This window comes from Notamacropus eugenii, chromosome 3, assembly GCF_028372415.1.
Source record: "Notamacropus eugenii isolate mMacEug1 chromosome 3, mMacEug1.pri_v2, whole genome shotgun sequence".
NCBI classification, from domain to species: domain Eukaryota; kingdom Metazoa; phylum Chordata; class Mammalia; order Diprotodontia; family Macropodidae; genus Notamacropus; species Notamacropus eugenii.
This window is the reverse complement of record NC_092874.1, coordinates 276,128,662-276,417,019: the sequence shown is the minus strand read 5'-3', so window position 1 is coordinate 276,417,019 and position 288,358 is coordinate 276,128,662. Positions and strand designations below refer to the sequence as shown.

Genomic DNA, 288,358 nt, shown 5'->3' with positions numbered 1-288,358 from the left:
AGAGAGAAAGCTAACACAGGATCAGAATCGCATGGAAGAATATTCCACTAAGAGGAGATTTTTAAAACTTCTATGGTCACAGAAAACCCTTGCGCTCCAGTCTGATCTAAGGTTTGCTTTCTATCTTCTAGAGCTGAGAATAAATAGGACTCTGGAAGTCTTTAGTGCCTTAGGAGACTTCTCAGAGCAGCCAGTTCAAGCCTTGGTGGAAGGAATCTTATAGTTGGATGGCCACTTGGTGGGCATGAGGAGGGGGAGATTTGGCATTTAATGCCCTTCATAATAAATGTCTCCAAACCATCTTCCCAGATATATTGGACATGACTCCCTTTCATGAATTCTACGGTCCAACCCCTTTTTTGGCATTTATTATACTTGACTTTTCCTCTACTACATTCTCACCATTGAAACTGGAATGTTCTGTACCTTAGGGGCATTCCCTCCTTAACTCTTCCACATAGAATCCTCTGCGTCCTTCTACATTCAGTGTAGGAAGACCTTCCTGATCTTCTCATCTCCAAGTGTCCCCTCCTAGAAATGACTGTCTATATTTTGTATTTAACTTTCTCTGGATACGTAGTCCCTACCACATTGGGGAATAGAATGTAAGCTCCTTGAGGACAAGAGTTATTTCATATTCTTTTTTCAAATCTCCAGCATCTAGCGTGCCACCTGGCACATAGTAGGTACTTTAAAAAATGTTTGTTGTATATCAAGATGAGGTCAAAATGGGTATCTGTTTTAGGCATAAAGAGTGATATCATAAACAAATCAGGAGAGCAAGGATTGTTTTCCTGTCATATACAGAGAGAAGGGAAGAATTTGTGACTAAACAAGAGATAGAAAGCATTGTGAGAAGCAAAATGGATAATTTTAATTATATTAAATTTAACAGCTTTTACACAAATAAAACCAATGCAACCAAGATCAGAAGGGAAGCAGAAAGCTGAGGAGAGGAAGGATTTTACAGTAAGCATCTCTGATAAAGGCCTTATTTCTCCAATGTATAGAGAATTTAGTCAAATTTATAAGAATATAAGTCACTTCCCAACTGATAAATGGTCAGAGGATATGAACAGGCAGTTTTCAGATGAAGAAATCAAAGCTATCTCTAATCATATTTTAAAATGGTCTAAATCACTACTGATCAGAGAAATGCAAATTAAAACAACTCTAAAGTTCCACTTCATACCTATAATACGAGGAAAATGGTAAATGTTGGAGGGGACATGGGAAAATTGGGACATTAAGACATTGTTGGTGGTTCACAGCTGATGCAACCATTCTGGAGAGCAATTTGGAACTATGCCCCAAAGTCTATAAAACGGTGCTTATCCACTGATCCAGCAATACCACTACAAGATCTATACCCCAAAGAGATTGTTAAAAGGGAAAAGGACCTATTTGTACAAAAAAAATATTTATAGCAGCTCTTTTTTTGGTGTCAAAGAATTAGAAATTGATAGGATGCTCATCAATTGGGGAATGACAAGTTATGGTATATCATTGTGATGGAATACTATTGTGCCATAAGAAATGATGAGCAGGTAGATTTCAGAAAAACCTGGGAAGACTTACATGAACTGTTGCAAAGTGAAGCAGGCAAAATCAGGAGGACATTGTACACAGTACAACTACATTGTACAATGAACTGTGAATGGCTTTGCTATTCTCAGCAATGCAATGATTCAAGACAGTTCTGAAGGACTTATGATGATAAAACCTATCTGCCTCCAGAGAAGGAACTGCTGGAGTTAGGATGCAGATCGAAGCATGTTCTTTTTCACTTTATTTTTTTTGTGGGGTTTTTTTGGTCTGTGTTTTCTTTCACAACACAACAAATATGGAAATATTTTGCATAATTACACATGTATAATCTATCAAATTCCTTACCATCTCAAGAAGGGGGCAGGGAAGGCTGAGAGGGAGAGAATTTGGAATTTCAAATTTTAAAAAATGAATGTCAAAATTTATTTTTACATGTAATTGGGAAAAATAAAATATTATTCAAAAACATTCACTTAATTAAAATGTTACAGAGGGGATTCTTTTCTGAGTGGGTTTGGACTAGATAGCTTTCCAATGCTGAGCTTCTATGCTATACAAATATGGTTTATTATGATGGTAATGGTTACTTCTAGTGAAAAGATCATAGGATGTTGTACACAGGACTGGAGGGGACCTCTGAGGTCAAATAATCCAACCCATTCATCTTCTAGATGGGGAAACTGAGGCCCAGAAAATGTAAATAACTTGTAAAGAGGGTCATAGCATCATAATTGTACAACTGGAAGGGACACCAGTGACCATCTAACCCAACACTCTCATTTTTCATATAAGGAAACTGAGGCCCATGGAAAAGAAGTGACTTGCCCTGGGTCACACAAGAGGCAAGAATCAGAGTAGGGATTTGAATTTTGGTTCTCTGGCTCCAGAGCCAGTATTCTTTACATTGTACCAGGGCAATTTTTTGCCCCCCTCGCTTTTTCTTTTCAGCACCTATATAAGGGGAACAATCAATTAAGACTACCTAGGGATCAATTACAAATAGAAATTTGAACTCCCTAAGAAATGTGACCATATCTAACCACTTTATAATTGGACCCAATTAGAAACCACCCTTACATGTGGGAGGTCCATCCACAGGCATTCCAGCCTCAGTAAGAGGCCTAGAAAGGACAAGTCGGTCTTACAAAATTCCCTTTCTGCATCTTTGTGGTGGAGGCTGAGGGCCAGCAGTGTTTATACCAGCTTCTCGTGTTGACTTGTGCTTTTGTAAGATCTCGTGAAAAACAAAATTTCACCAAGAATAGACAACTAAATTTTCATCTAGTATTATTGACCTGCCAAGGTTCCATTCAGAAAATGTCAAAATGTTGTGCACATATCAGCTAATCTCAGCCTGAGAGGCCATGACCCAGTATTTGAAACACCATTACAAAGGGCACAAAACTGTCTTCCATTTGTTCCCAAGAGAAAGCCATAATAAATTTCACACACACATACACACAGTCTAGTTGAATGTTTTGTGGTTGTTCAGTTGGGTCTATTTGGGACCCCTTTCTGGGATTTTCTTGGCAAAGATCCTGGAGATCCTTTTCCTTCTCTGGTCATTTTTACAGATGAAGCAACTGAGGTAAACAGGGTGAAATGACTTCCTCAGAGTCCCACAAGTAGTAAGTGTCTGGGTCTGGATTTGAACTGAGGTCTTCCTGACTTCAGGTCCTGTGCTCTATCCAGTGCTCCACCTAACAGCCCCAGTTGAGTGTTAGTATCCTCTATTTTCTTCAGTATATTATGAATTGAGGAAAAATGACCACAGGATAATAAAATATCTTAAAAGCCTTCTAGTTCAGCTATCTCATTTTATAGATGAGGAAATTGAGGATCCAGAGGTTAAGTGACTTGCCCAAGGTAACAAGGTAGTGCTGAAAACGACCTGTGTGACCTTTGGCAGATCATTTCATTAGCCTGGGCTTTCGTATCCTCACTATAAGATGAGGGGCTATACTAAATAGCTTTGAACATCCCTTCCATCTTTAGATCCTTAACTGGACATAAGCATAGTGGAACCAAGGTAAACTTATGTTAGTAAACCTAGCACATGGTGAACATTTAATGCTCTGATCACTGCTTGATTGATTGTCTCTAAGAAAACTCAGTTTCACTTGCACGAAATCTCTTTTTCCTTCCCTTGGGTGAAATTTCTCTCTCTCTCTTTTTTTTTCGGCCATGAATTTTGGTTCTGTTTTGGCTTCCTTTACTCATATTCAACCATACAAACATTTACAAAGTCCCTACTATGTTCTGGGGAAATATAGAGAAGCAGAGATGGTCCCTTCTCTTGAAAAGCTTATAGTCTAAGGGGGGATGTTATTTGAACATGAATAAATAGGATATAAGGTAGATTAAAACAGAGGCAAAAGAAAAATAACTTAACACAAGGTACTCCAAGAGCAGGAGGAAGAGGAGGAGGAGGAACAGATACTTTCAGCTGAGGAAAATCATGGAAGGCATCATGAAGGAGGTGGTGCCTGATTTGGGGCTTGAAAGAAAAATATTTCAATAGAAAGAGAATTTCAACAGATGGAATTCCAAGCATGGGGGACAGATTACTCATCAGAATTCATGGAGATCACAGGATGAGTCTGGACACAACGTAACTAGAATGTAGAGCAAAAAGGGAAGCTTCCTGGTTGGAGCTATGCCATGATGGGTCTTGAATGGCCATTGGTATTTTATCTGATAAGCAACAGAAAGCCACTGAAGTGTCTGGAACACCAGAATGGGCACGGTCAGAACTTTGGGTTGGGAGGATTATTTGCTGGGGATTTATTTAAGTGACCATTACAATAGTCTAGGTTTGAGGTGTTGAAAGATCAAGTTGGCACTGTGGAGGACAATGGAGTGGGTAGAAGAGATAAAATTGGCAGCACTTGGCACTGATTAAAAGGGTGAGGGACAGGGAAGAAAGAACAAAGATAAGTCATATTGTTTTGCTATTGTTTATATGGTTTCAGACGGTGTTGGATAGTGGAAAGTACATTGGGTTAATTAGGAAACTTTGATCAAGGAATTTATCTTATGGGTGCTTCCAGGTCTCTTCTATTAAAAGGGTGTGAAAATTCCTGTTCTCTTTCCTTCAGAGAATTATTTCCAGGCTCAAATGAGATAATATATCTGAAATAATAATGGTTCGCATTTCAATGTGTGACTTTTCCTCCTCTTCTTTGTGGAGGTGGAGACCTATGGATGTGGAATACTACAGATGCTATCAGACTTGGTTGAGACGTTGGCTGATTTTCTCTTTCTTTTCTGTTCTCTGTTACAAGGAAAGGCTCTCTGGTTGAGGGGCACTCAGAAATAAAGGTTGTAAAAAAGATGTCAATAAAATGAAGATATAATTTAAAAATAACACTTCATCTCTTTTAAGTCTCACTATAACCCTATGAGGGCAGCTAGGGAGCTACATAATGGATACAGCACCAACCCTGGAATCAGGAAGACTCATGTGTTTGAGTTCAAATCTGACCTCAGATACTTCCAAGCTTTGTGACCCTGGACAAGTCACTTCACCCTGTTTGCCTCAGTTTCTTCATCTGTAAAATGAAGTGGAGAAGGAAAGGGCAAACCACTCAGGGATCTTGGCCAAGAAAACCCCAAATGGGGTCATGAAGAGCTGGAGAAAACTGAAAGAAATGAACAGCAAATGAAGTAAGTGTTGCAAGAGAATATCTTCATTTTACAGAGGAGGAAACTGAGGGCGAGAAGTTAATTGACTTGTTTAGGAGTCATGTAGCTAATAAGCATCTGAGGTAGGATTTGAACCCCATGCTGGCCTGCCTCCAAGTTCATCCCTTTATTCATCATGCCATGATGTTGTTCTAAAGTAACATACAAGCAAGGGCTATCAGTGGTATTACCCACATATAATCCCACAATTGTTCTGGTGGAGACCAGGAGATAGCAGTGCCATGACTCCTGATCTTCTAGGAAGATAATATTAGCTGTATCATTAGGTATATGAGTATTTCAACCTATATGTAAGGCGAATTGTAGTGTAAGTAAGGTGGATTTTAGTGTGTGTAAAGAGAAATTTTGTTATTACTTCTCAGTTCAGTTTCCCAGGCTCCACAGCCATAACAATCTCTTGTTCCCAGGTACTTGATATGAGTCCCTACAGTTATGGTGCAAAACATCTCCACCATGCTTGCAAAGCATTATAGAATGATAAGTAATAAATAATGGGACTGCACAGTGAGATGCAGGGATGGGGTGATGTAAACTGGCAATATGCCTCCTCTGTCTGTTGGCCTATAAAGCAGGTAAGCACTGGTCAGTGAATGGAGAACCCTTACAGTTAAATGCACAAATGCTGTTTGCCTCAACTGACCCCCATGGAGGTTGGGGGGAATTTAGAGGATGCACAAGTTGTGGCTGTCTTGATTGACCCCATCTAGATGTAGGGATAGTTGCCCCCTGCTTCTCACCAGCCCCTGGGAGAAGGGTGATTAGGGAATGTTGTAAATTTGTGTTTTCATCATCAGCAACCTCTTCTAAGAAAACTAGATTAGAATAAAGTAAGATTATGAACCCCTTCTTAGTGTCTTTCCTGCCTGACCAAATCAAAAGTGAACCTGTGCTAGCAGCTCTCCTGTGTGCTATGTTTATCTGTCATATACAACCCTAGAACTATCCATTAGGATGTCAGAAGATAGGATCCTCCTTTTTGTAGAAACATGGTAGTGCAGTGTAGTGGTCAGAATACTAGATTGAGAACCTGGTTGCAAATCTACTTACTACCTGTAAGAGGCCTTGGCAGGTCATTTCCATGTCTCAGGGCCTTACTATCCTCATCTGTCAAAAGAGGGGGTCAGATCAGGTGATCCCTTCCAGCTCAAAACCTGTAAGGAATCACCACCTTAAGGGAATCCGTTTTCTTCAGAAGGCATTTCTGTCCGACATACAAATAGGACTGTGGTTTACCATTACCCAGAACCAGCTATTAACCCCTAGGCTATTTACTGACTTCCTCGATTCCTAGAAGTCTATATATTCTGGGATTTGTTTATGGAGCTTCGGAAACAATGACCCTTTCTATGGGAAAGCGAGAGCTTCTCGTCTCTGTTAATTCCTTCCTGCCAGACGGTGTTTTTTTTTTTAGTCCCTGTTTTTCCTTCCTCTTGTGTGTGTGTTCTAAGCCTTTCTTTCTTGCGCCCTGCCTATTTATTTTGGGGCCACGGTGTTGAAATCTCCCCCTGGTGGCTGTTTAGCCAGAAAAATGGGAGCTGTCATCAAACTCTCCTCTGTTTTCTTTGGGCAGACACCCCACAGTTCTGGGCGGAGGAGGGGTCCCTCTTGGGCTGATCCATCCAATGGCAGGAGCTGGAAGCATTGTGGTTTGGGTGTTTTTGTAAATTGGGACAGAGGCCCTGGAGTTGATCCTAGCAATCCTCATCCTGGGGCTTGGCCATTTGGGCATTAGGTAGATCTCTGGAGGCAGAACTAATACTGAGGAAGGTGTCTGGCCCAGGCATGGGGGAGTTTACCCAGAGGACACATTAAGTGCCAAGCCTTGATTTTCCCCTGTGTCATAGCAGAAAGTGCACTGGGTGGGAAGACAGGCTATTTCAGGGTTTAGTCCTAGTTTTGTAACCAATTAGGGGAGTTGCCTTCCTGATCGCTACCTTTCTCTGATTCTCAGAGGACTCTTCCAGAGGATGGCTGCATAGAGGTATAACCTATAGCGAATACTGGACATAGAGTCAAGAAGATTGCATTCAAATCCTACCTCATACTCTTACTTTGGGGCAGGGAGGGGCCCAGCAGATAGAGCCTAGAGTCATGAAGACTCATGTTCCTCAGTTCAAGTCCAGCTTTAGACACTTCCTAGATGTGTGATCCTGGGCAAGTCATTTCACCCTGTTTGTCTCAGTTTTCTCATCTGTAAAAGGAGCGGGAGAAGGAAATGGCAAACCATTCCAGTATCTTTGCCAAGAAAACCCCAGATGGGATGAGGAAGAGTCAGATACAACTGAAACAACTGAACAACACTCACTTAGCTGTGCAACCCTGGGAAAGTCAGACTCCCCTTTAGTTTTCCCATGGGAACTAATAGTACCTACATCATATTTTGGGGACCAAATGAGTTAACATGTGTAAAGTGCTTTGTAAACTTTAACATACTATCTACATGTAACAATTACAATAATAATGACAGTTATTGTCATTCTACCTTTATATCCAAGATCCTGTGATCTGAAGGGATTAGAAGGCATGGTCCTAAAGATCTCTTTCCACATTTCACATTTTTTGATGCCATTTTTAATGTGTTTATTAAACATGTCCTGAATAGCTCATGTCTGACTATCCATGACCTCATCTGGGTCACCTAGCTGCCCCCTCCCACATACAAACAGGCACTCAATAACTACTGTTCATGACAATGGGTAGTGAACAGAGGAAAATGAGGACAATATTTTTTGCATCCAATTGCCCTTCTCCACTCAAATAGTCATCATTCTGGTGCTGGCCTGCATAGCCCCTCACTTGGACTGCAGCCTCTTAATGGATCTCCCTGCCTCCAGTCTCCCAGCTTCTAGCCATTTTCTACAAAACTGTCAAATCTTTCTTCCTTCCTTCCTTTCTTCTCTCCTTCCTTCCTTCTTACCTTCCTTTCTGTCTTCCTTCCTTCCTCTCTTTTTTTGAGGCAGTTGGGGTAAAGCGACTTGCCCATGGTCACACAGCTAGTAACTGTCTGAGGCTGGATTTGAACTCAGATCTTTCTGACTCCAAGGCCAAGACTCTATCCACTGAACCACCTAACTGCCCCAAATCTTTATTTCTAACAGAGAAAAATAGAGCATGCCACTCTCCTCCTCAAAAAGCTTCCTTGGTTCTCGAATGCATCCTAGAATGAAATGCAAACTCCTCTCTGACATTTAAAGGCCAGCACCATCTCATTCTGACCTATCTTTCAAGACTTTCTTCATATTACTCCCTTCATGGACTCTCTGTTCCAGCCAAATGACTTGTTCTTTACGGTATGTGACATTCCACAGCCTGAGCCTTCGAACAGGCTGTGCCCCATGCCCGGAATGCTCTCCTTTCTCTCTTTGTCTTAGAATCCCTGGCTCCATTCAAAGCTCAGCTCAACGCCAACATTAGGCTTCCCTACTCCTCTATAAGAGTTAGAACCTTTCTCCTCTTTTCCCTCTGCTACCCCTCCTCCCATCAATTACCTTCTATTTACTTATCTGTGCACATATTACTATAGCAGCTAGAAGATGCCATAGTGCATAGAGTACTCAGCCTGAAGTCAGGAAGACTCATCTTTGTGAGTTCAAATCCCACCTGTTTGCCTCAATTTCCTCATCTGTAAAATGAATTGGAGAAGGAAATGCTAAACCATTCCAGGATCTTTGTCAAGAAAACCCCAAAGGGGGTCCTGAAGAGTCAGACACGACTGAAACAACCAAAAACACATGTTATTTTCCCCAAGAGAATATAAGCTCCTCCAGGGAAGGGACTACCTTGGTAGGGGGCTGTCTTTGTATTCTAAATCCCTAGCACAGTGCCTGGCACCCAGTAGGTGTTTTTTAATTGGAGAGGGAAGTTTCTCTCTATGAAACAATCCTCAAACATAGGCAAATATTTGTAAAAATTACTATATTAGAGAAAATTCTTGTTCAGGTTCAGTTTGGGCTGGCTGGTCTCTGAGATCCTTTCCAGCTCTGGACTTTTTTAACATACGCAGAACAAATACTCATAGACCATAGGTAGGATGCCATTGCCTGAGATTTCAAAAAGGAAGTTGGTTCAGTAGGCGTGGGAGGCTTGTAAGAAAAAAATCTTGGTGATGTCATCATAAATGATTCTGATTGAGGGTGGCAGGGGAGGAAGAAACACCTCAAAAGACCAGTGTGGATACAGAGGGAGCTCAACAACACAGGGAAATTTTAAAAGGAAATCTAAGGATGGAAGTGAGGTTTGGGAGTTGGTGACAAATACAAAAGACTGGTAAGAATATTTAAATATAGCATAAGGAAGGCTGGTACCCAGTCTGAGCCAAAGCTTATAATAAATGCTAACTACAAGAAGAGGGCTGCTGGGTGGCACCGTAGATAGAGCACTGGGCCTGGAGTCAGAAAGACTTGAGTTTGAATCCAGTCCCAGACACTTCCTAGCTATGCGACCTTGGGCAAGTTATTTCACTCTGTTGGCTCCAGTTTCTTCATTTGTCAAATGAGCTGCAGAAAGAAATAGCAAACCGCTCCAGTATCTCTGCCAAGAAAACTCCAAGTGGAGACACAACGAGTTGGACATGACTAAAACAACTGAATAAGACCACCACAAGAAGACCCTTTTTAGCAAAACTGGGGATGGGGAGAAGATGAAAGAAAGGACTGGACTACTTCCACTTTGTTTAGAGAGGAAGAGATACTGTTAGATGGTTGAGAGAACAGAGAACTACCCAACTCCTATTTTGTTCCATTTTCTCTATTAAGTAGAATCATTGTCAGACTGGGAATGATAGAAAGATGACAACCATGGAAGGGAAACCAAAGATGAAAAGATGCCAGTGATGTCTCCAACTGGCAGAGCATTTGAAAGGTTATTTATTCACAGCATCCCCGTGAGGCAGCCAAGCGAGGAGCTAATAACAGAAGCCCTGGATCCCTTCTGTGAGCTTCTCATGTGGCCCTGCTCTATAACCTGGATTTCAAAGGAGCTCACAGATGCTGTCCTGGAGTCTTCTGCTTAAGTTTGTGTGACTTTGCACAAGTCACATAAACTCTCTGGGGTTTACTTTCCTCATCAGTAGAATGAAAGGGTTAGGCTCATTGGCCCTAGATGTTCCTTCCAACACCAGATCTACGTTCCCATCATTCTATGTTATTGCTGATCCAGTGACAATGGCCTTGGAGAGCACCCCTAAATGGCTCACATTCTGAGAGTGCTTTGAAATTTGCAAAGTACTTTAGTTACTTTGCCTCATCTGTTCCCCACAATAACCCATAGGTAGGCATCAACACCTCTACTTTTCAAATTGGGAAACTCACTCCAAGACCCAAATTGATCTGCCCAGAGTCACACAGCTAATAGATGTCTGTGGGAAGATTGGAACCCCTATCCCTCCCCTGACATTGGTGAGGTGCCAGCGTCCTGGAAAAGAGGAGAACGTGGAATTGATTTTCCAGTAGGCAAATTCTTCTAACTAGATGTTAGTGAACTTGACTTTGATTCCTAGAAAAAAAATTCAATAGATTATTAAAGGGAAGGAAAAAATAGCATGCTTGCTATGTAAGGAACTTCACAGAGTGAAGTCTCAACTCTGCGGTCTTCATCCTGGTCACAGGATTGTAGAATGAGATTAGAAAGCGACCTTAGAAGCCACATAGGCCACTTTACAGATGAAAGAATGGGGGCTTCTAGAGGCGAGGTGGAAGCAAACAATCTGTGCACAGAAAAATAGTAGATAGGGCTGAGCATGGTGTAATCCCTGCTAGCAGGGAGTCTAGCACACACACACACAGAATTATTTTTCTTAATAATATGCCTCAGCCATCAGACTTGGTTCTCAGTTACTCCTGGTTGTTTCCAAGAACTGAAATCCTCCCCAGAGGGGAGGATTTGCCTCGAAGGGGATGTTGAAGGAAAGTGCCAAAGGGTCTGTAGTTAATTGCAGAAAAAGGGGCCCTGAGTTCTCTGAGGACTGGCAGCAGCCTTACTTCATGAGGAGAATGTTTCACAGAATCCCAGGATCTCAGACTTGGAATGGCACACCAAGGCCATCTAGTCTGACCCACTTTCCCTTCACAATAAATATAATAAGTGGCCATTTAGCCTCAACTTAAAGGTTTAATGGAGGGAGGGAGCTTACTTTCCCCCAGCGTAGACCACTGGACTCTTCAACCAGTTGAAAATCTAGGAAGTTATTCCTGACATCATGCCACAATCTACCTCACTGCAACTTTCATTAACTGATCCTTTCTTTTTGCTGGAGCCAAGCAGAACAAGCCCAGTCTCTCTTCCTCGTGAACGACCTTGAAATACTTGAAGCTAACGGAAATACTGTTCAAACAACAACGGAGAATGACTAAGTTATTCTGAGTATTATAAATACCCAAATCAGCTACAAAGGACCCATGAAGGAAGATGCTATCCACCTCCAGAGAGAAAATTGACAAAGAGAAATAAGCACAGTGTGGTGTGTGTGTGTGTGTGTGTGTGTGTGTGTGTTTGTGTGAAATGGTGGCCTTCTTTAGTGTGGGTTGGGGAGGGAGGGAAACAGTTCAGAATTTAAAATGTAACAAAAAATAACTTTAATTTAATTTTTAAAAGAAATACTTAAAGATAATATTCATGTTCCCTCCCACAAACTACCAATTTTGTCCCCTTTGGTTCAACTAGGGTGCCAAAATCCTCACATCTTTGATCTCATTGTGTCAAGGCATTGAAAGGGATCCTAGGACTATAGATCTACAGCTAGAAGTGACTCTGGAGACCAGTTAGTCTAACCCATTCATTTTACAAATGAGGAAACTGAGGCCCAGGGAAGCAAAGTGATTTGTCCATGGTCATGCTGGTGGGTGTTAGAGCTGGGAGTTGAACCTGAGTGCTCAAACTTCAGATCTAATGTTCTTATATTCTGTTTCAATACAAATGTTTTCTAAAGGTATAACTTGAAATTGTCAGCAGTTATTAATGTCTTAGTTTTAAACATGTTGTCCTATAGTGCATCCTGGGTCATCCCCAGGCATCCTGATGAATATCTGGTCACTGGATCCACATGGCTCAGGAGGAGAAGTGAGCTGGTGACCTGCACAGCCCTCCCTCACTCAAAACAAAGTCAAGTGCAAGTCATGTCATCATTTCTCTGATGTCATGGTCCTCTTCGAAAACAAAGGATGAACACAATAACAACATCAACAACCTATAGCTCTTAAAAGAGTGGGGGCCTATGAGGACATAGGTCAGAGGGCAGGGAACTTTTCATAGAAGTGTAGTACCTGACAATTGGAATGGACCTCAGAAGGCATCTAGTCCAACCTAAGGGGGGAACCCATCTACAGTATCTCCTATAAGTAATCAATCTGTGCTTGAAGACCTTTAAGGAAGAAGCATGCAAGAGTAGAGTTGGATTCAGGAGACCTGGATCTGAATCCTGGATCCACCACTTGCTCCTTGGGTGACTCTGGGCAAGTCATGTAGTTCACCTGTGCCTCAGTTTCTACATCTGTTAAATGAGAGAGTTGGACTAGATGACTTTTAAGATCCCTTCCATCTCTAATTCTGTGGTCCTAAGATCCTGTGATCTCAATGAAAGAGAGCTCATACCCTGCTGAAGTAAACTCATTCTATTTTGGAATGACTTTATTGCTGGTTTGACATTAAGTGGGAATCTTGTTCTTTCCAACTTCTACCCATTGTTCCAGGTTCTTCCTTCTGTGACAAAGAAGACTCTAGTCCTTCTGCCACAAGGCAGTTCTCTGAATGGGACCACACTTATTTGGAAGTATATGTTTTCATATCATAAGATCAGAGACTTAGAGCTAGGTGGGACCTGATAGGTCACATAGTCCAATCCCCTCCTTCTGTAGAAGAGGAAGATGAGGAATGGAATGATTAAAACTTGTCCCTACAGCAACTGGTTCATTTTTAAATCAATTACACTCATTTACAGTCACATCTGATAACACGTTTTGGGGGATATACTTTGATTTGGGAGGATGTCCAAATTGTGTCATTTTTTAATCCTGTTATTTACCAGAAACTCAGCCAGTCTTGTTCATCTAGAGCAGGTTCCCTGGTCCTTGACACAATCAAGTGTCTGTTCAGTGGAGGGCACAAAGACAAACACTCAAGGAATTCCTTTGGTTTAAAGGAGAATGTCCATTTGGCCTCTCAAACTTTTCCCTTCAGATTTTAATCCCAGAGGAAGACCCTAGAGCATAGCAGCTGGCTCTAAAGCAAATTCTTGAGTAATTGGCTTTCGTTTTCATAATTGAGAACTTGACATTTTTTATCTGGGCCTAAGGGCCAAATTAAATCACACAAAGCAAGGAGCAAATTACATCCAATTAAACCAGGCAGACAAAAAAGAAAAAGAAAAAGGAGAAATACACCCTCTGGGCCAATTTTATATATCACAATATTAGGTTTAAAATTTTTAATTGACATTCACCACATCCTTGCAACTACATTGTTTGTTCTTCCCTCACCCCATATTGGATGGATCTTTAAAAAGTCATGGAAAAGGAAAACTAAAAGTCCAAAAGAAAAAAGCCGTTTTGGGCTTCTTTTCTTCCTTGGGTTCACACAGCACTGGATTTGTAATCAGAAGGTCAGGGTTCAAATCCCAGCCCTGTCACTTACTACCTTGAACCTTGAACATGCCATTCTACTTTTCTGGGTCTCAGTGTCTTTCCTTCTAAAAGAAAGGGTCTTCATGGGATGATCTCTAATGTCCTTTCTAAATCTACATCTATCATCTTCTTGAGGTACACATCTGGGCCCACTTTTCCAAATCCAACTCATATTGGACAGCTGAGTTGCCAGAGGGCATCTGACTTCTACCACTCTCACAGTACTAGTGCAAACTCTAAGGGAGTAGGTTTCTCTATTATTGCTCAAAGCCCCCACCAGTGTTCCTACCACTGACAATCAGTTTTTAACAAAAGTTTTACTAAGATGGCATAACAAAAATATTCATCAATACTAGTAATAATAATTTTAAAAATCCCCCAAAGTCAGAGCACACACTACCCCATAAATACACACTGTGTCTGTGAGGAAAGTGGGCACCAATTTAGAGCATAATGTTGTTGAGGGACATTTATAGGAGTGCTGTCTGTCCTTCCTTCTTGAAGAGGGCCATGGCAAGGATATACATGTGGCAAAGGATCCAAAGTCATTATAGCTTATAATTACTAGCATTTTCTGTCCAGGAAGTCTTTCTTGAGTCTACAGTCAACATGATGCTTGTGTTCTTGGCGGGTCATTTGCTCCCAGATGGATATATATAGTCCAGTCTCTTTGACAGAGGAAAGTCAGAGACACAGAGATAGACAGAAAAGGATGATAGAGACAGAGAAAAGAGACATAAAGACACAGAGATATAGAAAGAGACAAAGAAAGACGTAGAGACATGGGGAGAGAGGGAGAGAGAGAGAGACAGTGTGAGAGAGAGAGACAGAGAGAGAGAGAGAGAGAGAGAGAGAGAGACAGACAGACAGACAGACAGACATACAGACATACAGACAGACAGACAGACAGACAGACAGACAGAGAAAGAGTGTTCCTACCCATCCTTGAGTCAATAGTTTGGCTGGAATCCTCCTAATTGGAGCTAGTCTACCACTGGATCACTGGACGACTGGGCTTCCCCCTGAACTGAGTATTATTTATTTATACATAGGCCCAAGGTTGTGTCTTATACATTTAGCCAATGACAAGATGCTCCTGTTTGGCATCATCTGCATTCTTGCAATTGTCAAGTCAATACAATCCTGTTGGATTGGTTAAGAACTGATTCAAGTTTACTTTGGACTGCTTGATTCAGTGGAGATATGTGGGATCTTCTGTGATTTCATTAATTGGGGTGGAGATTGAACGCTGTCCCCATGCTATGACTCTAAGCACCGGGTTAGCTTTATTCTAAGAATATTAGAGAGGACAAATCCACAGTCAATGAGGTTCTATGACCTTGGCTAAGAAAGTAATTTCCTCAAGGGCAGCAGGGGTTGTTTGGGGTTTGTCTTTGTATCCTCAGATGCTAGCAGTATGAAGCATGTAGTAGAAATTTAATAAGTGTTGACTGAATTTAAATGAAAATCCTTTCACTTCCCTGGGCCTCAGTTTCCCTATCAGTGACTTCCAAGATCCTATCCCTCTTTGAGCCTTTCCAGCACTTGATTCTTAATCCTATAATCTGATCCTTTGTATCATAAAGCATATTTCTGAGCTTTTAAAAAAATATATTTATTTTCAGTTGTCAACATTCACTTTTATAAGATATTGCATATTTTTGAGGTTTAAAGTTCACTACCTAAGTTTTTATGTGACTCATGGTATTTCTTAATAAGAAGGAAAAAATTTAAAAAGTAAGAATCCAGAGAGGGAAATATTTTTTCTTTCTTTATTTTTAGTTTTCAACCTTCATCTCCACAAGATTTTGAGTTCCAAACTTTCTCCCCATCTCTCCTCTCCCCCTACCCCAAAACACTGTGCATTCTGATTACTCCTTCCCCCAATCTGCCCTCCCTTCTATCACACCCCTCCCTTCCCTTATCCCCATCTTCTCTCTTTTCTTGTAGGGCAAGATAGATTTCTATACCCCATTACCTGTATTTCTTATTCCTCAGTTGCATGCAAAAACAATCCTCAACATTCATTCCTTAAATTTTGAGTTCCAATTTCTGTCCTTCCTCCCTCCCCACCTATCCTCACTGAGAAGGCAAGCAATTCAATATAGGCTATATATGTGTAGCTTTGCAAAAGACTTCCATAATAGTCATGTTGTGAAAGACTAACTATGTTCCTCTCCATCCTGTCCTGCCCCCTATTTATTCTCTTCTCTCTTTAAACCTTGTCCCTCCCCTAAAGTGATTACTTCTTATTACTCCTTCCTCCCATTTGCCCTCCCTTCTACTATTCACTGCACTTATCCCCTTCTCCCCTACTTTCCTGTAGTGTAAGATAGATTCTCACACCAAATTGAGTGTGCATGTTATTCCTTCTTTAAGCCAAATGTGATGAGAGTAAGCTTCACTTTTTCCCTCTCACCTCCTCGCTATTCCCCTCCATTGAAAAAGTTTTTTCTTGCCTCTTTTATGAGAGATAATTTGCCCCATTCTATTTTTCCCTTTCTCCTCCCAATATATTCCTCTCTTCTCTCCAACTATGCAAATACTGAGAAAAGTTTCAAGAGTTACAAATATTATCTTTCCATGTAGGAATATAAGCAGTTCAACTTTAGAAAGTCCTTTATAATTTTTTTTCCTGTTTACTTTTTCATGCTTCTCTTGATTCTTGTGTTTGAAAGTCAAATTTTCTATTCAACTCTGGTCTTTTCATCAAGAATGTTTGAAAGTCCTCTATTTCATTGAATTACCATTTTTTCCCCTGAAGCATATATTCAGTTTTGCTGGGTAGGTGATTCTTGGTTTCAATCCGGTTTCCTTTGACTTCTGGAATATCATGTTCCAAACCCTTCAGTCCCTTAATGTAGAAGGTGCTAGATCTTGTGTTGTCCTGATTGTATTTCCACAATACTAGAATTGTTTCTTTCTAGTTGCTTGCAATATTTTCTCATTGACCTGGGAACTCGAGAATTTGGCTACAATATTCTGAGGAGTTTCTCTTTTTGGATCTCTTTCAGGAGGTGATCAGTGGATTCTTTCAATATTTATTTTGCCCTCTGGTTCTAGAATATCAGGGCAATATTCCTTGATAATTTCATGGAAGATAATATCTAGGCTTTTTTTTTTTTGATCATGGCTTTCAAGTAGTCCCATAATTTTTAAACTGTCTCTCCTGGATCTATTTTCCAGGTCAGTTGTTTTTCTAATGATATATTGCACATTATCTTCTATTTTTTCATTATTTTGGTTTTGTTTTGTAATTTCTTGGTTTTTCATGAAGTTATTAGCTTCCATCTGTTCCATTCTAATTTTTAAGAACTATTTTCTTCAGTGAGCTTTTGAACCTCTTTTTCCATTTGGCTAATTCTGCTTCTTAAAGCATTCTTCTCCTCATTGGCTTTTTGAACCTGTTTTGCCAATTGAGTTAGCCTATTTTTAAAAGTGTTGTTTTTTTCAGCAATTTTTTGTGTCTCCTTTAGCAGGGTGTTGACTTGCTTGTCAAGAATTTCTTGCATCGCTCTCATTTCTCTTCCCTTTATCTCTCTCACTTGATTTTCAAAATTCTTTTTGAGCTCTTTCATGGTCTGAGATCATTGCATATTTATTTTGGAGGTTGTAGATGCAGAAGTCTTGACTTTTGGGTCTTCCTCTGATGGTATGCGTTGTTCTTCCACATCGGAAAGGATGGAAGAAAATACCTGTTCATCAACAAAGTAACCTTTTATAGTCTTATTTTTTCCCCTTTTTTTGACTATTTTCCTAGCCAGTTACTTGACTTTTGAATCCTTTGTTAAGAGGAGCATATACTCTGGGGACTTTGTAAGTTCTCAGTTCTTCCAAGGTGGCACAATCAAAGGAGAGGAGTTTACTCCTCTCGTGGCCTGTGCTCTGGTCTGGGAGCTACCAAAGCAAAGCTTCTTCTGCCCAGGATCTGCAAGTAGAATTCCCTTTTCAGAGCCTCCACCAGCTCCATCACTCTACACTCTTCCTCATCCCAGGACGGACGCTCAGGGCTGGCACCAGATCAGCTGCTTGATTCCCCCAGGGTCTTTAGACAGAGGGCTCCAAAAATGGATGCTGCTGCTGCTGTTGCTGCTGCTGCCACCGCCTGAGGCTGGGGCTATAGGAGGACCCTGCTGCCTTCTTTGAGAAGCTCCAAAAAGCTTTCTCACTGACATTTGAAGCTGTCTGTTGCATTTGTGGGTTGAGGGATCTGGGAACTGCAGCTGCTGCCTGGAACTCCTCCCCAAAGGCCTGCTCCAGTCCTGTTCCTACCAGTGCTGCATGACCAAGGCTGGCTGGTCTCCATGGGCTGTGCTCCACTCCACATCCCATGCAATAGACCTTACTTGTTGGCCTTCCAGGCTACCTTGGGCTGGAAGTCTCTTTCACTCTGTCATTTTCTGGCTTCTGCCGCTCTAGAATTTGTTTAGAGTCATTTTTTACAGGTATTTTATGGGCTGTGGGGGAAGAACTAGAGTAGGTGTGTTGGAAAATATATATATATATATTTTTACAAAGGATTAAAGGCAGGTTGGAGAGAATATATATTACCTAACTAAAAAGGATCCAAACTCATATATATTGAAGTTTATTCTTTAAGTATCAAATGTAATCTCAGAATCATTATCCTAGAGCAAGAACAGATCTTAAAGGTTGTACTGTGCAATCCCCTCATTTTATTGATGAGAAATTAAGACTTACACAGGGGATGTGACTTATCAGACGTCACCCAGGTAGCTAGTTCTAAACCCTAGATTCAAACCCAGGTCCCATGACTAAATCCAGCATCCTTTCCACTGACCTAGATTTCCCATGCCACTGTATCAAGACAGTTTCCCAGGGTGCCATTCCATCAGAAGAAAATGTTTTATCTTTTCAACTGCAAAGAATTATTCTCTGGAGGCAATGTTACATAATTCCGATTGGCAGCAAGACAAGGCTTCTCTACTTGACTCAAGCTTCCAAACTCTCTGCTCCAGCAAGACAAATAGTGCTTTCTCTTCTGCCCTTTCTGTGTGACTGCGTGCATGCGTGCATGCATGTGTGGGAGATGGAACAGTACCCTGATGGTAAGGGAACCAATTCTTTCACCCCTTCTTTCCCTCCCCAGGATTCTGAGGCTGCCTAACAGCAACAAAGAAGAAAAGAATTTTATTCTTAAAGGTCACAAGATGATTTTCTTCTTTCTACATTTTCTAATGTGCATGTAGAATTGGCTCCAAGAAGTGATGAAGAAGTTTCCCCTCCTCTTTTCATTGGTGGGGGCGTTACAGAGGTGGAATGCTGAATAAAACTTCAGAACTTATGCTGGTTTTACCTACTCAGTCTTTTTTAAAATTGCTATAAGGGAAGATTGGGGAATGTATCTGGAAATGACTGTGCTATAAAAACAAATTTTGTCGTTGTTGTTTTAATCATGTCTGACTCTTCGTGACCCTGTTTGGAGTTTTCTTGGCAGTGAAATAAGTGATTTGTCATTTTCTTTTCCAGCTCATTTTACAGATAAGGAAACTTAGGTAAATAGAGTTAAGTGACTTGCCCAGGGTCTCACCACTTATAAATGTCTGAGGCTAGATCTGAACTCAGGATAATGTCTTCCTGACCTCAAACCCAGTGCTCTATTCACTGTGCCATCTAGCTGTCCTTAAAATAAAAGGCATCAATAAAACTTTTTAAAATACCGAAATATCATAATATGTTCATCAGTCCTGGAAATCACTCAGTGGCCATCTAGGTCATTTTCATATTATATGTAGGAAGAAACTGAAGCCCAGATTAGTAAAGCAGTTTGCTCAAGATGAATTAAATAAAGAGTGGCAAAGCCAGAATTCAAACCAAAACCCATTGGAACATAAACTCCTTGAGGGAAAAGGCCATGTTTTTGCCTTTCTTTGTCTTCCCAGAGTTTAGCACAGACCTGGAACACACTAAGTGATTACAAAATGCTTGTTTATTGATTGACTGATCTATTGACTGCCTGACTCTGTAGACAGCATTCTTTCCCCTGCACCAACCAAATGCAGACAGAATAAGAGGCCTCTCTCCAGTGGGCCAGCTGCTGGCGTGACACATCATCTGGACCCAGTCCTTGGCCAGACTGGTGGGAAAGATGTGCACTCATGTGTCTGAAAAACAAGAGCTGATGAAATCGAGGCAACCTGTTCCTTTCTAGACTTCCTCTTCCCCAGACAATGCTCCTGTTTAGGGAAACCAGTGAAGACAGGCCAGATCTGGGTTGCTTGGAGACCACAGCACTGCTGCCCTGGTTTGCACTGCCACCTCCATATGGCATGTCAGAGGCTGACCATGCCAGTATTTGCTTTCAAATGATAATCATCGAAAAGCAAAACACACAAATAAAAGGAAGGGTTTCTTGGAACTAGGAAGGAGGGGATTCTCCATAAGAATGTGAACATTTCATTTTTTTTCCCTTTCCCCTCTGAAGCTTCAAACAAAGGAATTTCTAAAGCAAGACATGGCATGTTTGCCTAAGGGCTGCAAAACAAGTTGGCTGGCAAGATATTTATCCCAGCCCTGTACGGCTCAAGGATTTCTCTATGGTTGAGTTTTCACAAAAGCTACTTTTTCCTGGGGCTAGAGAAAATATAACACTAGAATTTCCCTGTCCTTCTTGGTCTACACGAGCTACCAGAATGCTCAAAGTGAGTTTGCTTCCTTTAAGTGTCCCAGGAGACCTTAGGTGACCTGGAGAGGATTCCCTAGCAGGGGTGGAGACTTGCCAGCATTAAGACTTGATCCCATGCAGGTAGGAAAGCAAACTAAGTTTCCAGGGGAGAGGGAAAGTCCCTCACTTCACGAGTGAGTTTCGTTGGGTCTTTCTCCTTAGGATCTCTCTCAAAAACAAAGAAAACACTACAAGCTCTGCTCCGAGTGTTAGCACCAATCAAAGGGCAATGGTCCTCACCACCAGGGGGCTGTGGGAAGAGAATCTTCTGTGGGGCCCACTCTGCTGTTTCACCTTCCCACCAACTTTTCTCCAGGTCACAGGATCATGAGATCACAGATTTAAGTTGGAAGCAACTTTAGAAGTCAAGTCTAATTTGCTCATTTTACAGATGAGGAAACTGAGTCCCAAAGAGATTAAATACTTTGCCTAATATCACACCGCTAGTAAGTATTGAGGTGGGATTCGAACCCAGGTCTTTACAACTTTACTAGCCTACTCTCTAAATGTCCATGACACCAAAAATTTCTTTTGCCTTATTTACCCAGGAACTTGTCCATCACCATACTACCCAAAGTCTCCCTACCCTGCCCCAATTCATGTGCTCTTCCCTCCCTCCTCTGCTTTCCAGCACCCCTTGACATATTGTCTTTCCACATTAAAATACACGCTCTTTAAGGACAGACATGATCTGATGTGCTTTTATAGGTAAATGCCAGCATTCACAGGGCATCTACAGTAGATAGCCCCTCGGGCTTAGAAGCAGGAAGACTCATCTTCCTGAATTCAAATCTAGCCCGAGATACATACTAGCTGTGTGATCCTGGGCCAGTCACTTCACCTTGTTTGCCTCAGTTTCCTCATCTGCCAAATGAGGTGGAGAAGGAAAGGGCAAACCACTTCAGTATCTCTGCCTAAAAACCCCCAAATGGGGTCATGAAGAGTTGGTCCAGCCCTAACTCTAGAGCCTAGCACACAGTCAGAGGAGCCTCTCTCCCCAGCTTTCCCAGTGAATGGATGAATGAAGCATTTATCAAGTGCTTTCTATTTGCAAAACCCTCTGCTAAGTGCTGGAAGTACAACAGCAGGGCCCCTGTGCCATCTCCTAGCACTGGGTCAGCTTTGCCAGTTCGGAGCAGGCTTGTATTTTCAGTGGGAAAATTCTGTCTCTTCTCAATTGCTTATCTCCCTGAATCCAGCTGTCCCTGATGAATCCGATTTCATCTGGGCTGGAGCTCTGCTTTCCCCAGAAGAGGAATCACAAGTCAGGACTGAATAGGCATCAGCATTTGGCTTCTTGCCTGGGGCTGCAAACGAAATTCTGTTGCTCGTCCAGGCAGAGCCTCAAGCTTTGTTTCTGCGCTGGAGGTAGATTCAGAGGCAAACTTTTTTAAATGTGCTTTTTGTGTAGAAGAAAACAAGACCACCAAAGCATCAGGGAGACATACTCATTCCTTCAATAAATGTATTAAATATATCCATGCGTAAGTCCCTAGGAGTGGCTGGAGGAGAGACAATACAAACAATGCATATTTCTAGCCTCAAGGAGCACAAAGTTTAGATTCCTACACCAGGCCCACAGTGGGCTAAGTATGGTCAGTGAAAAAGATATGGAAAGAGAAGCCCAGGGTCAGTTATGACCCTGAGTAGGTGGCGAGTTCTGGGGAATCTCAGTTTCGTCATTCAGTCCAGGGATCCCTAACCATTTTTGTGATTTGGACCCTTTGGGCAGTCGGATGAAGTCTATGAACCTCTTTTTGAAATAATATGTTTAAGCGTATAAAGTAACATACAAAGGATAACAAAAGAAACCAATTATATGAAACTATAGTCCTCAAAATATATATTTTTTCAAAAGACAAGTTCTCAAAGTAGCAGATCAGGTTAAGAACCGCTGATATGGGGGCAAGAGGGATAAAAAAACCAAAGGCAAGGGAGATTAAATGACTTGCCCGATGTTACATGGGGCATTGGTGGCAGAGTTGGCGTCCAAACTTGGGTCCTGTGACTCGGTATATGAATATTATCACATATGGTCTTCACAATAACCCTAGGAGGTAGGGCATTATTTTCACTGTTCAGTTTCAATCATGTCCGACTCTCCATGACCCCATCTGGGGTTTTCTTGGCAAAGATATTGTAGTGGTTTGCCATTTCCTTCTCCAGCTCACTTAGATAAGGAAACTGAGGCAAATAGGGTTGTGACTTTCTCAGGATCACACAACTAGTAACTGTCTAAGGCCTCATTTGAATTCAGGTCCTCCTGACTCCAGTGCCTGACTTTAATCACTGGACCACCTAGCTGTGTGTCTGAGACTGGATTTGAACTGAGGTCTTCCTGAGTGCTCTATGCATTGACCCACCTACCTGCCTTTTCCAGATTAGGGTATCACTTAATATTGAGTCCTTATAATTTTGTAACTTTGGTGTGCTTTTTAAAATACTCTCAGGTAACTTTGTATATTTGCAGCATTTTACATCAACTACTTGTAATTTTGATATTTTTCATTATAGTTACAAATAGCATTATAAATTTGTAGCATTTCATATTTACTATTTGGAACTCTGATTTTTTTTAAAGTCACATGTAATTTTGTAAATCTGTAGAACTCCCTGTCCTCTATTTGTAAATATGATATTTTGGGTTATAGTTACAAATAACTTTGTAGAATTTTGTCTTTACTATTTTTAACTGATGCTTTATGCTAGATTTACAGGATTTGTATAGTTATAAAAAACTGTGATGACAAGGATGGAAAAGATGAGTGAACAAAGTCCTAAAGAACTCTAGATGTGTAAGGAGAGCAGGGAGTCAGTTGAGCAGGAAGGAGAAATTGCGCATTTAGGGCAAATTCAGTTGTGGGGGAGCACAAGAAAACAGCTACCTCAGGTGCACATGTAGAAAGAAGGGTGGCTTCTTCTCCATGGTATCCCAATGATAATTTCTATGCAAGTGAATTGGATTTAAGTGAGGGAGGCTGTGCAAAGTCACCAGCCTCACTTTCTCCTCCAGAGCCATCTGGGTCCAGTGGCCAGATATAGATCAGAATGACTGGAGATGACCCCAGCTTCAGTATGAGACCTTTTCTGGTCTTCCAAACAATTAGTGCCTCCCCAGACTAAATTTGTTTTTATTTTAATGTAAGGGTGAGATTGAGTAAACCAAATCACCTCCACTCCTCCCAAAACAAATGATAAGATGCTATGCCTTGATACATTTATCAGATGACAATACATAATTGATTCATCGTTAAAGCACCCCCAAGGGAAACACCTTGAGGACCATTGCAAAGGGGCTCCCAGATATTGAGTTACTGCCTTTTCCACCTGTGCTATAAACTGGAGCCCACCTTTTCCTAGACTCTGTATGTGCTTGTGGGAGAGGGTCACAGGTTTTGGGGGGAATTCTCTTTTTGACAACTGTTCTTACTACAGCACTTTAGTAACAACTCCTTTCTAAAAGATAATTGAGTCTCACAAAATAATTGAGGTCAACTAAAACTCATTGTGGAAAGCACACCAGTAAGGGTTTATAAGGTATAGAACTAGGAAACACACCCTCCTAATTTCTCAGGATTACTTCTAGAACCCTAAGGGGAAGTAAAATAGCCATGTTCTTGGTGTCCAACTAGTCAACGTGAGTAGGAATTAGGATAGTTGCCTCAGAACACATACTACAATAAAAACTAAAGAATGAAATATCCAAATAATATACAGTCAGTCAACAAGAATTTATTGAGTGCTTATTACGTGGCAGGCATTGTGTTAACTGCTGGGATACAAAGAAAGGCAAAAGGCAGTTCTTGCTCTCAAGGAGCTCAAATTCAAATGGAGGAGAAAACATGAAAGCAATCATGTACAAACAAAATAGATATAGGATAGACTGGAGGTGATCAATGGGGAGAAGGTACATTAAGGGGGACTGGAAAAGGCTTCCTATAGAAGGTGGAATTTTAGCAGGGATTTGAACAAACATGAAGGAGAGAATTCCAGGAATAGTGAAATGGAACGGGGACATGAAGTCATGGGAGAGAAATAGGACATGTGTCATGTGTGAGGAACAGCAAGGAGATGAGTGCCACTGGACCAAAGAGTAAATGAGGGGTGGGAGTGTGGGGAAGTAAGTTGTAAGAGGACTAGAAAGGTTGTGGGAGGAACAGGTTGCAAAGGGCTTTGGAATGCCAAGGAAAGGATTCCATATTTAATCCCAAAGGTAATAGGGAGTTTATTGAGAGGGAGAAAGTTTTGGTCAAATCTATGCTTTAGAAAAATGAATTTGATAGTGGAATGGAGGATGAAATGGAATAGGGAGAGACTGGAAGCAGGGATTGACTATAAGGCAAAGCAATAAGGATGTAAAAGCTTACTTTGTGCCAGGCATTGTCTTAAGTGCTGGGGTTACAAATGCAAGCAAAAAGAAAGAAAAGCCCTCCCTTCAACAAGCTTACATTTTAGTGGGGAAAAAATAATAATACAGAAAGGAAGCCTCAAATCTGGGGTAAGGGTCACATTGTTGAAGTCAAAAAAGTCAGAAGCACAGCCAAGAGGGAAGGAGCATTGGCCATCCTGGTCTATCTCCAAATGAAAGTCCTAGGAGGAACTCACCAGTAGGCAGTGGTGAACAGATCTTCCAGAATGAGGAGGCCTGGAGTGTTGAGGGACACTCCAAGATGAAACTGAGGCAGAGGCATGGGATGGAAACCTAGAAGGACAAAAGCTCAGCTGGGAAGGGAATAGTCCTGATGTGAGGCACTGAGGGTCTACACCTGCCTCGTGGCAATGACAGGGGGCAGAAGAGGGCATATATGAGAGTTATTATGAAGAAAAAAGCAATAGACCTTGGCAACATGTTGGGGCGGGGTTGATAAAAAGGGAGGAATCAAGGATGACACCTAGTTTGCAAATCTGTGGGAATGAGAGAATGGACGTAGCTTCAATCATAATATGAAAGTTCAGATGCAAAAAATTGAGTTGAGTTTTAGACACATTGAGTATAAGATGTCTACGGGACATCCAGTGGGAGATGCTTAACGGGAATATTGAGATGCAAGACAGGAGGTCAGGAGGGAGGTTTGGGCTGGACAGATTGATCTAAGAATCATATGTATGGAAAGGATAACTGAATCCATGGACGCCAATCAGATCACCAAACAGAATAGCAGAGGGAGAAAAGAAGGTGGCTCGAGAGAAAACCAACATAAATGGAAAGAAGGATCTCTACTAAATCAAGTAAAAATGAACCTTGCGAAAGTCTAAATAATTTGGCCCTAAAGAAGATATCTGAAAGATACCTCTCCCATTTCCCTGCAGAGATGGGTTGGCCATGGGTATGAAACATTACATATAATGCATTTTTACTGATGTAGTGATATATTTTTTTCTTCTTTTCTTTAAAAAAACTATTTTTATAAAAGATGACTCTGTGGAGGGGATGGTGAGGGATACAGGGGGAATCTAGGTGATATAAAGAGAGAGAGAGAGAGAGAGAGAGAGAGAGAGAGAGAGAGAGAGAGAGAGAGAGAGAGAGAGAGAGAGAGAGAGAGAGAGAGAGAGAATGTTATGCGTAATAGATAATATGTATCATAAAAGCAAGTAGAATGTAAGTTCCAAGTTCCTTCAGGGAAGGGATAGCTTCAGTCTTTGTCTTTGTATACAGAGCTATTATCACAATGCCAGCCACATAACATAATGGCTGTTTAAAAATGTTTGTTGTGTATTTAACAAGAATGTTTAGAACCTATATAAAATTGTATGCCGTCTCGGGGAGGGAGGGAAAAATAATAATCTAAGTTATATGGTAGTGATTGTAGAACACTGAAAATAAATAAAATTAATTAATTAAAAAATGTTTGTTGCTTGACTGATAAGTGTCATTATATGTAATTATCTATTATTATTCATTCACCTACCTACCAGCAGAACCTGCTGAGCACACTAGTATCTGTGCCTACTGATTTTTAACAATAAGTAACAGTAAGAAAAAACTTCCTACTCATTAGGGATAATTAAAAGTTGAATGGGGTTGCCTTAGGAGGTAGTGGGCTTCCGTTTAGTGGGTGTCTGGATGACCAGAATCGTAACTAGGAAACCCTACCCCTCAGGGCAAATTCACTTGAAGGGAGATTGACCAGACAGCACAGAAGCTCTTGATGGCATCAGGAAAGGATGAAGAGTGACCCATTTTCCAGACAGTGTGACTTACACTCACATGGTGTAGGAGGGTGTGTGTGTGTGTGTGTGTGTGTGTGTGTGTGTGTGTGTGTGTGTGTGTGTGTGTGTGTGTGTGTGTGTAGCATCAAGTAAGCAGAATGCCAGGAACAAAGCAGGGAGGAAACACACGCACACTCACACACACACCCCTATTTTGGTGTCCTGGCACAAAATCCTGGCTGCCCAAGCCTAGTTCCAGCTCCACAAATGACTGATTATTGGGATGTTGTAGACGCTATTCTTATGTGGTTACAGGTTGGACTAGATGACCCATGGAGGTCCCTTGTAGCCCTAAGCTTTTGGGACTCTGATTTCTTTTACAGGGCTGGTCTAATACCTCTTTCTGCAGCATTATGTATTTCTTTGAATTGCGTGGTGAGCTCTGAGTCCTGGCAGTAGAACCCTAACCCTAAATACTCTCTTTGCAAAGACCTAGAACACTGCACCTCCAACCTGGAACATTTTCTGTAGCATCTAAAAGAACAACCAAGGCTCCAGTTCTCCCTCTGCCCATCTGACCCAATTACATTGTCATAGTACTGTGCACCGTTTGCATGGAGTGGCAGACAAGCTTTTTCCAAAAACAGCCTGCATCGGCAGACTCATGGGAATTGACCCTGAGGGCAGCCAAGTAGGAAGACAGGTAGGTGGAGAAACTGTCATTTTGGTCAGTCTGTGCAGAGTGACAGGACTTTCTGAAGGATGAAATTGATTCTCCTTCCATCTGTCAAACAAGGGGCTGAGGCAGCCAACTGGTTTTGTAGATTCACATGAACTCACAACCTAATCATTCTCTTGTGGAAATGCCAGGCAGGGGCACAATGATGAGGAGTCTAATCCAGTCCTTCACCATGAAGGAGGCAAGAGAGGCCAGTTCAGACTCAGGACATCTCGTGTCAGGTCCATGCTCCAAGCGCCCAGCATGGACCTGGGCCTGCTGGCAAAAGGCTTCTGTTATCACTGCTCTTACCATCTTGCTTTATGTCCCTTGGCATTCATATGAACTTGTCTTATTTCACCTTGACCTATTTTGCTCTATGTGTGTTCATACATTTTCTTTGTCCCTTGAAATGGACAGGAGCATATCATAGACCCTCAATAAATATTGGTTGAATAAATTAACCAGACGAGTGCCTCATAATCTGGAGGCTGGGGACCCCTGGAGGCAGAACTATTGCAAAGGATCATAGACTTGTTCATCTAGTCCAACCCCTGATTTTATAGATGGGGAAACTGAGGTTTAGAGAGGTCTGGAAGTGACCTTAGAGATGGTCTAGTTCAACTCCTTAAGTTATAAATCGTAGATTGAGAGCCACACAGGACCTCAGAAGCCATCCAGGCTAACGCCCTCATTTTGTAGTTGAGGAAACTGATGACCAAGGAGGTAAAGAGACTTGTTCAAGGTCATGAAGGTTGGAAACACAAGACACAGGTTTTGAACCTAGCACCTACTCTCTTATTCCACTTGTTAGAAGTGTGGTAGAAGAGGTGATTCTTGTACAGGTATAGATACAACTAGATGACATCTGAGATCCCTTCCAACTTTGAGATTCATTGGATGTTAAATAGATATTTGACTCACCAATAGCATGCTCTGTTATGTCCCTAATTCAGTCATACCACAGATCTCCTTGGGGAGATCTCCTCTAAGGGAGGGTTTATGCATTTATGAAACACCTGCTGTGTGCCAGGCACTGTATCAAGCAATTTACAAAGATTATCTCATTTGATCCTTACAACAACCCTTAGAAGTAGGTGGTATTATTATCCACATTTTACACATGAGGAAACTGAGATAAACAGATGTTAAGTGACTTGCCCAGGGTCATATAACTAGCCAGTGTTTGAAGCTAGATTTGAACTCAGGTCTTCCTGAATCCATGCCCAGGGCTCACTGGCCCACTGTCCCACCACCCTGATTCTGACCATGTTCTCTGTGACTACAATAGTGGTGAGCAGTGGTAACAAACTCGAATTGACTCATACTTAAGGATCCCTATGAACCCATGTTGACTTGGTTTGAAAATGTAATGTTGTCTACGTTTTATTGCATTTTTATTTATTTTACTAAATATTCCCCAACTACATTTTAACCCATTCCAGGCGGTATTTGGAAGTGCTGGAGCCTCATGCTGCCCATGGGTTCTCCAGTCTAGAATCTACCTCCCTATATTACAGGCAGCCTGGTGACAATGTCCTCCTTGCCCTCTGCACCAGGGGACTTTAGATGAGTTTTGGCAAATACTCCATACATCACAGAAACAGGGCTGGAAAGGATCTCAGAAGTCACCTGGTCCAGTTCCTCTCTGATGCAGACACTGCCTCTCTATGACACGCTGAGGAGGACACTTGGTCTCTGCTTGAAGATCACAGGCTGTCCTAGGAAATGCTTCCAATGGCCTAATTCTTCTGTTGTCTCTGGTGGCTCTGCCCCTTTGCAAAACGGGGCCTGTCACCCCTTTGCTGGGTGGCTCACTCTGTCCATGCATTGAAGCCTGCCACCATCATCTGTGGTTACTTCTCAAGATCCAGCATATATAGCTTATTCTTTCAAGTTCATCTTCAATAAAGTATGGGATAATAGAAAGAACGCAGAGCTCGGCATCAGAAGAGACTGATTGTGACGCTAACTAGCTTGGTGACCAAAGCAAAGCATTTGTTGAAATTACAAATCCTCATTTGTTCAAACGACAAATTCTCATTTGTAAAATGGGAATTAGAACAACACTCACAATGCCTCTCAACAGGTTGTTGGATGAATTAAATGAGCTGATATTGAGAAGTGCTTTGCAAACTTTAAAGGCTCATAGGAATGACAAGTACTATTAATACAAATCAGTTTATTTCACTTGACGGTTGTTGTTTTGCTGGTGTAGGCAGCTAGGTGGCACTATGGTGCACAGAGTGCTGGGTCTGGAGTCAGGAAGACCTGGGTTCAAATCCATCCTTAGACACTTACTAGCTGTGTGACCCTGGGTAAGTCTCTTAACCCTATTAATCTCAGTTTCCTCATACCGTAAAATGAACTGGAGAAGGAAATGGCAAATCATTCCAATATCTTTGCCAAGGAAACCCTAATTGGGGACATGAAGTGTTGGATGTAACTGAAAACCAACTCAAACATTCATCCCCAGAGGGCAGAACAGAGATGAACAGGAAAGGAAATAAATTAAGATTTAATGTCAGGGAAAACTTCCTAACCATTTTTGTGGTTTGGTTGTTTAGTTGTGTCTGACTATGTGACCCCATAGACATTGTCTGTGGGGCTTTCTTGGCAAAAACCATTACAGCTACACGAAAATTAAATGGGCTGCCTCAGGAAGAAGTGGGTTTCCCCTCATCTGAGATTATAGGATCCTAGATCCAGAGGCTACCCTATTCCAACTCCCTCATTTTACAGTTGAGCAAAGTGAGGTCTATAGATGTCTAGTCCAAAGTTATACAGGTAATGAGAATCAAAAGTAGGATTTGAACTCAGATCTTCTGCCACTTGTTGGGTGTAATATAGATCAAATTTTTCAGGATTCTTATGGGACAGATATGGACATTCTTTCTGAGATTCTGTGCCTCTGAGATTGACTCTATCCAAGCTGAGTGTGTATCCTTTATACCCATCAAAGCCCACCCCAGCTAGGTTGTAACTAATACAGCTATAACGTTGGCATACTGGCTGCCTTCCAGGTTTCTGTCAGAGGGTTTTTCATTTGATGCTGAGTAAGGCAACCCTGCTAACTTTGGTCAAGGAGCCATATGTGTCAATGTGCAAGTTCCAGGTATTCCATTATATTCTAGAAGAAGTGATATACAACTAGAATGTCAGCCTAACCTGATGTTTCCTGCAGTGTGTCCCCTTCCCCCATCCCAGCAGCCAGTCACCCAAAGGACATTTGGATCTTTTGGATGCTTGTTCTATGTCCCTTGTCCAGGGGTGGGGAATGAGCAGCCTTGAGGCCACATGTGGCCCTCTAGGTCCCCACCCCGGCTTGTCAATCAGTGTATCTTCTTAACGAGAAAGGTCTGAGGAAGAATCAACAAAAGACCTTTAAAAGCACCTACTGTGCTCAGTGCACTGGGGCAGGATGGTGTAATGGAAAGAGTGTAGCCTCGGAGTTAGGAAGACTTGGGTTCAGATCCCACCTCTGACACATACTGGCAATGTGACCCTGTGCAAACTTCTCAGTCCTTGTTGCAGGTGGGGTACCAACTGCATTGGTACAAGGAACTTCCTTGACCAAGTTTTCTATGCCAGTGAAATCACAGGTCTGATCCTTCCAAAATGAAGGGAATATGAAGATGGGATATGAAGAGTGGATATTCCCCAAATGGGAATATGAAGATGGACAGAGTGTAGACACTGGTCTTCAAAAGCTCACAATCTAAGGGCAGGTGGAGAAGGACCAGCATGGCATCATGGAGGGAGCACTGGGCTTCATGTCAGTAAAACCAAAGATGAAATCCCACCTCCAACACTTACAGATTGTGTGGCAACAGACAAGTCACCTAACCTTGTCGAATCTCAGTTTTCTTTCATTTGTAAAGTCAATAAACAAACATTTATTAAGCCCCATACTATGTGCCAGCCACTGTGATAAGCTCTGGGGATATAAAGACAAAAATCAAACTGTCTCTGTCCTCATGGGACTTACATGAGATCAGAGGAGAAAACAGGCATACCCATGGGTTGTGATTATTTGCCCTTCCTTTTCAAAGAGGACCAGGAACATCATGAAGGTGGTATGTGGGCTTGTGTGTGATCAGAGTTGCACAAAGTTGTCACTCATATACACATACACACGCACGCACACACACCAAATACAAGGTAATTCTGGGAGAAGGTACTAAAAGCTGGGGAACCAGGAATGTCCATGTATGAAATGGAGCATGGATCTCCCAGGGGTGGTCAGAAGCTCCAGTGAGATCACATATGTCTAACTAAATAAATAACTGCCTTTGGACTCAAGGGGTGGTGAGGGGGGGCGGGGATGGCTCTTGTGCTTTCTTCCTCTTCACTAAGGGTACCTTTTAATTTTGGACTCATAGATACAGTCAGACGCACTTTAGTCTTAAGACAGTATTCTTTCTAATGAGAGGGGATAGGATTCTTATATCGTTTGGCTCTATAAGTTCCCATCCTTGAGCCCCCAGAAAAAAATTGCTTTAGGCTTAGGTTCTCGCTCATGTCTAGAGTTTCCCCCAAAGTGGGAGTGGGAGTGGAAAGGAATTCATACAATGTAAATCGGGTATTGGACGGACATTTATTCATACATACAAAAGAAATGGTAAACACAAACTACCCACAAGCATACACTAACATAAATGTGTAAAGGGGCTTTGGCATTTTCCCATATTACCTAGCATGGAGACTCACGTGAGAGATACCAGAGACCTGTTTTTGGGAGAAGATATTCTGATTGGTCTATCATGTGGTTGGAAGTGGTCTCTTTCCATTGGCTTCATAGTTGGCATGAGCTGCAACTTTAAATCTATCTGAATAAGGCATAATATTCTCTTTCTGGTGGTATTCAGGGTTGAAGAATTTATTCACTCATAGTGGGATCACCATTCAAGTAAGTTGAATAGGGAAAAGCCACCATCCCCTCCCTCCTAGACCCTGTGGCCCTGAGAACTGGCTTAGGGCTTGGATCTTGTTTTGTCTTTTTCAATTCTCATGGCAGGTAGTGAAGTCCCTGATCCAGTGGCTTGAACCTCATGGACACTGGGACCCAGGATATGAGGCTGGATGATGCAGCCAGCCCAGCAGGGAACTACTGAGAAGCCAGAGTCCCACAGAACTCCAGGGCAAGAGGTGCTTTGAACTTGAAAATTGGTGGGATTAATGCTATCTAGGAACTGAGTTTAGCAATGAACCTAATCCTTATCGTAAACCAGATCTTACTGAGTGGAGGTTGTTGTTTTCAGTCATTTTGGACTCTTCATGATCCCATTTAGGATTTTCTTGGCAAAGATACTGTAGTGGTTTGCCATTTCCTTCTCCAGCTCATTTGACAGATGAGGAAACTGAGGCAAACAGGGTTAAGAGACTGGTCCAATGTCACAGAGCTAGTAAGTATCTAAGGTCAAATTTGAACTAAGGAAGTCTTTCTGACTTCAGGCCTGGCACTCTATCCACTGCACCACCCCACTGCGCTATTGAGTGAAAGTAAGGAAGATTATTATTCCCCCAAGGAAATGGAAAAAAAAATGTTTGTATGTTTGTTCTTGCTATACCTGTGAAGTGACTATTCCTTTGTTTAAACAAATCTGATCATTAAGTAGGTAAGCAGAGCTGGGGTGCTTGGACTTCTAAAATTGAAGGAACACAATTAATGGGGAGCTTGAGCCAATGACAGAGAAAAGAGATGGTCTAATCTCCTAAAGGTAAAGAATAACATTAGAGAGCTAAATGTAACACACCTGGCCGTCAGGGCCAGAGTAATCCTTGTTACACTAAAAACAGGACTCAGTAACTTCAATTATACCTACCATTGTGACCTCCCAGGAGGACTTAAGCCATATCAGAACATAAACCAGTTTGCAAGACTAATGAATAGGCATTGTTACATTTCACCTGAGCTCTTCACTGACCTCTCAAATTTTAGATCTATTTACTGTTCACTAAAGCTGAGTTTGGGATCCTTCTCTTGGTGGCTGTCTTCTCTGTTGAAGAAACCCCCCCTAGAGCTAGTCCTCTCTACCCAGCAGACCTAAGACCAATGGATTTCTAGAACTCACAAAGTCACCTCCAAGTCAAACATATGCATTTTGAGGTTAATATTTTGTTGACCGGAAAAGAAACACAAATCAGCAGAGCTGCTAGAATTCTGAGATCTGGGCTCAGGTTTCCCTAGGTAGGATATGTGTGTTACCTGCCATATGTGGTAGCTGGGGCAGGGGGGAAAGTGAGATGAAGTTTCCTTCCCTTCAAACTCTAGTGGGAAGACTTAAAGGCTACAGTCTTTAGAGTATAATGGGAGTCTAAGCAATATGTGGCCTCAGTCCCTTTTAAAGATCCACTGAGTCATTGGCTCTTCCTTCTCAGTGGTCACTAAGGGGAGTGTTTCTTCATTTCAAAAGTCAGTGCTGACTTATACATGACCAGTTAGGAACAGCCAAAGAGTATGTGTGTCATGCCTATAGCACTCAAACCCTGAGCTAACTCACATGGTCAGTCAGAAGGAGGGTAGATCAGTTCGCTTAATGTTCTGTGCCAACCTTGAATATATATATTAAGTGTTTTTAAAGGACAAGTAGGTAGCCTAGTGGATAGAGTGCTGAGAGTCAGGAAGACTCATTTTCCTGGGTTCAAATCTGGCCTCAGATACTTACTTAGCTGTATGACCTTGGGCAAGTCACCTATTTGCCTCAGTTTCCTCATGAGAAGGAAATAGTAAACCCCACTCTGGTATCTTTGCCAAGGAAACCTCAAATAGGATCACAAAGAGTCAGACATGACTGAAAAGAACGAATGAAAACAAAACTTTTCTGAAGCTCAGGAGAAGCAATATGGTATAATGGATAGAGAGCTGGTAGGAGAGTTGGGAAGACCTGAGTTCAAGTCTTACATCTGACCCATGGTCCTGGGCAAATCTTTTAACTTCTCAATGCCCCTAGACAACTCCTTAAGGATCTAAATGACCAGGCAAGTGATGACCTGTATTAGCAAGAGGTTCTTCACCAGGAAAGTCACTACACTGATAAAATCCCAATTCCAGCAAAAATCTAGAAAAATTTAAAAAGTAAATCAATTATTATCCTTGCTAATTACCCAGATACGACACTACAAGGAAGAGTGAGATGTGTCAAGTACCAATGGAAGAAATTTGAGGAGGATGAGCTAATTTTCACTTGGAAAATGAAGAAAAGTAGAGCCATGGAAGACTTTCTGGAGGAGGAGTTTTAGAGGGAGGAGTGAGTCTTAACAGGTAGAGTTGGGGGCACAAGGAACACAGGCCATTTTCAGTATGGGAAATGGTAGGAACCAAAGAGAATGGTGTCTGGGCTGCCCAGAATATAGACTATAAGGGGAATGGAGCAAGATTGTCTAGTTTTGTTGGAACTTTCAATAACAGGATCAAGCATTTAATTAACAGATAGAAAGAGGAGAGCACCTGCCTGAGTGGGGCAATGTTGACCTGGTCTGTGAATTTAGTCTTCTGCAGTCCAATTATCAATTCACAATGTTTGGCTGACTGACCAGGACTGCAGAACAAACTGTAGGTCATACTACCCCTTTTCCAGACAGTTAATTCAGGGTCTTTGGATGCTTCTATCTGCCTATTATTCTGCAACTGTCTCCCAGAAGCCTGTAAGTACAATATAATGTGCACTTCCAGGATTCTTGTTTTGTCTTTACATAAAATGTCATATATTACTGTATGGCCTAAATGTGTAACAGGCTGCCCTAGGGGGAAAAAGTGAGATGCCTAAAATGAGATATCTTTTGCTAGTTTCACATATATATTTCTTCTTTTATTTTCTGTATATTCAAATGTCTATATTTATCATTAAATTAATAATAAAAATGTGACGTAAAAAATGAGTTTAAGTAGATCAGAGATTCTTTTTTAAAAAACAATTTTTAATACTCATTTTTAAAGCTTTGAGTTTCACTTTCTCTCCTTTCCCCCCTCCCCATCTACCCTCATTGAGAAGGTAAGCAATTCAATAAAGATTATACATATGCAGTCATGCAAAACACTTCCATAAGAGTCATGTTGTGAAAGACTAACTATATTTCCCTCTATCCTGTCCCGCTCTCCATTTATTCTGTTCTCTCCTTTGACCTGTCTCTCTACCAAAGTATTTGCTTCTGATTATCCCTTCTCCCAATCCGCCATCCCTTCTATTATCTCCCGCTCTCTTATCCCCTTCCTCCATGCTTTCCTGTAGGGTAAGATAAACTTCCATACCCAACTGAGTGTGTGTTACTCCTGCTGAAGCCAAATCCAATGAAAGGCTCACTTATTCCCTCTCTTCTTCCCCTTCTTCCCCTCCATTGTAAAAGCTCTTTCTTGCCTCTTTTATGTGAGATGATTTACTACATTCTACTTCTCCCTTTCTCTTTCTCCTAGTACATACCCTCTTAACATTTAATTTTCCTTTTCTGCTATCATTCCTTCATATTCAGCTCACCCTGTCCTCTCTCTTTCTCTCCATATGTATACACACACACACACATACATACATGCATACATATACATACATACACACATATTCCTTCCAACTATCCTAATACTGAGAAAGGCCTCATGAGTTACAAATATCATTTTTCCATGTAGGAATGTAAACAGTTCAACTTTAAGAAGTCCCTTACGGTTTCTCTTCCCTGTTTTACCTTCTCATACTTCTCTTGATTCTTGTATTTGAAAGTCAGATTTTCAATTCAGCTGGGGTCTTTTCAAGAAGAATCCTTGGAAGTCCTCTATTTCATTGAAGTTCCATTTTTTTCCCCTGAAGTATTATACTCAGTTTTGCCAGGTAGGTGATTCTTGGTTTTAATCCTATCTCCTTTGACCTCTGGAATATTATATTCCAAGCTCTCCAATCACTTAGTGTAGAGGTTGCTAAATCTTATGTTATCATGATTGTGTTTCCAAAATACTTGCATTGTTTCTGTCTGCTTGCAATATTTTCTCCTTGATCTAGGAACTCTGGAATTGGGCCACAATATTCCTAGGAGTTTTCCTTTTGGGATCTCTTTCAAGAGATGATTGGTGGATTCTTTCCATTTCTATTTTACCCTCTAGTTCTAGAATATCAGGGCAGTTTTCCTTGATAATTTCTTGAAAGATGATGTCTAGGCTCTTTTTTGACCATGGCTTTCAGGTAGTACAATAATTTTAAATTTATCTCTCCTGGATCCATTTTCCAGGTCAATTGTTTTTGCAATGATATACTTCACATTGTCTTCTATTTCTTCATTCTTTTGGTTTTGTTTTATAATTTCTCAATTTCTCATAAAATCATTAGCTTTCATTTGATCCATTCTTATTTTTTAAGGAATTATTTTCTTCAGTGAGCTTTTGGGCCTCTTTTTTCCATTTGGTCCATTCTGCTTTTTAAGGCATTCTTCTCTTCTTTGACTTTTTGGACCTCTTTTGCCATTTGGGTTAGTCTAATTTTGAAGCAGTTATTTTCTTCAGCATTTTTGGGGGTTTCCTTTGGCAAACTGTTGACTTGTTTTTCATGATTTTCTTGCTTCACTCTCATTTCTTTTCCAAACTTTTCCTCTGCTTCTTTTACTTGATTTTCAAAATCCTTTTTGAGCTCTTCCATGGCCTGAGACCAATTTATATTTTTCTTGGAGGCTTTGGATGCAGGAGCTTTGGCTTTATTGTCTTCTTCTGGCTGTATGTTTTGAGATTCCTCATCACCAGTGATGTAAGAAAATACCTCTTTACCAAGAAAGTAATAATCTATAGTCTGCTTCTTTTTCCTGTTTGCTCATTTTCCCAGTTAATTACTTGACTTTTAAGCTCTTTGTTAAATGGAATGCTCCAGAAGCAGCCTCTGCTTCAGGAGTGACTGCCATTGCCCTGGGACTGGGGCAGGGGCTGGCGCTGGGATTGGGGTTAGTACAAGGCAGACCCAAGAGAGAGGTGAGAAAAAAAATCCCAACTAGTTATCCAAAATGGTTCCCCTAAGAAAATGTTTTAACTGCTAACTCAAGTAGCAGGCACAAGTTTTGGAAAGGCATATCATTGACTACTACATTAGACTTTTAGCAAGTGCAAGTTAAAAGTGACTGTTTATCAAGTTTGCTACTTTTGGAATTAAAACTATAAATATAACACTGATGTTTCATATTATACATGTGAATTCTAAATTGCATCAATGGTCTATTTGTTAAAAGCTTATTCTAATTTGAAACCTTATATAATATAATATGGAAGTCTTAAAGATCATGCCATCTGCCTCATGTTAGTCCAAAGTTATGTGCTTCATAAAAACTAATTTAAACATTACAGAGGATTGCAAAGGTAAAACATCACAGCTTCTGATTACATTGGCTAAAAAGTACCAAGGAACACAAAAGATGATTTGCATTAATACTGAGGAATTAAAGAATGCAAGATAATAGACATTCACAATAAGCTACATCAGTTGCTCACAACTTCTGGATAAAACCATGTCTCTAAAACCAAAAGTCAAGAAGCTGGCAATCTCATTTGGATCTGCATATCAGCTACAAAGTCTTACAATATACATTTATTATTGTAGCTGGTCCAGCAAAATCAGTAATAAGAGGAATTTCAAGTTGAAATCTTATCATATCATAATCTACAGGATGCATCCAGTTCCACCATGATACTGGAAAAGTACCATTCAGGTTTTAATCCGAATATTTAGGCCCTTGCCTTATATAAACTGTGGGTGGTTTGCCTGTCCTATTAGCATAAGGAAAATGCCTGAGCACCACTTTCTGTGACTGTCCTATTTTGGTTAGCAGAGGGAATAAGGAAATCGGAAACAACAGAAAGCAGAGGGGGGTAGGAGGGAAAATCACATTTTTCTCTTGTGACCACAAAACAAAATAATTTTGTACTGAACAAAAGCCCAAACTATTTTCTTTTGAGAACATCACTAAACATTTAACTTACACAATTGAGAGAACCGATAAAATTTAGCAAAGAAGTTGTTTCTCAACATTACAAAAGAAAATGGTTCACTTAGCCATCCAATTGTCATTCCTTCTCCACCCTACCTCCTATTTCTCCCTGACAAAATGGAGAAAATAGCTTAATTAATCTGACATGTAATTATAAGCTTTCCCAACTACTTTTTATTTGGTCCAGCCATACTCTGGAGTTTATGGCCTGCTTGCATCTTGAAGGAGAGCTTGACTCCTCTGATGCATTACAAAGACCATGAGAAACTCAGGAAGACCTGAATTTGCATCCCATGGGACACTAGACAAGTCATTTACCCTCTCACAGCCTCAGTTTTCTGATCTGTAAAATGGGCATAATAACAGCTCCTACCCATCTGGTAAAAGGAGACTCAAACAGCAAGAAGCAGTGAGGAAACCATGGGGAGCAACACTACAGAGCCTACCCAAGACAGGGGTCCAAAGATCTACAACACTTGCTGGGAACCAAGAGCAGTGATGGCGTTGATGACTCTTACCTTGAATGAATTGACGGGGTAGCAATGAGGTGTGGTGGCAACAGAAAGAGACCTGCCAACAAAAAAGGCAATATAGTGAGGAGCACCAATGTGGAGGAATTTCCTCTCTGGGGTGTGAGTCCCCATCTGCAAGTTCCTGGGGGAGGGGATGCCAATTCTTTATGGATACAGAGGCAAGTCCTTTCCGTGATTTTTATTGTATGACTAAAACTCTTCAACATTGGGGTGGGGTGGTGGTGGTGAATAATAAGTTCCACCTTATAAGGTTTTTAGGAGAAGCAAATGAAATTACATACATACATGTATATATGCATATATACATACACATACATACGAAGCACTTGCAGATCTTAAAAGTTATATACGTATCAGCTATTATCATTGATCACTAAGGCTTCATTAAGCAGTTATTAATATATCAGGAATTGTGATGGGCATTAGGATTAGAAAGAAAAAAACTCCAATCATTCCTGACATGTAGGAGTTTACCTTTTATCGGGGAAATAACACTGCACATGGGCCCAAGCTCAAGTATGATACAAACCAGATCTGAGAGTGGGAGGAGAAAGGTGGAGAAGGTGGAGCCTATAGTCAAATCAACAAGGTATAGTATGTTATGGGGCCAGACTTAGGCCAAATGGGAACCAGGGAATGTCTCCTTTCCTTTTGGAGTCTTTCTTCTTCTTAGCATTCTCTTCTTCAAGTATCTAACTTTCCTTCAGATGCTAATTGCTTATCCCACTCATAGACTCCATTCCATGAGCAGATCACCTATTCCTTCTCAAATAACTGCCATATTGGAAAGCCTTCTGATCAATTAGCCATTATCATGATGGGAAAGAGCAAGATGTAGGGGATAGAGAGCAGAATTTGAAGTCGGGAAGACCTGGGTTCAAATCTCACCTCTAACACTTCACTGTGAGACAGTGAATAAAACAATTAATCCCTCTGCCAACTCTCCTGATCTATTAAAATGGGAGTTATAATGCCTGAAATACTGCTTTATGTAAGACTTAGATGAGATAATACATGTAAAGCATTGCACATATGATTATATCTTGTGTATATCACATGTTGTATTATAATCTATAATATTAGTGTGATTATGTAATGTGTTGTCATAATCACATTTTATTTTATTATAGTTATCATCGAGAGTAATTTAACATGGTACCACCACAAGGGATGCTCACAATTAAAAAAATCAGATTCCTAGAAATGAAAAGCCCATGTCAAACCAAATCAAGAAACATAAAGCCCCTACTATGTGCCATCACTATCTTAGATGCTGGAGATACAATTAGGAAAAGTGACATGATCCCTCCCCTCAAGGTATAATCAGCTGGCAGAGATATGATGTGGGAACAGGTAGAGCTTCCACTGTAAACAGGATGGGATCACCAATAGTTGAATTTCAGGCATTGCTGCAGCTCAGCTGGGGAGATATTCTGAGGGCATTTTGGGAATCCTTCAAATCAGACCACATAGTAGATAACTGCTTCACTTTTGTGTACGACTGTGCCACAGCTGTGGTGCATAGAGGTGACCAGGTTATAAGCCAGCTCACACGTCCTTTTCCCCAAGGAGCCTTCCATGAAGGATCTCTACCTAGCAGTGAATTCTCTCTCATCTGATCTTATACCACTATACACTCTTCAGGCATGTTCTTTTTGGAGTAGATCTTTGATTCCTTGGTATAGACCAAGGTCTCTTAAACTTTTCCCGCTCAGGACCCTTTAACACCAGAGAAATTTTTGCCCAGCTATATAGGTATATAATATAGGTATATAAATCAAACATTTACTGAAAATAAATCATGAAGAAATTTATTTTAAAACAGTTCTTTGGTATACATATAATTTTACCATTTATTTAAGATGAAAGCAAATTTGTATATTAATGAGATGGATGTGCTTGTTTATTTTTACATAAAGAATTAAATCTTGGTGGAATATTTGATACTGAAGGATGTAGAGCCTATTCAATGTCTTTCTGAGTTGGTCAATATTTTGATTTTATAATCATCAGTGCTAAGTTCAGAACCAAGGCTGCAGTGAAGATATAGATACAACACAGGCAAATGCTGCCAGAGACATCTCAGATTCATTACACATTTGATTTTTAATTAATTTTTGGTCATTGAGCATTCATAAAGCTTTTACTGTTGCCAAATTTTTCACAACCCCTATATTCGGTTATGTAACCCCATATAGGGATGTGACCCACAGTTTAAGAAGTGCTAGACAACTTCTAACAGGAAAATCCCCTCCATCAATACAAAATCAGCACCTGCTCTGTAATTTATAGTCCGAGAGCACTGTCTGAAGCATCAAGAGATTAAGTGAATTGCAGAGGAGTACACAGCTCCTTGAGAATGAGAAAATGAAATTGACATTGTCTCCATTTTTGCCACTGATTCTGTACTGTTTCACTGCTGACATTTCATATGCTGTCTAAGTCACATTTCTTTGTCTCTCAGTTAAGTTCAGAAGTTCAGCTTTCCTGATAATCACTGTTCTGTTCTTATTGTCATGGAAATCTGTTATTCTTGAATTCAGGTGGATGCCAGGCAGTCTGGTCTTTTATCACTGCAATACTGACTGAACCAGGAAAGTCTGTTCTGTTCTGTCTGTGTTGCTAACTAGCCATGCAGGTGGACATCACTACCAGGAAGCTTTCCATAGAGACAAGATGGAAGGAGTGGTTGTTGCCAGCTTGCAATTCTAATTTCAAGCTAATTATATCGGTCCCCATGCCTGTGATGCTTCAAACTTTGTAATCAATCGTATTATTTTCTCCATCTATGATGCTGCCTCCTGGATGCTTCTTTTTGTCTGTAAAAATGATCTGCTTGCCTTTAGTAATGTTTTTGGAAGAAGTAGAAGAGTCCTTTTATTGGTAATTGCTATTCACATATATAATCTTGAACAGCAATAAATTGGACATGCTCAGAACTTTGTGCCTCAGTTTATCTTATTTCAATCATGACAAGAACAAGGAGTAGGTCATTACTGTCTTCCAAGTTCAGCACTCAGGACAGTGCCTGGCACACGGTAGGCAACTAATAAATGATTTTTGATTCATGGTTGGTGGGACTTAAACCCATGTCTTCCAGATTCCAAGGCTAGCTCTCTATCCACTCTTTCACTCTTAAGCACTTATCACTCACTATTTGATATACATGTTTGTATACATGTTTTATTTCTCTTACTACGACTATAAACCCCTTGAGGACAGCAGAGATTGTGCTTTCTCTCCACATGCCCTGCAAAGTCTAGCACAGTGTGCTACATATAGAAGGCACTTTAAAAATGTTTGTTGAACGAATGTCTTTTTGCAGTTCTGAGGCATTTTGGAAGCACTGAACGCAATAAGAAAGAATCAAGCCAAGCTCTCCTTTCATGGAAGGTTCTGATACAGGGGGTTAGCTTTTACTACTACCTATGTGACCTTGGACAATTCATTCAACTCCTCTGATCCTCCATCTTCCCCCACCCCTCCCCGCCCCTTGCAAGGGAACATGAGCAAAGACACTGCAGGAGGACTGGTTTGCTGCAGTTGCCTTGTCACACTTCGATGATCTCCCCCCTACCATGTGCAGGGTCTGACTGTTTGTCCCTCTCTCATCCCCTAAAGGACAACAAGATCAACAATAGCAGCCCAGTTTGGTCAGCTTTCAAACACCAAAGGTCTATGAGCTCATAGCACACACATTCTCTGAGAGCAGCAAGCATCTCATTCCTTGTATTTATCTCCAGGGTCTGGCACATAGTGGATTCTTGATAAATGCTTGATTGATCTTAGAGCTCAGAGGGGACTTAGAGGCTATCTGGTTCAAAAAACAAAGGCTCCAAGGCCCAGAGACCTGTCCAAGGTCATACAAGTAGGAGGCAGCAGAACCAAAATTCAAATTGAAGACTGAAGAGTCCAAGTTTCCACTGCACCAAGTGTTTGTCCTGTGCTGGTTAAAGGAGGACAGGAGAGAAACTGATGTCTCCTCAGGGCTGGTGACAGCAGCTGCTGCTACTTCCTTCCCATCACACATACACTTCCATGTGCACATGAGCACACACACATGCATGCATGCACACATATACACAATGTATATATACACATATACACATATTTGCTCATGTATGTTTGTGTACATATGGAAGGGGTGAGAGAGAGACAGAGAGGAGAAAGAGGAACAGAGAGGAGAGAGAGAGATAGGTGAGGCATATACGTAGAGAGAGACAGATAGAGGGATAGGAGAAAGAGAGACAATGAGACTAAGAGAGAAACAGAGAGATAAGAGAAAGAGAGAAACAGAGACACAGACACAGGAGAGGGAGAGAGAGATAGGAGAGACAGACAGAGATAGGAGAAAGAGAGACAGAGATAGAGAGGAGAGACAGAGAGATAAGGGAGATAGAGAGAGGAGAGATGAGAGATAGAGAGAGGGAAGAGAATTCTAAATTCTATGTCACTCAACTATCTTTTCCTTAAAAAATAAGATTATATATGTGAATTACTCTACAAATCTTAAAGAATCATGTAAGTGTTAGCTATTATGATAATGATGATTATCCTATGATCTATGATCTCGTTAATTAACTCAAGGTGAGAACAATTCTTGGGATAACAGAGTATAATTATAAAGTTTCAATTTATTCTACTACAACAGCAAATATATTTGGAACACACTTGGTGTGCTCAAAGGCAGAAGGACTTCAAAGCAAACAGTGGGACATCATAGAGTCTTAGTGAAAGAAAGAACCAAGAAGGTATGTTTTCTTTGGCAAATGGATCCAGCTTGACTCCCCAGTACACCTAGACACAAAGACAACTGTATTGGACAGAACAAAGCCCATGACTGTAGAGGAAACTGAATTTAAAGCTATTGATCCCCAAACAACTTAACAAGAGAAGGGATATTGAAAAAGATCAGCCCAGAGAAAAGGAGACTGACCTATTTCTAGCAGAGAAGTCTGGTCTTTTCTACAAGTTGCATTTCTAAAGGGCTGTTCAGTTTGAAGGCAGCAACACTCTTTCATCTTGGCCATTGAGACAAACACTCTGTTTTAGAATCCATTCCCTAATTCTTGGGAATTATCTTTCCTATCTAACAAGCCCCAGTGTGGCAATAAAGGTAACTGTGCTTTGTTGTGAGATTTTGTACAACTTTTGAGATAACTGCTTGGAGCAAGGAACAATTGGTGATAGATGAGTATGTAGCAAAGGATATTGACTTTTATGTTGTAAATGAGAGGAAGGAGGATTTGTGTGACAGACATGCCAACTCAAAAAAGGTGGTAACTTTCGATTAGGAAAGAGTAATTAAGCACTGTCCATGGGTGCAGCTGGAGAGGCTTTGATGGAGTGGATATCCATCCTCAGGATTGATGAAAACCTCATAACCAGTTTGCTAACAAAGGGATGACTCTTTCTGCCATATTGTTCAGTTGTTTCAGTTGTGTTTTACTCTTTGTGATCTCACTTGGGGTTTTCTTTGCAAAGATACTGGAGTGGTTTGCCATTTCCTTTTCCAGGTCATTTTACAGGTGAGGAAACTGAGGCAGACAAGCCTTAAATGATTTATCCAGGGTCACATAATTAGGATGTGTCTGAGGCCAGATTTGAACTCTTCCTAACTACAGGCCAGGCACTCTATCTGGTGTACCACCTTGCTGCCCATTCCATACCAACTCTTAAAGACTTTGAGTAAGTCATACATCTGTATTGGTGAAAAGAGGGCTTTAACCCAATGAAATTAAAACTCTTTGAAATATTGAAGTGCATGCAAATGAAAGGCACTGTGCTAAGTACATGATCCTTGGTTGGGGCAAACTTAAAATATAGCAGGAGAGATAAGTCATGCCCACAGTAGTCATACTACAAAACAGAACATAATACCCACATAAGAAACAGGCACAAAAGAGTACCGTAGAAATTAAACAAGACTTCCTGTCTTCACTGTCTCCATTCCATACTAGACAATGTGGTACTGGGTTTGAGTCAGAGGACCTGGTTGCCTTTCTCATAATCCATGGGATCTCGGGTATGAAGGTTACCCAGAGGGCTCTGAACTATTTCAATAACCTTCTACCAAACTCAAATCCTAACCTCACAGTCTTTGGCGTGCTTATAAAAGGAGCAGAAATGGAATGAACAACTAACTTTTTGAAAAACAGCTGTATAGGACCAAGGGTATCCAGGTGTTAATTGAGGACGCTGGTGCTAAGGGTATGGAGGGAGTGATAACACAAGGTTTCCGGGGGACAGGAAGTACAAAGGTATGAACAAAGTTCAAACTTCATATGTTCTGAAACAAAGTATCTCAATAACTAGTGATTTAAACACCTAATCTACTATTTATACAAAATCTTGGTGAGAGTCATTTACATACAGATCGACGGCTTTCCTAGTGAGAGTATTCATGGGAAACAAGCAGACTTTCCTGAGCAATGTTCAGCAATATATCCCATCTTTTCCATTTAACAATTGACTGGCAACTGATCTATATTCACAATTACTCCAGACATGTTTTAGTTGTCGGGGATGCAAATGTATCCTTCTTTGTCTGTCCTGATGTTAGTCACTTGGTCACATCATTTCAATGAAGATAAAGTGACTCAAGAATCAAGGATGTGGTGCTTAGAATAGTAGTCAGTATCTGTGAAATGAAAACACTTTGAGGTTTACAAGGCAGTTCAGAAAAACAATCTCATTTTGTCCTCACAAAAACTCTGTGGAGAGAGTTGTTATTATCATCCTCATTTTACAGTTGAGATAACTGAGGCAGACAGGGATGAAAGGACTTGCCCAGGGTCATACAACTATTAAATGTCTGAGACTGGATATAACTTCAGATCTTCCTGACTCCAAGTTCAGTGCTCCTTGTACTTGGGATGAGAAGCAGGTAGAAGGCATAATGGATAGAATCCTGGGCTTGAGTCAGGAAAACCTGAGTTAAAAAACAGCTTCAGAAATGTCCTAGCTGTGTGATCCTGTGAAAGTCACTTAACCTCTGTTTTCCACTTTAGAAGGAAATAGTAAACCAGTCTAATATCACTGCCAAGAAAACCCCATGGACAAAGTTCCATGGGGTCATGAAGAATCAGATACAACTGAAATGCCTGAACAACACTTGATTTTAGACATATGACTAAGATGCTAAGATTCCAACTCCCTCTTCACCCACAGCTCTCCAACCAGGTAAACTGCAAAAGGAAAAAATAAATTCCCTTCAAAATCTGCTTTGAACCCTTGAAGTTTAAAGAAGACAGGCCTTTCTCTTATCGTACAGAGGAGAAGTATTGTTGCAAAGACTAAAGCAAGCACCTGTTGGGAACCCAGACAGCAACCCTAGAGAGTGAACAAAGGGAATCTTTAAAATAAAGAAGAAAGAAAAGATGTCAGCTTTCTGAAAAGGAGGAGATGCTGGAACCTTGTCTCAGAGAATGGAGGACATCTGGCTTCCAGGGGCTGCAACACAGCAGATTTGAGCAGATGGAAGTCAGACTGGGGCAGATGGAAGGGCAGAAATATTTTGCTGGAAATAATTTCCTGGGGTACAAAGTAAAAATGACTTCACAATCATTTCCACACTGCAGGAAGTCTCTATGACTAGCTTATATTCTAAGGAGAGACTGGGTATAAAGGAACTGGAGCCAGGCACATATCTGCATGATCTAACTTCCCCAGGACTGTTCCAGGACAGCAGCTGGGTTGGGCTTGTGCATGAGGCAAGCACTTGCCTTTCTAACGGGAGAGTAGACATGCTTTCTGGATGCCACCAAAACAGAGAAGAAAGGGAAGGTTAAAGGGCATAAAGAGGCAATAAGAGAAGCTTACATCTATCATGATTTGTAACTGACACTTTAATCATGACCACCCTGTGGGATAAGTAGTGTAAATCTTATCTCCATTTTATAGATGGGAAAATTAAGACTCTAAGACTTTTGGTGACTAATTCAGTTGTTGGACTTAAACCCAGGTCCATTAATTCTAAGTCCTGAAACAAACAACAAAACTATACTAGTGGAGGACCTCAACTGTCCCCTCTCAAAACTAGATAAATCCAACCACAAAATAAACAAGAAAGAAATTTAAAAGGTGAATAGAATTTTAGAAACATTAACTGTGAGTCCAGTATTCTTTCTACTAATACCTCCCCCTGGAAAATTTATCCTACAAAGAGGATTGAGTCTTTATTCAGAAAAAAAAAAATTAAGGCAAGATAAAACAAAAAGAGGGACAGCTAGGTAGTGCAGTGGGTAGAGTGTTTTGCTTGAGGTCAGAAAGACTCATCTCTCTGAGTTCAAATCTGGCCCCAGATGTTTACTAGCTGTGTGACCCTGGGTAAGTCACTCAACCCTGTTTCCTTGGTTTCCTTATCTGTTGAGCTGGAGAAGGAAATGGCAAACTACCCCAGTATCTTTGCCAAGAACACCTCAAATAGGGTCATGAAGAGTCAGATGTGACTAAGTCTACTGAGGCCAAGTGTCTAAGAACGTGAATTGCTAGGCAGGTGGTGATCTACATTGCTAGAGGGAATTTTCTCCCAGAGTGGTTCCAGGATCAGTGAAATCAAGGGTGTGTGTAAGAAAGTGGTGGGGGAGGGAGGGGATGGAAGAGAAGGAGACAAGAAAAGAAGAAGGAAGGAAGAAAAGAAGGACAGAAATGAAGGAAGGAAGAAATTAAGGAAGGAAGGAAGGAAGGAGGGGGGAAAGAAGAATGAAAAGAGGAGAGAGGGAGAGAGAGACAGAAAGACAAACAGATAGAAAGAGAAAGAGGAAGGAAGGAAAGACAGAAACAGAGAGGTGGAGACAGAGATGGAGAGAAAGAGGGGGGAGGGAGATTGTGAAGCTTCACAAGGCAAAGGGCAATTTCCCAGCTGCGATGACATCACCAATGAATGCTATTTAGCCTTGGCAGCTACATTTCCAATTTGCAACTCTCCATCTTTCCAGGTCACAGATGTCCATGTTATTAGTATCACTGCCTACATTTATCAGAGAGGCTGAGAAATCCAGCGCTCCTAGCCCTAACTATCTCTTCCTCTCTGTGTGGCTTTGGGAGATGGGTGGTATAGTGGATAGGGTACTGGACTTGGAGTCATGAAGACCTGAGTTCAAATCCCATCTGAGGCATTTTTGTGGCCTCGGACAAGTCACTTAACTTCTATAGAACTCATTTTCCTCATCTGTAAAATAAGGAAGTTAGACTTAATGTTCCCTTCCAGATCTAAAGCTGAGATTCTAGGCCTGGCACACTTTGTCTCTGTCAAGCTTGTATAAAAACTCAGATGAACAAGGTGATCAAAATAAAGGAACGCATTTATTCAGGGTTAAGGAACTGCAATCCGGCACAATGCATTGTTTATTCAGATACTGTCCTCAGTGAGGGGAGTTACAAACAAGGGTTATAGACACCCTAAAGTGTGGCGGGAGGAGGAGTGGCTAAGTAGATAGATGGAGCAGTGGTTCACAAATTATTTATTGAAAGGTGATAGCACTTGCCTACAACAAACCACAGGATTGGTTTAAGCTGTCTCTAGCCAACAGAGGCAGGCTGCTGACTGTGCCTCTACCTGGGGTCACCTCTAGAGTCATCAGAATAGCTGAACTGCAGGAAGGGAGGGGCTGCAGAAGAGTCTGTGGAGTTATCTCTGTCCCAGAAAAGGAACAGTTAGAAACTGCTGACCACAGTAGAGATTCCCTGGCATTTATTTTGGGGGTAGGCACTAAGTAAAAATTGCTAGCCAGGACAGGGTAGGGGTCCCAGAGATTCCCAGGAATTGACAGTTCTTAATACGTGTATATGATTTTGGACAAATTAATAATAATAAAAACAACAACTAATATTTATATAGTGCTCACTATGGGGCAGGTACTGTGCTAAGTACTTTTACAATGAGTATCTCATTTGATTTTCACAATAATCCTGGGAGGTAGGTGCTATTGTTATCCCCATTTTACAGATGAGAAAACTGAAGCAGATAGAGGGTAAGTGACTTGCCCAGGGTCACACAGCTAGTAAGTATCTGAGACTGGATTTGAACTCAGATCTTCCTCACTCCGGGCCTGGTGCTCTATCTACCATGCCACCTAGTTGCCCAATTTCCACATTGGACATGTTAAGTAACTTGCCTAGGATCTCATTATTGTTGTTCAGTCATATGTCTGACTCTGTGATCTCAGTTGGGTTTTTCTTGGCATAGATTCTGGAGTGCTTTGCCATTTCTTTCTCCAGTTCATTTTACAGATGAGGAAACTGAGGCAAACAGGATTAAGTGACTGGTCCAGGGTCACACAACTAGTAAGTAAGTCTCTGAGGCTGGATTTCACCTCAGCTCTTCCTGACTCCAGACCAGATGCTCTATCCACTGGGCCACTTGGATGCCCTCAGGATAAATTCTATAAACTTACAAAAGCCACAATTGGAAAGTTTACTTATTTTACTTTCTGGTACACTTATTTGGTTTTGTGCATTTTAATAATATATTTTACTTTTAACAAGATGGGGTACCTTGTAATTTATGTATTTCATGGACATGACTGTTTCTGGATGATATTCTTAGACCCATTAATAGGTAGAGGAAGTCCTCTTACCTGGCTACTTGGGTCACTTGATCTATCTCCAATAGAAATTTTCTTGGGAGTGGAGGTGGTCACATCAAACTGGTGTGTACATATTATAAACTCATGCTTTGGATCATCTTAGGACTAGCATTATGAATGCAATCCTTCCAGTCAGTTGAGGAAAGGCTGTATATACAAACAAAGTTTGAAAATTGGCTGGAACAATACAGTGGTTGTGTTGAATTTTAATGAAATATTTTAAAATTTTAAAACAAACTTTAAAAAAAAATTTTTTTTGCAAGTTTATAGCATTTATAATGAGGGTAGGTAGGTGGCTAGGTGCATAGAGCACCAGGCCTGAAGTCAGGGAGACTCATCTTCCTGAGTTCAAATCTGACCTTAAACACTTATATAGCTCTATGTGACCCTGGGCAAGTCACTCAGCCCTGTTTGTCTCAGTTTCTTCATCTGAAAAATGGGCTAGGGAAGGAACTGGCAAAACACTCTAGTATCTTTGCCAGGTGTAATGGTGATTTAAATGGGAAGATCTTTCCCATTCATTAATAGGCTCATGTGACCTGCCTAAATCATATGGAAGCCTAAGTCACATGTGGTGGGAGGAGTTTGCTGAAGGGGTGGAGCAGGAAGGATGGAACAAGAAGAGGTGGAGCTAGAGCAGAACTGAGAGGAAATTGATCAGACCAGTCAGAACTGAGAGAGAAAGAACGCAGGCTCTCTCAGACTTGTATGAATGGGAGAGCCTGTCTGTGATTTGTTTAAGGGAATTGGCTTGTGGGAAGCCTGACAGAAGGAAGGCTTGGGACTGGTATTGCCCGCTGTATTATTATTTTGTATAGATTTCTTTGTAATTATGATGGATTTGGATTTCTGGTATCAGAATAAATGTTTTGGTTCCATGTTCCAAGTAGAGATTCTGTTGTATTTCGTGATTCAGAATTGTGTCAGCATATTCATGGCTGCCATAGGCACTGTGAATATTGCATTGGCATTACAAATGGCAACAGGGATGGCATCGTGAAATATCAGACCTCTATTTGGAGGCAGGAAGGCTTTAGAGAGAGAAGTGGGTATCCCAGAATGGGAGGAATTACTTTATTCATCCCTAGCAAGAGAATGAGCTAAAAGCACAGAGCTCTGTGAAAACTGGGAACTGAGGCTACAGAAGGGAGGACCCAGAGATTTAGAAAGATGTTTGCAAGGAATAGCAATAGAACAGGGGAAAGAACTGGCAGGGGTATGTAGGAGAGGCTGGGTCTTGCTAATAAATTATTGCCTCATGTATAAAAGCAAAGATAAACTGCTAGAGGAGAAAGTTCATATGGAAAGAGAGTTGACTGGTGTGCATAAGAAGCTTTTTATCTTGCAGAGTTCAAACTCTCCTTTAGAAGAGCAAGCTAGAAAGTCTCAGGTGGCAGAAGAAAAAGCTGTTGTTAGTTTAGCTCACAAAAAGAAGCAAAAAGGTAACAAGAGGAAGGATGCATAGGAGGTTTCTCAGGCAGAAGCACAACAGGAGAATCAAAGAGGACCACACAGTGTTTGGGGAGGTAATTAAGGATTTTACTCAGCAGGAGATCACAGATATCTTGAGTCAGTTCACCCAAAGAATGGGAGAATCATTGGCATCTTAGATGGTGAGATCAGTGACAAAGATAAAATTCCTTGAGAGATAAGAGTAAATAGTCAGTGGATTCAGTCAGAATAAACTGACAAGAAAAAAATTGTTTACTGCTCTGTTGACAGCAGGGTCAACTTTTGGAAGCATAGACGGTATTCCAACTAATGAACTATATAAAATGTATCAAGAAAAGGGGATTGATATTAGACTGAGCAATGAAATGAGAACTGACTCTACAAATCCTCCTGAAACATTATATCCCAGTTTGTCACACCTGTAGGGAGAATGGGAAATTTGCCAGCCCCCAGCACAGATTAAAGAAAGTATACATCTAGCCATAATGATGACTCCCAAACTGCAAATTATAAAACAGTAAACAACAGTGAATGAGGTTATGATAGTGGGTTCATGGACTCCAGAAGCATGGCTGACCCTATATCTACCCTGCTTCTGGTTATTGTCTTCTTGTGTCTTTTTGGTTCTTTGTCTGTTCACCTTGTCAGATTTGTTTTCTGCAGGTTTAATACCCTCCACCTGAAAATACCTGATCGCTTAAGTTGGGTGTCACCCCTGGTCCACAACTGTGATGTATCACCCCTGGACCTGGCATGCACCAAGCTCCTGATGCCTGCTAAAGAATTGAACTCTTGAAAAGGGACCTCTTGAAGCAGGGACAGCTCTACATCCAATTTCAGCAGGAAGTAGCTATAGAACAGACCTTTGCCCCTTACCCCAAGGGATTTGGGGTACCATTCATTCAAGGGGGAGTGATTGGATGCTTATGCTCAAGCCCCACTCTAAGAAATTGTTTTATGTGCTTATTATGTGTGATACCTGTTATACTGTTGCAAAATTCTGTTAATACCAGTTGCCTAACATATTGTTTTATATGCTTATTTTCAGTTTTCCCTGTTAACGTTCTGCTGATATCAATTGCCCCACTGACCCATGTAAAGAATATAAAAGATCTTGGGGCTGCATGTAATGGTGATTTAAATGGGAAGATCTTTCCCATTCATTAATAGGCTCATGTGACTTGCTTAAATCATACAGAAGCCTAAGTCACATGTTGTGGGAAGAGTTTGCTGAAGGAGTGGAGCAAGAAGGGTGGAACAGGAAGAGATGGAGCTAGAGCAGAACTAAGAGGAAACTGATCAGAACAGTCAGAACTGAGAGAAAGAGAAAGCAGGCAGCTGGCTAGTGTGAATGGGAGAGCCTGTCTGTGATTTGTTTAAGGGGCTGGTTTGTGCAAAGCCTAACAGAGGAAAGGCTTGGGGTTGGTGTTGCCCTCTGCATTATTATTTTGTACAGATTTCTTTGTTACTATGATGGATTTGGCTTTCTAGTATCTGAATAAATGTTTTGGTTCTGTCTTCCATGTGGAGAGTCTGTTGTATTCCATGATTCAGAATTGCACTGGCATATTCATGGCTCCCATAGGTGCTGTGAATATCGCATTGGCACTACACCAGGAAAAGCCTAAATGGGATTACAAAGACTTGGAAATGACTGGAACAACTCAACAACAACAAAAAATAGTGCCTATCTCCCTACTTCTGAAGTTATTCAAGCTTAAAACTGCACTACAACTTTTGGGACACCCTGTACTTGAAGGCAACTGTTGGATACTTTCAAGTTTTTTGCAGGCTAAATATCCCCAGTTTCTTCCACCAATTTCATATGTCATTTTCTCCAGTCTCCTTAGCATTCTGATGATCCTCTTCTGGCCACATGCCAGCTTGGCTATATCCTTCCTAAAATGTGGTACTCAGGATAATACTCCTAAGGGATGAATGAAGAGAATGAGACCTCCCAAAGACCACTCACAATGCCATTTTACAGATTAGAAGAGAGAATTAAGTGAGCTATCCAAAGTCACACTAGTAAGTGGTAACACTGATCCTCCATTCTCTTCACTGCCTTCCATTGGCTTCTTACCTTACTGCTGCAGGAGTATTGATTTTGCCATCCAGGGTGTTAGCTCTTCCAACCAGCTTTATGTCAACTGCGACTTGGATTAGCAGGACATTGATGGCTTCAGTCAAGTCATTGAACAAAGTCCTGAATAGCACAGCATGAAGAACAGGACATTCATCCTCTTCTCTGTCCAGCTCAGTGGTAAACTAAGTGGTCATGGCCATAAACAGGTGGAATAACTGAGTTTCCAGCTATGACTAATGATTGTGTGTTGTGACTGAATCAGATCACGAAATTGGTCTAGAAACTGAAGGTGGTTCCCTGTAGACCTTATCTCCATTCAGTTCACAAAACAAACTGTATTAAGGGCTTACTATATACAAGATGGGGCAGTGAGGAGATGTAGTGGACAGAGAGTTAGGCCTGGAGTCAGGAATACCTGAGTTCAAATCTAGCTCCAGACACTGACTAGTAGTGTGACCCTGGGTAAGTCATTTAACCCTGTGTGCTTCAATGTCCTCATCTATCAAATAAGCTGGAGAAAGAAATGGCAAAAAACACCAGTATCTCTGCCAAGAAAAGCCCAAATGGGGTCACAAAGAGTTAGACATGACTGAAACAATTGAACAACAAGAAGGTTCTGCGCTCACTTTCCTAACCCCATTTATACAGGCAGGGCAGATCCCCAGAATGTGGCAAACTACTCCCTGCAGGGTTCCAAAGGTAACACTCATAGTTTTGGAGGCATTCAAATACTATCACTCATCAACCCTTTTCTGATTTGTTTCCCCCAATAGATTTTATTCTGCTGGCATCTTCACAATATCAGTTTGGCTGGCTTCCCTTTCCTCAACACTGATAAATCAGTTAATATCAATTAGCTCTTACAAAATAACATCTACTGAAAAGTCATACGAAGGACAAACAAACTTGTAATCTAGGCATACATTCTCCTCTACTAGCAATACTCTTAGGGAGAGTGGTGTCAAATCTAAAGTGGTTGCTACAACATTCACCACACCAAATTCATTTCTGGGTGTGGAATAGCCAGTGGACAAGTCACCCTTTCTTGCTTTCAGAAAAAACATGGTACTGCTTTGTCAGGGGCATCTAAAGAGTCCTGAGAACCTGAGTTCAAATCTGGCCTCAAACACTTACCAGCTGTGTGACCTTGGGCAAGTCACTTATCCTCTGTTTGCCTCAATCCACTGGAGAAGGAAATGGCAAGCCACTCCAATACTTTGCCAAGAAAACCCCATGATCAGCAATGGCATGCTATAGTCCATGAGATCACAAAGAGTTGAACATGACCAAATGAGTGAACAACCACACTGCTGTGTTAACTCATTACTTGGTGGGATCAAGTAGGTTGCTCCTCACCAGGACAAGCTGCTACAGCCACCAGCTGACTTTGCTACAGACTCCAATTGTTGGTCTTCTGGTGGCTCTTCTGAGCTTTCAAAGTTCTCAAGGTAATAAACTGATTCCTTCCACCTCCAACACTCATTTATTCAAGTTTGGGAAGTAATAAACACAATAAAGACAGAAATAGTGGGTCATGTGTTCATGGCCCCACGGCCATGGAGTGACGAGAAAGGACAGCTACAATAGGCTGCTAATTGTTGCTGCCATTGTGACTACTTCTCCATCCATATGGAGGTTCGAAGCATTTCTTCTTCCTTACAAGCTTCCTGGACAGAAGGGAAGTATTCCTCTCTAGAATCTTTTGTATGTATACTCCCATCTGATTTAGCAGTCCACTGAAAGACTTTTGCCAACATGCAGTAATTAGTCATTACATACCAGCACACATTGCATCATCAAGGGAAAATGTTCAACTGTGACAAATTTCTGAAAGTGGGTTCACCAAACCTCCACGTGAATTGCCAGCAGGCCCAGCATAATGAAGGTCCTCATTGTCCAGTCCCCTGATTACAAATAAATTGCAGAACAATTCACAATCTGCGTTTAAAAAACCCAGCTGTTTTCTCCCAGGAGACATCTATGACAATGAAATCTTTGGCCTGGATCAAACAAAAAAAGTGTCAGGTGCTACCAAGTTGAAAAACGTCACTATATTCTCCTTTGGTGGCCTTATAATTTCTGAGGAAACTATGGCCAATTCCCAAATAAATATATTTGGCCACCAGGTGGCATTGATAATCAGCTTCTTAGAAGAAAAGTTCATAATCCTCCTGATAGTTCCATGCTCACCATGGCAGTTTAGGTATGTCCCAATGGGATAGATGTATTGACTAATTCCCTTGCTTCCTATGGTTAACTGAGAGTCCCAGACCATCTATCCTTCATCTGTGCCCCTTAGTATAGTGTAGCATCAAATGTCATCTAGGGGTGTATGTATTTGTGAATCTATCCATTAGAATCTGGCTCTCAGCCCTCACCCATTGGCTAACCCCATCTTCTTTGAATTTGCTGTATTTCAATGATTATGATAGAACGAAGTTGTGTCCTGATGGATGCCATTACAGAAACTAGAATGTTACATATACCATCTAAACTCTGAGTACAGACTCAATAAATAAAGCAATAGTACTCATTAGGAAGGAAGATCATGCATTTTAATAACAATAAGCATCAAGTGAGGGCAGTTAGATGGCACCATAGTGTATAGAGGGCTGGACCAGGAGTCAGGAAAATTCATCTTTAAGAGTTCAAATCCAGCCTCAGATACTTTCTAGCTATGTGACCCTGGGCAAGTCATTTAACCTTATTTGCCTCAGTTTCCTAATCTGCAAAATGAGCTGAAGAAGGAATTGCAAACCATTCTAGGATCTTTGTCAAGAAAACTCCAAATAGGGTCATGAAGAGTGGAACACAACTGAAAATGACTGAACAAGGATTAAGTGAATGTCTAGAAGTCTGCTAGATCTCATGACCCTGGAATCTGCCCCCCTCCCAGATATACAATCAGTCTGGATGTAGAAACTTTAGACTATAGCTGGATTCTCTCTTGAGCATGGGAAGATATGTATATTATAGTTGCCATGGGATAGTCATCTCACATTTCCAATAGGACTGGTCATCAGGAACAGATAAAAAACAAACAAACCTCTGGAGTTAGGGCAGGATTCAGTTACTGTTCGTTCAGTCATTTAGTCATATTTGACTCTTCATGACACGATTTGGGTTGGGTTTGTTTTTTTGGCAGAGATACTACAGTGCTTTAATGTTTCCAGTAGTTCGGTTTGGTTGAAAAGTGGAGTATATGATGGGGAAGTGTGAAAATAAGACCAGAAAGGTGGGATTGTAAAAGAGTATAAGGTTTCTATTGTCTCAAGAACCTAGCTCTAACTTCCTTTATCACTTATTTGACTTCTAGCCAAACTGTGATCCTTTCTGTTTCCTTAGCTCAGCGTTCATTCCTTTTGGTGTTGGTTACCCATACTCGACATTGTTTCTCTGTTCACTGTTCCCTCTTAGAATTCCTAACTTTCTAAAAGGCTGAGCTCAGAAACTACCTGGTAGTCACGACTTTTCCTGATCCCCTGTAATCCGGCCCCCACACTTGTAAGTACTCTCCTACTGTTGAAATAACTTTGCTTTAAAAAATATTCGGTGCACATTTGTACATAATAGAAGGGAAGCTCCCTGAAGGCAAGGCTTGTTTCATTTTTGTCTTTGTATCTTGAGTGGCTAGCACAGTGCCTTGAACATAACTGGCATGCAACAAATGCTTATTTGAATTATCCTTTAAGCAATAGGGAGCATGGGAAGGATTCTGAGGGAGAGAGTGGTTTGGTCAGAACCATGCTTTAGGGAGATGATTTTGGCAACTATGGGAAGAATGGGTCTGAACAGATCACAGATAGCTATAAAGGACCTTAGAGGTCACCCACAACTCAGGTACAAATGGGGCCACTAAAGGTACACAAAGATCCATATGGGCTGCATATAAACTTGGAAAACCACATGTTGATATTATCTTTGTTCAATTGTATTTTTACTTATTTTGTTAAATATTATATTATTACTGTATTATATATTAATTTATTGCACATATATAAAATATATAGCAAATATATTATATTATATATATTTATTATATTTTAATCTGGATCCCAGGGCACCCTAGAGTGTTGCTGGCAGCATGTGTTTGATGCCTCAGATCTAGTTCTGTCTATTCATTTCATAGATGAGAGAACTTAGATCCTGAAAAGCAAAGTTATTTACCCAAGGCCACACAGATACCGTGGTTTTCTTCAAGGCTGTACTCTACAGCCAAAGGGGAATATGGAGAGAGCGACCACTTCCTCTAAAAACCAACTCAAAGGATAACGGCAGCTCCTTCTTCCCCCTGACCCATTAAGAGGGGCTCCCTAAACAGCCATAAATGCTTAAATGCCAGTGTTAGAAGGCTGTACATACTCAAAGGTATAAATTCACAAGAACTGTGAAATCTGAAAATCAGCCCTGAGAAAAAGGCCAGTTATTTGGGTTAGTACTTTTGGGGGTATTTTATATCATTTTTTTTTAAGTTTAGAGAGTTTGTGAGAATTCCCATCCTCAATTTCTTGACTACAATGCCAGTGTATCCCCCAGGACAGTTATAGGAATACATCTCACTAGGTAAGAGTCTACCAAGCAGGACTGCAATTGAGGCAAAGATATAATGTGAAACATGGAACTAGAGTGGGGCAACAAGAGCATTCTCCCAAGTACCATAGTTTAGAGATGACACATACTTCTTTCATAGGTTGCAAGAACACAGTTTAGCAACTACTTAGAATCATTAGTTAAAATGGGAAATTACCAAGGTGGACAGCTTCCCCTCTGCTCCCCTTTCCATTTTCATAGTAACTACATGCTCAATTCCTCTGTTGGAGCCACCTTAGCAACAGTCTCAGGGATGGCTTAGCGACTTTGTCTCAATGCTATAGAGACCCTAGTGACCTAGGTCTGCCATCTCTATTTTCATATGTTTCTCCTACCCCTCCCAAACTGAATTTGTCCTGAAAATTGATTTGAATATGCCTTTTCCACTGTTTGCCCAGGCCATCAGACTTGCTTGTTTGGGGTTGTGATAAAATGTCTTCTGGTACCAGCATACCTGGTATCCAATTTCTTACACTGTTTTTTGGAATTGATTTGTGATTTCAAAAGTGTATCAGGCTCTTCAAATATCTTCAAACATGAAGAGCCTCATAGACTTGAAATCACAGATTTCAGCCACCAGGCTGAGAGGCAGCATGGCATAAGGAGGAGAGTCAGCTTCGGAGTCAGGCCTGGGTTTGAAATCCCACATCTGACATTATTTCTTACACACAGGATGTCTGACTCTGGGCAAATTACTTAACCTCTCAGCACTCTGAGGCAGAGATCTTCAAACTTTTGGGTCTCTACACTTTGACAATCACAGAGCCCTCTCCAAAGAGGTTTTGTTTACATGGGTTATATCTATAGATATTTATTGTATTAGAAGATTAAGTGTCTTAATATTACTATGAAATTAGTTTGATCTCAAGAATCCCCTGAAAGTAGCTCTCACTCATTGAGAATATCAGAGACTTTGTGCTGGAGGAAAACTTTGTGAATGTAATTGATATGGCATGACCTACCATATTGGGCAGCTATGTGGTGCCATAGTGGATAGAGCTCCAGGCCTAGAGTCAGGAAGACTGATCTTCATGAGTTCAAATCCAGCTTCAGATATTTAATAGTTGTGTGATCCTGGGCAAGTCACTTAATCTTGTTGGCCTCAGTTTCCTTACCTTAAAAATGAGCTAGAGAAGGAAATGGCAAACTACTCTAGTATCTCTGTCAAGAAAACCACAAATGGGGGCATGACCAAGGTATGACCTTGGGAAATCATTTAACCTTGTTTGCTTCAATTTCCTCATCTGAAAAATGAGCTGGAGAAGGAAATGGCAAACCACTTTAGTATCTTTGCCAAGAAAACCCAAAAAAAGAACCCAAAGAGTGGAACACTATTGAAAAATGACTGAATGATGATGATGCTCTAAGTTGTTCTTTGACTACAAGCTCTGGAAGAGGTGAATTTTAGCCTTCATTGGTAGATTAAGTTTCCTTTTCTTGAAGTTCCCTGTATCAACGAAATCATGAGTCCATCCCCTATTCTTACCAGTTTGAACTCTCAGTTCATATGGTAGACATTAGGTACAAACAGATGGATAGCCTTGGATCTAGACAGACATCCACAAAATAACTTGAAAACCAAAAGTAGGCCTCCAGAGGGTCAGCCAGTTACTTTATGAAGGAATCATCGAAGTACACGGAGAAGAACAACACAAGATGAGAAGCAATGGAAGGGATGAAGACGACTTGAACCCAAGACTTCCTGACTTGGAGACCAGCTCTCTCTATATATGCATCACAACATAGCACCTTCTTATCTGCAAGATACTCAAAGAATCCATAGCTCGCTAGCCTATCTCACACAGCAAATACACTGCCGGGGATCTGAAAGTCCCATTGCTGTACGTCAAGCTTTAAGCTTGTGGCTTCCAGTTTTACTCCCTAATTGGCCAGGCTAATTCCTTCCAGGTACTTGAATGGAAAGCGACCTATTTCCATGAAAGAGAATGCTGGTAAACCCCATCTCAGACATCTACAAAGGGGAAATGTTGGCTGCTATTGCTTCATCCCCTGTTCATTGGCAGATGGAAGGTTATGTGCTTCCAAAATAAAGCCTAGTCATTCATTATTTGATCACATCCATCCTACTTGTTGTTCTTAATAAGCATTTTCCATTAATGCTGTTATTTGACACTAAAAATGGCAGTTAGGAGAGATGGACGAGACTAAAATGGAAGCAAGTGTTACAGAGAGGTCACTGCAGGATCTTGGTTGGCTATTTTCTAAATAAATCAAAGCCTGCTCCTGATGCCCCATCTCTTGGATTGAGAACGGTTTTCAAATCACCTACTAAATATTTTGCCGGAATTTTAACAAACAGCCTTTAATTGGTTCCCTGAACTGGGTCTCTCAAGGACATTTTTCAGAGGGAACAGTAAATGCTGATAAGTATGACAGTCTTCTCAGCTCTCCAGGGAGAGCTCAAAAGCTGCAAATAAGCAGCCTTTAGAATTAAATTTAAAAAGCAATGAGGAACAAACACCGTCATACCTGGATGCGTCTGCAAAAGTGGATCCTCCTTTCACCGGCAGAGATAATGATCCAACTGTGTGGTTTCTTATTCATCCTTTCCTGAAGTCTAGCCTGTGTGAATTTCTGTGACTGTTTCCTGTCAGCATGGAGGCTGTTCATCTACCAGCCCTCACTCACAAAACCTCAGTGTGTGTGTGTGTGTGTGTGTGTGTGTGTGTGTGTGTGTGTATGACACCAGAGACCTGAGTTCTAATCTCTCCTCAGTCATTCACCCTAGGCAAGTTATTTAGCCCCTCTTTGCCTCAGTTTCCAGCTGTACACAAGAGGATTGTTATGAAAATCAAATGAACTGATGTGTTTTGCAAGCTTTAAGGTGTTATATAAATGCTAGCTGTCATTGTTATTATTATTTTCAGGTTGGATCTGTTCTAAAGGATATCTTCTATGCCCCCATTAGTCACTGGTGGTAATGTTTTGCCATCCACTTATGGCCCCACTAATGGCATCTCTCCATTATCCTTTGGTTGCTTATAATTAAAAAAAAGTTATTGACATCTTTCACTTTCTTCCCACCCAGAGAGTTATTCTGTATGACAAAAATAAAATAAAGAAAATGGAGGAAAAAGCAATAGGGAAAAACTAAGCAATAGAACAACCAAGTCTGTCTGACAGGATACGTGTAATTTCATGTCCATGGTCACTCACAGCTGCAAAGGAAGGAGTAAAGTGGGCATTCTCCTATCTCTTCTTCAAGGTCAAGAGTGATCATTACAGTTTTAAGTACTCAGTTTGATTTGTTATTGTTGCAGGCATTGTGTATATTGTTTTCCTTGTTCTTATTTCACTTTGTATCAGTTCGTATAATTCTTCCTGTGCTTCTCTATATTCTTTATTTCATCATTTCATAGTTTATTCCATTACATTTGTGTATTACACAAAGTCACCTTCATGTTATTTCTTTACAGAGCAATCTTCCACTTGGCATTGTTCTGACTCAGTGTGTCCCCTGCCCCCAAATCTGCTTTGGCTCCCTACTGCTTACCAAATAAAAAGTAAACTGACTTCTACAGTCTAGCTGCAGCCTACATTTTCAGGCTTATCTAATACAACTAATCCCTCTTCTGCTCTCTCCATTTCAGCTGAACCAAATGACTCTATTTCTAAATTCCACCCCGTTCTGTTTCTAAGCCTTCACCACACACTGTCTCCCTGTTGAAATTCCTTTCCTTCAAAATTTCATTCATATATCATCTCTTTCATGAAGCTTTCTCCAATTGCCATCAGAATTATAAGCAACCTTAGCTATTATCTAATCTAATCCCCTTGTTTTCACTAATGAAGAAACTGAATCCAGAGAAATAATGTGACTTGCCCAGTCATATGTCCTATGTCATACTGTTGCATGTCAGACATGACACAGCTCCAAATCTTTCTTTCTGTGCCCATTTCTAGCCAAGATTCAAAGATCGGAGAGAATGGTGGTTTACAAAATTTGCTTACAATTCTGAAGTCTAAAATCATAATTCTGTCTTTCTTCTTGGATAAGCTGGAATGTGCTGCCCAGAAACAGGCTGAGTTGGTGAAGAGAGGGTCAGCCTCAGAGTTGGGCCTAAGTACGCCTTCTGTCACATATTGACTGGGTGACCTTGGGTAAGTCTCCTCACTTCTTGGTGACCCAAGCAACACTCCAAGGCTGAACGCTGCCGAAAAGGGGTCCATCTGCATTGGTGGACAACATTCCTCTCCATGAGCTCCTAAATTGATGAAATCACAGATCCAGTTTTTGGGTTTTTTTTTTAAAAAGGCATTTCCAATTCAACCAGTTTGATATCTCTCTTTCCTGACAGATCAATCACTGACACCTCGCTGTAAATGATCTTTTCTATAGAAGCTTTGCATGAAGATTTGCCTATCAAGTAATTAACTCCATAAATGTCCTCAGATCAGGTTTGGTCTACACTAACCAGGGGAGGTAAATACAGTAAAAAGAGAGCCCTGCAATTACTTGATGTCCAGATTGAAATCCTGGCTTCAATACTTCCTGACTATGATGAGTTACCTTATTTCTCCGTTCCTCAGTTTCCTCACCCATGAAATGGGAATAATACTCATACTACCTAACTCAGAGGTGACATAGGATCATAAAGCTAGAGCTGGGATGACTCTCAGAGGTCATCTAGTACATCTCATTCCATTTTACAGAGGGGGAAACTGAGGCCCAGGAAGGTTAGGTGAAAGTGACATAGATGGATTTTGAACTCAGATCTCAAGACTCAAAACTGAGCACTCTTCCCTCCACACTATTCCAATCCCACTGGGAAAATACTATGTAAACTCTAAATTGCCATAGAAATGCAAGTTGCTGTAACCATCTTCCTTTGCACATAGGCACACTGCAAATCTCTATCCAAAACCAGAGAGGATAAACATCAAAGAAACAAAAATGGAGGGTTCAAATCAATGTGAACAATTTATTTGAGACTCAGGAGAAGGAGGACAAGCTTGTTTGATACAGGAGGATACAACCACATTGATAAGATTTGCACACATCCTGGAGTAGAGACCAGCTCTATACAACTGAAAAGAAGAGACAACTGAGAAGGCAAACGAGTACACCTATCATTGTGAACAATCCTTTTTAACTAAAGAATCTCACCCCAGCCCGAGATCTGGTTTTCCTTTCATTAATAAAAAAACAACAACAAAAAACCTTTTTTAAGGGTGTCCTTTCAGTCTTCTGAAGAATGACATTAGACAGTACCCTCTTCTGAAAACAGACATATGCGTGTACACTCACACATACACACTACAGTCTGTCTTCCTTCAGAGAAAGCAGAAAGGATCATCCCTGGCCTCAGGATGTTTACCATCTAAAGGCAAAGAAACAACATTTATCTCCTCAGATGATTTCAATTACTGTTAGGACCAGGACCTATACTTCCCCCAATTTTTAGGAAGGTTGTATGTGATACCTAATTGCTACTGAAACTTCTATGTCTTCCTCTCTTGAGCAGATCAAGCCCAAGCAAATCCTGATGAAGACACATTTTCAACATAGCAAGAAATGAGGCTGAAACCTAGCCCCTTCTATTGCAGCCTTCTTTAGACTTAGCTCAATGTGAGCTCCTTGATGGTGAGTACTCTTCAGGTTTGATCTTTGGGTCACCGGGATAATTTTGGGTCACTAGGGTAATTTTGCATCCTCAGCCTAGTCAGTCTAAGGAGCAGAAAACAAAAATAATGACCCCTGGGGAGGACTTGTTATGTTTTATTGATGAAAGTAACACTTATTAATGGTAATATTATGATTACAAAGGATCACAGTCTGTTCTCAGCCAACGTAAAGAGTATTTAGGGAACATTAGAGCATCTATATTTGTTGCAAGAATATGGCACAAAAAACAAAACCTCAGAGATTTCTCAATGAGTCAAAAATCAATCGTTGCCTCACGTAATTAAAAAAAAAATGAATATTTCAGTAAACAGGTAAGATCCCTTAAGAGGTTTAGCCTTAAAATTAAGCCATCAAGTCGAGGCCCTCATCCCATTTCATCTACAGATAATTAAGAAAAGAGAACACTTTAAGACACCTGTCTTGCAGAAAAGTCTAACAGTTCAGCACATTGGATTCGTGGTGATGTCAGACAGAGGACTTTACTCTAACATGTGCTGGAGCACAGAGGGGTCAACGTCCACGGCCACCAGCCCCTTCTGTAAGCTCTGTATGGTCGCCTGGCTCCCGTTCTTCTGCCTCCACTGGACGAAGGCCTCCACAATCTGCGACTGCACGTTGTAGGGGTGGTTGGCCTTGCAGCGGTAGATGTCCCTCTGGGACAGTCCCAGGGACAGCACGATGGGCTCCCACTCGGGGCCCAGCTTCCTGGCTAGCTGGTTAAGCTGCTTGTCAGAGGGGGAGCTCTTCAGAATGTGGGTAGGAATAGGAGATGCCTGGACACCTGCAATGGAAAAAAGAAAAGGACAAAGGAGTCAGTGTAAAATGATGTCCCACCAGGCATCCAGAGCCCAGGAGCACAATATTGATGCAATTTCCATCCATTTACTGACAGATTATTTATTTATCAGTTTATTGAGAAATCTTTTGGTTTCTGCCTCTACGACAATCCCTTCTTTCAGTCTCCTTCTCTCCATTCACACAACCATTACCTATGTCCAGGCCCTCTCCACCTTTCACCTGGAAAATTGGAACAGACTACTACTGCATCAGGGAAGTTAAGTGGTGCCACAGTGCACAGAGAACTCAGAAAAACCTGAGTTCAAATCCAGCCTCAGACAATTCCTAGCTATGTGACTCGGGGAAAGTCACTCAACCCTGTTTGCCTCAAAGTCCTCATCTGTAAAATGAGCTGGAGAAAGAAAAGGCAAACCACTGCAGTATCTTGCCAAGAAGAGCCCAAATGGAGTCATGAAGGGTTTGACATGACTGAAAATAACTGAATAACGACAAACTAATCAGTCTCCCTAATTCTAGTGTCTCCCCACTCCAATCCATCCTCCACTCAGCTGCCAAAGTTTTATTCCAAAAGTACAAGGCTGACTATGTCATTCTCCTACTAAGTAAACTCCAGTGATTCCCTGTCACCTCCAGGGTCAAATACAAAGTCTTCATTGGGTATTTAAAGCTCTTTCTAGCCCAGGCTCATCCTACCCTTCCAGCCTTACCATATATATTCTCCTATTCCTACACAGTATGGTCCTTTCACACCAGGTTCCTCGTCCATGGTGCTCCATCTCTGGTCTCTGACTTCTCACAAACCTTCCTCACCTCCCATGCTTTTCTCGCCTCCACCTCAAAGAATCCTTATTTTCCTTCAAGATTCAGTTAAATGAGGCCTTTCCTGATCTTTCTGGATTTCCTCTCCACTCTCCAGAGGTTTCCCCTCCAAATCACCTCGTACTTATTTAATATACGAAGCTAAGTCTCCATCAGTACTTGTGAGCAAGTGGCTGCATTATGTGAATGTGTTATGTGAGATTTTAGTTACATGTAAAGCACAGTAATTTGTTCCAGCTCAATGGAAATCTGTAGTGCAAATTTGGATAATGCAACTATTTAATGGGATTCACTATTGGTATTAATCAGGACCTAGCTGTCCAGGGTATCCAAAAAGATTTCATGCAGCACAAAGATTTGGGGGGATGCTCTCTACATCCATGTTAGTTCCTCTGGCTAGATTATATGGTCCATAGGGTCAGGGACTATTTCATCTTCATCTTAAAATAGCAGCACCTAGCAAAGTACTTGGAAAACAGTTGGGGCTTAATACATATTTATTGACTGATGAATAAATTTTCTCACTTCCTAGGTGATCAGGGGTGACAAACAAGCGATCACACTCATGTCTCTTTCAGTATCCCAGGTTGGAATTCATTTGAGTCAGGAGACTGCTTTCTTACCACTTCTTCCTTTACCTTAAGTTTCTGAACCCCTGAATTTAGAATTGGTGCACCTGGGTTCAAATCTAGGTTCTGATACACTTAGGAGGTAATAGGGAAAAACCATTTTCTCTCTCTGAATGTTGGTTTTCCCATCTGTAAAATGGGCATTGTCATACTTGTAGTACCTTGCTTTAGGACTTGACGAGTCCCTTTGCAAACCTAGGAGCCCAGAATAAATATGATCTGCCATTACTCATCTTATCTGACTAGATGGCGTGCCATGTTTGAGCAAGTTAATCAGCTCAGATATCAACCGGCTTCTCCATCGGATAAATTAACCCTTGGTCCTCAAATGCCCAGGAGTTTCACAAACTGGACTGCTGTCAGATTGAATGTCTGGAAGTAAAAGAAAAATACTTTCAACTGGAAAACTAATTAGAACTTACTGTTCTGGAGGATAATCGCAGGGAACAATCTGGCACTGGCAGAAAGGTGGAGAAATTAAACTGAGAGGTCTTGCTAAATCTGATTTCCCCCATGACCACATTGGGAAATCACTATGATAGTGATCAAAATGGCAAATGATGGGATTAGCAGACCTAGGTCAGAGAACAGGGGAAAGCAGTGGAGAGGGAGGGCATGTGATCCTGGACAGTTTTGTTCCAGACAACAGACCATCCTCTTCTTCCTCTGCCCCACAGCCAATCAGTTCCCAAAGTCTGCTCTATTCTACCCCCATAAAATCTCTCACATCCATTCCTTTCTCTATCCTCTGCTGGCTTTTAAAGTCTTTATAGGCTGGACCCTTCCTACCTGTCCAGTCTTCTTATACCTTCCTTCCCTCCATGTACTGTGTGATCCAGTGACAGCGGTTTTCTTGCTGTTTCTCTGTCACTCTGTCTCTCTCCTCTCTCTGTTCTCTCCCTTTCTCTCTCTCTCTCTCTCTCTCTCTCTCTCTCTCTCTCTCTCTCTCTCTCTCTCTCTCTCTCTCTCTCTCTCTCTCTCTCTCTCTCTCTCTCTCACTGTCTCTGTTTCTGTCTCTCTCCCTTGCTACCAATTTCCTTCAAATTTCAGCCAAAATCCTCTGATCTACGAAAATTCTTTCCTGATCCCCCATTAATGCTAGTAGCTCCTTCTCAGATCATTTCCAATCTTCCGTTCCCCAACCTGGCTGCACGTAGTTGTTTGCATGTCATCTCGCTCATTTGGCTGTGAGCTCCTTGAGAGCAGGGAGTATAAGTTTTTATTGTATTTTTCTTTTTATCTTTAGCATTTCATACAGTGTTAGCCATACAGTAGGTGCTTAATAAGTGCTTACTGACTGACTTAATAGGACTTCATCTATTGGAAATATTGGAGTTAGTCTCCTAATTGGTCTTCCCAACTGCCAGCTCTCTCCCTCTCCCATCTACCCTCCATATAGCTACCAGCAGGATATTCCTAAAGGACAGGTTTGACCATGTCATTCTTCTCCCAATGAAGTCTCCATGGCTCCCTATTGCTCCAGGGGAAAAATACCAAGTCTTCCATTTAGCATTTACAGACCACAATTTGACTTCAGCCTTGCTTTCCAGACTGATTTCAAATGACTCTTCGTCATGTACTCTCTGATCCAGCCAAATTGACCTGTGTGATACTTGCTTTTACACAGGTGTGTGCTGAAAACAGCTCATAAATTTTCCATTAAATTTTCAATGTGAGGATTTGCATCTCAGAAAGCAGCAAACTTTGCAAATCAGGACTTGAGAGATTGTTTTTTTGATTGTCTAGACTTAAGACAGTGATGGAGGAAATGTTAATGATGCAGATTAAACTTTAAAATGTGTTGGGGAGATTGTTTTTTGAGAACTAGTAGTTAAATATTTACCAGCACATTATGGCTCTTATACATACATACAAATATATATATATATACATACACATATATGTATACACACACACATACACATACATATGTATACACATATATGCATATATGTATATATGTGTATGCAATCTCCCACCTCCATACCTTTGATACACACATATGTATGTAGAGTATATATTACCTATATTACATGCCTTATGTACATATACACATATGTATATACCTATATATCCATGTTTGTGTGTGTATGCAATCTCCCACCTCCATGCCTTTGCAAGGCTCTCCCCCACATCTGTCATTTTTTCCCACTTCACTTCTTCCTCTTAGAATGAAAAGCCCCTTTCCAGGTTTGACTCAAGTCTCAAATGCCAGAACAGGCTTTTTCTGACAGCCCCTTCCCCTTCCCTAGATGTTGGTACCCTCTCCCAACCAACTCACAAAAAATTTATTTAGCATGTCATATGTTTGTGTATCTTTGCTTATTTGTGTACACATCATTCCTCTCTAGAGGCTTCTTGAGGACAGACACTCTTTCACTTGTATCTCTGCAGCCCTAGCACCTAGTACAGGGCCTGACACATAGTACGTGTTTAACAAATGCTAGTTGAATCACATTGAAATAAATCTTTAGCTACCCAACTTTTCTCCTTTAAGACAATATTCATTATTCACTTCCGCTTTTACAGTTTCTCCTGAGATCTGGGTAAGACCTTAGCTTAAAATGGCCAAGGTCTCTTACTGCATCCAGGGTCATCTCCAGTCATCTTGATCTATATCTGGCCACTGGACCCATATGGCTCTGGAGGAGAGAGTGAGGCTGGTGACTTTGCACAGCTCTTCCTCACTTAAATCCAATTCACTTGTATGTTGAGGCATCACTTCCCTGATGTCAAGGTCCTCTTCGAGAACAAAGGACAGACAACTACAAGTTTCCCCGCAGCTGGCAGCTTGGGGAAGGCTTGGGGCTTGGGGTTCTGGTGATGGCTTGTGTTTTGCTTTGTGGTCCAAAATGGAAACCTACGAAATGGCTTTTGGCCATTTACTCAGAGTCTCTTTTCTTGTAAAGTAATGAGCAGCCACCTGGATTTTTTGTATATCAAATATCTCCAGCAGGAGTGAGAGTCCCTCTAAAGTGGATTTTTACAAGTCACTAGGCTGTGCATTTCCTAGCCATCACCCCCACTTCTAATGTAGCTGCATCAGTCTGTCATCAGACTGAAAGATTTATCCAGATGATTTACTATGCAAGAGAATCCATTCATTTGTGGTCCCTCTGAACCTTCTTCTAGACTTGCTGTTCTCAGAAGGGCAGATGGTCTCACTTTACTTAGCTCTTAAAGGAACTGCAGGATAAGCCTGGGGAGTTAATGGTGAACGATAAAAAGAAGGAAATATCCTGTTGTGGTAAGATATGATAAAGATCAACCAACAAAGTGGCTGTGGTCTGGGCCACCTCCTTCCTTTTCTCAGCTGCAATACAATGAATGGTCCCCCCCTCCTCGACCCCAGTATCAAATTCAACAGATTCATTTTAACAACCATGTGTCTGTCACACATGGTGCTAGTGATTGGCGAAACAGCAATGAAACACACTGTCCCTGCCCTGAAGGTTCTTAAAGTCTAATGGAGGGAAGGGAATCTTTAAGTGTAGTGTGTGTGTGTGTGTGTGTGTGTGTGTGTGTGTGCATGTGGGGGGGGGGTATGTGAAGAGTTACTGTATGTACAGACATATATACATTGTACACAGACCTGATACTTTCTTAAACCACGCAGAAGGAAGTGGCTAAGTCAGGGGTGGGAAACCTGCAGCCCTGGCCCTCTAGGACCTCAAATGTGACCCTTTGACTGAATCCAACCCAAGAGTGGGGAACCCCTCCTGTATCTTTGCCAAGAAGACCCCAAATGGGGTCACAAAGAGCCAGACACAACTGAAATCATATGCATACACATATGTGTATCTATACATAAACATGCCCATTCAAACAGACATGTATTATACATGAGTATGTGCATATCATTTCTTCCCTCCACTACATTTCATTATTTCCTGTCCCTCTATTATATATATGCACATATAACATACATATGTAAATATATATGTTTATATGCATATATATAGGTATATCACTGGTAGAGGGAACTCCTGGATGAGGAAACTGTCTACCAATGTGGTTCAGTACCTACTCTGTAATGCACAGTCTTAGAGAGTTGCATAGAGCACTGTGGTGAAGTGACTTGCCCAGGGTCACACAGCCAGTATATCTCAGAGGTAGGACCTGAACCCAAATCTTCCTGGTTGGTTTTTTCTTCACTACATCATGTATAACTATTAATGAAGATGATGCCTGTTGAACTGTGTCTTTATGGGAGTCAAGGAAAGTAAAAAGCACAGGTGAGGGGAAAGAGCCTTCCAGGGCTGGAGACCAGACAGTGCAAAGATCCAGAACTGAGAGGTGGAGGATCCTATTGCAGGCACTCCATGTGGGCTTGTGGCTGGCACACAGAGTGTGTGCAGAGGAGCACTGAATAGGAAGATCTGAAGGGGAGGAAAGGCTCAGGGGCAAAGGACTCTAAATACCCAGCCAAGGAGTTTCTATGTGATCCTCTAAGCAATAGGGAGCCACGGGAGTTCATTGAGCAGAGAGGAGACACAGGCAGATCCATGCTTTTAAAAGAAGTGCCATGGCAGCTGAAAGGAGGATAGATTGGACTGGAGAAAAACGAGGCTGGAAGACTAGTCAGGCAGCTGAGGATCTGAAGTGTATTAGTATTATTATATTAATATGCACATAAGCTTAGATTCTATGACTTCATCAGCAAGGGAAACTCCACCAAGCATCAAAGGCAGGATTTGAACTCGGGTCTTCCAGGCTCCGGGCCAGCTCTCTCTATACTTTTCTACATTGCCTTTGTAAAAAGAAAGACAACTAGACAAATATCTAGGTAGATGGATGTAGATGGACATAAAGCAGTAGAGACAGACGGATGGCTGGGGTCCTAGGGAGAGAGAGAAGATCTCTAGACAAGAAGTGCTCTGAATCAGGAAAATGTGGGTTTAAACCCTGCCTCAGATGCCTGCTAGCTGTGTGACCCTGAGTAACTCACTGTGCCTCTCTGAGGCTCAGTTTCTTCCTTTGTAAAATGAGAGAGGCAGATTGGATCACCTGAGGTCCATTCTAGCATTAAATCTATGGACCTACAAGGAGCTAAATTGCATTTTGGTAGAGAGATATCCCTTATGCAGAAGTCTCTATTCCAATGAAATCTCACACAGATTGGGGGCGGGGGGGGGGGGGGAAGAGAGAGAGAGATAGACAGAGAGAGACAGTGAGACAGAGAGAGAGAAACAGAGAGAGAGAGATGGAAAGACAGATGGATAGATACAGATAGACGGATGTATGGAAGGGTGGTTAGATGAACAAAGAGATGAACAGATGACTAAATGGCTGTCTAGATGGCTGGCTAGATGGAGACGGACTAGGTTGTCTGAACCTATGCTTTTAATGGTGTAGGGAACATTAAGAAAGCAAATTTTCTCAACCAATATGGGTCATTGCTTGCTCTGCCTCTTGCTACCCGGGGTCACTCAGCCAGAATGTATCAGAGACAGAACTTGAACCTGGTTCTCTCTCTACCATACCATCTACAATTTTCAATCCTGTTGCTCATCATTACAATCCCAGTCCTGTAGATTAATCTGTGTAAAAATCTCACACTGTGGAAGCTCCCTTCACCAGTACAGCATGGCAGCTGACTTCTGAGTTGCCAGGGTGTACTGACAGGTTTGGTGGCTCACCTGCCCTCACAGAGCCAACATGTGTCAGAAGCAGGGCTAGAATCCATGTTAAACTAACTCAAAGGCAGCCCACTGTCCCCTATGCCAGGTTGTTTCTCCTAATATATCATGTCAGCATATTAATGATAAGAAGAAGAAATAGCCCTTCATGATTTGTAGGAAGAGCAGAGCTATTGAACTCTTAGACCACTGGGTAGCAAAGAGAGATAAACATATTGTGCCCTTCTACCTGTGAGGATAAAGGGATTAAGGGAAAGGAGAATATTGTACCCAGGAACCATGGCATGCTGCTTTGTAATTGCAGCTGGCATTCAGAATTTGTGCTTCTGCCTCTTAATGTGACTTGACAGGTTTCAGAAGGCATGACCATTTTTGCCTAAATTGGTTTTTAGAAGAACATTCAACTTTCTATTCTTTCTCATGGGTTTTTGGCTCCTCATAAGCAGAAAGGAAAGCAAATACTGCATCTTTTCTATGTTCATCTTGGCACAAGTGCTGATCTGCATCAGTATTTCAGCACCCAGGTGAACCCGCCCCTCTCCAAAGAGTGGGTGGCCCCCTTCTGAGTCCACTGATGCTGTCTGGGAGGCCAGTAATTCCAGGCAAAAAAAACCAAGCACCAAAAATATGATGAAATAAGGAGGTGCGGGGTGAGAAATGCAAACTTCTCAAATTGCGGAAGACAAAACTTAGGGTAAACAGAGTTTATTTGGCTTAAGCACTATATAATTGAAAGAGGCCATTTGGAAATAAAACCCAAAAAAGTGGGGGGAGGACTGGAGAATGGGAGGATGGAGAGCTAAAATATTCCTGAAGACTTGGAGCTTTACTCTTTGTCCAAAGTAAGCTTCAGTAAAGGACAACCTGACGTTAATGAAATAGGTCCACTAAGAGTTTTAGTGCTTTAAAGCGCACACACACACATACACACACACACACACACACACAACCTATCCACATGTACATATCTCACATTTACCTATACACTCACACCCCTCCATACATATACACACACTTGTACCACACACACACTCACACATTCACATATTGCACAATGCCATAAGAAAGGTCATTTTTCTGGATAAAAAGATTTTTCTGGATTAAAAAAAAACAATAAAAATATGTAGGGTTTTTTTTAAACTTGCCAAAATGAACAAGCTTACTGGGACATTTTCTACAACTGCTACCACTCCCCCTCCCCCAACTGTCTTTGAAATCTTTGCATACTCTTTGGCAGGTGCCTTTAAGATTGAGATTCAAACTAGTAATGCCTAAAACCTATCAGAAGCCTCCAAACCAAGCAAAAGAGATAATTTTCCTGTCTCCATAGAATTCTCCATCACTCGGTGATTCTCTGCTCTGCTGCTGTCGCCTGGGCAGTAAGTAAAGTTATACAATCACATAAAGTTTGAGAAGCTTCAGGTTACAGATCATAAATTAAAAACTAACAAGTCTGACAGGTTTAACTGTGTTCTTGAAGAGTCCTTACTAATCCTTTCCTCAAGCAGAATAAAAATCTCCAATAATGAGGATTTACAGAGGAGCCACTCCCTAGGAAACAGAGGCATATTTATTAGAGATCAGCTGGGTTTGGTCCGTCAGGTGATGAGAAGAATAAACTGGCAAAGGGCAAAAGTCATGTAAGGTAGCCAAAATAAGTGCTTCAGATCATCCTGTCCCCATGCTTTACCAATAAAATAAATAAATACAAATCAACAGCTGGCAAACATCGGAGAAATTGTCCACACATCCTGCAGACGATTTCTTCCTTTTTAACCCTTGTGAACTGACTTCTTTCCCTATCACTTGAACAAAATGTGCTCTCTCAACACTCACTGGTGTCTTCAAGTGTCTTTCCTCCATTTTCATTCTCATTGATTTCTTGCTTCTGACTCCACTTACTCCTTGATACCCCTCTCTTCTTCCTTCCTTTGGCTTCCAGGACACTTTATCCTCCTCTCTCACCGCTTAACTACTGGAATTTCTCAAGGTTCAGTCTTTTGCTCTTCTCTTTTCTATTCTCTAGTCTCTTTTTATGTTTCCATTACAGTGCAAGGTGTCCTCGAGAGAATGGACTATTTAGCTTCTAGCTTTGTGACCCATATATAATAGGGACTTAATAAATGCCTGTGAATTGGACTGGTGAATTCCCTTCCTCAGAGAATTCATCTTTCTCATGGTTTTAAGAATTACTTCTATGAGAATGGTTTCCAAGTTTATCTTTCTAATTCTTATCTACCTTCTGAGCCCCTTAATCTCCAGCAGCTTGACTGGGCATTTCTACAAGAAGGACATACCTTTACTGCACACTCAAGATGTCCAAAATAAAAACTATCTTTTCCTCAGATAAGCCCTTCTTCTCCCAACTTTCTTGATTTTTTCCATAAGAAAATTCTCCAAGGCTTAAAACCTTGAAGGCATCTTTGATTCATTTTTCTCCCTCATTACCTATGTATGATAACTAAGTCCTGCTTATTCTCCATTTAAAATACCTCTAGTAATGGTCTCTGCTTCCCATACCAATTCCCTAGCTGAGTTCTGCTCATCTCACACCTAGATTTTGGGAATAATACACCCCAAGCTGGCCTCCCTTGTGCCTACCACCTATACTTTCAACATCTAAATTCACGCCATTCAAGTAATTCATGTTGTCTCAAGTAATTCAGCAGCTTCCTTATTCTCTTCCTCTCTTCCCCAACTCTTGCCTTTAAACTAGGGGACTTCAACATTCTTTAATAATTCATTATCTCCAGATCACATCCCTTAACTGTGGGTGTCACCCAAGATTCTGTTCTAGAATTTTACTCTTCTCTCTATATATTCTCTATCTTGGTGACTTGATCGATTTCCATGGATTTAATGATCATCTCTATGATGATCTATACTCCCAGATCTATATATTCAGCCTCAGTCCCTGAGTATCAATCCCATTTCACCAATTGTTGATTGTAGATTTTAAATTGGATGTCCCAGAGACATTTCAAACTCAGCAGGTCTAGAATAGAATTCATCATCTTTCCTCCTTAAACTTACCTTTAAAAAAAAACACACACCAACTTCTTTATTTCTGTTGAAGGCAACAAAAAAACTATAGTGCAGTAAAGAGATTGCTGGGTCTAGGGTTAGGAAGACCCAAGTTCAAGTATGGCCTCATGCACTTATGAGTTGTATAAACTTGGGCAAGTCAGTTAACTTCCCATATACCTCAGTTTTCTCAACTGTGAAAATGGAAATTACAATAGTACCTTCCTCATAGAGTACCTGCCTCGCGTTGTGCTAAGCTATGGGGATAAAAATACAAACAAAAAGGAAGACAGTCCCTGACCTCAAGGAGATCAAACTATAAATGGGTGCTATAAGGCACTTGACTCACCACTGAGACCCAGAGAGGGTAAGGGACTTGTCCAAGGTCATAGAGATGGTAAGGGGCAGAGGTGGGTGGCCCTCAGACTCCAAATTTAGCAAGCTTCCCATTGTATCACAGTATACAATGTCACACCTTGCACAGTGAGCACTAACTAAATATTGGGAGCAGTTAGAAATCTCTTCCAAATGTTGCCCTTTTGATCTCCGAATTTCTATTTAGAGATGTAATATGGGTGAAGAAGAGGGAATCAATGGGAATCCCATCAATTGAGCTTCCATGCTGTTTGGCTGACTACAATACCCCCAAGTGGAGGCCAGCTGTGTCCATGTGTAATGAAGGACCCTGTTTTTTATCTAATTACATGCTCAGGTATTCTGTTACTGTTTCCTGTCCAGTTATAACATAGTGAAGAAGGAGCTATTTGGTTGGCCTGCTGAGCCAGAACTGGTCATAAATATAAAAGGCTCAAACAATTGTTCCTCACTTTTTTCCTGGTAGTGATCAAAACAAGAATTGCTGTAAGCCTCCAGCTAGGGGAAAGAAGAAGTTCTAGAGGCTTACTCTTCCCAACCAGGGCCATTGGCCGTGTGATATTTTGGGCTGTTTTTCTGTCTCTGTTATGTGTATTTTCCCCTGATTTTAGGTGAAGGAGATGGAATAAACTAGCTATAACCCTATGAGCTGTGAAAGGTTACAACAGCCACTAGGGAGAGCCTCAGGAACTCCAGTTCACACCAAAGATTACTGGCAGTCAAGCTTAGTGACACGTACAGCCACAAGGAGCAATCTGCTTGAACCAGCCCAGTAGGGAATGGACAAGGAGATGCCATTTTCTGTAGCAAGGGAGTAACTTATCCAGCACCAATGCCACATTCAGAAATGACTATGGTGAGGTGAATGCTTTGTGACAACCACTTGAAGTTTCGGTCTGATTTCCCTAAGGACCAAGGTGGTAGAAGGAAGAGTGTAACCCCCATTTGGGGGGGGCGGGGATGATTCTGTACTTCTAACATTGTTATCTTTTCAGTAAATATCCTTTGTTAAAGCTTATTGATGTTAATGGGCATAAATGACTCAATCGGTCAAGGACAGGGGAGAGAAACTGACTGGCACTAGTAAATGATATTGAAAGGAACACACCAGAATGGGAACTTCAGCTGACAGTATCATAAAAATACCCCCAACCACATATGATGAACCCCTAGAACCCTGACTGGGAAATTCAGCTGCTCTCAGGGACCTGACATGCTCACTTGTGAAAAGGTTGGGACGATGGTAGCAAGAGTTTATCTAGGTTACATAAATATCACAATATTCCATCCAAGTTTTTTAGGTGTTCATATACATTATAAAAGTCCTTTCCAATATCCACATTCCTTATATTTTATCTGTACTTACCCTGAAATACTCACAAGGAAGGCACAGAGTTAATTAATTAATTTAAATTCACTTCAATATCCTGTAGCTAATTAATTAAGAAGGTCACTGAGGTTATAGCGGACAGGGTGCTTTATGTATAAGTGGATCAATCCCGTAAGGAAGAACTCTTGCAACACTGTACAGGACAAGCTCAGGTCTTCTCATTCATGGTAGTTGGATCTTTCTTTCTTTGTCTGTTTCTTCCTTTCTTCCTTCCTTCCTTCCTTCTCTCTTCCTCTCTCTTTTTCTCTCTCTTCCTTCTTTCCTTCTTTCCTTCCTTCCTATATGAGCATCCCATAACCTGAAGATTGGTTTAGAAGGTAGTCTAGGGATTCCAACTGGAACCAAATAGGAACAGCCTGTTCTAGGAGAACCAATAGCCTTCCACTTGATCCAGAAACAAAGTGAACTCAGAGATGAAGGAAAATATTCTAGAAACAGAATGAATGTTACATATCTCAAACATTCAGAATGAGAAGGAAATGCTCAAAGTCAAAGTGAGATAATATATGGTGATGTTGTAATTCTAGTTAAGAAAGTATCTTTCTACTGGTGACCTCTCAGCAAAAGGAAAAAAAAACTGATAGGCACAAAGATATAAAAAAAAAATCTGATTTAGACCTTTGGGGTCAATTATATAAATTACTATGTAGAACACCCATCATACCAGCTTCCTTCACTCAGTCTCTTATATGTAAGCAGCTTGCCCCTACTACCTACCCATTCCATAGTATCCTAAGCAATCCTCAGTCCACCCTCCATAAACTCCCCTATACCCTCCACCATTTATTCTAATACTTCATCCATCTCATTGCTTCAACAGAAACCTGGTTTTCCCCTGTGGACACAATTCCTCTCAAAATTCTTTCAATAGTGGGTCACTCCTCTGTCTCTTTCTGATCCAAAAGAGCAGGAGGAGAGATAGGAATTTCATCTTTAAATAATCTCTCCCTTCTTGCAAAATCTTTACTAATCCATTTATACTACTCTAAGGTATCCAAATCTTTTGGATTTGAACAATTTTATTTGTGGAAAGGAGAAATGTAGACAATTCTAATCAAACCCAGGAGAAAGCAGCCTCTAAGAGAAAAATATATGGGGAGAAACAGAGTTCTGAGAGGACTTGAGAGAAAGCAGACCTCAGAGACACTTCTGCAGGCAAATATGGCAAAAGTGTTTTGTTTCCCTGCAGCTAGATTAATAGAAAACCCTAACAACTTTATTAATAATATCCCTTTATTAACTTTTTAATAATATATAGGATATTATAGAAAATTTTATGTAATACAACATAGACTATACAATTATATGATATGTACATAAATATGATATATTGCAATGATATATAATATAAAATATATAATAAACACTAAAGTTATCTGAATAATATTCCATAACTTTATCAATAATGTAAATTTTGGTGGCTACGGGAAAAGTGTTTATTGCCTATTTGTGGCTTATATGACAAAGACATGAATTTTTATTTTTTCACCCAAGGAGGAAGGTCATTTTATACAATGAGACACTGATTTGAAGCAGGAGAGAGTCAGTGACCAGCAAAGCAGAAGCAAAAACAGAGAAGACTAAACATTCAGAGCAGAGGAGAAAGAACTGAGACTGCCCCCTGCTGCTTAAAGGGAGCCAAGTGCAGCTGAACAGAGGCAGGGAAAAGCAAATTAAGTGAAAACTGAGATAAAAGTTTAGAGCTTGCATTGGCCCTCTCCACCCTTGTCATGTTAACTGGGGGAACTCAAGTTTTACAACTGCTAGGAGATGATTGGAGAATTGGAGGAAAAAGTATTCTTTGCAGCTGAACACAGAGCTAGTTAGTGAAAGGAGAGGCTGGTCTGCCTTGCTTTTCACTACCACCTGGGCTTGAGAGAGGAGAAATTCATTGGAATTTTGTTTATTTTGTCCTTTACTGATAGCTATAACTTGAGAGGGAAAAACCCATCAGAGCTTAGCCATGAGGGAAGACTTGTATAGCTCTGATGATCCTGGGCTTAGGAAGGGGTGGGGGTCGTGGAGAAGGAAACTACTTTTGCTTTAAAAAAAAAAAGTATATTGCCTGAGTGTCCAGTCATGTTATGGTTTGAATAGAGCAGACAAAACAGAAGACTCCTTGCCCAACATGTGACTTTGGTGCAAATTACTTCCTAAGGAGAGCAAAGGCTGCAGTCCAGAGCCAAGAGCTGTCCTAGGCACATGAGTTTTCCTATTCATCTGCCTTCCTAATAGGTTTGTACAAATTTGTTCTCACTCTTTTCCATGAATACTATATATATTGGTGGCAGAGTATGATCCAAGTTTCTAGGTTGATGGTTATGTGAAGACTACTACTGTTTTACATGATTAAGAGTTCATGGTGCCAGTTCTACTAATATTTGTTTAAATGGAAAATATACCAGTGGGGGCTCAAGAGCTATAACTGTGACTAATAGAAGTATAGCTTCCCTATATGACCTTGGAGTCACCCAAGGTCCATGAAAGAGGACTGTAGCAATGTGTTCCCTATCTGAGAACTTTCTCTCTCTCCGCCACCTGCCAAGATGGGGTGAGTAAATCATTCTAGAAATGAAAGGAATGTTAAGTGATTCCATCTAACCTGCCCCAAGTCATTCTATCATGATAATCTACTGATTTTCCAATTATTCTTTGAGTTTCCTCAATGCAATTAATAACTAGACCAAAGTTGTTTCCTTTTTTTTAGTTCCTAACACCTTAGCAATGGTAAACATTTAAAAAATGCTTGATGATTAATTTACTGACTCCTTTCCATCTCATCAACTGCCATCAAGGATTTCTGTGCTCAAAATGTAATGCACAATTCTCCTGCCTTCTCCACTCCAATAACCTTCTCCTGCACCTCATTCCAGCTCCGCAGCAGGATGGCCAAATCTTGGATTGTATCCCCTCAAGGATGCTAAATTAACAATTGCATATTCTGACCACAGCCTCCTGTCCTTCCACTTCTTTTATGTGCACAATTGCACTAAACTTTCTAAAAGGCCTTTATGACACTCCAGTGCCCTGAACTTTCCCTATTCTTCCAATCTATCTCCTTCACTATCTCCCCTTCACTCTCTCCCCAAAGCAGCCTTGATCCAATGATCTATGAGAGTAACAATATACTAGTCATAGCCTTAGAACCTCTCAACATCCAGACCTTCAACCTTGGAAAAATTTCACCATCAAATCTTTTCTCTCCTCCTGGCTGCTGAGTGTTACTGGAAAAGTCATGAAGTTGAACCAGTTCCTTCCATTGGAATTTATGATGCACAACCTCAGCTGGTCCATCATTACTTTAGGACAAACCTGCTTTTGACTTGACAATACCTTATCAATCAATTGCTCTGTGATGCCATTCACCATTTCTTTGTTCTCTCAGACCACAATTTTCTAGAAGAGCAAACCGAAGTCATTCCAGGGCTCTCTGGCAAGTAGACAGAGATCTGGGGCTCCAGGGGGTTTTATCTCCCCCATTATCTGGTTCTGGGTCAACTCCAATCATCCTGATCTATGTCTGGCCATTGGACCCAGGTGACTCCAGAAGAGAAGAAAGTGAGGCTGGTGACTTTGCACAGCCCTGCCTCACTTAAATCCAATTCACTTGCAAGTCATGGCATCACCTTCCTGGCACCAAGTTCTGCTTCCAGAACAAAAGGCAAACACCAACTGACCAAAACACACCTTCCCAGCCCCTACTCCCCATATATTTTGTCTTCTTGTATAAGAATGTAAACCCCTGAAGGGATCGTGCTGCATTGCTTTTCTATTTGGATTCCCAGAATTTCCTAGTGCTTAGCAGAAGACCTAGCACACTTCAGATGCTAATAAATGCTTCTCCCTCCTTTCTTTCTGTCCTTCCCTTCCTTCTTTCCTTCCTTTTTCCTTTCCTCCTCTTCTTCCTCCCTCCCTTTTTCTTTCTCTTTCTTTTTTACTTCCTTCCATCCTTCCTTCATTCCTTTTTTTCCTTTCCTCCTTCTCTCTTCCTTCCTTCCTTCCTTTCTTTCCCTCCCAACCTGATAATAGTTCCTCTGGTAATCTTGGCAGGGCCACTGGCTGTCCTGGCATTTAAACTTAGAGTAAACTATTTAGGGGTGGGAATCAAAGTTGATTTTTTTTTAACGGTGCTTCTTTTTTCCTAGTGACTCATGGGGGTCACCCTGTTTAGAAGTCCTTTAGTCCTTCACCTTCTTAGAAGAGGTCTATATCTAGCATGCCTTCACTTACTTAATCCTTTCCTATCTGGTTTCACTCCTAGGCTTGGCACACTCATAGTGGCTGTTTGACTGAAGGATAACTGTCTCCAGGAGAGAAATTCCAAGAAACGAAGTCATTTGTTGTGGTGAGCTAAGAAACTGCTAGGTAAACCGGCTGGCCAGTGGTCTAATTTTACAGGATCTCAGCCTGCATGGAACTGGAATCAGCGGATCTGGGATCAAGGCCAGACTCTGCTACTTTACCATTTGTGTGACTGTTAGACTCTCACTTCACAGAATTTTGGAGTTGGGAGCCTCTCTCCCAGGAACCAATCAATAAACATTTATGAAGTGCCTACTATGTTCCAGGTCAAACAGTCATCTATATTAAAACAGAATCCCATCCACAACATATCAGACAGATGGTTATCCAAGCAGTTTGCTCAAAGATCTCTAAACTGAGGAAACCTAACACCTCTAATCCCAAGAGAATTTTCCCCCCTGACATTCAGCCTAAAACTGCAGCTTCTACCCATTGCTCTTAGGTTCCATCCTCTGGGGCCAAACAGCACTAGTCTAATCCCCTTTTCCTGGAAGAGGGTTCATACCCAGCCTTTGTGGGCTTTGATTTCCTTGTTTGTAAAATGAAGAAAAAAGAATAATGCCAACTGCCTCTGCCTCATGGGATGAAGTAAAGTGATGAAGGTAAAAAGGGCTTTGTCATCATAAGAATGAAATTATATAACTTGTGTAGAGCACAGTGTAAACCTCAAATCGCTGAACAAATGCTACTATTCTTATTAAAATGTGGGCAATGACAAAGATTACAGTGATTATGGTTATCGTATGACTCTGGTAGCAATGCTGAGAATCCCCCACGGCCAAGCCAAGTCAGGGCAGATGCTCACAAAGTTCGGTGGTCATCGAGGTGAACAGTGATTAACCTGTTTATTTCTGAAAGTTAGAAAACAAGTTAAAAATTTTCCAAGTCTGGGAGGGTTGGAGTTTTGCTTAATTGAAGGGAAAACAACAGTTAGTAGCTACAAAAGAGGGAAAATGGGTATTCACTCCTTCATCTGGCTCCCACCCTTAGAAAGTGGGCATCAGCAGCCTGTTCTAGTAACTCCTTTTCCTAACAGGCAGGGCCTACTCACCATCCTCTTCTCTACTGATACAGATGAGGTCTTTACAAGATTGTGTGGAAGAAAGGTACAGACTAATGTAGTCCCTTCCTCTCTACTGCCCTCCCTCACCCACATGCCCCTATCAGATTTCAGTGTGGATCACCTGGCTTTTCACTTAACGGGGTAGGGGTACGAAGGAATCTTGATGCAGCTTTAACACATCTTTGGGATTTTATTACAAACTATTTTTAAAGCAATATCAATAAGATTCTCATTGACCTCAGGAGCCCAATCTCTGATAAAATCCTGGCAATCTGGTCTGAAGGTTTGAATCTCTATAACTTTATCTATCTCTCATGCTTGGCCAGCTATATCGTGGCTCCCCTACACCACTTTGGAAACTCCCTGTTCACCAGTAATGACACATTTAAACAAGAGGAGATAGGATCAACCCTATGTTTATTTAAGTCAGCCAGAAAACAGGAGGAGGAAATTAAATTAAAACAGGAAGAGAAATGTAAATAAACTTTCACAATAGGAAAACTTTGGAATAAACAAGTCTGGAAAGGTAGTGGTAGGAGTGGAAGGTGAAATTGAGCCACTCTCTGTCCTTTATCAGTTTCCCCAGAGGGAAAAGTTGCCCAAGCATTAGTGTATCCTAGCCACCCCCCTCCTTGGGGGTCCTGGCTGGAGAGGAAGTTGCACCGGAGAGCTGTGCAGAACCCACTCCCTATTTCTTTTTCCAACTTTCTCATCTGTCTCTCTCAACCAATGTCTTGATTTACATCCCAAACTGCAAGCAAAACTCAAAGTTAAACTGCCCATAGAGTTCCAGATTCCTCTTACAGACTACTTTGTCCAATAATTTCATTCCCCCCACTCCACCACCCCTTCTCACAAGGTTTGGCAAGGTCAGAGGACATGATCTTAATTTCCTGGGCATGCAGTTTCTCCAGGTCAGAGAGATATTCAGGGGTGCACTCAGGAGTATGCTGGTAAATGTTTAACAACTGGCTTACTGGGAGAAAAATATATACCCATGACACACTTTTAAGTTTAATCTGTACCATTAACATTTTTTCCCATGACTTTCTTGTTTATATAATTAACCAAATACTAAATCAAGCCCTGGTTACTGGTGTTGGTGGTACCAATTTCCTAGTACCAATGTTACTGATGTTGGTGGTACCAATTGCAAATAAATGCTCATGCTGAAAATTTAACAATAGGCTTTCCAGCCCATTTGAACTGGCTCCTGCATATCCACAGACACTATGTATGTAAAATATCTATTAGGATGTATCCAGAAAAAAAAAAAACATCTTGAATTAGCTGAGAATGCCAACAATTACAAAGACTCAGAATAATAAGTTAAATAATAAGTCCAAAGGTAGACTTCAGGTAATGAAGAATAAAAAAGCCCTAATGTCTCCAGGACAGACATGGGGACAATTGGCAAGTTGAGAACCTCAAGGGGCTTTTGGGCATAGAAATTCTAAGGTGCCAAAGTAACTCTAAAAGCTTAGTTCCTCTAGCAATGCAAAATCTTAAGGATATCACAGAGAAAATAGGCCTTTGCTTCAGATATCATCTTTAAAATGTGAAAATAAGAGTAAGAAAGCACATTGGCTCAGTGTAAAAATGTTCCTCAATTGTTAGAGGGCAATTCACTTTCTTAAAGGACGAAGTAACAAGTGATACCTCAGTTGTGCAGCTGATGGACCAAGCAGACAACCAGAGGGAGCAAGCAGCCTGCTTCACTGTATGTCCCTGACCTAGCTGGGTCAATTCAGGGAATTCATTTTCCTTTCTGTGCCCTAGTCTTCTTACATGTAAAATGAGGGGAGGAGTAATAGACTAGATCAGAGGTGTTCTGAAAGCTGAGCCAGATTTAAATGTAATTGAAAAATGCTTAAGAAAAAGTAAAATACAATAGAACACAGATAATGTCAACACGTGGTTTTCTAAGTCAATACACAGCCTGCAGGGAATCTTATGCATGATTTAGTGGGCTTCCATATTTTTTTTTTGTTTGACACCACTGGGCTAGACAATTGATAAGGTTTCTTTCAGCTTCTTCTTGTCAGGAAGAAGTTAGATATTTCTTTCTTTGTGCCCCTTTTTCTATCTGTCCCCCACCTTCTTTCCCTACTCTTTCTTGACTATCACCTTCACTCTACTAGTCATACGTAGCTGAAGTATTTTCTTAGTCTAACAGAGATATGGGACTTAATGGTATTCCTTGTGGGCAACAGCTATGCCCCTCTCTCTCAGTGCATAACCATACTTATTATGTGCTAGGACCTGTGCTAAGTGCTGGGCATGAAATACAAAGCAGACAATCTGTGCTCTAAAGAAGCAATTGGGGAGACAACATGAATACACACACATACATATGTGAGTATATGTAAATATACATATATCTATGTATACACATGTATACAGCATAAATACAAAATAAATTGAAGGCAATTATGTATGAGGAACTTGGGAAGGGAGGGCAAAAGTTTTAGGGCTTTGCTGAGGTTTTCCTGAATCTTGAGGCATTTTGCCTGGGCCTGGGAGGGGTTGGGGGTTACTAGAGTCAGAAGGGCATGACCATTTGGTAACATGATGTGGGGGGAATATCAATTTAGGTATGAGTCTGACTGAATGACTTTTGACTATCCCAGAGGCATGCTGACCTGGCCTGGCTCATTCAAAAAAACAAACCAAAGCAAAAAAAACTAGAATGCTTTGTGGGAGACAATGATACAGGATGCTAGCTATAGAACAATGAAGCTTGTAAGTCTTGAACAGAGAGAGAGAGACTGGGTGATAACGAGCTGTAAGCAAGCTGGAGACCAAGATTATAATACCACTCAGACCTGGACACAGCAGCCTGATAGAGGTACAAAGAGAGAAGACAGATCAGAACGGGAGACCCAAGAGTAATAAGACTGTGAGACACAGTAAGGGAAAACAGACCAGGACTATCTCTCACTGCTCCTGTACGTCATGGATTTGGCAGGTCCTGAGGTGGAGGCAATGGTGGGAGGAGAAGTTTGGGGAGGATTGACTCTCTAGTGATACCAGGTTTCTTTCCCTACTTGCAGGGGAACTTTCAGCCCCAAGGTGATGTCCTAAGTCTGAAGCAGCTGTCTAGGTCCCTAAGGAAAATAGGACTCAACCTAGGGATGGGTTTATGGACTTCTTAGCAACCCTGAATTCTTTCTTTGCTGGAAGGAGTGGAGTGCATCAACCCCAATGAATGGCTGTAAATAAGCATGTAATGACTATAGACAAAGAGGACTAACCAGCACAGAAAGTATTATTGACTATCTATGGCTTTCAATACGAATCCTTTCTGTGTTTTATGTTCCATACAACACATTCTACATTCTCTGCTTTGTTAGCTCTGTGTTTTCAGGTGAGCTGAATATTCCAAGCCAAGAGCTTAGAGATGAGCCAAATGCAACTGTTTCCGGGGACCCTGGGAAGGGGACTGAGCCAAAGAGATAATTATTGGGAAGCTTATTAAAAAGAAGTCCCCACCTCAGTCTGAACCATGTCTAACTTCTTATTCAGAGTATTCAGAAAGCTACACATTATTCATTGAATAAATTTATGTTGCTTACTCTTAATTTTAAAGGATATACTTCTTTCTCTACAGGAAATAAAATCACTAAATTAAACTGCTTGTATTTGGCCAAGAACTGGCTTCCTTCTGTGGGTCACTGATACATTAATGAATAACGTTCCCTATTCACGTTTTAGCATCACAGTAAACATTTCTATGGCCCTATTTAGGGCCTATTGTGTGCCAGGCACTGTACTAAGTGCTTTACAAATATCTCATCTGATCCTCATAACAACCCTAGGAGGTAGGTGTTAGTACTATCTTCATTTTACAGATGAGGAAACTGAGGCAAACAGAAGAAGTTAAGACACATCTAGGGTCACACAGCTAATAAGTGTCCAAAGCCAAATTTGAACTCAAGTCTTCCTGACTGCTGGCCAAGAGCCCTGTCCACTACACCACCTATCTGCCCAAAGCATCTGTCCGGAGCTTTTTATAACACAGATTCCTTCCCTCAAAGTTAACCACAAAGCAAATAAAATTTAGCCTTGGATTCTCACTATATAAGAGTATGGGTTCTTGGATAGTGGTAACGTTACAGGAATGGGGGAGTACTCAATGAGGAGGCAAGGTGGATGATGAGCGCCATGCCAAGTGGTATACACAGGGTCTCTGTGTAAGCAAATATGGTAGACAGCTGAATCAACACTCTAATCCAGCTGTTGCTGGCCTGGTGGAAACATGACCTGTTTCTCCCACCTAGCATTCTTGTTGCTGGGGAGGGGGATCTCACTGCTTCCCAGATAAGTGGCCTGACTCCACCACATGCTCCATTGAAAGGGAGGGGCTTTCAGAGACACAACTGATGCTCCCTGAAGCAGGCTGTCTCTCATGACTGCCCAGGTCTCTACTGCCTGTCCCAGATGTTTCCATGCTAAAGCATGGGCAGACAAGAGCACCACATGAGCCTTGAGCTCCACAAGAGAGGCTGCAGGCTGCTTCTGGTGCCCGCTGGATCTGACAGTGACCAGTGGTCAGAGGTGAAAGGAGGAGGGAGGGAGAGGGAGGCTCCTCTGCCCTGCCATAGTGTAAGAAGTGAGAGGATCCTGTGACCCCAGTCTGGGTGCTTGTGGGTCACAGTCAATGCCTTTGAGGAAAACCAGTTGCTACTGAGTAAGGGAGAGGGCAAACTTGGTAAGCCCAGCTGAAAGTCTAGAGTTGAATTTCCATTAATGTCATTCTTTTATGAATGTATTCTACATTCAATTCGATAAGTATTTCTTAAGTGCCCAGTATGAACTGGGTAGAGTTCATGGGGATAGGAAGACAATGAAATCAATCCCTGCCCTTAAGAAGCTTAGACTCTGCTGGAAGGGAAACAGTACAGAATATACACAGATAAGGGAATACAAAATTAAGGATAGGAATAGGATACTGCAACTTCTGGGTGAAAAAAACTGCCTCTACTAATGTAGGTTTTCACTTTCTCTATGACTTACCCTTTTAGAGAGCTGCCTGGGGTACTGAGAGGATAAATGATTTGCCCATGGTCACAATGCCAGGGTATATCCAGAGAGACCTTGAAACCATGTCTTCCTGGCTCTATCAATTATTCCACAACTGTCCCAAGAAATACAAAATTAATACAAATTAATTTAGGGCAGAGTTATGTGGAAAGCCTAAAGAGCTGAGAAAATCAGCTCATGTAGGAGGTGGCACCAAGGCTGAGCCTTGAAAGGAACTAAGGATTCCAAGGGGTGGAGGTGAGAAGCGAAGGCATTCCAGGGATGGGATACAGCCAGTGCAAAGTCGTGGAATCAGGAAAGGGAGTGTTGTGTGTAAGGGATAGCAAACAAGCCCGAGTTTGTAGAGGGCAGTAAAGTTTTTAGGAAAGTAGAAAATGGACCAGGTTGTTAGGGACTCTAAATGCCAGGCAAGATTTTGTATTTGTTCCTGGAGATAATGGACAGCCACTGAGTTTATTGAGGAGGGAAGGTTACATCGTCAACTCTATGCAGCTGAGGATGGATTAGGAGAGGGAAAGGCTTGTTGTAGGGAAACCAACTATAAGGCTGTTGCAATAGTTCAGGCATGAGAAGTGGAAATACCTGGGAGTTGTTATGTAGGTAGAAAGAATTAGAACTGAGAATAAATTGAATGTTTGGGGTAACCGTGTTAAGAATGAACAGAGGTTGTGAATCTGCAAAACTAGGAAGATGGTGCTTACCTTAAAAATAATTTCTTAAAAATAAAATTTAATAATTAAAATATAATAGGAAAATTGGGAACAGGAAAGGACTTGGGGAGGGGAAAATAATGAGTTATGTTTTGGACATATTGAATTTGCTTTTTCTACGGGAAATTCAGTTCAAGATGTCCAAAATAGAGTTAGTCATTGAGGACTGGAGCTTGAGGGAGGATAGGGCAAGATGTGATCTGGAGAATGTGCCAGCCAAGAAGCTTGACAAAGAGCAACCAGATAAGAAAGGGCTGAACCTGAAGAAAGCATTTCAGGAAAACCAAGAAAGGAAGGTGATTGACAGGGCCAAAGAAAAACATGGATTAAGAAAATTGTCAACTACTTTACATGTTGTTGGGAAAAAAATATAATACTATTAAGTGCAAAAAAAGAAAAACGTTGTTAGATCTGAAAATTAAAATATCATTGGTAACTTTGGAGACAGCAGATCCAGTTGAATAATGAAGATGGAAATCAAATTGTACTGCAGTTAGAAGAACGTGAGGAGATGATATGGAGCTAACAAATGTGGATGGTGTGAGAAGGGAATGAAAGATACAGAATAATAACTGGTGGGGATGGTTTAATCAAGTGAGAGTTTTGTGGGGGGGGGTTAAGTATGGGGAAAACACAAACATGTTTGTAGATCACAGGGAAGGAGTCATTTGATGGTGAGAAATTGGAGATTAGAGAGTATATGTGAGAACGCAAATAATCTGATGGAGAAGTGAATGTACAGAAAAGTTTGCTCTGGCGAGGAGAAAGTCCATCTCTTTATGTGAGACAGGAATGAAAGAGGAGATAGTGATGGAAAATGCCTGAGTAATGTGATAAGAGAAGGAGGTTTTGGTCAATGACTTTAATTTTTTTAGTGATGTATGAGGTGAAGTCCTCAGCTCATGTGGGGGGTGATGGTGCTGTTAGATGGAAGAATTTTTAAAAATGTTTGTTTTTGCTGCTGAGGTGAATAGAAGAGAAATTTGCTTAGGGAAGTGAAATAGGATTGCCTTGCTGCACTGAGGGCCCAGTTGAGATTATGTAACAAACTTGCAATACACCTAATCAGCCTGGTTTTGTGATTTCCTCCAGTTTGGTTTAGTAGAATATGATTTGGGGTAAAGGAAGGAGATGGTGAGAGCAATTGAGATCTGGTAAAGCATGATAGGACAAAGGAGCAAAGGCTCAACTGAAGAGGAGAGTGTAGAGTTGAACTGTTTCACTAAGGGGGTCCAGATAAGGAAGGAAGGAAGCTGTAGCTAAAGAACTTAGTAAGCATACTTATTATATATCAAGCACTTGATAAAGGATACAAAAAAAAATTAAGTAAAGGTAGTCCTTATCCTCAGGGAATTTATAATCTAATGGGGGAGACCTCATATATAAGAGAGCAGTAGCTAGGGAGGGTATAGTAACAACCACACTAGCACACAGGGTGGGCTGCTAGCACAGGTTCTTTGTTCTGCTTTTCTAAGACAGCTTCAAAGGGGTCAACAATCTTACTTTAATTAAATAAATATAAGTCATTCACTAGTTCAGGGGAAAGGTCAGCACCCTGAATGTGAAGAAAATACAAGCAAAGAAACATAGAGAAATTAGCACAGAGACCCAATAGACAGAGCTCCAACTGTCTAAACAAAATAAAAGATACCTAATCACCAGACCAGGGAGCACCAAGATCTGGGTTCTTAAAGTTGGGGCTGGGAGGCCTGAACAATGGCTACCCAGAGTCTCGTCTGGCCAAATCACAAAGACACATTCTTCCCGTTAGTGAGCCTCAAAGCAAAATGCCAACCTCCCAAAATATATAACAAAGACTTGGCCCCTGATTGGCTCAGAGCCAGAAGGCACAAAACCTATGTGTTCAGCACAGCTGTGAATTATCAGGGTTCAAAGGAGATTAATCCTTCAGATGTTTTACAGTTTAGCTTGAGCCTGGGAAACTGAACTACAAAAAAGAAACAACAACAAAAAAAATCCCACCTTGCTTTTGCTTACAGAAGGATAATTGAGCTTGGAAATTTGTAGGAATGATAATCCACTGTCAAGAGGAAGTAGACCAACAAATCCTTTCTGGATGCAGGGGCAATTTGCTGTTTTGATTATGGTCCTTGAACTGGAATGGAAGGAGAGAGAATACTTATTCTCCAGCAAGGAAGTTGGTCAGAATGTGGCAGAGGAGTAAAGTGTAACATGGCTAGAGAAGCTGATTTAATATAGTGGACCACACACCAGCCAGTTACCAATCATGATCTTAGGGATGGGGCAAGGAGAGGTAGGGGAAGGGGGAGCAGAGCTTGAAGTGTTAAATCCTTTAGAGCACAGTCTCTAAGGTAACTAGTGAGATCTGTGATGTTTTCCTTGTGGCAACATCTTAAGCCAATAATATTCCAACTCTTCTAGCACTTATCAGTCTCTAGAGCAGTGGATACATAGAAGTAGAAGAGATATAGATTTAGGTTCAACTATATATAAGGACAGACCTATGAATTAAAACTATCCCAGAGTAGAATGGATGTCCTTGGGAGCTAGCAGATTTCCCCTTGCTAGAGATCTCTAAGAAAAGCCTGGGTGGCCACTTGCTGAGAATCTATAGACAGATTTTTGCTAAGAGTTGGTCTCAATGGTGTCTGAAGTCCCTTCCAACTTGATTCCAAGGACAATGTCTTCAAAATACTGTTGTTACATAGGAGGGGGACCGTATGTGTGGAACAGTGCATACACTGTCAAATTTGGTTCATGTATTGGTTAGTTTTGCTGAACTGCTTTTTTTCTTCTCTATTTTCTATTTTTTTGTTCCAAGGATCATAGATCTAGACCTGAAATGGACTCCAGAGGCCATCTGGTTCAACCTTCTCATTTAACAAATGAGGAAACTAAGATCCAGAAAAGTTAAATGACTTGTCTAGTCAAATATAAGGATAGTGAGGGGAGAGGGAGGGAATATTATATATGGAAATTAAGGTGATGCAAAAACAAAGATCAATGAGAAAAAAATTTAAATATTATGTGAGATGTTATTTCATACCTTACTGGGAAAATGATGGTTATATATCCAACTTTTACAGTTTAATCATCATTATTGAGGTTTAAACTCTGGGACCCCAAAAACTGTTGGAGTTTCATGATGTGTTGTGGTGGAGCCATCTCAAAGAATTCAGGGTCAGACCACCTCTAATTGAAGTACAGCCATTTATTGAGATTGACATCTCTCATGAAGCGGGGTAAGTTCCAAGAGGAACCAGCAACTTCAGAGAAAGAAAGACGGATTTTTATAGGATAAATTGCAATTGCATAATGGAAATTTACATAGAATATAGGAATATGATTAATATTAAAAAGGCAGGAGGAGTTTGTTAAGGGATTAGGTAATGGAGGAGGAGTCCCATCTATGGTTCGGTGGTTAAACGTTCTCATCATGCTGCCCTCCAATGGGTTAACTATTGTGGTCCTGTCTGGTCAAGATAGACAATTAGGTATTATCATCTTGGGCTAGATGGATGATGTAATTGTGAGCAAATACAAGAACACACCTGTTCAAGTATGTGGGAATGGGTCTAGGGGCAATAGCTAGGTAGAGGCAGTGGTTGGGTTCCCATCACATGGACACATCTGCTGTCTCTGTGGGAACCAAGAGTTCAGGGACACACCTGTTGCTCTAGTGAGCAGTGAGGCATACATGAAAAAGTTAGGATATTAGTGAGGGAGCTACGTAGATACAGTGGGCCTGGATCCGTGGGGCCTGTAAAGAAGTTAGAATATTGGGGCTAGGGGCAGCTCTATCAGGATTCCATCAGTCATTTTAAAGGTTTGTATCCCTTTAAAAATCACAACATACCTGAAATCTCAGTGACTAAACTTCATTTGGGTGAGTTTTGATTCAGCGCCTCCCCCACAATACAGCACTGTATTCCCAAGCCCAGAAATATACCCTCCCCAGAGGTCTCTATAATAGAAGATGCCACTTTGAAAAATGGAAATGAGTTAAGGCATTTCAAGCCCAGGATAAATCAGAGTAAAATGCTGATGACTGCCATCCCTCAGTGGAATGTTTCCAGGGGCTACAGCCCTTTAAAATAATATCACGTGGGTCAGTTCCAGCTTCAGCTGTTTCTCTCCTGTAACAACAAAAGGGACAGAGCCAACTAGTAAAGCCTGGGGTTCCCCCCCCCCCTTTTTGTTATATAATGCAGCTGATCTTGAATACGCTTCCCTGTGGGATTTAGCCCGAGTTTCACAGCGGTCTAGTTTATTTAGCATTGATGGGTTTACTCATTCCTTATTAAAGAGTTCTTTCCATGAAATTGGCTGCCTTCTTGGCCTTGGCTGGAGTGGGAAGGACATCTGAATTTTTAAAATCTGTGAAACAGATGGGCCTCCTTTACAGAGCCTACCTTTGCTTTCTCAAGCTCATTTTGGACACGTGTCAGACAAAAAACTCATAAAATACCTATGAGATTCTTTCAGAGTTTCTGATTTTTTGGAAGGTAAGCTTCATGAGGGCAGGGACTACTTTCTTTTGGTCTTTATAGCCCCAGGTCCCAGCACAGTCCCTGGCACAGTAGCACATGCTTGAATTGAACTTCTACTTACTTCTCTCCTTCACATGTTTTCCATATGTAATATATATATATAATACAATGAGTGCTTACTGAGTGGAAAAGATGGATCCCCCTGTCACCTCTGCTCCTCTAGGAGAAATAAGGAAGCAGTTGCAGGAAAGAGAAGGGGATGTGCAGATGAGCCCTGGCTCCGCTCTGGGAGGGAGTGAAGAGGCAGGTTCCCTCAAGCCCTACGCAGGGCTTCTTAACCTGGGGCCTGTGAGGCTTTTTTTTTTTAATATTGGAATTACAGGATTTCAATATAAGTAGTTTCCTTTGTTATCCTCCAAATTTATGCATGGAAAAACATGATACTGAGAAACGCTCCCTGGGCTTCACTAGGCACTGCCAAAATGGTGAAGAGACTCACCTCTTCACACACAACCCCACCATACCTCCCCACTGCAGCCTAGGCCCCCTTTGATGATTATCAGTCTGTCAGGAGGAAGCAGGGCTTTGCGCTGCAAAGAACCTACTCACTTTAACCAACAGTTATCAGCAGTTATTTGGAAACCTATGTCCAAGCCACTATACTAGGCAGTAGAGAGAGGAGGGCAAAAAGGAAAGTGATGCTTGCCTTCAAGGAGTATACACCGTACAAGAGGAAGGAAAGATGTATTAGATAACTACATGCTCTAGGCATTGTGCTAAGCACTTTTAGAGGTGCACGGCTAGTGTGTGTCTGAGGCTAGATTTGAACTCAGGTCTCCTGACTCCAGACACAGCACTCTATCCACTGAGCCACCTAGCCAAAAAAGTCAATTCAGGATAATATGAGGAGAAAAACATTAACTGGGAGAAGTTGGAAAATCATCTTTGTTTTTCTGGTTTAGCATACTGCCTGGTATAAACTAGGCGCTTCATATATACTAGCGGACTGACTATGTCAATCAATAAGATTTATGAAGCACTTACTATGCGTCAGGCACATAAAATTCAAAGAAAAAAGTTACAGTCCATGAGTCATGGGAAGAACATATAAACCAAACCAAAACAAAACAGGTACAAGGAAAACTTTGGGGAGGGAGGAAGACTCGTGGATCTGGTTGAACAGAAAAGGCCTCACACAGAAAATGATGCTTGAGTCGAGCCGTGAAGCAGTCTGGAAATTCCCAGAGACCTCTAAGTGAGGAGGAGGGTCTCACAGCACAGAAGGCAGCCTGAACAAAGGCAACTTCTCATTGCTTACCACGCTCATTTCTTCCAAAGCTCTTTAACTCTGTATGTCTCTATTTGGTCCCGGTCCTATCAGCTCTTGGTTACTAGTAGAATGAGAAAAGTTAGAAGACCAGATATTTACTTTCTCTTCACCCCACTTTGATGACACCAAGGAAGATGGATCAAATCCATTACCCTGGAAAACTTAACAGGCCAATCTGTCAGTCAACTGGCATTTATTAAGCACTTACGGTGTATCAGACATGAGCAGTTGCAATGGATAGAGTGCCTGGCTCGGAGTCAGGAAGACTCCTCTTGGTGAGTTCTAATCCAGCCTCAGACACCTACTAACTATGTGACCCTTGGCAAGTCAATTAACCCTGTATACCTCAGTTTCCTCATCTGTAAAATAACTTGGAGAAGGAAATGGCAAACCACTCTAGTATTTTTGCCAAGAAAACCTGAAACGGGGTCACAAAGAGTGAGACATAACTGACAGGACTGAACCACAACAAACTCATACCAGGCACTGAGCTAAGCTCTGGGGATTATATTACAAGGCAAAAGACAGTCCCTGCCCTGAAGGTGCTCCCAGTCTAATGGGAGAGGCAACATGGAAACATATATGAACAAACAAGAACTAGGCTAGGTGTCAGTTTGGAAGCAGAGGACCTAGGTTCCAATTCCACCTAAACTCTCCTTCAGTTCTCTGGATCATAGGTACTGTTGGGCTAGGGAATTCCTAAGATGCCTTCTAGCTCTAAATCTATGATCTGTGCTGTAGGTAGTACAAACAGAATGGTCCTCTATCAGACATTGGCTATGTCTGATGGGTTACAGAAAATAGCTTTGTTTTGTTTTATTTTAATTCTATGAGCAAAAGGAAGAAACTTGTGATCATGTTAGAGCTCTTAAAAACAGGCCCCAGACCAGCTGTTTCCCATCATTCCTAAATAAAGGACAACAGTGGGCTGGGCCTCAAAGTAGGACTCTTAAGACAGTGAACAGACCTGATTTGTTTTTTATTTTTGTCTCTGTATATTTCGTATTCTTAGCACTCAGGATAGAGTGGGCAAAAATCAAATTAAAAAAAGTCAAATCAAATTAAAATTTAAAATTAAAATTTGTTCAATCAAATCACATGTCATTCCCTTGCTTAGAAACTTTCACAGTGTCTCTAGGATAAGCTGGAATCTCTTCATACTGGTATTTAAGGCTACCCCAATCTGACTTTAATATATGTTACATCCCTCCCTAGGCACTGCCCTGAATTCAGCATGCTACATGCATTCCTAGAAAGCTGTTCCCCTGAAAGGGAATTACTTCTGGGAGGAGAAGAGAGTGTCTATTTCTCTCTTCACACACAACCCCACCATACCTCCCCACTGCCATTGACCATCACATAAGCAGGGCTGGACCCCAAGCAGACAATGCATCCAGCTGGGATCAGATAGTAGACCAGCAGGAGTCAACATGTCCAAAGTAACACATTGAGGACAGTCAATGAAGAAAGAGATAGTTGCAGTGTGACCCCTCACACCAGAAGAATGCCAACTCTGCACCCTGGAAAAGACTTCCAACCTATGAAGTACAGGAGCTGTGAGTTATCCCTCTGCCACCTTCATGTGAGATTCTTTGTCTCAGTACTCTTAGTGTGAACTCACTGTTATGGATCTGTGTGTATATGTGTAACCTAGGCTTTTCAGGAGAAAGTTTTGTATAACCATTTTCTCTATACCATTCTAGGAATGCCTTTGTCTACTCGACATCCTCATTATTCAACTGAAGCTGCTGTCCCCAAAGTGACTGAGGATCTCCTTGTTGCCAGATGGAATGGCATTTTCTCAATCCTCATCCTTTTTTACCTCTCTGCATCCTTTTCTTTTCTCTAGGTTTTGCTGACAATGCTCTCTCCTGGTATCCCTATCTGACTACTCATTCTCAGTGCCCTTTGCTGGATCTTTATCTAGGCCGTACCCACTCATGATGTGTCTCTATAGGCTGTGTCCTGGATCCTCTTCTCTTTTCCCTCTATCCTATCTTGACTGGAGAGCTCAACAACTTCCATGGATTCAATTATTATATGTTAATGATTTCCAGACCTTATCCAGCCCTAATCTCTTTTTTAACTTCAGTCTCATATCTCCAGTTGCATGTTGGACATCTCAAACTGATTTGACTGTCCTATACATATTTGAAATACAACATGTCCAAAACTAAATTCATTATCTTCCCCTTTTCCTAATTTTCGTATTACTTTGGGGGAGGAGGTGCTTTCTTACTAGTCGCCCAAGCTTGCGTCTTAAATGGCATCCTCAACTCCTCATTCTCTCTCACCCCCTACATCCAATTCATTTCCATGACCTGTCAATTCTACCTCTGTAAACATCTCTCATATATTCTCACTTCTCTCCTCTCACAGTGCCGCCATCTTGGTGCAGCCCTTGATCATCTCACACCGGCTCTGCTGCAGTAGCCTGTGGATGGGCAGGCCTACAGCAAATTTCTCCCTGTGTCAGTCCATCTTCCACTGAGCTGTTGAACTGATCTTCCTGAAGCATGGGTTTGACTGTATCATTCTCCATTTGAAAAATTCCAGCTGCTTTCTATTACCTCCAAGATCAGCTATGAAATATGGTTAGATATTCAAAGCTCTTCATAACCTGGCCCTTCCCTACATTTCCAGTTTCCTCATGCTTTACTTCCAGGTACTCAGAGATTAAGTGACAATGGCTTTCTGCTCCTGCTACTTAAAAGTTTGAGACTTTTTTGGTGGTTCTTCCTTATGCTGGCACTCTCTCCCTCCTCATTTCCACCTCCTGGCTGTCCTGGTTTCCTTCAAGTCCCAGTTAAAAATCACACCTTCTAAAAAAGCATTCTGCTCACTCCCTCTTAATCTTAATTTCTTCCCTCTGTTATTATCTCTAACTTATCCTGAATAGATCTTGTTTGTACAAAGTTGTTTTGTATGTTTTCTTCCTCTCCCTTCCCAGATGATCAGCTCCTTCACAGCAGGGATTTTTTTTGGGGGGTGGGGGGAGGGAGGGCAATTTCTTTGTATTTCTAGCACTTAACAGTGCTTGGCATACTTTATGGTAGTTCAGGTAGCTAGGAGTAGTAGTTCATAGTCCTAGTAGGTGTTTCATAAATGCTCGTTGTCAACAACTGACTTTGCTCTAATTAAGCTGACGTTGTTGTTGAGTCATTTCTGACTCTTCACGACCCCATTTGGGGTTTTCTTGGCAAAGGTACTGGGGTGGTTTGCCATTTCTTTCTTCAGCTTATTTTGCCGATAAAGAACTGAGGCAGATAACTTGCCCAGGGTCACACATGTGGTGAGTTTCTGAGGTAGGATTGGAGTTCACAAAGATGAGTCTTCCTGATTCCATGCTCATTGTTCTATCCACTCTAACCCCTTAGCTGCAATTAAGCTGATTATCTGGGGGCGGAGCCAAGATGGCGGAGTAGAAACACACAAATACACTAGCTCCGAACCCAAAGTCCATGAAATATCTGTAGAAAAGAGCTGCCAATAAATTTGGGAGCAGGAGAAGCCACAGAACAGTGGAGCAGACGAGATTTCTGTTCCAGAGAGCCTGAAAACCTCTCGCAAAAGGTTCTTTGGGCTGCGGACATGGAGCTGAGCCCAGCCCTGCGTTGACCGCCCAGCGCCAAGAGGAGCAGATCCGAGCAGGCTTCAGGGACAGAATCTCCAGCAGCCGCGCGGGTCCTTCTACCCACAGGTGACAAGGGTCAGTGAGAGGCTCTCTTCGGCGGGTCGAGAGGGGAGTGGGGAGCCCCCATGACTCAGGCCCCCTCGGAAGGCACCAATGGAGGTGGGAGCAGACCAGGGCTCCCCAAGCAGGCAGGAGCCCGAATCCATTGTTGAAGGTCTCTGCATAAACCCCCTGAGGGAACTGAGCCTGTGAGGCTGCCTTGCCCCCACCTGGGCAGCTGAACTTGATCTCACACTGAATAGCAGCCCTGCCCCCGCCCAAAGCCCTGAGGCTGGGAAGCAGCATTTGAGTCTCAGACCCCAAGCGCTGGCTGGGAGGATCTGGAGTCGAGGTGGGTGTGAGGAGAATATTCAGAGGTCAAGTCACTGGCTGGGAAAATGCCCAGAAAAGGGAAAAAAATCAAGACTATAGTGGGTTACTTTCTTGGTGAACAGGTTTCTCCTCCCCTCCTTTCTGATGAGGAAAAGCGGTGCTCACCATCAGGGAAAGGCACGGAAGTCAGGCCTTCTGTATCCCAGCCCACTCAATGGGCTCAGACCATGGAAAAGCTCAAAAAGAGCTCAGAAAATTTTGAAAATTATGTTAGAGAGGTGGAGGAAAAACTGGGAAGAGCAATGAAAGACATGCAAGCAAAGTATGAACAGCAGATCAGCACCCTGCTAAAGGAGACCCAAAAAAATGCTGAAGAAAATAACACCTTGAAAAATAGGCTAACTCAATTGGCAAAGGAGGTTCAAGAAGCCAATGAGGAGAAAAATGCTTTCAAAAGCAGAATTAGCCAAATGGAAAAGGAGATTCAAAAGCTCACTGAAGAAAATAGTTCTTTCAAAATTAGAATGGAACAGATGGAGGCTAATGACTTTATGAGAAACCAAGAAATCACAAAACAAAACCAAAAGAATGAAAAAATGGAAGATAAGGTGAAATATTTCATTGGAAAAACAACTGACCTGGAAAATAGATCCAGGAGAGACAATTTAAAAATTATGGGACTACCTGAAAGCCATGATCAAAAAAAGAGCCTAGACATCATCTTTCATGAAATTATCAAGGAAAACTGCCCTAATATTCTAGAACCAGAGGGCAAAATAAATATCGAAAGAATCCACTGATCACCACCTGAAAAAGATCCAAAAGAGAAACTCCTAGGAATATTGTGGCCAAATTCCAGAGTTCCCAGGTCAAGGAGAAAATATTGCAAGCAGCTAGAAAGAAACAATTCAAGTATTGTGGAAATACAATCCGGATAACACAAGATCTAGCAGCTTCTACATTAAGGGATCGAAGGGCATGGAATAGGATATTCCAGAAGTCAGAGGAACTAGGACTAAAACCAAGAATCACCTACCCAGCAAAACTGAGTATAATACTTCAGGGGAAAAATTGGTCTTTCAAAGAAATAGAGGACTTTCAAGCATTCTTGATGAAAAGACCAGAGCTAAAAAGAAAATTTGACTTTCAAACACAAGAATGAAGAGAAGTATGAAAAGGTAAACAGCAAAGAGAAGTCATAAGCGACTTATAAAAGTTGAACTGTTTACATTCCTACATGCAAAGACAATATTAGTAACTCTTGAAACTATTCAGTATCTGGGTACTGGGTGGGATTACACACACACACATGCACACGCACACACACATAGAGACAGAGCCCACAGAGTGAATTGAATAGGATGGGATCATATCTTTAAAAAAAATGAAATCAAGCAGTGAGAGAGAAATATATGGGAGGAGAAAAGGAGAAATGGAACGGGGCAAATTATCTCTCATAAAAGAGGCAAGCAAAAGACTTTTTTAGTTTGGGGAAAAAGAGGGGAGGTGAGAGAAAAACATGAAGTTTACTCTCATCACATTCCATTAAAGGAAATAAAATGCACACTCATTTTGGTATGAGAACCTATCTTACAATACAGGAAAGTGGGGGATAAGGGGATAAACAGGGTGGGGGGGATGATGGAAGGGAGGGCATGGGGAGGAGGGTGCAATTTGAGGTTGACACTCACACTCACGGGGAGGGACAGGATCAAAAGAGAGAATAGAAGTAATTGGGGGCAGGATAGGATGGAGGGAAATATAGTTAGTCTTATACAACACGACTATTATGGAAGTCATTTGCAAAACTACACAGATTTGGCCTATATTGAATTGCTTGCCTTCCAATGGGAGGGGATGAGGAGGGAGGGAGGAAAAGAAGTTGGAACTCAAAGTGTTAGGAACAACTGTCGAGTACTGTTCTTGCCGCTAGGAAATAAGAAATACAGGTAGAGGGGTATAGAAAGTTATTTGGCCCAACAGGACAGAGGAGAGGATGGAGACAAGGGCAGAGAGGAATGATGGAGGAGAGAGCAGATTGGTGATGGGGGCAATTGGAATGCTCGGTGCTTTGGGGTGGGGGAAGGGGACAAGGGGGGAGAAAATTTGGAGCCCAAAATTCTGAAGATGAATGTTAAAAGTTAAATAAATAAATAAATTTTTTAAAAAAAACTGATTATCTGATTATTAATATGAGGCACATTGATTGGGACTCATGGTTACAGGGTTACCCTGAGAACTGTGAGGGTAGTGGTAGCCAGACACCTTCTGGGGTCTCTAACCTATGACTATAAATTGAGGAAGAGCTCACAAGGGGGTGTTTCATGCTCTCCCCTCATCCCTCACCCCCAGTAGAATCTGAAAAATTGGTCTGAGTGATAAGCCCCAAACTTGCTCTTGAGGACAAAGAACAGGAGAATAAAAGCAGGACTTAACTTTTCAGATGTAGGTTCAGTGTGAACAGCAGACTGTGCACTCAGACATGGAAGGAGATTAAGAAGTGAGGAGGGAATGATAATCACCCAACTATTTCCCGCTGGTTTAAGTACTATTCAAAAAAGTATATGTATACACATAGCCACCCCTTAGATTGGTGCCTGATAGCAAAGAGTGTTGACAGTCTAGTTTCCCCTGGGAAAAAGGGGAGGGAGAGAGAATTGGTCAAACATTTTTGTGGGCTGGCAAATTTTTGTAGTTTCTATTTACAAATCTGGTAGAAACCAATCCACTTTCAAAACCCAACACCACAGACTTTGCACATAGTGAGCACTTAATAAATCGTGCTGAATTGAATTAATTTGGTACTTATTATGCTGACTCAAAAGACAATGGGCATATTTGAGGAAAAGCAAGTGAATCTATTTTGTCTGACATGGAACTGCTGAGGCTTTAGGGGACAGCCTATGTGTGGTCAGTCTCCATGATTAAAGGTCTTGAGATCATGCCACACAAGGATCACTTGTAATGTTAGGACACAGGGAGTTTTGTGCTAGCCAAAATATAGCCCCAAAGCCAAGGATTTCATTGCTGATAAATATACATAACAAAGACTGGAATGTTGGCCAGGAGACTGGAGAGCCAAACCTTGCCCTCTTCATTGAACTTTTGTTCTAATTTAGCTTCATTTTTATGTCAATCAAAAATAATCTTGGGAATGAGCTGGGCTTTGTAAACTCAGATTATACATAGCTTCTTTGAGTTCATTGTTTTTTGCAGAGTCCTCAAAATGAGTTTCAGGGGACACATGTTCTTCATATTATATGTGAATTACAAGGAACTTTTTGGTCAAATTGTTATGTGGGACAGTAGATGTTGACTCAGCATGAGACACAAGAAATCAAAAGAATACACTGACTCTTACATTGAGTCACTCTAGATTTTGTCTGACAGACCTTAGCAAGGTGTGACAGTTCATAGCCCTGTAGCGTTCATGCATGAAAAAAACCATCAGAGTATTCTTATTCATGGAGAGGCTTTCTAGTCACTACACCATAGTTGGCTGTTGTCCTTCATTCTCCAAGAGAACTAAAATGACATCACCATGAAAAACTCAAATTTCAATGTGTCAGACTATGGCTGATCAGACTAATACGTGCTAGGAGTGCTCTACTACAGATTGGGCACAGATAGTTCATGTGAACATCTGAGGAGGATACTCCAAATTTGTGCCTGCTACGTTTACTTTGTGCTGTCTTAATTCTACTTTGTTCACAGAGCACAGCAGCCTTTCTGATGTGGGCACATCATGCTGAGCAGTCCTGTGCCAGTGTCTCCCATGTCCCACAATCAAATCCAAAGTTCTTGAGAGAGACCTTGAGAGTGTCCTTGTATCACTTCTTCTGATCACCAGGTGACCACCTACTACCATACTAGGTGGAAGTCAAAGATGATCAGCCGATGATTCTAAATAGAAGTCCAAAAGATGGTACTAGAGAGAAGCAGCGACCATAGTATCAATGGAATGGTGTCCAAGAGAGTATATGTGTTCAACAGAGAGGCATCAGCAGCCCTACAGAGTAAGAAGTATGAATTGCCATGACTACATATTTCCTATGAGTGCCCTTCACTCATGTCCAGTGGCCTAAATACATGTTCCCTGGATACATGATTTCTTTGCATATATACCCTCTCTAACTACTGGATACACATCTCCCACATGTAGGAATCTTTTCTTGTCACCTTTGTTTATTTAACTGAATGTCATGTGTTTTGAACAAATCTGTCCTCAGACTGATATAAACAAATACATCAGTGGGGTTCCAAATACATCAGTATGCGTTTGAATGACTGATGACCTAAGGAGTACCTCAAAACTGGGATAGCTTTTCTGGAGGTTCATGTATGAGAGGGGGGCATCCTAGGTGCTACAGCAGAAATTGGGAATGTATAACCTGGACAAAGAAAGACTTTGGGGGAAAGGAGAATATGACAGCTCTCTTCAAGTTTTTGATGGGCTTCCAGTAGAAAGAGGGTTAGATTTGCTCTCCTTTGCTCCAGAATAATGAGGATCAATGGATAGAATCCACAAAGAAGTAGATTTAGATTTGATGTTAAAAATCAGAAAAGCTGAACAACTATAGCTTAATTTAAAAAACCTACTTAATTATCCCAAAGTGGAATGGGCCAACTTGGAAGTTAGTGGGTTCCCCCGCTCTAAAGATATCAGCAAAGGCTGACACCCACTTGGTCTAGGATGTCATCAAAGGGATTATCATTTAAGAAGGTATCAGACTATGTGGCTTTTGAGTTCTCCTCCAACTATGTAATTCTAATCTTGTCCCCACTACTGGGAAGTCGGAGTCATTATAGCCCCAGACAGTAGGCATGTCCATCATCACAACGAAGATCTGTATCCTTGGTAAATGAATACTGGGACGTCTTTCAGTGAAAGTCTACAGGGTGCCATAGCAGAGAAAGCAGTGGATATGAAAAGGTGCTTTAAAGGATTCTCCAGTGTTAACGTAATGGTGCCACAAACAATGTGACCAGAAAGCCCTTTAAGGCAATTTTGAATTTCTTTTTCCAGTAGCAAGGCATTTCCAAAACAAGAGCAATAATGATGTGTGCGCACACACACACATGCACACATGTGTACACACATACATGCACACACACACATGTGCACACACACGCACTCTCCCCACCTCATATATTATTTTTGGTCTGTTTCATAGGCAGTACCTGGCTTTTTGTTGTTGTTCCAGTATGCATGGAAGCAGCTTTTACGGTCAGAAAATTACAGTGTTATCAAACCTAGGAAATTATCGAGATGAAGAACAAAACAACTTATCTATACTAGTCCCGTTTACTTTTTAGGGAAGGGGTTTTGTTTTGCACAATCAATTACTGGAAGCATTTGAACTGCAAGAGATTTTAGAAACTCTTTGGAAGTATGCTGAAATGCAGAAAAGGAGTCCTGTGTGTGTCCTGAGAGAACTCCAGAGGTGAAGGCAGATTCTCCTGTAGGAGCTGAACCAAGGCGCCTCAACTGAGGGACAGTTTCCAGGAAAACCTAGGCAGGGCGTTAAAAATAAAAACACAACACACACAAAACTGAAAACCAGCATTCTGGAACATGGCGAAAAGTAAATTTCCATTCACTATAAAAGAAGGAGCTATCTATTTCATTATTATTCCATTGGGTCACTCTGTTCTCTCTAACCCAGCACTCTGATTGAAGTAGGCCAGTGGCTCCCAAGCTGCTCCAGCAGCAGAGGACTCTCAGCTACTTGATCGCATTTCACAAAATCCCCACTTTTTGCTGTCACTTTTCCTTATTTCACAGTCTCTCCAAGCCTCTTCGTCAAGCCCTAATTTTTTCTCCTTGGAATACTCCTTTCTAAGTCCTTCTCCCAGTCTCTCTCTAGGTCCTTCAACACCGATAGCATGGGAGGCCAAGCAACTGTCCAAGATGATACTTAATGAAGCCAAACCTAGACTAGAGAAAGGGAAGAGGATACTAACAGATTCATGTTTAGAATAAATCAAATAAGACAAATACTTAAAATTTATCCACCTTGTGGCAACATGACCTTTTAAGATAAAAGACCTGATGAGACATGGCAACAAATAGGATCTCCATGTCTATCTTTACCTCTTCCATAGCCTCCTTCACAATCACATGGTTACCATTCTTCTCTTACCCTCCAGTTCCACTTCTTCAACCATGAACCATGACCAATGGATTATGACATTGTTCCTGGATGGAATGTGTCAATCTAGCCTCTTATGTTTCCACTTACCATTCTGGTAAATTACAGAGCAAAGTGCCCCTATCTGGCTACCTCTCCCCTATGGATGTTGTGTCTCTCATTATAGTGAGCTTAATCTCCTCGAGGTCAGGGACTGCCTTTGCTTTATAGCCCCAGTGTTTATCATAGCACATTTTAAGTCCTTAATAAACACTTTTTCATTCATTCACAGGATCCTAGATTTAGAGCTGGAGGGGACCTAAGATCAATGAGTCCAACATTCTCATTTTACAGATAAGGAAATTGAGGCACTGAGAGGTTAAGTGATTTGCCCAGAGTCACACAGATAGCAACTGTTCAAAGCAGAGTTTTGAACTCCAAGCCTAGTGATCTATTCAGTGCAGATCAACAACTAAAATATAATTTAAGGTCATAATTTACTACCATTTTTTTAAAAGTTAAATGCAATATAGACATCTTTAAAAGGGGAAAAACTTTTTTTTTACTACATGTTACAGAAAGAAATCAATCATCTATAGAGAACATTATTTCAATCAATAAACACTTATTAAGCACCTACTATGTGTTCCAGGCACTGTGTTAAATACTGTAACTATAATCTTAAGTATCTTGATTTCTCCTCTTTCAACTCCAGGTGGTACAGTGGATAGAGCACCAGTGCAGGAGTCAGGAGGATTTGAGTTCAAATCTCACCTTAGACACTTGACATTCACTAGCTGTGTGACCTTGGGCAAATCACTTAACCCCAACTGCCTCACCCTGGGTCATCTCCAGCCATCCTGATGAATATCTGGTCACTGGATTCAGAAGGCTCTAGAGGAGAAGTGAGGCTGGTGACCTGCACAGCCCTCCCTCACTCAAAACAAAGTCAAGTGAAAGTCATGTCATTATTTCTCTGATGGCATGGTCTTCTTCGGCAACAAAGGATGAACACACAGACCTTCCTCATAAGGAAACTCAAACGACGCAATTCACATGTTTGCTAATTAATCTTCCTGCTGGAATATCATAGCCACACTGCAGTCTTTCCTAAACCACAGATTTTGAGTTGGAAGAAACCTTCATTAAAGGTCCTAGGGTCACAGACGATAAGGCCTTAGGTTTAAATCTGAAAGAGATCTCAGAAGCCATCTCCAACCCTCTCCTTTTGTAGAGGAGAGAATTGAGGCTCAAAGGAGGGAAGTCACTTACCCCAGGCTGCCCATTTCATAAGTGGCAGAGCTGAAATGCAAACCTCTAACTCCCAAACCAACATTCTTTCTACCGTACCATTCTCTCCTAAGACTTTAGAACCTGAATTAGAGAGGTAAGTCTGTACTCTTATTTTTAAATACCAGTTCCTTGGGATGAGATTTCAGTCTAAAGAAGAAAATATAAAGAAATACAAATGACCAGAATGGGGGGAAAAAACCCACATCTGAATGGTACTGACCAAGGAAATCTCTTTCCTTCAAGTGGCTAAGCAGGAGAGCTGGTGTCTTTGCCACCTTTTTGAGGCGTAGACAGCAGTGAGTCAGTGGCAGAGCCAGAATCGGAAAACAAGTCTTCTGGCCCCTTGCCGTCTACCACAAGGCCACACCCTGGGAATTGCTCTGGACAGATTGATCCTTTCAAAAAATGGAAATACGCAATTTGCCTTGGGGAGTAATTGTTAGTGACCAAGAGAGAGGAACTGAGATCAACCAAAACTCCAAGCCTTGAGTAAGAAGGAAGGACTCCTGCAAATCTGGAAGGCAGTGTGGAAGGGAAGCTACTGACAGTTAATCTTGACAACTACCAGCCACTTTGGGTTGGGCATCCTCTGTGCACATAATGAATCACTGCCTGGGGCCACTGAGACACGAATTTATGACCTTCTCCTGTCCTATCATCCTCCGGATGGCTTTGAACTGTACTGGAGGGAGAGTGTTTGGGAAGAAAGGGCAGGACAAAAGGCACAGGTAGCCAAGGGCTGGAAGCAGGTTTTTCATGCATTGAGTTTCCTGGGGTTTCCCATTAGATCACCTCCAACCTGAGTTCAGAAATTTCAAAATGCAGGAGGGCCTGTCTTGGCTACAGGACTTCCTGAAGATTTCTGTTATCCAGATTTAGGAACTTTGGAATTTGTTAGGATTAAACCAAAGAAATAACAACAGCAGCTAGCACCTTCTAATGTTTGCAAAGTATTTTACATTTATCTCACTGGAGCCTCAAAACAACCCTATTATTATCCTCCATTTACAGATGAGGAAACTGAGGTTGAGAAGTGGCCATCCAGCTAGTAAATGTATCTAAGCTAAGCTTTGAACTCAGGCCTTCCTGACTCCCAGTCTAAGACTCGATCAGTGTGCCATGTGGTTCCCCAATGTGCTTCCCTCCATAGAATAAATAACTCAGTCCTTCGATCAAACCTTCTACACCATGACTTCTAGGCCCCTTCTGTCTCATTGCCTTCCTCTGGTCATGCTTCAATTTATCAATGTCCTTCCTGAAATGGGAAGCCCAGATATGGATCTGAGTCTCCAAATGTCATCTAAGCAGTTTAGAACTCAAGCCTCCTGGCTGCTTGCTTTTGTGTGTGCGTGTATGTGTGAGAGAGACAGACAGGCAGACAGACAGACAGAGAGAAGTAGAGACAGAGACAGACACACCCACACACACATACACACATACACATACACACACGCACACAGAATTTTGCATCCAGCCAGAGCATGTCACCTCTGATACAATCATCAAACTCTTCTACTCTTTAAAAGTCATCACACTAAGAAAAGATCATTATATTTTTGGGTTTTTTCCATTTTAGTCATCTCCCTAGAACCACAGTCTAATGAAGGTAATGATTTGTGCAAATGAAGGTATTTATTTAAGAATGAATCAGCTCACAGGATTACTTTATAAGATATTTTGTTTTTCTCTGGACCCTCAATTTTTTTCTAAAAATAATACATTAAAAGAGAGAGTAATATATCAATAAACTAAGATCACCCCCTCCCATTTCCCAGGCTTCTACCTTAGAAAGAAAAGATTTCTCAGTTTCATCCCCCAATAGTGCTTTCTACAAATGGCTGGTTTTCATCAGCTAGCTGGATCACAAGACATCCAAATAAGAATTTTCCCCTTTCTTAAGGAAGTCAGCACTTCTCTCAACTTCCTTAAGCATGTATGCAGATTGCTTATAAGTTATAGGTTATAAATTTAGGAGATCATGGATTTAGAGTGAAGTCATCTTGCCCAACTCCCTCATTTTACAAATAAGGATCCTGAGGCCCAGAAAAATGAGGTGACCCACAAGCAACAAATGGCAGAAAAGAGATTAGAACCCAGGTCCCACACCTGCATATCTAGCATTCTTTTTCATGATACTCTCATTAATTGCTCTTTCTCCAGGCTAAATATGCCTATTCCTCATACTGGTCTTCAGACCCTTTAGACCTGTGTGGGTCAGACACCACCGAGTCAAATGAAAATCAGAGACTTTCCAAGGTAGAGGCAAAGCAGCAAGATTTTATTATGATGTTGCAAGAAAGGGCATCTCCTCTCTGCAAAGTAAGCAGGAGAGTGAGGCACTTACAGAAGGTGAGAACAAAGATTATAGAGTCATAAGGCGGAAATCCCCCACCTTCCCTGCTGGCCATTACTCCCATTGGCTGGGAAGCAGGTTCACAATCTACCTTAGAAATAAGGAGCATGGAAGTAGTAGAACAACCAATGTAAAGCTAACCCAACGCTCATAACATTATTTGGCATGCAGTATGCTGAGGTGGCACTCCAAGGGGGGGGGGGGGTTAAGTTTCAAGTTTCTGCAAGGTCACGTAATTTCTAGGAGATAGAAACTTAGGCCTAACTACCTACTAGAAGCCTATTGTCAAGTACTGAGAAGTCTTCACTGACTCTTTTTCACTCAGAGCCCTGGCCACTCATCTCTGATTAGACTAGAATTTGGTGTGTATCCCTCTTGAAATGTCACCCCCAGGACTGAACTTGCTTCATGTATCTTTGTCTTATCTTTTTGGCTGGATTGTAAACTCTTTGAAGACAGGTACCATGTCTTATAAGATACAGAAGTATGCTCTAGGCCAGTGGTGTCAAACCCCCTCATTTTAAAGATGAAGATACTGAGGCCCATGGAGGATAAGTGACTCGCCCAAAGTCACCAGGTAGTGAGCATCATGATTCCTATTGACATCAAGCATAAACATCGTAGTAAAAGTGTTGTGCAGATCAGCACCGAGAAACACTGGATTAGATCATCCCAGAAGTCCCATCCAGCACGAACGTTCCATGGCTTGTTTTGGTAGCCAGTTTTCCTTCACAGAATCTTCCCCATTTCCAAGTAACACAATCTACTGCAGGGGTTGTTAACCTTTTTGGGCGCGCACACACACACGCATGCACATGCACACCCACACGCACACAAGCAACCCTCAAACAAGCAAACAAACAAAACCTTAGCCTATGTTTTAAAAAAACCAAACTTTCCATCCCAGGACTGGCTTCATTCCTCATTCACTCCCACCTTCTTTTCTCCAAACCAGCCACACCTTCCTCATGACCCTACGTCTGTTATATTTATATTAGAGTTAAAAAGCCTCAAGAACTTCTGGTGAAGCAAGCACAGCATCACCGTGTCTGAGTCAGGAGAGAAATCGCTGTTTCTGGACCCAGGGCTTTCTCTTCTTTCTCTCCCACCCTTAGGCAAAGAGAAGAGAGAAAGATGAGGGGACCAGAGAGCATTCCTTCCAGGTGGTTGTGTGAAGGACTCCCACCTCGTGAGTGTGGCCAGAAACTTTTCTGGAGTTAAAGAAATAAGACAAGTCCCTTGAGAGCACTATAATCTGGTTGAAGATGTGATGAGCCAGAACTTAAAAGACTGAGCTTCTAGAAGCAGCAGGGCTGTGGGGCGCTGCTGGGCCTGGATTCAGGAAAACATAAATTCAAATCTAGCCTCAGATACTAGCTGTGTAACTTTGGGCAAGTCACCAAAAACACACAAACAAAAAGAGTCTGCCTCAGTTTCCCCAGCTGTAAAAGGGGTTGTTAACAGACCCCCTGAAGATCAAATAAGAGAGTATTTGTAAACCTCTTAGCACAAGTGCCTGACACATGGGAAGTACTTAAAAACTGCTTTTTTCCCCCTTCCTTTCTAGTCCTGGCATGATCACTGATTGACCAGCCTGAGAAAAGTCGACTTTCCTGTCTATGCCTCAGTTTCTTCCTCTGCAGATGGAGGGAGTCACAACAGATCATCTCTAATGCTCTTCTATTCTAGGATTATCTATGCTTAGATTAGATTGAATGTCTAGATTCCTGAACCAAGTAAAATCCTGTCTGGCTTGGGATTTTATCCCTAAATCAGAGTTTATCTTTTTTTGTGGAATAGATCCCTTTGGAAGTCTGGTGAAGCCTATGGACCCCTCAAAACAAGGTTTTTAAACAAGTAAAATAAAATACAAAGGACTGCAAAAGAAATTATGTTAAAATATAGTTATCATTTTTTTTTCTTTTTAAAGTGCATGAGTATCAGGTTAAGAAGCTCTGACGTAAATTAAGTCTGGTTTGTTTGGGGTTAAGATGGGCTCCATCATGTCAATCCAAACCAGCTTAGAAAAGAGAGCAGATGGGGAGAGTCATTGCAGGCAAAAAAATGACCTTCCAAAGATACCCCTGACCCCTGCTTTGAATGGGGAATGAATTCAGAACCTCCTAGGAATGGCTAAAACAGCTTCCCCTCCTCTCTAGCAGGGCATGTGTTTTTAGTGTGGGAACAATCTGCTCATGCCAAGAAATCAGATCCTGTTGAAACAACAGTAGTTATGGAAAAACACAATGTCTAAGGCCAACACCAAAGTATAGCATGTACTTTCTGGCTGGTACTGCTTTGGTGGCAAACTGAGTGGCCGGATGTTCTGAGCCCTCTGGAGAAGGGTCTTACGTACCACAGAGTCAGCATTTAGCTACCGGTGTACAAGGGCCACCTCTCCCAGTCTCCCTTCAACAGCCTTCAGCCCTCCCTGTGCTTCAGTGTCTGGAGCTTGGGTTGGGGTGGCGGTAGAGGTGGGGTGGGGATCCTAGCCTGAAAATCCTCTCTGGTCCTCCTCTGAGATGTCCTCCCATTTACCCTTGTCCACACCTTGTATGTCCATGGTTGTTTGTGAGTTGTTTCACCCTTCAGAATGGGAGCTCCTTGAAGGCAGGGACATGTTTTTTGCCTTTCTTTGTATCCCTACTACTTAGCACAGGGCCAGGCACCTCGTAAGGGTCTGTGTAATCACTGCTTCCCTTGTTGTTGGCTTCTCTTAGAAAAAAACCCGAGGTGACCCTGGAAGTTCAGGAGCTCTATTTTCCAGAACCACCTCAGTCCAAATCTGCACCCCCACATCCCCTGAATGGTTCTGCTCCAACGCCCTGAACTCAGAACATTGAGCTCTAAGTCTCCAACAAGGGAAGGGATTGAGTACATATTAAGCACCTGCTGTGCATTTTACAAATGTCATCTCATCAGATCATCACAACAGCCCTAAGAGTTAAGTGCTGTTATTATCTCTGTTTTGCAGTTTTGAGGAAACTGAGGCAAGCAGCAGTGAAGAGCTTTGTCCAGGGTCACACAGCTAATAAGCTTCTGAGGCAGGATTTGAACTGCGGTCTTCCAGAGTGCAGGCCCAGTGCGCTCTACACAGCACCTAGCAGCCATGAATGTAAGAAGTCTCAGCTGACCATTTCTCCAACATTCTCTTAACCAACTATGCCATAAATCTCACAAAATATAGATTCCACACCAGTACTAAATATAGAAAGAAAGAAAAAAATACCTAAAAACCCATCTTTTTTCTAACCAGGTACAAGATAGACTCTGAAGCTCATCAGCCCCATCTGTAATTCTTCAAACCTTGTACCCACTGCAAACATTATTATCCCTCTTGAGGTCTCTCCTCAACTTCTTCCTTTACGGAAAAAAGCCATGACTTCACTGTGTGTGTGTGTGTGTGTGTGTGTGTGTGTGTGTGTGTTGGGGGGTGTTGTGTTTTTTTTTCATTAAAGTTCCAGCCCTAGTATCCCTCCTGAGTTCCAATCCCACATCACCAACTGCCTATTAGATATTCTAGACTGGATGTCTCTGAAACCACATTCAACCTGTTTTCAGCAAGGTGTCTAGGATTTGGGGTCAAGAAGACCTGAGTTCTTAAGTGCGGCAGCCACGTACTGGTTGTGTGACCTTGGGCAAGTCATTTTAGCTGCTCCCTGCTTCAGGGTCTTCATCTATAAAATAAGGATCATAATGGCACCTATTTCCTAGGATTGTGAAGATCAAATAAGTTTTTCACAAACCTTAAAGGGTTATATGAATTTTATTTTATTATTATATTATATATAATATCTCTATATTTATATTAGGTTCAATATCATGCCATATTGCATATTGTGTTATATATTATATATTTGTTATTATTACATTCTTGATAAAAATATCTGACTAGCATAGGAACATTTATATGTTTTTCCCATTTGCACACCTTATGTTCTGTACCCTTTTCACACTCCCAGATAACCCTTTCTGCTATCTATAATATGGAATCTCCCCTACCTCATAGACCTTCAGTAACCAGTTGCAGATGAAAGCTGATTGCTTTCTTCTGGAGGATGTGAGGTTTTAGATGAGATGGGGGGATAGATAATGGGTAGATTTTCTAGGCCCTAAGTAGCTCTATTTTTTGTCCTTTTTGTATCACTCTCATTTCCAGTTATGCCTGTTCCTTTCTCTTCCTCAGAAAGTTTTATAACCCTAAATGCTCACAAGTAACATTCCACATACATGGTCTCCCACCCTTGATCAGGAAAGGAGTCTCAGCAAAGCTCTCAATCCCAGTTTTATTCACTGATATATGGCTTGTATATAATAATATGGATCATTTGCAAACCTACAACAAATCTATAAAATGTGAGCTTGAGCTGATAGGAGAAGCATTTCTACAATTTCATGGAATCCAACCATGGTGACCAAATGGGTTACCATTTCCCATCTGTGGAAAGAATGTTCCTGCTCATGGTATAAAAATACCAAAATCTCTTCAAATGAGCAGTGACTAAGTGATAGTGAAAAGGTCTTTTGCTGGAGAATTGTCCAACTCAAATGAGATAACCTAGCTTCCACAGCATCCAAATTACTATCCTTAGCTTTAATTCACACAAAGTTTAGATGGGTATAAATATACCCAATACCAGGTGGGTATAAATATACCCAATACCAGCTGCAGGTCTCCCACTTGCCCATCATTAAAGCCCCCAAATATTTTTGGCACATATCTACTTATGCCTACTTATGCCTCATTCATCCCATATGTGGTCAGTTAATTTTCTTTAAACTCAAATATAGGGAGATATAGGAAATTAGGAAATCATAATCTCATTGGAGTGGCCAATGGTGAGCTCCCTTTTAACATGCCATGCAAGTACTGCTGATACTCCAAGATTAGTACTAATTACCACTGATTATTATCAATATTCCAAGACCCAAGGCTCCCTGGCTCTTAATTATGGCTAGGATCCCTAGAGTCCTCCTGGGAGGTCTTCAAATCTTATTCCCTGCTTGGAGAATGAACACTCATTTAATACAGGGCTAGTGAATTCCCAATTGTTACAACTCAAATACCATCATGGACACCTTTATGTCACTGGATCCCTGAACTATGTCTGTTAGTACAAGGAATTCATTTTGATTCAATTCAGCAAACATTTCATAAAGTATTTTAAAACTCTGCTGGGTTCTAGGGACAGAGACTGCAACAATTCCTGATTTTAAGGAATTTCTATTCTATTAGGGTGGGAAGAAAGGCATAAAAAGTGTACAAAAGTAAATAAATTTAGAAAATATATATAGCAGTTACAAGGAGAAGAAAGAGCTAAAAATGGAGCAGCATCAAGGAAGGCCTCAGTAGATGGAAGCAGATGGAAGCATCTGAGCTAAGCACTGAAGACGTCAAGTTTTCTGTTTAGTAAAGCTGAGCTAGGATGTACTTTCCATACATGGGGGCTCTTGGCCCATTTGGAAAACAGGTAGCAAGCCAGTTTGACTAGAATGGAGAATGCATGATATAAAGGAAGAAAAGAGGAGAAAATAGGATAAAAAAAAAAACTACCCAGCCCCACATAGGTTTGCTCCCTCGCTGCCCTTTACCAATGCAGTTGGCCATGAATGGCAAACAAGACCACAAGATACGGTCTCTACTAGATCTGTGGTCGTAACGAAAAGGTAAACATGAATATGAATGTCATGTTTAGTCTCTGTTGCCTTCTAAAAGCCACAGAACTGTATACTGTATGCTTTCCCAAACTCCTCTGTTTTAGTACTGGATGAAGAATTTGTTGGGCTTGGCTACTCTGGAGTCCTTCACATGACAGAATTTCTCAGAATTCAACACCAGATGGAAGGGGACTCAGACACAAGCAATTTCAGTAACTATGTCAGTTTTCATTCCTCCTAAAGCCTTTTCCTTCTGAGGTTACCTATGTTTTTCTACCTATTGAAGAACCACCTTCTGGTGTGGTTCTTTATCATTTGACATGAAGCCTCAGCAACACTCCCCTCATCTCCTGCTGACTCCTCCTTTGTCAATGTGGACTCATACAATATAAATATTCCGATCAGGAAAAAACTATCTTACGAAGGGAAAGCAGGACAATGAACTGAAGGTAACGTCCTGATCAACATTAACGTCTTACGTGATGCTGTAGCAAGCCGCAAGGACACAATTTAAAATGAATTTTGTTACTGCGGTATTACAGCTGAGTCTGGACCAAAATTTTGTACCAATTGTATTCAACCAAATCATGGTGACTGAGCTACAGTTTAATATAACCCATGCTTGAGTCAGAGTTTGCTTTCCTTGGCTTTGAAAATGAACTTTTATTAATTTCTACATAAAAGAAGTAGTGAAGAAGAAAATCTTAAATTTCGCTGAATCAAATCAGACCTATAAAATTGTTGTGGCTAATTAACTTCTTTGGCAATAAAGTGATTGTGGTAAATTAACTTCAAGTGTTTAGCGTAGTGCTTGGCCCATATTAGGTGCTTAATAAATGCTTGTTGACTGACTTGCGACTTATTACTATCTCTTCTTTCTCCCCTCTGAACCTACTCCCTCCCGGTTGTGCCACCCCCACCCCCATACCTTCAACCTCTCAACCTCTGTCAAGAGCAACAGGATTCATCCCAGTTTTGTGAACGGGTTATAAGTGGCTCCTTCTTTTTCCTCATCCCCCATATCCAATCGGTTGTCAAGTCTTGTCTGTCTTTTCTTTCTGCTCAAATAACTCTCCTCCACTCTATACCTCTCACTTCTCATCTGCATTGTTGTAATGGTCCCCTCATTGGTTTCCCTCCTTCCAGTTTTTTTTCCCCACTCCAACCCACCTTTTATATCGCTGACAAAATATTCTTTCTAAGGCTCAGTCTGATCAGATCACTACCCTGCTCAAAAGCCTTCAAAAGCTCCCTGCTAACTCTAGAAATATGAACTCCTTGGCCTAGAATTTCAAGGCCTCTTTTATCTGGCTCCCACCTATCTTTCCTAACATTTCCTATTCATGCCATTATGTAGTCCAAATGCCTGAAAAAGGGATCTTCTAAATGTCCTCCAATCTGGCATCTTCAAACCTCAGACTAAGAATGCTATCTCTCCTCTTCTTTCCTTCTTAAAATCTTGGATGTCTTGGAGATTTAGCTCAGAAGTCACCTCTTACAGGAGGACATTCTTGACCTTCCTGCTTGTTAATATTCTCTCCCTCCTCAGATTCTGTCCAATTATTTATGTGCATACACATTGTATTTTTCCAATAGAATCCTTGATGGAAGATATATCATTTTTGTTTATTTATCCTAGTAGACATTAAATGTCCACATGAACCCTTAATAAGTGGGCTGAATGAATTTTTTAATCACATTTTTTTCTAGTTCACCTAAAATATTTAACTTGATTCATTTCCCCCAGCTAGAAATACTCCGGTATTCAAATAGCTCTGTGATCTTTCCATTGTGGGTATTCCCTCCCACAATGCAGATAACCATTTATGCCTGCTCATTCTGTGGAGCTCTCATCCATGACTAACCACAAATTAACTATAAGGGAACCACCAAATGTGGTAGAGGAATGCTTCCCCTTCTCATCATGTCATTTAGATACCATTGAGCACGATGGCTGCCCATTGCTTCATCATTCATTCATTTTATGTCACTAACTCACCCTTCTTTCCAACTATACCTTTCTTTAATGACATGTTTGACCCTACCTACATAATATCTCATTTGCCAATGTGGTACCCTTACCATACATACCACAACTCTTCCAGAATATTTGTATATGCATGTGCATGAGTGTTTATGCATATGTGGACAGACTAAACTATATGTTATGTAGTTTATATATATAATATGTAATAATAATATATATAATATATAATGTAATATATATTATATATAAACTATATATTATACACATATGTGTATGTATACACACATACACATATACACACTATATACTATATCTATCTATAGCTATCTATTTCTAACAATATATGATGGACAAACTCTATTGGTTTCCCATATGGCTGCAGATCATAGTCTGAGCAATAGGACACTTCCATAACCACTTATTTTTTCCTGTGCAGATAGTTAAGCCAAACTCTTTTGAGTGGTTATGGATCTCATTTAAGAGGTATCCCAATGTGCCAGAGTGTCATCGATGATCTCCATGATGGTGATGAATATCTTAATCACCATATATTCCCATTTGATGCATTATTTTATAGTAATGACCAGAGTGGTGAAAAAAGTACCTCTGTTATTAAAACTGTCAAGGAATCTCATGAGATTCAGACATATGCACAGAAGACTTTTGTAGGAGGAAAGCCTCAAAGACGGTATTTGCTCTTCTGAATCAAATGCTTTTTTATAGTTGATAAGCAATAAATACATTAGAATCATATATTCCATAATCTTTTAGTCAGTTGTATGATGATAAAAAATGTGCTCTACTATGAAAATACTTAGAAAGTTCCTTCTAATACCTCCATTCAAGGATACCTTTCAATGAGGTACAGATTATTTAAAAAAAACTTTTTTAAATAAGAAAGTGGGCATATGAGTTAGTAGTTACTGATGATCTATATATTTACTGAGGTTGTTCTTGAAAAATCAGACCTAGTCCATTCCCATGACTGCATTTTTTTGGTAATAATAAAGACCAAGTTGGGTTTTTTTTTCCTACACTTTTGGTATCTTCCTTTCCTTCAGATAAACTGATCCTTCAATTTTGTGCTGCCTAAAATATTGTGCTGCCACAAGCATGGACCTCCTTGGTCTAGAGCCCAACTCTTCTCCCCCATCTTTACTATTCTTTACACATCCTCAAAAGGAACAATCATTAGGACTTTGATGTTAAGATTCCAAATATTCATGTATAACAATGTTTAGCCATTCCCTGGTTTCCAATTCTTTATCACAAAAAGTGCTAATACTTTCTTTTCAATGGTCTCCTTTGTACATAAGCATAGTAATAGAATCTCTGGGTCAAAAGGTACATTCATTTTAGTGGCTTTTTCTGCATCATTCCAAATTGCTTTTCAAAATGATTGTACTGATTCACAGCTCCATTAACAATGCATTTGTATGTCTAGCTTTCCACAACTCCTCCAACATTTACTATTTCCATTTTTTGCCATCTTTGCCAACTTGCAGAGTATGAGTTAAAATCTCAGGGTTGTTTTGATGTGTATTTCCCTTATTATTAGTGATCTGAAGCATTATTTCATATAATATCCATGATGTTATGAAGAAACTTTACAGATCTTTACCATTTTTTATCCATTTGCTCTCCTCCATCCAGTTTCATCCTAAAAGGCCCCCAGGTTGATCCCTCTCCAAGTTTCCTTATTTTTCTTTCCACTTATTGTTTTATGAGGTGATACTGCTCACTATCATTCACCACCTTTCTCCATAAGATATCACAAATGTGTTTATATTCTAAACTGATACTGCCCTTGGCTTCTATATCTCTGCATATGGCAAGGAGATCAAGTGTTTGCTGACTAAGACTGTTTTTAGGTTCCTTTGGTTTTCTAATTATGGGTCTTTATTTACATTGGCTAAACTTCTGTATGAAATGATTATAATTGGTGTTGATACATTTTCTTCCATCTATTTTTCATTTTTTCTGGTGTCAAGCATTTGCCTAAATAGGTCAGATTGGAATTGTTTGAATTGCATGTCATATCTATTCTCATTTTATTCTTTTTAGTTATGTATTAATTTTGATCTTTGTTCTAACAGGTTGGTTATATACAGACAGATGAATCAGAAATGACTTCCCTATTACTTAACAAGTAATTTTTCTGTCTACTAAAATAAAATCAATTCCATTTTGTGCTATTATTTGGAGGATATCATGTCCAAATTCTTAGAATATTTTCTCTAAGAATGTTTTTGATAACAACTCTGAGGTACCACATCACACCTATAAGATTGACAAACATGACAGAACAAGAAAATGATAAATGCTGGAGAGGATGTGGGAGAGTTGGAACACTATTTCATTGTTGGTGGAGCTGCGAGCGCATCCAACCATTCTGGAGAGCAATTTGGAACTATGCTCAAAGGGCTACAAAAATGTGCATACCCTTTGACCTAGCAATATCGCTACTAGGACTATATCCCCAAGAGATCATAAAAATGGGAAAGGGTCCCACATGTACAAAAATATTTATAGCAGCACTCTATGTAGTTGCCAAAAACTGGAAGTCAAGGAGATGTCCATCAATTGGGGAATGGCTGAATAAATTATGGTATATGAATGTAATGGAGTACTATTGTGCCATAAGAAATGATGAACAAGAAGACTTCAGAGAGGCCTGGAAGGACTTATATGACCTGATGCTGAGTGAAAGGAGCAGAACCAGGAGAACTTTATGCACTGCAATGACCACAGTGTGTGAGAGTTTTTTCTGGTAGACTTAGATTTTTGTAATAACACAAGAACTTCTTACCAAAAAAAAAAAAAATCCCAATGGTGGTTCTCAAGCCAAAATGCCTTCCACACTCAGAGAGAGAAATATGGAAGTCACTCACATAATGTAACAGATCATGTTTGTGTATGTGTATGTGTTTGTGTATCATGTTCTGATTTGTTATACGATTTCTTTCATTTATCTTAGTCTGACTACATAGCATGACTATAGTGAAAATATACTCAATAGGAAAGTATATGTAGAATCTATACAGAATTGTATGCAGTCGTGGGGAGGGAAGGGGGGAGTGGGGGGTAGGTGGGGAGGATAAAATCACAATTGTATGGCAGTGATTGTTAAACATTAAAAAATAAAAAAATTAAAAAAATAAAAATAAAAAAAAATAAAAAATAAAAAAGAATGTTTTTGATAAAGTATAGGCATGAAGTTTCTATTTGGTCTGCAAGCCTTTGGCCTCCCTCATTCCTTACTCTTGATCCATGTTTCCCAATATAGATGTTGTTGTTCTCATCGATGTCAATCTTCGCGTTGGAGTCTTTGAGTATCAAAGTGTGGTTGATGGGGAAAAGATCTATGATTTCAATGCTAGGAGAATTACCAGGTAAAGAAGTTCCCTCTATCAATGCAGGTCCACCATGTTGGCTGCGTCTATTGCCTTAGACAATCCCCTTGAGCACTGAGATGCGAAGTGCTGTTCCCAGAGTCACAAAACTAGTATGTGTCAGAGGTAGGATGTGAATTCAGGTCTTCCTGACTATGAGACTGATGCTCTCTCCACTATGTCATGCTGCCCCCTCATATCAAAGCATTCACTGATTTAATGTAGATGATATTATTGAGAGCTTTGTAAAACAAAATTATCTGTGTTTTCAGCATCTGCAATTGCTGCTGGTACTTACAACTATTATCATGGAAGTCTTCATGTAAATGCTTCTTAAGGACACTAAAATATTCAAAGAGAAAATGTTCCATGAAATAAGATTTCTTGTTCCCCTTGGGTGCATGATAAAAAGCTCGCTCTTCTATCTCCTTTCTTTGCCCTCCCAAAGAGAATCTGTAAGACAGCTTTCTGTTGTACAATTTGATTTTGTATTTTTTTAATAATGAGAATATCAAGATTAATCTGTTCAATTTCTCCAGTGATATGTTCACTCGCATAGGCCACCAGACAAGGAGATCACATTTAGCATGCACACAGATAAGTTAAAGATGATCTAAAAACTTGATGAACATTAGGACCCTTTGCCCTTTAGTTACCACTCTGTCACAACCAAGGCAGAAACACAAGAGTGACAAAGAAGTCTGAGGCGTCAGTTTGTCTTTTCATTTCTTTTGTAGGTTGCCATGGCCAAGGAATTCATCATCACATGGCCAAACAATTGGTAATGAGACTCTCCGTACTAAACTAGGCTGGTTCTCAAAAGCAGACTTGGTCTGTTCCCAGAACTCAACTTCAATTTTCTCAGCATGCCAGAACTTGCCAGAGTACATGTTCTGTTGGCATCACTGCCTGTGAGAACCCAGGGGTCACCCTCTTGCCACCAAGGAGCATCCATAGGACTTTGTGAAGGAATTCATGCAATAAAGAGACAAAAAAACAACTGCTTTTCCAGTCATATAACTACTGTAAAACTCAGAACTTATCAAGATCTGAGAACACATCCCTATGGCAGGAGAAAAAGTGAAGGTCTTATACGTGAAGGCCTTAGCTGCATCAAGAAGTATAGCCATCTCTTCCTCTTCAGAGAATAAAATAATTTTAGAGAAAATAGCTGAAGATGTAGCTAAAATTTTAGGTGTAGAAGAGAAATGGTGAAGGATCTCAGTCATATTATTCTCAGTAACATGTAGGGAGTCAGGAGGGGGTCACTTCTTTAAGTTATCTAACCTCTTTAAGACTCACTTTCCTCTTCTGTCAAAAAAGGAAACTTTGTAAATTTCACAGAACGCTAAAATTGACAGTTATTATAATAACTATTAAAAAATGTGTAGCCAAAGAAAATCTTATTTGGTATAATAGCTATTGTGGGGGGTACAGTAGGGGGGGGACAGGACATGGTCCAGTGGAATGACCACTGAGTTTGGAATAAGTATACATGAGTGCAATCCTGGCTCCCCTTCTTAGTGGTCATATGCAAGTCACTTAACTTCTCTGAGACTCAGTTTCCTCATCTACAAAATGAGGGACTTGGGCTGGATGACCTCTAGGTCTTATCATCATATTTCTATGTTTGTCATAACCTTCCCTGTAGGGTCCACAGGAACAGGACCATGTCTTTTTTTCAACTTTTCAAATGCACCAGTTACACAGCACTGTGGTATGGCAGATGGAGAATCAACCTTGGGGTCAAGAAGACCTGGGTTCAAGCCTTGCCTCAGACACCTACTGACTATGTAATGTTGGTCAGATCACTTAACCTCTGAGTGTTCCAGGCAATATTTCAAGCTGGTAAGTTGCAGAGCAGGCACCAATATGCATGAAAAGAGAGAATTCCCTCTTTTCAGACTAAAAGAAAACTCTACCAATACCTGTCATAGGGCTCTGCACACAAGTCAAGTAAACACACATTAGTTGAATGTCTCCTATATGCCAGGCACTGTATTAAGCTCTTAGGGACCCAGAGAAAGGCAAAAATGAAAATAAAACAACAAAAAACAAGTCTGCTTTCAACAAACTCACGGTTTAACAGCGGAACCACATGCAAGCAACTCTGTACAAAAAAGCTATGGACTGGATAAACCAGAAATAACCAACAGAGAGAAGGCATTCATGTTAAGGGGGATCAGGAAAGGTTTGAACATAAAAGGTAGGATTTTAGATGAGGCTTGAAGGAAGCCGGGAGGTAGATATGAGGAGGGAGAGCATGGACAACAGCCAATGAAAACTCATGAAGTCAGGAGATGGAGTGTGTTGTTCAAGGAACAACAAGGATGCCAGTGTCACTGGATCACAGAGGATTCAGAGGAAGAGGAAAGGTAGGAAGGGGTCAGGTTTTGACCAGCTTTACAAGCCAAACAGGATGTTGTATTTGAATCTGGAGGTAAGAGGGAGTCACTGCAACTTCCTGAACAGGGGTCAGACCTGCATGTACTCCATTGCTGCTTAATCCATTCTGGTCGTTGTTGTTCATTTGTTGTGGAAAGCACTGGTTCTCAGAGACTTTGCCTCATTTCCTAACTTCTTGAATTTTTGAGAGAAACAACCAATGAATGTACCCCATTGGCCCACAACCCCAAATTCCAATAACCTTTCTCCTGCTCACGTCCTCACAATTGTCCTCGTCTGTTGCAGTTAGATATTGTCCTAAATAACCATCATATCCAATGCTGGCATTACACAGGAAGACTTTTATGAGGGTGGTTCACCTCTATTTATAGGCCTCGTCCTCATGCGTTCATTCAGCTCTGTATTACCCTTCTAGAAAAGCATGGTCCACAATGCAAATAGACTCCAGGAGAAGTACATCAAGTGTGTCTCTGCTTTCTAAATCCGGGGCTGCTTTGAATGAATAAGAACTATGAGCAACTGGTTGTCCTGGGATGGGCAGTTAGGGAGGAGAGTATTGAGAGAAGTATATTATAACTTTATGGGAGAGGAAGAGAAGAAGAGAGGGAGAGAGAGAGAGGGAGAGAGAGAGATGATCAGCATGCGCTCTGACGCCTGCAGCCTAAGCAAAAGGCTTCATCAAGCTAAGTGACTGTTAGGGATTCAACACCAAACAGGAGAGGTTTTCATTGAACTCTCAAATGACCAGATAACTTTCTACTGTATTCTCAAAGCTTGGATCTATAATATTCATCACACCTGGACTTTATAGGGCCCCATATTCAATGGGTGTTTGAGGGGTTAGTGACCAACTGCGGCTTTGGTATTTGGGGCCGGGGGTACAGGGCATGCATGTAGAAGGGGAACAACTGGCTATGCCCAACTGGCTTGGTGATGTCAGGCAGCCTGTGAAGCCTAAGCACATTAGTCACTCTAGCCACATGCTAGCATGGGCACAGTCTGTCCTACTTGAGAAGAAAACATGACTTGATATAACTTGGAAAAGAGACTGCACCAAAAAAGGGGAAGAGAAGCTGGACCTCTTGGAGAACATGGTGAGGTGACCTGTGTTAATTTGGGGAGTATTCTTTATATATGCATCTAGATGGCACCAAAAGGCTTGAGGTCACTTTTTTAAAAAAGTCCAGGCTATTGCTTTCTCTTTGGCCATAAAGGTCAAGTATGACTAATGCAATCCTTCTGTGACATGATAATACACAACAGGTTGCTCCTGGTACTAGAAGGACAGGTGACACTTCTCCAAGGGAAGAGCTGGAGTGGAAAGGGAGAGGAACAGTAGGTGCTAAATACCAACTGCATCCATTTTCCTGCTCAGAAATAGAAAGAAGCTTTATGGAAATCTGCCCACCCTTCCCACTTAGCCAAATACCAAAAGGACAACTGTGAACTGAACTCAAGCCCTTGACTGCCACCATGGTGCTGTATCCACACTACACACACACACACACACACACACACACACACACACACACATGCATGCACACACACGCACGCACACACACACAGGCATACACACACACCTTATTTTATGGTGCATAAATTAGTGACAGGTTTGTGAAGTTATGCCATTGACCTCAGTTTCCTCATCTGTAAAAATGGGGATAATAATACTTCTTGTACTTGCCTTAATAGAGTGAGGGTCAGATGGGACAATGAAAGTAAAGGGGCTTTACAAATCTGAAAGCACTACATGAATGCTAGTTTCTGTTTTGTTTTTTGGCTTGAAGCAGATTTCATTGGTGTGAACTCCCAGGGAGGAAGCAAACACTTTTAAATGATGGACATTAGGCCTAGTTCTGCTATTTATAGTCTTAGAAAGTTGCGTGGGGCACTAAATGGCCAAATCGCTCTGTCCAGGGTCCTACAGCCTGCAGAATATCCAAGGAAGGTCTTGAATCTGGGTTTTCCTAATTCTATCATCAGCTTCCCACCCACTGCCTCATAGCTACTTCTAAAATGTCATCTCTTAGCTAGTGATATTAATAAAGAATAAGATGTCAGTTCCTCTCATTGGGGTGCTCTGATAGGGGAATTTGGATGAAAGACATCAGTGGCCAACAAACCAAAGTGTCAAAAGGTCAGGGGAACATTCTTTTCACCTTGAACTCAGTTGTCCGAGGAGAGTGTTTGGTAAGGACTCTACCTTATCAACTACATAAAAGAGCTTTGTGGGCAACTGAAAGAGGGTTCAGAAGAGAGGTCTAATCTAGATTGGTCTAGAAAGTATAAGCTGTAAGGAAAGCAAAAGGAATTGACATTTTTCATTTTGGAGAGGAGCAGGGTCAGGACCAAGTTCACATAAATTCCCAAGCATGCGCAAAGAGTGATGACATGCAACAATTCCCCATCTCTGTCAAGACTGAAGCTAAAAGAAGAGAAAGGTGAAGGACAGTGGCCTACCAGGGTCAGGTCTTAAACTGGATAACAAAGTGGTAATCGTCAAAACAATCTGATGCTGCCTTAGAAATAGAGTGGTAAATCAGAGGAATGAATTAGGTTCATAATCAACAGTAATAAATGACCATAGTAATCTAGTATTTTATAAACCCAAAGAGTCAAGCTTTGGGGACAAGAACTCACTATTTGACAAAAATTGCTGGGAAAACTAGAAAGCAGTTTGCCTGATGCTAGTTACAGGCCAGCATCTCACACCATATACCAAGATAAGGTCAAAAAGGGTAAATGACTTAAGACATGGAAGGTGATATCATAAGCAAATTAGGGGAGTATAGAAAATTTTACCTGTCAGATCTATGGATAAGGGAAGAATTTCTGACCAGATGAGACAGAGAGCATTGCTGGATCTAAATGGGTGATTTTGATTACATCAGATTTAAAAGGATTTCCACAAACCAAATCCAATTCAGTCAAAATTAGAAGAAAAGTAGAAAACTGAGGGAAAAGATTATAGCAAATATCGTTAGCAAAGGTCATATTTAGATAAAGACATAGATATAAAGGCCTCATTTCTCAAATATATAGAGAATTCAGTCAAATTTATAAATATGAGTCATTCTCTGATACATTTTCTCCTTAAAGGAAGAAGACAATCCACATGCTAACTGTACAACAACCAGTGAAGTGGTTTCTGTTATTTTCAGTCATCTCTGACTTTTGTGACCCCATTTGAGGTTTTCTTGACAGAGATACTGGAGTGGTTTGCTATTTCCTTTTCCATATCATTTTACAGATGAGGAAACTGAGCCAAATAGGGTTAAATGAATTGTCCAGGGTCACCCAGCTAGTCAGTGTCTTCAAGTCAGATTTGAACTCAGGTCTCCTTGATTCCTGCCCAGGCACTCTACCCACTGTGCCACCTCACTGCCCTAAATTAAATTACTGTAATCTTACTTAATCTTAACCTCAGTAAACAGTGAAGTTTAGACGCAATGGCCTCTAAGGTTCCTTCCAGGTCTAAATCTACAATCCCTTGACCCTATGTCAACATCTGGCCAGTCATCAAACCAAATTAACTTGGAGTCATGTCTACCAAGCAGTGTTATCTGACATTTCTGTGTTTCTCCAAAGGGAGCCTTCCAGGCTGCATCTGGCTTTGAGAGACTCAAAGGCTCTTTTATAATCTATAACCACTGCAAGATCACTTTCGTTTTTTTGTCTATGTATCGTCCTTCAAGTTCCATCTAGAGGCAGTGTGGTTTTCAACACGCATCTCCATATGCAAAAGCTCAGGGGGAGAAGGAATGTGAAAACTATAGTTACCTAATCTTAGTCGTCCAGTCAAACCACAGATGTGACGGATGATACATCTATCCAATTCTAAAGATTTTAGCCAAGATGGGGCCATAGAAAGTACGACCTGAAGTGGCCCAGATATGACGGTAATGATGACTAATATCTGCTGTCACAGACAGCTGTCAGGGGAGAGAGCAGTACCAGCAGGAATCTGATGGAAACACAAATATCAGATATACCTGGACCTCATATGTAGAAGGAACACACCTACATTCCATAGATAGCCAGAGCAAATCGATGGATCAGTCCCACAGACTAGAATTCCTGCTGTCTGTATTTGCTGACTATTCTTACTTAATAAAGTTATTTATTTCCTTGTTCATCTCCTTATTGTCTTGAAAGTCAACAATAAAGAGGAGAAATGTCCTGGCCCTGCTCCCGGTACAGCGTCTTAACTCTGACAGGCCTCACTGTGCAGAAGTGAAATTTGGTTCAAACTCAACATATTGACTCAATACAACCAAAATCATGTGTAGGAAAGGCCTTCTCTTATTACAGAGAACCACCATATCATTTCTCCATTCAAAACCTACCATGGCTTCCTATTGCCTATCAAATACAGTATAAACTGTTGGTCTTGGCCTTCAAGGCCTGGCTCAATCTGCTTTCGACCTGCCTGTGGAGCCTTATCTCCCACTCTTTCCATTCATGAGTCTGAACTCCAGGCTGACAAGACTTCTCCCAACACACCCTCTGTCATCCAAGGACCAATGTCTCTGTACCTATGCTGATGGTGCTCTCCATGACTAGAATGAACTCCCTTATGTCTTCTTTGCTTGAAGGAGCAAAGGCTTTTCTCGCTCTTTCTTCAAGCTCAAGGGCTTCTTTCTTGCTGAAGTTTTCCCTGACACCTGACAGCAGATCCTTCCTCAAATTTATCTTGGCATGTTTACACTGATCACATGCTGCCTGCCTCAGTTTCCCCAATTGTAAAATAGAGATATTTATAATCTACTTCACAAAGTTATGGTTTAAACCGAATGAAATAATATTTGTAAAGCACTCAGCACAGCGTTTGTCACACAGGAGGTTTTTTAACAGATACTAGTTCCCTTCTCTCTCACAGAAGAATTACTTGTATACTTACACACACACACACACACAATTACTTTGTTAGATCCCTGTAAACAAGAATTACATGATGGTCTATATATTTTGATATCCCTAGGACTTACTTAATGCAGTGTTTTATACATTATAGGCAATTAATTAATATATGTTCAATAGAATATAAACTCTTTGAAGGCAGGGATTGTTTTATTTTTTTTATCCCTCCAGCACTGACCACAGCGTCCAAACAGAGTAAGTATTTAATAACCCCTTATTGACAAATGTGTTAAGTGGAATTTGAAGTGAAAAGATAAATGGAATTTTTATTCCCCACCCCCACCTCCACTCCCTCATACACTCTTTGAAGGCAGAGACTGCCTCATAAGATACTTATATATCCCTCACAATAGCAATACAATGCCGCCCACAGAGTAGGGTCTCAATAAATAAATACCTGTTGAATTAAAAAAAAAAAACTTTGTGCGTCAGAAGGGCTTAGTAAATACTTGTTAGATTAAACAGAATGGGCTGTTTCCATTTTCGTTTGCTGGTGCCAGGCATCATATGTTTACAGTTTCTCAATGCCCAAAGGTTTTACTCTAAAATAAATAAAGAAAAGCTGTAAAATCAAGTTTAATCAATCGAAAGCAAATATTTCTGAGAAACATCACCACTGTCCTAAAACACTAACGGGGAAAAAAGCTATCATACGGGAACATATTAACTCTGGAATTCTGAAAATATATCTAGTCTGCTGAAGATCTTATTTTAAAAAGAATTAAAGTCAAGCTTAGTGATAAATTTAAATTGCAAAAGCTTTAGTTTAAGCGAAATCCGTTGTAAGGCTCCTCTCATCATACTCCCACATCTCTTAGTCTCCTAAGCCAGGAACTTGTTGGCCACCATACTTGGCACCAAGAGTCAAGAAACAAACTTTCTAAAGGACTCTTAAAGAAGTAGGATTTCACACTGTTCTGACAAAGTGCATTATAAAATAAATGCTTAATAAATTCAATAACCCAATAACAGGAGAAAATGGAAGCTATTTGTTAAAAGTATTTGGAGTTGAGGATCATTTGAACCTGTGCTTGAAAATTGAAAACTGTTCCTTGATGGCAGTAGGGGAAGAAAAGCATGTTCCTGTTGACGATGACTGACCTGAGGAAGGTTCTTAGCTCAGATTCTTCGGTCATCAGAGATTTAGAGCTGGGAGGGAATTTGGACATCATCTAGTCCAACTCCCTCATTTGGTAATCAATCACTAAATATTTCTTAAGCACCTACTATGTGCTAAGTTCTGGGGACACAAAAAGAGACAAAACATGTCACTGAGGAGCTTACAACGTAATGGGAGAGATCACGTGCAAATACTTATATAAATCAAGTTATATGTAGGAAAAATAGAAAATAATCAGCAGAGAGAAGGCACTGGAATTGAGGGGTTGGCAAAGGTTTCCTGTGGAAGGTGGGATCTTAGCTGGGACTTGAAGGAAGTCAGGGAAGTCAGTAGGCAGGGAAACAACAGAGAGTACTTCAGGCAAGGGGAACAGCCTGAGAAAATGCCCAGAGCCAAGAGCTGGAGGGTCTTGTTCATGCAATAGCAGAGGCCAGTGTCTCTGGACTGGAGTGCGTGGAGGGGAGTAAGGTGGAAGAAGACAGAAGGCAGGAGGGAGCTAGGTTGTGAAGGGCTTTGAATGCCAAAGAGAACATTTTCTATCTGATGCCGGAGGGGATAGGGAACCATAGGAGTTTATTGAGTATGTGGAGGGGAGGGGGTGGGTGACATCAATACCTTGCTTTAGGAAATCACTTTAGTGGCTGAATAGAAGGTGGGCTTGAGTAGGAAGAGGCTTGGGGCAGGTAGACCCACCAGCACCATTATGATAGTCCAGGTATGAGGTGACAAGGGCCGACACCAGACTGGGGACAATGTCAGAGAAGAGAAGGGGGCATGGTCAAGACATGGTTGTTGCAAAGGCGAAATCCCACAGGCCTTGGTGTGTTAGCTTGGCTATGGGGAGGGAGAGATAGTGAGGAGTCCAGGATGGTTCCTGGTTTGTGAGCCTGAGGGATGGGGAGATGCTGGTGCCTTCTGTAGTAATAGGGAAAGTAAGAGGAGCAGAGAGTTAGGGGGGAAAGGTAATGAGTTCTGTTTTGGACAAATTGAGTTTCAGATATTTACTAGACATCCAGTTTGACATGTCCGAAAGGCAGCTGGAAATGAGAGATTGGAGGTCAGCAGAGAGTTTCGCGAATGATAGACAGATCTGAGAATCATCAGCATAAGATAGTAATTAAATCCATTGGAAGCTGATGAGCTGACCAAGTGAAGTGGTCTAGAAAGAGAAGAGAAGAGGGCCCTGGACAGAACTGCAAAGGACACTTATGGTTGGAGGGCATGATCTGGAGGAGGATCCAGCAAAGGAGAAAGAGGAGGGGTCAGAAAGATAAGAGGAAAAGCGGGAGACAGCAGTGTCATGAAAACCTAGAGAACATCAAGGACAGAGTGATCGCTAGTGTCAAAGTGAGGTGGTCAATGGATAGAGTGCTAGGTATGCAGCCACAAAGAACCTGAGTTCAAATTCAGCCCCAGGCACTTACTAGTTGGATGGTCCTGGGTAAGTCACAACCTCTGTTTGCTTCAGCTTCCTTAACTCTTAATAATAACAGCACCTACTTCCCAAGTTTGCTGTGAGGATCCAATGAGATAATATTTGCAAAATGCTCAGCACAGTGCCTCAAACACAGTAGGTTCCCAATACACGATTCCAGGTACAACATTCTTTCTCCTGCACCACGATGACGCTAAGTAGTTGTTTATCTAATAGGGCCCATCAGTATGGTTAAGACAGAAATTATTACCCAAAATGTCTCTGGAATGTGACACTGTTTAATCAACTAGTCTGATCAATCACTGGATAGATACCTACACAGATTATTAATTTCAAAATTTTGCTCTTCAATTTATAGAATCATAAATGGCGAATAATCTTACGAGTCTATGTGAAGGAAAGGGACAGCTAGATGGCACAGTGGATAGACCACAGAGCCTGAAGGCTGGAAGACCTGAGTTCAAATTTGGCCTCAAACACTTATTAGCTGTGTGACCCTGGGAAAGTCACTCTACCCTGTTTGCCTCAGTCTCCTCATCTGCAAAATGAGAAGGAAATGGCAAAATACTCCAGTGTCTTTACCAAGAAAACCTCAAATGCGGTCACAAAGAATTGAACACTACTAAACAATATGGGGGAATGGACTGTTTTCTACTCTGATATTCTCTGATGGCAGTAGTAGTAACTGGCATTTCCATAGTACTTTAAGGTCTGCAAAGCACTTGGCATATATTATCTCATTAGAGGCCCTTAGGGGGCAGATTTATAACTATTTTACAGAGGACACAAGTACAGAGAAGGTGAATGATTTACCCCAATCACACAGCTAGTCAACGTCATTGGTATGGCTTGAATCCAGGTTTGCCTGACGCTATGTCAGTGCTCTACCTGTCTCTCAGTTCCCTGCTTGGCCTGTATCGATGCTAGTGGCTGCTTGTTAAATGAACACATGAACAAAATAATTTGATTCACAATGCTTGCCTACAGGCTCATGTTTCCATATGAATGTCCCATGAAAATTTTATGAGCACAGGGCCTTATAAATATCTTATATATGTGATAACTCTAAAGAAAACTGTTAAATAAGTTTTTAAGTTGCCTGTAAACTTGAGGAATTCGTAGGAATTACTCACTTTTGAAGAAATATGTATTCCAAATGTCTTTCATGATATTTGACAAAGTAAAGGAAGTATAGGAATGCCTTGTGACGTGTATATGTGTGATGTGTATTCCTCCATTCAGAAAGCTTCAGCAGTTCCTCATTATGTTTCTGATTAATTCTTAAATTAGTAAAGACAAATCTCTGTTTGGCATACTAAGCTCTTCACAATCTGGCTCCAACTTATATTTCCCAGTCTGATTATACATTAATTCCACCAGCCAAGGACTCTATGCTTAGTCACTATGCTTGATGATCTCTATCTCCAACATTTCATCTCCTACATCCATGCCTTTGAGAAGGCTATCCCTTCCCCATGCCTAAAATGCTCTCTTTCCTCACCCCTTGCCTCTTGAAACCCCTAAGACTCTGCGAAAGGGTCATTGCCAGTCACCTTGATTCATGTCTTGCCACTAAACTCTGATAACCCCGGAGGACAGAGTGAGGACACAGAGGACTGCGTAGCTCTGTCTCATTTCAATCCAATTCAATCCAAGTCAAGATATCAGCCTCATAAAGCCACTGGTCATCTTGAAGAACGAAAGACAAATAATGAGATGACTCAGTTCAAATGCCACCTTTTTCAAGAGACCATTGCTGATTTTCTAATAGTAAACAACACCATCCACCAAATCAGTGTGCTTGTCTGGTATCTGTCTGTATTTACTTATCTGTGAGCATGTGATATCCACCTAGTAGATTAGAAGCTCCTTGATAGCTTTTGTATTTGTTTCCTCTAGCACCTAGGACAGTAGCTAGCATATGGTGCTCAAGAAATGTTTGCCGGTAGATTTGATTTTTTAAAAACTCTTATCTGCCCTAGCAAGTTGCCAGACTAAAAGAAAACTCTCTTCCTTCACAGAGCAGCTGATAATTAAATAGTACTTTAAGATCTACAAGTGCTGTGCTTCCCTTAGCCCTTTGGATTCTTTATAACCATTTCTAAGAGAGAGGAAAACAGGTAGAAGATGTAAGACACAAAATAGCACTAAAAGCATTAGCCTGTGAGATAACATGATTTTTATTTTTATTAAAGGAGGAGAATCAAAAAATCATGAATAAAAGAAAAAGCCATTCAAACCAAAAGCAGAAATAAAGAAGCAGAAATTACTCTATTTAATTTTATGACAATTCAGCTGAAAACAAAGAAAATGGATAGTTACAAAACTTTTAAACACCCAAATTAAAATAGGAAATCGAGTACAGAAGTAATTCAAGCCACTAAAAAGAAACTGAATAAGACAAATTAAATTCTACAGAAAAGTTCCTAGTCTAGATAGATTTATAAATTAATTTAATCAAACTTCAGAGAATCCCTATGCCATATAAACTATTTTTAAATATAAAGATAACAGTTTTCCAAATTTGTTTTATGAGACAAAAATTATCTTGATACCCAAATATGTACTTGGTGGTACAGTAAAGTACCAGTGCAGGAGTCAGGAGGACCTGAGTTCAAATCTCACCTTAGACACTTAACACTCACTAGCTGTGTGACCTTGGGCAAGTCACTTAACCCCAATTGCCTCATCCTGGGTCATCTCCAGTCATCCTGATGAATGGATGGTCACTGGATTCAGATGGCTCTGGAGGAGAAGTGAGGCTGGTGACCTGCACAGCCCTCCCTCACTCAAAACAAAGTCAAGTGCAAGTCATGTCATCATTTCTCTGACAGCATGGTCTTCTTCAGCAACGAAGGACGAACACACACACAACACCCTTGACAAAGAAGAGAAAGTAAGCTAAAGAACTTGGTCATTAATGACTCTAAATGGAAAAATACTAAATAAAATATTACCACTTCAGTTATGGCAACACATGCCAAAACTTATACATGAATACCAAGATGATTCATATCAGGCATAAAAGGATATATCAACATTATTAGAAAAAATATTGGCATAACCAATCAAATTAATCACAGAAACAACAAAAATCGTGATTTGCATCAAAAAATGCTAAAAAAAAAAAGTCTTCTAAAAAGCATAGGACTGAAAAGAGCTTCCCTTAATGAGAGCAAAAGTATTTATCTTAAAGCAAGAGCTATCACAATTAGAGAAACATTTGAGAATATTCCAATAAAATAAGGGATGAAGAGGGATCTTCGCTACCTCCATTATTGTTTGACAAAATAATAAAAACTAGACAAGAAACAAATAATATAATAATAATAAACTATAATTCATACATAATTATATATCTATCACTATATTTACACACACATACATCAAAGAATACAAAGCAAAATTATATATAATTAACGGGAACTACACATGGTTGCATGATCAACTACTTCTCCTGTTTCCCTATAATATATAACTATATATATATATATATATATATATATATATATATATAAAACTATATATATACACACACACACACACACAAATATATATATATAGTAACAATGTTTTCTTCGTTAGCTAGTCAGAGGCTGAAGGTTTCTAGTTCGTTTGTGCCCTCCTGTCCTTTCGGTGTATATACGTGTCTTTGTCACTAGTACAGGCTATCACTATTTCCAAACCTTGGGGCTCATCTCTTCTTTACCCTCAGGGCTCTACAACTGAGGTTTCTAGGCAGAGGTATTGTCAGTGGGTTCAGCCCTCTCCACTTGTCTACACTTGAGTACTAAGCAAAATTACTGGGTTTCTTTCTATGGATAGTGTTGGTTTTAACTCAAAACATACATTTTTCAGGATCTCTGCTCTGAGAAGTGTGCTGAGCTTCGAGATTTATAAATTGCTATTTCAATTGAACATTTTCTCTTTGAACATCTTTTAATAACTGTTTTTATCAAGGTGATGGTGATGCGGTCTCTAGAGCTATAATATGAACATCTTAATTTTTTGGTAAATTTTTACCTTTGCTTGCTCTACTATATTTTCCAATTTCTTTTTCAGCTCAGTTACCTCATGTAACTGTAATTGTAATTTTCTCTCACTTATTGTCAAGTCTGGTTAGTTTTTGTTTCCAATTACCTTCCCTGATCTTTTCTCTGAAAACCAAAGATTTTCCAGTTAAACTCCATCATCTTGCTTTAAGTCTTGATATCACCTCTTTTTTGATCATGGTTCCTTGGACAACAGCTTCTTCCAAATCAAATGCAAATTCTTAAGGACACGACGTAAATTTGTGGTCATTGAATCCACTCTTAACAGAAAACTTGTCTACTTCTCTGACTGTATCCTGATGGTGATGTTCTTAGATAAAACTGTCCTGAAATGAGACATTACTACTTTTGTGCTTGGTATGACCTCTATTCCAGAACCCATTTTTCTTTCCCAGTGCTGATTGCTTGGATTTCAGTCTCTCACCCACTGACATCTTCTTTCAGGCACATTCAGGATTTCTGCGTCTAAGGAAGACAAAATCATAAAAGAAGGGAATTCTCCTTTTCTTAGATAGTGTTGGTGGTGATCTTGCATCGGACTGTTGCAACCCCCCTTTTCCTGGTCTTTCATCATCACAAATAGGGTGATTTTGTCTATGATTCCATCTTTTAATGGGTTCTCTGCAAAATGTTGTCTCCCAAACTGTCACATCAGGGTGAATCCCAAGGGAGTGTTTTTGAACTACTTGAAATTGATTTTCTTGAATTGACCTCCTATGTATACTCTTGGCCATTTGCCTAAATATCTTATTTTTGTTTTAATGTCAGCTCCAACATCAAATGTGTATTCTCTAATCCATTTACTACATGTGCTTCCAGCCCAGAAAATTCTCATAGTTCTCAATTTGGCTATTAGGGTTATATGGACTATATTTCCCCTCTCAAATTGTACCACTCCTTTTCCTAACCATCTTAACAGTAGGAGATCCACAAACAAATTTGAATGATGATTTTTCTTTATGCCGGATGATACGGCTGTGCCTAGCATACCACATATTAGCCCCCAGGGCAAGCCTAGAGTGGCTAGAACCTTTACAAACATTTTTCATGTGAAGCAAGGGGTCTCCAAACTATGCCCTGAGGGTCAAATCCAGCCCCCCAACTTGTTTTTGCATGGCAGGGGAGCCATAGAAATGGTCTGATAGTCACAAAATTACACTTTTGATATATTAAAATGAGATGAAACTTGATTTTAAAATATAAAAACTATTCTTAGCTCCTAAGCTGTACAAAAATAGGTAGCAGTTAGAATATTACTGTGCTGTAAGAAATGATAAGCATATTGATTTTGGGGGAAAAAATGCAAAGACTTACTAGAAATAATGAAGAATGAAATGGGCAGAACCATGAGAATGTTGTACAAGAATAACTGTGAATAACTGTTATTCTGAATATAAGTACACAACTACACATATACATATAAACATACACATATATACATACATGCATATATATACATACATACATACATACAGTGAGAGAAATTAATACTTTGCTATTATATCAATAACCAATTATTAATTTAGGATTAAGGTTTTTCTCCCCTTATTTCCTCATTTAGGGCTCAGCCCCTATAGAAGGGCAGTCTCTGAAGGCTATGACAGATTGATGAAATTTTCCTAGCCCTTAAGGAAAGCTTCAGTCTTGGGTGGGACTCCATCCAGCTAAGAGACTTTACCTCTGTTTAGAGTATAAACAGAATCCAGCCTAGGGAAGCTCTTGCACCCTTCCATCAGAATTTAGGATGTCCTAGTTCATGAAGGAGAAAACCAATCAGAGTGGTCTGGATGGAGCTGGATTCCCCTGTCCAGATTCCTGGAGGCACCTGAGTCTCATGATCAAGCCAGGTGGTCAGCAGGAGGAGCTGAAGAGTCCTTGCCCACCTCCTCATTTAAATGTTCACCCATCAGGGTTGATTTTCACTTGTCAAGAGCATCCCCTTTTAGAAATGTATTTGAAGCATTCAATGTCCCCATCAGGGGTCTTTGGTTTTCTAAGATAAACAACTTGCCATAAGTTTATGGATTATTAGCTAGCTTAATTAATACATTGATTTTTAATTACCCAAAATCTCAGAGTTTTTCAAAGGTCACAAAGGGGAGGTGGAATGTTGGCCTTCTCTAGTGTGGGGTGGGGAGGGCAGGAGACAGTTCATAACTTAAAATGTAACAAAATAATTTAAATTTAATTTTAAAAAATAAGTGGCAGCAATGACCCCTAATGAAGGAATACAAGGTCAAGAATACCATGAAAACAATGACAGAAAAGTTGAGATGAGGGGAGATATCAACTAATATTATAAAACAATACCTGACAAAACCATCTGCTCCAAGACAAATGATCTAGGCATAGATCAGTGGAACAGATTAAATAATAAAGACCTAGAACCAAATGTATATAGCTGTGCAGTGTTCAATAAAAACCCAAGAAAATAAACTTCAAGGATGGAAGGGGTAAGAAAGACAAAGCCTCTTTATTTAACATGAAATGTTAAGAAAACTGGGCAGAAGTTTGGCAGAAAATAGGCCAGTGTCTTCTATAACTTGTTACGGTAAATGACAAATAGATCAGGTCCATAGACCTAAGGCAGGGAGGGACCTCGGGGATTATCTGTTCCACCCCTTCCTCTTCAATTTACAGATGAGGAAATCCAAAGATATTAAATGGCTAGCCCAAGGTTCCATAGATGGTAAGTGTCAAAAATGGGATTTCAACCCAGGTTCTCTGACTACAGAGGCAGAGCTCTTCATCTGTACCAAACTACTCATGGTACAATAGAAGAGAATTGACAAAAAGCTAGAAACACACCCTATACCAAAGGACTGAGAAATTGGTGAACAATGGTTGTCACATATGAGTATAATGAAATGTTAATGTATGAATTCAGAGAGGCATGAGACAACCTTTATAACGTTTAAAAAAAAGAGAAAACAGCAGAAGACAAAGTAAAATATAAAGTCAATAACAAAGTGAAATTGGCCAAAAGCAAAACCACCCACCACCAAAACAACCTTGGTACCTAACATATCCTTCCTTTACGTTGATCATTGGCAAACTCCAGGAGTAGAAAGTCATCCACATTTCCAATAACTACCACCCTACGAAGTGACTTTGCTGAAATGCTTTAGGGGAATAGCTTGTGGAGAGTCTGGTATTTGTTGGGAAGTGTTTGTTGTGTCAAAAGTAAAATCTAGCAACTCAAAAAAGAAGAGGAAGAATTTGATATTCAGGGCATTTTAAGTGTGAATGAGAACCCAGCACTCTCCCCATGACATTATCATACCTTGTGATGAACTAGCCTTTATTGCTGTTTGACTGAACTAAGTGACAAACACGAAGTACCAGTAATGTGTCTTCAGAAGAAACACATTGCCTCTTGTAAACTAAGCTCAATGAGGCACTTATTAACACTCTTATCACCAACATTTCTTGCCTTCAAAATCTAATTCTTGAAGTAAAATCTTTAAGTTGACATTTTCTAAAAGCTAAAACTCTTTCTCCAGGACATCCACTTTTTCCCTCGTCCAGTTCAACCTAGTGCTGCCTATCTTTTCCACTGCCCCTATGATTTCAGTCCTTCCGTTTCAGCCCAGTCACTAGAACTAGATTTAAAAAATAAAAAGTTAGTTAACTAAATTTCACCCTAACTTGGGAAGGAAAGAAAGAGACAGGGGGAGTCTTTATCATTTCTCCCTAAATTATCCAGGGAAAATGATGCCAATTGCCTGTACCAGAATTATCTAGGAGATAATATTTCCTGCCCTCTATCTTTGTAACATATGTCATCATAATCCAATTTTCCACAGCTGTCAAAAATGCTGTTTAACAAGCCGTTCTCAAGAATAAAAATGAATATCTTCATTGCCCATTACATACAATTCTATTTCTCCCTTGGTTCTCTTTAACTTATTCTTGTTTCAACCTGTAGTTAGTGTTTTCCATCAAAATTTTTCTAAAGGACCTCAGCACCCCTAAGAAGCTAAAAATATCCTGATACTAATGAAGGGTCACCTTTTTATCCTAACTATTGACTAATTTCCTGACTTACAGTAAGGCACATCTTTTGGACATATTGTTGTCCAGTCACGTCCAACTCTTCATGACTCCATGGACCATAGCACACCAGTACTGACCATGGGGTTTTCGTGGCAAAGAAACTGGAGTGGTTTGCCATTGCCATCTCCAGTGGATTAAGGCAAACAGAGGTTAAGTGACTTGTCCAGGGTCACACAGCTAGTAACTGTCTGAGGTTGGATGTGAACTTAGATCTTCCAGGGGTCAACCCACTGAGCCACCTAGCTGCCCTTTGGGACAGAGATTAAAGAATATTATTAAGTGTCAGAGCTGATAGACATTTCTGGAATGTCTGAAACTCACTTATTTGATAAACTTGAATACCCAGAACATAGCAGAGGAACAGGGAAATAAACAGAGAGGTCTGTAGGCAACATATTTTATTGATAGGGAGTCCCTCTGGTCTTACTCAGGGCCCATTTACTCTTACTTTATACATAATTATAAGGAGCTTCCTCCCCAAACAACATACCAGATGGTGAGAAAAGGGTTGCTACAGGTACATCTGAGAACCACAGCAAGGAGAGACAGCTAATATAGGACCCTGAAACTCTAGCCACAGAGCTGGGTCAGGACATTTGGGGCAGAAGCAGATTTCTCTGCACAGTTCAACAGCCCTTGAGTTTGTTACTTGGAGAGAAGAGGGACTAAAATAGCTGATATTTACATAACACTTTAAATTTTATAAAACACTTTCTTATCCCAACCAATCCTCATCAAACCAGTACTAGGAATTCCTAGAGTAGAAATTGCTTCTCCTACTACACAGGAACAATTTCTCTGCAACATGGTAATAAAGAATTGCTAGGGCCTTTTTTTAGTCTCATCACGAGAATGTATCAGAGGCAGGAATTATTATCATCTGCATTTTACAGATGAGGAAACCGAGGCTCAGAGGGGTGATGGCCACTCCTTGGGCCCTTAATCAGGGCCCAGATCTTGTCATTTCTCCTCCACAACATTTCTTGCACTTCACTCACACACACAACACAACCTAGTTTAGGCCCTTCTTGCCTCTTGCCGGGATTACTGTACTAGCTTCCTATCTGAACCCCTTGCCTTAGGTCTCTCCTCACTCCAATTCAATGTCCACACAGCTGCCTAGGTGATTTTTCTAAAACATAAATCTAACTATGTCACCCTCTTATAACTTCAGTGGCTCCCTATGATCTCTAAGATTAAATATAAATTCATTTGTCATTTAAAGACTTGCACCATGATTCTTACTTGTCCCCTATGCCTGGAATGTTCTTTTTTCTGATTCTTGGAATCTCTGGTTTTCTTTGAGACTCAAATCGAATGCCATCTAATGAAAGAAAGCTTGTCTACCCATATATCTCCCCATTTTGAACTTGGGCAATGAGTGTTTAGAAATGAAATGTGGGACTAGACATCCAACCGTATTAAATTCCATCTTTTTAGATTATGCTTATATCAATCTAGATTATTCTCTTTGGGGATCCTGATTTTTCTCATCCAATGTATAAACACTGGATTGATTTACAAATGTATTTTTAAAAATTAGCTTTTGTTCATTTGCCAACGTGGTAAGAGTGTCACGTATGCCATGCTTTAAGAGGCTGGTAAAAATGGTAACCAGAATCAAGCTAAGGACAGGAATCTAAGACACATCACTAGAGAGCCTCCTACCATCAAAAAAGTTAACCACCACTCTTATAATCTAGCTCCCATCCCTATCCCTCTGACTTCTCTCTCAAAAGTGATCAGTGAATTTCTAATCAAATCCAAAGTTTTCAGAACTTTTTCAGGCTCCGTATCCTTTGGTCTTCTCTGCAATATGACGCTGTTGACTCCTCTCTCTTTGCCAGCAAACTTGCTCCTGAAACCTTAAATCACTGACCCTACCATTCCTGCCATCCCCTCAGGTTATCACTCCATATCTCTGCTCTCTCTCATCACAAAATCCTCACCAGTCCTGGCCACTGAACTGTCCTGGCTTCCTCAGTGCCCATTCTTTGACTTTCCAGTCCGTTGTGGTTTAACTTCATTATTTCCTCACCGAGTTTTCAGTGAGCAAAACCTTGGTAGGATAGTGTCTTTCATTCTTCCAAGTTTTCCCCCTCCCTGATCTTAATATAATGATGTGTTTACGGTCATTGCTCCGCCTGACTTAAAGAAAGTCATCAGATTTACATATAAAGGCCAAACAAATCAAGTAAATAAGGAAAGGAAACAAACTATAGGTAGGCTATGTAGAAAACGTTACAATTAAGTTAGATATTTCTGGCAAAAATACAAATTTGCTTGACATTCAGGTGGCAATAAGACCACTTATTACTCAGCAGCCTGATACTTTAAAATAACCAACACAATTTAATATAAATATGGTCCATTTTCAGTTATTCCAAATGATGAATTTCACCAGTACTCCATCTAACCTCACACACTGTACTTCAGGGTTTTAACAAGACATTCACATGTGCCACTAACATTTAAAAATCTAATTTGGTTCCCGTAGTGAAAGTAATCATGAGCCAGCCACAATAACAAGTCCACCCCCTGCAGGGGATTTCACACCTGGGAGTAGACAGTCTTTGTGCTTTGCATTCACAAGATTACAAAGGAGAAAGAAGAACAGAAAAGAAAACCAGAGTCGGGGCTCCCAAGGGGCTTACAGGAGCTTGGTTAGTTTCAAAACCACTCAGAGGAACACAGACAGAATACATGTCAGTCCCTCTCTTCTACAGCTATTTTAAAAAAAGAAACCCACCTAGGTTATCCCAGCAGCAATAGGAAAACTGGCATATTCAGGCACCCAAAGAAGTACCTGAGCAAATTTCTCTTGGCAAGTAAAAATGGTATTAAAAACTGATCAACACACACATACACACACACACACACACACACACACACACACACACACACACACACACACACACACACACACACACACACAGCTCCTCTTTTCTTTGTCAGCCCACAGCAAGTATCCCAAGCAACCACAGAGACCTTCTGGGACTTGCCCTACTTTGCCCAACCAAGCTGCTCTGGCTACATTTCAGCAGCCCCATATCTGTACTGTACTGGGAACATCTTGGTCATCCTTTCCTACTGTCAGGAAGGCCATCCCTACCATGACATTAGCTCAACACAGGTCCAAAATGAAGGAAACCAGAGGTTGTCCACTACCTAAGTTTGGGGGTAAACACACAGAGTGGTAGGAGATGGTGGAAGGAGATAAGATCCTCCAGTCCCAAGCTTTGATGACTAATGGAGATTATGATTTATGCTCCTGGACTTTTCTTCAGAAATTTATGGTTTTGATTCCCTATGATCTGTTGACATTTGTTTTGGTGTTTTAAAAGACGCACACATAACACTGTGTTCCTTTTCCCAGAGTGACTCAGCATATGGGGCTAAGGAAGAGGGCAGCTCACCAAATCTGCAGGGTGGGGAGATGAGTAAAAATTATGAAATGTGACCTTTAGTAATGTAATGGGTTAAAAAAAGAAAAACATTCTGGAATTTATATATACAAATGAATGCTTTCCTCTTTCACCCTGGAAAACTTATTTTAATGATTTTCTCATCACTCCCAACACTTTTTTGGAAATACATCTTGTGAAATCATGTTTAAAGAGATAGTCTTTTCGATATCCTAAATAGTGATCAAGCTGCTTCTTCTAACGGTGAGCTTTTGGAAATAGCTAAGAGTCATCTGGAGATAAGTCTGGTAAATAAGACATATTAGCACGTTGGGTAAAAACACTGATAGAAGAAATAAAGGGGTGAAAAGACTCAGATGCAACTATAAGGCAGTGAGACAGATTTTCTCTCGTGGTTCAGAAATTACTCTCAAGGCAATTCCAAAAACATTTTGCCATTTGGCACATGAGAGTGCCATTGTATCTGGGCACTGAAAAAGAGCTAGGTAGGCTAGAATAATGAGCAAAATCCATTAAGATGGAATACAGGGATAAATGTAAAGCTCTGTAGTTGGGGTCAAATAATAAGTCCATAAGGACAATCTGCAAGGCAAGATGGCGCTAGTTCACATAAAAAAAAGATATGCAGGTTTCGATACAATGAAAACTCAAAATAAGTCAACAGTGTCACACCGAAACCAAAAAACTAATTAATAATACACTAATCTTAGGGGCCATTGAAGGAAGTCCAGAATGAGGGAGGGAAGAATCTTCCTGTACTCTGCCCTGGTCAGATTCCATTGCATTCTGTTTTAAAAAACAGATTTTTAGGAAGGAACTTGACAAACTGGGGCATGTCTGGATGACGATAAACAGAATTAGTATAGAGATTTCTCTGATTCACGGTGGGTGGCAGCTCACCTGTTTGGCTAAAGCTCCAATTCAATGCAGATGCCTTGTGGGGATTGTGGAGAAACCCTCCCCTTTCCTGCTTTGGCTGGCTGCAACTGGAGCCCATCGCTTCCTTTACTATAAGAATTTAAACTTTTTTTTTTTTACTGACTTGTTTGACTTCTCCTAAACATCTGTGGTTGCCCCCGACATGTGCATTTCTCTGTACATCTGTTTGCTTCTGAGGGTATGATGGGACGGCTCTGGTAATTCTAGCCACATGGAAGGAAACTGACTAGGGAGCTTCCTTCCTAACTCAGACCTGGAATCCCAGTCTCCAGTTTTTTGTAGAAAAATCTCTCAGACTGGGAGCACATTTTATGAGCCATTTACCCTGTATTTTTGTTATAATGTCAGAACAGTTCCAAGAATATAACTGAATCAGAACCTATGTGGTATATATACACACACACACGCATTTCTTTTTTTTGTCTGCCCATTCTAATCAATTTAAGTCAGTCTTCCAAGTAGGCATCCAGGTGGTATAGTAGGCAGTGTTAGCAAGTTGGGTTAAAAGAGTGGTAGACTTGGAATCATGAAAAGCTGAATTCAGATTCTGCCTTTGACATTTACTGCCTGTGTAACCTTGGACAAATCACTTAACTTTTCTCAGCCTTAGTTTTTTCATCTGTAAAATGGGAGTAGTAATTCTACCTATCTCACAGGCTTATTGTGAGACTAAAATTAGGTAACACATGCAAAACACCTGGGAAACCTTAAAGCCTATACAAATGTTAGATATTATTATTCATTTTGATTGGTTATAATCATGCGTGTGGCAAATTTCCAACCCAGTGGGGATGGGAGAAGCACTATGAGCATGGAAGGGTGGCTCAGATATTTTCCCTTTATCCAAGTCTAGAGAGAGAAAGTGAAAGGGTTGAGTAGGTTGCAAGTAGATGAGGAGGCTTCCCCTGAGCTGACCCTAGTAGGTAGACACAGAAAGTTCTCAGCTCTGCTCCTTTCTCATTGGGAGGCAGAAGGGAGAGAAGTGCAGATTTCTGGTCTTTACACTGATACCTAGTGTTCCACAAGTAAATACAAATAATATATAAAATGAAAGAGAATTGATAGCTGGAGGGATGAGGAGGGTCCTGTGCAGAAGCTAATGCCTGAGCTGTTACTCAGGGAGCTAGAAATTCCAAAAAGAGGGAAGGAGGAGGTCATGCGTTCCTGATGTTGGAGGCTCCTTGTGCAAAGATGTGGAGATGAAAGATGGAATATTATGAATGAGGAACAATTAGTAAGCTAGTTTGTCTGGAAGAGAGAGTACTATTAAATAGAAGAACTTTAAGCACCCACAAGTTTTAAGTCCTACAAAAAGTAATAGAGTAAAATGAAGCCTTCCAACTCCTAGAAGTCTTCCCTAATTCCCTCAGTTATTAGTATATTCCTAACTATGTTCCCTCTCTCCTTCTCCTTGCCTCAGAATATAAGCTCTTTGGGGGCAGGAACTATCGTGTTTTGCACATTATAGATGCCTAATAAATGTTTGTTGTTATTATGGTAGAAACAAAGAATTTCAAAGTTGGAAGGGACCCCTAATCCAAATGGCACATGAAAAGGAATCCCCATTGGAACATATCCCACAAGTAGGCATCTGTCTTTGACCAAAGAAGAAGGAATGGAACCTACTATCTTTCTCCCTGGGAACCCACATTATTTGAAGAGCTGTCGTCTTTATCAAGTTTTTCCTGACATTAAGCCTCAACTTCCCTTTTTGTACTCCACTAATGCTCTGAGTTTTTCCTTCTGCAGTAAACAGCACAATCTAATCCCTCTTCTTTGTGGCACCCTTCAAATTCTGGAAGACATCCTCCCCAATGCTTTCTTCTCGATAAGTATTTGTACTCATTGAGCATGAATATGGATACCAGTTGTTCTCCTCTGAACACTCAGACTTATCAGTGTTCTTCCTAAAGTATAATACCTAGTTGATCAGGGGAGAGAATAGCACTATCACCTCCTACTTCTGGAACTATTTATCCTTTAAATTAGGCTAAGATTGCATACTACCATATTACCTTATTGACCAATACTGAGTTTGTAGTTCACTAAAACTTCTCTATTTTTTCCAAACCAGCTGTTGTCTAGTTAGGTCCTGACATCTTACACTTCTGAAGTTGAAGTTGACTTTTAAAACTTCAATAGCAGAAGATATATGTGTCTTTTTAAATTTAATCTTAGATTTGGACAGTAGTGTGATTGTAAATGTTTAACAATCAGCTCTCCGAAAAAGTACAGATGACACACTTAATTTTAACCTCACCATTAACATTTTCTCAAGTATAAATAGTCAACAAACCAAGTCCTGATCTGTAGCGTTTTCAAATTTCTGAGGTATAAATTTTTACAATGAAAATTTAAAAATCTGCTCTAGAGAGCTGGTTTGAGCTGGCTTCAATTGACCCCTGAATTTGCTTCTAATCTCTCAGGATGTCCCTGAAGCCTGATTCTGTGAATTAGAGTCTTATTTATCTTGCTCAATTTTTGTACCAACTTCACATTTGATGAACATGTCAACTATGTATTTTTCCAAGTGATTGATCAAAATATCCACCCACACAGGACCAAGCACAGATCCCTCAGTCATTTTATAGGAAACTTCCTTCCAAGCTGACATCAAATCATTAATGTTTCCTCTTTGGACTGAATATTCAATTAGTTCAAAATCCAACTAATTGTATTATAATTTAGCCCAAGGACATCAAACAAGTGGCCTAAGGGTTGCATCCCATTTTATAGCTGAGGAAATTGAGAAAACTAGATGTAAATGATTTGCCCAAGATTACATAGCTATTAAGTATATGGATTCAGATTTGAACTCAAGTCTTCCTGACTCTAGTCTAAGGTCTTGACTCCAGGCTCTATTCACTGAGCTACTTAGCTGTCAGGTACACTTTAGTGGCACTCATTTCTATTTGAGTTTGACACCACTGGTCCAGCCCACTTTTTCTCCACCCTTTCCTACAACAGTAGCATGGAGAAACTTTATCAAATTCTTTACTACAATCTAAGTAAATTCTGTCTGCAGCACTCCCCTGATCTACCAATCTAGTCAAGGCAAATTAAGTTAGTCTGGCCTCTTCCTGTTGAAGCCATGTGGACTCTTTTATCATCCCTTCTTTTTATATGTTCACTAATGGACCTTTAAAACTAGAAGCACCAAATGAGATAGAAAGCATTACAAAATATAAAACAGATAGTTTTGATTACATAAAAATAAAAAGTTTTTGCACAAACAAAACCAATGCAAGCAAAATTATAAGGAAAGCAGAAAGCTGGGGGGAAAGTTATATAACAAGTGTCTCTGATAAAAGCCTCATTTCTCAAATATATAGAGAACTCAGTCTAATTTATAAAAATACAAGTCATTCCCCAATTGATAAATGGTCAAAGTATATAAATAGGCAGTTTTCACACAATCAAAGCATCTATAGTCATATGAAAAAAAATGCTCTAAATCATTACTGATTAGAGAAATGCAAATTAAAACAACTCTGAGGTACCACCTCACACCTAGCAATTTGGCTAATATGACAAAAAAGGAAAATTATAAATGTTGGAGGGGATGTGGGAAAACTAGGACACTGATACATTATTGGAGTTGTGAACTGATCCAACTCTTTTGGAGAGCAATTTGGAACTATGCCCAAAGGGTTATAAAACTGTGATCTAGCAATACCACTGCTAGGTCTATATCCCAAAAACATCCCAAAAAAGGAGGTGGGGGGGAAGGGCCTATATGAAGAAAAATATTTATAGCAGCTCTTTTTATGGTAGCTAAGAATTAGAAATCAAAGGGAGGCCCATCAATTAGGGAATAGTTAACTAAGCTGTTGCATATGATTGTAATGGAATATTATTGTGGTATAAGAAACGACAAGCAGGATGATTTCCGAAAAACCTGGAAAGACTTACATGGATTGATGCACAGTGAAGTGAACAGAACCAGGAGAACACTGTACACAGTAACAGCAATACTGGTCGACCAAGAACTGTGAATGACTTAGTTATTCTCAGCAATACAATGATTCAAAGGATGCATGATGGAGCACACTATTTGCTCCACAGGAAGAAGTGATACTGTTAGAATACAGACTGAAGCACGCTACTTTTCACTTTCTTTCATTCTTTTTCTTTTATTCAAGTCTTTTTGTACAAAATGATTAATATGTAAATGTTTCACATGATTGCACGTGTATAACCTGTATCTGATTGCTTACTATGTCAAGGAGGGGGAGGAGGAAAGAAAGGGAGGGAGGGATAGAATTTAGAACTCAAAAATTTTTTAAAAAAACAAATGTTTATAAAAGTTGTTTTAACATGGAATTGGGGAGAAAATCAAACATATGTATATGTATATATATATATTGAAAAAACTAGAATCATCAGAAGTTAAGAGTACCTCAAAGGACTAAGCTGTATCAATGGGAAAAGTGCATTTTTTAAAATCTATAAGACAAAGAAAATAGAGATAGTAGAATAAAAATTTTTTTCAAAGTAAGATTATAATATTTTTTCATCCGTTAATGTGCCCAGTGTTGAATAATAATCCATTCTAAAGTCCTGTGTGAAACTGAAATCTATAGTTTGCAGGTGTCATTTTCTTTCCTTCCAGAAATAGGATGTGTGCCTGTCTCCAAACCTAGAATGCCTTCCTTGTTCTCCACAAGCTCTTAGAGATCATTGAGCCACTTGTTCAGCCAACCCTTTTGCCAGTTCTTTCAGTTACGGATAACTTTAATAGCAGTAATTGTTACATTTGGCTTATGCATCACCCTCACCACCACTAATTGGTCTTCCCATCACTCTAGCACATGCATGTTATTAATCACCTTTTATAGCTCCAGAAAGTTGAAGATCAGTGAGGTTAACCCAAGGTCATAAACCGAATTGGTGGCAGAGCTGGAAGGAGACCTGCACCTCTGGGTTATTCATTCTGCCTTGGGTTTCTAGTTTTCAGCTCACAATAGGATGGTTTAGGTCTAGTTTACTTTGGCTGGTGTGAATTAGAAGGATAACACTGAGAGATAAAACAGCAAAGCCACATTTCAACAGCTGATGAGGAATCATGATTTAGAGAATAAGAGGGTTTCTATTGTGTCCCTTGCTCAAGGCACTGACCATAACCATGAAGTTCTCATCCTGATGATCAGTTCTGTGACACTAACAAACATGTCTGGGGCTCCATTTCAACCTTGTCTTGGGACAAGAACATTTTTTTTTCAACTCTTGAGGTCTAATGCTGAGACTCAAGTCTATGCCAATACATAACCTAACACCATGATGGAAATTGGGGGAAAAATCAGTCAAATTAAGGTATTTGATCCTGTCCAATATTAATAAATATCCTTGAAAAATACACATGTAATTGATTAAATTTTTCAGTTCTTTTGGGGATATTTGGTATCATGTATCACTATATCTTAGGACCTCAGATTTAGAGCTGGTCAACCTGTGCAATTCCAACACTTTATATATGAGAAGACTGAATGAGGACCAGAGAGGGTACATAGTTTGCTCAGGGTTGTAGAGCTAGTAAGTGGCAGAGCTGGGATCTGAACCTAGATCTTCTGACTCCAAGTCCAAGTACACTTATTACCGAGAACTTCACTGTCATCACAACCATCAAGGGCATTTTTTAAACAATTAAATTTAATTAGCATCTTCCTAAGCATTATAAAGATCTCCAAGTGTTTCACATGTGGAGATGATAAAACAGAAAAACTTTTAAAGAGTTTACATTTTGATGTCACTTTGATATTTTGTTACTTATGATGCCAAGCTAGGAAGGACTTTCTAAGAACATGCTGGCAGATAGCATGCTTAGGGTTTAGGTATGTGTTAGCTGCTTAGAAGGGCAGCTAGAGTCAGGAACGCTCGCTCACCTTCCTGAGTTCAAATCCAGCCTCAGACACTCACTATTCACTAGCTGTATGAACCTTCGGCAAGTCACTTAACCCTCTTTGCTTCAGTTTGCTCATCTGTAAAACAAGTTGGAAACTCAAACCACTCTAGTGTCTGCCAAGAAAACACCAAATAGGGTCATGAAGAGCCAGACACGACTGAAACAACTGAACAACAATTATATCACTCCCTTGCTCATCAGTCTTTGGTAATTCCCTCCTGTCTTTAGGATAAAAAACAAGTTCCTCAGCTTGCCACCTAAAAATCCTCCAAAAATGGGTTCCAATCCACCTTTTTATATGCATCATACTCTTCACCCTCATATACACTCCAGCCAAACTTATAATGACCATTCCCTAAACTCTATCAGTACTTAATATGTTTGATGGATTGGATGAAAAGCGAGGTGGGGCTGGACTTAGGTTGAAGAACCAATCAATCCACAATCATTCATTAGCATCCAGTATGCATCAGATACGAGGCAGAGAAAGACAATAATTCTGCCAAGGACTTTCTGTTGGATGCTAAAGGCTATAGTTGAGAAACATGCCCAGTATGGATTGTTCCCCTTTATTTCTGCCAAAGTACAGATCTGACCACACCACACATCCCTCTGTACTCAATAAACTTCAGTGGCTCCCTATTACCTCTAGAATCAAACATAAAATCATTACAGAGGATTTTTTTTTCTTTTTTCATCTGGGCAAAGAGAAGCCAGTGTTTTTAAGTCAGGGTATAAAATTAGAAAGACCACTAACATGTCTGCAGTTAGGCTGAGAAGTGATTCATTAGTTCACATCTTTCACCCAAATGAGACTAGGGATGTGGCTCCACAATGCCATTCATTAGGACACTCTGTATTTCCACTTTTCTCCTCTTTCCTCAAAATATGCAGAGCCAGATGGTCCTGGTTGCTGTCACTGAAACTTCTGCCAGGCTCTAATTTAGTGGTAGAATTTATATTGGGCAGGGAAAAATCTGCACAAATTGTAACTGACTACTCAATTTATCTGAGGCAGACCAAGTATGCATCATGTGTTAAACTTTTTTGTTCCCTAAAAATCGAATTTTGTAATGTGTTTTTGCTAGTTTTGAACCACACAAGGGTGATGGGGACGAGATTTCCTGTCATAAGTTCAGGCTTGGATGAAACTGAGGCAGCTGGTAGTAGAGTGGTTAGAGCACTGGGCCTGGAGTCAGAAAGACTTGAGTTCAAATCCAGCCTCAGTCACTTGCCAACGGTATGACCTTGGCTATGTCACTTAACCTCTATTTGCCTCGGTTGTCTCAATTGTAAAATGGAGGTAATGATAACACCTACTTGCCATGTGCGGATCACGTGTCAATATTTGTAAAGAAGTGCTAAGGATGTTGTTTGTTGTTTCTCCTCTGTTCTCAAGAGCACCATGACATCAGGGAGGTGATGCCATGACTTGCAAGTGAATTGGATTGAAGTGAGCCAGGGCCGTCCAAAGTCATCAGCCTCACTTTCTCCTCCAGAGCCATCTGGGTCCAGTGGCCAGATAGAGATCAGGATGACTAGAGATGGGCCCTTAGGAAAGTGTAGGTACTATACAAATACTTATTTCCTCCTCCCACCCTCCCTATTCCTCTTCTCACTTTTATACAAAACACAACAAAGAAACATTATCGTTTCTACTGCACTGAGCTACTTCCTGTCTTTTCTGGACTTCAGTATGGAGAAGGCAAGTCACATCTCTAGGTCCTGGGTTCCTCAACAGTGAAGCCAATGGGTTGGTCTTGATGATGTCTAGAGTCCGAGGCACCATGCTGCCCAGCTCTGAGGCTATGTCCAAGACACCTTAACCCTTTAAACCCTATACCTTCTGCCCAAATTGGTCAGCATCTCACACGACCTAATATAACAAGAGGGCCCAGTCATGCTTCGCTTTACTCCCCTGCAGTCTTCTTGCCAGCCCCTGTGATGCTGAACTCAGATCATCTTTGTCTCCTCTGTTCTCTTCCCCACCTCCAACATCCTTGCATATACTTGGATTTCTGGAACCATAACCAAATCAATAACACTACCATTGAACCTGAAAAGGGTATGCCAACCTACTCCTTATGGCTCTACCAGTTACCTCCTCTATATTTATGTCTCCCCATTGAGCTCTCTGAAGGCAGACAATGTCACTGCTTTGGTGTTTGGATCTGTAGTGTTTTGCCCAGTGCTTAGCACAGAGAGGTGTTTAACAAAAAGTTGTTCATTCATTCATTCAAACTCCAAAAAATTCTATGCATTCATTGCCTGCTAAGAGAGAAAGGATCTCTCCCAGGCTAAAAAGTTTCTCATCTTGCTTTAGGATATTACTTCCACCAAATATGAAGTCTGAACATTGATTCATACTCCAAATCTGAGAAGCACTATAATTAAAATCATAATATACTGCACTTATAAAAAGCTTTTCGTCTCAGGAAACCCAACATCCTTGCATCTGACTTTACCCAATCAAATTTTCAATGAGTCTGGGGCAGATATTATCATCATCTGATGAGTAGAAAAAAAGGAAATCCAAAGTGGTCCTGGGATTTGCCTAAGCTTCTAGAGTAGTTCAGGGATTCTCGATTATGACCAGAACAGAGGATCCCTGAGAAGTTGAGTCCCTGGAGTTTCTAACCCACAAGTATCCAGTCTGATTGGGAACAGCTTTAGCAACCAGTCAATTAAGCATCTATTAAATACCTGCTTTGTGTTTTGTGCTCAGGTACATACAAGTATAGCCTTCCTCACCTCGAAAAGTTTATATTCAAATAAGGAAATTAAACATATTGGGGAGTTGTGGCCCAGGAGGTAGTCACAGAGATCGTGAGCGGAGCCACTAGGCATAAATTGTCATTTCCTTTCCAAAAGTAATGGTAATGTTGATTCCATTCCTGTTCACAGAGCAAAGGGTTCTAAGGAGAGAGATAAGTGCAAGGGAAACGGCGAGATGCCATGTCGGACAGGTCCTGGGGTTCTGAATAGGAAATGAACCATGGTTTGGGGCCTAGGAGATGATTTTGGGGGCAGTTAGGTAGTGCAGTGGATAGAGCACTGGGTTTGGAGCCAGAGACATCTGAGTTCCAACGTGGTCTCAGACAATTACTAGCTGTGTGGCTCTGGGCAAGTCATTTAACCCCTACAGCTACTCATTTGTAAAAATAGGGGCACGCTGAAGAAGGAAATGGCAAACCACTCCAGTATCTCTGCCAAATATCTTTGTCATACAGAATCGGACATGACTAAACGATCCAACATCAACAACAAAGATGATTTTTCACTCAGCCACCACCTCCTTAAGGAAAAACAGACTCGACCCAACTCCTGGCACATCCTGGACCTAAATCAAAATCACAGTAAACAGGATGCTGCACGCAACCTAACGATGACTTTTGAATTGTGATTGGGGCATAGCTGTTATTTACTATAGAGAAGCTGATGGTGATTGGCCAGTGGAATGTAGATTCAGAGGTTCGATTTCTAAAATATAAAAAAAATGGGCATGGGGAAGAGAGGCAGGGAACAAACTACTAAAGGTGAACAACTCAGAAGGACAAAGCAAGTCTGTCTTGGCAGAATGAAAAGATCCAGCAAAGCAATCTGATTCCATTGTGCTTTGTCTACCCATAGCAGAAGTGCTCGCCATGCAAATTAATGCTGCCCAGTGAGTATAAATAGTGTCAGAGGAAAGAAGAGGATGGATAAGGCTTCATGTAATATTAATTTCTTTCTGAGAAATTGGGAAATTGTAAAAAAGAAAATCCCTTTGGACGGAGCCCAGCAATGAATCTGACTATTGAAGAATACAGTGAACCAAAAGGATACTATTTCTTCAAGCTATTTAGAAATATCAAGCAAACTTTGACATAGAAACAAAGCTATAGCGTACCATTTACATTTAGAGAGAAACAACATGCTTGGCTTTACCCTGGGTGTCCAGGGCTCTCTGGTTCTACATTACAGATGGAGAACTTTTTTTATTAAATCCCAGGACTGTGAAGCTTCCTGGTCAAGGTACGAGTACAGACTGAGAGGCCCAAGGGACTTATAGACATCATTCACTCCAACTGCTTCATGTTACAAATGAGGAAATTAAGACTCAAGGAGTAAAGTCTGGGCACTAGATGGCACCACAGTGCATAGAGTGCCAATCCTGGAGTCAGGAGGACTCAATTTCCTGAGTTCAAATCTGGTCTTAGACAGTTATTGGCTGTGTGACCCTGGCAAGTGACTTAATCCTGTTTGCCTCAGTTTCCTCATCTATAAAATGACCTAGAGAAGGAAATGGCAAACCACACCAGTATCTCTGCCAAGAAAAGCCCAAATGTGGTCACAAAGAGTCAGATGTAACTAAAAACTTCTGAACAACAAAAAGTACAGTCATTCACCCAAGGTCATAGAAGTACGTGGCAGATCAAAAACAAATCTTGTGACTCCATAGTCAACAATTTTGTATTAGACACAAAGGTCAACTTTGATCATGTCTGTAAAGCAAAGTCAAGGTCAGAGGGGGTAGGGGAGGGGGAATTGTTGATGGTTTTCTGCAGCCGAACAGAATAATTGGCAGTGCACTTTAGTCTGTTAAATACTGATGGAGCATGAGTTACGTGGCTGGTAGTGTGATAGGTGGACTTTTGGATTTTTTTGTTTTTGTTTTGCAGAGAACCTCAGATTTAATTGGCATGGGAAACTCCAAGTCTGGAAATTCCCTGTACCAAAGCAGGGTAGAAAGTGCTATTTGATTTCCTAGGGCACTGAGATGTTGAGTGACTTGATAGGAGTCACCCAATCAGTAATATCAGACAGGAGACTTGAACCCCGGCCTTCTGGACTCTAACGTCAGCCCTTTTATCTACTATACTTCACTGCCTCTTTTAAATGTTGTTGTCATTTGTCCTTCATTCTTGAAGGGAATTCTTGAAGATGACCGTGTCATCATCGACGAGGTGATGCCATGACATGCAAGTGATTTGGATTTAAGCAAGGGAGGGCTGTGCAAGGTCAGCAGCCGCATCCTCTCCTCCAGAGCAATCTGAGTCCAGTGGCCAGATATTCATCGGGACAACTGGAGATGAAAGGGGATATAAAAGAAGTGCACACATACACATACACCCACACGCACACCTACAGACACACACAATTCTCAGTTTACAAATGGGCTCTATTCCAACAGTTAGTTCACTTGTAAACTATCTGTAAGGAATTTGTGAAACATTGTTTCACTGAAATATTGTTCTAAATGGAGATTAGGATCCTAGGCTACCCTGCACCGTGGTACTGGTCTCAGTTCTGGATTTGGGGGAGGAGGAAGATGGTTAGAAGACATAGAAGAAAAGAGGAAGAGGAAAGCTTTCTCATTCATTTCATGGCAATGACTCTCAAACCATACACCCTCTACTTACATCCTGCAGGCACACTATTGCAACAGTATTTGTCTCTGACATCCTCCTGCCTTCTTTTTGAGTCCCTCTGTCACCCTCCCGTGCTGATCATCTAGTCTTAAATGCCCCTTTTTTAAAGAAGGAAACAGTCACTGCGTGGATTAGGAGCAGGGCTGACACCAGAACCCAGGCATCTCAATTTCCCAGTCTACAGCTTAATTGTATTACACTTTCCCCATTTATAGAGTTGATCCCTAGTCCATTTATCAATTCCTTAGAATTCAGTTTGTTTACGAAATTATGCATGCTATATTGTGATTCCCTCCAATCCCCAATACTTCATTAGAAATGTGTGTATTTATACCTCCAGAAATAAAGTCATTCTTCGATGCCTTATCATGGCTAGAGAGGGCCTTGGGTTCTCCAACACTATGTTCATGGAGCATAAACTCTAGCTTGTCATTCACCAAGTTGGAAAGGCTGTGAGTATAGTACTGACAATTGTCTGTGTCTGCCTTCAGAGAACTAGTCCTGCTAAGTACAGAGTGACCCATCATCAGTGGACTAGGCACTTAGTAATCAATTATTTGGCCATGGAAATGACCATACAAAATGACTGTTAGCCCTATTCTGTCCACTTCCACTCCTGCAATGAATGGGGGAGAGCAGAAAATGGCGGAGGGAGGGGGAGCCGATAGAGGGAAGCAGGGGAGGGAGGTGGGGGATAGAGAGTCCTAAGAATCACAAGGCTTTTAGAATGCTTATAAATACAGGTTTTTCTGTTGGTTCTCTAAATATCCAACTATGAAAGGTTAAAATGTAGTAGAAACTAACTTATATCAATCTTGTGTTCCTTGCTGTGAGGAAAATCAGGAGGCATCCCAGTGGAAGGGCAGCTCTGAGGTATTCCTTGAAAGAACTGACAGAGATAATTTTATCATGTGGTCAAAGGCAACAAGAAATGTCATTTTCTGGGATATTTGGTCTTCTCATATTGCAGTGTTCGTGATACACATTTGTAAAACAAAACAAAAGAAAATGAAACAAAAACCCATTGTATAATTGTAGCTTATGTGTCAACATCTGTTGCAGAGTATGAAAAGAAACACAAGTTCTTCAAAGCACTTGAAAAGACCCTTCAAACTAAATGGATTTTTATACTCAGTGACTTCCATGTGGTCATGAGTGGGTTGAAAAAAAAATAATAAACTTTCAAAAATGTGGTTCAGGAGTCAGGAATGGGATAGATCAAAGATTAGTATACTATCCAGAAGCCTCAGACTATATTCTATGGTTACTTTCTTTGAAGAGAGTGTTGGGAGCAGCTGGGCGTGGAAAGCACCCACCAAAAAGAAAAAAACATAGAAACTGAAATTGATTAAATTTTAACCATAGGAAATTAGTGGTTAGTGATGTAGGAGTCATGTCCAAACCAGTTGTCTGTGCCAGATCATTGACTTGTTAGAGAAAAGATCTAGCTCAATACTAAATTAGAAGAAAAATAAAATTAATTTCTGGTTTTTAGTTTTATTTTTTCAATCAACAAACATTTATTTTTCTCTCCCTCTCAACCCTCCACTGGAAAAAGAAAAACAAAATTTCAACATACTCAAGCGAAACAAACTCAAACATTGGCCATATCCAAAAATACATTTCTCATCCCTTAAGTCTATCTCCTCTATATTAGGAGGTTGATAACAGAAAGAATGAAATTGAAAATAAGACATATCGTACAATTAAAACAATTGCAACCAAATTAGCTGTTATTGCTGAAGGACAGGAAATGGATAAAAGAACAGACAGCAGAGACTACCATTTGCTAAGGAAGGTTAACCAGTGTAGGAAGGAATATGAAGGGATGATTCCTGACTTTCCCCCTTGCTAGGATACCACCCAGTCAGTCACAGAGACTATATCTGTTTCTGTAGAAGGGTGGCCCATTTTCTGTCTTGTAGTGCACAAACAAAACTTATTCTGAGTCTTATGAACATGGATACTTATAAAAGGAATTAGTGGCTACCTTCCTGGAAGACACTAAACCAGGTTCACCTAGGTAAGGAAAATAAACTAGAGGAGTGAGAGGTCACAAGAGAGCCTCAGACACAAGGATTACATAATGACAACTACAGCACAAATGAAGTGGGGAGGGAATTAATTTTTTAAAAATACATCAAATATTTTGCAATTATAATAATCAAGCTTGACCCCAAAGAAGAGGAGAAATGTACCTCCCTCCTTTTTTTGCAGAAACAGAAGACAATTGATATGAAACACTGCATTTACTGACGGTCTCAATTGATGTATTGATTAGTTTGAGATATAGGTATTTCCAGCCTTGACTAGATTCAGGAGTTCCTGTTCTAATGTTGGCTACCCAGTGGGAGGTGAGTACCTCAACAGCACCATTTCTCAGAGAAGAGGAACACAGCCTAAGTAGCCTATAGTCAAAGGACTACAGCCATCCCCTGACCAATCAAAAAATATAACTTAGTTAGTTGCTCAAACTGTGACCGTCTGAGATGAATGAGAATGTAATCTGTTTAGTCACTCCACAAAGTGGTATTTACCATGGTATAGAGTGCAGAGCGGGAGTGGGGGACATAAAGTAGGGGTAATGGGACAAAGCTTTTATATTTCCTGTTTATGTACTTTAAGTATTATATATTTAAAATATTTTCAGTGATATTGGAAATAGATAGCAAACCTTTATCTAATAACTATATTGTACATTAAGTATATTTTCCAGGGTTTCTATTTGTCCTTCATTCTGGAAGAGGGCCATGACATCAGGGAGGTGATGCCATGGCATGCAAGTGAACTAGATTTAAGTGAGGGAGGGCTGTGCAAAGTCATCAGCCTCACTATCTTCTCTGGAGCCATCTGGATCCAGTGACCAGATATAGATCAGGACAACTGGAGATGGCCCTGGATGCAGTGGAAGACCTTGGTCTTTTTTCCAGAAGGTACCCTGTTACCCACATTTTGGGGAAAGCCTTAGTATAAGTCATACCTAAGTTTTGTTTTAGAGATTTCCCCAGAGTTAGTCTGAGACAGACAAAGACAGAGAGAGACTGATCCTATTCTTTGTGATTAACAGCTCTCCATCACCGGGATGGGCCCAGACCTGTGTGCAGCCTAAACTGCGGGAGACATTAGGATGATGCTTTGAGCTGATGATACCATTGTAGGTTACCTTTACTTGTCCTGGCTGGTTGTAGATATTACTATTATTTAACTAATCTGATTGTTTTGCTTTCCCTACCTTAAGTGGTCAAGACGATTCATAAACATGCAGGATCCAAGTACTGGATTAGGAGTCAGAGGGCCTGGGTTCAAATCCTGGATCTGCTATTTACTATCCTTGGGCAAGTCATTTAACATCTCTAGGTTTTAATTTCTTCAATGATAACATGCAGGATGACGGTGCCATCCAAAGTCATAGGAAAGAAAAGGAAAAAGGAGAATTAGAGACCTGCTCCCACTTATTTCCAAGTGTACAGAGTTGGTGAAGTTTTCTCATTAGACTTCCTTTACCTCCTTAACCAGGAAAAGATATTGGAAACATTCCTTCCTAATCACAGATTAAAATAAAACAAAAAAATCCATATTTGTAATCTATACTATCAAATATGGTATCCTCAGGAAAGAAAACATTTTATGACTATGTGAACCCCAGCGATTCAATAAACAAACATAGAGCTGAATGAAGCAATTTACCAGAAATAGAAGTTGCCAAAGTATTATTCTTGTGAAGAGCACATGATGTTAGTATCGAGTTGTGTCTGAAGATGGCTTTGTATCCAGAAAGCACAGAGCCTCATTGCTGTTACAATAAACTGGTGATGTAATGGAGCATTCTTTTGGTAGGACATGTTTTTTCTTCTTGATTTCAATGATCATTTTATTCTCACACCTGATTTTCTTTGAATTCCTCCTGTGATTTTATTTAGCAATTGTTGTCCTTTATCCTATTGTGATATAGTCTTATATATTTGTGAATTTTCATTCTCATGTCCCTTATAACTGTCTTGTAATGTAGCCAGGCCAAGTGGTTACCCCACTGGACAATGAGTCACTCAAGAACTCTGTGTTTTCAACCCAACTCTGCTGATGAGCTCCTCTGCAGGTTTCATAAATCTCTCAACCCTTCTCAGCCTTGGAACCAAACCTCAGTAAAATCAGGAAACGACTGTTTCACCCACCTCCCTGTGGTGTTTGTGGGATTTAATTAATGTCTTCAAGGTTCTCTTAAAAACATGGATCAAGCAATAATATTGATTGTTCCTGTCACTCCCTCCGCCATCCTTCTTCTCAAAAACGGTTTATGATCTTTGCTTTTCCAATACTCTGTACAGTATGTGCAGGGTATGATCTCCTAGGCCAGTGTCATTCAGCATAAGTTCTTTCATTCTTAGAGGAAACCACAACAATACAGAATCCATTAGTAAAGCCTTCCAAGTATCCAGCCAGCTTTCTCTGGGGCATAAATTGCTCCATAGGATAGGGAATAGTGAGGGAGACATTTCAGACAGTGCCATTAACTCTAGTAGAGCAAAAGAGAAGCATTTAGTATGTTCCAGCAAGGATTCATGATATACTCATCCTTCTCCTTCTTCCACTAAAGGTCTCCTCTGGTTCTCCAACATGGGTGAAGGTGCATGGATTTTCTTTAGACGATGCCCTAGAGTTCAAATTTACACAGATCTTACACCAATTGTCTAGATGGAAGGTGATGAGGGCTTGAGTGTGACTATAGAGAAGATAGAAGATGGAGATGCCAAGGAGGTAGAATTCAAAAGACTTTTTAACTGATTGGATATGAGAGGACAGGGAAAGTGAGGACGTGATCTTTCCTCTGAGGTGGCAAACCTGCATGACCAGAAGGATGGTAGTATCCTTGACAGAGAGAGGAAAATTGGGAAGAGGGTGGGTTTGGAGAAAAAAATGATGAGTCTATCATGCCTCATCTGCTCACACATGGGTGGATTTCATCTTATTTAATGATTATTACTGAAAAGGATGAATAAGTTCAAGTTTTGTAAATAGTCAGGAACACTCATTTTCCTGAGTTCAACTCTGGCTTCAGACACTTACTAGCTGTGTGACCCTGGGCAAGCCACTTAATCCTGTTTACCTCAGTTTTCTCATCTGTAAAATGAGCTGAAGAAGGAAATGGTAAACCACTCCAGTATTTCTATCAAGAAAATCTCAAATGGGGCTGTGGAGAGTCACACAACAGAACAACAACAAATGAAAACATAAGCATCATCAGTTTGACCCCATCCTTTCATAGATAAGAAAAATTGGAAAAAGGGAAGTTAGAAAACTTGCTAGTTGGTTAACTTCTAGTTAGCAGTAGCAGAACCAGGGCTGAAATCCAGGTCTTCTGAAGTGCTCTGCTCCACCTTCCTTTAAATGAAGTAGAGGGAATTCAGAATCTAAAACAGTTCTTCTTAACCTGAGGTCCACAGCAAGACTTCAAGGGGTCTGTGAACATTTTTAATAAATATCTTTTAAAGTGCATTTCAATACAATTGGTTTCCTTTGCAATAGAGAATTAATTTATTTTATTCAAAAAAGGGGCCCACAGATTCTAGCAGTTTGCCAAAGGGGTCCATGACATCAAAAAAGTTATCCAGCTCTGATCAAAAGGGAACCTGTGATGAGCCATTGCCAAGTTCAAAGACTTGGAGAACTAGAATTCCAATTTGTCTGTTTCACAAGTCAGGCTTTTCAATGTTGATACCACCTACATGCATGATCTAACAATGTGAATAAGTACACTTTTCTGATGATATCATGCTAACCAAAACTTTCCATTGACATCTGGCTCTTCTTATTCATTATAGGAGAAAAATATGTACCTGTAGGATCCCCTCCCAAGAAGCACTAAACTATATGCTCACTTTTTTAAAAAAGATTTTTTTGTTTCAAATTTAAATAATTTTTTGACTTTTCTTTTCTCAAATTTTATTTTTAATTTATGAAATAAAACAAGCATTTTCATAACACAATACAATAAAAAAGATGATTGTACATGAAACTGCAAATTTACTATGCACAACTTGCTATTCTTTTTAAATATACAACAAAATTGCCATGTAAATTTCTTTTTTCTTTTTAAAAAGTTTTTTTATGATTTAAGATTTTAAGATTAAGATTTTTTTTAAAGATGTAGGCAGACTGACTTGCATCTTCTCTGCCTGAATTTGCAGCACACTAAAAAAAATGAACACAGCTCTTTTTTTTCCACTTAATAGTATTTTATTTTTTCCAAGTACATGTAAAGATAGTCTTCAACATTCACTGTTATAAGATTTTGAGTTCCAAATTTTTTGTCCCTCCCTTCCCCCTTCCCCAAAACAACAAGTAATCTCATATAGGTTATATATGTACAATCATATTAAACACATTTCCACATTGTTCATGTTGTGAAAAAGAATCAGAACAAAAGGGAAAACCCAAAGAAAGAAAACAAAAACAAAAAGAAAGTAAAATTAGTGTGTTTGGATCTGCATTCCAACTCCACAGCTCTTGAGTATGGATAGCATTTTCCATCATGAGTCTTTTGGAATTGTCTTAGATCATTGTATTGTCAAGAAGAGCTAAGTCAATCACAGTTGATCATCGTGCTATGTTGCTGTTACTATTGTACAACATTCTCCAGGTTCTGTTCACTTCATTCAGTATCAGTTCCTGTAAATCTTTCCAGTTGTTTCTGAAATCTGCCTAATGATCATGTCTTATAGCACAATAGTATTCTATAACAATCAGATACCATAACTTGTGCAACCATTCCCTGACTGATAGGCATCCCCTCAATTTCCAATTCTTTGCCACCTCAAAAAGAGCTGCTACAAATGTTTTTGTACAAATAGGTCCTTTTCCATTTTTTGTGATCTCTCTGGAATGCAGACCTAGTAGTGCTATTGGTAGATCAAAGGGCATGCACAGTTTTAGAGCCCTTTGCACATAGTTCCAAATTGCTCTCCAGAATGGTTGGATCAGTCCACAATTCCACCAGCAATGCATTAGATGAATATTGCTTTTGAGGAATGACCTCTTCCTCCATCCGGGCCATCCTGACAATGATCTGGTACAAAATGAATGGAGGCAACTCCAATTTCTTCTTGGATTAATATTGAATGATGGTGGCAGAAATTTAATGCTTCTAGAATCCCTGCCCAGATTAAGATATCAAAAAAGTAATAACTCAACTTCCATAAAAATCTTCCCAAGGAGATTGTGCCGCTACAAAGGTGCACTGTGTACTTTTGGTCTCATTCTATGATGCCAATAAATGCAGACAGGTTTAGAGAGTGTTTATTTTTTAAATGACAGGCAAACCACTCTCCTTTTTTGTTATTTTTCCAAGGACAAAGAATATGCACTATTCAGCAGCCTATACTTTCCTAAGTCTGTGGAACAGTTTCTGCTTCTTATGAAAGGCATTCTACCAAAACAGAACCTGAAGTGCTAGTGTTAAGGGAAGGGGGAGCTATCACTACCTTGTCTGGGGGAAAGCAGAGAGAAATGGAAGTGTACACACTCAAGCAGCACTCTCAGTACAGGTTTTCAGCAGTCAGCCCTCGATGAAAAATTAGGATAACCTGCTGTAGGATATTTTTTCAACTGTCAGATGTGGATAAAGTATTACAAACCCACCTTCTCTGAATAAATATTTGGTACAGAATGATAGTCTGTCTTTATTAAACAGACTGCTTTAAAAAAAAAAAAACCACACAGGCAGAATCTAGGAGAAAACTACTATGGTATGGACATGGGGCCAGTTGAGGAATTCTGCCCTCCTGGGATCCAGGGGTAGTTATGGGACACCCAAAAATGAGAGCCCATAATGAAGGATTCTGAGATTTTGATATCGAGGAGGATGCCATTCACTCTTTCTATTTCCACCAATCTCACTACACGGCTGAGATTTACAAATGGCAGGAGGTCAGCCTGACAGCATTTTCATTGGTTGTCATACCAGTCTGGCTGGTTTGGTACTGTTTGAAAGTTTAGCCAGCTGCTGACAGGGAATGATGGATCATCGAAGGAATATAAATGAGCAGGGCAATGAATAGGGTCCAAGAGACAGGAAAACCTGAGTTCAAATCCTGCCTCAGATGCTTACCATGTGACCCTGGGCAGCTCTGTTTGTCTCAGTTTCCTCATCCGTGGTTTGGGGATAATAATAGCACCTCCTCCCAGGGCTGCTGTGAGAATAAAATGAGATATTTGTAAAGTACTTAGTATGGTGCATGGCAGTATATAAATACCACCGCCACCACCATCATCATCCCTGCCCTCTCAGAGGACACAGTGGAAAGACCACTGGATATGGAGTCAGAAGACCTGTCTACCAACAAGCGTTTCTGAAGCTCCTACCTACTATGGGACTATGTGTGCTAAGTATAGAGGATACTAAGAAAGACAAAAATCAGTCTCTGCCCTTCAGGGATTCACATGTCAGGAAGGGAGGGGGCCTGTTATTTCCGAAAGGGGAGAAGCCCCCAGCACAGGGGGGTCCAAGCTGGGTCTTGGAGAAGCTGGGCAAGCCAGGAAATTCAGGGAAAGAGAGAGGGTTCTGTGGGCAGGGCAGCCAGGGGTCACATTCAAGTAGGCTAGGTAAAGGACTAGGATTGAGTAGAGTGTTAGAAAACTAGGAAGGGAAGAAGGGACCAGGTGAAAAGCCAAACAAAGGACTTCTACAGGATGCCATGACCAGAGCTCTACTTCAGGAAAATCACCTTGACAGCCGAGTGGGAGATGAATTAGAACAGCAAGAGATTTGAGGCAGGGAGGCCAGCCAGAAGGCTGTTGTAATTACGTAGGCATGAGATCATAAGGGCTTACGCTAGGGCTGGATCTGGATTCAAATCCTGGTTCTGCCATTTATTAACCTGTGTGGTATTGGGCAAATCATGTGACCTCTGAAGGCATCAAATACTGTTGCTGTCCCTCAGTCATTTTTCAGTCATGTCTCTTTGACTCTTTGTGACCCGTTTTGGGGTTTTCTTGGCAGAGATTCTGCAGTAGTTTGCCATTTCCTGCTCCAGCCCACTTTACGGATGAGAAAACTAAGGCAAACAGAGTTAAGTGGCTTGTCCAGGGTCAAACAGCAGTAAATGTCTGAGGTCAGATTTGAACTCAGGATGATGAGTCTTCTTCACTCCAGGGCAGGCACTGTGTACCCACTGTACCACCCAGATGCCTCTAAATTTTTTTACCTCACATTTGGCAAATTGGCAAAGTTGAAAGAGGAAATTAGTCAATGTTGGAAGGGATGCAAGGGGAAAAGCCAACCACAGACATACTATTAATACGCTGTTGATGTAGTTGTAAATTGGTCGAATCATTCTAGAAAAGAATTTGAAATTATGGTGAGATGCATCATATACATGTTATAATATCTGGTATTGATATAGCCCTTTGATGTTTGCACAGCATTTCACATGATCTCATGTGAGCCTCAAAATGTCTCTGGGTGGTAAATACTAAAGGTATCTTACATAGAGAAAACTGAGGCTCAGAGCAAGTAACTGACTTGTTCAAAGTCACACAGCCGGTTTCCTTTATTTATTTATTTATTTTTAATTTGAATAGAACAAGCATTTCTGTAACACAGAATAATAAAAAAAATGATCACCCATGAAACTGCAAATCTACTACGCACAACCTGCTATGCATTGAGCCCAGTCTTTCCTGACTCCAGGTCTAAGCATTCTGTAATAAGAGTGAGTAGAGGGCAGAGAGAGGATCTGACAGGATGATTGCAAGCCATTAAGAGTATTGCTAGAGATAGTTATGGAATCTGCTATGGGATCTGAAGACAGACTTGACAGTTCTCTTCACAGAAGACTTTTTAAGTGCAGCTTTTCTGGTGCCAGGGCAGTCAACTAATGCAAGTGTTGGCAGCCTTCATCAAACATAATGACAACAAGCGATTCATACCAACATGGTCCAATTTCTGTTATTACTAGTGAACTGGAGCCCTCTTTCCTATGGTTGTTAATAGTTTGCAAGTATTCTTTTGAGCTCCTTAGACCACTTGCCATTGGGGAATGACTCTCTGTATTAAACAAATATATAACACAAATATATAAAATCAAGAGCCATTCCCCGATGGATAAGCATAGTCTTCAAAAGAGGAACAGCCAAACTATTAATAGATATATAAAAGAGTGCTCCAGATCATGAATAAGAAGAGAAACACAAATCAAAACAATCCTAAAGTTTTCACCGAATAGCCAGGAAATTGGTAAAGTTTAAAATAGGTATTACTCAATGTTGAAAGGAATGTGTAAAAAAAAACCAGACATATTAGTAATACATCTTCTTGGGGTAGAATTGGGACAACCATTCTAGAAAACAATCTGGAATTATATTAAGAAGTGACTAAAATGTCCACAACTCTTGGCCCAGAGATCCCAATTCTAGAGGTAGGTATCCTTTGACTCCAAGAATTGAAAAGATTGAAAAGTACCATACACACTAAACTATTCATGACCACACTTTTTGTGGAAGCAAAAGCTACAGATAGAGTATAGCGGATGTCCATCAACTAGGAAATTACTAAGCAAATTATGGTAAATAAATGGAATGGAATGTCACTGAGCTATAAGAAGGAATAAATACGAAGAATGTAGAGAAGCATGAGAAGATATAGATGCAATGATATGTGTGAAATAGGAACCAAGAAAAGAATTCACACAAGGCTTATAACAATGTTAATGGGAAGAATCAAAAAGCTCAAACGGAATGTCATGTAATTACAATGACCAAACTTTGCACCAAAGAAGAGGCGAGAAAATGCAATTCTCTCCTCTTTGCAGAGGTGAGGGGCAAAAGCACAAGACGTCAGACTCAGTCTATATGTTGGTTAGTTTGGTTGATTTTTTTTTTTGTGCTTTCTATTTAATTCTATGTTATACTGGAGGATTTGATGGGTAAGGACAAATATTCTTTGCTGTTAACCTCCAACAAAGAAATTGAGCCCAGGAGAGACTAAGTGAATTGTCCTTGGTCACATGGCTCATGATGAAGTAACTTACTCAATCGTAGTTAGTGACCACTTGAGGCAGCATTCAAAGCCAGGACTCCTGACTCCAAGTCTAGTGTGTTCTAATCACTGGGTCACCTGGGGCTTCTCCATCAAAAGATATGAATCAAAAAGTCAGATCTTTCATACAAATTGCTACAATTAGCATAGTTTCCTAGATAGGAATAAAAATGACTTGATTTTTCTTCTGTTGGTCTCATCGCTTTAAGCCTTGATGAACACCAGAGAAAGAAACTATTTTTTTAAAAATTAAACACCCATCTGGAAGAATTTCCCATTTTGACCTGCATTTCACTGGGATGAATGTTGCAGTCCCACCAAGGATGACTTCCATCATTTTACAAGAAAGAGGTTTTTTCCTTTTGTTTTAGATCTTTGATCAAGATTTTAATTCAAAGATGGGATAACTTATGCAAACCAGGTCCTCATTCATAATTTTGCTTTTCTTCTGAAAGAAAAAATGGAAAGTTCATGGCAATGAGCTAGTAAGAAGCTGTGGGAAGTAATACTTTTATTTTCTGAAGCATGGAAGAATCTCTCAGTGTCAGTAAACAGGGAAAGCTCTAAAGCAGTCTGCTGTCTGCATCCCCAAAAAGAGCTTGTCCAAGAAACCCATTGTCAGAGAGAGAATGAATTCAAAGCAGAGTTAATCTTGAGCTTTTTCTTGGATAAAAAGCATGCTGCATCAACAGAAGTTTTTTACTTCTCATTTTCCTTCATTGTTGTTAGCTCTTATTCCTCAACTGACAATATTGAAATTCCTGGGATAAAAGAATCAGAGAGTCAGAAGTGGCCCTAATGCAGTCTCCTATTCCAGGCAGAAATATCCTTTATAATATCCTTGCCAGATGGTTACCCAGCCTCTACTTCAACTCTTCCACTCATTGGAAACTCACCATCCTAAAAGCCAGCATGTCTCATTTTTTGAAATTCTAATTGTATATATTGGGAAATGAAGGTGATGTTAAACAGGCACACATATACTATGTATTTACAAATTGATTTTTTTAAAGTTCTAATTGTTAGGAAATTCAATATCATCTCACTTTCCTCCTTACCCCCCATTCAGTAAACTCCAGTGGCTCCCTATCATCTCCAAAATCAACTATAAAATTCTGTTTGGTTTTTAAAACCCTTCACAACCTGGTCCCATCCCCTCTTTTCAGATTTATTACATCATACTTCCCTCTCCAGTGACACCATCTGCCTTGTTCATTGTTTCATCTCTTGACTGGGTATTTTCACTGGTTGTCCCCTATGTATGGAATTCTCTCTCTCCTCGGCTCTGCCACTCGGCTTCCCTGGCTCGATGTTCTGGAAGAAGCCTCTCCTGCTCTCCCTTAGTGCTAGTAGCTTCTCTCAGATTACATCCAAGTTATCTTGTGGGTTCCTAAAGGAACATACAGTTGAAAATTTTTCCTTTTTTTTTTCCTGTGGGAAAAAAGAGCTGATGTTGACTTTCTTTTCACCCCAAACACTTAGCCTAGTACTCCAGTACCTGACACGTTTGTTGTTCTTGTTGAGTTGGTTTTCAGTTGTGATCCCACTTGGGGTTTTCTTGGCAAAGACACTGGAGTGGTTTGCCATCCTTTTTCCAACCTAGTACACTGTAGGTGTTTAATAAATGCTTGTTGACTAAGAAGAGCAGAAGAGACCTGATCTATGTATTAGGATCATCTGGTAGCTAAATTAAGGATGGCTTGGAATGTAGAGATAGTGGAAATAGAAAGATACAAAGTCTTTTTTTATATTAAAATGAAATATACCTCCCTTTAATTTCCAGTTGATTCTAGCTCTGATATCTATAGCTACAAAAAATAAATCTAATTCCTCTTTAATTAGAAAAGGGAACAAAACTGGCCAAAGGGAAAATGACATCCGAGAAAAGTATAGGGGTATAGAGAAGCTACCTTACTGTATTTAATAAGTGCAGGTTTCTTGGCCTAGACAAATCATACCCTAGGGCATTGAAAGAAATTTGCAAATATTATTTTGGAGCCTTTATGGGTAAAAAAAATCATAGGAAATGAGAGAAGCAGAACTAAAGTCTGGGGATTTTGATCAACTTCCAGGTTACCCAGGTACAAATTGCCCAAGACATGAGGGGCTCCCGGAGAGGAGGGGGATAATCAACACCAGCACAAGTTAACACTGTTTCCTTGCTAAATATACATCTCCTCCTATGACTGAATGAACTTTCTTTTCTTAACTGTTAAATGAAACAACAACAAAAAGGAAAGAAAAAATGAGAGATTGGAGACAGATGAGGAAGGATGGCCCAGTGGATACAGTGCTAGACTAGAAACCAGAAAGACGCCAAGAATCTTGCCTCCTCAGATACTTACTAGATGTGTCACCCTCGGCAGGTCATTTAACTGTCTAAGCCTCAGTTTCCTCATCTGTAAAAATGATTCAATGGTCTCTATGACCACTTATGGCTCTAAATCTAAGATCCAAAAGGCAAAAGGGTGGCAAAAAGTGGTCTGTTGAGCTTAATTTTAGAATAGCAAAATATTTAAAAGATTGTTTATGATAACTTAGGGGAGAGAAAAGAGACAAGATGGTGACTACACTCTAGCACTGTCATACTAAGGATTTTTTTAAATGTCAGACTAAACTCGTTTCTTAAAATCATATTCCCAAACTGCTATATCAGGAGGAGGCCCCCACACATGGTGTTTCTTGATTTCAGAAATATATTTTATAGTCTTTCAAGGCATTCCCTCTGGGGTATCATAGATCTATTAATGGATACTCTTTAAGAGACATTTATTTTTTCAACCAGCATACCCCCCCACCCATATTTCTCCACCTTGTCCACAAGAATATCATAAGAAATTCTGTCAAGTGGCTCCGTGAGCTTTGGATATACTATGTTTAAATTTCTCTGATAAATATTCCAATGAAATAATAGGTCTAGTAAAAAAAAATTGAGACTAATGGCTCCATCTAGTTTAACATAACATTTCATGAACCTTTGCTTCTCTAAAACTCCACTTTTATAGTAATGGTTAAAAACCCATGAATAAATGAATGAATGAAAAAGGTGATTATTAAGTATTCACTTTTTGACAAGCACTTTGCTAAGAGCTGAGGATAAAAATAGAAAAAAGAGTTCTTGCTCTCAAGGAGCTCATACTTTAATTGATGGAGTTAATATGTAAAAGAAAGTTCAGCTGTAGAGAAAATAGAAAAGCCCAACAGTCCTAAGGATACAGTAGCAGGAAAGATGGCAAGGTTCAGGGTATCCTTAGGCTACATCAACAGATCAGATTATCATGTCAGAGGTTCAGAAAGAATAGGAGCAGGCAGATGGGAAGATCTGATGGGCCACCATCTCATTGAAAGGCATAGAGTTGGTAGGTCTCATCTTTCCAAGTCATATGAGCAGCCAAGTTGCCCTTATCGGTTCTAAGTACTCTTACCCCCGAGGGACAGGGCCAAAGTGTATGGCAAAGAATAACACCCATCCATCCTCCTCTGGTGGTTCATGTTCCCATTGCCCTAGATGTCCTGGAGGGATATAATCTGTGAGATGACGCACTGTAGAATTCTACCAGGGCCCACAGCAAGCTCACTGACCAGCAGGTTCTAAAACTCATCTTCCAGCCCCCTCCATTTTAAAAGTCAGGGCCATAATCTGCCCATCTCTGGTATTCCAATGCCTCTTCTATCTTTCTAGACTCTTCAAAGATTACCCACAGGCTTCTTAGATGACCTCTGAAAGTTCTTTCAGGAACCAGGAATAGGATATTTGAAGCAGACTCTCTATTACTGTCTTCTCTCACACTGGGCTTTCTTCAGGTCCCTCCAAAGCACATTTGTTGTTGGTAGTGGGTTTTTTAAAAGTCTGTTCTCCTTATGACAGATGTCAAGTAGGAGTTGGGTTATTCTGTTTTGTCTCTCTCATCTGCTAAGATGACGACACCATCTGTCCCAAGTGAGGAGCCTATCCTACCCACCCATCTTGTTCTTCTTCCTCTGTATATATCTAAAAACATACTTTTTCTTGCTCTTAATTTAGAATGGCACAACTGACAGAACACTGGGCCTAGAGGCAGGAAACCTGAGTCCAAATCCAGCCTCAGAGATTTACTAGCTGTGTGACCCTGGGTAAGTCACTTCACCTTGTTTGCCTCAGTTTCCTCAACTGTACAATAAGGAATTGACTCAAAGGCATCTGAAGTCTCTTCTGGCTCAAGGTCTACAATCCATGAAATCATTCTGGGTTTTTAGCTTCTTGACATTATTCCTGCGGGTCTCTGATTATTCATCCTTTGACATATTCCTCTCTTTCAGTAATTTATCTATATCTTTTAAAAATACTAGCTTACTGGAAATCTCCCTATGTAGACAAATGAGTCTCTTTAAATGTCTCCATATCCCCCATCCCTCCCCCCCTCCCCCCGCTGCTTTTTTCTTCCACTTTGGGATGATTCATGACCATGCTTAAATCCAAAGACCTGTGCTAGCAAGAGGAGATGTGCCTTCAACCAATATGAATCACAAACCGCCTTCATCTGGGCACACTGTCTTTGTGTACTTCTGTGACTGAAAAAAACCCTCACCAGGGACCAGATCAGGTGAGAGCTTCTTCCACGTGACTTATGCTCAGACTCTGGTGATTGGCAGATATTCCATTCCAGGTCCATTGTCAAAGCCTTTCCAATTTGCCAGGAGATGCCGCATTTGGCACAGCCTTCAAAAGCCCAGAGTGGCTGCCATGCCAAGAAGATGCATCAGAGGAGGGCTGTACATGAGAGTACACGTACTGAGAACACTTCATCCCTGAAAGCCTCCCATTCCTCTTGATCTCTCTCCTTCTTTGGCAACTTAAGCCATGACCCCATGTCTGTTATTTCTCTGGACTTTTTGAAGTTTGCTTTGGTAGGAGCACCAGATTCACTTCCATTAGCTATTAAGAACTCTGAGAAGTGGCGCTTTCTCTCTGTCATTTAACCAACCAATTTTTGTAAAAGGCAGATGTAGAGGATTAAGGAAAACTGAGTCCAGATCCTGCCTCTGATATTTAATAGTTCTGCGGCTATGGCCAAGTCACTTAATGCCTATAAGCCTCAATTTTCTCATCTGTAAAATGGGGACAATGTCACCTATAGTACTTACCTCATGGATTTGTTACGAGGCTCAAATGAGATTATGTATGTAAAATACTAATATATATAACATGGTAGAGATGGCCTTGAAGTGATGAGATCTGGGTTCAAGTCCTGCCTACAACACATACTGGCTGTGTGACCCAGGGCAAGACCCATGTCAGTGATGTAAGAAGGAAGTTTCAGAGAAGGTGCCAACCTGCATTTGGAAAGGGAGCTTTCTCACCTGAGAGTTCTCTAAATCAGCAAAATCACAGGCCAGATTCTTACCTCCTCTAGAAATGTCAGTTCATACCATTCCTCACTGGCCAAACACATGGAAGTCGTATTGTCTCACTGCTTCCTCAGTCTTCTGAGGAGAGAAACTTTCATCAAGACAAGAATTTATCAAATATTTAGTCTTGATAAGAATTATAAATATTTACCAGTTAAATTCCTCTGTCCCTGCCATATGGGAGCTCTGTGCCAGTTTTGATATTTCAGCAAATGGGAACATTCTAAGGTTAGACCTAAGCCCTGAGCTATCTCAAATTCTTCAGGCACAATTAAAATATTTTGGCTTGTATCCTTGTGAAAAGAACAAGCTATGCTTCTCATCTGACCCTTGTCAGGGCAGACTCATCTGCTTCTAAGGGAGCTGGCAGAGGATAAAAGTCCAGGCCCCCAAATCAACAACAGCAGTGGAGACACCTTGTTCATGGGTGTATTTTGTTCCCTCTGCGAATTAACTGTGGCTCACACTTCTGGAACAGAGATGTAATCCAGGATTCTGGTTACATAAGGCCTCTGATCCCCTTGTGGGTGTGCTTATGAGAAATTAATAAAAATTGTGGCGGTCTGTAGTGGTAAACATTTGGTCTACAGCCAATGATAAACAGTAAGTGTACATCTCTTGAAACCAAATCTGAGAAACAACTTAGATTTCCTTTTTAAATAGTAAGAGATTCCATGAGATACCAATTATGTTTCAATATTAGATTAAGCATGCTGGAGCTTGGCCAAAAACCTAGAAGCTGACATTTGCAAAAGCAAAAGCTAGAAGGCTAACGGGTCTGAGTGACGCCCTCATTAGCTACAGAACATCAGGGAGAAGAGTCATCAACGTTAAAATACCGAACAGCTGTTATCCAACCAGTGGGGATGTTTTCAGAAGATCTCCTCGCCTCCACTCCTTGCCCCCCACCCCAACACAAAATTGTCTTGGTCATGTACCACATATTGCCTTGGTACATCAAAAAGCTAGTCTTCACCCTGATAAAATCAATCGGAAAGATCACTCCTCATATTAGGAATAGATGAGACATCCCCATTTATCCCAAACAGGACCAGGCAAGACAAAAGATTTCAAAGCCGGCATGAGTTACCAAACAGAGATTTAGGGGAGAAAGGGAGGGACTGGGAGTAATTAGTTAAATATCATGGCACAGAAAAGGACTTCTGCCACTTTGGGACATTGAGACTGATCCGATGTGCTGCCTGAGGCTTCTCAAGTGAATTTCCTCCATCAAAGAGCAGCAGCCACCTAAAACTATCAGCCACGACAACAGAACAAAAGACACTTGGGCTCGATCTAAAGCAAAAAGCCTCAGCCAGAAAAGTAACAGGAAGGGTTTCAGATACTCCAATTCCACCTAATCTGGGCTATTGAGCAATAATTATGGGGGGGAGAGAGAGGAAAAGTGGGCCATGACAGTGAGGTGTGGATTTTCTTTTAAGGTAAGTGGTTTGAGCTCAGTCAGGTCGGTCTTCCTTCTCAACATAACTGATGTTTTATTGATCTGCTGAATTCAAAAGTCACTTTAAAAGGTTAACCATGTTCCAGACCTTCACAGATGTGCTCCGGAAGACAACATTCACAAACAGCCGCCTTCCACCCAAGAGGTCAATCACTGCTTCTGCCTGGGCAAAGCATCGGTATGGAACTTCCCATTGGTGTGGCTCTTTGAGGATTTGCATGCAAATGTAGGTATTGGTATAGCTGCAATCTATAACCCTGCATTTTCCTCTCTTTACCTTGACCTAGATGTTCAATGGCTTCCTTGGTCTGACCTCTGTTTTCTTCATGATGGAAAATAACAGGTTTTTTTTTAGATTCGAAAAGGAAACTCTCATTGCTTCCAAGAATACAATGTCTTCCATGTGGTGTAAGTGACCAAAATGTTCTAACCTCAGTGGTGACCCCAATTTGGTGGAGACATCGAGTGTCTTCTGAGTATTCATTCTGTTAACTAAAAGCAGGGGTAATGCCATCTACCATATTCAAATAAATGTCCCTCTGCAACTGGAAAACTCAGCATGGCAGACAATGGACTTGGTGCCTGTTTCTCTTTGTACTTCCCCATCAGCACTGGTAGTTCTTAAAGCTTCTTTCCTAAGACGATATTTGACCATCGTTGGGGTTTCTCGCTCTGAATCTATGATCCTCAGACTATAGTTCCTTGAGACCAGAAAGCCTATGTCTTCTTCATCCTTGGGTCATCCCCAGAATGCCTGACACATGTTAAAGAAGTACTAACTGTTCAATGTTGCTGTAAAAATATTGTTATAAGTCTGACAAATACCTGAATGGTTCAGTCATCACTTGTCCTTTGCCTGATCAGCTCTAACGACCTTCGTATTCACATATGCATCAGGGAGAATTTGGTTGCCTATAATGTTCCAAAAGGGGCATGATTCAGGATGCAGTTCCATTTCTCATGGAGTACTGACATCAACTCCCTTTCTCTTCAGCAATAGCCTAACAGAACTATGCAGAAATTACTCCAGTTCCATAATTTTACTAACTCAAAAGGACTCACATTGCTTATTTTCCCTCATTTTAAGTACTACCTGGCTATGGATTTCAAGGCATTTCACTACTTTGCTAAACTACCCTAGCTAACCTCACCTGCTTTCTTCTGCTTGTGCCTCCAGAGGACATTCAATCTAAGCCAAAATGTTCCCATTTCCCAGGGAAGATACTAGCTCTTGCTTTTACTCAAGTTGTAGCTACACCTTGGATACTCAACCTTATCTATCAGTCCTTTACAACTAACCTGCAAATGAAAGCTTTTTCTCATCAATCTGTTCCAATGGGCAAAGGAGATTGACTTAGCATAAATGTGTGACATTCAGAGAGGTAGAATGACATCATGGATAGAGAGCCAGACTTGGAGTCGGAAAGACTTTGGTTCAAGTGTCATCTCTGGCACATACTAGCTGTTTGACCCTGGGCAAATCACCTTGCTTTTTGGAAAAAGAAAAAAAACGTAACTTCAAATAGCTACTATTTATATAACATTTTAAGGTGTGCAAAGTGTTTTACATCTCATTTGAGTTGCACCACAAGTAACTTCATTTTATAGAAAACTGTGGTTGAAAGTAGGTGACTTTCCCAGGGTCACACAGGTTTTCCCAACTCCAAGTCTAATACTCTTTCTTCTCTGCCACATAACTACCAGGTGGTTAGCCTAAGTAACAGAGGAATTGCTGATCTGCTTTAATTGAGGGAATTTTATACTGGGAGTCTCCAACACTGGTGAAATCACAAGTTTGGACCAGACCATAGGGTGTTGGTGAATCTTGTGTTGGCCTCCCATGTACTGTCCTACTCAGTCTATCTATTCATGTCATATCTATGGTTCACTGCCTGACCCTGCTCTGTTCCAAGGAAGGCAAGGCCTTCAAGGAGGCAAGGTTGAAGTCTACTGGGCCCTGAAGCTGAGTTCCATCCATCATGTGGTTTCTCAATAAATATTTGCTTTGGATGATTCATCCCATAGCCCAACAGGTAGTGTCCATAATAATTAGTTACAAGCATAAACTTTTATAAGGAGCAAATGAGGGTTAAATTACCATTCATTCAAGAGTCAGTTGAACACAATATGATTAGTGCTATTTATGGTACTAATAGCACTACTTGTAATCATACCAAATTAAGATAATAACCTCAGGTTTTCAATGGCTATGCCAATGGAACATAAGCTACAGTGGGTTCCACTGCACTGAAAAAAAATCTTATTGTATGGCCCTAGTAATAGTTTGTGTTATCCGTGAGCCTGTCTACCCAAATTCAGAGAGGCTCATCACCAGGGCAATGAATGTTTGGCCATAGCAGCTATCAATTGGCCACTACTCCAGAGCATTGCAGCTGGCATCAGTGGAGGGAGTACACTCAGCCACCAAATCACAGACCTTTGAAGTAGTCGTTGGAATCCTGGGATTTGAGGCTTGGAAGGGACCTTAGAAGTCAAGACGAATCTCCTACCTGAAGCATGAGTCCTTTCCAAACTGTCTCCAGTGAGTGGTTATCTAGCCTGTGTTTGAATGCCCTTAGTTCACTTTCTCATTTCATTTTCAGACAGTTCTGATCCCTATCCCCGATGGACTTCAGTTAGGGACAAGGTCAACAAGACTCACGATCTGAGGAGGAGTAGGACCTTTGAGAAGACTTCCAATTCTACAATTGCCATTCTATCGTTATTGAGAAATTCAGTCTTATCTTGAAGTGTAATTGGTTTTTCTAAGACTCCTGTCTGCTAATCTTAGTTTTCCCTTCTGGCACTATGCAAAGTAATCAATACCACAGCAATGATGCAGCACTTGAAGGTTTGCAAAGGTCTTGGCCCATGTTACTTCATTCTGTCCTCACAAGAACCCTGGTAGGTAAATACTATTATTATTTCCACTTTACATATGGAGAAACCAAGGCAAAAAGTTGGGTGACTTGCCCGCCTGGCTAGTAAAGTGTCTGAGGTCACATTTGAACTCAGATCTTCCTGACTGTAAGCCAAATACCACCTAGCAGCCTCTAGAGATACAAAAAAACGAGGATAGCCACAGATATCCAGAGGTGTCTGTCATACCAGTTCTTTAGCCATAAACAAATGTATTAAAGTATCTACTTTAACCCTGAATAAGAATAAGATAAACATATGCAGATACACATTTAGTATGGGTCCTATATTCCTATAAACATCTACATTCCTCTTGGGCAAGCTTTTCTAATCCAATAGATTAAGTCATTACCTTCATTTATCCCCTGCTCTATCAAGAGCAGAGGGGGTCCTGCTGTGGCCCACAACCTTCTGAGGGTAGCCAGACCCATTACAGGAAGACATAACTGGGAAATATTTACCAAAATAAATAAAAATATGACAGAGATAATGTAATATGTGTTTTTCTTAGTCAATACGTGGCCTCCTAGGATCCTTATTGTATTTGAGTTGGACACCTCTGATCTAGATGATTCCTGAAAGTATATCTGTAGCTCTTCTAGTCTCTCCCCTGGGCTCCAGGCTGGCATTTCCACCTTTCCTGCTAAGGAAGCCAAGGGAATTTTCTGCTGACCCCTCAAAACCAACACATCTAAAGAGGAACTCATCTCCATATAACCTTCCTCACCCTCCTCACATCTACACACACACACACACACACACACACACACACACACACACTGCACCTTATATAATAATGATACTCATGATAATAAACTATATTTATGTAGCATCTTAAGGTTTGCAAAACACTTTACAAATATAATCTCACTTCTTCCTCACAACAGCCTTGGGTGGTAGATGCTATTATTAGCATCCCCATTTTACAGAGATAGACAGAGACTAAGTGACTTGCTAAGGGTCACACAGCTAGTAAATCTCTTTGAGCTCAGGGCCTCCTAACTCCAAGTCCAGTGCTCTGTGTACTGTGAAGCCACATGCACTAGATAATATATATGTATGTGGTTAATACATTATGGACATAAATGTTTGTGCATGTAGCTATACATTTCTTGTTATATATATATATATATATATATATACACTGAATGTCATGTATACTGTATAACATATCTATAATAGCATGCTACAGACATAGATATAGATATAGATATAAAAACACTAGAGCCAGCTGTCCTCTATTACTTTAAAATCTCCAATCCTTCTCTCTTCTTGATTAAATGAAACTTTTTCCAGTTCTGCTTTAATTCCCACCTCACCTGAGACCACACACCACTTATTTCCATTCTCTGAGCTTGGCTTAAGAAAGTAAAAGTCCTAGGGTTCTCTAAACACAAGAAGCAGTAAGTAGGACTAGCTGCTCCGGGTAGGGACCCTTGCAGATGGTGAATGTGAGCCATCCCCACACAGGCCTGTTTGTGAGCACTGACACTGAAAAGCAACTTGGCCAGTGTCCATGGGAGTCATGGCAATGCCTCGCAGTGAGAAAATGCACATGGAGCATGAATGATGCTCTGGGCCCCCCAGAGAGCATAGGAAAGCGCCCATCTAGTTGTTACTGCAGATGACTAACAGGCCCAGTAAATTGCCATTGTAAATCACAGCTTATGAAAACCAGCTCGCGGCATCTTCCTTCTCAGACTTTTCTCTGCTTTATGCTGTTTCCCAGACAAATCATCAAAAATAATTTGTATATTCAGTCACCCTTTAATCTGACTGTCCCTCAGTCTCACAATGGGATCCCCAAAGACTATGGACATCACTGCATCCAGGAGGAAGAAAAGAGAACGAAGAAGAGAGGGTCTCAAGGAGGAAACCTGAGGATTTTGAATTCCAGTTCTCCCACTAAGTAGCTGGAGTATCTGAACTGCTTAGCTATATACTGTAACACCTGGGGCAAGTGACCAGTGCTTTGAGCTTTAATATTATGATTCATAGAATAAAAAATTAAGGGATAATCTCCAAGGTCCCTCTCGGTCTTAAAAATGTAATAATTCTAATGCAATCAATCAACAAGTATTTATGAAGCTCTTACTGTGTGTCCAGGGTTGGGGATAGAGAACAGTGAAAACATGCTGGCCCCTCAAAAAGCTTCCATTCTAATGAATGGAGACAAAATAGAGAGGAAATGGAAGGCAACCTCAGCAGCTGGGGGAGCCAGGAAAGGCCTCCCGAAGGTGGCAAGTGCTGGAGCTAAATCTTAAGGAAGTTGGAGAGTGAGAGACAGCAAATTCTAGGCATGAGAACTAATCAGTGAAAGGAGAGGGGAGGTGGATGCCACCTGTGAGGAACAGCCAGGAAGCCAATGTGTTTGAAGGGCCAAGTGAGTGGAGGTGAGTAGGATTTAAGAAGAGTGGAAAGACAGAAACAAGCCAGCTTATGAAGAGCTTTAAATACCCGAGAAAGAGCTTGATATTTTTTCCTGAAGTAAGAGGGAGACACTCAAGCTTACTGTACAGAGGCGTAATATGGCCAGACCTACATTGTAGCAGATAGAGGATGAACTGAGGTTGGGAGAAACTTGAGGCAAGGAGAACAGTTCAAAGGCTATTGCAACCATTCAAGTGAGAGAGGAAGAGTGTCTGAAGTAGGAGGGAAGAATTCCTATACAAAAAGATGCTGCAAGGAAAAAAATTATAAAGATTAGGTGGCTGGGGGAAGAGACAGAGAAGGAGAGAGGCAGAGATAGAAAGAGACAAGAGACAGAGACCTTGGACAATATGGAAATTACAAACAAAAGAAAAATGAAGAAGGCATCACAGTGGAATGGATAGAGAACTGCTGGCCTGGGAGTAAAAAAAAAACAAAAAACCAGGGTTCAAATCCCATCTATGACCCATCCTGATTCTATGACCCTGGAGACATCATATGCTCAAGCTCTCAGTGCTCAGGCACTGAGCTAAAAATAGCAGGGCAAGTACCTAATTTCTTTGTTCTTAACAGCAACTCCCTAAACCAATGAATCACAGGTCCAACCCTACCTCTTTCACCATGACCACCACATCATCACCATCATCATCACCATAAACATCATCAACATTGTCGTCATCATCACCATCACCATCACCACCATCCTAGCAGCTGTAAAGTTTGCAAAGAACCTTATATACATTATCTCATTTGATCTTCTGGAGAGGCAGAGGCTAAAAATATATTCAGTTTACAGATGAGAAAACTGAGGCTTAGAGCTGTTAACTGACTTGCTCAGGATCACAACACTAGTAAGGAATAAGATCACAGATACTGGTGGTTAAACTACCTGGAGTCCCTCATTATCTTTCTTAGAAGAAAAGATACTATAACAGTGAGAGCAGGAACCTAGGAATCAAGAGAAAGGGTGTTTGAGTTTTGCCTATGGTACCAGCTGGGTGACCTCTGAACCTGTTTCCATACTATTCAAATAGGAATAAGGAGAAAGAAAGATAATGACCATTTATTTAGTGCTTACCATGGACTAGGCATTATGTTAAGTACTTTACAAATATAATTTCACTTGAGACTTAAAACTGTGAGGTTCAGGATGTTATTATCCTCATTCTAAAGTTCAGAAAACTGAGGTAAACAGAGGTTAAGTGACTTACACAAGGTCAACCAGCTAGGACATATCTGAAGCAAGACTTGAACTCAGCTCTTCCTGACTCCAGCCCCAGGACTCCATCCACTACCAATATAATAGGTTATTTTGAGGAAAGCACTTTGAAAACCACAAAGTATCAAATAGATGAGCTATTATTACTATGTAAATTTAAGTTACTATTATAACTACTAATCTCTGTGCAGCTTTTTACCTACTGCTACCATCTGTACTACTACAATAACTCCTGCAGTTCCTCCAGATCTCCAGGATATGGGGCTGCTTCTCAAAGGTGGTGGTAATCAACTCAGGTCACAGAAATTTGTCTGGGGAGAAGTGAGTTGGAAGGGTGCCAAGAGTCAGCTATGAAATGGGGCCCCAGACTTGAATGGATTGGTGTAGCATTCCTAGAAAAATGGCTCCCACTTGTTCCAGATAATCCACCAATCCATACTCAGAAATTGATTATCTTCTATTTTATTTTTCTCTAAAGGCTCCCATCTAAGAATCATTAAGAGGGCATTTGAATGCTAATTGAAAAACCGTGGTTCTTTTATAGACAAGTATTTGCATGTTAATTAATTCTGAGGATAAGAGAACCAGCTTTCTGCTGTGAGGTGTCAAAAAGAAATGGAGTTCTTTTGCCAAGAGACATAAAAGGAGGAGGCTGAGACATAATTAAATTACCTCCCTTTAAGATTTTTCAGGGGAACTGTTCTATCCTTTACAATCCAAATCCATAGAATGTCTTTTTAAGATGCATGTTAAGCAAAGGACCAAAACACAGATATCCATCTTCAGTGTCCTTTTAATGGTATGCCCAGATTGAAAGTTGTCTAGTAAAGACAACTAGTAAAGAAGTATGGCTAGGAAACAAACAGGCACAAAAACTTTTAGCTCCAGTCCATGACTGCAGTTGTATCCATGTATACCAGAAAGAGAAGAGGAACTGGAAGCAGAGAACCAGGGATCTGCTACTAATGTGCTATGTGATCTTGGTCATCAGTCTCCTCAGCTAAAACAAAATGGCAGCGTGTACTATAGATAGTATGGATGATCCTTTACATTGAAATTTCTTGTGGTGAAGGTGTGGGTATAATGAAAAGTACATCCCCTCACTAGTCAGAAGATCTATATTCTCATCCAGTGAATAGAAATGAGCTTATATGAACCTGGGCAAGCCCCTTCCCCTCCCTGGGCCTCAGCTGCCTCAACAGTAAAATGAGAAAGTTGGACTAACTGGCCCCTCAGGTTTCTTCTGGCTCTGATTATGGTTGTTGTCCATTCTTGAAGAGGACCAAAATGACAACACTATGATAAAGTCAAGTTTCAATGAGTCTCACTGTGGCTGATCAGACCGAGATGAGCTCGGAATGCTCTACCACAGACTGGGTACAGATAGTCCATGTGAACATCTGGGGTGGATTCTCTAAATTTGTGTATCCCATGTTTCCTTTGAGCTATTTCAATTCTGCTTTGCCCAGAGAACACAGCACCCTTTCTGATGTGGACACACCATGCTGAGTGGTCCTGTGCCAGCGTGTCCTGTGTCTCACAATCAATTCCACCACAGCGTCCTCCTAAGGCATAGAAGGGTTTCAGATCACAAATCTGAACTGAGAGGGAATTCACATGAAGAAAACAAATAGGCAGGTCCCTCAGGATCTGAGGGTCCAAGGTGTGGACAGCACTGGGCTAGATGCTGCCCATGCTCAAGACCTGCCCTCAAGAAGGTGACATTTCAAAGAAGAACAACACAAATATACATGTGAAGTAACTAAAAGAAGACAAACAAACACATGGTAACAAAGGAAAAACAGTGTACTGCAGTGCCAAAGGAGAGCAAAGTTAGTGATCTGAAGGGGAGGGGATTAGTTAGCAAAAAGGTCTTAGAAAACAAACCTTGAAAAAATCTTGAATGGGATGTCCCACAGGACCATCAAACTCAACACATCTAAAACATTAGCGTTCTCCAAGAAAAACAAAGACCTGTGCCCTCTTCCCAACTTTCCTGATTACTATTGAGAGCACCACCATCCTCTCAGTAACCCAGATCCAAAACCTATTCCATCTGTTGCCAAATCTATAGACTATATCTATCTCTGCCTATAGTCTATAACTATATCCAGATCTATCTCTATCTTTATATCTGTATCTCTGTGTCTATGCCTGTATCTATATGCATACCTATGTCTATCTATATCTATCTCTGACTCTATGTCTATAACTATATCTAGATCTCTCTGTGTCTCTATGTCTGTATCTCTAGGACACTCTCAAGTTCTCTTTTAAGAACTTTGGGGGGGGTGGGCAGAGCCAAGATGGTGAAGTAGAAAGATGTACATACTTTAGCTCTTCCTCCACAGCCCATCAAATATCTGTCAAGAAAGATTCTCAACAAATTCTAGAGCAGCAGAAGCCACAGAAACATGGAGTGAAGGACATTTCTAGCCCAGGGTGACCTGGAAGGCGGATGGGAAAGGTCTGTTGCACCCTATGCGGAGCAGAGCCCAGCCCAGCCTCGGTTGCATGACTCTGGGAAGAGCAGGACTGGAGTAAGCTTTGGGGACAAAATTCCCGAAAGCAGCAGCATTTCACAGATACCTCAACCCACAGGTGCCAAAGGTCAGTGAGAGGGCTTTTTCAACCCAAGTGAGAAGGAAGCAGAGTCCAACCCTAGCCCTGGCCCAAGGTAGTGGAGGCTGGGCTGTGGAGGCTTCTGGAGGCCGCCACAGTCAGCAGCCAGCATCCATTGTTCCGTTGTTGGAGCACTGAGCATAAAGCCTCTGGGGGAACTGAGCAGCTGATCTCAATCTCAGCCCTGAGCATGGTCCTGGGGTGAGAAAGAGCAAGAGCAAGAGGACCCTCCTCTTGACAAAGGATTCAGAAGTCAAGCAAGTGGCTTGGAAAATGCCCAAAAAAGGAGAAAAAATAAGATCATTATTCTTGGTGAACAGGTATTTCCTTCTTTCCTTTCAGATGGGGAAGAATAAAGCATACTGTCAGAAGAAGTCAAAGCTTCTGCATCCAGTACCTCCAAAATGAATATACAATGGGCCCAGGCCATGGAAGAGCTTGAAAAGCAAGTCTGCAGCTTGCTAAAGGAGACCCAAAAAATGCTGAGGAAAATAACACCTTTAAAAATAGGCTAACTCAATTGGAAAAAAAGGCCCAAAAAGCCAATGAGGAGAGGAAGGCATTAGAAAGCAGAATTAGCCTAATGGAAAAGGAGGTTCAAATGCTCACTGAAGAGAAAACAGTTCTTTAAAAGTGAGAGTGGAGTTCAGGGAAGCTAATGACTATATGATAAACCAAGAAGTTGTGAAACAAAACCAAAGGAATGAAAAAATAGAAGATAATGTGAAATATCTCATTGGAAAAAAAACTGACCTGGAAAATAGATTCAGGAGAGACAATTTAAAAATTATGGGACTACCTGAAAACCATGATCAAAAAAAGAGCCTACATATCATCTTCCATGAAATTATCAAGGAAAACTGTTTTGATATTCTAGAACCAGAGGGCAAAATAAATATTGAAAGAATCCACCAATCACCTCCTGAAAGAGACCCGAAAGAGAGAAACTCCTAGGAATATTGTGGCCAAATTTCAGAGTTCCCAGGTCAAGGAGAAAATACTGCAAGCACCTAGAAAGAAATAAAATGAGTATTGTGGAAATACCATCAGGATAACACAGGATCTGGCAGCTTCTACATTAAGGGATCAAAAGGCTTGCAATAGGATATTCCAGTATTCAAAGGAACTAGGATTAAAATCAAAAATCACCTACGCAGCAAAACTGAGTATAATACTTCAGGGGGAAAAATGGTCATTCAATGATACAGAGGACTTTCAAGCATTCTTGATGAAAAGACCAGAATTGAAGAGAAAATTTGACTTTCAAACACAAGAATCAAGAGAAGCGTGAAAAGGTAAACAAGAAAGAGAAATCATAAAGGACTTTCTAAAGATGAACTGTTTACATTCCTACAGAGAAAGATAATATTTTAACTCTTAAGACTTTTCTCAGTATTTGAGTAGGTGGAGGGATTATACACACACATACACACACACACACACACACACATACACACACACATATAGACAGAGAGCACAGGTTGAGTTGAACCAGAAGGAATTATATCTATATAAAATAAAATTAAGGAGTGAGAGAAGAATATATTGGGAGGAGAAAGGGAGAAATGGAACGGGGAAAACTATCATTCATAAAAGAGATAAGAAAAATCTTTTTCAACGGAGGAGAAAAGGGAGGAGGTAAGAGGGTAAATGGCTTAAGGAGGGAATAACAAGCTCACTCAATTTGGTATGAAAATCTAGCTTACACTACAAGAAAGTAGGTGAGAAGGGGACAAGTCAGGTGAGGGGTATGATAGAAGGGAGGGCAAATGGGAGAAAGGAGTGATTAGAAGTAAACGCTTTGGGGAAGGGACAAGGTCAAATGAGAGAACAGAATAAATGAGGGATAGGGTAGGATGGAGGAAAATATAGTTAGTCTTACACAACACAGCTATTATGGAAGCCTTGTGCAAAATGACATATATATATATATATATATATATATATATATATATATATATATATAGCCTGTATTGAATTGCTTGCCTTCTCAGTGGGCATGGGTGGGGAGGGAGGAAGGGAGAGAAGTTGCAATTCAAAGTATTAGAAACAAATGTTGAGAATTCTTATTGCAAATAATTGGGAAATAAGAAATACAGGTAATGGAGTATAGAAATCTATCTTGTCCTTCAAGAAAAGAGAGAAGATGGGGATAAAGGAAGGGTGGTGTATGATAGAAGGGAGGCTACATTGAGGGAAGAGGTATTCAGAATGCAAGGTGTTATGGGGTGGAGGGAGGAGAGAGATGGGGAGAAAAATTGGAACTCAAAACTTTGTGGAAATGAATGTCAAAATCTAAAAATAAATAAATAAAACTATGAAAAAAGAACTTTGGAATTAATTGTGTGACATGGGAGACACTGGCACAGGACTGTCCAGCAAGGCATGCCCCCATCAGAGAAGATGCTGTGCTTCATGAGCAAAGTAGAATTGAAAAACCTCAAAAGAAATGCAAGATATATAAATTTAGAGAATCCAGTCCCAATGTTAATTTAGACTACTTGTACCCCATCTGTGGTAGAGCATTCCAAGTTCACATTGGTTTGATCAGCCATAGTCGGACACAGTGTAGCTTGACCCTACCATAGTGATGCCATTTTGGTCCTTTTCAAGAATGAAGGACAACAACCAATTGATGCCTGTATCTATACCTTTATCTTTCTCTGTCTCTGTGTCTCTAACTTTACCTATATCTATCTCTGTCTTCATATCTCTCTATCTGTATCTATCTCTGTCTTATTTATATCTACAACTTTTTCTATTTCTATTTAACTATATCTATATTTATCTTTTTCTCTATGTATATAACTCTCTACATCTATTTCTGTCATTATGTCTATATCTCTGTTTCTGTCTATATCTATATCTATCTCTGTCCTATGTGTATATATCTCTTATGCACACACAGTTATCTTTAAGTTGTCTCCCCCATCACAATTCCTGGAGGGCAGAGACAATCTTCTTATCTTTCTCTGTTTTTCCAGTGCTTAACACAATGCCAAGTAATAGTAAGCATTTAATAAATGCATATTGACTACGTCAGGTATAGAAGGAAGTGAAGGGTTTGTAAGAGTGTTAGTTCCATATAATGTCCTTATTCAAAGAATTTGAAGTTTAAAAGTATTGAACACATATGTTGCCGGGTTGGGAAGAACAAATCAGTGTTACACACGTTTGGGGTCACTGAGCCTCATTCATAGCATTTCAGGTTACTTGCCTTCATCACCTTAGGGTCTATGCTGGTAATCTAGTGGTATGGCTGTGTATTTCTTCATTAATTACTAAATTTCAGCACCTCTATCATTTATCAATTTTCTCAGGGCCACCCCACCCCAGTCCATTAAATGAAGTTTTCTTAATAAACTGGAAAAAGATCTTTCCCATAATCATTTGTTCTTTTTTCTCTAGCAAAACCCTTAATCTCCTAGGATTAACTATATGTTAATGTTAATGGCTGAAAAAATTATAAATTATATAATCAATAATACCAAGACAGAAATAATTATTTTAAAATGTGAGAATGATAGCAGTCAGAGTACTTCTTACCTACTAACTACAAATGACTTTTTCTTGCTTTTGGAATGTCTCATTGTCAGAAGATAAAAAATCCCTCCCCCAAGAAACTTCCCTCCAGCTCCTCTTTGTTACCATCAAGCCATAACTTGTACTTTCCCTCTAGACTCACTCACCATAACATTTTCTTTATAATATTTTTCCATAAAAAATAGTTGAGACAGTTCTCCCAAGAAAGAAGTGTTTCCATGGCCTCTTCCTATTTTTCCCATAGTCTCTCTCAAGCCATCTCTATTAACACATTCTCAGTTACTAAAAAACATCCAGACACAACTGCCAAATTGTAAACATTACATTTGGCTCTTAAAGCTACAGCATCAATGACTATAGTTGTCAAATGAGAGACTTTTGAAATAAAGTGTCTCAGAAAGTAAAAGAGTGTATTTTAAAGTAAATTATGTTCAAAAATTTTCAGACTGTTTAGGTAACTTTACAGTAAACAAATGCTATAACAATTTCCATCCAAATAAAAGGGGGTTTTGTTTGTTTGGGGCTGTATGTAAAAGGAGAGGAGCCTTGACCTGTCATTTCATAGGATTAGGGATTTCTGAATGCCGAAACTCCTTCCCCCAAAATAGATGAGATCACCATCTATCACATAATAATAAAAACTAACAGCATTTATACACTACATTAGGATTTGCAAAGCAGTCTACATAGAATATCTCATTTGATCCTCGTAACCCTTCATTGCCTGGGGCATTGAGAGGCCATCACATATTAGAAGTAAGACTTGAATGCCAAACTTCTTGACTTGAAGATCAACCATCAACCATATCATTCTGAGAAATAATTTAAGTGACCATCTATGATACAGAAACCCTTCAACACTTCATACTCAAGCAATATGTAACACTGAGAATCAGATAAGATTGCTGAATAAACATTAAATTTAGGGAATTAAGTCCTATGTAGGAAAGCATCAGATAAAAGTAAATTTGGTGTTTTTTTTCAGTGTACAATAAATTTATAGAATGGGGAACAAAGCAAAAGTGAGTGATATTGGACAGGGCAAGATGACAAGAGGCTAGGACGTCCGGGAAAATTATCAGATTAACTGTCACCCATGAAAAACAGGAAACACAGATATGGCAGCAGAGAAGTTTTTTTCTCATCATGCTAAAGGACTTACAGTATAATGAGGACAGCCATAATATAATACAGTCTTCAGTTCTCAGAGACTAGATGATGCTATAGTTCCTCCTTGATCTCTCTGGGTAAGGCCACTTCAAGAAGCCTTCCACTCTATATGCAGCAGGCAAATTGTGCTGAAATTACACTTGTCCCGAAATTACACTTGTCCCCAGGCACATCATTCCAACCATTATTAATTTTGAAAACATTTAACTTCCTACTCCATAGCCCCACCTCCTGAATTGACCTGAATTGTACTGCACAGTAAGGATTTACAGCCATGGATTGAAAGGTTTTCAATTGCATTTGACCTATCCAATCTATCAATCCATCCATGTGTCTATCATGTATTAATTAATCTACTATCTGTCAATCTATCATCTATAATCTCTATCATGTGTGGATTAATCTACTATCAACCTATCATCTATTTATCTATCTATCTAGAGATAGAGATTAGATTTGATTATGATTTAATTAGCATAGGGAAACCCCAAGTAAGGAATCTCCTTCCACCAATGTAGGCATCTTTTCCTTAAATTACAGTTTTAGAGAGTCCCCTCTAGATCACTGGCAAATTAAATGACTTGCCGATGGTCCCATTGCCAAGTGTTAGAGGTCAGACTTGAACTCAAGTTCTCCTGTTTGCCAACCTAGCTATCTACAGTGTCATGCTACCTCTCATACAGTGTTCATATATTCAATAACTCTATTCCTCACTAATACCAATTTGTATTTTTTTAAAATCTCAAAATTAAAAGTATGGATTTTATCTAAGTGTTACCTTTCCCCATCCCCATATCCACACAAAATTTTGACACAAAAGCTTATGAAAAACTTATAAGGACAGAGACAAGTAATGGCATATATATACATATATATATATATATATACATATACACATATATATACATATACATGGCAACGATTGTCCCTCCACTACCTCCGAGATGCAAAGACACCATGAACTATTCAATTATACATGGTCTTACATTGAGCTCTGGTTTTGGCAAGAGAGAGAACAATCAGAAGAACACTAACCAAACCTCCTATGTCATTTTTTCCTCTTCCCCTCACTGTCCTGCTCCCCATCCTAGGTGCTGTCTTAATGCATCAGTTTATCAATGTCCTTCCACAAACGTTAATGTCAGAAATGGATGTGATTTTTCCAGGAGTGATCTGACCAAGGCAGAGAACAGTAGGACCATCTACCACCTCCCTTCTTCTGGATCCTTTCTGGTTTTTGCGCATGCAGCTTGAGATCTCATTAACATTTTTGGTTCTTCAAGAACGAAGAAGAAACACAACACAACAACCCTCTCCAGCATTTTTGCTTATCACATTCCACTGTTGATTTTGCAGCCAATTAAAACCTCCGGTGCCTTTAAATGAATGTTGCCTGGACATGCCTCTGTTATCTTCTACCTATCTGTTCAATTTCATTTTATTAGATTTCCCCATCGGATCCTGTCATCCCTGTGAATGATCTCTTCCAACTTTGGGTTATCCGCAAATTTTATGCCAAGCCATTGATACTGTCATACAATTTCATTATAAAAATGAGGCAAATAGACAGCACAGTGAATAGTGCACTGGGTCTAGAGTCCGGAAGACCTAGGCTTAAATCTAGACTCAGACACCTAACTAGCTGAGTGATGCTAGAAAAGCCACTTCATCTCTCTGCCTCAGTTTCCTCAACTGCAAAATGGGGATAATGACACCTTCCTCCCAAGGTTGTTGTGAGGAGAAAAAAGATATTTGTAAAGTGCTTTGCAGTTACTGTTATAATTTAAAATGCTGAGAAGTAAAAAGGAAAAGGACGATGGATTCCTGAAGCTAGGTAGCTCCGTCTTGGTAGATCTCAGTTCACTAATAGGGTTACTTTCTGGGTGGGCTGTGATCACTTAGCCAGTTCTGAACCACCCTACCTATACTGTTATCTAGCCCATATGGTGTACTGTAGTTTATCCAGCTGAAAAGAATTACTGCTTTGAATTAACACCCACTGAAAACAAAATTGTGGATTTACCCTTCTATTTAAAAGGTGTGTGTGTGTGTGTGTGTGTGTGTGTGTGTGTGGCGTGTGGTGTGTGTGTGTGTGTGTGTGTGTGTGTGTGTGTGTGTCTATTTTCTTTCTCCATGCTTCACCAATAACGCTTTGCATTTTAAGGCCAAGGAAAAAGAAACTAGTAACACAGGCAAACAAATAGCTGATGACTGGATGAGCCAGATAGGGAAAAGATTATCTGACAAGTTTAATATCCCTTCTTCTAGCTGCACAGGGTTTTGGATTTCCAAGTCCTCGTTACTTTTATGACTATCTCTGAAATGTAAATTAAGCTGCCCACTGGAACCAAACTGTAAACACTGATGAACAACAATCAGTTTGAACAGCGCAGATCTGAAGAGGAATAATCATGACTTTTTTGTAATCTACGCAATTATCTATATTACCTTGGCAACTGGAATAAAAAAAAAAACCTGAAGGTTTAATTGACGGTAAGAATAACAAATATCAACATTCATAAAACACGTTAAGCTTTAGAAGGTACCCACTCAGCTGTCCAAGTGATTGTCCTCCTGGTTCAGGTCTAATTCATACTCCCATTGCCTCTATAATCAAATGTAAAAATCCCATTTGGTCTTTAAAAGGCTTTCATGACCTGGACCCTTCCCAGCCTCCCTCACACCCTTCCTCACTTCCACTCTCCAATGTAGCCACCCTGACCTTGTTCTTCCAATGCCATACTCTAAGGCCCACTGCATTTTCATTGGCTGGCCCCCCTGCCCAGAATGCTTGCTTTCCTCAATTCCATCTCCTGGTCTCCTGGGCTTCCTTCAGGACCAGATATGATCCCACCTTCTGCAAGAAGCCTTTCCCAGTCCCCCTTGATGTTGGTGCCTTTTCTCTGTGACTATCTCCAATTTATCCTGTATATAACTTGCTTGTCCAAAGTTACTTGCATCTTGTCTCCACTATCAGATTGTGAGCAACTTGAAAGCACAGACAGGGTTTTTAAAAATTATTTTGTAACCCCTGTGCCAGGCACATATATTAGGTGCTTAATAAACGCATATTGGCTTGACATATGTTACTTCATTTAAATGCACCCTCCCTTGTACACAGGAAGTACTTAATAAATTGTTGATTGAATGTATCTATCTTTCAAGTCCCCAACCAAGCCCTTCCTCCTCCAAGAAGCCTCCCAGATTCTCTTAGACATCAGTGATTTTTCCCAACCCCAACTGCCTTCAGAACTTTGAGTCTATATCACAAAATACAGCAATTAAATCTCTATTATCAACTGATCAAATGAAATAATATATTTAAAGTGCTCTGCAAACCTGAAAGCACTATGCAAATGCTAGCTATTATCAGAATTATCATACTGTCTTATCTCGTGTACTTTTACCTTTAACAAAAGTAAAAAAAATCTTATCTCCCAAAGAAACTATGTACAAATCCCAGGACAGAACATGTCTCATAATGCTACAACCCCTGGAGTGTCTTGCATATGGCAGATGTAGAAATACTTGTTAGTTTTATATAGCCCAGAGTTCTCCACTTATAACTATGAGGAAGCTGGGTGACATACTAGGTAGGCTTGGAGTCAGGAAGACCTGAATTCAAATCTGGCCTTGAACATGTACTAGCTGCATGACCTTGGGCAAGTCATTTAACCTCAGTTTCATCATCTATGAAATGGGGATAATAATGGCTCCTACTCTCCAGGGTCATTGTGAGGATCAAATGAGCTAAGAATTATAAAGCACTTAGCATGGTGCTTGGCACATAGTAGGCATTATACAAATGTTAGCTAATGTTGTTATGATCTTTGAAAATTATTCAGAATATACTATCTGTAGCACTTAACACAGAATATTTATTCAGAAAATATCAAGTTGCTATCCTACCATGCTCTGAAACAAGCTCTTGCTTGAACATTCAAATAAAATGCTCAGCTTGGAATCTGGAGACTCTTGAATTTAAATACCATCTCTTCCACTTAGCACCTTCATGTCACCTCTCTGAGCCTTGGTTTTCTCCCTTATCTATAAAATGGCATAATGATCCTTTTTGCACCTACTGCATTGGATGGTACTGAAGATCAAATGACGTGATGTACATAAAAGCACTTTACCAACCCTAAGTGATGAATAAGTGATACTATTACTATATTAAGCATGTAAGTTGGTGATCTCATACACTGAACTTACTCAGTAATGAAGTATAGAACAGGTAGAGGAGGAAAAGGTCTACCCCTTTCACATCAGCTTCGCTAAGTGCCTCTGAGGTTTATCAGACCCACAGAGCCATTTATATGGACCAGGCACACGAGAGAAATTGAGATTAATTCATTCCCCTTATTTCAGTTGAGATTGAGGGCTGGAGGGGGGGGGGGCCTCCTTTTTGAGAGCCAGCTAAGAAAAAAAAAGGTCTTAATAACTGACTGAACCTTTTGTATGTCATCTAGGTGTGGTAAATAGTAATAAAAGAGCTGAGAGTGTATTGAATGAATCCAGGCCAGCCTTGCTGAAAGGCTTTGATATCCCCTTGGTGGAAAAACAAAACTGGAGCAGTAGATGACTGGAGGAAAGTACAGCAGCTTCCAAAGATGGCAGCAGCATCTCAGCAGAGAAACAGTGAGGAGGTTCTTTTTTTCCCTTAATTTTCTCTTAAATTTTATTTTTTTCTCACATGTAAAAACAATTTTTAACTCACTTTTTAAAATTTTGAGTTCCAAAATCACTTCCTCATTCTCTTTTGTCCCCCCTCGTTGAGAAGGCAAACAATTTGATATAGCTTATTATACATGCACAGTCATAAAAAAAATATATTTCCACATTAGTCATGGTTTGAAAGAAAACACAGACCAAAAATTGAGAAAAATAAAGAAAGTTAAAAAAAAGTATGCTTCAATCTGCATTCAGACTCTATCAGTTCTTTCTCTGGAGGTGAATAACATTTTTTTTTTTATTATGAGTCCTTCAAAATTGTCTTAGATCACTGTATTGCTAGGAATAGCTAAGTTATTTACAATTGACCATTGTACAATATTGCTGTTACTGTGTACAATGTCCTCCTGGTTCTGCTTATTTCACTTTGCATCAGTTCATGTAAGTCTTTCCAGGTTTTTCTGAAACCATCCTGATCATCATGTTTTATAGTACAATAGTATTCCATCACAATCACTTGCTCAGTCATTCCTCAATTGATGAACATCTCCTCAATTTCCAATTCTTTGCCACCACAAAAAAAGCTGCTATAAATATTTTTGTACATGTAGGCCCTTTTCCTTTGATCTCTTTGGGGTACAGAACTAGTAGTGGCATTGCTGAGTCAAAATGTTTTATGGTTTTATAGCCCTTTGAGCATAGTTTCAAATTGCTTCCTAGAATGGTTGGATCAATTCACAACTCTACCAACAGAGCATCGGTGTCCTCAGTTTTCCACATACCCTCCAAGGAGAAGCAGCTTTAAAGGTAGAGAGTAATTAGAAAGGGTAGAGTTTCAGTGAACAATAGTTACAGAAAGTGAGTGGATTAGCAGTAGTAAATTCTCTAGAACTACACTGAAAAATTGGGGGCGGGGAGAGTCAAAGAGCAATGGGGTACTGGAAGATGGAGCTGAGAAAGACATTCTAGCTCAGGAGCAGTCATCAGAGGGAACTACTACTAAGAATCTGTGAAATATTGAACCTCTTATTCCAAGAGAGACTAGGAATGATTCTATTGCTTGTTTTTCTTTGTCATTTATTTGACTATTTGGACTCAGTTAAGTACCTTGCTATTTGAGTTTTGATTCATGCTTGATCTCCAGAAAAAAGACACTGAATGGGGACTCAAAAACCATATTCATTTAAGTAATGCAAACAAACCTTAAGTCATACCTATTCAGCATTATCACAAGCATCTAATTATAGGCATCAAATTCATTTGGTGAAGATGTATTAATGAATGAGTGGAAATGAGTGGCTAAAGTCCTCAAAAAGGTCTTCTACAGTGGCCATCTCTGCTTTCCCTCCTCTCACGTTCTTCCTTCCCTCACAATCTGGCTTCCAACCTTATTAATCCTCTGAAACTGCTCTTTTCAAAGTTACTAATGACTTCTTAGTTGCCAAATCTGATGGCCTTTCCTCAGTCCTCATTCTCCCTGACTTCTCTGTAGCCTTTGAAACTGATGATCATTCTCTCCTCGATATTCTCTTCTCTCTAGGTTTTCAGAACACCATTTCCTCCTGGTTCTCCTCCTACACCTATCTAATCTTATAGCCCCAACTCCTTTCAGACATTTTGAGCTGGATGTTCAATAGATGTTTTAAACTTATTAAATCCAAAACAGCTCATCTTTCCCCAAAACCTACCCTCCCCCACCCCACCCCCACCTACATTCCCTATTACTGCAAAGGGCAACACTATCCTCCTTGTCCCTTGTCCCTTGTCATCCTTGAATTTCTCATTATCTCGCACTTCCCTCCCATAACCAATCTACTGCCAATGCCTTTCAATTTCACCTTAGCAGCATCTCTCCAATGCATCCCTTTGTCTCCTCTGACAGTCCCCACCCCAATCACCTCGTGCCTGGATTGCTGCAATAATCTGCTGGGGTGGGGGCGGGTTTCTTCTTGCCACCAGTTACTCCCCACTCCAATCTATCCCCATTCAGCTGATGAGGTGATATTCCTAAAGTACAGGTCTGATCATCTCACCCTCCCCCTACTCAACAAATTCTCCAGTAACAAATACAAACTGCTTGGTGGTGTGTTGTTTTTTTTAAACATTTAAAGCCCTGTATAACCTAGACCCCTCCTGCATTTCCAGTCTTCTTACACTTTACTCCTCAACATGTACTGTTTGATCCAGTGACTCTGGATTCCTTGAAGTTGCAGGAACAAGACACTCCCCAGATCCCAGCATTGCCTCTCTTGCTTGGAATGCTCTCCCTCCTCCATTCTGACTGATGAGCTCCCAGGCTTCCTTTAAATCCCAACTAAAATCCCACCTTCTGCAGGAAGCCATCTCCAACCCCTCTTAATTTCAATGCCCTCCCTATGTTAATTATCTTCTACTTATTCTGTATATAGCTTGCTTTGTATATATCTGTTTGCATGCTGTCTTCTCCATTAGATCATAAACTCCTTGAGGGCAGGGGCTATCTTTTTGCCTCTTTTTGTATCTCAAGCACTTAACACAGTGCTTGGCACATGAAAGGCATTTAATAAGTATCTATTGATTGGCTGATTGAAACTAAAGCATTTTTTAAGCTCTTACTACATGCCAAGCCTGTGCAAAGTGCTAGAGATAGACATAAATGCAAGCACACAAGATAGTTCCTGCCCTCAGGGAGCTTACATTATAATGGGAGAAGACAACACATAAAGTGGAGGCAGAAAGTAAGATAGGGTGAATACAGCAAGGTCTGGAGAAAGCTGAGAGATGGAGGATTAGTTTTGGGCAAGACAAAATGAAAGCTCACCTCCAGAGTACAAGAACCCAGAGTAGAAAGCAGGTGGTTCCAAACAGGGCAGAGTAGAAGAGAAAGGTTTAATGTGCTGTCCCAGGTGCTGGATAACCTAAGGGTATCTGAGACGTGCCCCATCCTCAAAAAATTAACAACTGAGCTTGAATCAGGTTCTCCTCTAATGCATTTTTTCTCTTTTTTACTCACATCAGACAAATGGAATGAAAATTAATCTGGGTAGTAAGATGTTCTGTAACAAGGAACTGGACTAAGAATCACAAAAGTTGAGATATAGTAATAGTTCTTACCACTTATTAGTTGTGTGATGCTGGATGGATCATTTGTCCTCTATGCGCCTCAGTTCCCTCATTTGTAAAAAATTAGGATAATGATCATAGCTATGCCTGTGGGTTTGTTATGAAATCAAACCAGATATAATGTATATTAAATGGTGTTATATACTATAAAGCAGTATTGTAGGGTATTATTACCATTAATTAGTCTAGAACAAATTGCAGAAAGGTGCTATTTTAATGAAAACAGAAGTAGTTACCAAATACAAACTTATTATGTTCCAAAAGTTCATTTATAAAGCACTTGTTAGAATTTGGAACACATTTCTCCATATAAACAGCATTATAAATAATGGTTAGATTTCTTGGTTAACCCACAAAAGCCCATTTTATTCACAATGTAGCTAACCTAATAATAACAATATGGTAGTAATACTGCTGCTAAAACCCCAGGGTACCACCCTCCCCCTCGTTCCTGAGTCACTGTGATTGACTAAGCCCTTCCCTGCTCCAACTAAGCCCAAGAAATAACCTGGGAGACAGAATATCCTTGCAAGCTCCATCACACCAGCATTCTTTTCACAACCCTTAGACTCATTTTCTCTCTGAGGTTCTGCCAGTTTGGTAATCCCCCATGTCTATGGCTGGCAAATCCTAACCCTCTGCTTTCCCTAATCCTTGTCATTGAGAAGAAAAGCCTGTCTGGGCAGAACCCGCTTTCCCCATACTCTCCTCCAGCTCCAGCTAAGCCCCACCCCTCCCGAGTCCCTTTCTTCCTATGCCTGCCCCTTCCAGAATGTTGTCTGGTGCTCTCATTCCACCATTAACAAACTCCTGCCATCCTCAGTATGTCTTCTGAAATCTGGCTTCTTCCAAAAGACACATCTCTCACCACACTCCTCGGGGGTATACCTTATGCTCCAATAATGCCCCCTGACTCAGTGCCAGGAAGAGGAGTAAATATATTCCTATAGACCAAACTTTGCTATATAACTCACAACTTTGTGGTTCTGCCATCACTCAACAACCACTCCTCTAGTGGAATTCACACTATGATGCCATCACCCCATCTTGACTCTTGTTACTGTCATCAACTATGCTCCAGAACACATGCTCAACTTTGTCACTGTCTTGGTCCCCAGCTGGATATCCCTCTCCATCCTACATCTTTCCATCATCCTCAGTGACTTCCATGCTGATGTTAATGACTCTCCCCACCTCTGACCCTCCCTGTTCTCCCAGTCCATCCTTCCTTTCTTAACTACTTCCCTCCCTTCACAACCTTGACTGCAGAGTTAGCTATCTCAAGAAGGCGTGGTTCTCTCTGCCTGAATTCCAAGTCACCTCCTGGGTAGAATTCAGTCTCATGCTTTTCTCACTTTTTCTCTCAATCTTGTTCAGGATTCATTTTTCTTGCTTTACAATAGAGGGCTCTTAACCTGGGGTCTGTTAACTTGTTTTTCATTTTTAATATTTTGACAACTATATTTCAATATAATGAGCTTCCCTAGTTGTTGTTTAGTTGTCATTCAGTCCTGTCTGAGTTTTTGTGGCTCCTTTGGGATGTTCTTGACAAAGACACTGGAGTGGTTTGCCATTTCCTTCTCCAGCTCATTTGACAGATAAAGAAATTGAGGCAAAGTCAAGTGACTTGCCCTGGGTCACACTGTTAGTAAATCTGAGGCTGGATTTGAACTCAGAAAGATGAATCTTCCTGACTCCAGGTCTGGTGCTCTATTCGTTATGCTACCTAGTGCCCTAGCTTCCTTTGTAATCCTATATATATTATTCTATGCATTGAAAACATGGTTGATTCTAAGAAAGGAACCATAGACTTTACCAGACTGACTGCCAATGGGATCTAGGAAATAAAAAGATTAAGAACTCTTTTTTCAAAGCCATGTTCCCATAAGCCAACCATTAAAAAAATATACTGTCTTCTATCCTCCAATTCCTTGCCTTCCCCATCATTCCTCTGCAGATCACCAACACTGAGTCATCTTCATCATCCACTTTCCTCACTCCTCCTCCCCAACTGCCAAGTGCTATTGGAAAAACTCACAAAAACAAACTGTGTAACAACAAAGACAATGGAAACAGTAACAAATTGCTAGCATTTTTATAGCACTTTACAGTTTACAAAGCACTGAACAGGTGCAATTTCATTTGATGTTCACAACAACCCTGTTATTATCCCCAGACATTGTTATTATCCCCATTTCAGAGGTGAGCAAACTGGGGCAGACAGAGGTTAAGGAACTTGTCCAAGATCACACAGTTATTAAGTGTCTGAGGCAGTCTTGTAAGGCACTCCATTACGCTGCCCACCTATCTACAGATCCATGCTAACAGACTTTCAATAGGCAATGCTTCTGTTCATCTTTCCTGTTTTTACTACATTCTTTTCCAGTGCTCTCCTTGAAAGTGTTAAAATAGCACAAGATTATGAGAAATCTGTGAAATTCTGAGTCAGGAGAGAGCAGGATTTAAATGCTATCTTTTATGGTTACTAGTTCTGTCACTGTCACTTAACCACTCAGCCTCAGTTGCCCCATGTGTAAAATAAAGATAATATCTGTAACAAGTCATAAAGCTCTTTTGTGCCTCAAATTAGAAAAAAATAAGTAAAGCATTACAATCATCAGCGATCTCATTTTGCCATTAATATTTAAGGATTTAAGGATTCAAAGTGAATCTTTTTCAATCTCAGCGAAAAATATACTGTGTAACACCATAGCAATATTTTCCCAGGGTAAGCTGTATTTCCACTGCCCATAAATGCTACATCATCGATTTCATAGCAGCTCTCCCAGATTAGGAACAGGCATAAGTGAATAGATAGACAGATGGACACACACACACATATACACAAATACACACACACACACACATATATTATACATATTTCAACAGCAAAACAGAAGGATGGGGAGAAGTGTTCAATTGCTGAATTGAAAAGGTTCTTTTTTTTCCTAAAGTTTTTGCTTGTTGACTTTTCATTTGGGCTTTTAAAAATATTTATATGTCCGAGGGGGCAGATAAGGAGGTGAGAGAATATGAGGGAAAGTCAAGTTCTTCATTAATTTTTTTAGTGGGGTGGGGCAGGGTTAGGTCCAGACATGATTTCACTAGGGCAGGAAACTCCCACTATGGAAATTCCCTCAATCAATACAGACCAGCAGCTCTTCTGTAACTTGCAGTCTTAAAAAGCTGCCAGGATGCTTAAAGGTGGTCACATAACTCCCAACACGAAGCACATTCTTGAAATGAATCTCCTTGAGTCTACACTGGCTCTATCAATACTATGCCATACTGCCTGGCCCTTAAATATACACTTGTTTTGAGAAAACCCAGATTCCTTCATTTCTGCTTTAACATTCAAAAATAGGCATCCTTGCTGATTTTCTTTGAAAGTTTGTCAAAGCTATGCTGTGCATCCAGTCACGATATTGATCAGTGTGCTGCAGGGCAGATACAAGACCTAGGATAAAGCTGGAAGAGTAGGATTTTGGATCTCAGTGCTTCTGGAGCTTTTTTCTAAATGGATTAACTAATGGGGCTTTTCCATCACTGATCTGACATCTTCTATATTCACAGAGAAAATAAGAGTGAAAATCTTGAATCATGTCCCTTAACACTGAAAAAACAAATAAATGAAAGGAAACACAATTCAACCTTTGTCTATTCAAAAAAACTAGTTAATTTTTAAAAATCATTACTTAAATCTTATTAACTTTTTAGAAACTAAGCTCATTTTTAATCCTTCAAAGCACTTGTTCTATTTCATAAATATATACATTGTGTTTATTTCAGCCTAACATTCAAGGTGCATGTGAAACATTTCAGCCCCCTACCAAGACGTTCAGGTGAGTATGCTCCACTTTTAAGTAACCCCAATGCACAAAGGTCCAGATTTATGAACTGTGCGTTGACAATTGGGCATTCCAATGACAAAGGATGCTTCCATTTTTTTTTCAAATTCATCGTAAAGTGTCACACTCATCTAGTAAAATGCAAATAGATTTTATTTGCTGAAACCTGAAATAAGTTTTTAGCAATACAACACAGCTATCATATTAGACAGATTTCTATTTTATCAACTTGCTGCTATCTTTATTAATAAGGTAAGTAAAATCTACAGATAACCCCATTTTATACAGTAATTTCCATCTTCTCCTGATTCAGCTTTGGCCAATACACTAATGATGAACTAAGTGAATTCCACCTCACTTCTCAGAAGTATCATAGAAAGAGTCCCTGGATTAAGGCAAGACCTGAGTTGGATCCTATCTCTGAATTCCATCTTTCAATTCCATCTCATTGATACTTAGTAGGCAGTATAATCCTGGATAAGTCACTTAGTTGTTCTGCCTCAGTTTCCTCATCTGTATGATAAGTATAATAATACACATAGTACTTATCTCAATGGGCTATTGTAAAGATCAAGTGAGAAAACATGCAGAAATCACTTCGGCAACATTAAAGTGTGGTATTATCATTGTTATTATATGGACATCTATGGTGTATTGTTGGGGGCAGCTAGATGGTGTAATGGATAGAGTGCCTACCCTGGAGGCAGGAAGACTTATCTTCCTGAGATAAAATCTGACCTCAGACACCTGCTATCTGTGTAATACTAGGCAAATCCCTGTTTGCCTCAGTTTCCTCATCTATAAAATGAGCTGGAGAAGGAAAAAGCAAACCACTCCAGTACCTTTGCCAAGGAAACCTCAAATGGGTCATGAAGAGTGTGATGTGTTATTATTACTATATCCATGGAAAAGGATATATCAGTGATCACCAAAATGACTGGGATACCATGCCAACAAGCATAAAGCATAAGCTCAATAAAAAAAGAGACAAAAATCAAACTTTAGATTTAAAGATTAACTATTTTCAAAACTGAGTATGAAGAAACAGGGATCTGGTAGAAACAGTTTAACCTAAGTAAATTCTCATTTTTTTCTTTTATTAAAGTTTTGTCATCTTCTAGACTGGGAAATCTCTACTCACAAATGTCATGGAGCTGTAGCTGTAGAGGTGGGGGGCGGGGTGGGGAACCTGAGGAGTCCTCTGGGCCATTCTTTTTATCTTGTAGATAAGAAAACTGAAGCCAAAGAGGTTAAGCAGCCCAAGTTCACACAGGTAGCAAGGAATTACCAGCAAACATCTTTGGAAAGTGGAAGGAAAAGTCAGCTTTGGGGGTTCAGACTAGCTCATGGGGTAAGGAATTCCCGGTTGGGAAAGTTCTTCTTTCTCAAGTCTGCAGTTCATCTCTAATTACCAAGTTGAGACAGCTGCCCGGAGAACAGAGAGGTTAAGTGCCTTGCTGTGGTCACACAGCTAATACTATCAGAGGTAGGACCTGAACGTAGGTCTCCTTGACACCAAGGTCAGCATCCCATTCACCTGACCACAATACAATCTAGAAACACAGATAGTGGGGGAGGGCAAGTGACAGAAATAAAGACCTTAAACTAAAGATGCAGAATATTCCTACTTATGCATATGTGTGTATATATATATATATATATATATATATATATATATACATATACATATATTTCTGTGCCGTATTAGATGTATCACAACCTAGAAATTTAAGTTTGCTACTTCACTGGTGTTTGAGGTGCAGTGGAAGGCACCCAAATTTGGAGTCAGAAGATCCTGGTTCCAGCAGATGGCCTCTTAGGTGGCTTCTAGCCCCACACTGATAAGGCTTCATCTAACATTTCTGTTTACAGAGATTTAATAGGCTAGTCAATGACAAAGTTTTCTGAATGCAAGTTTAATTTTTTTGAATTTCCCAAACATAATACCTTGACCATTTAAAAGCCTTGAGTCTTTGCTAATGTCATTTTTAAAGGGCATCAACCTGATCATAAAGAATAATATTCTGTCTTTGGAGTTTCTCTGAGAATATCATTATAATTGCCGCTGTTAAACAAAGCATGAAATTGAGGTTAGAGGGAGGTTAACTGTTACAAGCAAAGAGAATTAGAGAATCTTGGCTTCCTCATCTATGTGCCCAGCAGGGACAGGTCCCCAGTGGGCACTGACAGCACCAAAGGTAATTCACAAGGGGGCCCAGAACTCTTTTCCCCTCATGCTCTTTGGCAGCTTTTCTTTACCTTCTTTCCCCCTTTTCCTCTGGTCCATGCCCCAGACCAGCTATGGAATCCTTGTTTAGCCTTGCTAATCACATTAAAAACTACAGATGTGTCTTAACCTGTGTACTAAACTACATAACCTGGAGATAGCTAGATTTTGGTCTTGAATCTATACCTTAAAGTTACCTTTTCCCCAGACACACAGCTCTTCCTGACAGTGAGGCAGGCCGTCTATCCCTTGCTCCTCTGCCACAAGCCGCCTGTGTAACCATGGCTAAGTGGTCAAACCTCAGCCAACTTTCTGTTACTGCACATTACATAATAAGAACTGCACATCTGGATAACAAGAAGTTTTCCACCCCAAGACCCCAAAGCCCATATATAGTTTAAACAGGGCCAAAAAAAATCAACAATCAACCTCTAGAGAATAAGCGAAAGTTTCACTGAAAACACTTCTTGGGGGACTGAAAGTAAAGCTCCTGTAGTCTGAGGAGAGCTTGTCCCTTCTTCCCAGAACTTCCTTCTATCCTTTTCCTCTTTTCACTCTCTTTCTCAGTATCAGTTCAACATCTCTATAGGTCAACAGGGGAATTATGCTCCATGCCCTTGGAAGAAAGGAAGGAAAGAAGGAAGGAAGGAAACATGTATTAAGTGCCTACTATGTGTCAGGCACTGGGCACCTATATATGTTAACTTACTTAATCTTTCACAACAACCCTGGGAAGTAGGTGCCGTCATCTAACAAGCTGATGAAACTGAGGCAGACAGAGTGACTTATCTAGATTCACACAGGTGATAAGTGTATGAGGCAGAATTTGAACTCAGGTCTTCCTGAGAATTGAGCCTAGAGTCAGGAAGATCTGAGTCTAAACCCAATCTCAGACACTTACTAGGCATGTGACCTGGGTAAGTTACTTAATATCTGATGGCCTCAGTTTCCTCAATTCTAAAATGGAGGTCATAACAGCATCTACTACTCGGGGTTGTTGTGAGGATCCAATGAGATTGTTTTTGCAAAGTGTTTAGCTAAGTGCCTGGTACATAGCAGGAGCTTAATAAATGCTCATTCTCCTCCATTCCTGACTCCTGACCCACTCAGTATTCTACCTACTGTACCACGTAGGTCCCTCAAAGCATCACCAATACTTCCCCTGTGCTCCTGGCAACCAGAACGACCAACACTCTTAAAAGGCTTGGGAGGAGGCAGGGGGGTTATTTCATTACACTTGGAGCTCTCTGACCTTAAACCAATGATGGTCTCAGACATCAGAGAAAGCAACAAGAAAATCTGATCCAGGTCAAAGCTGATTTTAAAGACAGACTACCAATACTTTCCATTCCTGGAAACCATGGGAAGTGTCTTTGTTATTCTCCAGTTTCTCTTTGGCAGCCCCTTTCCATCTGTGTAGAATTCAGCCATGTATGTGTTTTCCAGTGTTTCCTGTTGCTTGTTTTTCTGTGATTAGACAGAGGTAAGGCATCTGGGAAACCATCTGGACCATAGGGGTTTTCTGAAGCATTTCATAAAAGAACAGGACACAGGGTCCTTCACGGTTTTGGAAATGGAGGATGGCAAAGGATGGAATCATGAGAAAAGAAAGAGACAGAGGGGAAAAACAACTTGCTTGGACCATGCTTAAATAAAAAAGGAAAGGCAAAAACTGATTTGAAAACAACCAAATAGAATTCTCTGAGGACCAAAACATATCTGGGGAGGAGGGAATAACCTTTAAGGAATTACTTTCTCTTCTTCAGAACTTGGAAGGAATTTTAAAAACCCAAAAACCTTATCCAAAAATGGCAGCAAACAAACTGGAAAAGGGTACTATTTTTATTTATTCACGTACTCTACTTCTTTAACCTATAATTAGTAACAGATTTTTTCCCCTTTTGTGGATGGGTCCTTCCCACCTCACCCCCTAGGGCAAGGTTATATCAGCAATTGTTATTTCTATGTGGGTATTTTTTTTCTTCCTCCTCATTCGGGTTATATAATATGCAATTTAGACATGTTTAGAAGCCGGTGTGTTGTGTAACACAATACAGCACTCTATGTCACTAGTCTTCCAACCTTAAGAAACATCGCCCACACCCACAGAATTAAATGCTCTGGGTTTTCCAATTCTAAGTAGAACACTTCTTAGTTCCTCAATTCCTGGAAACCAGCAAGAAGAACTCGGAAGAAACCAGGTATGGCAGAATCACAACAAACGGCAGCTGTTAAGTGATTATAATAACCTCCTTGATTTCATACTGAGTAAGACTTGGCTAGGAGAGAGCCCCGGCTTTAAGTTTCCATATCCCTCCTTTTTTTTTTAAACTTTTCATCAACTATTTTCAAGATTAGACACTAATTTCCAGAAACTGTATTGCACATCCCTACAACCTAAATGCCAATTTATGCTATTAAAAGTCATCAGGCCAGGCACTAACGTTTTTAGCAGCTAAGAAATAGCACTGAGACTTTTGGGACACTGTGCAGTGCCTGGCTAAGTGACTTTTTAGCAGCATAACTGCATATGCAATTCAGTTTCTGGAAATGAGTGTCTAATCTTAAACTTCTAGAGCTTAAAACTGCACTGACACTTTTGGGACACCCTGTACGTTAATCTACTAAGAACAAAACTAATGCTGACAAGCCATCCAAAGCTTCAACATAATATTTATAAGCCAAATAATTCTCCTTATCCACTCATGCAAAAGGCCCAAAATAAATGCTCTCACTTTCATTTTAAACTGGAAATACTGGATAGATTTTCTTTCTTTCAAAATGTATTTTAATAAAGATTAAGTGACTTCTTTTAACTCCATTCTGCTCCAAATGCTTAAAAGGTAAAGGACATTTTTTTTGCCTTCTCTAAAAATGCTCTGTTATTCAGTTCAGAGGATTTTATTTATTTGCATAAAAACTGTTGTTTTGTACCCAATGCCCTTTGGATACCTGACAAAAGAGAATGCCCCAAATGGCAGCTTTCTGAAGGGTTTCTCTCCTTCCCCCTCCAAAAACAAAGTTATCGAGTTTACATTAATACCTTAAGCAGATTCTGTAATAAGACCTGTAAGAGGAGAATCACTCACATGCAGCGTTAAGCATGCACATGCAGGACCAGATGGTAGATTGTAATCTCAAACACATTCTCAACTGTTAGCCTACAGGTTAAGGGCTAATTTTGTTCTTCATTTGCGATGGGACCCTTTGGAGCTTGATCCAGTACTAACTTCTCTCTCTCTCTCTCTCTCCCATGTCTCTCTCTCTCTCTCTCTCTCTCTCTCTCTCTCTCTCTCTCTCTCTATATATATATATATATATATATATATATATATATATATAATATTTATGTATGTCTGTCTGTATATACACACATAAACGTATCCACATGCACTGTTCAATATAGCTGTTGTAACATCCATGCAAACAGGAGAAACTCTAACAAAAATGAGGAATAATGCATCACGAATGACTTTGCATCAAAGCACCTTGGGTTTCAGTTTATAGTGCACACCTCCAACAGTCAGCAATATGTAACCTGATATTACACAAGAAATTACATGGCAGTTCATCTACATGTGCTGCCTATTTAATGTAGCAAATGTATTCATAAAATCCTGGCTGCAAACTGCAAGTTTAGAAATTAAATTGTATTTTTAAAAAATATGGTAGATGAGTTTGCTATTTAAAAGAATCCTACAAAGAATCCTTTTGTAATATAAAGAATCACACTCCAATTTATTCTAGTTGTTATAAATCTGATCTAACTGAAAGGGAACACACTTGTGCACAAGATTATTTTAGTAATAAAATAATAAACAATATTTATAATATAGTATCTTCATCTGAAGAGCCAAAAATTCTGGTCAAGGAGTGAAAAAAACTGTCAAGAAGGTTTGTTACCAGAGATATATTCTAGAAATTAAAACCTTCATTGAGATTCACGACTTGGATTTCCAAATTGTCAAATTAAACTGTAGATCTATACAAGTAATTCATCCAAGGGCTAAAATTCAATATGCCTTGAAAGATTCCGCTTTGTTAAACTAATCAGTTCCATTCGTGAAATCCAAACACAACTGGCTGATCTCCCTATTCAGTCCCTTGTCCCACCTGATTCTTCTTTCTGTGTGTCTCAATCATTGGGTGAGAGGACAGACTTCGAGTCAGAGAGCTGAGTTCAAAGTCTGCCTCAGATACTTACCAGCTATGTTAGCCTAGGAAAGTCACTTAACTGCTATCTACCTCAGTTTCTTCATCTGCAAAATGGAGGTGAAAAGAGCTTCTGCCTCATGGAGTTGTTGTAAGGATCAAATGAGATAAAACAGGCAAAGTACTTTGAAAACCTTAAAATGTTAAATAAATGCTGCTATTACTGTTGTTGTCATATGTTTTTAGAGGCAGAAATCAGCACGGTTGATTTCCTCTCCCCACAGGGATTCTAATGAATCAGCTGGGCTTCGGTTCTCGAGGTGCTCTCCACCTTCACTGTGAGCCATTCCTATGGAGGGAGGGAGATGTAATGCATTCTCATTCATTGGAATTTTTCAGGAGGTAACTGGAATAAAACCACTTTGGGAAGCCATAGCTAGGATTTACGCCTCAGGTAAGGGCTGGAGTCTAGGTAACCTCTGAGATTCCTTCCAACCCTACTTTTAAATGGCTTTTACTCTCACTGTTCTTTTCTCTTCACTTTCTTTCCCTTTCTCAAACCCCAGGGCTCAAGGAGGCTGGGCAGTCCTGAAAAGGAGGGTCAGGACAAGCAACCATGCCTGGTCCTTTTGAGTCCTGACCTCTAACTGTTAACTGCCAGCAGGGATTGCGTTCCAGCATTGGCATTCCTGGTAACGACATCACCTCCCCACACTCCCAGCGTGACATACAGTGATTACGCAATGTACTGACACCTCAGTCATCCAATGTCTAATTTATTTAGCAACCTCAATTCTCTAGGGTAAAGCCAAGAAGTGGATGTAATCAAGCAAACGTGCCTCTGAGCAGCCACAACACAGGTCATGAAGTCTATACGTTAAGGATCAGAACCTACTAAGAGAAGTAAGTAAGAAAAGAAGTTGGTAGTGAACTAGAGACAGCAATGAACTTGAAGGTAGAAGGTCTGGGTTCAAGTGCAATACTGCTGCTCATGAACTCTGCCATTACATCTCTAGGGCTTAGTTCCCTTATCCCTAAGACCAGGATGCTAATTCTAACATTCCCTACTTCCCAAGGTTGTTGTGAGAATGAACAGTGAGATGTGAGCAAAAAAGGGTTTTATAGACATAATGAGCTCAAGAAATGTTGGCTCTTCCTATATTGGACACAATTTTAATACATTTGGTTGTGTGATTTCTGATTAGAAATGGGAACACAGAAGGGGGGTGGAAACTAGTGAAATCCACTAACATCAACGCAAAATGACCCCTGAAAACCCGCAAAAGAATAGATGCAGAAAGAACCTGAAAAGCAAGAACCAAGGACTCACTAAAGCCAACAATAAGCCTTAGACTCCTATCCCTTTAATAAAAGGATTTGTTCTCTGAACTTTGGATTCAGTCAAAGGGCCGCACTTGAGGACCTAGAGGGCCACCGATGGCTTCGAGGTTACAGGTTCCCCACCCCACTTGTCTAAGGACAAGTAACCACTGCAAGAGGATGAACCCTCATCACCACATTACAATCAATACAGAATAATAACTAAAGGTAGTAATAACAATGACCTTAAACCCTGTCTAGTAGCCTGGATAAATTGTGTTAGTGTGCAGCAAAGTAAGGACAAAGATAAAAAATTCAGGGAAACAGTGGAAGACTTGCAGGGACAGATGCAGAAGAAAGAAAGAAAGTCATGAAAAACCATCCAAGGACACCCAGACTAGAGCGATATATAATAAAGCCAATACTCAATGACAACAAAACTCAGGTCTGATACAATGGGCAAGGATGTCAGTACGAAAGTTAAAGCACACATGTTTCCTTTCTGTTTTCAAATAATAAACTCCAAAGTGACAACAGCACTCAATGAGGTTGTTTTGCTGAAGAATCATTTAGCCTGTGGAAATGTACTGGGATGGGGGTGTTGTTTGGGATGTTTGCAAAAAAGTATCTGCCACGTTTAAACAAAATGCATCAAATTTTAAGATCAGTATGCATGGATTGCATTGGAATCTTAGGTGTTTTTTTAAAAATAATATTTAGTGAAATAAATGTAACCTTAACCTGGGTTCTAAGAACTTTTTAAAAAAGAAATTGGGTAACTCTTTCCACATACTTGGTTTCCTTAGTAATCCTTAGTCCAACTCTAGTCCAACCCATGCATACTGTGTTTTAAAAGGCAGGAAAGTGTGTAATACATTTTAGAAAAAGTTTCATCCAAAATGATTTTTTTGTGCAGTTTTAGTGTTTCAAAGGGTGAGCTTCAGTTATACCCCAAAATTTATTTAAGTATATCTCTTTTCCTCAGCAATGTGGTTAAAGGAGACATTACCATACAAAACAAAACAAAAAGGTAAAAAAATATATATATCTTTCCTGGCTCCTAAGTTAATTGACAATTAAAGAAAGAAGCAACTGGAAACTGAAAGAAACAATCTCATTTTAAAGAACGGATTTGTTGACTACCCACTCAGAGATCTGGCAAAACCAAGCAAAATCCACAAAATCCTCCAAATTCACAGTGACCCTAATTTCATCCTCCCCTCAGTCGACTTAGTCTATAGATAATTTCTGCTTCCATAAGCAGAAAATTAACACAGAGCAATAAAAAATGTCAGGTTAGAGAAAAATGAAGTCTTTCTGGCCAAGAATTACAGGCTATAGGGGGAAAAAAATGTGTAAGAAGGAAACATCTAATCAAGTAATTTCAGAGTTGGAAGGGAAATCAGCAGTCATCCAGTTGAAGCGTTCTTAATCTTTGTGCCACGGCTCCCCTTGCCAGTCTGAGAAAGCATTATTTAAACCCCACTCAGAATCATGTTTTTAGATGCATAAAACAAGATGAGATTACTAAATATATATACATATATATATATGGCAATATAATCACCAAAAAAACTGTTTTAAATTCACAGAAACCAGATTAAGAACACTTGATTGTAGTCCAACCCATGCATGAGAAAAAATTCCCCACTACAATATGCCCTGAGAGTTCCAGTGAGGAAGAACCTACTACTTCCCCAAGGAACCCACTCCAATTTGTGTCAGGGAGTTTTTTCCTGACGTCGAGCCTAAACTTGCTTCTTTGCCACCTCCATCCATTCATTGTTTGTAGTTCTGCCCTGTGTATTCTAACAGAATAAATATAATCTTCTTCTTCATGACAGTCTTTCAACACCTTGAAAACAGCTATCATGCTTCCCCTTAGCCTTCTTTTCTCCAGGCTAATCAACTCCAGTTCATTCTAACGATCTTTATATGACATGATGATAAAGGTCCTTCACCATCCTAGTTGCTCTCCTCTGGATATTCTCCAATGCACCAATGTCCTACCTAAAATGTGGTATGCCCAGAACTGAACACAATACTCTAGAAATACTCCAGTCAAGAAATAAATACTGGAAATAATAATATGGTACCAATGTAACCATTTTTATTTTCCAAGTGCATTTTTATTTTTTGCACTTGTTGGTCAAGAGGGATATACCTATTGGCTGAACAAAAAAAAATTGTGGAGATTAGCTCTAGAATTCACAACAGTCCTCTACCAATGCCTCTCTGTGGTATGCAGGGGGCCCTCATGCGTTCTCAAAGTTTATCTCAGTGAAGCCCAGACTCTGACAGGCTCTACTAAGCTGAAAAGGCTTCAGTGTTCAGACAAAGTTACCTACCACCCAAGGATCAGTCTATCTAATTATGGAGAGACATTACTGGCCACCAAGTAGTAAATTTTTTTGGATCAGAGGAATCAATGAAGCAAAGAAAAATATAATTGACTTTCAATTCTATGCAGTTATCCCCCCTTCTACTTTCAAAGTGACTATGGAGTCATAGTAAAAAATGAGGTAGACAGCACTAAGAATAATATAGTACTTACAGTGTGCACAAATATTAATTTGACTTTTTATACTAACCTGCAATCTTTGCCCAATGACCAATGAGCTAACCTGCCCACAAAACTGATATCTCAATGTAACTGAAACTCGAAGCCATAAAAAAGTAGTAGTTAAATAAAGGATTTTGACAGATCCTCCTCAGAGAGGCAAATAAGGGGGTTGATGGTGCTGGTCTCTGGAGGCATCCAAAGAAACATCATTTCATGGACATGTGGTCATCTGACCTTGCAGTGTTCATTAAAAGCATAAGCAAGTAGACCACCATGAAAACAACTGCAGCTTATGAGCCAACATCTGATCCAGAGGATGATGAAGAAATTCTATAAAGAATTAGACAAGGTCCTCCAAAAACAGCCGGAGTCAGGAGAGACCTGTCAGGATAGAAGTGGATTCTCAGTTGCTGTGTGGCCATCAACGTCATTTAATCTCTTGAAGGGTCTGGCTCCTCACCTGTAAAATAAAGACTTGCTGTACCATCTAAACAGGGTTATTGTAGAGATCAAGATGAGATGATGAGGGGATATGAGATAAATATTTTATAAATATTAAAACGTTACAAACAGGTCAACAATTGTTCTTATTGGGAACCACAATACAAAAGTGGGAATGGGGAGAATGACAGAAAAATGTTGGAAGATACAATCAGGATCAAGGAATGAAAGAGTCTAAAGAACCTCAACTAGCTTCTTCGCATAAGCATCATACTTGTAAATTACAAATAATCTCTCTAAGAAGAGAACTAGAAGAAATTCTAAGAACTTTAAGAAGGGCTATTGTACCAAATATCATCATTTGAAAATGAAGCCAACCCTGTCTTGACAGAAAACAGTAACAATAATAGCTATCATTTATATAGTGCTGTAAAGTTTGCAAAGCACTTAACACATATTCTCTCACTTGGTAACTACTAACTACAAATGCAGCCATCAGGGTGGCATTCAAGCATCAACGGGCCAAAGGTCAAACTAAGCATAGGATGAGAAGAAAGGAAAAGATAAGCACTGCTAACAAATCCTATATGCAATGAAAACAACTCCAACTTTTTGACCTATCAATATACATCTATAGAGAATCTACTAAGTGCCAGATACTATGCCAGGGGCCAGACCCATAATTTAAACAAACTGTACCCTGAAAATGGAAAATGAAGAAACATAAACACTCCCCCAAAATGGCAATTATCAAGTAGATGTAAAAGTTACCATGAGTTGGCCAAAGGACCCAAGAAACTAGCTCAGATGCAAACAAATCAAAAGGATTATAGATATGCCAGCATTTTCATAATGACATGTTCCCACGTGGGATAAGAGGAATCCCCAGCACATTTGGACTCTAGCACATAAGCACTTAATGTTGGTATAATGGAGGAGATGCTGGATTTGGAACCAGAAGATGCAGGTTCAAAAGTCAAACCCCAGATCCTGTGAGATCATGGATGTCAGCAAAATGAGGGCACTGGCCTAGGCATTCTCCAAAGTCCCTTCCAGCTCTAAATTTAGAATCTCATGATTGAAAATCCTCTAGCCTAGGCCCCTCATGTTGTGGAGGAAAGAAAAGAGGCCCAGAATAGCTGAGTGACTTGTCCAAGGCCATTCACATAACAAATAGCAGGGTCCTCTGACTCCAAATCTAAGATTCTTTCTACTATCCCTGATTGCCTTTCATTTAGAAGTCTGAGGAAAAGGTGTCACAAGCAAATATGCTTCTTTAAAAGTGTCCATTTCTATTTTCCATGTATTTCAAACAGGAGAAACCTGAAAAGAATATAAAAGATGATGGAAAGTAGTTTTAAAAACAACAAAAAATGACAACCAATAAGACAGCTGTAATTACTGACTCATGTGCCTGCTTTCTCATCTCCACACTGTGTTCGTCCTTCATTGCCAAAGAAGACCCTGCGAAATCAGAGAATCAGAGAAATGATGACATGCTTTGCACTTGACTTTGTTTTGAGTAAGGGAGGGCTGTGCATGTCACCAGCTTCACTTCTCCTCCAGAGCCATCTGAATCCAGTGACCAGATATTCATCAGAGAGTGGTCTATTTGTATAGTAAGTATATCCTTAATGAAAACATGCAAGGAAAACAAGCAGACTTTCCCAGATAATTTTCTACAGTAGGCCACAATTTTGCCATCACATAACTAACTAAAAAGTGTAGAGAACTTTAAATCTTGCTGTGTCTACTAATTTTTTAAGCATCTGACTTGGTAGAAAAATATGAATTGGTGAAGGCTGTTCTTCAACAAGGTATTTCCCTTGCACATGCTAAAATTATATAAGATATTATACCCACTTTCTGCCATATTGCTTTCCAATTTTCCCAACATTTTTTACCAGACAATGAATTTCTTATTTCAAAATCTTAACCTTTTATACTTGTCAAATACAAAGTTATTGTACTTTGAGCAAATAAGTTATTTTGACTATTATAAGTACCCAAATTAATTATAAAAGACATTTGAAAAAAGATGCCATCTCAGCAATTATCAAAACTATTTGGTACTGGCTAAGAAACAATATGGTAGACCAATGGAATAGGATAGGTACACAAGACACAATAGTTAATGACTATAGTAATCTACTATTTGATAAACTCAAAGACTCCCACTTCTAGAATGAGAACTCACTATTTGACAAAAACTTCTGGGAAAACTGGAAAACAGTGTTGCAGAAGCTAGATGTAGACCAACATCTTATACCAAAATAAAGTCAAAATGTGTTCACAATTTAGATATAAAGGCTGATGCTATAAGCAAACTGGGGGACAAGGAACAGTTTACCTGTCAGATTTAAGGAGAAGAGAAGAATTTATGACCAAACAAGAGGTAGAGAACATTATGAAATGCAAAATTGATCATTTTAATTACATTAAATTGAAAAGTTTTTGGACAAAGCCAATGCAACCAAGATTAGGAGGGAAGCAGAAAACTGGAAAAGAAATTTTACAACCAACATCTCTGATAAAGGCCTCACTTTTAAATATATAGAGAACTGAGTCAAATTTATAAGAACACAAATAATTTCCCAATTGATAAATGGTCAAGGGATATGAACAGGCAATTTTCAGATGAAGAAATTAAAGCTATTTAATTATTAAAGTCATATGAAAAAATTCTCTAAATCACTATTGATTAGAGAAATGCAAATCAAAACAAATCTGGGGTACCATGTCACACCTATGAGATTGGTTAACATGACAAAAAAGGAAAAATTATAAGTGCTGGAAAAGATGTGGGAAAACTGGAACACAAATGCATTGTTGGTGGAGTTGTGAACTGATCCAACCATTCTAGAGAGCAATTTGGAACTATGCCCAAAGAACTATAAAAATGTGCATACCCTTCGACCCAACAATACCACTTTTAGGTCTGTATCCCAAAGAGGCCATACAAACGGGAAAAGGACCCACACATACAAAAATATTTATAGCAGTTTTGTGTGTGTGTGTGTGTGTGTGTGTGTGTATGTGTGTGTGTGTGTGTGTGTTGGCAAAGAAATGGAAATTGAGGGGAGGCCCATCAGTTGGGGAATGACTGAACAAGTTGTGGTATATGAATGTAACGGAATACTATTGTGCTATAAGAAATGATAAACAGGCAAACTTCAGAAAACCCTGTAAAGACTTGAATGAACTGATGCTGAGTGAAGTGAGCAGAGCCAGAACATTGTACACAGTAATGGCCACAATGTATCATTACAAACTTTAATAGACTCATCTCTTCTCAGCAATGAAAGGAGACAACTCCAAAAGACTCATGACGGAAAATGCCGTCCACTCCCAGCAAAAGAACTGTGGAGTCTGAATGCAAATCGAAACATGTTATTTGCTCTCTTTGTTTTGTTTGTTTCTTCTTTCTCATGGTTTCTCCCATTGGTTTCAATTCTCCTTTACAACATGACTAATGAGAAAATAGGTATGATATGAACGTATATGTAGAGTCTACATCAAATTACACGCTGTCTTGAGGTAGGGGTAGTGGAGAGATGGGGAGAAAATTTGGAACTCAAAATCTTATGGAAGTGAATGCTAAAACAAAAAATAAATTTTAAAAAAAGAAAGATGCTATCTGCATCCAGAGAAAGAACCGATAAACAGAAGTATGTATAGAATAAGTTTACATATACATACATATAGATACATACATGTAGATATACATATATATGCCTAGTTGTGTCTAATTTGTAGCCATCTCTACGAGGAAGGAAAGAGGTGAGATAATAAAAAAAGGAAAAAGAAAAAAATTATAACTTTATTATATATTTTAAAGGATAGCAAGTTATACACAAGCAATTGGCATTTTCATGTGCAATTACCTTTTTATTATAGTATGTAATGGAAAAGCTTATTTTATTCCATAAATTAAAAATAAAATGAATATTTTTAAAAACCAAGATACTGTAACAGAAACGCCCATGGGTTTGATTTTGTTCAATAGTAGTGACAACGTATAAAAGAATGAGATACTCTGTCACATAAGGTGTCCAACAGCATCATGGGATGTGTCCCATATAGAATCCAAACAAAAGAAGGCTTCTCCTCTCTCCTCCTCCTTCCCTCTCAACACTGCTACACAGACCAGGGTAGTGGGGGAAGAGCTAGGAGTGGGCAAGTCATGTCATCATTTCTCTGATGGCATGGTCTTCTTCGGCAACGAAGGACGAACACACACGCTACACAGAATGCTCATAGACTCTGGAGAACAGAATGAGGATGATGACTTCTCAAAGCTCTGTTTCATTTAAATCCAATTCACTAGCAAGTCCAGACATCACCCTCGTAATGGAGAACAGAGGAAGACAACAATATTTGTAGGTGATATTGCATTGATCTCTAGACCACCAAAAAGCCTCCTCAGTGAACTGCACAGCAATGCAAGACAGGTTTGACTCTCTGTTCCTATGCCATACCTCACTGAGGTATAAAGGCTGCCCCCCCGGAGTGTTGAAGACTATACTCTGGCAGGTTCAACCAACCTGGAGATATCTGGAATAAGAGCCAAAAACTGAACTCTATTACATCTAAGACTGGCCTCGCTCAGTTCAGATAGGTTCAACACCAATGGATGAGGCAGCAAGTAACAAGGTAATTTAACCATGACAACTCATCAACAAAGGCTGTTATATCTGAGGATGAGTGCTCACACTGATGAAATCAGAGACATTGTGAAATGCTAAAGACATACATCATTTCTTACCAATTATGTCATTAATTATGCACCCAAAGCATGAATGCCTCATTCATTTTTATACTTTTAACAGGACACAGACAGGCAGCATGGAGAATTTGAGTTGGCATCAGAATAAGGAAGAGACCTGGGTTCAAGCTGCACCTCTAACACACACTGGCTGTAGAACTCTAGACAATTCACTTCACATTTTTGCTGTAGGCAACCTTCCCAGACTCTAAATTACGGAGGTGATGATCTGCAATTTTTGTATTTGGTCTTATTCAATGGCTGTTGCCTATACCAAAGAAACCACAGATCCTATCTTATTCCAAGAGAATATAAAGAAAACCTCAGTTATTTAACAGTCTGCAACTTTATCATCACTCTGCAGATGACTCACAGATCCTGCTAGCAATCAATCAGCAACTATTTATGAAGCACTCACCTTGCACCAGGCACCAGACGAGTAATAGGGATACACAGAAAAACCTCCGCCAAGTTTCGGTCTTGTATCACCCATGGCACATTTTAAACTGGATGACCTAAAGATATCTCAAGCACAAGTCCAAAGCTCAACTCATTACCATTCCCATCAACTTCATCCCTCCTTTTCCAAATTTCCCTTTCTGTCAAAGGAACCACTCTTCTTTCAGTTTTCTTTCCAGGTTTGTAAAATGAGTATTATCCTTAAATCCTTATTGCTTACTCGGTACATGAAATCAGCTGCCAAATCTTACTGTTTCAACCTCCATAATATCTTGTATCCATCTACTTCTTGCTAGTCACACAGCTACCACCTTAGTTCAAGTCCTCATCACCTCTTACCTTGACTAGTGGCCTGCGAATTGGCTTTAAATCTCCCCTGCTCCAATCCATCTTTTTTTTTTTTAATGAGGCAATGGGGTGAAGTGACTTGCCCAGGACCACACAGCTAGTAAGTGTCAAGTGTTTGAGCTCAGATTTGAACCTAGGTTCTCCTGAATCCACAGCCACTGCACCACCTATCTGCCCTTCCAACCTATCTTTAACAGGCTGCCACAGCAATTTTCTTTAAGCACAGACCTAACCATGTCATTCCTCTACTCAAACTCCATTGCCTCTAGGATCAAATATAAACTCAGGCATGAACTGAGAACTCCTTACAACCTGGGCCCAACCTGTCTTTTTAGTCTCATTATAAATTATTCTCTTTCCCACATTCTACAATCCTGCCACACTGGCCACTCTGCTCCTCTCACCTGCTCAGCCATCTCCTATCTGCTTCTCAACTCCTCACAGAATCACCCCCCATCTACAAGTCAGTTGTTCCATTTTTGGAATTCTCTCCCTTTTAAAAGTCAAAATCTACCTTCTTATAACTTATACCCCCTGGTCCTTATTCTCTCCTCTGAAATTCCAGAATAAAAGTCTTCCACGTGACAGCCCCTCAGATCTCCGATGATGTCTTTCAGGGACCCATCAAACCTTCTATTTTCCAGGCCAGTCATCTCCAGTTTCTTGACTATTCCTCATTCAATATGATTTCCTGGTCTCTCACCAGTCTGGTTACCATCCTCTAGATGTGTCCATTCCTTGGGGTAAAATGTAGAAAACAAAACCAAACACAATGTTCTCTGTGTGGCATGAATAGGATTGTCATCTTCTGGACCTTACATCTTATTAATGTCACCCAAAGCTACAATTAAAGAACTATTCACCCATTCTTATACCCCTCACCTACCCTATCAAGATACAGTCCTGACTGGCCCTACTTTCTTCAATAAACTTCCATGGCTCCCTATTCCCTCTAGGAACAAATATTAAATCCTCTCTTTGACTTTTAAGTCCTTTGTAAAGCCCCTTCTTGCCTTTGCAGTCTTCTTACCTCCTACCACCCAATACACATTCTTTGATCCAGTGATACTGGCCTGCTGGCTGTCCCAGGAACAAAACACTGCATCTTTGAGCACTGCTCATTTTCCCTGGCTGTCCTCCATGCCTAGAATGTTCTCCCTCCTCAGTTCCCACTACTGACCTCCCTGGCTTCCTTTAAGTCCCAACTAAAATCCCACCTTCTACAGGAAGCCTTCCCCAACCCCTCTTAATTCCAGCACCTCACATTTTTTAATTATTTCCCTACTGTCCAGTCTATAGCTAATTTTGCACATTTGTATTTGCTCATCATCTACCCCATTAGGTTGTAAGCTCCTTGAGGTCAGGGACTATCTCTTGCCTCTTTTTCGTAAGCCTAGGATTTAGCACAATGCCTGGTACATAGTAGGTGCTTAATAAATGTTTACTGTCTGCTTAATTCGTTGATTACTCTCCTTTATGATCCAGTTAAATTGCCTCTCCAGCTGTTCTCACATAGGACACTCCATCTCCTGACACCATTTTCCTGGGCTCTTCCTGATGGTTAAAATGCTCTCCCTACTCATCTCTGCCTCCTGGCTTCCCTGGCTTCCTTCCAGTCTCAGCTAAATAACCACCTTTTGCAAGAAGCCTTTCCCAGTCCTCCTTAATCTTAGTGCCTTCCCTTTGAGACCATCAACAGTTTATGTTTTATACATCTGGTTTGTACAACCCTGTTTGCATATTGTCTCTCCCATGAGACTGTAAGTTCCTTGAGACTGGGGACTACTTCTTGCCTTTCTTTGTACCCCCGGTGCTTGAGTAGGTGCTTAAATAGATGTTAGCTGACTAACTATACTTGTACAGTTGGTTTCTTTTTTAACCAAAGCTCAGAACTTTATATTTAACTTATTAAATTTCACTTTATGACATTCAGCCCAGGACTCTAGCCAATAAATACCCTGTAAGAAGAATTTAGCTGTGGAGAATTTTCAAATCTCCAAAACAAGTTTACAATCACCAACATGTTTCAGTTAACCTAACCTGAATTTATTTTGAAACAGGGGCACTTCTTCACTGATACCTGCGAGGGCCAAAGCCAGCAAACACCCCCAAAAGAGAGTCATTTCATAACCAATACTGCAGAACTATTCAGGGTCTACACTGTGATCAGTAAGGAGTTCCCTGGAAAAACCACAAAACTCTTCAGCAGTATGATGAAGTGCCAGGTGTGTCTAGCTTTCTCTTTCCATATCTTAGCTTGAAAGCTCAGATAGGCTTACTTGCTCTCAAAAAATAGCTTGCCTTTCCAATGAATAATATATCAGAGATAATAAATAAGGACATCCTCAGAGCTTCTCACTGCAAATCACTCCTCAGTGCTCTACTTTAGGCAGAAGCTCTCATCAACAAGCATTTATGAAGTGCTTATTATGTACCTAGCGATGTAGCAGGAGCAGGAGATTAAAAAAAAAAAAAGCAGTCCTAGTCTTCAAAGAGCTATGTGGGAATCTACATCTAAAAAGACTTTCTGGGCTGTGATATTACTCAAAGCCCATGAATCAATACTGGGCTGATAGGCTGATCGAGACCACTTTCCTGAACTTACACTTCTTGTGTTGTGTGTCCAGAAGTCTATTTTCCCTTTGAAAGTTAGGTAGTTGGAAATGACAGGAACCCATCTTACACAATGGTTTCTACAATGCACCAAAGTCTTTGTGCAGAGGCTGTGTTCTCTCTACCTTGCAGAGTAGGACCAAACTTTTACTAACTCAAGTTGCCTCCTCACATAAAAGCACTGACAAAGACAACAACAACTACGACAAATAAGAAAGGACTCCATAGGGAGAAAGAAGAACTGGGCTCCCAGAGCTACAAAAAGGCTAAGGCTTGTGAAACAAAGCAGCTAGTGCTGATGAGATAAAAGCCTACCAGAATTTTCATTTTTTTTAGGAGTATCAAAAGGGACATGGATTCCAGTTTAGAAAGGCAGCAGATCAATTTTCTTGCACCAATCAGAGCATGAGTTTTGGCCCATAGTAATCAGTGGAATTGGGCCTAGAGTTACCCTTAAATTTCCAAGCTGGCTGAGATGGAAGACCCAAGTCTGTATTTCAAAAATAAAGTAAAACTTTAGGAATTTTTTTTTTTAATTTGTGTTTGTACTTAGCTAGAAATTCCTCCCTATCCCCAAAATCTCCATTTCTAGTCCTTGTTAAATACCATTCTCCAGCAATATTGTTTTACAACAGGGTTCAGCTAAGTATCCTATTGTGCCATCCCAAAATTATCTAAATGTAAGGAAAATGAGCCCTGGCTTGTAACAGGTGGTGGGTGACTATAGTGGAGGTGGACACTTCACCCAATTCTACTTTATTCACTTGACCTCAACTCAACAGACTCCAATACTCCTAGTAAGGATCATATGGCCATAGAGCTGGAAGTCACATCAGAAGTGATGTACTCTAACTCCCACATTTTGCAGATGAACACACTGAGGTCTGGGGAGGTTACGTGATTTGCCCAATAGATAGTAAGCATCAGAAGCAGGATTTGAACCCAGTCCTCTGAATCCATAGCCAATACTCTTTCTGCTACTTCAAGGCTTTTCTCTAACTTAAAAAGATATTCTACATCCTCAAATTTAAAAAAAAAAATCACTTGGGGGTGTAGGATCACAAATGGATAAGAATGTGCTATTAAGACAAATATCCAATAAAGTAAAAAAGTTATCTTAATATCTATCACTATTCCAGTCATATCTTACTCTGTGACCCCATTTGGAGTTTTCTTGGCCAAAATACTGGAGAGGTTTGCCATTTTCTTCTCCAGCTCATTTTATAGATGAAGAAACTGAGACAAACAGGGTCAAGTGACTTGCCCAGACTCTCACAGCTAGCAACTGTCTGAGGTCACATTTGAACTCAGGAAGATGAGTCTTCCTGACTCCAGGTCAAGTGTTCTATCTGTTATACCGTCTAGCTGCCCCCACATATATACATACAGATAAGATTACAGATAGATAGATAGATAGATAGATAGATAGATAGATAGATAGATAGATAGATAGATAGACAGATAGATGATAGATATAGATATTGATATCTACGTAGATATAGAAATCTACATATAGGTATATATCTGTCCCCTCCTTCTCCTTTCCTCTTCCCTCCTCCTCCTTTTTCCTCTTTCTCTCCCTTCCTCTTCCTACCTCCCTCTCCTTCCCATCTTTTTCCCTCCTCTCTCCTTCCCTTCCTCCTTTCCTCCCTCCCTCCCTCCTTCTCTTTCTCATTCTTTCTTCCCACCTCTCCTTCCTTCCTCTCTCTCTCTCTCCCTTTTCCTCTCCCTGCTCCTCTCCCCTTCTCTACCTCTCACTCTTCTCTCTGTCTCTCTCCCTCTGACTTCCTCTCCATCCCTTTTCCTCTCCCTCTCCCTTTTCCTCTCTCCCTCTTCTCTCATTCCCTCCATTCCTCCCTCTCTTTCCTGTCTCTCTCCTTCCCTCCCCCTCTCAACTTCTACACTGTACAGAAAACAAAAGAAAAGAAAAGAAGATTCCAGGGGAATGACAAAAATCATACTTTAATTAAGTTCAACAGCTCAAGCTAAATACCCTGACAATGGCTGAGCAGGAAAAAGATGCTAGTAAATAAGGATAAACTAATGGAAAGTCACGTATATCCCAGAACAGCTGTGGGCAGAAATGGGTCGCTGAGTTTCAGTTAAAGATTCAAGGCATATTTTATTTGAGGCATGGACAAAACAGTGTAAGATTAAACAACAATTAACAATTAAGAATTAGTGAGAAAGGTACCAAGTGGCAACTGGCTATTTGATTTCTTCAACAATGTCATTTATGTCATCCTGCTCTCTATTGCCTTCAAGATCAAATACAAATCCCCCTATTTGGCTCATAAGGCCCTTCCCCACCTGGTCTCTTCCTCCCTCTCACACACTCTGATCTCTTGTCTCCATAGCATGCCTGGGATGCAGTCCATCCTCAATCCTCCCTCAGAATCCCTAGCTTCCTTCAAAAGTCAGCCCTACCCCCACCTCACTTTGGATCCCCTCCCTCCAGCCTTGAGCTGCTATTGGTTCCCCTTGCCTCCTGAAAATGACCTTCATTTCATATTTATTTCATATTTAGCACTTTTACTGCTATGCGTCTATGTTTTTTCCTCAATAAAACATAAGTGTCCTGAGGACAGGATCTGCTTTATTTTTTGTTTCTGTATTTCCTAGCACATATTAGTAAATTAGTAAATAGTACACTTAGTAAATTCTTATGAATAACAACCTACTCCTTTTCTCCCCAGAAAAACCAGCTAGTTTTACAAGTCCAAACAAGTGGAAGGGACAGCAAGAGACCATAGTCTGTCATGCTTTATCTAAAAACTCAGTACACATCTGTTTTGTCCGTGCTGGCATAAGTAGAATGATACCCCTAGCTGGCTGAAGATTGAAGATGGGGGGGAGGGGCGCAGTGCGGGGGGGGGGGGGGGGGGAGGGAAGGAAGATGCATGGGAGGGGAAGAGGTATTGTCCTAACCCAATCATTAGCTTTGGAGTCCCAGTGCTGAAAGGATCCCAGTTCTGTAAATGATAACCAGAGATGAGAAAAAATGGTGCCAGAGAATAACGAGAAATTGGAAGCACTCAAATAAGGGAGGATGGTGCAAAAATAGGGAGAAAGATAAGAAAGAATTAAATGAAGTTGAGTGAATAAGTATCCATTAATGTAAACTGGCAGGGTGAATGGGGTGCAGGAAAAAAATAGCCACACAAAAATCCCGTGGGAGAAGAAGGGAAATTGCTAAATGTTAAGAAAGCAATTGTGCACATGAAAGAAACTAGAAAAGAAAGAATATTATTGACATTAATTCATTATTATACATGAATTAAAAGCGGAAGAAAATACTGGGTGTATCCCCTGGGATACCCAGCACTCACTCCTTTTTCACAGAGGCAGAAGAGTCACCAGATCATGGATTTAAAACCTGAAGGGCCCTTACAGATCATAGGATCACAGATCCTTAGAGGCCATCTAGTCAAATATCCTCTTTAAAATGGGGAAACAGAGGCCTTCAGAAGTGAAGTAACTTGGTGTCACACAGGTAGAAAGTCAGGGTAAACATTTACAATGCCACAGTACCACAGGATGGCTCCCCACTTTTATGGCTACAAAGTGCAGAGCTTAGACACCCCTATTATTTCTCATTTGGTGGTATAATGGGAGGAACTCTGAATTTAGACTTGAATCTCAACTCTACTTCCTAGTACGTAAAAGTCACACCACATTAAAAACCAAGTTAAAACACCAAATGTTTTAAAATCTTGGAATGCCAGCGCAAGCTGACAATGAGTATGCCCCTTCGTAGGTATAAGGAATGGTGTTTTAGTAATTAGTTAAATTTAGTAGTTTCGTTTAGTTGGATTTCCAGTTTCTGAGCTCTCTAGGCCTCAGTCTCTGCGTTTATAAAATGAAGGGGCTGATTAAATGGTCTCCAAGTTCCCATCCAGCTCAAAGTCAGAGGTTAACCTGCAATCCATGAATTTGTTTCTTAAATGCTTTGATAACTGCCTATTGTTTTGTTGATTATCGAGACTTAAGGAAGTGATGGAGAAAATGGTAATAATGCAGTTTAAATATAAAGTGTGTCCTGTGTATATTTTTTTTCTTTCTGAGAGTCAGTCGTTATACATTCACCAGCACAGCCCTGATCTCGGCAACATACGCTGGACATGGGACAAAAGAGAAGGAGAGATAACGCAGAGCTGCTGCTGTTCTGTTTCCTTTTTGTCCATTTTCTTTTATTTGCATTTTGGCCCCAAATATGCTTTGATGGTGCACTGTAGCTTGGAGTTAGTCTTCCTAACTGCAGAAGGGCAGGGAGAAGTAAACACCTTTGCAAGACAAGATGAATGCAAGGGGAAATCAAGACCTGATTAAAATATAGCCATGCCACACTTAACAAGGCATTGACAGAAGTCATTTCTTTCTAGCTTTGGGGGGCAAGGAGGTGGTCCTAAGTCATAACAGTACACAAAATCATCCTCCTCCATCGACTGAATGGCTGAGGAGTGGTAATTAAGTGCTTACAAACCATAATGACCATGACTATTCTCCATTACACAAGAAAACCAGTCGTAAATTAATAAAAGAAAGAGAAACAATTATAACTCATCTAAAGCAACCATTCTGGGAGACAGCTAAATTCTTTGGGTCATCCATTGGCTGGACTCAAGAAGGCAACTGGTTCAAGTCACTGCATGCTCAACTGAGGCCCCCTACTGGCTGGGTGTGCCCCAAATATACCATGCCAATATGTGTACCGTTTGAGGGATTGGAACCTAATCAATCACACCCAGGCTCTCTCCCCATGGCATTAACTGGATGAGAGAGAACTCCAATTCTTACCTTGGGAATTTTACCAGAGACAGGAGACAGATCAATCCAAGTAAGAGGTTATCTCAAGAGTATTCACTCATCGAACTAACTAAGCTTTCCATGGTTCTTTGTTACATCCTAGCTTTTTCGCCCTCTGTGGAGATCACGCCCTGCTTTTCTACTGCTCTCAGAGTTGAATGCTTTATAACTTTTAAAATAAAATTCCAATTAAATTAAAAATATTAACCCTTCCTTGTATCCAGTCACAGAATCAAAGGTTATAAGTGACCTAAGAGATAATTTAGTCTAACCCCCTCATTTCAGAAGTTACCAAATAATTGAACTCATTTGCCTGAAAGTCACACTGCTATAATAACAGATACTGGTCTTGTAGGTGTCACCACCGTGTCTCAGCTGAAGTCACTCTGCAATAGACTTCAGCTTCTGTGGCTTTCTTACCCTGACTCTCCAGCCTTCTCTGTCATTTCCCCCTCTATTCAGTCCTTGTAGGAAGGTCCTGTCTTCTTGTTCGTATGTGTATCCCTAGGTCACAGCATGGTACCTGGCACACAGCACATGCTTGATAAATGCTTGCTGACTGCCTAACTTACTTCCTTATTCCCAGTCCAACTCTCTTTCCACACAGTCCTTATGAAAAGGTATTTTATTGGTAGTCCTAAGTAGAAATTACAGTTTAATTATTTTGGTGCCTTCTTTTAAATAAGTCAGTTACATAATAACCCAAATTAATTGGGATTAAATATTTCTTTTGTCAAAAATGATCTCTATGGATTTCCTTTAAATAACCACCTATATTAATGCAGATTAAATTATTTAGTTTTGAAAACAATCTGAAACTTAAACACTATTTTATAAAAGGTTTGCCTATAATAGGAAAGCAGATGAGCAAATTACAACTATATTTGGAACATTGGTCTATGACTTTGGAACTCAGAAATACCTATCAATACTTAATATGCATGACTTCTGCTAGTTCACTTATGCGAAGTCCTTTGCAAATCTTAAAGAGCTACAGAAGCAATAGTCAGAATCATAATTAGGGTGAGGCAGAGAGGGCTTTGTCCCAGGTCAATTTAATTGGGCAGCACTTTCTATCTCAGTAATCCTCTAACCCATAGCCTACTCATTCTTTCATTGGCCTTACAACATGGTCTCCTGTGTCCGTCCCCTTCCCCAAGCTACAAACTACAGGATCCTGTTCTGCCCCTTGCCTAGAACCAGAAACTCACCACATCTGTCACATTCTCACCACACCCTAGAGATTAAGGGACAATATTCATGTTCTCTGGGGAAATGGGGGAATAGATCAGAATTCATTGGCTGCGCTGCTGGCACACACGCCAGACATGTTGGGGGTCGAGACAACCCTTCCTGGGCACAGGTGTAGTGAACTGTGAGTGGTTCACATGAAAGGCACCCTTGGCACAATGAAGACAAAGGTCTGGGGTGCCAGAGGTGGGAATACAAAGCCAGTAGCTGCCTTATAATCTCTTCCCCATCCCCATCACCATCACCACCACTACCAACAACTTTCTCCAAGGCACCAGTTTTTCTACTCATAGTTCTGACATGTTTCTATTACAGTAGCTGGACATTTAATTTTAATTTTAAATGGCTGTAACATAGAAAGGAGAGAATTTCTTAAAGAGTAAAGCAAAGGTATTTCTAGGGCAATGCCCTTCAGAGGAGCCACTTTGCACTCTCTTCTTACCTTTGATAAGAAGAGAAAAGATGTAGGAGAATTTTCCACAGAAGAATTTGTAGCAGATAAAAAAAAAATCCACTGAGATGCATTCGGAGCTCATAGACTTAAAGCTGAATTCATTAATGTTTCATGTCCTACCCCAAAGCAAGTAGCATCTGGTGATATTTGATGTGTTACTTCTGTGATGGATTTTGTGATGTTCATTTTAACATGAAAACCACTGGAAAACTATGATGTTTAAAATATTTGGGCAACACCAAATTAGGTAATGTAATTATCATGGTAATTTCCTATTGTCAAGGAATAAATAAAAAACAGAACAAAACATGTCAACAAATCTATGTGAAGTTCTTTTGCATTAAAGATTTTGGCAAAAGAACAGCAAATAACGTAGGAACAAGTAAACTATAAGTCCATAGAAAATTTGAATTCATTAGTGGAAAACATTAAAAATTTAATGACAGCATAACATTTTATTGCAGACTCTCTCCCAACAAATGCTGTCCACAAATGGGAAGTTTGTCATTACTTAAGTCAATGCAAATTAAATTTATAAAGCATGTGACGTCTTGGGTGAAAGACAGAAAGGACAATATGTCTTTATCTGGATTGATCTTTCCACAGCACTTGACATTAGTGACCTCCTCTTTCTTTCTTCTTACTCTCCCCCTCCTTGAATTCCATGACCTCTGCTAGCCTGACTCTCCTACCTCTCTGACCTCTTTTTCTCCTAAATATGGGGTTACCTACCCCTAAGGTCTTTAATTCAGTCTACTCATCAACAAGTATCTATCAAGTGCCTATTATGTGCTTAGCACTGCGTAGAGTACTAAGATACAAAGACAAAAGTGAAAGCTCAGCCCTCAAGAAGCTTACATTCTATTGGGCCATAGAGGATATTAGAGGATAGTTCTTAACCCTCTTCTTTTTTATATTATTGGAGATGGACAGACAGATAGGTAGATAGAGGAGATGGATGGATGGATGGATAGATAGATGATGGACATTTGATAGATAGATGAGATAAATGATAGATGAGATGAGACAGATGAAAGACAGATGAGATAGATGACAGATAGACAGATAGATACAGACAGACAGACAGATGGATAGACAGACAGCTTTATTAAACTCTTGCTCTGTGCCAGGCACTGTGCTAAGTGTTGGAGATGCAAATATAAGCAAATGACAGTCCGTATTTTCAAGGAGCTTTCATTCCACAAAGAAGGGCTGGAAAGCCAAGAGGACTGAGGGAGAGGGGACCCACACTGGACAATGTGTCAGGTTAGGAAAAGAATGAAGAGTTTTACAAAGTCCAAGCAAGAGGGAGATAAAGCACAGCTGAGATCCATCATCAATCGGGGGTCCTGAGGCTGGAGTCACCAATCTGAATCAGAGGGAATCAGGTTGGAGAATTCTTCAGGGCGATTATGACAACACCCATGGCTTCAGTTGTTGCCTTTCCATATATTTACATACCCAGAACTGTCCTGAGTTCCCATGCCACTTTTCCAATTGCTTTCTCTGTATCACCATCATCAAGTTTTCCTACTAACCATTTCAGTGTCGCATGTATAAAACTGAACTTCTCTCCCCTCAAATCCTGTTTTCTTTAGACCTCAAACCATATTATAAAGCAACAGTCACCAAAAACATTTCGTACTGGCTAAAAATTAATGAAGTAGCTCAGTGCATGAGACTAGAGAAAGGAGAATGAAAAGCAACGGAACTCAAATAGCCAGTTTTCAATAAACACAAAAAACCACAAATTACTTAGAAAGGCATTCTCTATTTGATAAGACCTTCTGAAAACTGGAAGAAACTGGACTCAGATCAACATTTTATGTCATATCCCAACGATAAATTTAAAATAGATGTTTAACCTGAATATTAAAGATCAAATCATAAAAAAATGAGAAGAGAAACTGATTATATACTATTTCACAGTTATGGGTAAGAGATAGATTCTTAACCAAATATATTTATTTCAAATAGATAATAAAAATGGGTAATTTTGATTAGATGAAATTGAAGAGCTTCTGTAGAAACAAAATGCATCTAAAATAAGAAGGAAAAAGTAGTCAGATGGGGGGAAAATTTTTGGATCATATTTCTCAAATTAGGATTTGATATCCAAGATATGTAGACCACTAAAGAAATGTAGAAATACATAAGACCAAAAACCATTCCTTAATAGATAGGTGGCCTAAGGGTATAAACAAACAATTCTCAAAATAAGAATTGCAAACTAAAAATGTTCCAAATCATGACTACTAAGAAAAATGCGAATCAAAACAAACCTAACACGTCACCCCAGCAACTTGGCAAAAGTAACAAAATAGGAGAATAGTCAATGTTGGCAGGGTCGAAAGAATATAGGCATACTAAGGCACTGTTGGTAGACCTGTGAACCAGAATAATCATTTTGGAAAGGAATTGGTAATTATGCAAATTTGGCATATAACCCAAGGAGGTCTTTGATTTAAAAAAAAAAGTCCCAATATACACCAAAATACTTTTAGCAACATTTTTTGTTATTATTGCTGTTGTTGTCAACAAAGAACTAGAGGTAAAGTAAAAGTCCATTGATTAAGGAATGGTGAAATTAACTGGGGTCCATGAATGCAGTAGAATTGCACAGATCGATGAATAGATAGAATAGATCAATGCTATAAGAAATGGCAAATGTAACAAATACATTAAAGCACGGAAAGAATTACATGAGCTGATACAGAATTAAAACCAAACTCAAAACCAGTAGGTACAATGACTTCAATAATGTAAAACAATGGGAAAATGAGAAGACTGGTAACCACAAGACAAGTGAAAAGGAAGGGTAAACATTTATAAACAACAAACTTAGTCCCCAAAAATATGGAAGAAAGAATACATTTTCTTCTACTCCTTTGCAGAGTTAGAAAGCAGTCTATGGGGGTGGAATACTGCATCAATCTTCAGATTTCTAGGGGAACGCATTAATTGATTTGCTGATTTTTTTCTCTTCTTCCTCTTTTCTTTTCTGCTTATATGAATGACCGTCGGAGAGGGAAGAGGGGAAGGGATACAAGAGGAAATTCAAGTGATGTAAAAAGAGAAGATACATAAAAAAAAATATTTTAAGCTGTTCTTTCTCTCAATTTTCTCAGCACCAAGAATCAGCCTCTGGTTGCACGAGGTTAATGACTTAGCACTGGAAAAGCTCTTTAGTTGGATATGAGTATTATCCATTTGACTAGGAACACTGTAAACCTATTATGTACTGTCTGTACACTTTGAAATGTTAACCTCTGGTACATAGAACAAATCTTCCAGTGCCTCCATTGCTGATGGAAGGAATTTCAACAGTATGATACTACCTGTGTGATCTCCCTGGGTCTCAGTTTCCATATGTGTAAAATCAAGGAGCTGGCTTAGATATTCTCTGATGTCTCTTCCAACTCTAGATCTAGGATCCTATTAAGTTGGAGAGGCTAAAGTGATAGGTAATGAATAACATAAAATTCTGATTTCAGCAAAAATGATCCATTCCTTCTGTGGCAGCTAGATGGTGCAGTGGATATAATGCTGGGCTTAGAGTCAGGAAGACCTGAGTTCAGATCTAGTCTCAGACGTTCCCTAGCTGTGTGACCCTGGGCAAATCATTTCACCTGTCTGTCTTAGTTTCCTCATCTGTAAGATGAGGATAATAATAGCTCCTACCTCATGGAGTTGCTGAGGATCAAATGGGAAAATATTTGTGAAGCACTTAGCACAGGGTCTAGCATATAGTAGGTGCTCAACAAATGCTTGCTCCCTCCCTTTGCTCCATCCCTCTTTCAAAGTGTTTTCTCATAGATATTAAATGTCAACGTGACATTTAACATGTCTCTATATAAACTACAGTCATAAATCTGGCTGGGTAGTTGCGAGTAAGTATGGGACAAAGTCCTACAATATGAGATGACATGGTCTAAAATGCGTTGCTATGCTTGAATCACCCACCTAAACTCCCTCCTGTTGCTGAAACACCCAATTCGGCTGCTTAAAATAAGAACCAATCACTAAATTGGCCCATTGTATAATGGCAAGAAATTCCCCAGCAACATGTAATTGCACCTTTAATCAAAGATCAGCTGCAAGCTATCGTCAAGAATACAAGATATAAAAATGCCCTTTCTTGCAAGATTCACATTTCCCTCAGGGCCATGGATTTTTGCTTTTTTGTTTCTTCTTTTCTTTTCTTTGGTAGGTAATTAGATTCACTCTCCTGGTTTGGAGATGGAATTGGGGGTGGGGAAAGAGAACCAATCATTTCATATTTACCTTTCAAACCCTGTGTAATAAGATCACAGAGGCCAAACCTGCCAAATGCAAATAAACATTTTTTTTTCATTGCTTTCTTTATTGTCTCTTTCAAATCTACCCCAGTCCCTCCAGAATAAACCTTCGGAGAGGACTTTTACATAACTTTCAAGAAACAATGGGCAACTGCGCCAAGGCAGATTCCACTGAGTCCACCCCGTGGGGCTGGTTGGATTGTGTTTTCTCATACAAGTGGAGTACGGAGGACACATTTTGTGCTTCAAGCCGAGCTCCCTGGCTTATCTGTGGTAAACTCTGGCTTCTGCACAGTGCCACGACACTCACTATTTCCTAGAGAACGGATTCTGAGAAAAAAGAAAGAGCCCCACTTCCCTAGAAACATTAAATTAACACAAGGGATCTGTAAACGAAACAGCAGACGTTTGAAAGCCTTCCCCTTTACTGTTTCCTGCCTTCTTGGAAAATCTCTACATTAAAATAGATTGGATTACAGTACAGGGCCAGTTGCTACTCAAGAACCCCCCTCCCCTCTTCTCTCTCTCTCTCTCTCTCTCTCTCTCTCTCTCTCTCTCTCTCTCTCTTTCTCCCCCCCCCACCCTCCCTCCCTCCCTCCTTTAGTTTGAATAGTATCTGCCTTGTTGAGAACAGGGGACAGTGTGAAGTTTTTTTTTGGGGGGGGGGGGGAGCAGAGCTTTACAATGGACAAAACTTTTCCACAAAATTGACTTGCAAATCGGACGGGGGGGGGGGGGCGGGGGAGGGAGAGAGGAGGGGAAAGGAGGAGAATAGACTGGGGAAGGTGAGGGCATAAGAATGTACAACAGCAATAGCTGAATTTAAAAATCCAAAATTTTGTCAGAAGTGTCAGGGACTTTAGAACTCACCAGCTCCCCCTCTTTTCTTCTCCCTCCCCACCCCTTCCATTTTACAAACAGGGAACTCTATTTTTCTCTGGATCTTCGAGGCTCTTTACTTGGTGCATACAAAGGAATAAAATAACTTAACAGGGTTCCCAGGGAGTCCGAAACAGAAGCGGGACAGTTTGCTCGCCCCAAGCTGGCTGCAAGTTAGTCCAACATAAGAATCCCGCACTGCACGACTGTGCATTTCAACATCACACAGAAAGTCTTTGTGGAGGATGTTAATTTCACCTCATTGTAAGTTTCCTGTTTTTCAGGCGCTCTAAATGGGAAAGTTCCCAGGTTTGATTTCTGAGACTTTTTGCAGCAAGAGCACGTATCCCAATTTCTACATTTTTCTTGGGATGTTTACGGTATGCCTGTGCCATACTTACTACATGAAGAAGGCTATTTATGCTTTCTAGTAAATGAAACTAAAACACAGCCCTAATATAGGGCTCAGTGTTAAATCCAAATATTCAAAAATGTGTATGATTCTAGGCAACATATTTAAGTATGCATAAAAGTGACAAAACTAATTTCCAAAAGTTGCAGCTGCACAAAATATTCAATGGGTCATCTAACAAGCATGCAGCCCCCTAGGAGCAAAAACCTAGGATAAAGTTTGCCTGATTTTCTACAAGTATTAGGGGACAAGCAAAGTCTACCATGCATTGTAATACTGATGTATTTTTTTAGTGACAGGAAAGATGGAGAGACTCTCATCTCTGCTGTTTTGAGGTTGTCAATCATCTCCCCCAAGGCTAACATTTTTAGCAAAAGGCCAGCCACAGAGAAATCCTAAATCTGAGCAGCACACACTTAATATATAAAAGCCCATACTTTAACAGGTATTTAGTTTATGAAAGAGAAAGAGCTAAACGCAGACACTTACTGTGACACCATAAATAGCAGACTGATGTTATTTCTAATCAAAATTAAAACAAACAAACAACTATGTCTCCTAAAGAGCAATAAGGTGTTATTAAATGAATAGCAATACTGCAAATGGTCAATAATTAAACAAAACAACTTTTCCATGATCAGAGAAGGTTAAGAATAGCTGCTTATGATTTGGAGGTTATTTCTAATTTCCACGGAAACATTTTCCACTATTATTCTCAGAAATAAATCCACAGCAAACACACACACACACACACACACACACACACACGATGACGACCACGACTTCTAAAACAAAATTAAATGGCTCTAATAGTTGTTTCATCTTTTAACAAATCATGAATTTATACTTCATAGCCAAAGAAAAATCACCATGCTTGATGATCATAGAAGAATTGGGACTACTTGAGCCTATTTTCTTCCTCCTAAACGGTATTTACAAAGTTCCTCATTGCTGGAAAATGCGTTTCCTCTTGTTAAAATATTTATGAAAATAGAAAATCAGGTCAAGGAGCAGGAGCAAGAATACTTCTGATTGGTTTGCTTAAATTTCTGGTATTTGCCATTAAATAATGTTAAATATCAGAGTTCTCTGTTTTGACTGATTTCTTGTTTGTCCAGTTTAAAAAATCAGATGAAGAAAAAATGAATGAACAAGTAAAAATAATTAAAACTGACCAGCTAAAAGCAGTTTCAATAACTAGAGGGTGAATTAGAATCACTAGTCTTTAGTATTTTTTATACTTTCTCACAGAAAACACATTTAATTCATTAGATTTCAAATGTTGTTTATTATAAGTATATAAATTACAATAGTTAAGTATATTTTTCTTCAATATATTTTTGCCTTTTTTTTTAAACTTAAATTCCTTCACCAAAGTTTAGTTTTAGTTTGTGGTTTAGTTCTTAGCATACAAAGCTTAGGTTTTATGTAATGAAAAACAGCGAAAAGTCCTCCCAACCAAAGGGGAGTAAGTATTCAGAAAGCAAATGTTTCAAATATTCTTATAATTAAAGCCTAGTTTTTTTACAGAAGAAAAAGAAGACAAAGCACAATAACCATAAATAAAAAGCAGTGTAGTAATTAGTAACATCTATAATTAAGAGTAATGTCTCGTTTATATGATCTGGGCTTTAGTATTCATTGTAGTATATATTGGATTGTTTTATTTCTTTTTAAGAAAAGGAAATAAAATTCCTTTTTTTTAAGTTAGACACTTTATTACAACAGGAGGGAAAGGGTCCCTAATTCCTCCTTTCTCTTATAGAAATTGGCATCTTAATTTTAATTATTGAAAATATGAACACTACCACAGCATCATAGCATAAAAAAGCAAGGAATAAGACAGAATAGAGATTGTGGGAAGTAGTTTTGACTGCTTCGAATTATGCTTTCCTAGAAAGGTTCCCAAAATACCAATATTATTCCTTGAAAACTCTGTTTTGAATTACAAAATGTGTAAAACCAATAAAAGATAGGAAAGCTAAACTTCCATAATGGCACGCAAATTTAACCCACAAGGATATTTTCAAAATAAGGACTTTAAGAAGCTGAAACGACACACAACATCAGCCTTTAAATATATGTCTGTAAATCCAGTAGAGAATTCTCTCAGGGGAACTTGTTAAGCCAGGTAAGTAGGCTATGGTTCCCATAACCGAAAAGGCTTGAGAAGGGAAATTAATAGGAGGGGGTGCACTGCCCCAAAGCTGGCAATCAGTCTCACCCAGTGTGCTGCTGCCAGCCCCAAAATCACCTTTTTTTTTTTCCTTAGCTTCTTCTAATTTCCACAGTATCTCCTGAAGAGAGGGAAGCAGAGCTACCCTTAGGGCATCTATTGATCTGTTTTGCTCTTAGACAATTCGGGGAGTGGAGGAGACAGGATAGAAGAGGGGAAAAGAACTGTTTCAGTCTTTCTGTTGTTCCATTTTTCTGTCTTTCTTCTAGATGAAAAATTCCCCAACAGCTACCCATCAATATCACACTTCCCAGAGAATTGGATATTAGAAAACTCCCTGGGAAGGACAAACCACCAGAAAAATTAACTGACTTCTTTTAAAAGACTCTAAATTGAGATTCTACAGTCAGTTTAGTAGGCACACACGTTTTTGTTTGTTTTTTAAAGGCATCCACTCTGACCTACTGATTTTTATTCAGTTGGAGTCCGATTGATATCATCGGTGGTTTTCTAGGAAGAGGCCAAGACTCTCCCTTGTTTACAAAGATAAGGAAGGAGGCAGTAAGATAGTACTTCTAAACTTGGAAATACTCTAGGTACAAAATAAAGGCCTAAAAAAATCTGTGTGTAGAGGTTTCTGGGCAGTGTGTGAGTAAAGGAATCGGGAGGATGGGGACAGATGGAGAAAAATAGCATGGGAGAATTAAAGAGAAAAAGAGAAGAGAAAATGCAGAGAAAGAATGAAAAGGAAAGAAAGGAGAAAGAGAAAAAAGATAAGGAAGGAGGAGGAGGAGAAAAAGAGAGAGACTTCAGAGTCTGCTCTTTAAAGAGAGGGGAATTTTAACTTCATTTTGATATAATCTCTATTCTGATTAAAAGTCAATTTTGCAGTTTTCCTGATAAACTTCAAAACAACAGCTTACTTTTCCTTTTTAACTTGAGAAAACTGACTGTATTAGTTTTACCTAATTTAAGAGTTCTTCAAGGAGTCTACAGTTAAGACGAAGTAGTTGTCTGACTCTCAGTAGGTAAAAGGCCAGGCAGTCCCTACTTCCCCAGACCCAACACTCTCTTTAGACCTAGCCACCAATGCCACCCCCCAGTCCATATTCTAGCCCATTCTTCCACATCCCTTTCTTCTCAGGATCACCATTCACATCCACCTCCACCTCTAAAATCATCATCCAGCCTTTCTCCCTCTCCACTTTCCCTAAAAAACAAAAACAAACAAAAACCAGGCCAGTGGTTCTTACTCCAGCTGACATCACAGTGAAGATGTAGCAGAAGAACATGCCTGCCCTATTGAAAGAGACCATGTGATTACCCTAGTTAAACCTAGCTCTTGCAGCATAAAGTGAACAGGGAGAGAGTTGTTTACGCCCCTCTCCAAGATTGCCTGCCCTATGGCTGGTTCATTCTGCCTCCCTCCAGCCTCCTAAATGAATTTATGTAATGGGCTTAATTCCTCACCTTTTCTCAGTTCAGATTTCTAACGCTGCAGGTTCCAGTCTTCTGAATTCCCCCCAAACAATATTCCCTTAACGATAATAAGCATCCAAATGCAAGCACGGCTTTCTGGCTCCAGTTCTTGGAATTATAAACGGACTACCAAGTTTCTTGGCCTAGGAAAGAAAGGGAAGGCCAAATGGAGGCTTTTAAAGGTATACTACTAAGGATCATAGGATCAGACATGAGGAGCTCAAAGGACCTGAGGCCATCTAGTTACAACCCCTTGATTTTATAGAGGAGATCTAGAGGTGATAAGAAATTGGCCCCAAATCACACAGAGATGGTTTGTGAACCCAGAGCCTCTGACTTTGCAGTGCTCTTTCAATCCCACAATTGTCTTGTATCTATGCATCCAAAAGCAGCTATGGGAGTCCATCTCTTGGATTTTTTTGTGGGGGGGAGACTTCCTAGGAACAGTCGAATGAGCTGCTACCACCCACTGCTGAGAGGCTCCACTTCCCACCCCCAAAGGAAAATGTGACCCAGAGTGGCACTGATTTCCATGGATGCATGAAATTTTATTCACCTGGGCAGATTACCCTATCTTCTTATCTAGGTGACTCATATATGAATAGGGGAACTATAAGAGAGTGCAGCTATATGTACATATACATATACATATATATATCACAAAACTGGTATTTTTAGTCTACTAAACAGTCAGTATTCTAACAATGGATTTTTATTTCTCTCTCATGGACTCAGAGTTTTCAGAGACATTGCTTGGGTCACTTAGGGCATTTTGCCTCCAGACTACAGCACTGGACCAAATACTTAAAGGTTCTAAATATTTCATAACCCACCTGAGCTCCATATACTAATAGCTAATAGACCTCCCTGTTGGAAAGTTCTTGCATTCAACTAATCTATAGAACCTAGGACAGCGTCACAGACCCTGCTTGTTGATGATAAATCACTTGTGTTACATGTAAACATCTGTTTCCTCTTTTCCTGCCTTCAGTGGAGAAAGAGAACAACTGACTGCCATCCCTGGAATAATAATCCAGTTGGGAAGTAGAAAAAATGGGCCTATGTAACCAGGTTCTGGGCCCAGAAGAACTCTGAACATAAGTCCAAATCCTAGCACTGTCCTTTGGTTGGGTTTGTGAGTGAATCGCATGTGAACCATGTAAGCAACCTAGAAAATTTAGGGATGAGGACAAAGTTTAAGAGAAGTCAAGGAAATGCCTCCAAATACAGAGGATGTTGGCTTGAATGACAGAAGCCAGATCAGAATGACTGGGAGCTGATTTTATAAATCCCAGAATTGGAAACTTTGGAAAAAAAGTAAAAGGGTCAGACCACCACTGAACCCTAGAAAGCTTTAACAAATGGTTCTCTACTTCTCTCTGTAAATTAGTTTTTCCTTGAGAACACCATAGACCTGTGTCTTAACTGACTTTGTGGCCACATTCCACTTCATAATTGATCACTTCTTATTTCCCAAAATACACCCAAATATTCTCAATTTGTAACTTTTCCCTCCCCCTGCCCAATTTCTTCTTTTCCATGCTCACTCAGCATTGACTTCCGTTAAACTTTTAGGACATATGCTAAGGCCTTTGGACTTGACCTGTGCTCTTTGTACTATTAGATTATCACTCAGGAAGAAAGTAAAATGAAACAGAATTTTACACATTTCATGGCATAGTGAATATGGAACAGGAACTGGAGTCAGGGAGACCTGGACTCAAGTACTACTTTACACCAGAGGTGGGGAACCTGCTTTAGACACTCCCTCATTAGATGATCTAGGTATTTACTTTGCCCCTGTGCCTCAGTTTGCTCATCTGTAAAATGAAAGGTTGAATTCAATGGCCTTGAGGATTCCTTCTAGAGCTATGGAGATGAAACTAAGATACTTGGATATTTAACTTGGCTCCTCTCTACTGATTCTCTTTCATTAAAAATCACCAACACCACATTTATAGAATGAGTGAATGGAGGTTTAAAGACTCCACTTACACATTGGGAAGCCTTTCCTGATCATCTCAGCAGCTAAGATCCTTCCTCCCAAACTGCCTCCATAGTTTTATTTGTATTTATTCACTTTGTAACATCCTGTGCATACTTACTCATGTATGTGTTGTCTGCCCCCTTAGAATGGGAGCTTCTCAAGGGCAAGGATGGTCTCATTCTTGTATGTGTATCCTCAGTGCATTGATCCACAGCCCTTTCAAAATCACTTTACATCTCATTTGATCCTTACATCCTTGGGCTATTATTAGCACCACTTTACAAATGAGGACACTTGGGCTTGGGTTTGGATGAAATTTCACTGTTGAAAGTACTTGGCTGCGGCATCTCAATTAGGGGGAGAGAAGAGGCAACCTGTTTTATGAGTCAATAGATAAGTGAGTATTCACCTCTCAAACCCTTGCATCTAGCTTCTGACCCAGCTCCCCAACTAAAACTGTTCTCTTCAAGGTACTAAGCATCTCTAAGTGCTCCATCTGCGGGCCTTCCCTCAGTCCTCCCTATGTGACATCTCTGTAGCTTGGGATACCTCTTCTACCAGAAACACCCTCATCCCTGTCTGACAAATCTTCCTTAGTCTCTTATAGACCATCATCCATTCCAGCCCCTTCATCACGCATTATGGTTAAGACTGTACTCAAGGGCCCCTTCTCTTCTCTCTCTCCATTCTCTCTTAGTGATGTCATCAACTCTCCCAAAATGTAATTATCAACTCATATGACTCCCAAATCTACTTAACCCTAATCTGTTCTGAATTCCAGTCTTGTATCAGCAACTGCCTTGCTGGACATCTCCACCTGGATTTTCCAGACAATTAAAACTTAGCACATGCAAAATATGATTCATTATCCCCCTCCATACACACACACACACACACACACACACACACACACACATGCACACACACACACGCACATTAAGCCTGTCTATGTTTCTCTATAGCCTCTATTCCCATTGAAGGCATTGAAGGCACCATCTTCCTGTATACCCACACTTAAGATATTGGATACATCCTAAGCTCTTCCTTCTCCCCAATCTCCCTCATCCAATCAATGCTAAGACTTGTCTATACCGTTGCTTCACAACTTTTCCCTTCTTCTCTCTCCTGACATGGCCATACTCTAGTTCAGGTCTTATAATCAAGACTATTTTGCAGTAACCTCCTAACTGATCTCCTGTTTCTAGCCTCTCCCTTCTCCAATCTATTTTACACCCAGCTGTCCAATAAACATTCTTAAACAGAGCTCTGAAAATATCACCTCCCCACTTAAAAATCTCCAGTAGCTCCCTGTTGCCTCTAGGATAGAATACAAATCCCCCGTCAACACATACACCTCTCCACAATATGGTTCTATGCTAACCTTTCCCAGCTATTCAATGTCACTCTCACACTTGCTACACTCAATGTGACAGCCAGCCTGGCTTAGTAGTTGTTCCCCAAACCTGCTATTTCATCTTCCACCTCTGCGCTTTTGCATAGGCCTTGTCCCATGCCTGGTGTGCCCTCCTTTCTCACCTTTACCTGTCAGAGTCACTAAATTCTTCCAAGGCTCAGTTTACATTCTGGCTCATATCCAAAGCCACTGCTGATCTCCCCACAAATCCATGGGATATGAACATTCTCTCCTTCCTCAGGTTATCTTGAATTTTCATAGAGAATCATCAGATCCCAACTCTAGAGCTAGTCCACAGGCATCATCTTGTCCAAGCTCCTCATTTTATAGATGAAGAAAGGTGGGACCAGAAAGGTTAAGTGACCTTCAAGGTAGTAAGTAGCAGATCTGGGATTCGAACCCAGGTCATCTGACTGAAAATGCAGTGCTCTTTTCTTTACTGTCCAATGCTACACTGCCCTTTCCTGCTTACCTATGATGCATGTTGTATCCTGAAGGAGAATGCACTACTGAAGAGAGAGGTGGGTTTCATTATTCCCAGAATCTACCAGAGTAACCTATATAAAGTAAATGCTTAATAAATGTTGGTTGAATTGAATTCAGTTGAGAAAAGGAACATCACAGATCTTGAGCTAGAAGTGATCTAATAGTCCATCTTTTGTAAAATACCCCACCCCCATTTTACAGATGAGAAAACTGAGGCCAAAGGTGATTAAGAGGATTGCCCAAGGTCACCAGGTCATACATATCAGAGGAAGGATTTGAACTAGGATGCTCTGAATCTAGCTGAGTCAATGTTCTTTCCATTATATTAGAGAGGGTAAGTGTCTTACATAAGGTCATTTAAACGTAAAAGCTGGGAACTGAAGTTCAGATTCCAAGTATTGTGCTCTTTTCACTACTAAAAATAGGAAGCACTTGGAAAAGCATTAATCACCATAGAATGAAAAGTAGTCTGAACTGAAGTGAGATGCTGCACTATTTCTACTGAGGTCAGAGTGCCATCGTTTATATTGGCTTGGGGTGTATCTATGCCTGGGGATAAACTTCCTCACTTCCCTTTTTTCTTGACTTGAAATAAGAACATAAGACACACCGTACCATGTCAGACCAATTTAGTCCCATATGTGGTCTCTGATACTAGCACCAAGGAACAAGTTGAGAAAGGACATGGTAGATACCTTTCATGAAGTTGACCTCAAAGGTTATCCTGGTCAGCCTAGACTTCTCATAATAACTCACTGTGAATCTAGCATCCATTTGGTTATCAGACATCCAGCTGTATTGGTCCTATCTTTTTGGCTAACATTTCAGATAGAGAGAGGGGTGGGAGTAAGGAGGAGAGGAAAAATGAAGAAGAGGAAGGATGGAGTGGGGGCAGAGAGAGAGAGAGAGAGAGAGAGAGAGAGAATTTATTAAGCATTATCTAGATTTTTACTTGCTGTTTCATACTCAATGACTGTTTTCAAATTTTGTGATGTCCAGTTTCACAAATAATTCATATTTTAATATAAATTTTCTTTAAAATTTATAAAATTTCTTAATGATTTCTAGACCCTTCCTCCTCTCTTAAAGATTTATTCTTTTACATTCTCCCTATTAGTCAATTCATTTTTCACTGCCCACTCTGATAACTGTACTTATCCATTGATTCACCTAATCCCTGCTTGAGCCTGTTTATATTTTCTACCTACTCCTCATATTTAGGGATGGTTTAATTTATTATATTTGTCTCTAGGCAGTGCAGAACCCGGCACAAAGTAGGGGATTAATAAATGCTTGCTGATTGATTAACTGAATGGGTGACCTGAGGTGGTTGTCCATGTCTGTAATCTTTGCTAATGAAGGAAGCTGAAAGTGGTGGATTCCTTGAACTCAGCAATTCTGAGCTATGGTAGGGTTAAAGCTTATGGGGTGTCCACACTACATCTGGCACCAATATGGTCAGTAGAGGAATTGGGCCCAAATGTGGCCAATGTACTTGTAGCCTGAGTAACACATGGACATACCCAAAAATGCCTATCTCATTCTGCCCACTTAATCTATCAGCTCTCTATCTGAAGGTAGTGTTCTTCATCATTGGTCCTCTAGAATCACAGGACTACCGATTGTATTAATAAGAGCTCTGAAGGCTTTCAAAGTTCCTTCTAATGTTGGGATATACTGGAGATCCAGCTTGGGAATTGGGACTCACCCATAGAACTGTCAGTGATGAAAAACACAATCCCACTGGGAGCCTAAAGAACTCTGGTCATAGATTTAAAGATTCTGGGAACAAATCTAGACTCTGCTATTGATCATCTATGTGACCCTGGGAAAGTCCCATAACTTATCTGATTTTCAGTTTCCTCAACTGTAAAATGAAGAGTTTGCACTAGATCACCTTGGCATCTGAATTTCTGCCCCCTGAGTGCTCTCCATCCCCAAAGAGGAAGTTCTAGAAGCTGTGGGGGAAGAAAAGCAAGAAAGCATCTCAAGTGTGAACGTCAGCATGATCTACAAGTATCAGGAAGCTAGCATGCTTCCGAAACCATAGGGATCATAACTGAAATATATTTAGATAAGATCTACGGAGAATAGAAGGGGAACTGGGTTGTGGAAATTCCCCAAGGGTTCAGTGAGGGCATGTTACCACTGGCTTTTCTGTTCTCCAAATATCAAGGCATCCAGTTATGATGCACATAAATAGCACTGCTCTGGCTACAGAGCTTAAGGAACAGGCACCAATCACATTAGATCCATCACAGGTTGTTCTCAGACCTTGGACAACTGCTCAGGTGTAGGAGGAAGAAATAATCATGGCTTTATAGAATCCTGCTGTTAGAGCAGGAAGGTATCTCAGCAGCCATCCAGAACCCCTCAGGTAACGTGTGTCAGATGCACTTGTTCAATCAATCAATGTATAAGTATTTATCAAGTACCTATTATGTGCCAGGAACTGTGCCTAGAAATTAAGACAGGGAAACAAACGTGAAGGAGATCTGCCTTTAAGGAGCTTCTAGTCAACTGAAGCTAGTATAATGGAACTGAAACAATATGTACACAGATAAGTAAATTTAAAAATACAGGACAGAGATATATGGACTGGGCTTTTGGTTTATTTGATAAAAGGAGGGAACTCCTCTATGACATAATTTCCTCTACCAATTCAGGTCAGCACTTTCTCTACAAATCAGTCCTAAAGGATCGATTGCCACACTAAGGGGTTGAGTGACTCTCCCAGGGTCACACAAGCAGCAAGTGCAAGAGGAAATGCTTGAGCCCAGATCTTCCTGTCTCTGAGACCACCTATCTATCAGTTCTCTATACTCATCAAATATAAATTCTCACAAGTAAATATAAGGTAATTTTGGACAGCAGTAGCTGGAGAAATGAGAAAGGCCTTATGCAGGACTTGTTTCAAGTGAGCTTTATAAGAACTAAGGGAGGCAGCTAGGTGGTGCAGTGGATAGAGCACCAGTGCAGGAGTCAGGAGGACCTGAGTTCAAATCTTACCTCAGACACTTGACACTCACTAGCTGTGTGACCTTGGGCAAGTCACTTAACCCCAATTGCCTCATCCTGGGTCATCTCCACTCATCCTGATGAATCACTGGATTCAGATGGCTCTGGAGGAGAAGTGAGACTGGTGACCTGCACAGCCCTACCTCACTCAAAATACAGTCAAGTGAAAGTCATGTCATTATTTCTCTGAAGGCATGGTCTTCTTCAGCAACGAAGGACGAACACACATAAGAACTAAGGACTTTAAGAGGCAGTGGGGAGACAGAAGGGCAGAAGCCCAGAGATGAGACATGGGGTATTATGTATGAACAACAACAAAGAGACCAGCTTGGTTAGACAATAGGGTAGGGGAAGAAGAAAAATTTGCAATAAATCTAAAATGGTAAGCTAGAGCCAGATTTTGTTGATCAGTAGTTTGGTTTCCAACTCTTTGTGACTCCATTTGGAGGTTTTCTTGGCAAAGATACTAAAGAGGTTTGCCATTTCTTTTTCTGCTCATTTTACAGATGAGGAAACTAAGGCAAAGCTAAGTGATTTTGCCCAAGGTCACACAGCTAGCAAGTATCTGAAGCTGAATTTGAACTCAGGTCTTCTTGACTCCAGGCCTGGTACTCTATCTATTGTGACATCCACAGGTCCTAGAGCCAAATAGTGAAAGTCTTTCAATGAGAAGTAAATGATCACTATATGCTTGCTAAGCACCAAGAATATATAAGAGAGACAGTTCTTGCCCACTCATATATGAAAATAATGGTTCAGGAAAAGTGTTTTTGTCTAGGAAGTAGCAGGGAGTGGGTAGTCAATTGGCAGGCCTTTTCTGGAAGCAATGGTAGTATAGAACTGATTTCTGTCTCCAGAACAGAACAGATAGCACAAAGGAATTGGTGTTAGATTTAAAAAGAAACAAGGAAGGTACTGGATATTTTTGAGCTGGGGATGACATGGTCAGGCCTATGCTTGTAGAATGTCCATTTGGCAGCAATGTGAAGGATGGATTGGAGAGGAAAGAGATCAGTCAGAAGGCTTTGACAAGAAGGGCCTGAAGTAGGATGGCGGCTGTGGTTAGAGAGGAGACAGCTGTAAGAAGTGATGCAGACACAGACTCAGTGACTTAGTAACTGACTACATAGAAAGGATGAGGAGGAGAAAAAAGTTGAGGATGGTCTATGAGCAGTGCTGAATAAATGTTTGGTAATTGAATGAACCAAGTCAACCAGACACGTATATTACTTTTATGTAGTATCTGTTGGGCAAGATATTTAACCTCTCTCTAGGCCTCAGTTTCATCATCTATAAAATGGGGGCGTTGGATTAGATGACCTCTAAGACCTCTTCCAGGCCCATTTCCATCCATGATTCATCCAAGATTTTAAACCTAGGTGACTGTAAATAGGTGAATTTATTACAAAATCCATTTAATTTTACCACTAAATTATTCATTTGTAATGAGTTTTCATAACTTTTTGATCACATACCATGGGGATCCGACCAACTTAGACACAAGTGAATAAACACTGAAGGTTACAACTTCCCTCTTTGCCTTTCTGTCCCCAATCTCCACTTTCCTAGGGCTATAATGATGGAAGTCTTTAACTTCCTTGTCCTTCCTCACTCCCTCCTCCTGACCTGGGGAGAGCTATAAAAGTTTGTTATGTGGACTCAATGTGCCAAAAGGAAATGTTTGTTTTCTACCTCTGTTCAGTACAGTGGACAGAACAATCATTTTAAAATATTGGCCCAGAAAGACAGATGTTTCCAGTGTAAGTGAGTAATTGGGTCAGAGGATAATTAGTTAATGGAAGTTAAAAAAGAGAGAGAAGGGAGGTCAATGGAAATCCAGATAATGAAAGAATACCATCATTTTCCACAACCAATAACCTATTAAAGAACAGCCCATAATCCTTTTCTTGGTGCTGCCTAGAGTTTGTCAATCGGGAATCCAGCTATTCAACAGATAGGTATTTCTCTTATATGAAAGGCACAGCGTCAGGTGCTGAAAGGGGAGCAATGATGAATGACAGTCTTCATTAAGACATTCACAATCTAATCATTGGGGGATGTGTACATAAATGAATGCAGGATGAAATCCAAGTACATGAGAGCAGGCAGAGTCAAGGGGACCTGTGGTCCATTTTCACCACTAAGAGAAAGTAAGTTTACCTCTTAGTAACCTAGGCCACTGTCTACAGAGAAGGTAGGTATCTGCATTGATAAAGTTCTTCATTAGAAGGAGGGAGAGGAATAGGGGGAGAGAGGAAGAAGGGGGAAACAGGGAGGAAGAGGGGGAAAGAACTCTGCAGAAGGTATCACTTTGGCTGGGCAGATCAGGGAAGGCTCCATAAGCCCACAGCTCAACAAGAGATAGAAGGAACCTCAGAGGCAATACAGTCACATCCCAATATTTTCTAGATGAGGAAACTGAGGACTCAAGAAATAAAGGGGTACAAGGGAAAGTGTTCTGAATTTGGATTCATAGGATCTGAGTTTAGGACGAAGCTCTGCTCCTTGCCACTTGTGTGACTTTGGGAAAGTCATTTTATGTCACCAAGTCTCAGTTGCCTTTTCTGTAAAATGAAGGAGGTAGTCTAAGTGACCTCTATGCTGTTATCCAAATGACTTCCTCAAGGTCACAGGGTCAAAAGTATCCAAGGTATGAAATGTCCAAGCCACTGATTCTATAGAAAAATGGGATGCCCTCCCAGACAGGCGAATAGATCAGTTTATCTGGAAATAAAGTACACAAGGGGACAACCATGAGATGTGTGGCAGCAATTTTTGTGGTGGCAAAGAACTGGAAACTGAGGGAATGCCTATCAATTAGGGAATAGCTGAATAAATTACGGCGTAGGATTATGACAGAATACTATTGTTCCATAAGAAATAATGAAGGGGATGGTTTCAGAAAAACCTGGAAGGAATCATATGAACTGATACAAAGTGAAGTGAGCAGAACCAGGAGAACGTTGTACACAGTAACAGCCACACTGTGTGATGATCAGCTGTGAAAGACTTCACTACTCTGATCAACACAATGATTCCAAAGGACTTAGGATGAAAAATGTTATCCATTTTCAGAGAGAAAAACTAAGAACCTGAGAGAGGACTGAAGCAGATTTTCCCCCTCTTTATTTTTCTTGTTTTACACACACACACACACACACACACACACACACACACACACACACACACACACACATACACACACACACACACACACACACACACACACTCCTTCTAACTGCCCTAATCATGAGAAAGTTCTTATGAGTTACAAGTATTATCTTTCCATGTAGGAATGTAAACAGTTGAACTTTATTTAGTCCTTTGTGATTTCCTTTTGCTTTTTACTTTTTTATGCTTCTCAAGTCTTTTATTTAGAAGTCAAATTTTCTACTCAGCTCTGATCTCAAAAAGGTACAGTTGTAATCTCTAGCAAGAAACAACTAGGTTATGCAGTACATAGTGTACTATACAAGTACCAGGCTTGGAAATAGGAAGACTCCTTCCTGAGTTCAAATTTGGCATCAGACACTAACTAGCTATGTGACCCTGGGCAAGACACTTAACCCTGTTTGCCTCAGTTTCCTCATTTGTAAAATGAGTTGGAGAAGGAAATGGCAAACGTCTCCAATGTCTCTGCCAAGAAAACCCCAGATATGGGCAAGAAGAATCAGATACAACTAAAAAAGGACTGAACAACAAAGTCAAAGATTGCTGTTTTACCCTCATTTTAGGGTAATTCCAGTGCTCCTTCAACAGAGGATCAGAGAATCACAGGATTCAAACCTAGAGCTATAAGGAAGCTCACAAGTCAAGTCCAGATCTCTTATTTTAAAGATGATGAAATGAAGGTCCAGGAAGCTTCTGAGTCTTGTTCATACAGGTCAGGCAGATAGTAAGTAACAGACATGGGATCTGAATCCAAAGCCAACTCTCTCCACTGTGCTGCTATACTAGGGGAAAAAAGTGTTCTGGAAAGCTAAGTTATCCTCCAATTTTCTAGTCACATGTGAGCATTTTTGAAATGTGAACTTAATAAAATAAAAATGAAAGAAACAGCAACAAGGAGGTAGTTTAATATGGGAAAGGCTTGAAAAGTTCTTTCCAATTAATTTCACTATAAAAGAAGCCTTCTAAAAATGATTAAATGGTCTATCCAGAGATTTTCGTTGTTCAAACATTATTAGTTTGTCAAAAATTTCCTTCCTGAAAGAAAGACTATGTCAAAACGGAACAATATGGTCAAAGACTCACTTAAATGAGGTAATGCCAAATAGCCCTTCCATTAGGAGACTATTGCAGACTATTATTAATCACTTTCTGTTCAGTGGAGTTTGCTGACTTGTACCTGGTAGAGGGAACTTTCTCATTCGGGAGTTCCCTATAATAAAGAATTCACTGGTCCTGTTTCTATCCCTATCCTTTGTTTTTAAATCACTTTCATTTCTGTATCTACTCCTCTCCCCCCTACCCCATCCCAACCCCACTTAGAAGGCTTACTCCAGCAACAAAGAAAAATTAATAACACAACTATTGAACCTGACCCTGTATGCAGTAGGCTATACCCAGGGTCCCTCATTTCTACAAAGAAGGGAGAGGAGGAAAGAGACTATTATAAAGAGTGATGGAGAGAAAGAAAACTTCATTTAGGTGACCCAAACATAAGATCAGAGAGAGAAGGGACTTCAGAGGTCTAACCCTCAATTATAGATGAGACCCAACATGGTATGCCAAGATCACCCAGGCAACAAAAGAACTGAGATTTGAATCCAGGTCTTTAACCTCCAAACCAAGTGTTCTTTTCACTCAAACATTCCAACTCTCAACCCAATAGCCAAAGGGCAAGTCGAATCCCCTGGGGGGATTTGCTTACCTTGGCTTCACTTTCATTTGAAATCTAAAAGGTGGATGAAACTTTTTATAAGAATACACTGGATGAAAAAAAAAGTCAAGCTATTCAGGGAAACAGGATTCTGTGCTATTTTGTGCTAATTGTGCTATGAGTGGACAAACATGGACCATTTTACTAGTGGTAACTAATAATTAGCTCCCAAAAAGGTACTTTTGTAATCTTGAGAAGGAAACGACATTTGACTATGTGAAATACCCTAGTTCTTGGTGGTCAGTCTACAATTTCTGTTTTACCCTCATTTTGGGGAAATTACAGTGCTCATTTGCAGAACTCCCTTATTTTTTTAACCCCATGCACTTTTGTGCTATGGCAGCAGAGGCTGCAATTTGTCAGCAAGTAGGGTTCTTGAAACTGAAGCAGATGGGAGAATTTTCCCTAGAGAGTTCTCTTCCCATTTGGGGGAAGAAGTTAAGTATAACCTTCCAAAACCCTCTCTAGCCTGAAATCAACAACAAATTTAATTTCACACATATTTATTAAATACCCACTGGTTTCCATGTGTTGGGTTAGATTCCGAGTAAGGTACAAAAGTTCTTTAAGAGTGTTCTTGCCACCATGATAGTTAGTCTAATGGGGAGATGAGCTTCAGTAAAAGCAAGATTCCTTGAAAATGATGGAATACATATATTTTTCAAGGGCAGTTGTGATATAGGAGACAACTGTGTCAGCTTCAATAATCAATAAACATTTTTTAAGCACCTGCTATGTGCCAGGCACTTGACTAAATACTGAGAATTCAAAGAAAGGGCATAAGGCAGTCTCTGCCCTCAGAGAGTTCATGGTGTAAGGAGGAAGACAACATGCCAAAAACCCCAAAAACCTGTGTACAAACAAATCATATGCAGTAGAGGAAGTCGGAGAATTAAAGGGGCTCAGGAAAGACTTCTACAAGAAGGTGGAATTTTAACTAGGAAGCCAGGGAATCCAAGAGGGGGGAATGAGGAGGGATAGCATTTCAAGACTGGGGACAGATAGAGGAAATACCCAATCAGGAGAGCAAGTGTCATGTGGGAGGCCAGCACCCCAGGATAGCTGCCGGAAGGGAGAGTAAGGGAGGAGTGAAGTGAGAGGGTAGGGGGAGTGGGAATGCCAGGAAGTGGGCACAGGGGTTAAGGTCTTGAAAAAGCCACATTTTTTCCAATTGTCTATAAGGATTTAGTGTTTGGCTCTGCTAATAGTTACTGAATCAGTCACTATTACATGTGGAATCAGAGTATTGAAAGATTATAAATTTAGAACTTTTAGAGACTTTTGAGTTCACCTAGAATTGGGTTTGGAGGAACATGCAATTTCATTGTTGGAAAGGACAGTTCAACTTATGCCTAAAATTGAACCTCCTCTACAAGATACTAGACAAATATTAGACAATTTAATCCAATTAGCATTTATTAAGCATCTACCATATGCTGGGCACTGTGTGAAGATCAAATAATTACCCTCAAAAAGTTTATATTCTACTAGAGGTCACCTGATTCCACCACTTAATGCCACTTAGTACATGAGACCTTAAACAACTGATCTCTCTTTACTTATCTGAGGAAAAAAAAGTGCTAGAATTGCTCTCTAAGGTTCCTTCCAGCTATAAATTATATACATATACATATGTGTATATGTATATATATGCATGCACATTCATACATATGTATATATAAAAATGAAATTTATATGTAAAATTAATATGCTTACATAAACATAAAATTTATATATGGCATATATGCATATAATTTACACATATGTGTGTTTACATGTGTGTATACATGTGTATATATGTTTGCATATGTATGCTATATAGCCATGTACATATGTACTGGCATGTATACGCATTTTAGATATGCATAGATACATATATACATACATGCATAGATCCAGAGACAGATATAATACACACATATATATCTATATATACATACAGACCTACTAGGTGTGTGTGTGTGTATGCGTTTGTGTGTACACGTACACATTCTCTGGTGGTTAAGAAAAATACTTTAGAAACTATATGAACTCTTTCAAAGCTAAGAGATTGTTATTATATCACTGGGGTCTCAGTAAACCCCAGATCATTCCAAAAAGTGGTATTCTGTCTGATTTTACTAGTGTGAGGATCTTCTCCATGCCTTCCCTTCTCTTTCCTCTTTAGGCCACATATAAACAAAATACTACAAGGTATCCCCAAAGTCCTACTACAGATTTAAATTATTAAAACTTTAAACTGCACTCAGACTTCGGGATACCCTCTGGTAGGAGAACAGTCTAAAGTCCTTACTTCCACTAGATGAGATACTTTTCTTTAACTACTGATTCTGAAGCAATGCCCAGCACTAAATCCTTTCTCACTCTAACCAAAGACAGTCTTTGACGTAGACTATGCAAAAGTTCAACAAAGAACTTGGTTCTCCTTGAGGACCGAATTAGGGCAGTGACTTGATGCACTGGCCTTAGATTGATCCACTTAAGAGCAGATCTGGACTCCCTCTCATCCACACCTTTATTATGGTGTCAATCAGACTAAGGGAAGTAAGAAGTCTTTGGTTAATTCAGCCAATGGAAATATCAGGAGAATGACGCGGTGGATGGGTGCCTGTGCTTAGACCTCAATTCCAAAATGACATTTCTGTCTAAAAAACACATTTCTCCCTAGCCTCCCAACACTATCCCAGGCAGTTTCTCCCCAACTCCAGGACAGCCTGCCCTAGATCTCTGCACCTATAGAATTGATTTGTTTGAACCAGCTGTGTGTGGACTGGGTCATAATGACATTTAGGACTCACTGACTAATCATAGGTATCGGAGACTTAGACATACGTACACTCCCTTACATTTATCTTGTCTAACAAGACATTCATCGGGCAGCCTGAGTATTTCTCAGTCACCCTGTTAGCTGACTTAGTGATGTTTCAGGCCTAAAACCACACCTCCACGTCCCGGCCTTGGACTATTTTCTGATGAACTCTGAGTAAAATATCTGCACGGTAGATACTAAAAGTGTATGTTCCTTTAAGAACTAACCACTCCTTAACCACTCCCTAAGCTCTCCCTGAATCACCTAGTTGGCATATTTAGCACGTTTTCCTATTGAATATCCTATATAACCATTAACTGTACCCCCTCTAAGGTTGCAGGTTCCCTAAGAACTCTTGCCCACTGAAAAGCATAGTAAATCTTTACCACTTTGACTTCAAGAATGCTTGAGTCTGAGAACTCTTTTCTGCATGGCCCATGCAGGGAACTCCAGTCTTGGGATTTCTCTATATTTTCAGCCCTCATCAAGTTCACTTTTGACCAGTGAGAAAGGAGAATCCTTGGAAGGAGTGATCAAAGAGAGATTGAGTGGTTTTTAAGAAACCAACTCATCAAGAGGATGCCCACAATTGAGAGACTGTTTGTTCTGTCTGGTGTCATAAAATATTTCTTGAACTTTCACCAGAACTCTGTCACCACATTCTATCTTAATGGGGATTTTGAATAATGTCTAAGAAAGAAATGGTGATTCCAAATGTCTTGTGTTAGAGAGATTTTCAAGGACATCAAGAGTCGATGCCAGTTTGGAATTTTCTCTCTCTAAGCTGAAAATGCTTAGATTAGAATAATTCTAGTTAATAAAAACTGTTCCTGGGAGTACTGAGTCTACGTGGCAGAGTAATCATGTTCTCTTCTGCTCCTGGCATCTCTTCCCCTAACCATTACCAGTTTGATCAGATGATTACTGGGAATCCCCAAGAATTCATAGCTGCCACCACAATCCCACGTCCACTTCCCATGAACCCCTTTCTTAGCACACAATCACATGAGACAACTACCAGTAACTCACTGCTTGTGTGAACAACATGGCAGGGGTCAACTAGGTGGCGAAGTCGCTAGAGCACAGGCCCTGAAGTCAAGAGGACCTAAGCTCAAATTCAGTCTCAGACACTTGACACTTACTAGCTGTGTGACCCTGGGCAAATCACTTAACCCTGACTGCCTCACCAATAATAACAATAAACCAGCAAAACTAGTCAATCATTCAGCAAGCACTTATGAAGCACCTACTCTGTGTCAAGCAAAAATAGTCCCGGCTCTCAAGGAACTCACAATCTAACGGGGGAGACAACATGCAAACATCCATGTACAAACAAGATTTATACAGGATAACTTGGAGATCATCTTGGAGGGAATCTAACTATATTGACAGATGATGAACCAGAGCTGAGGTAGGAAGACCAACCAGAAGCCTACTGCTGCACACAATGTGCTTTAAGGTTTACTGAAGTGCTTACTATACTGTATCTCATTTGACCCTCACAACTCCCCCCAAGGGGTTGGTAATATAGATATTATTGTTCCCATTTTACAGATGAGGAGCCTGAGGCTCAGAGGGGATCTGGCCTGGAGTAATTCGCCTTCCAAGTGATTGAGGTAGGATTGGAACCTGGCTGCCTCCTAGCCCAAGTCCAGTGTTTCTTCCACTCTCTTGCCCTTATCCCCATCATAAAATGGGGGTCACGAATACAAATGCAGAAGGACTCAAGAACAGAGTCAAGTCATGTTAAAGCTGGAGGGGACCTCAGAGACCCAAAGCAATCCCCTCATTTTACAGATGAAAAAACTTAACACTGAGTCATGATTTTTTAGGTCTCCAAATAAAAATATATAAAAGTTCAAGAAATAAAAAAATCCAGAGTAACTGCCAATCTACATTGGTGGAGGGACTTTAAAACCAAGATTTCCCCTTATCAACGAAATCACAGCTCTAGATCTCCCTATCTGCCTCTCCTCCCCCTCCCCAAAATGTTCAAAGTTCATTGTTAATAGCACTCATATGACATTTTATGGTGTACAAAGTGCTTTACACATGTTATCTCTTTTTATTTTCACAACAACCTTGTGAGGTAGGTGCTATTTTACAAAGAAGAAAACTGAGGAAAAGGGAGATAATCTGACCTGCCCAGAGGAACTCGAATTCCAGGTCAAGCACTCTATGTAGAACACTCCTTGTTGTGATGATCAAATGAATTAACAGGTGAATGCCTATAAAACCCTTTAAAAAATCTAAGTAAGGTCATATCAGCATCATCATATGAAAATTAACAAGAGTAATTCCAGAATGACTCACTAAGTAGGTCGCTTGCAGATCATCCACAACCAGTGCTCATCGAAGATCTCAAGGTAACAGCTCTCCATGAAGAACTACTGGGAACCCAGTCCAGCCTTTCAGAATTCAATGGAAAAGCAGCACAGACATGGCCCCAGAGTCCAAACAGAATGATCATTTCCATTGCTGTGAATAGGAAATGTTTTGTCTGTGTGTGTGTGTGTGTGTGTGAGTGTGTGTGTGTGTGTTTACCACCTGAGCATCACAAATGAAACAAATGGTATAATAGGATAATAAGCATTATTGCTAAAAAGAGGCAATCACAAAATAAAAGGATCTTTCAAAATATGGGCATAGCTAGTAATTATCCTGGAATGGCAGGCAGACAACGAAAAACACTTCTAAGGTTCTTACTCCCTCCTGTCTCTACTGGAAGAAAGACATTCGTTTGTTAGATGCCAAAAGTACATTCTTTTCAATGAGCAAGTATCTCCCCATTCATACCCCCTCACTCTATGTCACATGCAACAACTATTCATCTCTCCATCACCTTCTGAATGCTGCGCTAGCATCTGCTTCCTATTCTAGTCCCAATTCACAAATCTGCTCATTTTCCCTGGGATGAAGGGTAGCATTCCAACAAACCACCATTCATGGGAAAAAGAAAACTGACATTCCTGAATTAAGTCAGGCAACACACGTTGAGTTATCACTAAGTACCAGGCATTGTGCTAAGTAAAAACATGGTCCCTGCCCTCAATGAGCTCACCTTCCAACAGGGGAGATGACATGACATGAAGATGACAGAGTGTATGGAAGAAATAGACATAAATGAAGGGTCATCTCAGAGGGAAAGCACCAGCAGGGACTTGAGCTGAATCTTAAAGTAAGCAACACCTGGTTTGTGTTTCAATTGTCACTCATTCAATAAACATACAAGAAGTGAACCACAACGTGCACAGCCCAGCGTCAAACATTGTGGAAGATGCCAAATTTAGATAAGACACATATTCTTGACCTCAAGGAGCTCACAGTCTATAGGGAAATAAGACACAGACATAGATAACTATCATCCAGAATGCTGAATGATAAATGTATTGTGAAATACAGTGCCATATGAAACCTAGAGGGTAAAGTGGTTACCCATGAAGGACCAGCAAAGGTTTCATAGAAGTGTGAATATTTAAATTGGAATTTAAAGGTTCCACAGAAATTCAACAGGAAAAGAGGAGGGAGGGAGGATTTTCCCAAGACATAAAACAGACAGGTGGGACATCCGGGTAAAGGATTGTTCAGACTAAAGATGCCTCTGGAGTTCGGAATAGATGTCAGGGCTGCATATATAGATCTGGGAGATGCCTGACTAGCCATGGCAGTGGAAGCCATGGGGGTGAATGAGATTTCCAAAGGAGAAAATAGGGAGAAAAGAAGAAAATGGGAACAAAACCTTAGAATACCCTCTTTGGGAGATGATAGGAAAGAAAACAGAGAGCCAGCAAAGGAGAGAAGAGGATCCATTATAGCCAAGTATTTATTTGCATATTTGATCATGTCAAAGGGAAGGAGCTATGGTATAAGGAACAGAAAATAAAACTTACAGTCAAAAAATCTTGTTTTTTTTTTTTATCCCATTTCTGACACATTCTAGCTGTGTGACCCTGGGCAAGTCACTTAAGGCAACTAAGGGTTTATTTCTTACATAAAGACCTTAAGAGAAGGTTCTTTTTGCTGTTAGGATGATATATAGAATCCTAAGAAGACTAGAAAGAAAAGAAGTACCTATTCAAAAATTATTATTCTGGCTAACATTCATATAGCACTTTAAGTTTGGCTAAGCACTTTACAAATGTCATCTCATTTGATTCTCACCAACCCTGCGAGGGAGGTTCTTTTATCAGCTTTTTATCAGGAATCTGAGGCAGGAGTGGTGAAGTGATTTGCCCAGGATCCCACAGCTAGTAAGCATCTGGGACCACATTTGAATTCAGGTCTTCTTGACTCTGGGTCCAGTGCTCTGTCCATTGTTCCACCAGTTGCTTCTGATAAGGAAGAGTCCAATTTGAGTAGAGATTTTATCAGACTGATTCCACAGCAGAGAAGTAGCCTCACTCTAAGACTGTAAATTGTGAAGCAAATGCAGTTCTCTGTTGGTAGAGGGAGAACTCCCCAACGGAGAATCCTACAGCAATGAAATCACAAGCCAAAAGTAATTTGCCCATGGCTTGACCGGAAATGCTCGTACGTTAAAGTTTGGCTTCAGTTCAGCCTCCTAGAGTTAAAGGCAGGTCTAAAACATTTTCATTAACTAAGAGTTGCAATTAAGTCAAAAATTATTATCGGGAGGAATAGTAAACAAGTATACAAGTAATGAATTTGCTAAGCATTCTGCCCAGCTGTGGAATTGGCCTGATTCAGCGAATGTCCACATCAGTCTCCTCCTCATCTTACTGAATAGGGTTGACTTCTTTCTTGGGAATTTGTCAACATGTTCTTAAAATAAAAAGCGCTTTCCTTCAAGGTCTTTTGTTGAAGCCCTGATTTCACCTTCAATTACCCGGACTGTCCCATTTACACTTCCTCTTCTCATTTAAATCCAAAAATGTTAAGTTGTAGAAAATAAATGTACTTGAATCTGTCCCTCACACTGTGGAGGGTGCATTTGGACCAGTGGTAACTGTCACGGTTAGCTCCCATTTTCCAAATTGCTCCAATGACCACGGATGCCTTAACGGGATCACCAACATCAGGATTCTACCGCATGATGCATCCCTGAAAGCATATACTGGCTCCCTGCTCCTTCTCAAGGTTGGTCCTTAGTTCTGAGAGGTCAAACATGATGCCAGGTGCTTTACTGCAGTCTCCCAGTATTCAATACCTAATGCTCCATGGCTCTAAAGCCCTTCATCTTTATGAAATAAGTACCTGAATTCATTCAGATAGATAGATAGATAGATGCATATATATGTATATATATATGTGTGTGTGTGTGTGTGTGTGTGTGTGTGTACATATATATGTATGTGTATATATATATATATGGCTTCATAAAGGACTTAACGTAATGATCTGCAGTTTGTCACCCTTCCTTCTTTTGTCAGATTACATCATAACCGGTCAGGGTGAATGAAGCATCCCAGGGACAGCAACATAGAAGAAAAAGGAAATTGCTCAAATTGGGGTTTGGCCAAAATAATGAAGTCACTCTCTTGGAAACCTGAGCATCTGAAAATTTTAAAGTTCTCAGTCAGCCAGCCTCCTCATACCTGATTCTTGCCAACGCATGGCTCCAGTGAAACAGCAACAAAATGGTGACAAAGCTGGGCTCAGATGAAAGATGTTACAATCTGCTAATGATATCAGTTTTCTGTTAAAAGGAAGGATCAAAAACACCCTTTAAACTCTGAGCTTCAAAGATTCTAAGGCTCTCCTCCATTCCTTCTCCTTTATAGTCAGGGAATTCTCTGCTCCACTCCATACTGTCCAAGCTGTGGAGTCCTGAAACCCAAGATTACAAAAAGAACTCCTTCTCTTCATCCCTAAAGAATGACCTGAGGCAGCTAGGTGGTGCAGTGGATAGAGCACCAGTGCAGGAGTCAGGAGGACCTGAGTTCAAATCTCACCTCAGACACTTGACACTCACTAGCTATGTGACCTTGGGCAAGTCACTTAACCCCAATTGCTTCATCCTGGGTCATCTCCAGTCATCCTGATGAATATCTGGTCATGGATTCAGATGGCTCTGGAGGAGAAGTGAGGCTGGTGACCTGCACAGCCCTCCCTCACTCAAAACAAAGTCAAGTGAAAGTCATGTCATCTTTTCTCTGATGGCATGGTCTTCCTTGGCAACGAAGGACGAATACACGCAAATAGTGACCCAGGACTTCACTAAGTTCTTTGACATCTCTGGGCCTATTTCCTCATCAATAAAATCTGGAAGTTGGACTCAATCACCTCTAAGGTCCCTTCAAGTTCTATAATTCAGTGTTGTTTGGGGTTTTTTAACCCTCTTTCTACATTACATTTAGGTAACTTGTCTTCCTCCTGAATCTTTGGTGGCTTCATCAATTCCTACTCCTGCCGCTGCTGCCCTGGTCTAGGCGCTCCTTACCTCATACCTGGATTGTTACCTTATCTCCTCTGTCTCTCCTTACTCTAATCCATATTGCTTTCCTGTCATCTGTTGGTTAAAAAAAAATACCACAAACCACAACTCTCAACCCAAGCCTCCTCAGGCAGGTGATCTTAAAACTTCTTTGTGTCCCAGACCTCACAAGCAGCTGGGTAAAGCCTATAGACTGCTTCTCAGAATAACGTTTTTAAATGAATGAAATAAAATATACTGGATTACAAAGAAAACCAATTATAATGAAATATAGTTTCAAATAATACAGTTTCAAAAATACAAAATATTTTTTTAAAAAATGTTGTGGATCCCAGATTAAAAACCCCTGACCTGCAATCTTTAAAAAGTCAGAATTCACCTAGAAGAAATTAGTTAGTAGGGATATTGGTTAGTAGGTTATATACAAACATACATACACACAAAAGCCTCACTAATGAATTTCTTTTATATAATACCTATGCATGTTATCTCAGGGATACACACACACACACACACACACACACACACACACACACACACATATACACACACATGTGCATGCATGCCCCACTAACAACTTTCTTCTATATATTATCTATTCTTATTATCTAAGGAATATACACATCCATGTGTATTTATATATAATCTGTGTGTATCTATTAGCTGATTAAAGCTTAAAACTACACTAAGATTTCTGGGACATGCTGTACAATACTTAAAAAACAGAAAGAGTAAATAATAAATGTTAGTGGTAGCAAAAATGAAGGCAATGCAGAGATGCACAGTAGGCATGGCCAGAAGGCAGCTTATTACCAATGACAACATGCAAGCAAACAGTGGTGGAAATGAGGTTCACCTAGAGATCTAAACTGCCCCTCTATTTTTCTAGTCAATGTGGCAAAAGTGAGGGCAGAATGATGGCCAACTGCCGTACTGTACTGGAATAAGTATAGAATTAGAACAGAATAAAGATGATGCAAAGCCCTTATGAATACATCAAACATAAAAGAGAGACAAAGGAAAAAAGCGTAGGATAGTGAGGTGCAGTGAAACACTAAACTCCTTAGGAAAGATGGAGAGAACGGCTCTGGGGGTGGTAGGGCACTGTGTGTAACAGCTGCACAAATAGCATCTAATAGGGCTTATTGGACTATGGAGTCTATGAATGGGAATTCCACACCTAATAAAAAGTGTATGGCAATGCAGACCTAATTTGAGACAGTATGATAGAATGGAAATAGCCCTATACTTGAAGTCAGGAAACCTGGTTTCAAATCCTAGCTCTAATCTAGCCTAGCTGCCTGGTCATGGACAAGTCACTTAATCTCCCCTGAACTACAATGTCCTCATCTGTAAAACGGGTAAAATGAGATCTGTACTATCTACTGGGGGGGGGGGGGGGGGAGGTGGTGCGGAGGGGAGGTTGTTGGGAACACAAGTGTGTCCATGTTAAAGTGCTGTATGAATGTGAATGGTTGTTTCTTTGCCTGGAACATTGGAAGGAACCACAAATCTAGGTCCCAAAAAATTTCCTTTATCGCATTCCTATGGTCTACAAATCACTGATCAAAGAATTCCAAAACTGTAAAGGCTCTTGTAGGACACTAGCTTAGGTTAAATTATCTTGCTTCCCTAAGTCTTCAATGAAAGTTTGAAAATGGGGAAAGAAATAAATGGCCTGCCTAAATGCAGAGGCCAAAGCAGCTCCTCCTCAAACAAGGAGTCTCTGAACACACTGCACATTCTCTATAGAATGTGAATCTCTTCAGGGCTGGGGCCGATTTCATTTGTGTCTTTGTAGCCTCAGCACCAGTCTAGTGCTTAATCAACACTCATCAATGGATCGCTTTTCATTCCCACACTGTTGTTCACATCCCCTCCCCTCCTTGGAACAATCCTCCCTGTCCTCTTTGTTTATTTCCAAGTGCCCCCATAACTCTAAGGACCAGCTTAAATCCCATCTCCTTCCTGAAACCTTCCCCAAATATCCTCCCTCAATTATCACTGGATCCTCTGAATTTACCTCTCACTTACTACTTCTATGTTCACAAGGCACTTGGCCTGGTGATGGACCAGTGGGAGATGCCAGTTGTGTTTGTTGCTAGCAAGAGTCATGGGTGAACAGTCTCTGTTTCAGGTGCTGCAAACATTCATTCATTCATTCATCCATCTCTCTCTCTCTTTCTCCCTCCCTTCCTCTCTCCCTCCCTCTCTCTCTCTTCCTCTCTCCATCTCTTCCTTCCCATATATGTCCTCTCTGGCCAACTAGACTGTCAACTCCTTAAGAGGAGGGACCACAAATCAGTCCTTACTGGGCTCAGAGATGTTAATAAGTTGCCCAGTATCATACAGCTAGCACATGTCTGAAGCAATATTTGAACCCAGGTCATCTATACTCTAAGTCCATCATTCTATCCACTATTCCATACTGCCTTCTAATAATCAAAGAAGCGGGCAGAGGGTAGGGTCAATGCCAATTTATTAAACCAGTTAGAGTCTTGGTGGCCTATAATTTTGAAAAGAATAAGATTGGACTGGATGAACCCTGAGCTCTCTTAGCTTTGTACCCATAATTGTAGTTTATACTGAAGCAGGTTCTTTCTAATCCATGTCTATATTTTTTAAAATATTCAAATCTCTTCTTTAAATGAATATTGTAACACCTGAAACAGGTTCACCTGTGACCCTTGCTAGCAGAGACTGCCATTGGCATTTCCCATTGGTCCATCGCTGAACACTTTCTAAGGATTCTAGCCAAGAATACTTAAGAACATCAGGGAAATAGCTCAAAGAGGAAAAAAATGCACTGCCATGGTCCTCTCCTGTAGTCTTTTGTGAAGTTGGATAAGAGTTCGAGGTTGAGCCCCATATCTATTGAATATCTCTTAATCCACAGGACATAAGATCAACACAGTATGTGTTTTGAAAGACTCATGGTAATAAAAGAGGTTAAAAAAAAAAAGAAATATCTCTTTAAATGACATTAGTACCAAAGTTAGAGCACCAATCTAGATTGCAGGTGACCAAAAAGCCCTATCAAGATAATACATCTTTCCTTCTGCTTAATCACCATTCTAGTAAGAAATCATTTTTTATGCATGTGTCTTGTAATAGAAATACAGTGTACAATTCTATCAGAAAGTAAAGGGATTCAATTGTTAATTAACTGTTAACAGTCACAAAGATGGACACTCCTTTGAGATTAGCCAAACACTCATGGAAGACAGTTTTTAAATGGCTTTTTCCTTTCAAGCAGCCTCCTCTTTCTTAGAACAAGTTCTATTAAAAAACAAAGACTTGTGAGATAATAAAGCAAGTTTTTCTGATACTATCACTACTTACAGTCACTTTTCCAAACTAGCAAGTTAGTAAGCTTCTCATTTCATCCGTCTCTTTCCTACTTCCTTTCCATCTTTGGATATCATTCCTAGCCCTCTAAAACATAAAAGACCAGCCAGCTCCAGGGATGACTTAAAGAAAGAATAAATCAAGAGAGTACCTACTTGAAAGCATCATTTTTTCACAAAGTTATGATCTGTACCATTCAGTTTTTGAGATTACAAATACATACTCACCATCAGTATACCATTAAAAAAACCACAAAACAAGAAAAAAATCACAGGAAAAAGAAAACCTCCCCGTTCCCTCCCGTCCCCCCCCCCCCCCCATAAGGCACTTAGTAGTATGAAAATGTTTGTAAAACAATTTTTTTGGTAAATACCACCTTTCAAAAATACAAATGAATATTTGCCTAAAATAATAATCACTAGACAGTAAGTATCATAAAGCCTTAACCAAATCAGAAAGCATTACTTATATCTGGAAATGATTCATGCCACATGTCATATCTATATTTATTTCATAATAAAAGAACAATCCCTTTGGGCAAGTCATTTAACCTGTCTGGGTCTCAGTTTCTTCATCTATACAATGAGAGAGTTGGCAATTGATAACCTCTAACTATAGAATTTTAGGAGAGGCATAATATTTGATCACCAATAAGAAAAAAAGACTGGCAAAATGAATGAATGAAGACAGAGCAAATTCTGTGAAAGGTGGTAAAAATTCATTGGGCCTGGGATAAAATTACACGTGCTATTCACCTACCCTGTTGCATAGTCCATTTCTGAAATAATTTGCTAATGAGGCCCCTAGCAGAACAAGTTATACTAATATTTGCACTGATGTGGCTCCAATGTAATTAGTCAAATGAAAGCCAACTAAAAATTGCATCAACAAAACAAAAACCATAAACTGTATCTTTTGTACCGAAGTAAGACTATTAAAACTCTTTTCAGATGTGGCAGCAATTACTTAAATTAAATTGGGAGAAAGGAAAGCATTTTGATTTCTAATGAAAAACTAATTTAGTTTAACAAAAAACTACAGCACTAAATTTTTATTGCATCTTTCAGAGGTCCATAAGAAGTCCCACTCCAGAAGGAAACTCAATTTCTTCTCAATTGCCTTCTCCCTTAATTCATTAATTCAATAATATGCATAAAATATGCAATACTGGACAATAACTATAATGTAGATTAGAATACAAGAGCTTACAAGAGCTATGAAGTGCTATGCAAATTATGAAGGAAAAAAATATCAGGGAAATGGGAAGAAGGAGAGTTTTCACATAAGGAATTATCTCAGCGAAAGAAAAGGGACAAGGAGAGCGCTTCCTAAATAGTGTACAAGGCATGGCAAACTGGGCAGTTTAGTTCTACTAGGGAAGAATTTCGATAAAGTAGAGAGCAGGGCCTGTTCTGCCTTTTAATTTGTACCCCTAGACCTCGGTGCTTATTAATATATGCTTAACAAATGGTTCCCCCTTTTATTCCATAGGGAGATTTTCATAGAGTGATAGCTTAAAGAGAGAATTCTTAGTCTTTGCTTATTGGACAAAAGTGTAAAATGTAAAATATTACTTTGCCATTTAAGAGTGTAACTAAAAGTAAAAGTGTAAAATATCACTGTATCATTTAAAAACTAGTCATATTATATAGAGGTCTGTAAAAATCTGGGAACCCTAAGTATCTAATCAAAAGGTCACTCTGCACTGACCTGAATGACTTTAAGGAGGTAAAACCTCCCTCCAAGGCTGTAGGTGTGCTAAGTGAGATGCTATGTGCTGTAAGAATTCAGAATTTTTATATTTCAGAATATCCATATTTATATGTTCATATATTTATATATTTTGTATAAATTTTATATTTGCATGCTGTGACCAGCACAGATCCAGGCACATAATAGGCCATTCATAATGCTTGCAGAGTGATTGGCTGCTTGCCTCAGGCACCTCTCTCCCTAGGACCTCTCAGTAAAGGGTTTGACTGCTTCTTCCTGAGAGGAGAAAATTTGCCCAGTCAGGGAGATTCTGGATGTAATCACAGTTCATCTGAGGAACATACCTGTAAAAATAATTCCCTCTTATTTTCCCAAGCTCCTCCTGCCTTTCCAGCACTAAGGTCGCCCAGCGTCTTTGCCTACAGTGCCTGGACTTGGCTCTTTCAGGCCCAGTGGGCACACAGGACCAGGGCTTGTAAGCATGGTTGATTAAGATTAGATGAAAATAGAACAGGCACACCTCTGCATACCCATTCATTTTCAAAACTACTCCACTGCCACCATCTCTTTAAGCATAAATTTAAATCATATAAGTGCTTGTTGACTTGAAAATCAGCAAATAGTGGACAAAAGTGATTCAATAAACTGTGCCTTCTATTTTGAGCGTCAAACCATGTACTCCTGGTTCCTTAATCATTGCATTTCAGCAATATTATTTTAGTAACAGAGCAACCACCCTCTCTGCCATGGTGCCAGGCATAAATAGAACATGAACACTTCCAGGAATTGGCAGCTTGATACTTCTTATGAGAAGTCCAGTCCACTTTATTACATTAACAAATAATCTTCTTATCCCTTAATCTGCCCCACGTATTTGGCGATCCAATAACAGTCCCTCACACAAGACAGTTTAATTCCAGATTCTGTGCATTTTCCCTATCTCCCATGACAGGAAATGTTAGCCTACTTTTCCACTTCCTAGTTTCAAGTCCCAGATCAGATCTTACCTTTTACAAGAAGTCCTTGCTGAGCCCCCTGGATGTAGTGCCTTTCCTTTGTTGACCACCTCCAGTTTACCCAGTCTATAGCTTGTTTGGACGTAGTTGTTTGCATCTTATGTCTCCTGTTAGTTTGCAGGTTCCCTGAAATCAAGGATTATCTTTTGCTTTGTTTTCCCCCAATGCACCTAGTAGGCACTTCATAAAAGCTTGATTCACTCATTTTTTCATTCTGCTTTCCTCCCCAATCTCCCCCTTCCCCATAGCACAGTTCCAATACCCCAGTTTAGGCGTCACAATGGTGATCCTCTGCTATCTTCTCAAGAAACACACACCATCAAGGAAATCTCCCCTAGGAAAGTAGGACTCTAACTTGGGAACAGCCACAAGGTCACCCCTGAGTCTAGAAAAGTCTACTTTCTGGATGTCTCCTCACAGGCACATGCCTATCCCTACCCTGTGATTCTGAGCATTGTCAATTCCTCAGCTGTAGCCATATTTTGGATAGGGAGTGTTCACTCTGAGGGACTCTAGGTCTCTGATATAATCTGAAAAAGGGACAGAAAGGCAGATGGCATTCAGGAACTCAAGGCCTATGAAGCCAAGGTTAACTCTTGAATTGGAGGAGAAAGATTCAGATCCTGCCTCTGATACTACCTCTGTAACCTTAGACAAAAGAGGTAAACTCTCTGGGCCTCAGTTTCCTCATCAGTAAAATGAATGAATCTTACTAGATGATCTCTAAGGTCCCTTTCAGCTCTAGGCTTATGATATTATGAATTATCCTTCTTAGAGCCCTTGGGCAAGAATTCATGGGCTTCTCCTAACAGGAGTGGGGAGGGGAGAGAAGAAATGTTAATCTCTTCCCCCTCTTCTCCAATAAACTTTGGAAGAAGGTGGGAAATGGACAAAGCAAAGACAGAGTCCTGAAGAGAGAGAGCACACACCTGACAGTTCACTTTAAATAGACCAAAAGGAGGAAGGAAAGCACCTCCAAAAAGTCTGAAGGCAGCCCCAGGCACTGGGGCCCAAATAGAGGAGGTCCCTCTGTTCTTCCCTCCTCAAGGAGCCAATTCCCTGTCTACCTTCCAGGTGGATGTGGCCCTCAGCTTTCTCCCAACAGAGGGTCACATCATAGAAGCTGAACTGATCAGCCTCCCCAATCCCCTCCACCAACATCCTGTTCAAACTAGTGGGTTTTGATCCCAGTAGTAGATGCATCACATGTCAGTCATAGCATGGAATTCTGGTACTCCTCCAGCAATAATCTACGAGAACATGAAGAATGTTCAGAAAACATAGGAACCTCTCTAAACACAGATTTCCCCTCTCCATCCCACAAAAAAAAAAGTCCTCCATTAGTGAGAAAAGCATTTTAAACATCCACTTTGAAAAGAGAGATGGAGGCACTCCCACTGTGCAGAAATATATCACATGGCCTGCTGTTCCTAGAAAGCGTTGAAATTAACTGCCAACAGATGTAGTATTTCATCAGTCCCATAAATATTCAATAAAAGACTTCTGCCATTTCTTTTTGGTGCCCTTGTGGGAGGTAACAAGAAAAAAGAAAAGAAAAAAAACCTCTTGTAAAATACAGGCCACAACTGTCATAACCCCCTTTTAAACAATCAAAATTGCAGGACCAAATATTTTTATGAAACTCTCATCCTTGTATCTGTCCAAGATCTGTGGGATGTGATCTTTCCTTCTGAAAGAAAAAATCAAGGAGGAGGGGGAATGCAATAGGACATCAAAAGCCACATGGCTGAGATCTGGACACAATCAAAACATCGTTTCATTTCAAATCAGATGGGGCAAAGGCTTATTTAAATACGCAAAGTTCTAGATGAAAATCAGTCAGTCTCCTCACAAGGCCAAATACTACAGTAGAAAGAACTCTGAATATCATCTGAGTTTACTGAATCACTCCCTCCTCCAACTCGTAACTGTTGTTACTGATACCACCAAACCCCTACAGAGAGTTCCTCTTCTGAGCCAGGACAAAGGGCAGCAAAGAACATCCAGTCCTCAACTTTATTTTACAGCTAAGGTTTATATAGTACTTAGGGCTTCTTAAAGCACTTTACATATGTTAACTCAACTCAAATAACCCTTCAAGGTAGGCAATTTTATTATTCCCATTTTATAGATGAGGAAACAAAGGCACAGAGAGGTAAAGGGAATGAGAATATAAGCATTTATTAAGCACCTGTTATGAGCCAAGGCACTGTGTTGTCTTACAATTATTATTTCATTCGATCCTCTAGTGCCTGTCTGAGGCTAGAATTGAACTTATGACCTTCTAGCGCTAGGGTTAGTGCTCTATCTACTGCACCACCAGTGAGTACCGGAATAGACCTTGGCCTAAAGGGGCCAAGATCTCTCAGTGCATCCTGGGCCATCTCCAGTCATCCTGATGAATATCTGGTCACTGAACTCAGATGGCTCTGGAGGAGAAGTGAGACTGGTGACCTGCACAGCCCTCCCTCACTCAAAACAAAGTCAAGTGCAAGTCATGTCATCATTTCTCTGATAGCATGGTCTTCTTTGGCAACAAAAGATGAACACAACAACAACACCTTTGGATCCTCACAATAATCCTGGCAAGTAGGTGCCATTATTACCCCCATTTTACAGTTGAGGAAAGTGAGGAAGGCAGAGATTAAGTAACTCACCCAGAGTCATACAGCTATAGTAAGTGTCTAGGGCAAGATTAGAACTCAGGTCCAAGACCTGTGTTCTCTCCATGGTACCAACTGGAAGGGACCTCATCCAAAGGCCACCTCATCCCACTCTCTCATTGTACAGAAGCCTGAGAAAGTTAATTGACTTACCCAAGGGTACCAAGTTAATAAGTATCAGAGGTGGGTCCTCAGATTCTAGATCAAGTATTCTTTCCATACATAAGATCACATGTGAACACCTTAGGTTATAAGGGGGGCAGAGGCAGGTACAACAAAGAACACATGAGCATTTTTAATACATACACAGATTTTAAAGCCAGAAAATCCTGCTATTCTATGTATTCCATAAGGATTTATTCTATGTTAAGTCAGATTGGATGCACAGGATGCTTAGCCTCTAATGGACAGTAAAATAGCCAGAATAGAAGCTTCCTCTAGGCAGGAACTGTTTTCTTCTCATCTTTGCATCTCTTGGGCTTAGGTACAGAATCTTGCACAGAGAATCACAGGTACCTACCTGGAAGGAATCACAGAGAATCACAAGTATAGAGCTGGAAAGGATCGAAGTCTGGTCTAATTTCTTCATTTTACAGAGCTGAGGCCTAAGGAGATGAAATATTTGCTCAAATCACAGGACCTACTAAGGGTCAGCAGAGGGAATCTGACCCCAGATTTCCTAACACCAGAGTTCATCCTTGTTCCAGTATACCAAGTAGGAGGTACTTTGGGGAGGAAGGGGGGCAGAAAGGCAGAGATTAAGGGAGTGCCCAGGGTCACACAGCTAGGAAGTGTCTGAAGTCGAATGTGAACTCAGGTCCTCCTGATTCCAGAGCTAGTGCTGTATCCACTGTGCCACTGGTTGCCCCCATACTTCTAAGTTTGTAATGGAATTGAACTGGTAGTCACACACCAAAGGAAAACAGAATTTACTGAGATCTTCTTTTGTCTATTAAATACTTGACCATGTGATGAATCAATCACTAAGCCTTAATTAAGCACCTACTATGAGTTGTAGGCACTGGGGATACAAATACAAAAAATGAAGTCATCACTGCTCTCAAGGAGCTTGGCTGAAAGTCAACGCAAATGCTTTTGCAAATAATCTATTTATTTTTTGCAATTTATTTTGTGAAAACAGAAAAAAACAAGAAAAAGGTGGGGGGGAGGAGTACAGTTCAGGCCACATGACTGAAAATGAATCTTTAGTAAAGGAGAAAGATAGTTATAATTTTCATGTATGCAAACACAGACCTGGGATTTTCCTCATATCTTCAAGCACCAATTGCCAAAAGGTACTAAATAATGAACGGGAGAAGGAAGGGAATAAGAATTTTTTGAAATATCTATTATGTTCTAGTCTCTATGCTAAGCACTTTACAAATATCACATTTGATTCTCACAACGACCCAGAGGGGTCAGTGCTATTCTTATCCTTATTTTACAGTTGAGGAAACTGAGTCAGACAAAAGTTAAGTGACTTGCCCAAGGTCCCACAGCTAGTAAGTGTCTGAGGTTGGATTTGAACTCAGGTCTTCCTGACTCTTGGCCCAGTGCTGTATCCACTACCTGAAGAGGGTGACTACTGTGTTAACCCTAGTATTTTTGTGTCAATGATCAGCTACTGCTATTATTGGCAGTAAACAAAAGTAAAAGCAATAAAAAGGAGCATTTATTTCTGACTGTCATATTATGAGTTATAGACATTAGATCTCTTGATTCTGTTCCATAGATAAATGCAAATTTCATCCCCATTTATGGAGAGCTTAAAAGGTTTGCCAAAGGTCACCCAGGTAGATGTTACCAAGAGGAATTTGGCCTTGAATCCTATTTCATATCAAGCCAAAATAAGGAAAGTTGCCTTATAGGTTATTATCAAGTGACTTTTCAAAATTAGCATAACCTGGATTGGACGATGTCCTATGTAAATTGAAAACATCTTTCCTTGGGGTTCCTCTCATTCTCTTCAGCAAATAAAATTATCAAATTCTCCCCCCTCCACCCTGATAGTTTGGACTGAAAAATTTATATCTACACATACAGAATTATAAGAATTCATAGGGTTAGCACAATGATTTTTTTTCCCATGAAAAAAATAATGAAAAAAATGAAACCTGGAAATGTTTAGTAAGAAATTCAATGAATAATTGGATTAACAAAGGTCAAGTGGCGAAAGTTTTCAAATACAGATTATAAGCCATGGAGAAAAGGGAAAGATCTGAAAAATAATTTGGCATTTCAAAGTTCCAATGATCAAACCATCAAATAATTAGTATCAAACACTGTACAGTTATTATGGGCTAGACACTAGAGACACAAAGACAAAGAGTTCACGTTCTACTCTGGAGATGATATGTTTATATAAAAATATACGTAAGATATATACCAAATAAATACCAGATATTGGAAGAGTATAGCAGCTGGGGGAGGAAATGAAATTCAAAAGCTGGAGTCCTCAGAAATATGGAACTAATGAGTCATCATAGTAAATAACATCCACTTGGGGAGACTAAATAGAGTGACTCTATTTAAAAACCTGACAAAATTCTACAAACTAAGTCAACATATATTTGGGAAATTTAGTGCCAAAGTAGGCACTTGTTACTGCTGAGTAGTTTAAACCATGCCCAACTCTACATAGTCCCATTTGGGGTTTTCCTAGAAAAAATACTGGCATGGTTTACATGTGAGGAAACTGAGGCAAATAGGGTTTAGTGACTTGCCTGGGGTCACACAGCTGGGCCAGATTTGAACTCAGGAAGAGAAGTCTTCCTGATTCCTAGCCCTGTGCTCTATCCACTGTGCCACCTAGCAGCCCCAAAGTAAGCCCAGAGGGCAGCAAAAACTATGTTGGAAAACAAGGTTTGGAATCAAGAGGTGAGAGATGCCAAAGCCTTGTAGACCAGTCTGCTACCTCCCCATTGCAAGCAATCAATAGTTTTCTCAGTTACAGAGTTAGAAAGTACAGGAAAAAATACACACACACACACACACACACACACACACACACACACACACAAGAAATCTCAAAGATTGGAAAGCAACTTGCTACAAACAATGCAGTCATTTTTAAATCAACTTTCTCTGTACAATCATATTATTGAGTGCTGAGAACAAAGGTCAAAGTACATGCCAGATTAGCAGGAAAGGATAAAGATGAAAAGGAACTGTTTGCCATTAGAGTAACTCCAACTCAGCCTGCTTTAATAAGCTGTAGACTCCACACACACAAAAATGGGAAATGGATAAAAGCAAATACATGGACTCTGTTACAATTTCCTAGAGAGGTTTAACTGATGAAAAACAGTGATCACAATGAGGGAAAATGAGTCCAGAAACAACCAATCTCTCTGCCAAGTGGAAAGATGGAGCAGCCAAGGGCAATACCTGTTCAGAGCACAAGCATGTTTGAAAAACATGCCAGGGAAGGATAATGGAAGGTAATGAGCCTACAGAGAGAGTAAAATGTGTCATGAGCTCTAGACAAAGCAAGGTATTTTGATGGCCTCTCCAAAAGAAACCAGAAGGAAGGACAACCACCAGAAATGAAATGCAACAGACCGGACAGAGTCTGAGTTTGTTTTGCTTTTATAGAGATCTGTTTTCCTAAACCCAACGGTAGAACTACAGAGCTGGAATTCTAATACCTCTCTAGCCAATGAGGGTGGAAGTAGAAATGGTTCGAATAAGAAAAAATGACTGGACCAGACTTGCTACTTATAGAAGAAAGACAATTACCTATGTAAAAAGTGATATAATTTTAAAGACACCCAAGGCATCAATCCTCAGGAAAATTCAAAGAGAGAAAGATCTCCAAAGAATAGAAAAGATACAATATTCTTTAATAACCATCAAAACAAGAATGAAAAGACATCAGCAATTATGAGCCCAAACATCTACTTCCTCATCTCCTAAAATCTCAATTTTCTATTGATGATGCTCCTATGTCCATATGACACCCTACTATTTAATCAATTCCCTGTAACTCTATAGGCAGGTTACCATAATAGGGCTAAAGTTAGGGTCAAGACTATATCAGATTGCTTGTCATCTTGGGGAGGGGTGGGAGAGAGGGAAGGAGAAAAATTTGGAATGCAAGATCTTTCAAAAATTGAATTTTTAATGTGTAATTTGAAAAAAATTAAATACTATTACTTTTTTTAATTAAAAAAAGTTAGAGTCAAGAGACTTGGGCTCTGGTTGAAATATTTATTAGCAAGTATTTCTTAACAAGTTATTTCCACCAGTTTCCTCATCTATAAAATGGGCATAATAATATCTTCATTGTCTGCCTTGTTGTAAGGAAAGCACTTTACAAACCTTAAAATACTAAAGAAGGGAGAGCAATGATTACGATTATTAAAAAAAAAAACAACTCCTCAAAGAAATACACAGTATGAATTATAAATGTTGAAAAGTCAAAGTATATGAAAAAAATTAAGTGCCCAAATTACGACAAGCAACCCTCTGAGTCAGTCTGGTCATCCATGTAACTCAGAGACAGGCTCAAAAGAAAAGATGAGCTGGGGCCAAAACTGAGTCGGCAGACTGTCCTGGGAAGACTGCACGTCAGTACATTCATATAACAATTAGTTGTGAGTTTGTTGGTGTGAGAACTTGTCCCACAATAGTTGCAACTAAGTGACAGCCCAGTAGAGTCTTAGACATTTGCCTGAAGCTCACACAGTTAAAAGACTTACTTCTGGTCACAGAGCTAGAAGGTATCCAGATGGGACACAGTGATGAGGGCTAGATTCTTTGTTATACTACCTCTTTCCAAGGAAACCAGTCAGGGCTTCAATAATCCCCAGAAGGCTTTCCCTTCCAAAGCACACCAGCATTGAGCTCATTCAACTATAAGGCTACATATCACGAAACCAAATTCAGAAGAATTTAAATTACAAAGGTCCCTCCCCAGCAAGGCATAAGGAGGCTGTAACAAGTTAATGATAATGACTTGCCCCAGTGGGGTACACTTGGCACAATGTGTGGCACCTAGCAGGTGCTTAATACCATTTTTCAATTGATGTAAAAGATAGTATTGAGGCTACGACCAAAAAAGTTGTTGGGACAGTCACATAGGGATAGCGGCGGGACAGTCACATAGGGATAGCGGCAGGACAGAGCAGGACCACAGTGGTACCTCAGTCACAGCAAAGGTACGAGGTGAACCTTCTTTAGGTAGAGTCTTTACAGAGCATTTATAGGAAACAAAGACAAGATTCACACAGGATGAAATGACATGGAAGGATTGCCCACCCACCCCAGGTGAAGGGGTCTCCACACTGTTGAAATCATAGATCCATGAAAGTATCACAGCAGAGGTTATGATATGTTTATGATACCACTGAAGGATCATAGGAGCCACTACAGAGGCCTCTCATCCAATCCTCACATTTTACAGAAGAAGAAACTAAAAACCAGAGAAGTTAGAGGAGTTGCTCAAGATGACAGAGGCAGTAAATGTCAGAGGTAAGATTTGAACCCCAAACCAGTACTGTACGACACGGCTTCTCATTTATTTCACAGCTCAATACTACTTCTAAAAAGTTCTCTAATAAAAAAAAAAAACCTTAATGCTTTTCATGGCTTCCTAGGAAACAAAGTTCAAGATGGATAAGAAGGGAAAACAGTATACCAGGGGAAAACAATCTTTCCAGCAAGTTTAGGATTAGGTTCAAAAGTATAAACTTAAGAGCCACTTGCCAGTTGATATCAAATGATATGAACAAGGAAGAGATCTTAAAGGAAGAGATCCAAGCTATCAACAATCACCATTAAAAGAAAGGTTTCAAATCATTAAGGAAATGCAAACTAAGCAGCTCTGAGATTCTACCTCTTACTCCTCAGATTAGCAATATTAATAAGAAAATGAAAATGACAAATGCTGGAGGGACTGCAGGAAAACAGGCACATTGATGTACTCTTGGTGGAGTGGATGAATGAAACTTAAGCCATTCTCCAAAGCAGTTTGGAACTAGGCTCAGAAAGTTACCACACTGGTCATACTTTTTGACTGCTAAGCCTTTACACAAAGAGAGCAAAGAGGAAAAGGTTCTCCATGTCCAAACAGCAATTATAACAGCTCTTCTTGTGGTGGCAAAGACTTAGAAATTGAGGGGAGGCGTATCAATTGGGGATGGGGCAGCCAGGTGGTGCAGTGGATAGAGCACCAGTGCAGGAGTCAGGAGGACCTGAGTTCAAATCTCACCTCAGATACTTGACACTTACTAGCTGTGTGACCTTGGGCAAGTCATATAACCCCAGTTGTCTCATCCTGGGTCATCTCCAGTCATCCTGATAAATATCTGGTCACTGGATTCAGATGGCTCTGGAGGAAAAATGAGGCTGGTAACCTGCACAGCCCTCCCTCACTTAAAACAAAATCAAGTGCAAGTCATGTCATTATTTCTCTGATGGCATGGTCTTCTTTGGCAATGAAGGACCAACACACAATCAATTGGGGAATGGCTGAAGAAGCTGTGGCATATCATTGTGATGAAATATTACTATACTATTTTTTTAAAAAGTAAAGAAAGGGATGGTTTCAGAGAAACCAAGAAAGGACTGTGTGGACAGAGTGAAGTGAGAAGAACCAAGGGTGCAACCTGTACCATAACATCAGCATTGCAAAAACAATTCGCAAAACTTAAGAACTCTGGAAAACCCAAAGACCAAAAATGATTCCAGTGTCAATGAAGAGATATGGGAATCTGTTTTTCTTGACTATTAATATTTGTTTCAAGGGTTTGATTTTGTTTTTCCAGTAAGGAGAGGGAGGGGAAGTAAGTGAGAGACAAAAAAAAAGTTTGTTAATTGAAAAAAAGTTAATTTTTAAAAATCTAAACAAACCAGCATTGAAAAAAGTGTTTTTTTTTTTCATTTTTCAATCTACACCCCTAATGCTGTTAACCAAGAAGATCATCCAGCATATCAATATTAGTGCAGTACAGAGGAAAAAACAATCTCTCTGAGTCAGATGACCTTGGTTCAAATTCTACCCAGATGCCTTTGCTACCAATGACATTGGGCAAATCCTGTCACTTCTCTTTTCCTTGGCCATCTTATCTATAAAATGAAAGGGTTGAAATAGATGGTCTCTGAAGTCCCTTCCAACCTTAAATCTATGATTTTAGGATTACAAATCAAATGGTTTCTACTAAAAAGAGTTGTATGAATTTCACTCATGCTCATGTAAAGACTAGTAGTGAGATGATATCATAAATTCTTCCTAAATTACTGTTGGATTGGACTGACGTCAAGAATTCAAGATACTAAGGCCATGACAAGGCAGCGCATGTGTTGGGCAGAGAACATGGAAACTCCACAAGCACTCTCCAGGAGAATTCATGTGCCAGATGTGTAGTATACACAGCACACAGCCCTAAGCAGGTAGATGTCAATGATGATTCTCTGAATAATGTGACGTTTCTTAAATAATGGACATTTTTTTTCCAAGTTTCATCAGCTGTTGGGAAACATTTAGTGGACCCACTATAGACACCTCATAAGGCTCACCCAGAACCTCATGATGGGCTTATAGACTAGTTCAAAGGTTATAAAAACACCACATTCACAAATCACAGCAGAGCTGAATGTTTTAAGGATACCACTGCCAAATCTGGAATCCATGTTCATAGCCCAAGGACTTCGTCAAATGGATTTTCAATTGTTGCGTATACCGGTAACCTGAAATCCAATTCTGAATCCTTCTGATCAAATTATGAAGCCATCTCAGAATGAGATAATCTTCTGAGCCTCCAAAATGTTAGTTGAATTAAAGAGCACACTGTATTATATCAAAAAGAGTCAATCTCTTGCCTTTGCTTTGAAAACCTGAAAGAAACTCTTATTTTTGCTTCAAAAAACTGGAGATTCCTGGCATTTCCACCATCAAAAAGTAGCACAAAGAGAAATATGCAATTCAGTTTTGTCCATAAGGCAGTTATTTTTGGTGCAAGAATATTATGATTATTTTGTTTTCCCAGATCCTGTTGGTGTCATGTAAAGAACACTCAATTTGGGTCAAAAGACCATAGATTAAGTTCTGGTGCACTAGAACACCTGATTGAGCATGGGCAAATCCCTTGATGACAATGACGGTGATTGTAATAATACCTTATTACAATAATACCTAGAATCTATGTAAGGCTTTGGTTTGAAGTATTTGCTACAAATACTTCATCTGAGCCTCACAACCACCTTGAGAAACAGATGCTTTTATTATCCTCATTTTACAGATGAGGAAATTGAGGCAGAGAGGAGTGCAGTGACTTGCCCAGTAGCATGCAGATCCTAAGTATCTGGGGAGTGCAGGCTGGAGAGGAATGGGAATGAAAGATGTGGAGTCAGAGGACCTTCAGATTCTGGCTTTTCTGAGCCTTGACTCTCATCTGTAAAAGGAATTATTTGGACTTCTGGAGCACAGTTTGGGATTATGCTTAAAGAGTGCATGTAGCCTGTGACCCAGCCACCACGCTGCCGGGCATAGACCCCAGAGAGTTAAAGTTGGAAAGGTTATGTCCACACTAACATCTTCATGGGAGCACTTTATGTGGAAACAGAACCAGAGAGCAGAGTCTTCCATAAAGTGCAGAGTGCGAATGGGATGGCATGTTTCTGCATCAACAGAACAACTGGGAGCAGCCTAGGAAGACTGGTGTGAATCATCAAAGAATGCATGAGCAGAACCAGAAAACCATACACACCATCACTATGATGATGTAAATGGAAGGAACTGAAACTACACAATTATAACAACCAAGCCTCACTCCAGAGAAAAGCTGAGAAAATATATCTCCTCCCTCACTTTTCAGAGATGGAGGATTCTGGGTAGAGAGGGCCATGTGTACTAGGAGGCAGTGTTATCTGCAGGGAAAAGGGGAGTGGCTCCAGAGGCAGAGGAACTGGATTCAAGTCTCACCTCTGACACTACCTGTGAGACCTTGGACAAGTCTCTCTCCAAGCCTCAATTTTGTCACCTACAGAATAAGGAAATTGGAGCACATGGCTTCGGGAGGCCCTTCCAGCTCGAGAACTATAATCTTGTTTATTGATTTTACTAAGCTAGTTTCTTTTTCTTTTTTCAATGTGTTACAAGAGATGATTCAAAGGTTAGGAGAGAAGGGAAAGATATATTTGGAAATGGAGACAATGTAAAAACAAAACCAAAACAGTAAAATGAGATTTGTTCACAGGAGGGGGTTGGATGAGATGACCTCCTAACACCCTGCCGCTTCTGAATCTATAGCTCTATGATCTTACAACCCAACCCTGTAATTTGTTGGTAAAAAACTCTTTTGAAAAGCTGCCCAGCAGATTAAAGGACTATTGGTTGTTTAAATAGACAATTTCCATCTTAAAGATGAAGCAATTGTGTTTGGACTATATGGGTGTGCATATGTGAATGTATGTTGTGTGTAGACAGTATATATGTATACATATATGAATAGAGACAGACTATAGTCTGTATAGTACATATATGCAAACTATACAGTGTAGTATGTATATGTATATCTGTATATATATGTGTGTATGTGTATACACATATATATGCAAAAACACACATACACATACACACACAAACACTGAATCTATCCTGAGTCTACCTAGCATCTACCTGTGGATATAATTAAAGTCAAGACTTTGGCAAATATAAGGTCTTTCCAACTAAGAACAAGATCCAGTCAGTTCTGGCATCAGGAGATCATCTCCTGGGGGCATTTAAAATATAATCTTTGGTTATTTTGAGACTCAGAACCTACATGCAGCCCATATGCCACATGAAATAATACCAGACTCCAAACTGGAAAATAGAAAAATCAAAGTGATGCAATCACCAAATAAGGCCTCTAAACCAGCTCAGAACTTATAATGGAAAAAAAATTCTGAAACTCAGTGTCAGAGAAATAACAAACCAAAAACCCCAACTTTCTCTTCCTAACAAAATAGACTGATTTCACTCTAGCAACAGAGAATCTACTGGACCAAAGGGAAAATACATGTCTCTAGCCAGCAGTCTTTCCAAAAAGAGATCACCAATCTGTACAACTGAATGATCTCAGAATCACAGGACCACAGATCTAGAATCAGAAGGGCCCTCAGAGACCAGAGGGTCCAATGGTTTTTATTTTACAGATAAGGAAACTGTGACTCAGAGAGTTAAGTGGCCTGCCTGAGGGTTACACAGCTACTAAGGAGCTGGGCTGGGATTCACATCTGATTCCTCCGAATCAAAATCCCATATTCTTTCTACTGGAGAGAATAAAGTTGGGACTGGATAAATACAGTGTAAAAGAGTACCTTCTGGTACTCTCGTCTGGACCTTCAGGGCCCAAACATTCTTCTAAAAATAAAGCATAAACTATTTTAAAATCTCATAATGCCAGGCTGTTTTATAGGAGGCATCAGGGTCCTAGAAAATGAGTCTCTGGGTCTCTCACAGGAACATCAACAAGAAGGCATCTAAGCACTGCTGTTCTTTGCTTGATTTGGAAAAATAATCTACTGCTTTCTAATTAATCAAGGCCCCAGATTAAAGGGGCAGCTGGGTGGTGCAGCAGACAGAAGGTCAGGTCTGTCATCAAGAAGGCCTGAATGCAAATACAGGCTCAGACACTTACTAAGTTGTATGACAGGAGGACATCACTTAACCCTATTGCCTCAGTTTCCTCATTTGTAAAATGAGCCAGAGAAGGAAATGGCAAACCACTCCAGGATCTTTGCCAAGAAAACCCCAGATGGGGTCACAGAGAGTGGGACAAGACTGAAACAAGTGAACAACCACAACATGATGAAACATGCTACCCATGTCCAGATAGAAAGGTGATGGATGCTGAGTGCAGACTGAGGTGTACATGTGTGTGTGCGTGTGTGTGTGTGTGCATGTGTGTGTGTGTGCATGTGCAGATATGTTTAAAGATAGACAATAGGAGAATTTGTTTTGCTTGACCAAATATGCTCGTAAGGGGGAAGAGGGGACGTATATACATATAGGATATATATATAAAGGGAGGATATATACTTTTCTACATAGCATATATATAATTTGTATGTATTTACATATTGGATATGTAGCCTAATTTTTTTGTGTTTGTCTTTCATCCTTGAAGAGGACCATGATGTCCAGAGGATGACATGACTTGCAGTTGACTTTGATTTGAGGGAGGGAAGGCTGTGCAAGGTCACCAGCATCACTTTCTTCTTCTGAGCCATCTGGGTCCAGAGATCTGATATTCATCAGGATGACTGGAGATGGCCCAGGATGCAGTATGAGACCGTGGCCCTTTCTGGCTAAGGTCTTATCACATATATATTTCATGTATCTACATGTATATATACACTCATAGATAGAGAGACAGATAGATAGGTAGATAGACAGAGGGATAGATAGATAGATGGATGGATATGTATATATTCCAAAGAGAGAAAAATTATTTGAGTCCCAACTATCACAAAGAAAGGCAGGCTCCTGAAAATGGTAAAACCCTGCCCTAAGAACTCAGAGTGGTTTGATTTATAAGACCTCAATTTTCCATCAAATGGTTTCTTTTTAAAAGCTCATTTTCCAAAAAGAAGTCTGTGATCTCCCAACGAGTCATTTCTTCCATTCTTCCTCCTCAAAAAAATAAACAGATGAAATAAACACTAACACTTATAAGCAGCTGTAAATTGTCCAAAACCCAGCAGGACAAAAACCAGCTTCTCATCATGGACATGGATCCGGAGCACACGTGTACACACTGGGCCGCCTTTCTAGAACGCTGTTTTCGGCAGCAATGCCATAAAACCAGGCCAGGCTAATCAACAGCCAGGCTTCCCTAGGTGCTGCCCACTATCTGCACTGATTACCCTGAAAAATCAACAGCACTTGGCAAAAACATCACTTTGTGAAACCTTTAAGAGGACGTCAGGAATGTGGCTGCCATTTCTGACTTGTGTCTGTTTGTTCCACGCGGTTGTTTTTTCCCCCTTCTCACCCAGTTGGCTTGACTTCACTGGTCAGCAAAACTGGCTTCTCTTTTTCCCCTGTCCTTTGGGCAGAATAAGAAACCCACCAAGATGCCCCATTTTCACTCAAGGTGTCTGTGAATACAGCCTAATTACCTATATTTCAAAATTAGCCATTTTTTTTGTTGAGTCTAAAGCTCAAAGGAAGGGTCATCTTTGGTTTCAAAAAAGGTACATCTAAGAGGGAAAGCTTCTTTTCCCCAGAGGGAATCTCAATTTAGAAAACTAAGTGTTATGAGAGGAAACAGGTTTTAGTTAGTACACCGCTTGGCTTCCATACCTGATTTGCCATGACATGTCTGTGTCTGCTCAGCCAAAGAAGAGGTCTACCAGGGGGATATTAAAATTCAGGGAGGCCCCCATTGTCTCCACTCTGGCTTGTCTTTTGGGTACCTGTTAATCAATGTTGGGGGCTACCTTCCCTAGTCTGCAGCTATGCCACACACAGCAGGTATTCCCTCCCTGTTAGCCAGTAATAAGCCCATTTCCATTCCCTATAATGGCATTCCTTATGACACCACATCTGGGGAGGAGCCCAGCCCCTTTTGCTGACCTGGACATTTTTGACCTGTCTTTATCTCTTTTATCTCATTACAAAAGTTATCAATAAAAGCTGGCTCCATCCTGAATCCTTGCTGATATCTGGGAATTGACAAGTTGCTACATTGGCATATTTTGAAATAAACCCTTTTAATTCTTGTTATTCCTGAGTTTTGACTTGTTCATTGGGGCAAAGACTTGAACAAAGAGGACATAGTGAGCCTGAAGTTTCCACCACTTGCACTGACTTTCAGGTCCAATGCCATCTCCAGACAACCAATACGATGTCCTAGAAAGATAAGTGGACCCAGGTTTGAGTAACTTGGTGTGACTATGGGCAAGTCATTTTGCTTCTCTGAGACTTAGCTTCCTATAAAATCTGGAAGATGGAAATTAAGCTCTCCCTGCCTACCTCATGAGGTTGTTGTAAAAGAAGCATGATTGCAAACTATAAACATACAGAAAGATAAATCATTATGGAGCAAGGAGTCAAACTTTTGTGTGTGCCTTTGGGCCGTCTGGGGAAGCTCCCAGTCCACTTTTCAGAGGTATGTTTTCAAATACACAAAAAGGAATACAGAGGATTACTAAGGAGACAAGTTCTATGGGAATGCAATTATTTTTCCTAGGAAAACAAGTTCATAGATTCCATGCTAATTGCTGCTAAAATAGGGGGAAGATCACTGGACTTTGGGTCAGGAGACTTGGGTTTGAAATGGAGTGCTATTATCTGCATGATCCTAAGGTGAGCAACTCTCTCCTTACCTAGACCTGATCTTTCCCATTTCTCAAATTAAGGTGTTAGATGCAATGATCTTGAGGTTCATTGTGGTTCTAGAATTCCTTGAGCCCTTCCCTACTTCTGTCTTTACAGCAAAATGACAGAAATACTTTCCACATTTCAAATCATACAACTATGACCACTACCAGACAACAATAAAAAACTTCGTTTCCTAAATTACAAAAAAATGCAAGCCAGAGAATCAGGAAAACAGTGACTCCAATAATATATATGTGTGTGTGTGTGTGTGTGTATATGTATGTATGTATAATATAATATAATATATATATATAATATAAGCAAAAATATTCAAATGAAGCTGAACAGTATAACTGTGACAACCAAGCTGACCCTGAGAAGAACTAAGGAAACAGAATTCCTTTCTTTGGAGAAATGAGGGTCTATGAGTACAGAACGCTGTATACACTATTGGTCACAGTTCATGCATCAGTCAGCTTTGCTTAACTAATTTTTCTTGTGTGACACTCAGTTTGAATATATAAGGTAGGGAAATCACTTGAGAAATATCCAAAAGGGATGGGCAAAGCCACTTTTCCTCTGATCTCTTTCTGTAGCCTATAAGAGAGATTCCAACGAGACCAGAAGGCCCCCCGGACCTCAATCTACCAATCTTTAAAAATGACTCCAGTCACTAGGGAACAGAGGAACACACTGTTCCCTGCCCGTAAGGCCCATGTCCCTACAGAAGATGTTCCAATCCAACAAACATCTGTACCCAGTAAATTCATCATGTGAATTCAGGAACTCATTAACCAATCAGGGGTACCCCTAAAAGCTTCTTCTCTATACTTTATTTAAAGAGAAGGCTCAGTGGGGGTAGCTCAGTAGAGGTGGGGGAGCACAGAGGAGGAAATATCTGTAAATGAGGATGGGGAGAAAGGCATCAATAAAATACACACACATACATATATGACACATATGCATATATATTATACGTATGCATATATACGTACATATGAAAAATAAATTTAAGAATAATGCAAAACAATTTCTGATTGTCTTTTTATAAAACAATTAAGTTCTCTGCTTTTTCCTCTTGGGAGAGAGCGCAAATGTTGGCAGAAGATAGGAGAGAACACATTTCAGGATTTAACATTGTCATTCCTGACTTTCAAACTTGCCTGAAGTAACATGGGCACTCTCTTCCAAACAGTGCCCACAACCAACCCATCTCCTCCAGCGACTTTAGTAAAGTAGAACTGAGGCAAATTTCATACTGACAACCTTTCCACACAAAAGATGCCAATCTTAAACTACTTGGGACTTGACATGAGTCTCCAGATCGAGGAACAGCTGTGGTTATACATGGGAGGCTAAAAGGACTTTTTTCCTTCAGATGTCACCAGGGACAAGCCTTTACTAGCCAACAGTCCTGAAACCACACACATAAAGGCACCTGATAAAGGCACCTAAAAGCCCAAATTTCCATCCTCAATCTCCAAATGCTCCCAGTCCTCAAAAAACCATCTGTCTTCTCAGTGGAAGTATGCTTGGATTGCCAAATTCTCAAGGAAAGAAATTCTAAAACTTTTCTCTAGCTTCATGGCTGACCAGACCTCAGTATTCCCTTCCCACTTCTCTCCTCAGAATGCTCTCAAGTCAAACGGTCCTTCCTCCCTAATTCCTTCTTTATCAACACCAGAAATCTCCAACTTTCCAAGACTGAGTGCCAAGATTGAACATCCCCAGCAGCTTGGTGGAAATGGTTTTGAGCCTACCTGTAGGTATCTCTTGGATGGCTTCCTCCCGGGATTTCTCCAGTTTCTCCCTCACCCAGGGAAATTCCTGCAGGGAATCGAGGAAGGTGTCAAAGGCTTTGGGGCCTCGTGTAGGTAGGATATCCAGCAGCATCATGGTCTTCCTGAGGCCTGTGGGTTGGGCTCTGATTTCTTGAACATGGTTTTCCGTCAAGATTCCTTCCTGGTAGAGATACTGAAGAACAAGTCCATCCACCAGAACTTCAGCACCCAGTTCCAGCCGAAGGGAGCGGAGAACCTGCTTATCTCTGGCCTCCATCTTGTCTGAAAAGGAAAGAGACCACATGGAGTCAGAGGGATGAAGTCTTACATGCTTTTAACAGCTGGAAGATCTCATTATGTACAATCAGGTACATGAGATCAAACACAAAGAAGTAAGTCACGCGGAGGATGTGACATCTCACACAAAAAGAATTCTAGCTTATTCTAACTTATTTCCTTGTTTGTTAAAAGTATATATAAGGAAATAAAATATAAATAATAACAGCTACCATTTCCATTGCGATTTAAGGTCTGCAAAATGCTTCGTAATTATTGTCTCATTTAGTCCTCACAACGACCCTAGGAGATAGATGCTAATATTGTTCCCATTTTACAGACAAGGAAACTGAGGCAGGGAGAGGTGACTTGCCCAGGGTCACACAGCTAGTAACTATCCAAGGTAGTACTTTAACTCAGGTCTTCCTGACTCCAAGTCTGAAGAGTAGCCATCTAGATTCCTCAGCTAAAAAAGTAAAATTGAAGTGTTCCCGCTCCCCAAAATCATACATTCTCCTGGTCAGGATATAATGTCAATCAAAAAGCATTAATTAGGTGCCTGCTATGTGACAGTCATGGAAATAGTCCCCAGCTTCAAGGAAGTTGCATTTTACTAGTTGAGGGTGGGATACATGAGAGAAATATGCGCTAGATAAGTAAATACAAGTTTTGTATAAATTAATGGGGTAAGTGGACAAAAGAAGATGAGAATCAAGAAAGGCATACTGTAAGTGGTGGCTCCGAGGAAGTAAAGGAAGCAGCCCCGTAAGGAATGGAGGTGGCATTTTCTATTGGGGGATAAAGAAAATGGAGGTGGCACACTAGATAGAACACCATCACAAGGAGGTGGATACAAATGAAAAACAACTGAATAACAAAAAATGGAAAAAAGTTGCTCACTTAGTAAAGAAAAAAGGGAAGTCAAGAATTCCAAAGGGGTAGGAGAGGCACTGTGCAAAGTGAGCGCATTGCTGGAGTCAAATGCTACCTTCCTACCTGCATGACCATGGGCAAATCACTTGACCTGAGTTTCTTCACCTGTAAAAATGGGAATAACACAGTTGTGGCACCTGCCTCATGGGATTGTTAGGAGGATCCAGGGAGATGTAGTCTACAAAGTGCACCCCAGAAATAGCAGGCCTTTCATCATTAAAAATACTTCATATAACTCTTCTCCCCAATATGGCTCCAATTTACTTTTCCATTCTTTTTTCAACTACTCCCCCTTTACCCTTTCAGTTAGACTTTAGTTGTTTTGCTCCATGTTAGGTCAGTGCCAGACACAGGTCACTGAGATATATGAAAACACAAAGGATCTGTGATTTTGTAGCCCAGGGAAATCCCAGTGTGGAAACCCCCTCCACCAATACAGACACAACCTTTCTATGACTTGGTAGGGAGTTGCCTGAGATTCAGAAAGGTTACAAGACTTGGCCATGGTCACAGAGACCCTTTCAGGCGGTCCAAGCAGTCAAAATTATTTTCATAATAATACTAAGACAATATTTGCTTATTAAAATATTTCATTTTCAACTGCATATCAGGGTGAAGCCAGATTGTCTTCATATCCAACCAAAACAATATATGGTAATAGATGATACCTGCAGATAAAAGAATCTATTTTTTATTAAGTCAGATGTGAAAGAGTTTGCAAAAATATGTAAAATGATGCTACTATTCATATAAAACTTTATTTCACACCAAATAGTCTTTATTATAACTATATATAGTCATTTTCAGAAAAAAATAATTTATGTTAAGATATAATGATTTGGAATTATTTTAATGACAATTTTCAAAATTCATCAGTTTTCATTTTTAATATAGTATATATCAATAGATTTAATCCAAATAAATAAAAGTAGGGGGAGGGGGTTTGGAGACCAAAAACCTTGAGAATCACCATTGGAGAAGGCGTTGCTTGAGCTGAGTTCTGAAGGACACCAGGGATTTGAAGAGGAAGACTGAGGAGGAAGACCATTCTGGGCACCAGGGGCAGTCAGTGCCAAGGGAAGGAGACAAAGCTTAGCAGAGAAGGTAAAATTTCAGGAGCAGTTTAAACAGCAGGAATCAAACATTCTGAAGAAATAGAAGGCACTTAAAAATGGGTGCCCTGGGCATATTACCAGAAGGAAAACTGAGGCCCAGAGGTTGGTTACATTCCATTCCTCTAGTCAGCAAAATCAAGGATATTTAGAGGGAGAAGAAACTTTAGAGATGCTCATTTTTTACAGAAGATGAAACAGGAGCAGACAAAGCAAGTGAGCTGTCCAGTGTCACACAGGGATTAAGTAACAGAGGCAGAATTGTTAGGAGGAATTGTTTCTCCAAACTTAGGGAAAGGAACTCTCAGGTTCCACTTATTTTTTAGCACTACTTTGAGACCTGGTCGTTGTCATTGCTGTTTACCCTTCATTCTCTAAGAGGAACATGATGTCAGGGAGGTGATGCCATGACTTGCAAGTGAATTGGATTTAAGTGAGGGAGGGCTGTGCAAAGTCATCAGCTTCACTTTCTCCTCCAGAGTCATCTGGGTTCAGTGTCCAGATATAGATAAGGACGACTGGAGATGGCCCTGCATGCAGTGGGGGACCTTGTGACCTTTTTAAATTAAGGCTTTACAATACTCATTCAGTGATGAAGGCAAGGTGTGTGGAAGAAGACATCAGAGAAATGATGACACGACTTGCACTTCACTTGTTTTGAGGGAAGGAGGGCTGTGCAGGTCACCAGCCTCACTTCTCCTCCAGAGCCATCTGAATCCAGTGACCAGATATTCATCAGGATGCCTGGAGATGACCCAGGATGAGGCGATTGGGGTTAAGTGACTTGCCCAAGGTCACACAGCTAGTGAGTGTCAAGTGTCTGAGGGGAGATGTGAACTCAGGTCCTCCTGACTCCTGCACTGGTGCTCTATCCACTGCACCACCTAGCTTCCCCTTAAGGCAAGGTAAGAAATGAGTCAAAGAACGACCTGTTTATCTAGTCCAAAAAGAAAAAATCAATCTGGGAGGGGGAGACCTTCAGGGTTTGTGGCTAAAACAGCAACAACTGCCATTTATATTCATTCTGAGCCAATCAGGGCCCAGACAATGACCAAGTAGGGCTTGGTCCAGAACTTATTGTTGGCTAGTCAATGAGGCAAAGTGATTTATTTAAGGTGGGGGGGGGGGGGGGGGAGCGGGGGGGGGCTGCGAATGGAAAGATCCGTGGATGTGGAGTCAAAGGACCTGGGTTCAAATTTGCTTATTGCTATCTGTGTGATCTGGGGTAATTCACTTTAAGTCTCTTTGCCTCAGTTTTCCCTTCTGTGAAATGAATAGGTTGGACTCACGTGCTCCAGCACCAAATCTATGAGCCTATGTTCTCATCTAAAGGGCATAAATAAAAACATAATAGAGAACATAAGAACAAAATAAAGGGCATAAATAAGAGGAAACGGAAGGCTGCAATCCCAGGAGGACAGAAACAGGCATTAATGGAGCACCTCCTGTATGCCTGGGGCTTTACAGATGGCTTCTCATTTGATCCTCACAACCACCCTGGGAGGTAGGTGCTATTATTATTATTATAATTCCATTTTACAGATGAGGAAACTGCAGGCAGCAGCGAAGTGAATTGTCCAGGGCGACACAAGCTAGAAAGAGTCTGAGACTGGATTTGAACTCAGGTTTTCCAGACTCCAGGTTGGGTGCTTTTTCCAGTATAGCAGCTGGCTGCCTCTAGGCAGCATAGAAACAGTTGCTTCTAAACAGCTGTTTCGAAGTTATTAAATCCTGACTTTACAGATGGGGAAATTAAGATTAAAAAAGGGAACTCACTTGCTCAATATCACACAAAGAGTAACTGACAAAGTCGGAATTTGAACCCCAAACCCAGCGTTTTCCACTGTACCACGCTGACACACAGCAGGTCAGAGGCAAATCGAGGTCTGGGGACCAGGGAGATCAAGTGACCACCCGGACATCACACAGCAGGTTGGGAGAAGAGAGAGGTCTAGGGACCAGAGAGGTCAAGAGACCACACTGAGGTCACACAGTAGGTGGAGGCAGGTCAAGTCTGGGGATCATAGAGGTCAAGTGGCCACTCCCACCTCACACAGTAGGTGGGGGGCAGAGCGAGGTCTGGAGACCAGAGAGGTCAAGTGACCCCCCCCACCCCCAGGGCTCACAGCGCCTCCAAAGCCATCCCAGCACCTGTCCATCAGCCACTAAAAAGATACCAAAGGAAAGGACCCAGACAGAGTGGGGGCGCCCCGCTGTGAAGGTCCTTGACGTCACAGACAGGCTGCCTTAAAAGATGGATACATTGTTTCTTATTTCCTGTTACTTACAGCCACCACGCCCTCAGAAGGCAGCCCCTTGAGTCCCGGCTTTGGGGCAACCTGTCATGCATCCGCCATCTTTGTTAGAGGCACTATTCCCCAAACAGGAAGTGCTGGTAGCCATCTTTGTTAGGGGCCAGCCCAGGAAGTTGGGTCAGACGCCATCTTTGCTGTTGGCATGTTACGTCATCGAGGGAGAGGTCGCCATGTTTGCTGTGGGCAGAGGCTGCAACAGCAATTCAGCCAGATCTTGGCTGCCTGTTACTGTAACCTTCTCTGTGTCACGGAACTCATCCCTTTGGCAGCGTCCCGTGAAGCCTGTGGGACCCTTCTCAGACTAATGCTTTTAAATGCATAACATAAAATACAAAGGATTATGAAGGAAACTAATTACATTGAAATATAATCATTTCTCTATATTTAGATATTGTTATATCACAATATATCTGTATCCAGGTTACTATATCATTATATATCTATATGGCTATGTTATTATATCAGATATATACTAAGGCTATATCCATGTTATTATATAACAAATTTATATACATAGGACTATACTATATGTACTATATTATATAATATCTATATCCATATAGTATTATATTATATAATAATGTAAAATATATCTACATTGTATCATATTATATAGCACATCTATATACATGTCATTATATCATATAATATGTGTCTATATCCATAGTTATGTAATGTAACTATATCCATATCATTGTATCATGTTATATATTTACTATATCTCTATCCATATTATTGTACCATGTTATACATATATTCATATTATATCATGCTCTATATATCTATATCCATATATCTCAATCTCTCTGTATGTGTATATATGTTTGTTAATATATGTGTGTGTATTAAGCAAGTTCACAGATCCCAGATAAAGAACCTCTGATAAAAGGCGATGGAGAAATAAAGGGAGACAGACATGCAGAAATCAATGCATTAGTTACCTCTCATTTCATTCATCCTTCATTCAGTTCAGTCCAAGGGAAGTAGTCTGGAAGGTGGAAAATGTGTTGGCTTTGGAATCAGAACTTCCTCTCTCTAGTGCTGCTTCTGCTAGTAGATAGCTGTGTGACAAGGGGCAAGTCACTTAACTTCTTTGAGCCTCAGTTTCCTTGCCTGTAAAATGAGGGGACTGCTAAAGTTATATAGTCACTAAACTCCCTTCAATAAGCATTTAGCAATGGTCATGGGGGGAAGGGTGGAGATAAAATAAACAAAAATGAAAACTGCTTTCCTCAAGGCACTTCCAATTCTACTGGACTAAACAATTTTAAAATATCCTTGCTCTCAGAGGAAAGGCATGGCATTGCGAAGTATTGTTTTTAAAAAATGGAATTGGTTTGCCTTTCAAGGTAGCAAATTCTCTATCAATGGAAGTTTTCAAATGGAGTATGGATGACTGGAATGAGCACTGAACCCAACATCAAAGGACCTGGGTTCAGGTTTCCACTCTGGCACTGATTCACTATGTGACCTTGGTAAAGTCACTTTACTGAGTTGTAGGAGATAGGGATGATGACCAGAACAAGTTCCTGGAGGAGAAAGGAAGAAAAGGGTTTAAGAGCAGGTATAGAGGGATCATTCAGGGTAATGGGGTAGGGCTCGCTTTTCTTCTATAGCTAGAGGGAAAGAAGAGAAAGTAAGGATGAGCAGGGGAATGATCCTGAGAAAGTTCAAAAAATGGTAGAGACAACTCACCAGAAGGGCCTCAATCTTCTCAGAAGAAGGAGGTCAAACTATCTGCTAAAAATGTAGGAGAGAAGTTTGGACCAACTGCTATGTGGAACAAGATAGGGGTGTGATAAAGGTGGGGGAGGATAGTCTAACAGTAACAATAACCCAATAGCTACTATATATGCCACAAACTTATAAGAAGTGAGTTTGATGTGATTTTTCTCCAGTGACTTTTAGCAGCCCAGGAGCATCAGCAGAGAAATTAGAAGAGGCGGGATATTCAGGGCTAGTGATTGGCAGATCAAAAACAATGAAACATCAGGGGACAAAAAAAAACTAGAAGGGTCATAGCTAGTGAAAAATTAAAGTGTCAGACAAAGGGATCGAGGCTAAGTAAGGAAGCAAGCGAGTGAAGCTAGAATGGGGTAGATGGGCTGTGCAAACACATATGGGTCAAGGGACTGGCCTTCACAAGAAGGATGAAGGATAATGGTGAGAGTGAGCATTTACATAGCACCTTAAGGTTTACAAAGCACTTTGTATATATTACTTCCTTTGTATTCTAGGAATAATAACCTTATGAGAGACACAGAGAGAGACAAAGAGAGAAAGGAAGGAAGGAAGGAAGGGAGGGAGGAAGGAAGGAAGGAAGGAAGGAAGGAAGGAAGGAAGGAAGGAAGGAAGGAAGGAAGGAAGGAAGGAAGGAAGGAAGGAAGGAAGGAAAGGAGGGAGGAAGGAAAAGAGGGAGGGAGGGAGTTTTTTAGTCTCCTCTGTGATTCTATAATAAAGGTATTATGCTACAGCATCTGTGGAGAGAGTATCATCTAATTGTCTGTACTAATTAGTAGCTATCTTGCTGAATCCATGTTTTCTCCTCATGAATTCTAATAACTCATTCCATACTGTGATGCAGCATTCTTGGCTAAACACTGCCTTTGTAGAAATGCAGAGAACTAGGCTAATCGCCTATTTATGAAGGCCTAATTCATGAGCACTTTTGAAGTAGCTAAAGCAAGTGATTATGAAAATATCCATGTACTAAATAATTATCTTTATGATATTATAATGTGGTAAGCTATAGGTTATAGTAATTCAAAATACAAAGAGCCCATAGTCCTGATCAATTAATGAATGTTAATGTTGAAGTGTAATAACTATCCCTTACAAATACTAAGCCTTTCATTGACTTGATTGGAAAAATAATTAATCCATGCAGTGTCCTGATGGGTGCTTTACTTCCCTCCTTGCTAGGCAACCAGGATAATAATAATCCTGGGGTGCTACAATACTAGAAGAGAGTGGCTGGGACATATTCTCTATCAAACCACAAGCTGGCATGTGATGGGAATAAATAGGAGAGGAAAAAATGGGGAAGGAACATATGGCACAAGAGAGATCTTCAATAGCTTTGGAATCAGAGATCTCAAGTCAAATCTCTCTTAGTTGCCTGTGTGACCTTGAACAAGTAACTTCACCTCTCTCCATCTCAATTTCCTCATTAGTAAAATAAGTGGATTGAATTTGATGAATTCTTTCAATCAATCAACAAGCATTTATTAAAGACCAACTTGGCACTGGGCACTTGGCATTAGTGATACAAAGATGAAAATAAAAGAATCCCTGTTCTCAAGAAACTTATATTCCAACAGGGGAGACTATAAAATCTTCTATCTTGTTTTCCAGTTGTGTCTGACTCTTCGTAACTCTCTCTGGGGTTTTCTTGGCAAAGACATAGTAAAAAAAAAAAAAACAGAGAGTATTCCCTGCCCTCAAAGAACTTATATTCTGTTGTAGAGAAACAATATATACACAGATTGTGAAAGAAGGATACTAGGAAATGGGGGGAATCTATAATTTAGGAACAGCTAGGTGGTTCAATGGAGAGAGTGTTGGGCCTGGAGCCAGGAAGAACCAAGTTCAAATTTGGCCTTAGATACTACCCTGGGTAGTATCTAAGTAACCTGGGTAAGTCATTTAACCTCTGTTTGCCTCCAGATAAAATTTCCTCATCTGTAAAATGGAACAATAATATTAGTTTCTATCTCCAAGGGTCGTTATGAGGATCAAATGAGAGAAAAATCATGATGCACTTAGCATGGTGCCCAGCACTTAGTGAGCACTATATAAATGTTAACTATTAGCTATTATTGGAGTATATGGGCTGTTCAGAGAGGGCTAGTACCACTGATGTGAGGGTTGGCCAAGTTCTTTTCAGGGCTGCTCATCCAACTTTGGTGTCCACCTGTCACACAACCCTCACCTATGACTCCAAGAAGCTGCAGCATACACAGCAGCCACACCCCAGTAAAAATCATCTTGGCAAATAAGCCAAACCAGGCAGGGCTCAAACTCATGACTGAGTTAGGGAGATGTCTACTCCAAAGAAGTGCGGATTTCCCCTGGCAGAATGGACTTATGAGAATAGTTTGTTCCAAATTCATGAAGGTGGCTGAAGCAAGCACTGTAGTGTGCTTAGAGCTTGATCAGATGCCAAGGTCATCTACAACATCCCCAGTCCCCATCCCCAATTATCTTGACTTCTGTCTTGCCATTGGACTTTGATGACTCTAGAAGGGAGAGTGAGGCTGACAGCTTTGGGCAACTCTGCCTCCCTTAAATCCAGTTCAAGAATGAGTCAAGACGTCACCCCATGATGACATTAGTCCTTTTCAAAAGGAAGGACAAACAACATAGATTAGCTATTTTTAGGAAATGGCAATTGAACTGAACTTTAGAGGTAGGAAGGGAGTGCACAGGGGACAAATGGAATGTCACACATGAGAAACAGCAACAAATCCAGATTGGCTGGACAGAAGAGTGAATCAAAAGAGGAGTGATGTACAAAAAAACTTGAAAGACGGGCTCCAGTTCTAAATCTGTGATCCTATAACTTCTGTTCTGTCTGCCTGGCTTTCTCCAACCTTTGACCTAACAGGCTAGTCTTACATCATAACAAGGAAGCATGAGACAAAGAAAAACAAAGAGCTGCCATTGTGGTATCTTGTCTGTCATTTCTTTGGTTTCTCTTCACACCATCCACCCAGCGGTTTGCACATGGGAAGCCTACTGAATGGTTGTGAGATGACTGACTGAATTAACCTGGACATAATAGGTGCTCAATAAATACCTTTGACAGAGTAACTGTCCTATTTAATTCATTAACTTTTATTTGAGTTCTTCTAGTGCCTAATTCAATGGCCAGCACATAGTAGGCATTTAATAGACTTGTTGATTGATTATGTCTAAAACAGAACCAAGTATTTATAATAAAGTTAGGACTTGTCACTTTTCCTGTACCCTGACAGTTTCACTGCTTCAACATCATTCAGTAAAGTCTCAGAGAATGGGGTGTTCTGCAAGGAGCAGAAGGAATTTAAAAGTACTTTCAAATAACATTTGAAAAGAAGGAAAAGGAACAGGATCCAAGGCCATAAGTGTCTCCAAAATTCACATTCTAGTGACAAATTACTTAATCTTTCTCTCCTTTTCTACATTACAACATGCCTGGCTCCCCATCCCAGCCATAAACTGCCTTTCTGTGTCCTTCTGTGAGTGGATTTACTTAGGCTGAGTCTCCCTGTTCTCTTCTGGGAGATTAGAAAGAAGAGGATATATAAAGCAAAGAATAAAGTGTATATTGTTTTGCTTAAGGGCACACAAAGCAAGGCCAATGAGGTGGCACAGTGAATAGAGCACTGGGCTTGGAATCAGGAAGATTCATCTTCCTAGGTTCAAATCCAGCCTCAGTTACTTACTGGGCAAGCCAATGAACCCAGTTTGCCTCAGTTTCTTCATCTGTAAAATGAGCTGGAGAAGGAAATGGCAAACTACTCCAGTATCCTTAACAAGAAAACCCCAACAACTGAAACAACTCAGCAACAACAAATGTAAGAGACCATATGAGTCAGTAGCTAGAGAACTTGGCTCAAAGTTAGGGAGACCTGGTTTCAAGTTCCACCTCTGATAGATACTGACAAGCTCCCTAACCACTCAGTAACCTAAGCAACTCTCTAAGACTCTAAATTGTTCATCAGCTTTGGTGGAGGGAATAGGTAGGTGGCAGCTAGGTGGCAGAGTGGATAAATCTCCTGGGCTTGGAATCAGTAAGATCTGAGTTCAAATATGATGTTGGCAAGTCCTCTAACCTGTGTGTACGCTTCCATTTCCTCAACTGGAAAATGAGGCTAATAACAGCATGTACTAATAACAGAGTTGTCGTGAGGATCAAATGAGATGATATTTGTAGAGCACTTAGCACAGTACCTAGCATGTAGTAGAGCATTTAATAAGTGCTTGTTTTCTTCCTTTTCTTATTAGAAGTTCTATCAGTTACATCACAGGTCTAATTCCCACTCCCTGCAAAAAAAAAAAAAAAAATTAAGAGGTGGGGAAGGCATGTAGATGGGCCTAGAGTCTAGAAATGCTAGATTCATACCCTGTTACACATATTGACTGTGTGGCCCCAGTCAAGACACTTAACAGCTCCTTGGTGATGCAGGCAATTCTCTGAGACTATAAGTTGAGTGACATTGGTGGAAGAACTTGTTTACCAGAAGTTTCTAAAGCAAAGAGATCGTAGGTCTGAATCCTTCTCCACCCCCGGTAGATGGAAGGCACATGGTGAGATATGTGGGATAGTCAAGAAGCACTTGTTGCAAATTCCACCTCTAATACATACTACCTATATATACATACTGAATATGCATGCTTGTGTGTGTGTGTGTGTGTGTGTGTGTGTGTGTGTGTGTGTGTGTGTGTCCCATTCACCTATTCCAACAACTCTCTCTAGCCATCTACTCAATGACAGGTGGGAGCAAGCCAAAATCACAGATCTCTCACCTGGGGTGAGACCTTACAAGGCTGCACTCCTTTTATCCAAGTCAGCCTCTTTTAACATTAAATCTTCTGTAACCTTTCTTGGGTAATAAGAACAATAAAACACATTGTCTGAGACTTTACTGTGATGGAGTTGCTGTGGTCAAAGTACTCTATCACCTCATGGTCAACTGTCTGGTAATGAACCTATCGAGACTGAGCTAGGCTTGTCCTCAGACATAAGAGCTACTATTCATCCCCAAACCTTTCCACCCTATTAGTGCTTCCCAGAATTTGCATTCCTCTAATGCAGCCTTTGAAAAGCCAGGGTCAGCTCTGCATTACAATAAACTATAAGAGTGGGGCTCTAAAGCAAACTAAGGCAAAAGAAAAAAAAGGCCCAATTAACAGTTAAATTCTCCCAGCATTGTGATGAATTTATGGAATACATATATTATGTTTTGTTATACACCAGGGTACAAAATTAACACTTCAACTGAATTTCCTTTCTCTTTGGTTGAGCTGTTGAAAGAGTCTAAGGATAATATGGAGAAAATCTCTTTGAAAAGTTCAACAAAAGAATGTAAGAGTCTTTGGTTCTTCCATCCTTCACTGCAAATCACAATTCCTCCATCCTTTCTTGTGCTTTGAGATCCTTGTGCATGTTTTCAATTAAACAATTCAAGAAATATCCATTCAGTCTTTTCTATAGACGGCAGTACAGTACAATGGAAAGAACATAGGTTCTGGTTTAAATCCAGCTCTACTTACTACCGAGATAACTCTAGAACATGTGTCCTCTGAAAGGAGTGACCAGTTTGTTTGCCTTTCTTTGTATCCCAAGCACTTAGACCAATGCCTGGAACATGTGGTTGTTGTTCAGTTGTGCCTGAACATGAGATGTGATCCCTTTTAGGATTTTCTTGTCAAAAATACGGGAGTAATTTGCCATTTTCTTCTCCAGCTCATTTTACACATGAGGAAACTGAGGCAAACAGTGTTAAGTGATTTGCCCAGGGTCACACACCCAGTAAGTATCTGAACCCAAATTTGAACTGAGGTGCTCTGGAGTCCAGGTTCAGCATTCTATCCACTGTACTACCTCACTGCCACACTTGGAAAATAGCAAAGGCTTAAGAAGTGCTTGTTGACTGACTGACCTTGGGCAAGTCATTATCCTGCCTGGACTTCAGTTTCCTCATCTGCAAAATGAATTTGGACCAGCTCGCCTTTGACATCCTTTACATCTCAAGATGTATGATTGTCTGATCCTTCTATGCACAAGGCCTTGTTCTAAGGATAGGAAGATGAAAAAAATAATAGTCCCTGATCTCAAGAAAACTTACAAGTCTAATGGGGAAATGTAGACACTTAGATAAATAAGTATGAAATACTAAGGAGGTGAATCAGAGAATATCCCTGATCAAATTGGAGTTTTCCTAAACAATCTGATAACAAAATAGACTATTATTATATATGATAATACAGTAGTCTATTTTTAATGGTTCTTTGAGTTGAAGAAATTCATCAAGTCAATCTGCTGGGATTCCAGGGTGCTGATCATGAGATTAAATCAGCCAGTGAGTCACAAGGCACTTCTAGTGATAGTCTGATGGAGGATTAGATACACCACTTGACCTTTAAAAAGCATGCCAACACCCACTCTAGGAAAATCAACTTTCCAGGAAGGAATCAGCTCTTGAGGAGGCTCTCCATCCTTAAGGGTTTGATCTTCACCTTTCCCTAGTACCTCCTTCAAAGTCCAAGGATGGGAGGGAATGGGGAGAGTTCTCTCTCCTCATCTACGTAATCAATTGCATCTTGCAAAAGAAGTATGTAGGCTTAAGAGGCATATGCTTGCACAGAGGCTGAGGAAGAGATTCAAGGACAGGGCTTACTGAACCCCAATCATCCATGTAGAGAAGGGGGGTAGGATTCTGAATTACCTACACATCTAGCTTCCTAGCAAAGAGAAAAATATTTCCAGGACTGCACTAACTTTGAGAGTTATCTCAAGGGTAATTCTAAATTCAAGAGCTCCAGACACTGAATCTTCTAGAGAGAGATTGCCTTATGTAACGTCTTTGAAAAAGAAAGAAGACAGTCCACACACTTCCTGCACAGCATCCATAGATTTTGTTGTTCAGTGATTTTCAGGCATATCTGATTCTTCATGACCCCATTTGGGGTTTTCTTGGCAGAAACACCAGAGTGATTTGCCATTTCCTTCTCCAGCTCATTTTACAGATGAAGAAACTGAGACCAACAGGATTGAATGACTTGCCCTGAGTCACACAGCTAGTAAGTGTCTGAGGCTCGATTTGAACTCAGGTCTTCCTGACTTCAGGACCAACATTCTAGCCACTGCACCACCTAGCTGCCCATATTTGAATAGGTAGTGTCTGTTTTCCATTGTTGACCTTGGTCTATGAGAATAGTTGGAAGATACTAGCATCTCTTCAGGCATGGATTGCCCACCTCTCCTGTATCTTGACCATACGTATTCCCTAGGTATGTCCTCCTTTACTTGTTATCTCTATGTATCCACTCTATTTATGGGAGAGGGTGGCCTAGGTTCATGGAGAAGATGGTTTGCTCTTATTAACCCTAGTAAGCTATTTCAATAGATGTCTTTGCTTTGATATAATTTTGTCATTTGGTTGACTACTAATAGACAAACACATCAGTTGGGGCTCATGAGTGTGGCCCAAAGAGTACTAAGAAACTGAGGTAATCATCATCCTGGGGGAACCATGCTATGAGTCAGGAATGGGAAGAAGATGCCCTCATAGTACAACTGATATAAAATAGAATGTAATAATTATAAGGAAAAAATCCAGTCAAAACACTATGAGAAATGGTAGGAAGGAAAAAGCACTTTCAGGTGGGAGCATCAAGGAAGGCTTGATCTTTGAAGAAACAGAAGAATTTCAATAGAATGAAGTATTGATAAAGCGAATTCTACGTATGGGAGCTCACCATTGTCAATGGACAGAAGTGGAAGGGGACAGGATGAGAG

General features: G+C 40.3%; 1 protein-coding gene across 2 annotated transcripts; it reads right to left on the bottom strand.

The window, feature by feature from the left end:
- Positions 1–62,539: 62,539 nt before the first annotated feature.
- On the bottom strand, positions 62,540–279,160 carry CRADD (CASP2 and RIPK1 domain containing adaptor with death domain). 2 transcript variants are annotated; one of them, XM_072655586.1, is made up of 4 exons: positions 278,827–279,160; positions 274,197–274,499; positions 256,456–256,590; positions 62,540–64,049 (listed from the first exon to the last, which is right to left on the bottom strand). In XM_072655586.1, exons 2-4 carry the CDS (start codon positions 274,492–274,494, stop codon positions 63,748–63,750), a joined length of 735 nt encoding a protein of 244 aa, XP_072511687.1. In that variant the 5' UTR covers positions 274,495–274,499; positions 278,827–279,160; the 3' UTR covers positions 62,540–63,747. The 2 variants fall into 2 exon arrangements, with proteins under 2 accessions (XP_072511687.1, XP_072511688.1); XM_072655587.1 differs by lacking the exon at positions 256,456–256,590.
- Positions 279,161–288,358: the final 9,198 nt, after the last annotated feature.

Excerpts from the sequence above, each read along its gene's own strand:
- CRADD (XM_072655586.1), bottom strand. The coding sequence starts at position 274,494 with ATGGAGGCCAGAGATAAGCAGGTTCTCCGCTCCCTTCGGCTGGAACTG. Across the intron at positions 256,591-274,196 it reads CATCCAAGAGATACCTACAG|GGAACCTGCAAACTAACAGG; the intron begins GTAGGCTCAAAA and ends CCTTGATTTCAG. Across the intron at positions 64,050-256,455 it reads GCAAGGACTTCTTGTAAAAG|GTGTCCAGGCATCTCCTATT; the intron begins GTAAGATCTGAT and ends TTTCCATTGCAG.